General features: G+C 44.5%; 1 protein-coding gene and 1 pseudogene across 1 annotated transcript; one reads left to right on the top strand and one right to left on the bottom strand.

Annotated features, from left to right (window-relative positions):
• Positions 1–61,878: 61,878 nt before the first annotated feature.
• LOC124596859 lies at positions 61,879–61,996 on the bottom strand (annotated as a pseudogene).
• A 17,743-nt stretch (positions 61,997–79,739) lies between these two features.
• Positions 79,740–287,453, top strand: LOC124594348 (sodium/hydrogen exchanger 9B2-like). The gene is made up of 11 exons (XM_047132716.1): positions 79,740–80,172; positions 192,630–192,753; positions 204,153–204,352; positions 210,672–210,846; positions 212,632–212,814; positions 226,357–226,532; positions 229,692–229,798; positions 233,663–233,827; positions 256,576–256,719; positions 258,520–258,621; positions 284,310–287,453. Exons 1-11 carry the CDS (start codon positions 79,740–79,742, stop codon positions 284,628–284,630), a joined length of 2,130 nt encoding a protein of 709 aa, XP_046988672.1. The 3' UTR covers positions 284,631–287,453.
• Positions 287,454–288,358: the final 905 nt, after the last annotated feature.

Genomic DNA, 288,358 nt, shown 5'->3' with positions numbered 1-288,358 from the left:
CAGATAATTGTTGGCCATTGGAAGCAACACGCCCACAGAAAATTCACTACACTTTATCTCGTATCGGGTAAAAAGCCATCACCGGATATGTTCTGAAATTAATAACGTCTGTCGAACGTAAAATACAAGGCGCACGTGTCACTACTTCGCATTATATCTTTTAGAGGTGCCCCATGACAGTCGCAATCAGAGATATTATCAGAGGAAAGATACGCTAATAACGCTAATTAGTTAAACAAATTTATACATTCAAACTGTGTGACTGTCAGTTGTCCCCTGATTGATATAGATCGGAGATAGACTTCAGATATGGTTCAGGGGCAGTCTGAGCGTGTGGGAACAATTATGAGCAAATTAAGCGAAAGCGTTACCACCTACCCGCTTTTCAGCAGCTCAGAATATCCACTCAACATCCTTTTTTTGGGATGTAACAAACAATAAAGTTCGCTAAATTCAAATTGTCGAATTATGTAGAATGATTTCTGAGTTAGTCATTAGTACTCAGTTTCTTTTTTTCTTTTTTTAATACAAAAGTACGGTATCACTTGGGTGCAGCGTAGTGCACTGTGGTGAAGAAAAGCGAAAGAATCACGTTCTGGGCAGTTACTTACAAGTATATCAAGGAGGAATTTTACGAGACCTTTGGGAAAATTATGTTTCTTGTAGGCCTTGCAGAATTACACTACCGGAAAAAAATGTACACCCTTTTAGAGGTTTCCAATTCACTCAAGATGTATCGTTGCAACAGTGCATGTAGAATGCACGAAATGATTATATTTACAGTTGACTAGCACAAGCGATTCTGATGTACCAGTTATCGACCCACGCTGAAACCCCATTTTAGTAGGTGGTGTAGCCTCCACGGGCGGCAACGGAGGCGCTGTCTCTGGCATCCAGTGGATCGTAGGGCTGGTAAGTACTGTCCTGTGTACGTATACCACACCTGCAAGAGTTGTTGGCTGACGAGTCGCACGAGTCACTTCTCGTCCCATCATATACCAATCTTGCTAGACAGGAGGTAAGTCCGGAGATCGTACTAGGCAGGGAAGTTGCTGCACATTTCGCAGAGCACGTTGAGGCTTACGGGCAGAGTGTGGGCGAGCGTTATCCTGTTGCCATAACACATCTTCTTCCTGTTGCAATAACGGCAAAAAGCTAACAACATCCTGCACGCTCCGAGCCAGACGGAGTGGCCGCGTGGTTCTAGGCGCTACAGTCTGGAACCGCGAGATCGCTACGGTCGCAGGTTCGAATCCTGCCTCGAGCATGGATGTGTGTGATGTCCTTAGGTTAGTTAGGTTTAAGTAGTTCTAAGCTCTAGGGGACTGATGACTTCAGAAGTTGAGTCCCATAGTGCTTAGAGCCATTTGAACCTTTTTTTTTCCTTTTTTTTTCACGCTCCGAGCGCTGGTTAGAGTGTACTCCAGAAACACCAAAGGTGATGGGAGTTGTAACTTATCGAATTCCAAACCATAAGGCCTCGGGTGGGGCCAGTGCGTCTTGGATGAATTCACTGTGCTAGATAGCGCTCACCAGGTCTACGTCGTACGCGCAAATGACCATTACTTGCATGCAGGCAGAATCTGCTTTCGTCGCTGAATACCACGGCGCAACATTCCATCTGCCAAGTGATGGCACCAATAGAGTCATACACATCGATATTGTGGCGTGAGAGGAAGACGGCTAGATGTGTGTGTGCCTGTAGTCCCACTCCTAATACCCGGTCCGTAACAGTTCGTGTTAACGCGTATGGACTCACAAGCCCTCTTATTTATGTTGTGGTAGCTGTACGATCTGCCATTGCCGCCCTTACAATAGGAAGATCCTGGCTAGCGTCCGTGGTGCATGGACGTCCAGAACCTCGTCTTCAGGTGCGAAAATCTTCACGTGACCAGTGATACCAGCATCGTTGCACAACTGACGCAGTACGTCTGACTTGCGTGGCAGTTCTCCGAAAGGAACATCCTGTCACTCCCACCCTTTTCGCACTCTCTCAGTTGATTGTAGGAAGCAGGGGTGTGTCTCCGTGGCATGGTTGCCTGCTTGCTTCAGACGTTTGCACCACACTGACCCTTCTGGCTGTGAGCATTCCCTATTAAAGGATGGACACAGATGGCGCTCTGGTAGCTATGCTAATACGCTGTCTGCCGGCGGACGATGTTAAAATCATTATTAGTACATCTACTATCCCCCATGTGGCACATTCCGTCATCGGATCAGAACCGAAGTCGTCTTCCAGGGTGTAATAAGTCTTTTTTCCGGCAATGTATTTTGCGCCAGTGGGTCATTCATTCTCTGAAATGAGTGAAATGTGTAGCCTTGCCACAGACCTGATCCCTACCAAAGCGCCGACTGAAAGTCCGAACGACTGTTAAGTTCGAGGCTTTAGTTCGTTTTATGTGGGCGGGAATTTTTACACCTGAGGCATTCGCCGAAGAGTTCTTGAAGTGTAAGAGAAAGACATTACGATTAGGGATAGTAGCAAAGAGTAGTGATTAACATTGAAGAGTAGTCGGAGAGATATTCTTGATTCTAAGAGATATGCACATATGGGCTAAAGTAAAGAATTACGAATAGCCACTATTTATTGAGGCTGAAAAAAGGTATAAACACGTGGAGGAAGAAATATAAAGCACACCCACGGAAAGTTGTATATCATGAAGCACTGGTCCGAAATTATCAAACTTTGAGGAGATGTTTAACATCGTTTACCGAGGATTAAGTGATTAAACTTTAATTCTGTTTGGGACTTATGTCCAATGTCAATATCAGTGTGAGGTGCGGGCCACGTGCACGAATCCACAATTGTATTCGTTCAGGGAACCAAACAACCTCTGAATGTTATCTTGAGTTATTTCTGGCGATGGCCCAAAGAGATGCTCTGTCATCTCATGAAGGTTACTGACCGGAAGTAGAAATGAAAGTATACGTCCTCTAATTGCATTCCAGGCGTGCTTCGTGGGTGAAAAATCGGTATCGGGGAAGGTCACTCAAGGATCTGTGCATTCCACAAGGCGTTTGTCATGTGAAATGCAGTGTAGGGGTTTTCAAATATCCCGCTGGAATATACCGTTTGATACCCTACTGATGAAGATTATGACAATACCGTTTAAGATACTTTGCACATACTCTACGTTTACAGCTACATCTATACTCCGCAAGCCACCTTATGGCGTGTGGCGGAGGGTTGTTGTGTATCTGTGTTTCCCCTTTTCCTGTTCGTCTCGTATGGTTCGCAGGAAGAACGACTGCCGGTAAGCCACCGTATAGGCTCGAATCTCTCTGGTTTCATCTTAATGGTCTTTTCGCGAGGTATACGCAGGAGGAAGCAATGTATTGGTTGACTGTTCTAAACATTTAAGCTCTTCGTGATGCAGAATGTCTCTCTTGCAGTGTCTTCCACTGGAGTTGACTGAAGATCTCAGTGACGCTTTCGCACTATCTAAATGAACCTGTAACGAAAGGTGCTCCTCTTTTTGGAATCGTCTCCATTTACTCTATCAGTACAAACTGTTACCTATTCCAGAGCGATATTCAAGTATTTGTCGAAAAGGTGTTTTTGGAAGCTATTTCTTTTGTTGGTGGATTACATTTCCTGAGAATTATCCCAATGAAGCTCAGTCCGGTGTCTGCCTTACTCACGATAAATTTTATGTCATCGTTTCACTTCAGATTGTTCCGTACGCTTACTTCCAGGTATTTCATTGAAGTAACTGCTTGCAGTGATTGTTCAGCAATTATGTAATCATACAATATGGAGCCTCTCTCTGTCAGTAGTTACATTAGTTTATGTCGAGGATCAATTACCACTCCCTGCACCAAGCGTCGATCCTCTACAGTTCTTCATGCATTTCGCTACAATTTGCTAACGTCGCAACTTCTCTGTTTATAAGAGCATCATCCGCGAAATGCCTGGTGGAACTCCCTGCTTTATCTACTAGGTCATTTACACACATTGGAAAAGTGATGGTCCTATAACACTCCCTGAGGCACGCCCAAAGTTGCTTCCATGTCTGAAGACATCTCTCCGTTCAGAACGACGTGCTGTGTTCTGTTTGCTAGAAACTGTCGACTCTTTCGTCTCCCTTCAATAACTAGATCAGTTCTCTTGTCATATCCAATTCCGGAGCATCATTTCAGGAGTTGGAGGGATAACGTTCTTGAGAATAGCTGCTTTCTGTAACCTATCCCCAAGTCGTCAGCTATTTGAGCGGTACAAACAGAAGCGAGACTCAGCTCAAAACACCACAGAGTAGCACTCAGTGTACCAGTTTACTCTTGCTGTACGTCTTGCAAGTCTGTTGTGCCTGTCGTATGGGGCCACGGGTAAACAACGCATCATAACTTAAGACGTGAAGTGAGCCTTCAGTAATCTGTTCCCGACGGTTCGTGGTGAGATTCCAGCTGTAACCGCTGTCCGGATTTGTCATCTGTCTATTCTAATAGTTTTACTGCAGTCTATTGTCTTGTAACTGTTACCGCGTCCGTTCAAAATTTGGACATCTTCAGATCTGTTTAAACAAATAAATAAGCTCGACCTTACGTAATTAATATAAAACACACATATACACATAAAAGTGTATACAATAACGGAAAAGTGACACGATGGTCTTGAAGTTAATTAGAAAAAGTTTTCAATAGTTATCTACGAAAACAAAGGAGAATTATTTTTGTTCATTATAACTTATTTAAAGTTGATGACGGGGAAGTGTGTTCCCACAACCGTCCACAGTTTGAAGTGTGAGTGTATTACAGTGTACACAAATATTCATAAACTGATTTTATTTTATGCTATTGTGAAATGTTCGTGTAATGTTAAAGTTTTTTAAATAATAGTTTGGAAAAAATGGGTAGCATTTTTGATTAAGAATCAAAACCTCCTGGGTCCCGGGTTCGAGTCCAGCCTCTGCTTGAATTTAGTAATGGCGACCGAAGTCACCCTCGTTCCGCTAACGGCTTTGTCAAAGATGGCGGAGGAGAGAACAGGGAGTTGGGGCACATTCTTCCCACTGGAATGGGACACTGTCCTTACAACGCGGAAGGATCAACAATACGAGGATGCAGAAGGAAATAGAAACCACTGAGTTAAAGACACACAATGTATATCCACAGGACATGCGGCCTGTAAATGGAAAAGTGTCCTGATGATTTTTTCCATTGTCAAAAAATTTCGGATTGATCCTCCATTTGGATCTCTGGGGGCGGTGATCACGAGAAGTAGATTGAATAACCAACGAAAATGTAACATTTTACGCGTCGGAGCGTAGAATGTCAGAATTGTGAATGTCGCTGGGAAACTAGAAAATCTGAATGAGGAAATGCAAAGGCTCAGTCTAGACATAGCGAGGTTGGTGAAGTCAAGTGGAAAGAGGATTAGTATTTCCGAGCAGACGAATATTCGGTAATAACAGCAGCAAAAGAAAATGGTATAAGGGGCCTAGCGTTCGTCAGGAATAGGAAAGCAGGGAAGAGAGTAGATTGCTACGAACAGTTCAGTGATAAGATTATTCCCATCCCAGTCAACAGCAAACTAAGGCCAACAACAATAGTACAGGTACATATGGCTACTTCATAAGCAGAAGGTAAAGAGACAACGAAAGTGTATTAGAATACTGAACGAGTAGTTCAGTATGCAAAGGGAGATGATAATCTAATAATTTAGTAATGTGGAAGAGTAGGCTAAAGCTTAAGAAAATTGTCCAAAAGAATGAATGTGGAAAGAGATGGGGCACTGAAGTACTGTCGGATGATGAGGCTGTAGAACATCACAGTAGGCACTTAAAATGGAGGGAACTTCACTTCCCTAAAGCCACAGTACTGGACATACATAGGTACAAGGAATGTCATCGCAAAGTAACTTTGGTAAGAGAAGAAATAATTAAATTGATTGAAGGAAGAAGGAAGTACAAAAATGTTCAGTAAAAGACAGGAGTACTTAGGAATAAAAGAAATAGGATATGCAAGGAAGCCAAGGAGAAATGGCTGCGTGAAAAATGCGAAGAAATCAAAAATAAATTATCATCGGAAAGGTCAAAACAACCTTCTGTGAAATTCAAAGCAAGGGCGGCAACATTTAGAGCGCAACAGGAATTCTGGTGTTCAACACGGGAAAGAAAGAGGAGAGGTAGAAAGAGAACACTGAAGGCCTCTGCGAGGCATAAGAACTATTTGATGATGTGACTGGGGAGAAAATGGGAGTCGATACGGAAGACATAGAGAACTAGTTTTAGAGTAAGAGTTAAACATAGCACTGAAAGACTTGCCCACATTCCTTTGCAATACCTGAAATCACTGGGAAAAGTGGCAACCAAGCAACTATACAACTTGGTTTGCTGATTAGCCTCGACGTATGCCATCATATTTTAGAAAACATATCATCCCTAAGACAGCAAGTAGGGTTAAATGCGAGAGTTGTTGCACACTTAGCTTAAGAGCTCATACGTCCAAACTACTGACAAGAATAATGTACAGAGGAATGGAGAAGAACACTGAGGACTTGTTAGATGAGGATCAGTTTGGCCTTAGGAAAGGTAAAGGCACCAGAAAGGCAGTTCTGACGTTGCGGTTAATAATGGAAGCAAGACTTAGGGTAAATAAAGATACTCGTACATTCATACGATTTGTCCTCGTAGAAAAAGTGTTCGACAGTGTGAGATGGTGCAAGATGTTGAAAATTCTCAGAAAAATATGCGTAAGCTAAAGGGAAAGACGCATAATACGCAATATGTACAAGAATCAAGATGGAACAATAAACTGGAAGACCAAGAACGAAGTGCTCACATTACAAGAGGTGAAGACAAGGATGCAGTCTTTATCTCAAACTGTTCAATCTGTACATCGAAGAAGCAATGATGGAAATAAAAGAAAGGTTCAGAAGTGGCATCAAAATTCAAGGTGAAAGGATATCAATGGTAAGGATGACTGATGAAATTGCTCTCCTCTGTCAAAGTGAGGAAAAATTACAGAATCTGTTGAATGGAATGCGAAGTCTACTGAGTACAGAATATGGATTGCCAATAAACCAAAGAAAGACGAAAGAAAGGAGGAGTAGCAGAGATGAGATTAGTGAGAAACTTAGCATCTAAATAGGGGCGAAGAAGTATAAGTTAAGGAATTCTGCTACCTTGGCAGCAAAATGACGGCTGACTCAAGTAGGACATAAAAGGCAGACTTGCACAGGCAAAAGAGGCTACCCTGGTCAAAAGAAGCCTACTAGTGAGACTCATGGACCTTGATTTGAGGAATACATTTCTGAGGATGTACTTTTGGAGCACAGCACTGTGTGGAAGTGAATCGCAGACTGTAAGAAAACAACAAAAAAAGAAGAGAAACTAAGCATTTGAGATCTGGTGCTATAGAAGGACGTTGAAAATTAGATAAACTGGTAAGATAGAAAATGAGGAGTTTCTCCGCACAATTGTCGAGAAAAGGAACTATGAAGAACACCGACAAGAAGGCGAACAGGATTACAGGACATGTGTTAAGACATCAGGAAATAACTTCCAGGGTACAAGAGAAGAGGGAGCTGCAGAGGGTAAAAGCTGTAGGGGAAGACTGCAATATGGACCAACAAATAACTGAAGACGTTGGATGAGAGTACTACTCTGAGATGAAGAGCAATTCGTGGCAGGCTGCATCAAATAGAAGAGTGTCGACTTTGTGGTACATCAGTATGATAAAGTCACTGTGTACTTATCATATGTGTGTTTCTTTTTAGTTAGCATCTGTATTAAAAGATTTGAAGATGTTCCAAATTTGAACGAAACTAGTAATCATTATTAATACCAATACGGCAATAGACTACAATAAAACTATTAGAACAATAAGCAGCTGTAGCGGATTTGTATCACTATTTGACATCACATCATGCTTTCCGTATTCTGGCTGCTGGTCAGAGCCAGTGGTACAGTCCTACGATCATCCCGTGTTACAGTGCTTCCAGAACGATCCGTGCATATTTCTCTTGGCACATTGTTGTCCCGAGGCCGTCTTGTCACTGCTCGTATTTTCATTACAGCCAGAGGCCTGTGCTGTTCTGTGCGATGCTCCCATTTCATGCCAATGTTTCGATATTTCTCAGAGTACGATAGATGGCGATAAGCTAAAAGTCCTATGGGCACATCGCGTTGCGATCTACATCTATAAAGTTCCAGTAACTTTAGACGCACCAAAGACCCATCATGTACTCACACTACACTGGGGTGACAAAAATCATTGGATACTTCCTAATATCGTGTCGGACCTCCTTTTGCTCGGCGTAGTACAGCACCTCGACGTGGCGTGGACTCGCTGCAGAAATACTGAGCCATGATGCTTCTATAGCCGCCCATAACAGCGAAAGTGTGCACGAACTGACTTCTCGATTATGCCCCATAAATGTTCGATGGGATTCATGTTGGGCGATCTGGGTGGCCAAACCATCCGCTCGAATTGTCCAAAATGTTCTTCAAACTAATCGCGAACAACTGTCGCCCAGTGATATGGCGCATTGTCATCAATAAAAAACATCCATCATTGTTTGGAAACATGTATCCATGAATGGCTGAAGATGGTCTCCAAGTACCCGAATATCGAGACCCAGTTCATTTCACATACACACCATTTGGGAGTTATCAACTTGCACAGTGCCTTTTTGACAACTTGGGTCCGTGGCTTCATGGGGTCTGCGCCACACTTAACCAACTGAAGTTGGGTCTCATCTGACTAGACCACGGTTTTCCAGTCGTCTAGTGTCAAAAGCAGGCGCTGCGGGCGATGTCACGCTGTCAGCAGAGGCACTCGTGTCTGTCGAATGTTGCCACAGCCCATACACACAGATTTCGCCGCACTGTCCTAGCGGATATGTTAGTCATACATCCCACATTGATTTCTGCAGTTATGCCACGCAAATGGAGCTGCTCTCAGTCGTTAAGGGAAGGTCGTCGGCCACTGCATTGCCCGTAGTGAGATGTAATGCCTGAAATTTGGTAGTCTCGGCAATGTGGACCACGAAACACTGAATTCCCTAACGATTCCCGAAATGGAATTCCCATGCGTCTCGCTCCAACCACCATTCTGCGTTCAGCTTCTCTTAATTCCAGTCGTGTGCAGCATTCATGTCGGAAATCTTTTCACATGAATCACCTGAATACAAATGACTGCTCCGCCAGCGAACTGACCTTTTCTACCTTGTATACGCGATACTGCCACCACCTGTATATGTGTGTATCGCTATCCCATGACTTGTGTCAATTCAGTACTCTTCATCTCCAGTAATAGTTTCTTTTTTTTACTGAAATTTTAATCATCTTATACCACTGGCACGGAAATATAGTAATTTCAGTCTGTTAGCGTGCTGTAGAAGTTTTCATTGTATAACATTCTCCATTCCCGACCGTTGCTTCTGCCACCTTTACATAATATTAAAAGACAGGTCATCTCACTATCCGAGTGTCCACAGCCTTTATCTATTTGAGAGGAAACGAGTTGTTGTTTGTAGTAACATACTTCCACTACCACTACGACACGTTTTCGCAATCATAAATCATCACAGTTGTCAGTACGCACATAAGAAGTGATCTATGCTCGTTCCATCCAGTATGATTGAGAGTAATTACGATTTTCCTTTGGACGTGCGACGTATATCTTTTGGGAATTTCTTGTCACGCGCATCTGAATTGTGCTGTGGGAACCTGTATCTACAGATAAGGGCTCACTGTCTTTCAGGCGCGTCCAGAAGCTTATCTCGAGAATAATCAGATGTCAACAACTGAACGGGGTGACCAGTGTTTTGTAATGCGCCTGTCTGCTGAGCATGTGTGCCATCAGTTGTCTGGCGACGGCAAGTGTCTCTGACGTATCAAGCTGTGAGGTTCTGTCCACAGGCTGGTTCCGTGATTATGTTAAGAACTGTCAGGGATGATGGGGAAGGGTAAATTTACCAATATGGGGTAAGGGACCCTGGTCCGGAAATGGCCGCGTCGAAATTTATAATCGACATTCGTTCTGATACCTCTGACAAAGGAATATTGTTGATGCTAACGCTGTAGGGCAGACAACTTTCAGAAGTGGTAGTATGAACCAAAACAAGAAAAGAAAGTCTACCACCGGGGTGGCTAAATCATTCGTTCGAACTGTCCATAATGTTCTACAAACCAATTGTGAATAACTGCGGCCCGGTGCCATGGCACACTGTCGTGAAAAAGTCCAATGATGTTTGGGAACATGAAGACTATGAATGGCATACCTTCAGAGCTATGGGCACTTGTTCAGTGGAAGAGATGTATTTCGCAGTAGTGAAGATGAACAAGTGATTACACCTCTTAAGTTATGCACTTTAGAGCCCTTGTTTACTAGACTCTTTTCTTTTGTTTTGGTCCATACTATCACCTCTGAAAATTTTCTACACTAATATCTTATTAACAATACCGATACACGTATTCCACTGTCTGAGGTATCAGAACAATTTTCGATCATAATTTTCTACTCGGTCGTCCCTTTCCTACATACGGCTCCTCATAACACACTGAAATGACAAAAGTCATGGAGACTTCCTAATACTGTGTCGCATCTCCTTTTTTCCGGCGTAGTGCAGCAACTCGACGCAATATGGATTCAACGAGTCTGTAAGTCCCCTGGAGAAATATTGAGGCATGCTGTCACAATAACTATTCATAATTGTAAAAGTATTGCCGGTACAGAATTTTGTTCGCAAACGCAAGTCCTGATTATATCCCATATGTTCGATGGGATTGATATTGGGCCACCGGGGTGGCTAAATCATTCGTTCGAACTGTCCATAATGTTCTACAAACCAATTGTGAATAACTGCGGCCCGGTGCTATGGCACACTGTCATGAAAAAGTCCAATGTTGTTTGGGAACATGAAGACCATGAATGGCTGCAAGTGGTCTCCAAGTATCCAAAATAACCTTTTCCAGTCAATGATTGGTTCAGTTTGACCAGAGAACGCAGTCCATTCCATGCAAATACAGCCCACGCCAGTATGGAACCACAACCAGCTTGCACAGTTAAAAACTTGGGTCCACGGCTTCGTGCGGTCTGCACCACACTCGAAACCTATTATCAGATCTTACCAACTGAAACCGGGTCTCATCTGCCTCGCTTTTCCATTCGTTTAAGGTCCAACAAATATGGTCACGAGCCCAGGGGATGCGCCGCAGGTGGTGTCGTGGGTTAGCAAAGCCACTCGCGTCTGTCGTCTGTTGCCATAGCCCATAACGCCAAATTTCGTCATATTCCCCACATTCATTTCTGTTTTTTTTTTTTTTGCGCAGTATTGCTCGTCTTTTAGCACTGAAAACTCTGCTCTCGGTCGTTAAGTGAAGGCCGTCGGCCACTGAGCTGACCATGGCAAGAGTTAATGCCCGGAATTTGATATTCTCGGCTCACTCTTCACGCTGTAGATCTCAGTATACTGAATTTCCTAACGATTTCCGAAATGGGATGTCCCATGCGTCTAGCTCCAACTACCTTTTCGCGTCCAAAGTCTGTTAATTCCCGTGGCCATAACCACGTCGGAAATCTTTTCACACGAATCACCTGAGCACAAATGACAGCTCCACCAATGCACTACCCTTTTATACCTTATATCTCTTCCATCTCTGTATGTGCATATCCTTATCCCATGACTTTTGTCACATCAGTGTATAGCTCAAAATGGTTCAAATTGCTCTGAGCACTATGGAACTTAACATCCGTCCCCTAGAACTTAGTGCTTAAACCTAACTAACCTAAGGACATCGCACACATCCATGCCCGAGGTAGGATTCGAACCTGCGACCGTAGCAGCAGCGCGGTTCCGGACTGAAGCGCCTAGAACCGCTCGAGCCCCCCAGCCGGCGACATCACATACATCCATGTTCGAGGCAGGATTTGAACCTGCGACCGTAGCGGTCGCACGGGTTTAGACTGAAGCGCCTAGAATCGCTCGGTCACGGCGGTCACCTCAGTGTATAGCCACAAGTAGACGATCATGATCATCCGCCGTTGCAAGGTAACTTATTTATCGCAAACCATAGTCAAGTCTTGGTCTTCCTCTATAATTTTTCTACCAAGCTCTCCCAAAATTTACCATAATTGACTAGTTTTTAATGCCTCAGGTCCATCATATCAACCGTCCCTTCTTTTAGTCTCGTTGTACCACAAATTCCTTTTCGCTCCAATCTGATTCAGTAGCTCTTCATTTGTCATCCAATCTACCCACATGATCTTCATCATTCTTCTGTAGCACCGCATTTCAAAAGCCTCTATTCATGTCAGAACTGTTTATCATCTACGTTCCACTTACGTACATGGCTACACTCCAGACTAGAAACTTCATAAAGAGAATTTCTAACATTTAAGTTACTATTCGATGTTTACAAATTTCTCTTTTACAGTAATACTTTTCTTGCTACTGTCGTTCTCGATTATATTCCGTTCAATATTTACAAATTTATGTACATTCACTGACATTAAAAATTACACCTTCTTGTCTGTTGCGCGCCTATGCAATTTCACCAACAACCGCAGTGTCCCCGCCCTCTCATATACATATACATATTAAATATCTTTTCTCCACAGTTGACAGCCACTTTGAAATGTGCTTTATAGGGAAATGTGACATACTTCGTTAATAAGACATATTGCTCGAATGGACAAATGAATGTGCTTTGTACTCATAATCAGCACAAGATCTTGATGTGGCTAACCGGAGAAGTCATGTACATACATCCTGAGCGTTAGCCAGAGCTGAAGAGTAAACAGATCCTCAAAAAGTATATGACTGGTTGCGGTCTTCTTAATGTGAACTTTAAATCTATAGCCGCACCAACATCATCCATAACGGATAGACTGAAAACAAAACGTTTCTACAGTTCCCTGTGTCTTACATACTGTGCTTTCATGGCTGACTTCTTTTGCGCAAGTGATATGCTCCACACACGTATGAAGCAAGAACTGCTATTCTCTTACAATATTTGATACATTTTCGCAAAATTTGTGCTAGTTCTCGTCACCTACTGACATAATAAGAAGTGGAGTATTCATTCTTTACTCTCACCTCGCTCTACACAGTTTCTCCGCCGGCCGTTGTCTTAATAAAAGAGTCTAGAAGTCCGTATGTTCATAATTAATTACATAGCCGTTGTTTGTATTCTTCCATGTCAACCATCTCAGAAATACTGTCTAAGAAAATTGCCCTAATTAGAATTTGTTTCGACAACGGTTTGACTTTTAAATTTGCTAGTCCTAATGGGAATATTTAGAGAAACAGTAGGATTTAAACAAATTTCTTCAAACTGACTTTCTAATAAAGTCATTTGCCAAGCTTTTACTCTCTTTGAGGAATATCTGGATGCTTCATGATGCTCGTTTTCAATTTTACGTAATAACTAGCAAGGACGTTACACAACTGATACTTGACAATAGTGCTTTTTCTTTTGGAACAGGCCTGTGCAAATGTTCAACACTTAAATCGAAGTAGAAATAAAACATCGTACAGCACCGAATGTATCTGCAGAAACTGGATAGAAACCGGATTCGGAAACTTCGTTTTGAGTAATCAGTGCGCCTAGCAGACAAGGCTCTAAATACTGACGACAAAGTACTGAAATTTCATCTCCACCACAAATTGGTTTTATTTTATTTGTGATGTGGCACTTTCTAAGTATTACGTCTTGGAAAGGGGATACGGCATGCTGAGCAGCACGTTGGTCGTATCAGGTCTTGAGTCCAGGCTTCCTCGTGCTTTAAGTTTGTTGGTTAATCAAAAAAAAATGGTTCAAATGGCTCTGAGCACTATGGGACTCAACATCTTAGGTCATAAGTCCCCTAGAACTTAGAACTACTTAAACCTAACTAACCTAAGGACATCACACACACCCATGCCCGAGGCAGGATTCGAACCTGCGACCGTAGCAGTCCCGCGGTTCCGGACTGCAGCGCCAGAACCGCTAGACCACCGCGGCCGGCTGTTGGTTAATCCTCCGAAACTGGTCGCATTATTAATAAAGGATATTGTGGCAAAGGGAGGATTTTACTTAGTCCACTTAGTAACCGTCACGGACAAGCTACAGCATGGAGGAGCAAAGTACTTAAACAGCACCGTAGGCTGCTGAATATTCCAGTTCATTCAATGCAGTGCGAGAATTAGAGGCGTTGTGAGGCTTAGCGATAGTACGCCATTTAAACGGGAGGCTTTCGGAAGCGTTAAGTGCCTCTTAATGTAAGTATCTAATACGTGATAACGACGACTGTGTAAGATCAACACTGACAAGAGGAAAGTGGGACATGGGATTAGGGTCCTACGCACCACTGGTAGGAGATTGCTAAACGCGAATAAAACGAGAATTCACTGGACGTTATCTAGACAGAAAAGTGCGTTTACTGGACGTATTGCAAGAATTTATAGCATTATGATCCAGCTTGAGCTCTCGTTTACTGAGTAGAGCTGTGAAGATCCACTTGTTATCCACTATACCAAGGAGTTAATTTATGAAGCCTCGAGTAACTCGACGTTGTCTTCCTAAAGCACACGAAATTTTCTTGTCGTCCAATGGTTCTGTAAGTACTGTCTTCCTTTGAATTCGATCATCACCTATACTTGTCATCGTTATCTCTCGTTCCATGCCGCTTACAAACTCTCTTTCACAATGAAGGTCCATCGATCAAAGTGGTGTAATGCTTGAGGCTCTGGACCCGTTCTGTGGAGAACGAGTTCAAACCCCCCTCCGACCGTCCCGATGCAGGTTTTCCGTTGTTTCCCTAAATCGTTCACTGGGAAAGAACACGACCAATACCTTTTCTGCCTTGTCTTAACGGAGCTTAATTCGGAATTGTCTTATGAGGATTAGCTGCGGTTCCATTGTAAAATCATGATTTTAATTATACAGCCAACGGCTCTCAATCACCAAACATGGCAGCAGATTTTCTTGCGGCCTCTTTCTCATCTTATTTTTGTGTCACTTTTCCAGTGATAGCTGTAATTTCTTTTGCGAATTTTTGATAGAGAATAACACCGCTTGCAATTAATGGCGTTTATCAAACGTGTACTTCTCTATCGTTATCATCTCGAATAGTCTACTTGCGACAGATTATCTGTGGGCCACTGTATGTGGTTTTGTTAATTCACATACAACACTTCGGCAGTGAATTCGTTAGACAATGCATGTTGTAAGCTTACAGAATGGGTCAAAGTGTTCCATATACGTATGAAAATAGGAGAAAATTAGAATTAGAAAGTGTGTTCGAGAAATCCGAGTATCCTCCTATTCCTGCTTTTAATCTCGTCTATATTGTTCCAGTATTGAAGTTGCGACGCCTTGCTGATAAGAGTGGACGCAGTTACACTGTTGAAGAGCGGATATGGGCGTGTGTATGGGTATAGGAACATCCACATACAGGGAAAACAGTGACAGGGACAATGAGTGCACTTTAGAAATTGCTTTGTCAGTAATGCAGACTGTGGTTTCCTGGTGAAAGGAAAATCACCATGAAGTGCCAAGATTTTCTCTTGATATGGGCTGGGATGTCATTACGAAACCTGATCAGACCAATTTTTTTTAAGGGTACATGAACGGAAATTCATATTTGGACATATTGAAAAATTGGTTAAGAGTTGGGGTCGAGGACCTGAGACTAATGGGTCAAATATAGTCACGGCAGGGAGGAACTCATGCACATTTTCGTATTAAGGTTTGTGAGTTCCTTGAAGAATTGTAGGCCGCGTGATTGGGCGTGTTTCAGAAACATCTTCAGCCTCACTGAAATAAGTATCACGAATCCCGGACCTTACCAGGCTAGACAACTCATTACAGGGAATAATCACTCCCCGTGCTGCTCAATGTCGGTATAAGACTAAAAAATTGTGCGAAACCGTAACTCGTCAGATCCTCTAAAAGATGTTAAGGAGGACTTGGAGAAACATAGATCACTTTTTAAGGCATTACGGTGCCTACACAGATCAGTTGGATACGTCTATTTTATACCGAATGGTTGTAATTGAAGTACAGCTACTCACAGAGGTACTGTGTGTGTTGTAAATATATAAAAAATGGTTCGAATGGCTGTGAGCACTATGGGACGTAACATCTGAGGTCATCAGTCCCCTAGAACTTAGAACTACTTAAACCTAACTAACCTAAGGGCACCACACACATTCATGCCCGAGGCAGGTTTCGAACCGGCGACCGTAGCGGTCACGCGGTTCCAGACTGAAGCGCCAAGAACCGCTCGGCCACAGCGGCCGGCTTGTAATTATCGTATGGTAGCGAAACTTGGTAGGTATGCTATGCGTTAATGCTGAACTGATTTACGCTGGAAAAAAGTTAGTTCCAATTGTGATTACCAGGTGCATATCTGGCGCAATATGTTGTTTGTATAAAGGTACCGCATCCACGCTCCCGTTTGACAGACCATAACGTGAGTGAACAGTACGGCTATCGAGAAGTGAAGCACTGCGCTATTAGTGAAACTGTTTTATGTGAACGGCAGCAGTTACAGTGCTGCATTGAGAGAGTATCGTCGACTGAAAAGTCTGAGGAGACACCCGATGTCATTAAATGGTCTAAAGAAGATAACGAAATTCGGAAACACGAGTGAGCTTGGTGTGGCACTTAAAAGAGGAAAGCGTCCTATCCCGGTGCAAATTATTGACGAGGTTTCTGTTGCTGTAACTGACCATGAAGCTCATGTTCGGGGTGAGCTAGTTATCGTTCAGTCTCATCCAATGGTCAACAGTACAGAAAGTCTCCCGGTCTACTTTACACTGATACCTGTACAAGGTCCTGGTGGTGTGGCAACTGAAACCACACGATCCGCAGAAACGTTCTGAATTTTCGTTTCGGTTTCTGGCACGTACCGGAGTTGATGACATGTGGCCGGGCAATATTATACGCAGCGGCGAGACACATTTCTACTCTACAGGATGTAGTGAATACACATAATTGACGAATTTGCGGCATTGTTGAACAGCACCTTCTGCGCTAAGAGTCATCGCACTCACTGTACGTGATTGTGTGCTCTGGATTGGCAAGTACCTTTATTTTCGGTCCGTTCTTCTTTGAAGAGAGTAACCCAAGTCAGGTGCACCGTGACATCTGCAGGTTATCGAGACTCCTTGTACAGGACATGATTCCTGCAATGGAAGAGTACTACTGTATGGAAACTACATTTTTCATGCAAGATGGGATAACACCTCAGGTCGCTCGCCCAATGAAAGATCTGTTTAATGCAACCTTCCTCGAACGTGTTGTCTCCAAAGGTTTTCTAGATGCATGGCCTACAAGATCACCTGATCTGAATCCATGTGACTTTTGACACTGGGGATATCTAAAAGAAAGCCTTTGCCAGAGTCACATACGGTCTCTACCTGATACGAAGTCCGTATAAAGGAACGCGTGGTCATTATATTCCATCGGAAATGTTGCCAGCAACTTCTGATCACATCTGTCTCATATTCAACAAATTGTGTAAGCGTCGGTTAACATTACGTCTTTCTCACCTGTATGACTTTTTCTGCCCACGTCTCGATCCTAAACCCTTACTTTGGAAACATTTCTATGCGTTTTTCTTGCATTCACAGCGCCAGATTTGCACCTAGGGACCAAAACTGGAACTTTTGTTTTCAGCGTAAATCGGCTCCGCATTAGAAAACGAACCAAGTTTCGCTGTCATACGATAGCTATAGCCCTCAGTGGACAGCGTAAGTAGAGGAACTTTAATTACAACCAAGCGGCGTTAAGTGCGCAAAAATACAATATAATTTTTGATATAGGAATACAGGGACTTCTTGGACACTGTGCTGCTGCACTGCATAGATCTGCTTCTCTTCAAGCAACTGAACGAAGTGTCGCAGCGGTCTAGTCATCGGACTCGTATTTGGGAGGTCTGAGCTCTTCCGTTTGTCCTAGGTCATACGCTTTAGCAGATTGCTGAGGTGGTTCCCTTGAAAAGAACGCTACCAGTATCGTGCGCCATCCTTGTACACTCAGAACTAGTGTTACGTCTGAACCCGTCAGTTGTACTCTTTGCCACAAAATTTCTGACATTTCTTTGAGACTATCTAGTAACTGAAGGAAAGAAAACGAAATGCAGATGCGGCTGCCATTTGTTCATGGATAGTAGCCATCAGTCACAATCTCTTCAGCGTAGATAATCTTTATTTCTGGAAATGGGCTACCAAATGGCACTCAAGATAACATGCCCATTATTTGATTAGCTTTTTCCATCGTTGTCAACAGTATCGCACAGTACAAATTTTCCGATTACGAGATCTATACAAATGGCAATCATCTCTGAAACATGAGAAGTGCTCTGTATGAACCGAAGTGGGAACAAGATTAACAAGAAGATGGCGCACTACTGCTGTAACAATTGGGGAAGTCACAAAAAGACCTCCTTGTAGTTTTCAACCTTTCTACTAGTTTGATGCCGCTCGCAATTTCTCCCTATCGTCCTCTCTTCTGTTAATGTATCAAGACACAAAGAAATTAAAGACATTAGCTATCAGTGGGCATTGATTTGTATCTACATCTACATTTATACTCCGCGAGCCACCCAGCGGTGTGTGGTGGAGGGCACTTTACGTGCCACTGTCATTACCTCCCTTTTCTGTTCCAGTCGCGTATGGTTCGCGGGAAGAACGACTGCCGGAAAGCCTCCGTGCGCGCTCGAATCTCTCTAATTTTACATTCGTGATCTCCTCGGGAGTTATAAGTAGGGGGAAGCAATATAATCGATACCTCATCCAGAAACGCACCCTCTCGAAACCTGGACAGCAAGCTACACCGCGACGCAGAGCGCCTCTCTTGTAGAGTCTGCCTCTTGAGTTTGCTAAATATCTCCGTCACGCTATCACGCTTACCAAATAACCCTGTGACGAAACGCGCCGCCCTTCTTTGGATCTTCTCTATCTCCTCTGTCAACCCGACCTGGTACGGATCCCACACTGATGAGCAATACTCAAGTATAGGTCGAACGAGTGTTTTGTAAGCCACCTCCTTTGTTGATGGACTACATTTTCTAAGGACTCTTCCAATGAATCTCAACCTGGTACCCGCCTTACCAACAATTAGTTTTATATGATCATTCCACTTCAAATCGTTCCGCACGCATACTCCCAGATATTTTACAGAAGTAACTGCTACCAGTGTTTGTTCCGTTATCATATAATCATACAATAAAGGATCCTTTTTCTATGTATTCGCAATACATTACATTTGTCTATGTTAAGGGTCAGTTGCCATTCCCTGCACCAATTGCCTATCCGCTGCAGATCTTCCTGCATTTCGCTACAATTTTGTAATGCTGCAACTTCTCTGTATACTACTATCAATGGGGCAAGTTGAAAATGTGTGCTCGATCCGGGTCTGCTGCTTACTAGGCAGACGCGCTGACCACTACGCCATCCGGACACAGCGGTTACCGCAACCGCATGGACTAACCTAGGATACCTCCCGTCAGACCCAAATTCTCGACATGTACCACACACTACTGATGTAGTGCCCTGTTCATTAGGCTCGCTACTCGCGGAATCTCTTCATTGCCGTAAGTGTTCGAGCTTGGTGTGCGTCTGCACTGACGGGATCACAGGCTGTCATCGCCGTAATTATATATTCGTTGTGTCTGTTCTATCGGATCTGTCTGTTCTTTCGGACATGCCCGAAAGAACAGGCACCACATAGACACTGAGGTTATTTCTCGCAATTTTGCTTGTCTGTCAGCACTGAAAACTCTACATACACGCCATTGACCTCGGTCGTGAAGGGAAAGCCGTCGCCCATTGCTTTGTCTGTGGTGAGAGGTAATGCCTGAAATTTGGTATTCTCGGCACACTCTTGACACTGTGGATGTCGTAGTATTGAATTATCTAACGATTTCCGAAATGGAACGTCGCATGCGTCTAACTCCGACTACCATTCAGAGTGCAGAGTCTGTTAATTCCCGTCGTGCGGTCATAATCAGGTCGGAAACCTATCCACGTGAATCACCTGAGTACAAATGACATCTCCGCCAATGAACCGCCCTTTAATGTCTTGTGTACGCGATGCTACCGCCATCTGTATATGTGTGTATTGCTAACCCATGACGTTTGTCACGTCAGCGTATTTTCACCGGTGTCGGGTGTCACTACTAATTGTGATACACCAAATACAAGTTGATAAAATTTACTTACAAATACAAAAATCGCGCAAGGGTACTGTATTACGTAATGGAGAGAATTGTCAGAGACTCCAACCGAGCTGTCGCTATATTGTGATGCGCTTTTAACAATGCAAAACTTTAAGTACGCTGCAGCACACTCTTACAGTAATGAATGCTCTGATAGTTAGCTTGAACTGGTGGCTATATGTCTCTGATAAGATGCGAATTGCCTTCTAACGTTGGAGTAAGTGATGGCAGGAATTGTATGCCTCTCCGGTTGGGAGTCACTTCACTTATTGTATATTCCCAACGTTATTGCAGATAAGTGTCACACATTAAGCTTCATGCAGATAAAGGAAATGAGTTTAATTAAAGATGCATCAAATGCTCATTGCTGTCACATTTCTTCACGTATTTAATTGTTTGTAATTTCTTATTGACATTTTGCTTTTAGTTCTGAAGCATGTTAGCAGCACATAAACCGATATGTTTTATAGTCAAGATATTTTACTTTGTGAATACTGGTTGTTCTTGTGGGTTCTTCTACGATTATCTCAACTGCAGTTGAGCTACACCGTTAGGCTTTGTTTAAAATTGTTAACACTAGTATAATTCCGTACATTCGGCGTAGGGGGGGGGGGGGGGGTGGCGTGAGCTCTCACGTCACATTCATTCACATCCCTGATGTGTTCGATTGGGTTCAGATCTGGCGAATTGGGGGGTGGGGGGGAGGGGGGGCAGCATATCAGTTGGAAGTCGACACTGTGTTCCTCGATCCCCTCGATCACACTTGTGGGCTTGTGAAATGGCGCATTATCTTGTTGAAAAATGCCATTGCCGTCAGGAAACATGATCGTCATGAAGGGGTGTACCTGGTCTGGAAACAGTGTAAGATACCCCTTGATCTTCGTGGCGCCTTGTAAGAGCTCCACTGGATCCATGGATGCCCATGTGAGTGTTCCCCTGAGCATATTGGAGCCGTCACTAGCTTGTCCCTGTCGCGCAGTACAGTTATCATAGAGTTGTTCCCCGGGAAGACGACGGACTCGCGCCCTCCCATCGGCATGATGAAGAAGCTGTCGGGGTTTATCAGGCCATGCAACACCCTGCCACTGCCACAACGTCCTGTGCCGATCGGCACGTGCCCATTTCAGTCGTAGTCGCCGATGCCGTAGTGTTAACATTTACACATGCATGGGTCGTCAGCTGCGGAGGCCCATCGTTAGGAGTGTTCGGTGCACTGTGTGTTCAGGCACATTTATACTCTGCCCAGCATTAAAGTCTGATGTCAGTTCCGCCACATTTAGTCGCCTGTCCTGTTTTACCAGTATGCCCAGCCGACGACTTCCGACATCTGTAATGAGGAGTGGCCGCCCAACCCCACGACGTCTCGACGCTGTTTCACCTTGGTTTCGCCACGTGTTGAAGACACTCGTCACAGCATTCCTCGAACACTTGACAAGTCGTGGAGTTTTCGGAATGCTCGTGCCGAGCCTCTGGACCATCACAACTACCGTCGGTCACACTCAGATAGACCGAGTTCCTTCCCCATTCCACAAATGGACAGCATACTAACTGGTACTAGGAGTAAATGCTCCGTGCTGTGTCTGACTAACAGTAATCCCTCTCCAGGTGAGGCTGCTATCGCCCGGACGTGTTTATGTCGATAGTAGGTCGGCGTTGTTCTGGTTGATCAGTGTATCTCGCATTTGTGGCCAAGATTCCAAACGCACGCCTGTGCGGAAATACTCGGCACGGAACGCAGCCGGTTCGATTTCTGGCAGTGGAAGAAATTGTCACAGGGGGAGGGGGAGAGAGGTGTTGTCTTAAAGTGCCTTGCTTCTAGATTTTCCGCCAATCTCCTGGATTAAAGTCCAGACCTCCCCGCAGTGAGGGCATGCGACACTGTCGATGGCGATCCGACCGTCAGGGGAGGAGGGCGTTGAGCTTGGTAGCCCCGTTGGTGCTACTCGAGAGGAGTAGGATATGTGCCGGCACCGCGTTTCACTCTCTCCCTCGTCTCACACAACACAAACGTGACACCACAGTTTAGAAACTTATATTACACTCAGCTACAATCAAGAAATACACTTAAGATGCAACTCTCACAATTTGCGAAAAAAGGGACAATTGTGCGTGGACGAAGACACCTTTTCCGATTAGACGCGTGAAACACTACTTTCACTCTGAGTTCGCAATAACAACGCCCTACATTTCTTTTGTTATTAATACGTAAATTATCCCCTCACCGACTACTATGATCCATTCCGCGGTGGTGTGGCTTGTGTGCCTCAATGATTAATTGCCATACCATAGGTGCAACAAGATCGGGTAGTCGAGTATGGAAACACCGTCTTCGTAATTACAAGGCGGTCATAATTAAACTCTAGGTACTTAAGAGAGCCACTTTGGAAACAAGTGGTCGTAGGACAATGAAACGATGTGGAAGCTTTTGTAAATGCATCCGGAAGATAAATAACGAAAGAAACACATTTTAATTTCCACATGATAGGGTATCATAAGTTAATTGTGTACCATGTTTACCTTCCAGATTAGAAGTGTTGCTCAATGTGACGACCATCTGCATGCATGACAGCCTGTGACCGCATTAAAGATGCTATTTCACAGTTGTTCGCAGCACATTTCAAACGGTGGACCGGGGAATATTCAGCTGTAGTGACACAGGTCGTACATTCTTGAAGATCGCACATAGCGTCGAGCATTCTGAGCCATGGCAACAGTAACTTCGTCAACAATTTTTGGCGCAATTAACCGTCGAACTCTCCCAGGAGCAATTCTCAAATTGCCAGTTAATTCGAACTGTTCTCCAACGCCGGTGCGAAAACAGGACCTCTCCGTATTCTTTTAATGAGTCGATACTCGCGCAGAATAGTAGCACTATTGCTTTACGAGTAAAGCCCTGCTCATCTAGCCCAGTTCCATGTTGACTGTCTGCAACTGTAATGCACACTGAAACTTGTGTTTCACCCCTCCGTCGCCATACAAGTATCGGTGCTTAACGGCAAGTCACGACACCAACACTGCAACAACTGAAACCCCGGAGCTCATTGTCTGAACATCACTCCAATAAAGTGCGATACCCATACGATAAACAGTTTTGCGCCTACACTGTAGCGTAAGTTTAACTGTAACTACCCCGTATTTCGACACTAACCGCTCTGTTTTTTCTGTTTTCGAACTAGGCGGCGCAGTGATAACACACTGGACATTCATTCGCGAGGATGATGGTTCACATCCCCATCAGCCACTCAGATTTTTCGTGATTTCCTGAAATCAGTTGAGGTAAATTTCAGGATCTTTCATCTGAAAGGGCCCTGCCGATTTTCTTACCATCTTTCCCCAATCCCAGCCCACGTTCCGTCTCTAAGGACTTCTCGTCGTACTTGACGCTAAACCCTAATCTTCCTTGTTTTGCATCTCCTATGATAAATTTCGAGATGTCACACTTCTATGATTCACCCGGAAATCTCATTTGGCATACTTCAGACGAACCTGTTGGATAATTTTTACCAGGAAGTACACATTGTAAGATTCAGTAACGCTGAACAACTGCGAGAGAAAGCACCAATAGGTGAAATACGAGTAATGTGACTGGGTTGACACAGCTCCACAGCGTAGTCATTGTGTGTACTAATTATCCTGGCGTCAATGTTTCACACGAAACTGAAAGACATTGATATAATTTGAAAAGGGTTGCCACAGACAGAAGTTACTATGTGCTTATATAAATTATCAAAGGAATAGGTAATAGAAACACAACAAGAAAACAGTTCTATGAAGAACGCACATGTCTGCTTTGCATTTAGAAATGATTAACGTGCATAAAGGAAAAATATAATAGGGGTAGACAAAGGCTGAGAGTCGGGATGTTGGTTGTAGAAGGCATGTAGACGCATTAGCAGACTATACAATGAGGTGACAGTAGTCCTGGGATAGCGATGCGCACATACACAGATAGTGTAAGTGTCGCGTACACGAGGTAGAAAACGGCAGTGTGTTGATGGGTTTGTCATGAGTACTCAAGTGATTGACGTGAAAAGGTTTCTACCTGATTATGGCTGCAAGAAGGGAATCAACAGACCTTGGACGCGGAATGGCTGTTGGAGCTAGACGCATAGGAAACTCCATTTCAGAAATCGTTAGGGAATTCAATATTCCGAGATCCATAGTGCAAGAGGGTGCCGAGAATACCAAATCTCAGCCGTTACGTCTCAACACGAACAGTGCAGTGGCCAACGGCCTTCACCTAACGACCGAGAGCAGTGGCGTTTTCGTGGAGTTGTCAGTGCTAACAAACAAGCAACACTTCGGGAAATAAACTCAGAAATCAATGTGGGACGTACGACGAACATATCTGTTAGGACAATGCGGCTACATTTGGCGTTAATGAGCTGTGGCAGCAGGCGACCAACGCGTGTGCGTTTGCTAACAGCACGACGTCGCCTGCAGCACGTCTCCTGGGCTCATGGCCATATCGTTTGGACTCTAGGCGACTAGAAAATCGTGACCTGGTCAGATGAGTCCCGATTTCAGTTGGTATGAGCTGATGGTAGGATTGGAGTGTGGTGCAGACCCCATGAAGCCGTGGCTCCAACTTGTCTAAAAGGCACTGTACAAGCTGGTGGTGATTCCATAATGATGTAGGCTGTGTTTACATGGAGTGGACTGGGTCCTCTGGTCCAACTGAACCTATCGTTGACTGTAAATGGTTACTTTCTGCTTCTTGGAGACTATTTGCAACCATTCATGGACTTCAAGCTCCCAAACAACAATGTGATGTCACCAGCCCACAAGTGTTCGCGATTGGTTTGAAAAACATTATGGAGAATTCGAGCGAATGATTTGCCCACCCTGGTCGCCCGACGTGAATCCCATAGAACATTTATGGGGCATAAATGAGAGTTCAGTTCGTCCACAACATTCTGCACCGGCAAAACTTACGCAGTTATGGACGGCTGTAATGGTAGCATGGCTCACTATTTCTGCAGGGGACTTCCAACGACTTGTTGAGTCCAGGCCATGTTGAGCTGCTGCGCTACGCCGGGCAAAAGGAGGTCCGACACGGTATTAGGAGGTATCCCACGGCTTTTGTCACCTCAGCGTATACCACAATAGAACCAAAAGTGTTCTCGTACACGTCGGTACACAAACGAGCCGTTTACGAGATAAGGGCGAATGTGTGGTAGCGTGTCGCTTCCATGTAACACAGCGCCTTCGTTGATGTTGGAAATTGCGGATTCATGAGGTTTAGACTACATGTAAACTCCAATATTAATGAAAGCGATGATTTTTAAGGCACGAACTATTTTTTGAGCTCATCCAGATCCCTGCCTTATTTAACAACAGTCGACGGATTGAACTTTCCACGTCTCTCGTACATGCTACCTTTAATAAGAGAGATAGTTACCTCAGCCTTGCTTGTTTGTTGGCAAAAGACATTCTCTTCAGGCATCACAGGAAAATAGTACACAGTAGACGCAGTCAGTCGCTGCGCTGCCGAAGGTAATGAGACCTTCAAGCCTGTACTCTCCTGCCTTAGAAACATTGATGGAGGTATGCTTAAAACATAAACAAGGGTCAAGCAGATCTCGATATAATAATTATTCTTTGTTGAAGCTTTGTTAACCTCCTAGTGCAAATCTGAACCCCATTAAATACATGCAAACTAAAGCTACATAGAACGCGCTAGTTACTAATATACACTGATGAGTCAAAAGACAATCTCATTAATAGTGTGTTCCTCCACCTTTGGAATGCAGTACAATAGTGATTCTGCGCGGCATGTCGTTGGTACATTTCCCAGGGCACGTCATACTAGATGTCTACGCGCGGGTCACGCAAATCCCATAAATTAGCGGGTGGGGATTTGTGGGCACGGACTTGGAGCCCGATGGCATCCCTGATGTTTTCCATGGGGTTTAGATCAGGGAAATACGTTGGCCAAGTCACTATCATGCACCTCAGAGTACCGTAGCATTATTATGATTTTGTAACGCGGATTGTTATTCTGCTAGAAGATGTCATCACTGTCAGAGAAGACATCAGACGTGAAGGGATGGAGGTCACCCGCTATAACGTTCGCGTAGTCAAATGGTTCAAATGGCTCTTGGCACTATGGGACTTAACATCTGAGGTCATCAGTCCCCTAGAACTTGGAACTACTTAAACCTAACTAACCTAAGGACATTACACACATCCATGCCCGAGGCAGGGTTCGAACCTGCGACCGTAGCGGTCGCGCGGTTCCAGACTGAAGCGCCTACAACCGCTCGGTCACAGCGGCCGGCGTTCGCGTAGTCCATAGCAGTTATGATGCCTTCAATTACTATCACAGGTCCTATGGTAAATGTCCGTCACAGCATAATATTGCCCCCAGCGGCCTGAGACCGCGGTACGGTCCATGTTTCGAGCAACCGTTTGCCTGGATGGCAGCGTGAGCATGGGAACTCGCAGGCGTCATCTGCCGCGAAGCCCCAGATCTGCCACACATCGCCACCTATCGTGCTTTATTGAGCGGGCAGGTCTCCGATCTCCGAGCTCTGTGACGAGGCATCGACGTCTGACACCTTTTCACCTACTCCTTGTTTCATAGTCCCTCAGCCAGTCTCCATAGATGATCACGATAGCAGCACGCGAACTACATACTCGCTCCTAGACGCCGTACCATAACAATCTACCCATTGTCGAAGTCGCTTACGTCAGTGTATTTTCTCATTTTGGGCCAGTATCGTCACTAGAATGATTCGCCATTCATCTCTACACCGCTTATACACTTTCCTTAGCGCGCTACGTGCCCACAACGACACCAGGCGGCATTCATTTACGCGGTAGGGAATAGTATTATATTTTTGCTCCTCAGTGTGTTGTTTCTTGTCACCATGTACAATGCTGTAAGATGGTCGTATAGTACAAATCATTTGCGTCGAAGGAGCCTACTCGACCAGTTGTAAGTAAAAAACATAGAGAAACATTAATCCCGCAAATGATAATCGACAACAGGGAAAGAGCAGACACTCTAAAACACTTCTGAGCTCTTGCATTAAATGCTTCTTTTATGTGGTTATGCGCCAAACCTGTGAAATGAGTCCTGTGTGTCACCTATGTTGCTCGTATCAGCACAAGCGATTTATAAAGAAGACTGCAATTCGGATAAGAACTAAACAAATATCTCAGCACGTATGTCATCAGATGGTAAGACACCACGTACTATTTCACTCGAATGGAGGAATTATTTTTTAATAAGACTTCCGTCGATTATTTGTGAAGCTTTTCTCAAAACTGTTGTTATTGGGACCGGGCCGCGGGTGTCTACACTAACCATCGCCCCGTAATAAGGCGAATTTCAGCTGTGATTGGCAAATTGAGAGCTTTGTACTACGAATATAATGCCTATTGGGATATCTGTGTATGACTTGACTGTATGTCACATATGGTATGACAAATTGACATTATCTGTGGTTGCTTCTTTTGTAAATGGCATATCGTGATCTTTGCGCGTTTTATATCATTGTAGCAACAGGTTAAAGTCATTGCGCTTGACGAAGGCAGCCGTTATCTGTTTTCGGAACTTCACGTATGAAAAGAAAACGGAGGAACGTATTCAAGGGGATTTTTATTTTTTGTTAGGATATCATTCTGAACTTACCGACCAATCTCTGCAGGATCATCCATTACAGCGCAAGACGTCCGTCAGTGTTCTAATTGCTAGAGACATTTATCCGTGCCGTTTCCTCGAACAAAAGTTACCACTTCCAGCCAAATCAAGTTAGGACATAAGATAGCGCAAAGGGGTAAATGAACACGTTTGAAGATGACAGTCGGAAACGGATTCATTAGGGACATATCAACATTTCTGAAGCTCAATAATTTGGTGATGTGATCGTGAAGTGGAAACAAAAAAATGGTTCAAATGGCTCTGAGCACTATGGGACTCAACATCTGAGGTCATCAGTCCTCTATATCTTAGAACTACTTAAATCTAACTAACCTAGGAACATCACACACATCCAGGATTCGAACCTGCGACCGTAGCGGTCGCGCGGTTCCAAACTGAAGCGCCTAGAACCGCTCGGCCACACCGGCCGGCGAAGTGGAAACGCGAAGCTCATGAAATCAGGGGAAGGAATATCACGAGTTCCAGAGTATAACCAACAGTTCAACTAATCAATACGTAAGGAATTAAAAAAGAGTGGGGAACAATGGTCGAGGAGCTCCCCATAAGACATGTAGTTCTGTAGTCAATGGTAAGCGTCGCTTGAGGTGGTGTAAAGAGCCACGCTACCATACAGTGGATGACTGGAAACGAGTGATTCGGGCTGGTAAGTTACTCTGTACCTTGTGTTAATCCGATGGATGAGGTTGGTTTGTCGAATCCCTGGAGACGTACCATCATATGTAGTGCCAACAGTGAAGTACAGATGACGTGGTGTTACTGTATGAGGTTTCTCTCGTGGTTAGGATGTGCGTCCCTTAATTTTCTGAAGAAAATGTTGACTGCAGAATGATATAAACACATTTTATAACATTGTGTTGTGCGTACAATAGAGGAACAGTTCGGATACATAATTACATCAGCATAAGGATGCACCCTGTTGTGAAGCAGCATTTTTGAGACAATGGTTTGTGGACAATAACATTCCTGAAATGGGCTGGCCTCCGCAGAGTCTCGAACCCAGAGGAACACGTTTGGGATAATTTAGAACGACGACTTCTTTCCAGATACGCTGCGTCCGACATCACTAGCTTCTCTGGCTTCGGCTCTTGACGAAGAATGGGCTACCATTCGTCCACAGACACTCTGACACCTAGTGGAAAGTGTCACCAGAAGAGTTCAAGTCGTCATGAAGCAAAGGACGGCCACATCCCATATTAATATTCCCGTTTTGATCAGATAACGTCTATCAAGAGGCACTTGGAAGACGGTCGAGGCTAGTGGGTGTTAAGTGAAGAACACAGATTCTGTCTTGGCGTCAGTACACCAAAAAACGCATCTGGCGTGTTATTTGCCCGAAGTAATGTGTGTTATCGATAGAGATTGTCAAGTTGATTCAGTATTTCTAGATTTCCAGAAGACTTTTGTCACCGTTCCTTACAAGCTGCTTTTAATCAAATTGTGTTCCCATTGAGTATCGTCTCAACTGTGTCAGTGGATTCGTGATTTTCTGCCAGAAAGCTCGCAGTGCGTAATAACTGACGGAAAAGTCATCTGGTGAAACTAAAGATATATCTGGCGTTCTTCAAAGAAGTGTTATAGACCTTCTGCTATTAATGATCTTTATAAACGATTTAAGAATCAATCTGAACAACCCTCTTAGATTGTTTGCTGAGGATGCCGCCGTAAACCGTTTAGTAATCAGAGGATAAAAACAAATTACAGAATGGTTTAGACAAGATATCTGCAGTGTGATCCTGAACAATAAGAAGTGTGAGGTCCTCCACAAGAGCCCTCGAATTGCTCCGTCAAATTTCGGCTACAAGATCAAACACAAATTTAGAGGTTGTAGATTCAACTAAATATCTAGGGATTACCATTACGAACTACTTAAGTTGCAACATACTGGAAATGTGGAGACGGTGACCTAAAGACATTTATTTAAATCTACTATAAAGACACCCTCCACTACGCTTATCCGACAGCTTCTGGAATATTGCTTCCCGATGTGAGATCTTTACCAGAAAGATGATAAATCGAAAAAATTCAAAGAATAGCTGCTCATTTCTATTATCGTGAAATGGGGCCCAAGATATCACTGATATGATAGGCAAGTTGGAGTAGCAGTACTTCAAACAAAGGTATTAATCGTTGCGGCGAGATCTTTTCACAAAATCTCAAGCACCAATTTCCTCCTTCGAAAGATAAAATATTTTGTTGACTCCCAGCTATATAGGGAGAAATTAGATCTTACATGAAAACATTTAGGTGGTTTTTTTTTTTTTTTTGTCGTTTGCTATTCGGGAGTGGAACGGTCAAGAAATAGTCTGAAAGTGGTGCACCCTCTGCCAGACACTTGAGAGTGAATTGTAATCAAGTAGATGATGTAGATCTAGTGAGAGGCATCTATCGCAGAACGCAGTGCTTGTAAATCGGCGAGATGTACTCTTATAATGCGACAACGTAAACGCACCTACTTCCGCAGTGGTTAGACACTGGACTCGCATTCGGGAGGACGACGGTTCAATCCCGCGTCCGGCCACCCTGATTTAGGTTTTCCGTGATTTCCCTAAATCGCTCCAGGCAAATGCCGGGATGGTTCCTTTCAAAGGGCACGGCCGACTTCCTTCCCCGTCCTTCCCTAATCCGATGAGACCGATGACCTCGCTGTCTGGTCTCCTTCCCCAAAACAACCAACCAACCAACCAACCAACCACCTACTTCTCGCGTTGCTGAACAGTCTCTCGGGATCTACGTGTACATCATCTTCATACTCCGCATTCTACCTAGCGGCGTGTGGAGACGGGTATTCCTGGGAATGATTGTCGGTAAGCCTCTGTGTTAGCTCTAATTTCTGGAATTTTCTCGTCCGTGATCATGCACAACTTTCTTAGCCAGAACGATGACGAGACACGTTCTACATAAAATAGCTTGAGGACATGATTGGATGATATCTGATCCGACTTGGATTGTCTACAATGAATCTTGAGCAACTGCGACAGCGGAAGAAGGAAGGTTGGCACGTTATACCCCAAGATGACATCCATTCACACCATCGTCTCCGCACACGATAGTACGTGTTGTATCCTAGAGAAGTCTAAATAATAGCTGAAATTTTTTTCATACACGATCTGGCTGCACGTGTATGATCTCTGATTGTGAACACATGCAATGTACAGCCGGCCGGAGTGGCCGTGCGGTTCTAGGTGCTACAGTCCTCGGGCATGGATGTGTGTGATGTCCTTAGGTTAGTTAGGTTTAATTAGTTCTAAGTTCTAGCCGACTGATGACCTCAGAAGTTAAGTCGCATAGTGCTCAGAGCCATTTGAACCAACATGCAATGTACAACTCTCGTAATTTGTAAATTTTCATTGAAGTGTGACTATCTGTTCAGCACACATATTTATTCGTTTTTCAGTGTTCGTAGTGTGTTGTTAGCACTAGATTATGAAATACAGAAGAAATCACGATTTATTGCTGTTTAACTTCTTTCGTAATCACGACTGTCCAAATAATATCTTGTTGATTGAAACGTTAGACGGCAGAATAAAATTTAATCTGAAGAGGATGTAGGAATCACAATATTGTATAGATAATGTTACACGATAGCCTTGTATCTCAACATCGCTGGGCGCTGGTGCACGATGACGGAAACTGCGTCCACTTCTCGACAACTTGTTGCTGTCTCCTGCAGCAGTAAGTGAGTTTTCTTGTATCGATAACAACTAGTACCCCGGGCGGAATGGCCACCTCATGCGGAACACAATCGTGTCGGGTTCGGAGATCGAACTGTGACGCAAAACGACCTGCATGTGGGAAAATTCTCATCAAGAGTCTTTGGAATAAGTCCGAAACTTCAGTTTCAGATTCTTATGCATCAGCACTGCCCCCTTGAAGTGTAAGGCTTATTCAAAAAAATGGTTCAAATGGCTCTGAGCACTATGGGCCTTAACATCTGTGGTCATCAGTCCCCTAGAACTTAGAACTACTTAAACCTAACTAACCTAAGGACATCACACACATCCATGCCCGAGGCAGGATTCGAACCTACGACCGTAGCATTCGCGCGGTTCCAGACTGAAGCGCCTAGAACCGCTCGGCCACCAGAGGCCGGCGTAAGACTTGTTCTTGCAACGGATGATTATAAGATGCTTTACGCCGCCACCTCTTCTGCCCTGGCCGGCCAGGTACTGTCTGTGAAAGTTATCTTCCCCCACTGAAATTAAATTCGGCTTCCTTCAGGCGATCTCAGCTGCGGAATCACTGCGAATTATAAGATGAAACACGACAATATGTGAATTCCGACTGATTGTGTGCCAGGAAAAAGCACTAGTGAAATTGCACAACTCTACGATAATTCGTCCTACCGCATGCAGTGCCATAGTACAAGGGTTGCACAGAAACATGGAAACACCGGAAGAAATTCAAGCCTAACATAAATTCAGATACTATCCGAGCCTGCAGGGTGCACTGTTGTTTTTGACCACAGCAGCCGGCCGGTGTGGCCGAGCGGTTCTAGGCGCTTCAGTTTGGAACCGCGCGACCGCTATGGTCGTAGGTTCGAATCCTGCCTCGGGCATGGATGTGTGTGATGTCCTTCGGTTAGTTAGGTTTAAGTAGTTCTAAGTTCTAGGGGACTGATGACCTCAGATGTTAAGTCCCATAGTGCTCAGAGCCATTTGAACCATTTTTGACCACAGCACCTGTGCCGTGTCCTCAATGCGTTGCAAGCTTCGGTCGTGGTCACAACAGTGTTCCGTGTAGCTGTGAGTGCATTCGAACGTGGGCAGTTTGTTGATGCTCGTAAGGTGGGTGTTTCCAAGGTAGTCGCAGTGTTTGGTGTTTCGAGATGCCTATATCGAATGCAGGGAAAGCGGAAACACATCGTCCGATAACCCACAACACAGGCAAAAGTGTGTGTCGAGAGATCCTGAAAGGCGGTCATTGAAGAGGGATGTGACGACAAATATATAGCTGCAAAAGTCACAGCAGAACTGAATGTCGCACTCGTGAATCCTGATAGCAGGAAACCAGCACGATGTGATCTCCATAAGCAGGGAATTGCAGGGCGAGCAGGAATTCCGAAACCATTCATCAGTGGTGCAAATGCCCGTAGCAGCGAAACGTAGTGCCCTGAGGATGGAGCAATGGAAGATTTTGACTTAGTCGAATGAGTTTTGTTTCACACTGTTTCCAATTTAGGCGGGATTTACGTCCCAAAAGTGAACCATGGCGGGGATTCGGTGATGATTTGGAAGGTACATCGTAGTATTCTGTGGGACATATGATTACTCTGCAATATCTCATTATTGTCAAGGTTTATGTGACCAAAGTGGCTCTGTGTATCTGACATCAATAAATTTTCGCCACTCCAAAATAGTGAATAAAGAAATTTTTAGCTACGAAATTAAACAAAAACCTCAATTAATTCAGTTTATTAATCGAAGTGTGTATTAAATCATCAGTCAAACGTTTACAGTACCAAACTATTAATTTGATATATCTGGATGAAGGGTAGAGCTTCTAGTTCTAATAAACGCGCCTCGGTCTAAATCAACAATATTTGCAAAGTCGTACCGTGATTGCTGAAATGTTAGCATCAAAAGTTAGATAGCGCTATAGGAGGATACGCGTGAGCATCTGTGGCTGGAATCGAAACCATACTGATCGTAAAATTCTGCAACAAAGTCTTCAGAGTGAAAACATCTCACTCTCTGTCTCCCTCACTCTTTCGCGGGCACACACACACATACAGAGATAAACACCCCCCTTAAAAAAATCTCTCTCTCTATCTCTCTCTCTCTCTCTCTCTAGGCAGAAGATATAAACACTAACAGGTCGATAGCAGACACCTCCACCACTATCAAAACAAACAAAATACCAATGTGTGTGTTTGTGTGTGTGTGTGTGTGTGTGTGTGTGTGTGTGTAAGTACAATCTAACTTCTGCACCATTTCAGTGCAGTAATGTGTTCAGTGTAAATAAGTATTATAGTAGTTGTTTTACATGTTTATTACCTTATAAATAAATAAAAAACTTTTTTATTTTAAATTCAGTGCATTGGTATTTGTAAAATGACTTTCATATAGTGTTCATTAAAAAATGACGATCATTCCACGTGGGACCTGTGGAATGGTACATTAGCTTATTTGTTTTAGTTGTAAATATTTGTCATGTATTGTTGTTTTTCTGACATGTTCCACATCCTGGAGGACCTCCTCACTACGGATCAATTGAAATATACATAAACCTGACCTGACCTGACCAACACCTCCCGCAATAAAGCGAAAAGCGTTTGGTCTGAATAAGACTTTTATTAGAGTTGCTAAAGACGGAGCTTGAAAATCACTCAAACTCAGCAGTAGCGATTTGACTGTGCCCCACGGTTCGTCGCCGGCCGCCGTGGCCGAGCGGTTCTAGGCGCTTCAGTCCGGAACCGCGAGACTGCTACGGTCGCAGGTTCGAATCCTGCCTCGGGCATGGATATGTGTGATGTCCTTAGCTTAGTTAGGTTTAAGTAGTTCTAAGTCCAGGGACTGATGACCTCAGATGTTGAGTCTCATAGTGCTCAGAGCCATTTGAACCGTTTGAACCACGGTTCGTCTCGCTGTCGCGGCTAGATCTCACGGTGTTTATCTGTAGGTGGAGGATGATGTGGTCCTGAAAATCAGTCAATGGTTTCGCTCCCATTACCTGCCCCTGCGGCTAAGTGCGACTCAACCCACGTATGCCAACTCCGCCAGCTCATCTGCTCGGAGAGGTGTCTGGCTGCTCGGCTGGCGATATGCGGCGAAGATGTCTTACGATGAAGTGTGGCGATGAGGTGATATTGTTCCGTCTGGTTCCGAGAAGGAAGACTCGGGTTTCCGCTTTTTCATTCTTCGCGTCGTTTTTGATTAGCCAATGGTATTCCAAGCACTGACCAGTAAAGCGATGCCATAAAAGAAACGGGTCCCCTCTCTGTCTCTGATTTCAGAAAGCTAAGCAATAAAACGTTTTCTAACATCTGGCGCTGAATATCTACGTTCTGCCCTCTCTCTGTCTTTTTCTACGGACAATAAGGTGAGTACTCGACGGCACAGTCATGTCTCTGTTTCTGTCTCCTAGTTTATTTACGTTATCCAGTCCAGGCGTCTCTTACATCAAGTTAAACATTCTGTCTTTGCAGTGACAGTGTTCGGTGGTGTCTCACGCTCACAAAGGTGACTTGATGGTTCTCACTTCACGTTTCGATCTTTATCTCCAGGGGCGGTGCGTATTTCGAAAAACGCCCTGTTTTCTACGTTTTTCTCGCAAAAGCATGTTTCTGGACCTTACTAAGAACGGCATTTCTCCTCCTTCCACATTGCATTGTAAAACAGTTTCTGCTGGTGTTCTTACGGGAGAAGCTGTTGTTGCTTCAGTGACCGGCGCCGTGTGACGTCGCCTCAAAGGAAAGTTGGTCAGTCTCGTGGCGTTGACCTGTGCGGCTCACGGCTGATCCCTTCCGGGAACTCGTAGGGAGTTGGCCTTTCCTGTCATCCTGCTTGACTTAAACACACCTGCTCGCTTGCAGCTCAACTTCATATGTTTTCAGACTGGTCCTTTATTTATACTGAACCATGCAGTATAGCATAAGAAAGTAAACTACGCATCTACAGATTTATGTATTATTGGTTTGTCGGGATTAATTGTTCTGATATGATTAGTCTTTTCAACTCTGATTTTGCACAGGGTGAGTCAAGAGGAAAGCTACATGCTTTGAGTAATTGATGGTTCTGAACAAACAACTTCAAATGAACATACCGTGTCCGACATATAGGTGTTTGAAAATCACATGTGTCAGTCGCCACGTCCTTCATCACCAGCGCTCACATGCGAATATAACCAACGCTACGTTAAGCTACTTAGTGTTGTCTTTACTGACCATTTCAACGTGCACTTCACTGCAGAAGTGTACATGTTGCTTAGCTCACGTTTTAGTACAACGGTGGTTACCCAAGTGTACTACAATTTTGTTATGTGCACAGTAAAAAGAGTAGGGGGTCAGTGTAGAGAAACTGCCACAGGTCTTCACACATGCAGATTATCGTGATATGACCTCTGTGTAAGTGTTTTACAGTTATAATTCTAGAGCTGCTGTTCACGAAAACAAATGACGATTTCCTAATCACAAAGTTCCAGATTGGCAGATTGAGTGAGCTTAGTACGCTTTCCATTGTTCGTGTTGTAAAAAAAATGGCTCTGAGCACTATGGGACTTAACATCTATGGTCATCAGTCCCCTAGAACTTAGAACTACTTAAACCTAACTAACCTAAGGACATCACACAACACCCAGTCATCACGAGGCAGAGAAAGTCCCTGACCCCGCCGGGAATCGAACCCGGGAACCCGGGCGCGGGAAGCGAGAACGCTACCGCACGACCACGAGCTGCGGACTATTCCGCCAATGAAAGCTGTGTTCTACGTAAGAGTATTTTGTTCACTGATAAATCAACATTTATCTGCAGTGGCATCAATTACACCTGAACCTCTCAAGTGTGGGCAGATAAAAATCTGCATCTTACTGTGGGAACAAATTTTCAACGATATTTCTCTGTGATCATGTGGTGCGGTATTACTGATGACGAACTCACCAGTCCAGTTGTTTTACAGAACTGTCTTAATGGAGTACAGTATCTTCATTTCCTTCTAAATGTGTTACCAGAATAGTTGGAGGATAATCCTTAGGCAACAGGACGTCGTACGTATCTTCAGCATGACGTAGATCCTGTGCATTCTGTACAGGCAGTGACACAGTACCTCACTGAAACGCATCCTGGGCGTTGAATCAGTTGTCGTCGAGTTGTTTTTTAGCCACGGAGGTCGCCGATTTTGCTCCATTAGATTACTGTTTGTGCGGTTAGCTTAAGAGCGAAGGCTCCAAGCGCAAAGCGAACACAAAGGAGAAACTTCTGGCTTGTGCTTTACATGCGTGTGTTCAAGTAAATGACCGTTAAGCTCAGATCAGCAGTACAGCAGCTGTCTACAAAAGCTGCAAAATTCCATGGCAATTGACAGTGGACTTTTTGAACATCTTTGTGAGGAAATGCGGAAACTTAAATAAAACGTTAGGTTACAATATTTTGTGTACTATCGCCTACATTTGTCCTGTTCCCCACTGTTTTGACTAGTTTCCTCGAAAACCCTTAGCAACAGGACATATGTTCATCTGAGGTTTTTTGTTCAGAATCACTAACATCATCACCCCTCAAAGCACATACTTTTCCTCGTGATTCTCCCTGTATTGGGGTGGGACAGTTTTTTGAAAAATGGTCGAGTGACATCGTAACTTTTGGTCACTTAGTTTATCGTCTCGCTGATGGATGTTAACAAAATGGTTCAAATGGCTCTGAGCACTATGGGACTTAACTGCTGTAGTCATCAGTCCCCTAGAACTTAGAACTACTTAAACCTAACTAACCTAAGGACATCACACACATCCATGCCCGAGGCAGGATTCGAACCTGCGACCGTAGCGGTCGCGCGGTTCCTGACTGGAGCGCCTAGAACCGCTCTGCCACTCCGGCCGGCCGATGGAGGTTAGTTTGGTGATGCTGGGTAACCAATGTACATGGTTTCAGATATGATGGTAGAAGACATTATTATCAGCAATGTTAAACCAGTTGAACTAGTGTAGTCAAAATGAAAGGATGGAGACTGTTGTTCTGTACCTAATTACTAGACTATCCAGGTTCATTATTCACCGTCTCTTAAACCTCTCATACAGCGAAAGCTTATGATATGACACCGTCGATCTCTTTATTCATCCCCATACCCATCCGTAACAACATAAGCACAACTGCATTGCACTATAAATTATCAACGCAATAATGTTTCAAAAGGCTCTGAGCACTATGCGACTTAACTTCTGAGGTCATCAGTCGCCTAGAACTTAGAACTAATTAAACCTAACTAACCTAAGGACATCACACACATCCATGCCCGAGGCAGGATTCGAACCTACGACCGTAGCGGTCGCTCGGTTCCAGACTGTAGCGCCTAGAACCGCACGGCCACTCCGGCCGGCAACGCAATAATGGTACATGCTTTCCAGACTACAACGGAGACAAGGCACAAGACAACCCTTATCCCAGTATTTCATTATGTACCATGAATCCATTAAAATGGCTCACAATGTTTCTGTTTGTTACATATTGTACAGATTACATTCTTTTCTCTCAACTGAATCATGGTTTTGATTTCTTAACACGCAGTAGTACATTATTCCTTCGTAATACCTCCTTCGTATCTTTGGCGAGGAGAATCCTTGGTCCAGTTTGGTTTGGAATAAACGGTGTGCAAATCAGATGAGAAATTGCTACGTTGTCGCAGCAAATAACAGTTGGGCGCTTTAATTGACGCCTTTAGGCTGGGCACACAGTGGAAACTCACAGCAAGCACGGCCTACCTCGCAGTACTAATCGCCGCCGTCGGCCCATGTTTGACTTCCGTATTTCATGGCCGGCATGAGAAAACACCGTGCGAACGGTGAGTCAGCTCCTGCAAACGAATTGTCCCTCGATATGCTTTGGCACTCCAGTGACTTCGAAAGTTCCCAAAATCAGACAACTTATAACACCACGACATATGTTGCATAACAACGTACCCAGTTACCACGGTTTTCTAGAGGAAGTCAGCACTTTTTTAAGAATCTGGCACTGCTAAACTTAACAAACTGGGGCCTTTTTCCGAAAATGACGCGTCTAAAAGTATAATTAACACATACAGGTCTAAAATTCAAATATATATCCCAAAATTCCTGGTTTATTGCCTTCAGTCAAAGTATTACAACGAGAAGAGTAGTAAAGTTTTAACGTACCATTTGTCGGTTGCGTCGGGAAAACGTACTAATATACGTTCAACTGCTGGACTGTTGGCTCTTTTGAATGTGGACATATCACTATCAAAATTGTTTTCGACCTCTTTGTGGTCCAAATGAATAGTTTACAGTGACTTTTGTATCAGGAAACTATTGCGAAAATAAATTGCTAAAGCAGAAACGCAATTTTGATTATGTTTAACTACATGAAACACTAACGATGCTTCCGTAGCTATCCCTTTTTCTTGGTATGTACTTCCATGAGACGTGAAATAAGACCTTACCTCCAGCTGCGTTTCCGAGGCCAACTCATGTGCTGCACTGCTTGTTGTTTTTTAACGTCATGTTTGCCTTCTTGAGACATACTAACACATGATAGGCGCACAGTACAGTAAGAATTATTATCATCTTTGCTAAGCCCTGAGTCAGCCTTACATCATTCATTATTAAACTTAATTTTTAATCTCAACTTTTACTACTTTTTCGGAAATGGTACTATATTAGTTCAACTGACTGGTGACGAATCCATTTACAAAAATAGCTTCATCATCATCACAAGTCGTTGTGTGCATTGTTAAGTGTCGTGACCCCAGAACCAAGCGTCTCGATCTCGGACGGTTACCAGCTTCTCTTGGAGCCTGCTGAAGAGGTAGACTGAAGATATGATTTGATCTATCCACCTGCTCGCTGCTCTTCCTCTCGATGTTCCCTTACACGATTGTTTTGTTTAGATTTTATTTATCCCTTCTCACAATATGGCCAAAGAACTAGAGAATTTTTTGATTGACACAAGAAGAAAGGAGCCTGGAAATACTAAGTTACTCAATAATGAACACATTTGTTCTTCTTGCGATCCATTTTATGTGCAGCAACCTGCGCCAGCACCAAAGCTGAAATGCATCAATACGATCTCTCTGGCCTCAAGCGTCCACGTTTCGCAACCATAAAGAACCGGAAAACACGAATATTTAAACAAGCCGGATCTTTGTGGTATTCGTTATCGCTGTATTCTGCCAATGATGGTGAGCTTCTTTATAGCCACTCGCCCTAGCGTGATCCGTCTTCTTGTCCCTTCTTCACAGCTTTACGTGTCGCAGATGATTGACCCTAGACAAATGAAAGAATTCAAGACTTCCATTTCCTTTGAACCTGTGCTCCTAGTTGAGCTATCACGAGTTTGAACTTACTGAGATTGATGTCTAAACCATATGATAGACTAATGTCCTTTACTTTTGTCAGTTGCTCAACATGTTCACCTTTGCTGCTGGCTAAAAGCAGGTGTCATCAGTAAATCGGAGTTGTTAGCAGTTCTATCGTCATCTGAGATGCCTTTAGTCCAACTATCAAGAGCGTTCCTTATGACATGTTGTGCATGGATGCTGTTCAGTTGCGAGGATAGAGCACAATCTTGTCTGACACATTTTGATACACTGAAGAAATGAGACGTTCCAGCACTTGCCTTCACAGCTGCAAGGTGATTACGGTACAGACTGTGGCTGTCAACTGTGGTGGGACACCTAACTTTCCAAGTACTTGTCACAACTTTTCCTAGACATCACAGTCAAATACAAGGAAGCAGATGATAACTGAAATACAGAACTTTGCGATTTTTCGCTTATTTGTTGTACGTTAGGAGTCTGTTTACAAATTCCTTTTCCTTCAACAAAAGCTGCTTGTACTGTGGATATGTGTGGCTGAATATACTGTTTCAGACGTCGGTTTCAAGACGTAGAGCAAATTTTTGCTTGCGTGGGTTATGAGATCAATAGATCGGTAGTTGGAGCAGTTCCCAATTGAGCCCTTCTTGTGTAAGGAGATGAAGAGGGACTTGGACCAGTCCTCTGGCCACTCCCCAGTTTCTTATATACCTGTCACAATGCAGCACATAAACACCTCTCTGCCCCATTTCTTTGATTCTCTCCCCAGATATAGTGTCTAGACCGGAGGATTTAGAGTTCTTCGGATGTTGAATTGCTTTTTCTATTTCGCTGCGTAAAATTGTAGGTTCCAATGTAAGTTTCTCAACTGTCCGCACCGTTGTTAATTCCAGAATATAACATTTCACAATACAATTTCCTTCTCGTAACACCATCTTCCTTGTCTCCGACGGTGTTGCCATCCTCATCGTCTACCACTCACATAAGAGCATTAATGTTACCTCTGAATTCTGTTTGATTTTTTGAAATGAACAAGATCTTTCTTTCCACAATTTAGTTGTATTTCTTTGCGCAGGTGCTTATATCTTTATTGATCCTGGGTAGTGTGGATGCCAGGTTTTCTTCATATTGCTTCTCTCTTCAATTAACTGTAGTATGGACTGTGATATTCAAGGTTATTTTGCACTTTGTGATCGTTCTGATGTCGTTTGTGACGAGAAAACGACTCCCCTTCATTCGGTCCCATGTTTGTGATGCTGGTGCTTCCTTATCAAGACTGATGTAGTTAAGTTTTGGCCTTATAAGGTCTCTAAATTCCCGAAAAGTGTTCTTTTTTTGGGCCTTAGTTGTGTTTCATCGCTCTTCTTAGTGTATTTGAGCTGAATCCCATTTTCATGAACAGCAGATTGTGATCACTTCCAAAGTCAGCTCCAGGAAAGTTCATACTGTCCAAGACCGAAGTCTTGCAACGTCTTCGCACTATAACGAAGTCAGTCTGGTTTCTATCATCAGGTTATATTCATGTGTATAGTCATCTTGGGTGATGTTGGAAGATAGTGTACAGTTAGTCATTTCGTTACTCACACAGAAACCTAGTAAGTACCTGCCTCGAAAAATGGTTCGAAAGGGCTCTGAGCACTATGGGACTTAACATCTGAGGTCATCAGTCACCTAGAACTTAGAACTACTTAAACCTAACTAACCTAATGACATCACACACATCCATTCCCGAGGCAGGATTCGAACCTGCGACCGTAGCGGTCGCGCGGTTCCAGTCTAAAGCGCCTAGAACCGCTCGTCTACACCGGCCGACAGTACCTGCCTCGTTCATTTCCCTCACATAGACCATAAGGTATAACCACACACTGTTAAGTGCGTTTCTTGGGTATTATGTCCAGTTTTAGCATTGAGGTCTCCTTGAATTATTGAATGTTCTTTGTTAGGGAACTTAAAGCACGTATCCCAGTTATTCACAGAACTCCTGTGTCTCCTCGTCCTTCGCTGTACCAGTAGTGGCATGGAGCTGAATGATGTTGCGTTTACATGGAGGAGCATTAGTTTGACAGAGACTGATTCTGTCAGTAACGAGTTCATAACCGATAACACAGTTGTTCGAATTTCTAGAAACTGTTGCAGCACCATTTCTGGCTTGGTCACCACTCCGTGAAAAGTACACAGTTTTCCTTCCTTGGGTCATGAAGTGTCCACTTCCTCTCCAGTGAGGCTCACTAAAGCCAAGAATGTCCAGGTCATTCGCCTTAGTTCTCATTTTATTACGGTAAATTTTCCCATTTGAAGTTGTACATGCACAATCCATGTTGCAATTATTCTTGCAGTACGCAGGGATAATTTTCACTGTGGTGTTGGACTAACGACTACTTTCAATCCTGCTGCCCCTCCCCCTGTCACCCTATCCCCCTCCCAGAAGATCTGACTGGGGAATTTGAAGCACAGGATAATTTAGAACTGAGGTAAGTCATGGATTCTTATGGGGAAATTATCAGTGGTGGTTTCCCGTTGCCTTCCACTGAGCTTCAAATCCTGTCTGCTCATTGAATCAGTACCCCGCTTGTGTTGGTTACCCAATCTTCCGCTATGTTGCTTGTCTTAACGGAGGCACCACGCGAGGGTAGGAAGTTTGAGAGTTGAAGTGACAGAGGCTAACAGAATCGTCCTGCTGAGTTATTGAAATTGCGTATCACCCCCATATTTTCTTGCCAGGTTCTCAAGGTGTTCATAGATAGCCCACATTATTTCCAGGGTTCAAATACTTTACAAGCTGGGAGAGGCACAGTGATAACCACTAATCGCCCTTTTTATTGGTCTTACTGAATGCGAACTGAGTGTAGGTTTGCCAACTTGTCTCTGCAAGGACCAAAAAAACCTGAATTTTTAAATTCAGTTATATTTATGAGAGTGGCTATTAATTTAAACACTCGCATAATGTTATTTGAAATGTTATCCGCTTTGGTGTGATTGGAATTTTTGCGTACCCTAACAAGATTTGACCTGGAGTTTGATTTTCATCAGGAAAATCAAGACAGTACCGCCTAAATCTGGGTGTCTAATAACCCTGATCGTAACACAAGTGCTAATGTGATATGCGAGGAAGTTTTATTTGCACATCTATTTAAAGGAGTCGTGTTTACTTCTAGTATATGAACGGACATAGCATGCCGCCATAAAAATGCATTTCTTAGACGAAGTATTGACAATGCAAACTCATACAACGCATCTATACCTTCATGTTCAGCGGTTAAAAAGCTGGTAGTTGCACCATCTAGCGTCTTAGCCGCACACAGAGTTTAAGGAAAGCTTTTGTCTGCTGAACAGCAGAGTGGAAGAAATCCTAACTTACAGACAGAATCGAACGATGACAAGTTATTTGGCTCAGTTACCATAATTTCTAAAATATAACAACTGTGGGGGCCTGTAACAGCAATCATCTCTTAATCACAGTGTCTATTATCATACTCTACCGAACTTGGACTAATGAGGAAAGCCAAATTCCACTAGTGTGATGCTTCCACTTTGTTTCCATTTACCAACAGATACGTCAATCGCAATTACTTGGTTGCCGGACAGCCAACATTTTCAGTAATAAATTTCATTTGGATTTCAACAGAACATTCGTACAAGAGGCATTTTCTGCTATGAACTCATTTTTCACACAGCAGAGATTACGGTAGGCTATTACGTCTTACTTCTCTTTAATGATAGATCACTAGTAGTATAAAATTTCTGTCTATTTTCCTCGCAAAGCATTTTTATTAACATATGACCGGTTTCAGTACATCATGCAACGTTATGAATAGCGCGTCAATGTAAACTTCTGTATCACAACCAGCAGACTGAAACAACAACAAAATAAAATTACTAATAGTATTTCCGTGCCTACATCACAGTGGCTGTCTCACCATTCTAGATACTTCATTCACTAACGTGTGAAAGGTGGGGAATATATTTAGTTATTGCAGTTTGGTACCATTTTACACGTCACGTTACTAGTCCAAAGTTTTGGCATAGTACTTACATTAAATGCTTCACTCGCCAATTTATCCGTCTCATGGTGGAGATTTTGTTGACTCTGCAGAACTTCGGAATCTATTATTTGTTTGTTGCTCATGTCTCTGAACTTTGATGTCGTTCCTCACCTGCCAACCAACCTTACGTCACTGATCCTCCTGGTACAGTTTCCATTGCGACCGTATTCCCGCTAAGCCTCTACCCGCTAATTTCCCCGACAGGAGACGATTGACACCTGGTGGACTGGACGGAAAGAATTAAGCCGTTGGGTGCGCCGGCCTTACAGTCCGTCGGTATCATCAGTTGCATCCCCCTCAACCGTCGCGCGATGTGGCAGGGATTTTCCACACATTGAGACGTGATGATACAAGCTATTATTTTCCAATCTCACGGTTTAAATGCACAGTCATCGCAGAAAAAGCGCTATGTGTAAAATATTATTCTTCAAAGGGAAACCATTTCACTATTTGCTTTTGTGTAGTGTATAATCATTTAAAATTACCACAGTTCTAATTGCAATATTAACTTCCTTTATCAGACCCAAATCCCGAAAAAACCGTGGTATACATAGCTCCATTTTGGGAATGAATGGTGAGTAAGTAGCTCCTTGACTGTATGAAGCCCATCTACGGGTAGCTTTCCCATGAAGCGACAACAGAACAACAAACAACACAGAAATCCTAAATCAGGCTGTCGAAACAAAATACTGCATCCAATCTCCACCGAGTACGAGGCTGGTGAGCTACAACTGTACTATGAAACTCAATTATTCAGAACAAACTTAAGCATGTTTTTAATGATATAGTTTATGATATTCCCATAACGCTTCAGTAAAGTATTTTACCTATTACAGAAACGAGAAAAAGCGTCCGACGTGGCGTCAAAAAAGAAAAAAAGCACCGTAGACGTACACGAAATGTGCTAAATTCAAATAATGTTCTGTTCAAGCAGAGAATAAGGCAAACGACGGGATAGTTTCGGTAAGGACACCATGATTCACTCTTTCTCTCATTCCTCTTCAGTTGAGTTAATGTTCGGCCTTCAGTTCTCTCTCTTTGACAATGCCTAAACGTCATCAGACAAAAAATGCAGAGAATAATGAAAGTAGGAAGCTGTGTGTCACAGGCTTAAACGCACTCTTAAGCAAGTCGTTTTGCACAGAATGAAATTTACTTTTAATTTTCTTTTACGCATTTATTATGGGCAACTCTACACCAATATCTTGCGGGTAACTCCACGAGACAAGCAGGCTGCCCGCGTATAAGTAACATTTGCTCCATACACGTTTTGCGTGCAGTAGTGCTGTATATCAGGAGAGATTTTACCTCATTCCAGAATTTATTTATTTTTTATGTATTCGTGACAGTAATGCGAAACCGTGCCACAGTATTTAAAACATGTATTTTAAGAAAAAGCATCACGAGACACAGTGCTATGAGTAATAGACGGTGCATCTAGTCGACATTCAGTTTCATTCCATCTATTAGGCGACACATAGAAGGGGTCGTTGCAATGACGGTGTATGTCTTCTTTTCAGAGTTTCTGTTTCTGATACGGGAGGCCCGTGCACACTGTCTACAACAGTGGTTCCCAACTTTTCCTACCAGGTGCCCTCTACCCCCCCACCCCCCACCCCCATCTATGCAGCCACAGAATATCTCATGCCCCCATCCTTATTAATTTATTTATTTATTTGCTTCTTTCGAAGAACTTTACTTGACAGTAATCTGCAGTCCAAACTTTAGTAAAAGATGGTTTCAAATGTATAGTAACAGAAAATTATACTATTTCAACTAGCTGTTCTTTCACATTCAAGACCATTTCTTCGATAGTACGTTGCACAGTGTTGTTTAAAAGATGTATCTTGTCTGTTTTTCCTAAATGTGATCTACCAAAAAGAATTCTAGTTGTTTTAAGAGTATGAGTTTTTTGTTTTTTGCCATTAAGACAGTAATTTCATATGATGTTCCAATAACATTCTCACTTTCCTGCCGCACTCCAGTTTCATGCGATTTAAAGTATTTCTTTTTCCAGGAAAAAAACTCTTTTTTTATTTTTCAACCCCGGGTGAACTGTTGTCAGATGAGGTCCCAGACGGATAGGCCGCAATAGGTCGTCACTGAGGACATTTCTAACATTGAGTTAAGAATGCAGAGTGCAGACCGAAGAACGTGGTGTATCAACAATAACTAGGTGACGCACAAGACAAAACTGATGTTGCTAAAACTACAAAAAATGCATTCGCTAGCACTACAAAAAATCCAAAATGTTTCACTTGTCTGCCGTAGTAGGTATCTGCTTTCAAATGAAGTCTCTGCGCCACCCGGCCCCGCTTAGTCTATGGCGATTGATGTTCGGAGTCGCGTTATTCCCTCACGGCCGTTTCTCGCAGCAGGTGCAGGTGGAGCAGCTCTTGGAACGAGGCGATACATTTTGGCGCCTGGACTAACATGCCCTTTCCCCGAAATTAAATCCCATCGTCATCAAATCCCATCGAGCACGAGTGGACTGCGTTGGGAAGACGTACTGTAACACGTCCATATGCACCAACAACCATCCAGAAATTGTAAACAGCGCTGAATGGAGGAATGCAAATTTCTACCACGAGAACTCCTTAACAACCTTGTGGCTAGCGTGAGAGCACGTTGTAGAACGTCCACTGAAGTCCGTGGTGCACATCCTATTCAGAACCATGTCCCGGATTTTATACTGTCCGGATGACCACAATAAATAGCTGTGACTTCAGTGTAATTTATGTTTTTGCACAAAAGTATCATTCCGTTCGTCTGATTGCGTACTTCTCTCAGTAAGATTTTATACTATAGTGCAACAGTTCTTTCTACGTGTGGTACAGGTTTCATCTAGTTATGTTTCTTGGTAGTAATACACCGTACGAAATTTACATTGGTCCTTAAGTTTTGCACACCAGTGCATCTCGTCATGGGTTGACAAGACACTGGTATGCCACCACTTGCCTGTACTGCTACTGGCGAGCTCTGGTGTAGAGTTGAAGCACCGTGGAATGACGTACCTGCTATCTCCCACCCAAGACAGTTTGGCTAGATGCCCAGCGCAGTTCATAACTGTTATAACTGCCACATATTGTAGGGGAACGAGATTTTCTAGATATTTCCTAGCAAAACTTTGGAAACAAATAATTTCGTTGAGTGGAAGTGAAATCTCGTGCTAATTTTGAGTATGAAGAAACAGGCTTTATTAGTAGAACTATATGCATTTTTGCTATCGAGGATAATCGTTCAGAATATAAAGTTTTAATTATTATGTAAGAAGATTTATTAGGGGACAAGTCATGTTTTGTGTATTTTATTATCGAGGTAACTTAAAATATAAACGAATCCTAGCAATATGGCAGATCTGTGTACTAAATTTCGCACCATGGATACTCTTAAATCACTCCTCAGAGCTGAGAGGTCATCTACATCTACATGGATACACATTTAAGTGCTTGATAGAGGGTTCATCGAACCACCTTCACACTAATTCTCTGTTATTCCACTATCGAACAGCGCGCGGAGAAAACGAACACCTATGTGTTTCCATGCAAGCTCTGATTTCCCTCATTTTACTATGATGATCGTTTGTTCCTATGTAGGTCGTCGTCAACAAAACGTTGACGCGTTCGAGGAAGAAACTTGCTAATTGAAATTTCGTGGGAAGATCCCGCCGCAACGAAAAACGCCTTTGTTTCAACGATGCCCATCCCAAATCTTGTATTATGTCATTGACACTCTCTCCCCTACTTCGCGATAATACAAAACGTGCTGCTCTTCTTTGAACTCTCTCGATGAACTCCGTTAATCCTGTCTGGTAAGGATCTCAGACCGCGGAACAGTACTCCAAAAGAGGGCGGAGAAGCGTAGTGTAGGCAGTCTCTCTAGAAGATATGTTACATTTTCAAAGTGTTCCGCCAGTAAAACGCGGTCTTCTGTCTGCCTTCCCCACAACATTTCCTATGTGTTCTTTCCAATCTAAATTATTCGTAATTCTAATTCCTAGGTATTTAGTTGAATTTGCGGGCCCTGGATTTGACTGATTTATCGTGTAACCGAAGTTTAACGGATTTCTTCCACTCCATATGTGTCACACAGCAAACCAGTGCTTAACTGTATTGGTTAAAAACAGTGTTGGTTGCAATTTTAGTTTTTTATTTTTCAACTACGCGTTTCCGAGGGAGTCCCTCGCGTCAATTTAGAAAAGTTTTTACTGAGTTTAACGAAGGCGATGTTGGCCTGATTTATTCGACGATGCCCATTGGCTACACTGTCTAAAGGATTCTTCTAAGAAATACCAAATTAAGTTAACCTGAAGATGCCTAAATAAAGCGAAACGCGTAGTTGAAAAATAAAAAACTAAAATTGCAACCAAGACTGTTTTTAACCAATACTGTTTAACGGATTCCTTTTGGCACTCATGTGGATATCTTCACACCTCTCATTATTTAGTGTTGATGGCTGTCATGCGGAGGAACCTAGTTCGGTTCTCCGCACTGCCGAGAACTTTTCCTTGGTGGGAGGACTCGTGCGGGGTGCACTCAGCTTCTTGATGCCAACTGAGGAGCTGTTTGACCGAATGGCGGTGGTTCAACGGTCTGGAAAGTCTACGAAAACGTTCGGGAGAGCGGTGTGCTGACCACACGCTCCCTCCTCAATCCCCCCCGCCTTCACACCGCATCAGCATGTCGCCTCAAGGCAGAGAATATCACGGCAGCCAGAACGAGGAGCTTGTTCTTTTACACGTCCCATTCACCTACAAATTTAATGGTGTATTCTCGCTAATGTTCCATATATGCACAGTAAGCGAGATTTATTTATTTATTTGCTATTTTTAACGGCTAACAATGAATTTACTCGAATGTGGAAGGAAGGAGAGAGTTTAGGGTCCAGTCGATGACGATGCCATCACAATCGCAGCATAAGCTTGGCAGCAGATCAACTCGTATGCCGCTTTCGGCACCAGGCTCTGTGTCGGAATTTTTTTTGTAGAGAGACAACTGCCCCTCTCGGAAGGTCCACAACAACAGTGTTATTGATGTTGTGACGTAAGGAAAGTTACGTACGAGAGCGCAGCCTCGGCGAGGACGCGGCAACAGATTCGCGACGGACAGTGGGCTGTGCCGCGCATGCGCGCATCTGCCTTGCCCGCGCGCGCGTCTTCCGCGGGGTCGCAGTCCTTTGCAGGCTCGGTCGACGTCCGCATGCATTTCCTCACCGTCTACACAGGTAGGAGCGGACGCGGGGGCGGACGGCCGCGTTCGTCGCACTCTTATACTCTCGGTCCAGCGGCTATAAGGCAGGAATGCAGTGACCACGTGATTAAACAACGAATACTTCTGTTGCTATTCACCGAGGAAGTTAAAAAACGATTTACTCCAATATGCATCGCTATCTATCTTAATCTAACATTCTTTATGCGACATGGACGTGAAATTTTCTTCAGTACACGGAATAACTTGCAGCCTCTAAAATATGGAGCTTTTTCGTAAAAGTGATTCCAGTTTCTTTCTTATTTCCAGCACTTTTAATTGTTGATTGTTTATGCAGGGTGGAGAAAAATACAATCAGAACGTCGAAACCAACAAAACTTTCCATATAGCAGTGGGTCGGAAATTCCTCGTCGTGGCCAGCCGATGTGACTGAGCGGTTCTAGGCCCTTCAGTCGGGAACCGCGCTGCTGCTACGGTCGCAGGTTCGAATCCTGCCTCGGGCATGGAAGTGTGTGATGTCCTTAGGTTAGTTAGGTTTCAGTAGCTCTAAGTCTAGGGGGCTGATGACCTCAGATGTTAAGTCCCATAGTGCTCAGAGCCATTTGAACCATCCTCGTCGTGGAGTTACGACCACAGGACGACAGTCAACCTGCGAAGAGCGCTTGGGCACTGGTCCAGTAAGCGAACGTGTTTTGTGACCACGATAATCATGACATGTATCCGTGAGGGTGCGCAACTTTGTAGCGGTGTTGGAGGCAAAAGTTCGGGCATTTGCTGTTAAAAATGCCTCTTGAAAAAAAGGAGTGTTTAAAATTTAGTTTCTTTTCCACCATTTCTAGTTCACTCTTACCTATCTACTACTGTTGTTAGAATAAAAGTTCACTCATGCTCTCTGTAAGTCGCCAAAAATTAAGATAAATGACCTTTAATTGCCATTATTCTTAATGCAGCACCTTAACAGTACCACATGTCGAATATCGCACTGCAGTGCTATTCCTGTAGTCCAGCTTACAAGTTAATGTCATTACAATAGTTTTAGCGCAGCTGGTTTAACAGTCAACATGCACCCAGTAAACCTCACAGAAAATTCGCACGGAACATAGTCTTGGATGGAAATTTATGCTTTGCCTAATACCAGCCTAATACCAGCTGAAACCATTATCTTCGCCTAATTTAATCAGTAATTGTGCTCTTTATTATAACAGGCACTGGCTATCGTAAGATAGTTTAAATGCACAGTCTGCGCGCACGTCGTTGTTTGGCTGTCGTTTAATGGCCGCAGCTCCACAACAATTAATTTTCGACCCAATGCTGCTTGGAAAATTTTGCTCGATTGGATGTTCCCTAGCCTGCTCTGACCTTATTATAATGTTATTTTTCTCCAACCTGTGTAGTGCTCTAATGTCACTTGCGCACGCTGCTCATCATACATATTCTCGATGCCCACAGAATATTAAGGCCAAATGTTAATTCAGTTACGGGCATCTCACACACTCGATAAGAATAAGCGAAAAAAAAGTCTTCTGCATATGTCGACACAGAGTCGAGAGTAAAATTTATTCGCATAGTTGGACCATTCTTTCTCTGTGCTCTCAACTGCGTTAAGAAGCCATAGTTTCATTTCCTCCAAGTTTCTCATGGAACGAACTGAGATTTGTAAAATTTCGTTACATTACGTGTCTTTAGCCCTTTTATTACCAAATAAAACCAGCCTCGAATCATTTCGACAGCTCACTGCTATCTTCAGATGCCTAAGTAAATATTGGAGACTGTGCCGAATGTTACCAGGAGAGAAATTCACTTTTTACTCTCAGTCTCTTATTACATGATGTAATGTGACGATCCCTGGCCAAAAATAAATATAATATGTAAGTTAACAGGTCGAACGTGTAACTGTTCTGAAAAATGCACAAGAATGAGATTTGGTTATAACATAAGTATGTTTAGCAGCACAGTTAACGCAGTGAACAAATTGAGATTCAAAATGGCAAAAAATTCTGATGGTTTTTAATGCAGCGTAAAATACCCGTATAGGCGCATGAATGAGCAGTGTGCTATCTCAAAACGTTGTACCAATTTTACTCTGCACCTAATTTAGTGAAATTCTTAGAATCCTGTTCGTCTCACAAAAGTCATCTGAAAATATTCGGGTATTGTGGCTATAAAATCACTTATCTGGATCTACGTTTTAAAATAGCCACCTGAATAATACAGAGCGAGGTGATACAGTGGCAAGAAGCACTGGACACCCATCGCGAAGATAGTATTTCAAATCCGAGTCTGGATGGCCGGAGAGTTTGCCAATATTGCTGAAGACACATGCCAGGGTGATTCCTTCGAAAATTGCACGGCTGATATTTTTCTCCATTCCTCTCCAATCCAAGTTTTTGCTCCAATTCTAATGACTTCGTCGTCGACGAGGAGTCAGGCACAAATATTCTCACAACCTACGTGTAATTGTTGTTATATTTATTTCACACACGGTCTCAGTTACTCAATCAGGCTTTTCCCTATAATACTGACAGAAATAACATCTTTATCGAGGCCTCTGTCTCACCTCTTTTTAACCTGAGACAGCGATCTTAAGAGGTCGTGTGGCAGCACATTTAGACTGGAAACTTTCTTAGTCTTCGTCAGGCCAGCTTGCTGGTATATAACTAAAAAGAAGACCAGGGCTACGTGAGGTATATTTTTCACTGTTAGTATCTTTTTCCGTTAAATCGTACTTTATACGAAGAGAACAACATCAAGGAAATCGATTCCACACTCCATTCGTGTTGCCCATTTGAATGTAATTTTCTGGATATTTGAACTGTCTAAAATGATTAGTACGGTAACATACTGACATTAAATTAAGTGAGGAGGAGTTCAGTGAAGTTGTTACGGTAGCCGTACTTGGACATTTTACAGACTCTCGAGAATGGAATCTTATCACAAGCAGAACGTTGTAACAAGCATGTACACCTAATGTTAGTATACTCTGCGACAAAAATGGTTATTTTTGCCTTAAAATCACAGTAATTACCGATACGGCTAACAAGACTTCTTGTTGGTTTAAGGGTGTAGGAAGAAATGGGAATGATTAGTTTTCGAACATTTTAAACAAATGCTAGTGAGATCTCATGCGAAAAATCTGGAGTTAATTAACATTCGTTTGATACTGTAACTAATAATTAACACACACTGTGTCAATAATCGAAGTTGTAGCTGTGCAGTTGTTTCGTGATGTTAAGCGTATCGTGTACTATAAATAGCCATTGACTACTCCCGTGTTCGTCCGCCTCCATAGCGTAGTAACAGCCGGCGCGGTAGCTCAGAGTGTCCGGTCAGCGGGTTAATTGCCCTCTGTAATAAAAAATAAAAAAAATAAAAATAAAAACTGAGTGAATGGATCAACGATGAACTTGAACAAGCGTCATGGGACGTCCGCCCCGAACAAATACAATGATTAATAACGAAGAAAATGAGTTAAAAAAAAAACAGAAAGTGGTCAGCGCGTCTGGCGCCCGGGGTCCGTTCCCTATGCTATACTGCCCGCGATTTTTTCTTTGTTTTGTTACTGGACTGGAGCGGGGTACACTTAGCCTCGTGATGTCAAGTGAGGAGCTACTTGACCGAACAGTAGCGGCTCTGAGATCTGGAACGCTGACGGCGGCCGTGAGAGCGGTATGCTGACCTCACGCCCCTCCGTACTGCATCCAATGATGCCACCATCAGAGGACGACACGGCGGTCGGTCGATCCCGATTGGCCCATCAGCGCCACAACATGGAGCTTTGCTTTGTTACTAAAAAATGGCTCTGAGCACTATGGGATTTAACATCTGTGGTCATCAGTCCCCTAGAACTTAGAACTACTTAAACCTAACTAACCTAATGACATCACACACATCCATGCCCGAGGCAGGATTCGAACCTGCGACCGTAGCAGTGGCGCGGTTCCGGACTGCGCGCCTAGAACCGCTAGACCACCGCGGCCGGCTGCTTTGTTACTGCTTTGTCCAAGAAAGTGGTCGCGAATCGCCAGGAAGTCTCCGTTCACGCAACAATCATCGTCTGCTTTTGCGACTGAAGCACTTATCTAGTAAACGAACAGCGCTGTAGAATCACCGCCACTTGGAGAGATAAGAACAGATGAAACCTCTAGTCGCTCTGTCCTTCAACATGCGGGTTTTTGGGAATGTGTTTTTCATATAGCAACTTTGTACACAGCGTGTAAGATTTATTATACGAGCTAAAAACTGTAACTCTATGACGTGCGCACTAGTCAAAACAATTAGATGATCAGTTTGGACAAGCTGATTCACTTAACGGGAAATATTATGTCTGGCACAATTTGGAGTACATCTGCGTGAGTGAATAATGAAACATTGTTCAGCTATTAGAAATTCGGGAGTTGGGGTTGGTGGGTGCTAGTGATCACTTCCATACAAGTGAAATGGCTCTTAGTGTGAGGAACGTGATTTCCAGAACCTCTGAGTCGACGAATCATTTCTAGAGCAGAATATTCTCAGTGAGAATGTTCAATATCAGATCCCACTAGAGGGGCCCAAAATACAGTTTCACAGATAAGGGTTCACTTCCAAATAGTGGTAGGTAATGGGGGAAAATTAGGGTACATTGTCGAGCAGTAGGCCTACAGCAACAGACACGCGTTACTTCGTGTTCGCTTTCCTTCGGGTTACGCGTCAACATGCAACACAACCGTAAACAACGACATAACACAGAATACCAACCCATCTTGTCCACTATGTCGTCCCGTAAAAATGCCCTTTTTCGTGTATACTCAGATGTTGTATGCCCCATTAAAAATTGCGTGGAGTAACATCAGAGCTGAAGACATCGAATGTAGCCGAGTTTTTCTCTCTTACCAGTCGCTACTTTTTGTCCAGCTGATAAATAACTCATTTAATTTCGAGAGAAAGCGAAACAAATCCACATTTTTCTGCGAAATATCCCAACGTAGTGGTACCGGACTGATGATGTGGTAAGGACTGAAGACTCGCAGACAGATGAAACTCCACGTCGTCCTGCAACCGTTCTTCGAGTGTTCTAGAATGAGAGGATGAAAATCCGAACATTTTGTCCTGCCATGTACTACAACCATTAGTAATAGTTTATTTTTGTGAATGACAACCTAATCAGTTAGGTGGAGTAGGCGCTGCACTGCAAGGTAAGGGCACCAATCAAAGGGCGTTATGGCCTTACAAACAGAACATGTGTGGGATTCGCGTGGAAGGTGTGTTACAACTAGGACAGCTTCCATTCCACCCCCACCCCCCCTTTCCAAATTACTCCAGAGCTGTAGAACATGCAGCTTCACAGGAATAAAATGCAGAAAATAAATGCGTGGTATAATGACTTACGTTATCTCTCAATATTAGTAAGTGTAACCTACTGCGTATAACAAGGCAAAACTCCCCATTAATGTACGAGTACAAAATAAATGCCCAGTCTTGGAAAGCGGTAACATCTGTCAAGTATCTGGGTGTAACTATTCAAAATGATCTCAAATGGAATGATGAGATTACGCAAGCAACGAGCAAGGCGAACTCTAGATTGCGGTTATTGGTAGAATCCTGAAGCGATGCAGTCTTTCAACGTTAGTTCGCCCAGTCTTAGAGTATTGGTCGTCTGTATGGGACCCTTACCAGTTGGATCTGATTGAAGAGATTGACAAGGTCCAAAGAAGAGCGGCAAGATTCGTGGCTGGTACATTTAGCCATCGCGAGATCGTCACAAATCTCATAGAAAGTTTGAAGTGGGACACACTTGCAGATAGACGACGCTCTAAACGGAAGGGGCTGCTCACTAAATTTCGAAATCCGATCTTCGCCGAGGATGTGGAGCATATATTATTACAACCAACCTTCAAGTCACACAATGATCGCCATTCAAAAATAAGGGAAATTAGAGCTCGTTCTGAGGCGTTCGGACAGTCATTTTTCCCTCGCGCGATCCGTGAGTGGAACAGAGAGGGGGGGGGGGGGCGGGGGAATATGACTTTGGCGCGAATTGCGCCCTCCACCACACACCGCTTGGTGGCTAGCGCACTATATATGTAGATGTAGAAATACCTTTGAGGAACTTAACAATGATTTTGTGAAATTCATTCCACTCTGTTACAATCCAGTACTTTGTTAAGAGACGGTAGTTACGACTGATTATCCTGCTTGTGAGATTCCTCAAATGCGAAAATTACTCTAACATCACAAAATTTTAGACAAGAATTAGAGAGACACTATATTACACTTTTTTAAGCGCATCTGGAAGTAAATATTTCTGTGTAGGATATCAAAGTGAGTAAAGAGCGTATATTTTCATTATGTCTTATCACATCAGATAACTGTTTCGATTGTTGTATTAAAATTGTCTAGTACAAGAGTTATTTGAGGTAGAGAAGCAGAACTTAATATTCGGCTCCATCTTGCACATGTTTTTTATGTCATCAATCCTCTGACAGGCTTGATGAGGCCAGTCACGACCCTTCGCCTGTGCCAACATCTTCATCCCAGAGCAGTTCTTGGACCCAACGTCTTCAATTATTTGTTGAATGTATTCCAACCTCTGTATTCCACTACAGTTTTCACCGTAAGGGATTTCAAACAATTTGATCGTTTCTTCAGTTCGAGATACGAATGGTCCAGTGAGTAGCGTAGTGGCGGTGGAATGCCAATGAAGAATAAAACTTGTTTGACAGATCATAGAAAAGATTATCTGTTGTAAGCTACTCCATGAAAAAGAAGTCTGCAACAGCTGAATTAATTTTAGATTCAGTAAGTACTAGTAAGTTCAGCTTCGCTTACAAGCTCACAGAACTTTGTGACATTAACACTAGCTGAAAAAGTATTCTTCGTCCGTGGTACTTCTTCGGAAGACATTCCTGCGTTTATCATGCACCATTCAACGCTGAAACTAAAATTTTAGATAATGCTGCAGACAGAAGAGGAGAGAGAAGAACTATTTTTTTGGTTTATCAGCAAAGTATTCAGATGGCACGTTAAAATTCCAGTACAAGCATAATGACCTGGCTACCTCGACACTTGATATGAACGTCTGAAGGATATTTCCCGGAATCAGGCGTCAGCAGTGCGTCACAATGAAGAGCAAATTACGCCAATATCTTTTACAACGCCATTTCGAAATAAAAACGGAATGTGTTAGTAATTAGTGAAGGAACGTTTAAGGAAGTGGAGGCAAAAGATGTTCTTAATCATGTCAAAAAACTTGTTATCACAATGATATCACAACACGAATCAAGCGATCTTCTCCTCATAGATTCCGTCTGATGAGGCACGGAACGTTTATTATGTTGACAGACCACTTAGTTGCTTGTCTGTAGCTGTGATAGCAACGTTATTCTGAGAAAGGTAAGGCGTGCTGCTGAATTTCCGCCACTGCCAGGGGGTCTGTAATCGCTACTGTACAATGTTATGTTCCGCTACACGGTGCGTGTTGAATTGATGTTTACATTTGGTCTGAATAATTAGGTCATTTGACTAGATAAAAATCTCAAACTTCTTCTGGTGCCCACCTTCGAAAAAATGTAAAGAATGGCATTGTGTCCAACAGCCTGTTAGTTTCCACGAGAACTGTATGGGGAAGTACAACGAGGGGACTTCAAAAAGTAAGTTACACAGTATTATGACAGGCCAATTAACTTTTACTGAATGCACACAGATGCACGACACTATTTTTCATTATAGTCACCAAGTGTCTGTAAACAACGGCCGGAACGCTTTACCAATCGCTCACTTTCTCGACGACAGGAATCCGCTCCTGCGTCACGGAGCCATTTGTTAACCGCTGCTACTGCTGCTAATCAATTCCTGGACATTACCATCAGTGGTCGATGTCGATGACCTCCCTACCCGATTAACATATGTCACGTCTGCGCCCCTTGGTCAGTTTGTTGGATCATTTCACTACAGCTGGACACGGAACTGAATTTGGTCCATACATCGCCAGAATTTCACGGGGAATCTGTTTGCATTTTAGACGTTTTGTCCACAAGAATCGTATTGTCACGCGTGCTTCAACTTTGTAGTACGCTTCCAGTTGCCGCGCCATTTCATTCGCACACTGTTATGCACCTGTAGCAATGCCGCAGCAGAACTGTGCCTGCGGAAAACCCGGCGCATGTACTCACACTTAACGATGCGGCACTCTTGTTGCGCAGCGGTCCTGGCGAGACCCACGAGCAAGACAGGCTGTGGCGTGTACGTCACAGCACGACACACTGCAGGTCTTACGACTGCCAGCAGATGTCTCCAGCAGGGAGCGAGTAACTATTTCAGACGAATTTAAATATTCTCGACTGCTTGTTTAAATGTATGCAAGTTCTCGATAGCAGATGACAAAATTAAGACCTTTAGTGGGTACATTTTCAATTAAATATTGATTTCCCGTGGGCGCAGCACGGAGCCGAGCGTTCGCGAAGTGTGGCGAACAAGCCGATTAGTGTGACGTCACAAGTTCGTTGCAGGGCCTGTGTATCTCGTTCGCCCCGGGTCTTGGCGTGGGACGTCATGCCTAACTTACTGTATGAAGTCCACTCGCAGACACTTTCGTACCTGTACTCGTTCTCAAATGCACAATGGATGTGGAAACACCAACCTCGTAAGTCGTTTACAGCAGAAATCACAAGGCATGCACGGCGTGGTCGATGAGGTGGCTACATCCATTGTACATTTGAGAATGAGCACACGATCGAAACTCTCTAGTACTACTTAAAAAAGTAATCATTTAAACAGTCTGATGGAAACTCAACATTGTCCTGCTCATGCGTGTGTGTGCGAGAGAAAGAGAAATGGCGGGGAGGGGGCGGGGGGTGAGGGAGGGAACGAGGCAAGCAAGACGATGGAGGGGAAGAGAAGGAGGGATGATTAGTGTTCAGTGTCACACTGGCCACAGAGCACAAGCTGTGATAAGAGAATGACGAGGAAGTAAAATAGCCACCTACTTTTTAATCATATTGAGGTTGAAGCTCGTCTGTCCCTGCTTGCTTACAAATACATACATCAAAAAAGTTTTGCATCACCCCGGTTCCCAGAACTCCTGAAGATAGACGTTGACTGTGGATATTGTATCAAAGACATAGTCCCTTTGAATGTTCACAGATGTCACTAAACCCGCCCAAAGATGTAAACGATCATGCACGAGCAGCACCTATTAGACGGAGGGGGTCCGACACCCGATCAGTTCCAGTCATTCCACCAGGAAGGAGGTACACGGCTCGTGTTGTCTGTAGTTCAACCACGGCTAGACAGACTGTCAATACCGCGATTCTATCGCGTCCGCATTGTTACTTTGTGCCAAGAAGGGCTCTCAGCAAGGGAAGCGTCCAGGCGTCTCGGAGTGAACCAGAGCGATGTTGTTCGGACATGGAGGAGATACAGAGAGATAGGAACTGTCGAGGACATGCCTCGCTCAGGCCGCCCAAGGACTACTATTGCTGTGGTTGACTGCTACTAACGGATTATGGCTCGGAGGAACGCTGACAGCAACACCACCATGTTGAATATTGCTTTTCGTGCAGCCACAGGACGTCGTGTTACGACTCAAACTGTGCGCAGTAGGCTCCATGAAGCGCAACTTCACTCCCGACGTCCATGGCGAGGTCCATCTTCGCTACCACGACACTATGCAGCCCGGTACAGATGGGCCCAATAACAGACCGAATCGACCGCTCACGATTGGCGTCATGTTCTCTTCATCGATGAGTGTCGCATATGCCTTCAACCAGACAATCGTCGGAGACTCGTTTGGAGGCAACTCAGTCAGGCTGAACGCCTTAGACACACTGTCCAGCGAGAGCAGCAAGGTGCTGGTTCCCTGATGATTTAGGGTGGCATTATGGGGGCCTAGGTACCCCACTGGTGGTCATGGAAGGCGCCGTAACGGCTGTACGATACGTGAATGCCATCCTCAGATCGATAGTGCAACCATATCGGCAGCATAATGGCGAAGCATTTGTCTTCATTGGCGGCAATTCGCGCCCCCATCGTCCACATATTGTGAATGACTTCCTTCAGGATAAAGACGTCGCTCGACTAGAGTGGCCAGCATGTTCTCCAGACATGAACCCCATCGAACAATCCTGTCATGGATTGAAAAGGATTGTTTGTGGGCGACGTGACCCACCAAGCACTCTGAGAAGGAGTGGGACAATCTGGACCAACAGTGCCTTGATGAACTTGTGGGTAGTATGTCATGACGAATACAGGCACGCATCAATGCAAGAGGACGTGCTACTGGGTATTAGAAGTATCGATGTTTAGATCAATCTGGACCACCATCTATGAAGCTCTCGCCTTATGGTGGTACAACATTCAATGTGTCGGTTTCATGAGCAATAAACAGGGCGAAAATGATCTTTATGTTGATTTCTATTCCAATTTTCTGTACAGGCTCCGAACTCTCGGAACCGAGGTGATGCAAAACTTTTTTTATTTGTGTAGATTTGTTTTTGGAGAGGGTCTGCCTTGAGAAAACACAATTTCCTTATTTTTCTTTTTATTCCCAAGACATATTTCGCAGAAGTTACAGCGTCATCAGAAGGTTTTATGCTATTTTTTACGAAACAGGGAAAATGCTTTTTACTACAAGCACACATATTAATTTGAGTTTCCAAAGTCAGTATTTACATATTTGAAAAAACGGATAAGATTTTATAAATATAATCTTGTTACCACATTCTGTGGATTTCCTGGATTTTACGTAATTCAATGTTCTTCTTCTGTTTCACAGTTTGTCATCTGCAACCATATAGAACTTAACGTGGAGCAGTTCTATATGGGCCGGCCGTGGTGGCCGAGCGGTTCTAGGCGCTTCAGTCCGGAACCGCGCTGCTGCTACGATCGCAGGTTCGAATCCTGCCTCGGGCATGGATGTGTGTGATGTCCTTAGGTTATTTAGGTTTAAGTAGTTCTAAGTTCTAGGGGACTGATGACCTCAGAAGTTAAGTCCCATAGTGCTCAGAGCCATTTGAACCATTTTTTCTATGTGGCTGCAGATGACGAACTGTCAAACAGGACAACCACACTGAATTACATAAAATCCATGAAATCCACAGCATGTGGTAACAAGATATATATATGTATATATATATATATATATATATATATATATATATAATTTTATCGTTTTTTACATATGTAAATACTGACTTTACGAACTTAAATGTATGTATGTAATAGTAGTAAAAAGTATTTTTTCTGTTTTATAGAAGATGACACAAAACCCACTGCTGATGCTGTAACTTCAGCAAAACATGTTTGGGGAATAAAAAGAAAAATAAGAAAATTGTGTTTTGTTCAAGGCAGACCCTCTCCAAAAACAAATCTAACTTAGTTTTTAAAGGAACTTTCCAAACAATTTAATCAAGAGATTTAGAGAACCCACGGAAAACGTCAATTTTAATGGCCGGTTGGGGATTCCACAGAGAGGGAAGTTGAAATGGGGCCTCCCGGCCAACAATGCCATACGATCATTTCATTTTTTTTTTTTTTCATTGCACAAAACGTTTCCATCGACGCGCACTGATCGTTGTTAAATTATCAAACACTGTTTACTTTCCCAAACGAACGCCATGCGACCACTGCCAGAGAAATCTCTGATCAACGCTTACTGGTCTTCGTTTAACATACACTCGGCCAATTTCATTGTGAAGCGATTATCACCCAGGCGAAAAATGGGAAGTTATTGCAGAGAATGCGGGCTGATAGAGTGACAAAAATACACAGCAATGATTGGAAGTGATCTACGAATACCACCATGGACTTCCTCTTCTAGTAACTTTATGTGTGAGGACACAATTTGTCATTCAAATCCGACAATCCCAAGTCGTATACTCTCTTCTCTGTAAGCGCAATACCTCCGGATACCTGAAGTAACATATCAGCAAGTTATGCGTGACTTCGAACCATTTTAAAAACTGTAATCACTCTAGACATTACAGCTTTTTTTAATATCTTGTGTTCCTGATTTTATCTGGCATATTACACTGTTTGCACTCGATCAATCTTACCGGATCATGGAGAGTTGTGACTTATCTTTGAAGCAGAATAGTGCAGTCATAATCCAACGGAAGAAATGTCGTGTACCCCATCTGCATATAGCGTTCACTTTACTGCACGAGATTCCGTATTTTAATCGCTTCCGTAGGTTTTGACAAGACATAGTCAGAGAAACAGTCTGACACTGGACTAAACAGCAACAGGAGACGACCTAGCGATAAAACCCAAGCTGGTCAGCGCATCAAGCCAATGGATGTTCATCCAATACAAAGACTTGATCCTGGCCTGGTTTTCCCCCAGATTCACAAACTAGCAATTTTATACTATAATGACAGTTCACCCGGAATGTTAACTGTTTCCATGTAGCAGCCCCATTTGAACTGCTTACATTTATTTAGAGAGTATAAGAACTCTGCGAATCATTCACATGACACTATTACGTTTTAGTGTGCATGTAGCATCAATAAATGGCAGCCCCTACTGGATGGCCCGAACGCTCACTAGTCGCAGCAAGCAGAAGGAAGTAGCTTATGCTGTAGATGTTTGAGCTGATCTACGTTCCAATAATATAATAATTTGATGGTTAGTTGCAGTTATTCTTACTTTCATACGATAGCACTCCGTCATCAGGCCACAAGTGGCCCATCGGGACCTTCCGTCCGCCGTGTCATCGTCAGCTGAGGATGCGGTTAGGAGGAGGCTGTGGTCAGAACGCCGCTCTCCCTATCGTTACGATGGTTTTCTTTGACCGGAGTCGCTACTATTCGGTCGAGTAGCTCCTCAATTGGCATCACGAGGCTGAGTGCACCCCCAAAAAATGGCAACAGCACATGGCCGCCCGAATGGTCACCCATCCAAGCGCCGGCCACACCCGACAGCGCTTAACTGCGGTGATCTGACGGGAACCGCTGTATCCACTGCGGCAAGGCCATTGCCCCTCATATGATAGAGGTTTATGTACATTGAGAGACAAACACTTATATGAGGCATCTTAGTAACGATATCAGATTCTGTAACGGGCGAGTACTTATGGTCAGTTCCAAATGGACCCACTGGGAGTAAGTGAATGCAAAGTAAGGTTACGATGGGAAATTTTTAATTTGTGAATTAAGTGGATATATTACTTTCAGATGTCCGGGTTATGCGATAAAATGATTCTGGAGCTTCTAAAAAAATGTTCAAATGTGTGTGAAATCTTACGGGACTTAACTGCTAAGGTCATCAGTCCTTAAGCTTACACACTACTTAACCAAAATCATTCTAAGGACAAACACACACACCCATGCCCGCGGGAGGACTCGAACCTCCGCCGGGACCAGCTGCACAGTCCATGACTGCAGCGCCTCAGACCGCTTGGCTAATCCCTCGCGGCTCTGGAGTGTCTGACGAATGGTGATGTACGTGGTGAGGAGCTGTTTTTGGCGGTTTTGATGAATACTGTGAAACTAACATTACCACGGAAAACATGCAAGATATACCTGAGGATTCCTTAGTGATGGAAAAAACACTAATCTGAATATGTCTCTGATCTGTCTGTCATTCATTATCCGACTGCTTCAGGTACTTCTAACAAGTAACCTACTGATCTTCGTAACGTTTCATTAGTGCATAAGTTTAGTGTAGCACAGAAAAAGAGAAATACAGTGGTAGTAAAATTCAGAAGCTGTGATTTTGGTGTGTCTAAACTTGATACTCTCAGAAGGTCCTCACAGATCTGTCTCATCCAATTTTTGAAAAAATAATTAATTTAATATTTTGTGTAAATGAGACTATCTGAAAAAGACATAAATCAAAATGATGTTTTTGAAGAACCCCATAATTCTGTCTAAAGGGTTAAGTGGCGCGTACAGTAATGCAAATGTATGGGTTTAGTGGTTATTGCGGGGAAAGAAGAAAGATTTACGTGACAATATGGGCTTGGTAGTAGCCAAAAGACAGAATAAAGGCTAACTGAATTCTGGAGTTAATTTCAGCGAGTAACAGAGAGTATGTCCGCTGTTGTTTTCTGTCCGCTGTTGTTTTCTATCTACATAAATGATCTTTTGGATAGGGTGGATAGCAATGTGCGGCAGTTTGCTGATGATGCTGTGGTGTACGGGAAGCTGTCGTCGTTGAGTGACTGTAGGAGGTTACAAGATGACTTGGACAGGACTTGTGATTGGTGTAAAGAATGGCAGCTAACTCTAAATATAGATAAATGTAAATTAATGCAGATGAATAGGAAAAAGAATCCCGTAATGTTTGAATACTCCATTAGTAGTGTAGCGCTTGACTCAGTCACGTCGATTAAATATTTGGGCGTAAATTTGCAGAGCGATATGAAGTGGGACAAGCGTGTAATGGCAGTTGTGGGGAAGGAGGACAGTCGTCTTCGGTTCATTGGTAGAATTTTGGGAAGATGTGGTTCATCTATGAAGGAGACCACTTATAAAACACTAATACGACCTATTCTTGAGTACTGCTCGAGCCTTTGGGATCCCTATCAGGTCGGATTGAGGGAGGACATAGAAACAATTCAGAGGCGGGCTGCTAGATTTGCTACTGGTAGGTTTGATCATCACGCGAGTGTTACGGAAATGCTTCAGGAACTCGGGTGGGAGTCTCTAGAGGAAAGGAGGCGTTCTTTTCGTGAATCGCTATTGAGGAAATTTAGAGAACCAGCATTTGAGGCTGGCTGCAGTACAATTTTATTGCCGCCAACTTACATTTCGCGGAAAGACCACAAAGATAAGATAAGAGAAATTAGGGCTCGTACAGAGGCATATAGGCAGTCATTTTTCCCTTGTTCTGTTTGCGAGTGGAACAGGGAGAGAGGATGCTAGTTGTGGTACGAGGTACCCTCCGCCACGCACCGTATGGTGGATTGCGGAGTATGTATGTAGATGTAGATGTAGATGTATGTGGAATGAAGAGATTCTCCACATAATGGGATAAGAAAGGGACATGTGGATGGCACTGACAAGAAAGGACAGACTGACAGGACATCTGTTAAGATGTACTAGAGGGAGCTGCAGAGGGTCAAAACTGTAGGGGAAGACAGAGACTGCAATATATATAAAAAAAATAGCGAGGAAGTACTACTCGGAGGTGAGGACGTTGGCACAGGAAAGGAATTTGTGGCGAACCGGGCCGCGCTAAACCAGTCAGAAGGCTGATTACGTAAAAAAAAATAGCGGGGAAAGGGGTAGAGAAGCGAGCCGGTCGCGGCTGGCTGCACAGCGAGCGGTGGTGGTGCCGGCCGGCGTCCTCCGGCAGCGCTGGCTGGCCTTCCTCCGCTCTTATCGTCGCCATCGACCTCTGGCGGCGTCGCGGCGCCTGCCTTTGTGGGTTCTGCGGCGCACGACGCGGCCGCCCGCGCACGACCTACTTGTGCGATAGCGCCAGCTCTGACACCCACCGCCGCCGTTCGTCCCAGCCCTGTGCCGCATTCGCTGTTCTCACACAACTGATCGCACTTCCACACAGACGAACCGCGGGGTCGAATAGAAGCTAGACAGGGCGGTTCCGTGAACACGTTACAAACTTTCATGAGCGATGGAGAAGGGTAAATGTTTCAATTTAAGGTAACGGTAGTGCGTTTTCTTGTTGTTAAACAATAACAACACGCAGATCTCAAAGATATGGCGCAGCCACCAGCCTTAATATTTCAGAAATGTAAAGACTGCTATCCAGATTATCGACTATGCGAACGAGAGGTGATCGTATTGTTTACCCAATGGCACTGCACACCAACACGCCAGCCGGCCGTTGTGGCTGAGCGGTTCTAGTCGCTTCAGTCTGGAACCGCGCTGCTGCTACGGTCGCAGGTTCGAATCCTGCCTCGGGCATGGATGTGCGTGATGTCCTTAGGTAAGTTACGTTTAAGTAGTTCTAAGTCTAGGGGACTGATCACCTCAGATGTTAAGTCCCATAGTGCTCAGAGCCATTTGGACCAACACGCCAGTATTGTATGACGACGTCGAATGCAGTCTGGCAATGTTCATTCCCCTCGGAGCCTCCACACACGGATACAACCATCGTGATGTTATACAGGACGGCGTGTATCAAGTGTCCTGCGTCCAATGTTGATGGGCCCCCCAGTGCCACCGCATCAAGGGGAGCCGCAACAATAGATGGTGCACTGACAGTTGATGGAGCTCCAAACGCCGTCGCACTGGCCATATGGATACTTACCTTGCTGCAAACGACTGAAGTTGAAGTTGTGCGACGTGGCTGCACGATCCTACACAGCTGAGCGAACAATATAATCACGTATTTCAAGTAATATGTCATCCTCTTGGGCGCTAGTCTCGATTGGCCGCGACCCTGCCGCTGTCAAATTCTGATACATGCTGGGAGACGTTTCTCCTTCTTAATGTAAACATTGGGCGACCTTCACACAAATAAGACATTCTAATGCGATTTCTGGATGATGTTTCTCTATTTACAGAATGTACATCGTTGGCTCTGAGCACTATGTGGGACTTAACATCTGAGGTCATCAGTCCCTTAGAACGACTTAAACCGTGCCCGGGGCAGAATTCGAACCTGCGACCGTAGCGGTCGCGCGGTTCCAGATTGAAGCGCCTAGAACCGCTCGGCACACCGGTCGGCAATGTAGGTAGATGGTGTTGCTTCTACCTACTTAGTGCGGTTGCAGTGAAATGCTAATAATATCCGACGACGCAGTACTCTTGTAGTAATGCAGATTGCACTTCATGCCAATTTCACGACTGTTGGATAACACCTTCGTGGTGTTGCAATTTTAATGTCTAGCAGTGCATTTGTATAAGTCATAGGTGAGTTACATATTATTGCAACATTGGCGTAGAGTTATGCTACAACAGTGGTTCCAGTGACGAAGACCGTTTTCGATGTACTAAATAAACACTCGAGTCACTTAGAACAATAGAATAGTCTGCAAGTGTGGCAGAATTAGTTTTTTCGTAAATTATTGAATGAGAATGGCACCGCACTTTAGTTCATCGTAAGGCTATCGTTAATCTCTAAGGTACAGTCACATTTTTGTCACCATCGCCAATGCTCGACATCAGTATGCAATAACTAGTCATAGACTGCAAGTGGCAGCACTAGCAGTGGAGGGTGTACAAAGCACGTTGGGGGAGATGCGGAAAAAGAATGCAGTCACTGTCGTATGCGAACGCTTAATGAGCATGATCATTTGGCTTTCGGAACAAGGGTGGAAGCACCCCCGAAACGAGTAAGTTTGTAAACTGTTCACGTGCCCCCGTGATTAAAGTAAACAGCGCAAGGCAAAATGGTGTTATCCAAAACCGTCATCGAGTCAACCAGAGTGCGCCATTGGCCATAAGTGACAAGGGTGAACGAACGCGATGGATATGTGTACGGGCCGATAGACGTGCAACTGTTGAGTAACTGACCGCCCAGGTGAACCAAGGGGCTACCAGCAGTGTCTCCTCATTGACCGTACGGCAAACGTTGCTTCGTATGGGACTTCGCAACAGGTGTCCGGCTCATGTACAGGGTGTTACAAAATGGTACGGCCAAACTTTCAGGAAACATACCTCACAAACAAAGAAAGAAAATATGTTATGTGGACATGTGTCCGGAAACGCTTACTTTCCATGTTAGAGCTCATTTTATTACTTCTCTTCAAATCACATTAATCATGGAATGGAAACACACAGCAACAGAACGTACAGCGTGACTTCAAATACTTTGTTACAGGAAATGTTCAAAATGTCCTCTGTTAGCGAGGATACATGAATCGCATGGAATCCCTGATGCGCTGATGCAGCCCTGGAGAATGGCGTATTGTATCACAGCCGTCAACAATACGAGCACGAAGAGTCTCTTCATTTGGTAGCGGGGTTACGTAGACAAGAGCTTTCAAATGCCCCCATAAATGAAAGTCAAGAGGGTTGAGGTCAGGAGACCGTGGAGGCCATGGAATTTGTCCGCCTCTACCAATCCATCGGTCACAGAATCTGTTGTTGAGAAGCGTAGGAACACCTCGACTGAAATGTCCAGGAGCTCCATCGTGCATGAACCACATGTTGTGTCGTACTTGTAAAGGCACATGTTCTAGCAGCACAGGTAGAGTATCCCGTATGAGATCATGATAACGTGCTCCATTGAGCGTAGGTGGAAGAACATGGGGCCCAATCAAGACATCACCAACAATGCCTGCCCAAACGTGCACAGAAAATCTGTGTTGATGACGTGATTGCACAATTGCGTGCGGATTCTCGTCAGCCCACACACGTTGATTGTGAAAATTTACAATTTGATCACGTTGGAATGAAGCCTCTTCCGTAAAGAGAACATTTGCACTGAAATGAGGGTTGACACATTGTCGGATGAACCATTCGTAGAAATGTACCCGTGGAGGCCAATCAGCTGCTGATAGTGTCTGCACACGCTGTACATGGTACGGAAACTGGTTCTCCCGTAGCACTCTCCATACAGTGACGTGGTCAACGTTACCTTGTACAGCAGCAACTTCTCTGACGCTGCCATTAGGGTTATCGTCAACTGCACGAAGAATTGCCTCGTCCATTGCAGGTGTCCTCGTCGTTCTAGGTCTTCCCCAGTCGCGAGTCATAGGCTGGAATGTTCCGTGCTCCCTAAGACGCCGATCAATTGCTTCGAACGTCTTCCTGTCGAGACACCTTCGTTCTGGAAATCTGTCTCGATACAAACGTACCGCGCCACGGCTATTGCCCCGTGCTAATCCATACATCAAATGGGCATCTGCCAATTCCGCATTTGTAAACATTGCACTGACTGCAAAACCACGTTCGTGATGAACACTAACCTGTTGATGCTACGTACTGATGTGCTCGATGCTAGTACTGTAGAGCAATGAGTCGCATGTCAACACAAGCACCGAAGTCAATATCACCTTCCTTCAATTGGGCCAACTGGCGGTGAATCGAGGAAGTACAGTACATACTGTCGAAACTAAAATGAGTTCTAACATGGAAATTAAGCGTTTCCGGACACATGTCCACATAACATCTTTTCTTTATTTGTGTGAGAGGAATGTTTCCTGAAAGTTTGGCCGTATCTTTTTGTAACACCCTGTATACACGCTGACTGCCGCTCATCGACGGCAAAGGCTGGAATTTGCACGCCCATTCCGCAACTGGACGTCCACTGAGTGGCGATTGGTGGCCTTTCCAGATGAATCACCTGTTGTGCTCATCTGACAGATAGCCGTCGGCGTGTACGGCGTGAAACGCCTGAAAGCAAACGTCCTGCAACAGTCGTCGGAAGGGTCCAAACCGGAGGAGGGAGCATTATGGTCTGGGGAATTTTTCGTAGCATTCCCTGTGTGGTTTCTTCATGTCCACCCCTACATGCAGTTAGGTTTTCTTCGGCACAATGGCATCTACCAGCAGGACAGTGCAACGTGTCACACAGCTCACAGTGTATGTGTATGGTTCTAAGAGCATCAGGATGCGATTTCCGTACTCCCCGGGCCACCAAACTACCCGGATTTAGACCCGATCGAGAATCTGCGGAACCTCCTCGATAGGGCTGCTTGTGCCGTGAATCGTTAACCGAGAAACCTAGCACGGCAGGGCTCCACATTCCTGTCGCTACCTTTCAGAACCTCACTGACTCTCTTCGTGCACGTCTCGCAGCCTTCTGCGCTACAAAAGGTGATTATTTAGGCTTTTGATAGGGGGTCACATTAATCTGACTAGACAATGTACTTATACAGGATGTCCCAGGAGGAGTGGTCAGTATTCGAAAACATGACAGGAACGATCGTTCGAAGCCAAAAAAAAAAAAAAGAAAAAAAAAATCCAGTAAACATTGGCTCTAAAATGCATACTTTAATGGCTATGTGCACTTTTTCATATTCGATATTGTGAAACAAATCTCTTCTACTGCAAGCTCTTTGCTATCTGTATTCTGAGAGGATTTAGTATGGACCAAAACAAGAAAACTCGTCTAGTAAACATGGTCTCTAAAATGCATAACGTAAGAGCTGTGAGCTCTTGTTCAGTAGAAGTGATGTGTTTCACGGTAGCGAAGATGAATAAGGGCTCGTACCCGTAAATGTAGTGTTTTGGAGTCCATGTTTACTAGACTTATTACTCAGAATGGTCGTTCCTGTCGTACCTCTGATCATTCCTCCTGGGACACCCTGTATATATTGAGCTCCGGCAATAGAGCCATCGCTTGCATTAATTCGTTACAAACTTGATAGTACTTCATAAGAAAGTAGATATTGTCAAATAGGTACATTTCTGCTAGCGATATAAATTAAATGAGGGTATTACCTTTTCCATAATGTCTTTTTAATACGTCCCCCGTTCGAAAAAATTTAGATAGAGCACTGGTAATAACATCATTTCAAATATCACAGAGCCATTCCCCAAATAGCTACTTAATAATAAAGTGTTTATGATGAAAAAACTTTATAAATAGGCCTTTTTCGCACAGTGTTGTCACCAAATAGCTGTACAAGTAATTTTGTACCACTGGTTTAATATTTCCATGTCAGTACCTCACCATCCATGATAGTAGTTGTAGTACAGGGAATCGACATCGGCACCCAAGTGAGTATGGAAGATTGTAGCTCGTATGACTCGTAAGTTCTGATCAGAAAAAGTCGTATTAAGAATGAAATAGGGATTACTTAACTACTTGTTAGCCATAGACGTCTTATCGCGTTAACGCATGACATACTTAATCGAAAAGGATACTTTCAGAGGAAAAACATTTCTGTAGACTGCGGAAAAACTGGAAGTTGCTTCTACATCTGGTGAATATGGAGAATGAGTCAAAATTTCGAATTCTAATTTCCAGCGTTACCCTTTCCAAAGGAAACTCTGCTGGCAGACGCATTATGCTGATTGAACGTTCCTTTCTCAGTTGCAATCCTTGCATTTTCACAAGCATTTTTTCTTTTGTTTCTGAATTGATACCATGACCATCCTCTGAGCAAACCGAGAAAATTCCGCCACCATAATAAAATTACAAACATCTGTTTGTAACTATTATGAATGTGATGAAATAAATATTCTCTCTCACGAGCTGTTGCCACTTTGGAGGTGTGGGCAACAAGCCATCTAATTAGTGGCCCTCCAGAGTTCTAACTATTGTCTGCAGAGCAGCCTCTTACGCCGTCACAGCACATTATCGAGTGGCCGCTAACAGCTTTATTCCCGTGCGAATAGGTCTGTCATTGGCGAGTTTACCCTTGGTCGTGACTCTGGTACCGAGCGCTCACTGCTTGCTAGTTAGTGAGTCCATTGTGTCGAATGTGTCATTATTGGTCCCTTCAGGCAGCACACGTTCTGCGAATAATGACCTGGTCCCATGGGCTTCTTACATTTCTATTTTACATTACAAATAATTAACGGTACACATCAATTCCATAGCTGTTTTTTGGTCTCCTCTTTCCTTGAATTTATTAAATAGCTGGCTGATCTCTTCTTTCCACCAAGATTACTTGCTCAGATGAATAACTGCATATCGCTCTCTAGAATACCTAAGACCAGGAGGAAGTTCCTAGTAGTAGGCATTCTAAAACCTGGTAGAGAACCAGATGATCCTAAGAGCTACAGGCTAGCTTCATTACCATCCTCTATTTATAAAATTTCCGAAAGAATATGATATCAACAGGCTCGCAGAAACACTGAAGCATCTTCTGATCCCACAACAAGCTGGCTTCATAGAAGGTAAATTTCGCACATCGCAGGTATTTAAACCAACGCGGCACATCGAGGATGGATTCGAGGAAAGAAGAACCTCTGAGGCTGTGTTCATCGATCTATCAGCTGATCACTACGCAGTCAATCAGCGCTGTCTCCTACGCAAAAAAGATGCAAACCAAGTAAAGACTATAGCATGACACAACCGCTTGGAAATCACCTCCACAGTAGAAGACCCTTTGTTGATTTCCAAGAGCAAAGAAGATGGTGGAGAACACAGAAGAATGACTTACCGCAGGGTAGTGTACTGGGTCCATTGCTTTTCAACATCTATACTAATGATCAGCCACCCACTGTCAGAAGGCACTCAAAGCTTTATACACGCAGATGACTGTGGCATTACAGCCCACGCAAATAACTTTGAGACCATCTAAAAGAAATTACCAGAAGCTCTTGAACTGCTGGCTGTCTATTACAAGGAAATCCAACCCAAACCTAACCCGTCGAAGACACAAACATGTGTTTCTCACCCGAGAAATTGACAAGCGTCAAAGACGCTTCAAGTAGCATGGGAGGGGAAACGACTAGAGCATTGCGCAACTTCAAAAAATTAGGTAGAGTACTAACGTATGAGAAACATTGGATGAACACGAATCATAAAGTAGCTGCTACAAACAACATCTTGTGTAAAGAAGGAAACACTACACGGACTACACAACCCGTATCGACATCTACATCTAAATCTACACTGATACTCTACAAATAACATTTAAGTGCCTGGCAGAGGGTTCATCGAACCACCTTCACAATTCTTTATTATTATAATCTCGTATAGCGCTCGGAAAGAACAAACAGCTATATATTTCTGCGCTGCTCTTCTTTGAACTTTTTCAATGTACACCGTCAATCATATCTGGTCAGGATCCCACATCGCGCAGCTGTATTCTAAAAGAGAGCATGCAAGCGTAGTGTAGGCACTCTCTTTAGTAGATCTGTTACGTTTTCTAAGCGTCCTGCCAAAAAACGCAGTCTTTGATTAGCCTTCCCCCACAACATTTCCTATGTGTTCCAATTTAAGCTGTTCGTAATTGTAGTTCCTAGGTATTTAGTTGAATTTAAGGCCTTTAGATTTGACTTATTTTTCGTGTAATCGAAGTTTAACGGATTTCTTTTAGCTCTTACTTTTCGTTATTTAGGGTCAATTGCCAATTTTTGCACCATGTTGTTGTTGTTGTTGTGATCTTCAGTCCTGAGACTTGTTTGATGCAGCTCTCCATGCTACTCTATCCTGTGCAAGCTTCTTCATCTCCCAGTACCTACTGCAACCTACATCCTTCTGAATCTGCTTAGTGTACTCGTCTCTTGGTCTCCCTCTACGATTTTTATCCTCCACGCTGCCCTCCAGTACTAAATTTGTGATCCCTTGATGCCTCAGAACATGTCCTACCAACCGATCCCTTCTTCTAGTCAAGTTGTGACAGAAACTCCTCTTCTCCCCAATTCTATTCAATACCTCCTCATTGGTTATGTGATCTACCCATCTAATCTTCAGCATTCTTCTGTAGCACCACATTTCGAAAGCTTCTATTCTTTTCTTGTCTAAACTACTTATCGTCCATGTTTCACTTCCATACATGGCTACACTCTATACAAATACTCTCAGAAATGACATCCTGACACTTAAATCTATACTCGATGTTAACAAATTTCTCTTCTTCAGAAACGATTTCCTTGCCATTGCCAGTCTACATTTTATATCCTCTCTACTTCGACCATCAGTTATTTTGCTCCCCAAATAGCAAAACTCCTTTACTACTTTAAGTGTCTCATTCCCTAATCTAATTCCCCTCAGCATCACCCGACTTAATTCGACTACATTCCATTATCCTTGTTTTGCTTTTGTGGATGTACATCTTATACCCTCCTTTCAAGACACTGCCATTCCGTTCAACTGCTCTTCCAAGTCCTTTGCTGTCTCTGACAGAATTACAATGTCATCGGCGAACCTCAAAGTTTTTATTTCTTCTCCATGGATTTTAATACCTACTCCAAACCTTTCTTTTGTTTCCTTTACTGCTTGCCCAGTATACAGATTGAATAGCATCGGGGAGCCTACAACCCTGTCTCACTCCCTTCCCAACCACTGCTTCCCTTTCATGACCCTCGATTCTTATAACTGCCATCTGCTTTCTGTACAAATTGTAAATAGCCTTTCGCTCCATGTATTTTACCCCTGCCACCTTCAGAATTTGAAAGAGAGTATTCCAGTCAACATTGTCAAAAGCTTTCTCTAAGTCTACAAATGCTAGAAACGTAGGTTTGCCTTTCCTTAATCTTTCTTCGAAGATAAGTCGTAGGGTCAGTATTGCCTCACGTGTTCCAACATTTCTACGGAATCCAAACTGATCTTCCCCGAGGTCGGCTTCTACCAGTTTTTCCATTCGTCTGTAAAGAATTCGCGTTAGTATTTTGCAGCTGTGATTTATTAAACAGATAGTTCGGTAATTTTCACATCTGTCAACACCTGCTTTCTTTGGGATTGGAATTATTATATTCTTCTTGAAGTCTGAGGGAATTTCGCCTGTCTCATACATCTTTCTCACCAGATGGTAGAGCTTTGTCAGGACTGGCTCTCCCAAGGCTGTCAGTAGTTCTAATGGAATGTTGTCTACTCCCGGGGCCTTGTTTCGACTTAGGTCTTTCAGTGTTCTGTCAAACTCTTCACGCAGTATCATATCTCCCATTTCATCTTCATCTACATCCTCTTCCATTTCCATAATATTGTCCTCAAGAACATCGCCCCTGTATAGATCCTCTATATACTCCTTCCACCTTTCTGCTTTCCCTTCTTTGCTTAGAACTGGGTTTCCATCTGAGCTCTTGATATTCATGCAAGTGGTTCTCTTTTCTCCAAAGGTCTCTTTAATTTTCCTGTAGGCAGGAGAGAGAGATAAGCCTCTACATCCTTACATTTGTCCTCTAGCCATCCCTGCTTATCCATTTTGCACTCCCTGTCGGTCTCATTTTTGAGACGTTTGTATTCCTTTTTGCCTGCTTCACTTACTGTATTTTTGTATTTTCTCCTTTCATCAATTAAATTTAGTATCTCTTCTGTTACCCAAGGATTTCTACTAGCCCTCGTCTTTTTACCTACTTGAACCACTGCTGCCTTCACTATTTCGTTCCTCAAAGCTACCCATTCTTCTTCTACTGTATTTCTTTCCCCCAATCCTGTCAGTTGTTCCCTTATGCTCTCCCTGAAACTCTGTACAACCTCTGGTTCTTTCAGTTTATCCAGGTCCCATCTTCTTAAATTCCCACCTTTTTGCACCTTACAGATATCTTTTCTAAATCGTTTTGCAATTTTTTTAAATCTTCTGATGACCTTACTAGTCGACAAACGACAACTTCATCTGCAAACAACCCAAGACGGCTACTCAGATTGTCTCTCAAATTGTTTATTGGGAGCAAATGCGTTAGTTCTCCGAGGAGAAACTCTTTCGTTGGTATGTTTTGCAGCTCAATATTGCGCACTAGTTTGGCTCCGTAGCGCTTATGTGAAGAATGTTGACACTCATTGGAGTGCAGCTGTGAGAACCATTAATGGTACAGTCAGATCTACACCTACATGCTAGCTGCCAATACTATCGAACATCTATCCAGCTCATTTTCGTCGAATAGGGTCTCTCTACAATCTTTGCCATCAAGTTTCTAAAAGTGAATCTGTGGTGTCACCGCCAGACACCACATTTGCTAGGTAGTAGCCTTTAAATCGGCCGCGGTCCGCTAGTATACGTCGGACCCGCGTGTCGCCACTGTCAGTGATAGCAGACCGAGCGCCACCACACGGCAGGTCTAGAGAGACTTACTAGCACTCGCCCCAGTTGTACAGCCGACTTTGCCAGAGATGGATCACTGACAACTACGCTCTCATTTGCCAAGACGATAGTTAGCATAGCCTTCAGCTACGTCATTTGCTACGACCTAGCAAGGCGCCATAGCATTTGATATTATTTTATATTGTGGTACCGTCAAGAGAGATGTTCTACAATTGTGGATTAAAGTTAAGTATTACATCAACTACGAACTTTATTTGCTACTATTAATTCCTTTAACTGTTCCAGACCTCACGCCAATCTGCGTGAGCTTAACGTGTGCCTTTCGGCTTCCTCTCATTGTGACTTGGCTGTCTTGCCAAGTCACAACAGAATCAATCCCTCTTCACGAAGATTTACTCTCGTTCTCTCGGAAACGCCTCAAATGCAGGAGAGCAGCAAATGAAGGCGTTCAAATGCTCTCCACTGGTTTCAGCTGGAACTTTATATGGAAAAGTGAGTGGTAAGCCTCGAAAACACGGAACCACGAACTTACTGTCAACCCAACTGTTGAAGTTTCAGCCCTTCATCATGTTAGTGAGGTATGAGCCTAGCTTAACAGATTCCGGACTGGAGAAGATTTGTGGGAATACAACATGTTTTCGTGCTGAAGAACATACCAACGAAAGAGTTTCTCCACGGAGAACTAACGCATTTGCTCCCAATGTACAGCCTGCGAGATTCCTCACCGTTTACTCGAGTTTGTACCTTGTATCGCTGTGTTACAAAGGAGTTTGTGATGTGACGGCGTTGTGTCTAATGTGACACCATAGTATTTTGGCTTAACGTTGTATTTGACTAGGCCAAGAGAGCCAAACCGCAGGCTGATCTTGGGTTGGGCGATGCTAGACGATTAGAGAGGTGAGAAAGACATATTTACGTTTTACAAATGTTAGGTCTAAGATACCAAGATCCGTAGAGCTTAGTGAGGCTTCTTCAGAAATATCTTCACTCTGATATGACACTGGAAGGTCATCTGCACGTTGGGATTTCCGGCAGGTCAAGTTCAGCAGGTCTGCTGTGTAGAAACTGGATAACAACGGAGCAAGAAGAGAGCGATAAGGCAACCTATCACTGAGTACAAGCCATGTGCTTTTCTTTTAACTTGGTGCACTTTAAACTGCCGATTGCTCAACATTTTGCGTAAGAGGGCATTGTTTTCAGAAAATTCAATATAAGACCCTTGCCGACATCATGTCACTAACAGTACGTATTACTGTGTTGATATTCAGACAATGAGCGACATTGTAAATGAGTGCCCTAACAGGCGCTGGACTGTTTCAACACTTTTGTGTAGTCTGAGTCGTTGAATGTTTATATAGTGTAAATAGTGGCATATGCCTATTTTTTGGATAAATGTGCGTAGCATTTGTTGTTGTAATTGATGCACACGATAATAACAACAATAATAATAATTATAATAATAATTATTATTATAATAACGGGCACACAGACAATTAGATGCCACTGACTCCGTAGAAGGATTAGGAATTTTACTTTTAATGCTGTTGGCTTCGAACACACTTACAATTTTTTTCATTAACAGCGGGATCTTGTTTGATTCTGCTACATTTCATTGTTCGCATTTTGATAGAGCAGATCACTTTGATATAATGGATTTATGATAGAGAATGTAGTGTGCTTACCACGTGCTCTGTGTTATTGAACGAGCATACAGGTGTAGAACCACACTTTTGGCGGAAATATTTCACTGGGGCTGGATTGACAGCCACTTGTGCACTAGTGAAATTACGTGTATTAAGTCACTAAAATTTTCTACAGCTCTATAATATCCGTGCGCGTTACATTCATGTAACAGCAGTCGTCGACAATCTGATATTCTTCCTCACAAACTGTGACTGTAAAAATGATAAGAAGGCGGTGCACAGCGTCGGTTGATAAATTTCAACTAGAATGTGAGTAAACAGGCTGAAGGGGAGGAATAACGCCAAATTATTTGGTTTGTAGAATACTGAACTACAACCCGCTTCCTTAATCGAGGCACATTACTCACATCTTTGCGGTGGCGCTCTATTCTGAAGTTTTCTGTTCAAATGCTGGAAATGAAAGAAATATCACCATCAGTATCTGGTCGACAATGGAGGAGATGAAGCGTGAAGGCATTGATCAGTTTCGCGGATTCCAAATCCTTACGCAGTTCACGTAGAGTGAGAACGTATGACAACATTGAAACTTCCTGGCAGATCAAAACTGTGTGCCCGACAAACACTCTAACTCGGGACCTTTGCTTTCGCAGCGAGTTGTTTTGCGTGGCACTATCTCAGCACAGTCCTACACTAAAGTTTTAAGCACCTTCTTGCTTCCCACTGTTAAAGAGCAATTCGGGGATGGCGACTGCATCTTTAAACACGGTCGAGCACCTATTGATAATGCACGACAATAACATCCCTGTAATGGACTGGCCTGCACAGAATCCTGACCTGAATACTACAAAACACCTTTGGGATGTTTTGGAACGCCGACTTCGTGCCAGGCCTCACCGACCGGCATCGATACCTCTCCTCAATTCAGCACTCCGTGAAGAATGGGCTGCCATTCCCCAAGAAACCTTCCAGCACCTGATTGAACGTATGCCTGCGAGAGTGGAAGCTGTCATCAAGGCTAAGGGTGGGTCAACACCATATTGAATTCCAGCAACACCGATGGAGGGCGCCACGAACTTGTAAGTCCTTTTCAGCCAGGTGCCCGGATACTTTTGTTCACATAGTGTATCAGCATATTTACAAGCTGTATTACATAATAAAATAGAGGTTGATAGAATGCGCGTTATTAATATAGCCCATAAGGCGGCGTCTGGTATGTTTGTCACATCTGAACAAAACGCATACACCAACACTGAAGTAATAGGAATATTAGTTTGTCTGGCGAGACTGGAGGTACTTAATTAACATCTGTGGTCTGTCGACGTTAAGAGACGTTATAAACACGCTATTTGTAGTTTAAAAGACGGATGGTGCCTATGTTCATGACGTTGCTGTAGGTATGTCTTCGTCGCGGTTTGCTACCTCGTGCGATCGCTGTTTTGATGTTGCTCCACGAGCCGATCAGTGATCTGCAGACGGCCGCAGATGGCCGCGCGGGAGCCGTACGTCTTGTAATTCACAAGTATTTTATAACATTTTTCTACTGTCTTTTAACATTGAGAAGCCGAAGATTATAATTAAGTACCTCCATTCTCACCAGATAAATTATTATTATTACTAATTCAGTGTCGGATTATGTGTTTCATTCAAACGTGACAAATGTACCAGCCGCCACATGTTGGCAGTAGCTTTGTGGGCTGCATTAATAACGTGCATTCTGCCAAACCACTATTGCATTGTATGAGGTAAAACGTAAATTTTCTGACACTTGGACGGGTTACTCTTGTAACCGATACATTCGGGTACGTTCTAGTGCATTTGATGTTTGATTTTTTAATAATATCGTAATATTTTTATTTCGTAGAGTACTTGCTAATTAATTATTTTGCTGTTGTCTACAGATCTGAGGATGTTTCATGTCGAATCGAAAATGGTTAATTAAAGAAAAACGGGTATAATCAAGACGGATAATAAATTATTGGAGGGCAGTGTGGAGGGTAAAAATCGTAGAGGGAGACCAAGAGATGACTACACTAAGCAGATTCAGAAGGATGTAGGTTGCAGTAGGTACTGGGAGATGAAGAAGCTTGCACAGGATAGAGTAGCATGGAGAGCTGCATCAAACCAGTCTCAGGATTGAAGACCACAACAACAACAATAAATTAGTTTGAAAATTATTGACTGCGCATTTGTTCTCTGCGGACATACGTCAGTTTTCCAGAAGAGCTTTATGGAATCTGACTTCTGCCGAAAATGTCTATGGACTTGCAACTTACTGCACTTCCGTCATGTTGAATGATTCTCCTGAGTCGTCGTTGGTCCCGTTATTGCAGGATCTTTTTCCGGACGCATCGATGTCGGAGATTTGATGTTTTACCGGATTCCTGATGTGTAAAACTGGTACACCTGCCTAATATCGTGTAGGGCCCCCGCAAGCACGCAGAAGTGCCGCAGAACGACGTGGTATGGACTCGCCTAATGTCTGAAGTAGTGCTGGAGGGAACTGAAAACATGAATCCTGCAGGGCTGTCCATAAATCCGTAAGAGTACGAGGGGGTGGAGATCTATTATGAACAGTACGTTGCAAGGTATCCCAGAAATGCTCAATAATGCTCATGTCTGGGGAGTCTGGTGGTCAGCGGAAGTGTTTAAACTCAGAAGAGTGACCCTGGAGCCACTCTGTAGCAATTACGGACATGTGGGTTGTCCCATTGTCCTGCTGGAGTTGCCCAAGTCCGTCGGAATTCACAATGGACATGAATAGATACAGGTGATCATCAGAATGCTTGTGTACATGTCACAGTGGTGTCTAGAAATATCAGGGGTCCCATATCACTCCAACTGCACACGCCCCACACCATTACAGAGCCTCCACCAGCTTGAACGGTCCCCTGCTGACATGCAATGTCCATGGATTCATGAGGTTGACTCCATACCTTACACATCCATCCGCTCGATACAATTTGAAGCGAGACTCGTCCGACCAGACAACATGCTTCCATTCATCAACAGTCCAATGTCGGTGTCGACGGGCCCAGGCGAGGCGTAAAGCTCTGTCTCGTGCACTACTGGGCCTTCGGCTTCGACAGCCCACATCGACGACTTGTCGTTGAATGATTCGCGCACTGACATTTGTTGATGGCCCAGCACTGAAATATGCAGCAGTTTGCGGAAGGATTGAACGATTCTCTCCAGTCGTCGTTGGTCCCGTACTTGCAAGATCTTTTTGCGGACGCATCGATATCGGAGATTTAATGTTTTACTGGATTCCTGATATTAACGGTACCCTCGTGAAATGGTCGTACGGGAAAATTTCCACTTCATAACTTCCTCGGAGATGCTGTGCCCACTGCACGTGCGCCGACTATAATACCACGTCCAAAACTCATCTAAGTCTTGATAACCTGCCATTGCAGCAGCACTAACCGATCTAACAACTGCGTCAGACACTTGTCTTACACAGGCGTTGCCGACCTCAGCGCCGTATTGCGCCTGTTTACATACCTCTGTATTTGAATATGCATGCCTGTACCAGTTTCTTTGGCGCTTCTGTATTTGTATGACGCGAATGCAGCAGCCATCGAAGACGCGACTGATTTGGCCGCTGGTTGTTGCAGATGGCGGCGACGCGGGCAGCGATTCCAACCAGCAGCCGCCGGCCTCGCCGCCCGCGGGGTCCACGCTGCCGGTGCCGCCGGCGGCGAGAGACAGGTCGCCGTCCCCGGGAGGGACGGAGGCCCGCCACCGGCGCGTCAGCATCGCCTCCGACCCCGTCGTGGCCAACGAGCACGACCCGCCGCGCCTGCGCCGCATCAGCTCCGTCTCAGAGCCACACGAGCGCCGCAAGTCCATCCTGCACAACCCGCTGACACCCCCGCCGCCCCCACCAGGTTCGCCGCCGCCGCCGCCCCCGCTCGACGGCTTCCCGCACCTCGGCCACTACACGCACGGGCTACCCTCGCGTTCGCCGCTGCCCTCGCCGCCGCCCATACACCGCGACGGTGAGTACGCAGTACTCTTGGGTTCCCTATAACTGTTGCACAGGATGTATCAAAAAGAATTATCCAATTTGGCACGTCTGCATCCAGCTTGGCACGTCTGTATTTCTGTAACTTTTAAACACAAAGGATGAATTTTGTTTTTTGATGAACGGGAAACTCAAAAAGTTTTTTTCATACCTTTCCGTAGGTGTTCAATATGCCCCCCTTGAGATGCACGGCATATGTCAATGTGGTATTCAAATTCTTCCCATGTCCTGAGTTACAGCTTCCACAGCTGCTGTTATGCGATGCCTCAGTTCATTCATTGTTGTTCTTAACGGAGGCACATAAACAGAGTCTTTTATAAACCCCACAAGAAATAATCACATACAGTCAGATCCGGTGATCTTGGAGGCCAGTAATGTTAAGTTGAATCATTTGGTCCAGTGCGACCGATCCATCGCTCAGTAATCCTTCAGTTTAAAAATTCCACCACTTCCAGATGACAGTCTCGCGGTGCCCCATCCTGTTGGTAAATGAAGTCGTTTGAGTCACTCTCCAACTGTGGGAAAAGAAAGTCCTGTAACAGTGTTCTCGACAAGGAAAAATGAACCATACACCTCCTCCCGTGAAACTGCACAAAACACATTCCATTTTGGAGAGTCAATCTCATGTTGTACAACTTCACGTGGTTGTTTCGTACCCCATATTCTCAGCCGGCCCGGGTAGCCGAGCGGTTCTAGGCGCTACAGTCTGGAACCGCGCGACCGCTACGGTCGCAGGTTCGAATCCTGCCTCGGGCGTGGATGTGCGTGATGTCCTTAGATTAGTTAGGTTTAAGTAGTTCTAAGTTCTAGGGGACTGATGACCTCAGAAGTTAAGTCCCATAGTGCTCAGAGCCATTTGAACCAACCCATATTCTCCCATTATGACGTTTCATCTTTCACATTAAATGGAATGTTGCCTCGTCGCTAACCAGTAAGCGTGGAAGAAAACAGTCATCCTCCATCTTGCCAAGAACGAAATTGCACATGTTGTGATAACGTAGATTTTCCCGGCGTATCAAATACTGATGACTTTCACGGGTTTGCAGCCGGGTTCCATCGTCCTGACGACAACACGATATTTCGGCGGACCATCTGGCCGCCGTCTTCAGGTGAGATTGACTGCGCAATCACGCCGGAACTGAAGAGACCTCAGATTCGGCGGCTCCTTTATACCGCGGGTGCTGGCAGTTGCGCGTGCTAGAGCAACGGAAGAGCTGCCCTCTGTGAGGCGAAGAACTGCAGCGGCACCAGCGGTGAAAACTGTCAAAAGCGAGGAATCGCAAAATTAAAAAGCAGCCGGACGGAAACCAGACCGTTGTTGTTTTATCTGTGATAAAATAGGATTCCACGTCTTACTTAAAGGAAAACCTTTATCTCTGTTAATAATATCATCAGACAGACGTATTTCAATTGATTCTTTCAATACACAATCCCAGTAACGGGAAGTCGAGGCAATAATTTGCGTATCTTTAAACGCCATATTGTGCCCTTCATTAAGACAGTGTTCAGCAACGGCTGATTTTTCCGGCTGGAGCAGACGTGTATGCCGTTGATGTTCCACATATCGATCTTGGACTGTACGAATAGTCTGTCCAATGTAGGCCTTTCCGCAGTGACAGGGAATCTTGTATACCCCAGGCTTCCTCAGTCCCAAATCATCTTTAACCGATCCAAGAAGGGATCTAGTTTTGGCCAAAGGCATAAGGACGCTTTTACTATCATATTTCCTGAGGATTCTTGAAATTTTCGAAGAAATACTTCCCACGAAGGGTAAAAAAGCAACTAATTTGGAAGTGTCCACCGTTGGTTCTCGTGGCGGTCCAAATTGAAAAGCAGGAGTAATTTGGTGATCAGAATACCCATTCTGCTTTAAAACAACCTTAAGGTGATCCAACTCCTGTTTCAAGTTATCGGAATCCGAAACAGCATCTTGACCAGTGTGCGTAAAACTCCCAAACGTTGATGTTGTGGATGACAACTTGTGTCATGGAGGCAGCGGTCCGTGTGCGTAGGTTTTCGGTATACACTGTGTCCCAAAGTCCTATTTTCTTTCTTATGTACTAAGACATCCAAAAAAGGTAATTTTCCATCTTTTTCAATTTCCATCGTAAATTTGATTCGTGGATGAAGGCAGTTAAAATGATCTAAAAATCGATGAAGAGATTCCATTCCATGTGGCCAAACGATGAAAATATCATCCACGTATCTCAAAAAACATGTTGGTTTAAGAGAAGATGTCCTAAGTGCCATATGCTCAAAATCTTCCATGAAGAGATTGGCGACAATAGGGGAAAGAGGACTCACCATAGCCACACCGTCAGTTTATTCAAAAATTGCTTCATTAAATAAAAAAAACGTCGATGTCAATACATGGCGACACAGCTCACTAGTTTTGTCATCCAAGAGCTGACCAATTAGCAATAAAGACTCCTTCAAAGGAACCTGAGTAAAAAGTGAAACAACATCAAAGCTCACTAGAAGGTCAGATGCTCCAGGGCGTAGAGACGTCAGGCGTTGAATAAAATCGGACGAGTTGGATATGTGGTGTTCACACTTCCCAATGTGTGGGCTCAGAACAGAAGCAAGATATTTGGCCAAATTATAAGTAGGGGTGCTCAGATTACTAACTATCGGACGAAGAGGTGCCCCAGGTTTATGTACCTTGGGTAGACCATACAACCTGGATGGTACTGCCGCCCCTGGATGAAGTTTTTTTAATGATATCCTCAGGCAATGAGCTCTTCTTAATAAGAGAGGTGTTCTTCCGCTTTATCCGATTGGTAGGATCGCTCCGTAGCTTACGGTATGAAGAATCCTCCAACAAACGAGCCATTTTTGCCAGATAATCTTCACGAGTAAGAAGAACAGTGGCACTGCCTCTATCAGCAGGAAGAACTAAAATATCCTTATCTTCCCTCAGTGACCGGATGGCCTTCCTTTTACTATAAGAAATGTTTTTCCGTTGTGTTGGTGCACGACGAAGATGATGAGACACTTCCTGTCTAATTTCTTCTGCCCGATCTTCGGCAAAACGGGCGATGGCCTGCTCCACAGCACTAATAATATCGATAGTAAACAAATGTCTCGGTGTGGGAACGAAATTCAAGCCTTTCTCCAAAATCGACGAAGTGGCTTCGTCCAATGTCTTGGTAAAATTAATAACAGTCCGGCGGCGACTGATGTCATCGGATGTGGATGGTTGTTGGCGAAGTCGATGAAATTTAGAAGATTGTTTCTTCACAGTATTCTTCTGCGTAGACCTCGAATAGGCCCATGATTTGTATTTTTTACATTTGGAACTTTCTTCACGTCTGTCTTCTGCATCCTGGAATTGGGTTGACGAAGCCTCATGTCGACGCAACACACGCCAGACGGACATCGGGGGCATGTTGAGCTGTCGAGCTACACGACGAACGGATTTCTGCGAACTCCTTGTGAAACTATGGTAGATGCGTTCGATTTCTGTGTCAGGCAGTAGGGGACGGCCGGGCATTTGCCTTTACACGACAATCTATTTCTCGGAATTGTTCATGCCAGAGTCTAATGCTCTGTAGGATTCTCACCATGCCTAGTACAAAGGTCACGCTGAACAGTTATTATTGACCCGCACTGCGCAAAACGTAGAACACAAAACGCTTTCTGTTGACCCGACGTCATTTTTACTAGAACTGAAATGGGCGCACACTGCTGGTACCTAGCGAGAACGATGTAAAACTCGAGAGTTTGCTCTTTCCAACAGTACATTGTTCACTCACATATCTCAAGTAGCAAACAGTTATGATTTTTTTTTAAATCGAATGATTCTTTTTGATACACCCTGCATATATCGTTCACCGTAAGAATAACTCTGATGTAAACACAAACAAGCGCGAAGATTCGCCAGCAGCCGCAGCACACGTACACGACTCTTGTTACGCTCTTGGAAGTAGGCCCTACTTACGTATTATTTTTTTTTTAAATGCATAACGTTGTGCTGTCCGTAGTAATGTTGTTTTACTTCGCTACCTGTTTCGGTTCTGAATCATCACCAACGGCAGCTGTTCAACATATAAAAGTCGACAATGTGACAAATCCAAACGAAATAAGAGAAACAGAAAAAACGTTAAATCGATCAAAGCTTGAAAATTATCACAGATGTATCACATATCAGACATGCTTTAAAGTACGATGCCACTGGAAACCATAATTGCCAAGATAACATAAAATCCAAAGTTGTAACAAGATAAAAATATAGAGGCACAATGGCACAAGGACAACATGTGATGTACGGCAATAAGAGTCAGAGAACTTCAAAGTCAAAGATAACAGTCTTGACCGAGTCCACGTAAGTTGAAGCAACCAATTAGGTGATAATCATGTTACAGTACTAAAGCATAAATAGTTCTACACTTGATTCAGATTACATAAAAGCACCAATAAAATAAAATATAAAATGCAAGTAAACAAGTTTGATGAATGTAAGAATCACAATATTTTATAATCCATTCAACAAATGTAAGTGTGTAAAATACACATCAATCCATGAAATTAAAATCAGTCAAGCCATCAGACAAAAATACCATTAAATTAAATTATTATGAAGGAAATACAAGTTTTAAGAGTGAAGAAAAATTTAAAAGGGCCGTAGAATATGTAGATGCAAACATATAAAATTTTATATATATGACACATTCTAACGAATAATTTTTATAAAAAAACTTATCTAAACTTTTACACATTGGTTGGAAAAATATGTCATCCAAATGAGTAGACAATCACAAAATGAAATTAAAATTTCATTTATCATGTAGATAAAAATAAATAAAAAGACATGGTGTGAATCTACACATTAACACAGTGGTTAATAAATATTTCATCAATATTGCTACAAAGTCATAAGACACAATCAAAAAAGATCATTTAGCATAAAGATAAAAATTAACAAATGAAGACAATACTGAATTGTAAAATCAAAACAGAGAGAAATGATCATATCATATGATTTTATATATTTATTGACAAAACTACGGATACAATGGGGAAAATAAGATGTGGGTTTTAACACTGTCCTTAAACACATTATAAAAGCAATACACCTGTGAAAATAATAAAAAATTGTGGGAGTGTTTGTAGGAAGGGGGGAAAGAAAAGGAATTAAATATATGATAAAACTTACAAAGTCATGATGTCAAAAATTAACACAGTCATAAAAAGTTACAAAGATATGGAACTTACAGAAACGTTCAAAGTAGAGACCATAATAATTATAACCAGTCTAACATACATGATATTTCATATCAAAAATAAAAACGGAACACAGATGCCATTATATAGAATTTGATGAGAGTTACCGACCAGAAAGCCAAAACCATTGATGACAATATTTACATTTAATCATGATGCTAAACATAAGCTGCGTACATGGTTAAGAAAGATAAATTATAAGGAGAAGTGTTATTAATATTACATCGAATGTTCGATATCTTTGTTATTATGTTTCAGTAAATGAATCTTTAAGACATTCTAATGTATTAACAGCCATCAAATTTTTTTTATTTATATTTTAGCTATATATATTTTATTTCAACAATCATGGAAAGTCACAGTCTCTCCCTGTTGTGTCCTGGTTGTCACGCTGTTAATACAGGGTTGACGTGAAAATGACTGACGTTGCTTCCTAATCAGTAGTGAGACACGCTCATAGAAACAGGTTGTTCGTAATGCTTTTCACAAGTTTACAGAAAAAAATCAGCTTTGAACTTTTCGGAGGAACTGTATTTAATAAATTAAGTATAGGGTCCACTTTGGAGTCGTTAGCATTGTAGAAAGATATGGGTTCAAACTTCATTTTCGTCGTTCTTTTTTTGTTTTGTTTAGATGTCTGTCTGCTTAGCTGAGTGGTAACATGTTTGCCTCCCATGCAGTGGGCCTGGGTTCAGTTCCCGGCCAGGTTGGAGATTTTCTCCGCTCATGAACTGGGTGTTGTGTTGTCCTCATCATCATTCCATCCTCATAATGGGCACACAAGTCGCTCAATGTGGCGTCGACTGTGATAAGACTTGCACTTTGCGGCCGAACCCGAATGGGTCCTTCCGGCCAACAATGCCATATGATCATTTCATTTCATTTGGTTCAGATTATAATACCTACATCTTTTATGTGTCAAATTCATCAAATATATGCTAATTAAAACATATCTAGTAATGTTAATGAAAAATGAAACTCTCCTTGTTTTAAATAAATAAAGCACGCAAAATTCCTGTTTTCATTACGACTATAAATTCTTAACTATTGATATTTTATAAAAGATTGTTACCAAATTTGGTTAAATTAAGAAAACATAACAAATCAAATTTTTAGAACAAAAATAGAAAATCAAATACTTTCATTGGATTATGCCCATTGATGTGGTCTCTCACGAACCAGAGTGATAAGTGTAGTGGAAACATAGACAACAATATTTTTTGCACCATTGAGCACACTATAAAATGGTGCATTTATACATTTGCCACTGTACAATTACAATATGAACCCAACACAACTGATCTGGGGAAAAGTTAAGGAATTTGCGGGGAGAAATAAAAATACATTTAAATTGTCAGATGCAGTACCGCACGAAGCATTGTCTCGCGTCACTGTCGAACGCTGGAGGGATACAGAATGGCATGTGCCGTAGATGAAAAGCAGAAAATGTGTTGCTTGGATGGCTTCAAGGATTCTGTTGTCGATTGAGTCATTATCAATGTAGCAGATGACAGTTCCAGTACTTAAATGTATTTCACGGATTTGGAGATGAAAGGAACTGAGAGATTACCAGACGACTGTCTGTAACTAATACCTTCAATGTCTTCAGTATTGAACTATACCGTGAAATCCCTACAATAAGCTTTTGCGTCACACATTTCTAGTGCAGAACAATTACCCCAAATTTTATTACAAAATTTTATATTCTTGTTAGTAATTACAACGCTATGTTAGCTACGAACAAGAGCATGTTATGCTTTCCGTCTCCTCTGCTAAAAATGGTGCGGTATTGCTGGTGTTTTGCTGAATATTATGTCATTCTGTTTAAAAATTAAATTACATTCGAAGCTATATTGTTTCTTTCTCGTTACTTTTTACGTCATAGGTGCAACTGCTCATGTCACTGCAGGTTAGTTGGACCAGCCCACTAGCCAGTGCGGTCCAAATTAAATGCGCCGGTAAAGCTTTTGTCCTGTATTATCGCTCAGTCGACATGCGGTATCATTAGCCGGCCGCTGTGGCTGAGCGGTTCTAGGCGCTTCAGTCCGGAACTGCACTGTTGCTACGGTCGCAGGTTCGAATCCTGCCTCGGGCATGGATCTGTGATGTCCTTAGGATAGTTAGGTTTAAGTAGTTCTAAGTTCTAGGGGACTGATGACCTCATATGTTAAGTCCCATAGTGCTCAGAGCCATTTGAACCAATTGAACGTATCTTTATTACCGTAATTGGTTCCACTCGAGACAGCTTCCGCTCCTCGTGAAACGAAATCCGGTGAGATCCCAGCAAACGCGGAATAATACATTGTGTAATGTTGATATCAAGTTTTTTCTTATGATGAACACAGGACAGGCCTGCCAACACTTGAATTGCCGAAACCGGGCAAAGACGTCGGAAATACTGAAAATTTGGGCTAAATCGGATTATTTTCCCGGACACATATAGTTTGTGTACGATAACTTGGTCGACAACGCGGCACATCTGGGCGGCTCGGCGCACGAGATAGATTGTTGGCGGATTCTCATTGTTCTCAACAAATAAGTATGGAAAGTATGGGTATTAGGGGTATAAGAGCAGATATGTCTATTGATCACTGATGAAATTGTACTGAACAACGTTACATTAGGGTTTACCTCATTTGAGACTAACAGTTATATCTAATACGAGCAGTATGTGTTTAGGTTGGTTAGTACCTCCAAGTGTGTGTGTGTGTGTGTGGGGGGGGGGGGGGGGGTCAGAGCAAGCCATTAAAGTTTATTTTCCTCTGGGCAGCAGGGCCGGTATCGAAATGCAGACGCAGGAACGCAAAATGGATAGACTATACTGACAGGCGTAGTACACTTCATGGCGCAGTTACGACCGTGTAGAAAAAGTCAGGTAGTAAATTATGTGAGGTCTGTAAGACTCAGAGAAAGAACAACTCAACACACTGAGGTGAGTACTTATTGAGCCATCAATTATCACAGTATCTGTACCTATACCCCTATACCCTGTACATATAGGAGATTGTCTAAGAGTAATCGCCACTGGTTTTTTAATGAAATATGAATAAACCTAATCACGCGCCAGTCCCCATTCAGTGAATTTTAATTAAGATCTGTTAAAATCTATATTTCCAATAAATCTAATTTCTCCAGAAACAGTGAAAGGTCCCGATTGACCCTGGACGGTTGTACAAACAAAATTTAAAAAATAAAAAAAGGCCGCTTTTGTACACCTGCAAAATTAGGACAAATCTGGGTAAACCTGGATGTATGATACTACTATCTACAACCTAGAGTCACGTGGTCTACACCACGAGTTTATCCTTGTATAGACTGTATCATGAAAGAAGAGCCCTGACATTGAAAATGGGTATTGAGGTATCTTGGACGAAGTGACCTTCTCGATGCCAACCAGCATTGAAAGCCATGGATCAAACCATTCAGGTAAATGTAGTATTTATTGATTTCTAAAAAGCTTCGAGTTAATACCACACTTGCGCTTATTATCATATGAGATTGGCAATGAATCCACCTTCTTCAGTGCAGATGAGCTATTACGTCCGACCTCCGCAGGAAACTCAGGTCCGCGAACATGGAGGAAATGGACACCAACTGCGGACAGATGGCGCTCAGTGAGAGTGTGGGTCGGCCGTGAGACGTGCCGAGGTATCACGCGTAGTTGCGATGAACACTGCATCCCGGATGGCACAATGGATAACACACCTGCCTGGTAAGGAGGAGATCCTGGTTTCGAGTTCCGGTCTGGCACACATTTACACTCGTCGCTGCTGATTCCGCGTACCATTCCAATGCAGCTGACATAGGTAATGCTCTCTCTTTCATTTCCTTTCTCGCCCTCAACCATCAATTTACATATAACGGAAAGTAGTTTTACGTATCGGTTGAACTATCCATTCCTTGTTTCGAGTGAAACGAGTCTGTGAGAGGAACTGAATCGAAACAGTCGACGCATTCCGGCGTATTCAGTTTGAACAGAAACATTTGATCGTTTTGCCATTGTTAAACATTACTGCTGACTGCATTCTGTTATCGCCTGGCATCATTGTTATTGCCGTTCAAATATTTGCTTTTTACTTACGTCAGTGCTAATAAGTACCTTCGGTATCAGTTTTTCGCCAATGTTTATAAGCAGGCGTTTTCTTAATAGCGAATTTTATGTCTGGATCAGAATGTCGAAACTCTCAGTGGCTCGGGAATGGAAGAAGACTTCTGGCTGGATAGAAAGTGATCCTCGCGATAAATATGTCGCGATGTACAGTATCTACAAGAATTGTTCATGTTATGAAACGTCATTCATCAAAGAAATTCGAGGAAATGATGACCGATATTCCTCGCAATAGCATACTTCCAACAAGTGACAGTATAAGTTTAAACGCCGGCCGCGGTGGCCGTGCGGTTCTAGGCGCTCCAGTCCGGAGCCGCGCTGCTGCTACGGTCGCAGGTTCGAATCAAATGGTTCAAATGGCTCTGAGCACTATGGGACTCAACTGCTGAGGTCATTAGTCCCCTAGAACTTAGAACTAGTTAAACCTAACTAACCTAAGGACATCACAAACATCCATGCCCGAGGCAGGATTCGAACCTGCGACCGTAGCGGTCTTGCGGTTCCAGACTGCAGCGCCTTTAACCGCACGGCCACTTCGGCCGGCGCAGGTTCGAATCCTGCCTCGGGCATGGATGTGTGTGATGTCCTTAGGATAGTTAGGTTTAAGTAGTTCTAAGTTCTAGGGGACTGATGACCACAGCAGTTGAGTCCCATAGTGCTCAGAGCCATTTTTTTTTAAGTTTAAACAGCAAGTATTTAAGTCATTAAACATTTAAAAACATCGTATCTGGTACGATTTCTGTTGATCTGACCTCAGTATTTACGGATTAGAATTATCGCTGATGAGTACGAAATAAAGGGAAGAGACAGACAGAGCTTCAACAAACATAAATAAAAAAGCAATTTTTCACTTTTTTAAAAATAATTTGTCATATATCACCAGTTATTAGCCTTTTACAACCAAACAAAATTTCATATTTAGTGCCAGAAGAACGAAAAATTCGTCTATAAGTAAATAAATACAAATATTTCAAAAATATTTCATTCTTTAGAAATACACTTTTTATTCACCTCTCCTAAAAATAAGATGCGTTATTCGTCTCTAAAAATGGTTCATGTATAACCGAAAAGGCTAAAAAAGTATGTAGGTCTAAATGAAATCACTCGAACCTGCACGAGTGAAAATACTCATATAACTGTCAGAGACTTCTGTCTTTTCGGTTGTCTCAGAGTAAGTGAAACCACTCGAACCTGAAGAGTGAGTAAAAACGTTCATATTACTGACATGACCGCAATGTCTAGTTTCATTCGGTTTTTTCATTCGACTGAAGAAATTGATTGAAAGAAAAAACAATTTACTGACCAATCAGCTGTTAAAACCCGTCGGTTGTTACATCACTAGCGTTTGGAGAAAACTGAACAAATATTTTCATATCTTGATAAGATTTAAAACTGGTGCACAGATTGGCAACTAGCTTCAAATGTTCAAAAACGTAAATTTTCGCATTTCGCAAAACGAAAAATTGGTGTATCTATGACCTCAGAATCAATAAGTCACAACTGCAGTCGGTCAACTCATACAAATATCTGCGTATATCTATATGTAGGGAGATGAAATGGAACCACCACATAGTCTCAATTGTGAGAAATCAAATGACAGATTTCGATTTATTGGTAGAATACTAGCGAAATGCTGTCAGTCTACAAAGAGGACTTCTTACAAACCACTCGAGCGATCCCCCCTAGTGTATTGCCCGTGTGTATGAGGCATGTACGAAATAGGAGTAACAAGGGATACTGAATGTATACAAAGAAGATCAGCACAATGGTCACAGATTTGTTTGACCCATGGAAGAGCGTCATGGAGGTGTTGAAAAAGCTGCACTGGCGGACACTTAAAGATAGAAGTAAACTATCCTTCGAAGTTAATGAGAAATAAATTCGGTGAGCGTGAATATCCTGACATCACCTGTGTTAGGTATAGATGTACTACGTACCGGTGACATACAAGAATTTGTGCCAGACCACGGCTCGAATAGAATTTCCCGCTTATCGCAAGCGGTCGCTTTAACCAATCGCGCGTGCCTCTCGGTCCGACCCAATCTGCGTGTCGAGGTGCGCACAAGGCAATAATAACATGGGTGTCGATTCCTCACAGTTTCGTTCTCACTGGAGCGATAATACAGAGTAAAGCTACGAGCATAATGTGATGAGTGTACGGGACTGTGGTATATGAATGTAGGCAGTGTGAAATATTGTAGCTCGGATCGGTCCAGAAGTCATTCACGGATAGGCCAAATGGTCAAGGCCACCGTTCGCAATTAGCGGGAACTCCAGTGCGAGTCCAGATCTGGCAAAATTTTTATTTGTCACTAATAGGGAGCACATCTATACCTAAAACTGCTGATACCAAGATACTCGCATTTAGCGGATTTCCTTATAATAAATTTCGGACGGTTGTCAGTCGTCAGTAATGTCTGTTCATTCAGACATGCAGGTAAGTACCCCGAGAAAGCCTACTTACGAAGTGAGGAAGGAGGAATCTAGGAATATTCTACAGCCTCCTCGTATATCTCCCGTGGTCACCGCGAAGACGAGATTAGAATAATTACAGCGCTTGGTATATGAAAGGAATGGGAATGGGAAGTGCTCTTTACCATGCACTTCACAGTGGTTTCCATCGTAGGGATGTATTTGGAGATATAGATGTGGGCTTGGTGCGGCTACTTCACGAAGACGAGATTAGAATAATTACAGCGCTTGGTATATGAAAGGAATGAGAATGGGAAGTGCTCTTTACCATGCACTTAACAGTGGTTTCCATCGTACGGATGTATTTGGAGGTATATATGTGGGCTTGGTGCGGCTACTTCGCGCGTTAACCGCGGCCAGTCACGTAACACGTTTTTTTATATTTTTCAATGGAAACGTTGGAGTATTGTTGCCGCAGCTCTATAGACATATGTAATCCTATAGCATGCTTTCACCCTACCACATGCTTCAGAGAAGAAAAGTTAGAAGTGATTAGGAACACTAAGAGATACACTAGAAGCAACGGATCACAGTGTACTGCGTAGGATCGAGATGAGCTGGCTACTTCCTAAACCCAAGGTACACTCTTGACACTTTCCAGAACACAGCATCAAAGATAGGTGTAAAAAAATGTTTTGTACGTGAACCATTGTCATTTATGTATGAGAGGTGATGGACATATAGAGGCCTCATTAACTGACAGCAGAGTGTTTGAAATTTTTCAGCTCCTGAAAAATATTTTCCAATTATTCTTCAGTAATTCACACAGCTTATACACGTGTATGGTAAATCAGATAGCAGTTCCTCCCATTATTCAGACTTAATGCAACATTACATTTGATACCTGTCACCCTTGAATAATGTTGTATGCATTACTTGCATCTTTGATTTTGTGAGATAGAGGTGGGGAAATGGTCCATTCGATCAACTATCATATCTGCCAAAGGTTCTGGGGCTCTTCAAGAATGTTTTATGATAACCTCATTTTCTCTCGATGGTTGAGTTATCTTTCGTGGCTTATTAGTCGCAACAAAGTCTGGGAAATGTCACTTTTTTATAATCAAGCTTGTTTTTACCCATTTGTTAACAGTGGTGCCCATACAGCAGCCATGCATTTACAACACATGGATCATGGATCATGAAGGTGAAACACAACTCGAAGTATCCTTTTCCCTTATATCAGTCCTGTAAATCTCAGTCAGCATATTGTGCAAATCTGCCCCTCTCATTCATTTATTTGTTACTTTGCAAGATCAGGATAAGGATTTCTCTCTGCTACAAAACAACGTGTTATTTAACGAATAGGTTGAACTGCCTTATGTGAAGAAGGCAAATGAGCAGGCTCATTATCAAACATAGTTTGGTGATGTAATGTTTTGATTTGTGTCTGTTTTATGGGCATAGCTCAACATCACTTTTTAGTCTGCAATCTTGTGAGCTCTTACAGACCCTGTATCTAACATAGCATTTCACTTTAGGGATACAAGTGCTCTAAAAGATGGAAAACGGCTGTCACAGAATATTATGAAACTTTGGTGTTTTTACCAACATGAATTATAAAATCATATAAAACTCCAGAAAATCTAGATACTGCAAACATCTTTATGCCCCAGAATGAGATTTTCACTCTGCAGCGAAGTGTGCGCTGATATGAAACTTCTTCACAGATTAATACTGTGTGCTGGACCGAGACTCGAACTCGGGGCCTTTGCCTTTCGCGGGCAGGTGCTGTGCCATCTGAGCTACCCAAGCACGACTCCTGAGCGGGAGAGCTTCTGTAAAGTTTGGAAGGCAGGAGACGAGGTACTGGCAGAAGTAAATCTGTGAGGGCGCGTGCTTGGGTAGCTCAGATGGTAGAGCACTTGCCCGCGAAAGGCAAAGGTCCCGAGTTCGAGTCTCGGTCCGGCACACAGTTTTAATCTGCCGGGAAGTTTCATCTTTATGCCCCATTTATGAGGTTTATTATTCATGTATTGTCTATAACCAAATCCTCGTTTGAAAGGAGGGTTTAAAGTTAAACTTTTTAATCATATGCAGAGGCATCTCTGCATAACACATTGACGTTGTCATTGACATAAAAACGTGTTCTCAACTTATGATATGGTTCCTTGGCACATTACCAGTAACAATAGAAAAGCAAGTTCTCATTACCCAAAACGTTCTATAGCTTAGCATCTTCACTATGGCATAGTAAATGTGTATACTAATCAACTGTTCAATTCAAAGAGCTTAGTATTAATACCGGTACAGTTTTTTTACTGAGTACAGATTTGTATGTTGCAAAAAATTTTCACAAAATACTAGGTTTTCACAATTTATTTCCTATATAATCTTCATTTACTATGTGTTGAATGTAAGCAATCCCTGTTTTACAGACAACCATCATCACAAAACTGGTTGAAGTACATTATAGGTGTTAAATTATTACATGGTGGAGGAGAAAACTGCTGGATATTACAGACAGAGTCCACAAGTTCGGTATCACGATATCTCCATCTTGGTGTGAAGTATAATTCATCATTCCTTGTATCTACGTTATCTCACTACTAACCGGCCAACTGGCATCTGTAGCTGAGTTCTCTATCCAATCAATCAGACGCATGTCGTCTACATCAACTTTGGCTTGATTTCTAATCTCAGCAGTCAGGTTTTGGGGAATTTCTGTTGTATGACAGCTAACTTCTTCCAATTCAGTTGCTACTGCGTTTCCTTCATCTGCAGCTGAAAGAATGCCCTCGTCAGAAACATCTCTTTCAAGAGTTAACATGAGTCCTGAAGAGTTTCAGTATCCTTTAATCCTTAATTAATTTGAAATGAGTAACACATAAAACAGACTTTTTTTACAACTACAGTGTACGTACTGCATCCTGTTTTATATTCTGAAATGCTTTTCAGCAGTTTACACATAAAATAATTAAATTCCTAACCGTAATAAAAATTAAGACTAAATAATAAATTATTTCCAAACAAAATGCCCAATGTAACCAAATGGCATCGCCTTTATTTCACAAAAAATTTAATGGCACAGAAGCCTTAACCCTGGTCAGACTAATAAAAATATTATAAATCAACGCTTCAGTAACTGGAAAAAGCTGCATTGTTGAAATAAAATCTTACTTACCTTCCGTGTCTAAATTGACAAAAGGCTTCCTTAACCTCAACAGCACAAACAAAAGCAATTTGTTTTACCAACAACTGAACACTAATTATTGAAATGAAAGACATCTCTGAGAGCCTCATTAACGCTTATCTCCTGCAACCAATAGGAACGCCTCTTAACTAACACAACATAAGCACCCCATATTCGTATCTGGGAACGGTACTGAAAAACAGACGTTATTGTGTGAGGTAGAGGGGCAGGCAGCCTGATGCATTCGTAAAATTATGGCAAAAGTTCTTAAATCTCTGTACAGGCCTGAAGGAGCCTTTTGTTGCCCTTTTGGTGATTATGGCAGTTATTCTGTATTTTGAAATACAGTTATCAGTTCTGACAAAAAAACTGACTAAATAACGTAAGAATTCTTTATTGAAGGAAATGTAACTCAATGCTAACGCAGAAATGTCAATCCAATTGGGAAAATATCGTTGTTTTATAGAAATAATATTGATTCTCAGATATCGATGTTATACTGACGATATGTCGACAATATCATGACTCCATCAGATAATGGGTTTCCACAATTCTATTTCCTATATGCCGTCCATTTATTAGATGTTGAATGTAAGTACTCCCAATATTTCACACAGCCATCCAAATAAACTCACTCAAACGAAGATTCATGAATTATCACATTCATACATTGCATCTCAGCTTATTTATAAGGTAAGAGTCTAATTATTTTTTAATAAACTCATTTTTCGTCTTGGTATTCTAGATATTTCACATATATCACACAAATTCGTGTTTCTCACTCGTTGTAAACGTTTAAGCCTCGGTTAATGTATTTAAAACTGCCCAGTCGGTGAATTGCCAGAGGCTTTGCCACCGGTTACCGTCAGATCACCGACGTTAAGCGCTGTCGGCTTTGGCTAACACTTGGGTGGATGACAGTTTGGGCTGCCGAGCGCTGTTGACAAGTATGGTGCACTCAGACCTTGTCAGGCAATTTGAGATGCTACTTAACTGAGAAGCAGCGACTCTGGCCACGAAAACTGACAATGACCAGGAGAGCGGTTTGCTGACCACTTTGTCCTCCGTATCCACATCGAATGATGCCTGTCATCTGAGGATGACACGGCGGTCGGACGGCACCGTTGTGACTTCCGAGGCCTTTCCGGACAGAAAGGAATCGGTGAATTCCCCTCCTGTCTGAATCTATCGAATCTATATCTCCCCTGCTTATCTTAAATCTACAACTCTTTACAACCTGTCCTAATAAGTCAGAGCAATGTTGTCTGCGGGAAACTACCCATTGATGAAGAGGTATATTGCATTCTTCTCTGTGTGAGATGTAAGCAACTAAGCTAGCGAAGTGGGAAATGGACTGCAAAAGCAATGTGCGGAGTCACTTCACAAAAGAAATGCGACAAAATTTAATATTTTAGGGAAGGGATTTCGCAAATGTATGGTCACATCTCGTTGCAAGTACTGCACACAGTCAAGCAAATGAGATGCGCACTTGTCTTGCACTGCGATCCTCGACTCAGCAGAAATATCCCTCTGTTTGTCAAAACCTATAGCTGACAGTTATAGAACGCTCTAGAGACATGAAAAATCTCAAGCATGTGTCCTCGACGCTTAGTGTTTTAATAACACTGTACTTGAATGTTACTGCGACTTCTCTCCCAATAGAGAGGTTGCTTACAAAAGCTAGCAAAACCATTATTGTAAAAAGGAGTAACCCAAGCAGTAATCTCTTAAATGTCTCTTTTGATTCGACTCTTCAAAAATATTGTAAAGAAAGTATGTATCTCTTGTTTCAGTCACAATATATGCTCAAAAATGGTGTAACTTCCTTTTTTAAAAGAAAGAGATAGGGCAAGAGATAGAAAAAACAGAAAATGATTATACGGCGTTGTATAAGTGAATATACACGATATTTTACACATCATCAAATGTTTAAAGAGTGAGCCTATTCTTGAATTAAATTTTCTTTGTTAGTATGTAAACTGACACAGCTTTCGAATGTGATACCACTGAATCAACGCTGAACTGACGTTAACTACGGCAACTTAACGAAATGTTACTTACTGTTGATGATTTCCATATAAACTTTAAAAAATTATTTTCTCTTTGTATCTTTATTAATACAAATTTATTGTAATTAGCGAGCTCTATTAATTTTCTTTAATTTCAAAGCAATGTAAACGCTGCACAGTACTTTATAAAAATGTAACTTATTTCTTGATAACACTTGTTTAAATCGACTGTGCCAGACCGCTCATTTAACAAATTTAAATAGTACCAGGTTTCTAATTCAGACGTTACAGATATGGAAAAGCACCAGTTTGTGAGGTATGACAAATACTTACAACTTTATATTTACAGAATTTCAGTCGCATAAACTACGAAGAATTTAATTCCAGGTCGTTAGCTCCCTGAAATTTAGCAAAGCATCTAGTATTATAAAGAGTTTAATATAGTAGGAAATACAGCTGACAAGAGAAATTGTTTATTTATTATTTGATTATATATAGTAATATTAACAACATCGAAGTCCAAGAACATCACAATCGCATTCGTCGATTCCACATTTGTAAATTCCAGAAGTTTTTGACATCGCTCGTTACAAATATCTTGTACACTATCTGCGTGTCTCAGTTGTGCGACTGGATTCCTGACTTCCTGTCAGGAAAGTCACAGTTCATAGTAACTGATGGGAAGTCATCTAGTGAAACAGAAGTGACAGATGTGAAATAAATGGTTTAGGTGACAACTGCGCAGCCCTCTTAGATTATTTGCAGATGATGGTGTCTTTTACCGTGTGGCAAAGTCATCAAAAGATCAAAACGAATTTCAAAATAAAAGTGGCAATTAGCTCTAAACAGCAAAAAGTATTAGGCCATACACATGTGCACTAAAAACATCTGTTACACGATAAGTTACGCGATAAATCACATATATTTAAAGGTTGTCGATTCAGATAAATGCCATACTATCACAATTACGGACGACTTAAGTTGGAACCATGACATAAGAAAAAAGGAAGAAATTATCGTAGTAATAAAAGGAAAAGAATCAGTACTCGTACGGGAATGTTTAGGCTTTTACTTTTTCCCGTGTGCTGTTGGAGAGTGGAAGGGTGAAGAAATACTCGAAAAGTAGTTCCATGAAGTCTGTGTCAAACACTTACCAGTGAATAGTCCAGCTGAATTCGTTGACATGTATGGCATCTCATTTTTAGACGTTGACCAAGTCATCCTCGGTTTTATTTGAAATGCGAGTTACCTTGATTAGGAGTATCATTAGATGGAGCTTCCTTCAAACTAATGTGTGGAAGATAAGATATGTGACTACGGTTTTTCCATTAAGAGAGAAAAGCACAGTATTTTGACGTCATTTGGCTGTTTAGAAAGATACAAGACGTAAAGAATTAAGTAAAACGGCGATATACACCGCTACCCAGATATTGTTCTGTTTTTAGTCAGTTGTTTGAGTAGAGTGAAAACTAGACTTCCCCTATAAATTACACGCTGGGTTTTTGTCCAGATTTTCATAGCTGTAGGAAGAGTGGGAAGTGGAGAAATGGGGTATGAAATCGGTCAGCGAGAGTTATAGCTTCGCAAAAGTAATGTTTAATTGTTTGAAAGTAAGCAGAGTAATTAAGAAAAACTTAATTAGTGATTTGAAAATAAATTGCAATATTTCTCGAATAGCTACTGCTACCCATGGAAACCAGATGTCAGAAAGTTCTATTTAAAATGTAGGTATTTTGCATAAAACAGTTGCGTTATTGTGATATTTCATTTCCAAAATGGTTTTCTTCCAATCAAGTACTAAATTTAGGATATTTAGAGAACAGGAGACACTGGGAAGACAAATGAGGTGTCAAAAAAATTAACCTTTTGAAGGTCTAGCAATCATGCACGTAAAAAATAACAGCGATGTGACAGTTAACTATCGAAATATATTACTTCGAATCAAGTGTAAAGTCCAGGACATTTCGAGAACATACGGCGCTAGAAAGGCAAGTGAGGTGTCCATAAGATGAAGCTTTCTGAAGGAAACTAGAAAATAAAAAATCGAAATAAACCCGGTCAAATGTTTTGTGAAACGATTTGTATAAAAGTTAGAAATGAAACTGATTAGAGAAACATTTGAGGCGCCTCTCAATGAAACTCGAAGTCGTGTACAGCAAATGAGGTGCGTCAATTTTTTCTCTAACCTATTTTATTCCTTAATTTTAGACAAATAATTTCAGGGAAAGCAGAAAGGTGGAAGGAGTATATAAAGGGTCTACACAAGGGCGATGAACTTGGGGACAATGTTATGGAAATGGAAGAGGATGTAGATGAAGATGAAATGGGAGATATGATGCTGCGTGAAGAGTTTGACAGAGCACTGAAAGATCTAAGTCGAAACAAGGCCCCGGGAGTAGACAACATTCAATTAGAACTACTGACAGCCTTGGGAGAGCCAGTCCTGACAAAACTCTACCATCTGGTGAGCAGGATGTATGAGACAGGTGAAATACCCTCAAACTTCAAGAAGAATATAATAATTCGAATCCCAAAGAAAGCGGGTTTGACAGATGTGAAAAATACCGAACTATCAGTTTAATAAGTCACGGCTGCAAAATACTAACGCGAATTCTTTACAGACGAATGGAAAAACTGGTAGAAGCCGACCTCGGGGAAGATCAGTTTGGATTCCGTAAAAATATTGGAAGACGTGAAGCAATACTGACCCTACGACTTATATTAGAAGATAGATTAAGGAAAGGCAAACCTACGTTTCTAGCATTTGTAGACTTAGAGAAAGCTTCTGACAATGTTGACTGGAATACTCTCTTTCAAATTCTAAAGGTGGCAGGGGTAAAATACAGGGAGCGAAAGGCTATTTACAATTTGTACAGAAACCAGATGGCAGTTATAAGAGTCGAGGGGCATGAAAGAGAAGCAGTGGTTGGGAAGGGAGTGAGACAGGGTTGTAGCCTAGCCCCGATGTTATTCAATCTGTATATTGAGCAAGCAGTAAAGGAAACAAAAGAAAAATTCGGAGTAGGTATTAAAATCCATGGAGGAAAAATAAAAACTTTGAGGTTCGCCGATGACATTGTAATTCTGTCAAAGACAGCAAAAGACTTGGAAGAGCAGTTGAACGGAATGGGCAGTGTCTTGAAAGGAGGATATAAGATGAACATCAACAAAAGCAAAACAAGGATAATGGAATGTAGTCGAATTAAGTTGGGTGATGCTGAGGGAATTAGATTAGGAAATGAGACACTTAAAGTAGTAAAGGAGTTTTGCTATTTGGGGAGCAAAATAACTGATGTTGGTCGAAGTAGAGAGGATATAAAATGTAGACTTGCAATGGCAAGGAAAGCGTTTATGAAGAGGAGAAATTTGTTAACATCGAGTATAGATTTAAGTGTCAGGAAGTCGTTTCTGAAAGTAATTTTTATGGAGTGTAGCCATGTATGGAAGTGAAACGTGGACGATAAATAGTTTACACAAGAAGAGAATAGAAGCTTTCGAAATGTGGTGCTACAGAAGAATGCTGAAGATTAGATGGGTAGATCACATAACTAATGAGGAGGTATTGATTAGAATTGGGGAGAAGAGAAATTTGTGTCACAACTTGACTAGAAGAAGGGATCGGTTGGTAGGACATGTTCTGCGGCATCAAGGGATCACCAATTTAGTACTAGAGAGCAGCGTGGAGCGTAAAAACCGTAGAGGGAGACCAAGAGATGAATACACTAAGCAGATTCAGAAGGATGCAGGTTGCAGTTGGTACTGGGAGATGAAGAAGCTTGCACAGGATAGAGTGGCATGGAGAGCTGCATCAAACCAGTATCTGGTGTGAAGACCACAGCAACAACAACAATTTCACAAAACGTTTGACTACTGACTTTTCAATTTTTTTTATTTTACATATTTTTCCCTGAAGACGCTGATTGTTTGAAATGTTTGCACCTTTTCGTTCCCAGCAGTGAATATGCTTTACCATGCAGCTTCCGTGAAGAACATCCATCAATAATTTGCTTCGGCTGTTAATAAATTCTACCGCTATTGCCAGTTCCGTCATTTTTGCTCGATGGACGGTCCCTCATAGCTTTCATCGACCAGTACTGGGAAGTTAGACGTGAAGTCGTTTTCGTAAAACCACACCCCGGCAAATGGGAGCACAGCAGTTGTGGCTTGACGATCGCTTGACGTCCAGTGTGAATTGGGCTTACATCAGCACTAGCATAGCCGGGAGGTGTCTGAGTGCCGCAGTGGAAACGTGCAACGAGTCAGTACGAGTACCGGGAAGGTGGCCTCTGCGGAGTGGTGGCGGACTGGTCCGCGTGCCGAGGCCCCTCTGAGGCGCCACAGGTGGCGCTGGTGGCGGCGACGCCGGCGTCCCCAGAGCGCGCCGCCTGGAGGAAGCGCCCAATTGTTGGCACGCGTTGGCGCTCCCACACGCACGCGTCCCATGTAGTGCACGCACTGCCAGCCTGCGATCGGCCTGCAGAATGTGGCGCACATCCAGTGCTGTCCACTGCCCGCGGCTCCTCACATTTTCTGCCAATCAGGGTGGGTCCCATAGTTCGTTTAAAATTACTTCATAGTTGACGTCTGTCACTTTGCGCTGCAGTGCTGCCACATCGGTTACCGCTCGGTTAAAGGAGACACGCAACCACGGTGGGTCCCTTCATAAGCGCTGAAATGCTGTTCATGTAATGCGGAGCAATGCTGGAAGCTGGTGCCATTAGATGCGGTGGGAGCGCGAGATGCTCTGTCCACAGCTGATTTTTAATGACCAATGACTGAACTGCGGGACAATGCGTGCCATGAATTTTCATTCGTATCCTAAACTAATCAAAACCTCATCAGGTTACCTTCCATTCAGAAGGCTGTTGCACGCAGCAACTGTTATATTGACTTGTAAGTAATAGATTTCAGCTATCAGTCGTCCTTTTGAAATTTTATTGACAGATCTAGATTTCAGCTAGGAACTAGCCATTCTCAATGAACTGTGGATGTAGCCCGACCAACAGGCATTACATGCATTGATCAAAAATGATAGTGCATTGAGAATGCAAAAGGACGACTGATAGCTGAAATCTATTATTTACTAATCACAATCACTTAATACTCGTATGCAATGTGTCCGAGAAAACGGCGGTCAGCCAGCTGCGGCAGAACTATTAAACATGCTCGCTTTGCTTGCGGCGATTAAAGCTGTCCTGTACGAGCAAATTCAAGACAAACTTCAGCTTTAGCTTCAGCGCTAAAAGCGAACTGTAACTTTTCTTTTTTTCTACGCGAGCTGACGTGACACCGAGCGATGAGCAATCCTGGTTGAAACTCATATACAGGCTATAGGCAACACTGGCAGATTCCAAACGAAAGAAGAATGTTAAGTGGAAAAATAAGAGCAAGTAAAAAGTCAAGATGCAACAAAAGAATAAAAATAGAAAAATTAGACTGAAACCAATTAATTGAAAATAATAATACTCAGTCTTTTTGGGAAAGATTTAAAGAAGAAAAAATATATTTTCATGTGTCACTATTCGAACCAAAATCCTGTTGCACCGTAGACTGTGACGTTACCACTGGATGACCTTAAAATCGTATCGCCATATTTATTTGTCTGTAGAACGGATTTTCCCCATGAAGTATGGAGTTTATATACTGTAGGCCGATCTCTCTGATGATAATTGAATATTTAAAGCCGAATCGCGTCTTGTGCGACAGAATCAAGTAGTGTTTGGCTAGTGGTGTGTACCCAATGCGCGTATTTCGTTACCATTAATTGACCATTTGTTGTGGAAGTTTGGCAACGGCGAACACTTCAGGCGTGACGATGAGCGCTCTGATTCGGGGAAGACGCCTCCAATACGTGAAGTGTCAACTGTCAAGTAATTTTAACCAGTTTATAGCTAGGACAGAGGAGGGTGTGGGTATCCGAATGGAGGTTTTGTTAAACAAGAGTTAAATTGATACAAGGTCAATATATTCTCCAACACAGAATAAATTTGGGCGCGCCTGTTTCGACCTGCGAGACCGTCTGCCAGTCAAAGTGGTTATACAAAGATGTTCGTGTTGGCGTCGTCATAAAATCCGAAGGATAAGAAGCGAGAGGAGACGGTTCGCGTCATAGCTAGCTGACCAGTCGGTACCAAATAGAGCGTCTAGCCCCTTTCCGACAGGCGGTGCGTAGTGAATTGTTGCTTAGCACGTTTCACGGGAACGTACAAACCCTGGAGAGGTAAGGGTCCTATGCGGCACGTGGGCCGCAATGAATTGTACTCGAACACTGCAGACAAAAATTTAAGCGGCAAAATTTTGGAAATAAAAATAAAAATTCATTCTACCCCCAGACAGGCTGGGTGACCTGCACACACCTTGGTTCTTGTTCTCTGACCGTCATACGGTAACTTTTCCCTGTTGTCCTTTGTAGCATACACTCGGCCAATGTACTTCCCATGAACAACAAAATCCATTTTTTGTTGACGATGCCGCCGAGAGGACCTTTAAACGTTTGACGTGGGGCAGTTATGGCACTGAATGTAAATTACATTTTTTAAGTTGAGTCATGTGATTTACTTCACTTAATACTATTGTTGTATACTCTAATTTCCACTCACAGGTGTGAAGATGCTCTCGTCTGTAGAATAAAACTAGTAATAAGGATAAATAATCCGTGACGGGTGGCGATTTATCTCTACGTTAATAATTCCTAATGGTGGCTGTGTCCCATGTAGACGATATTTCGTTTGTTAAGACTTATATTTACTGCGATAATTCTGGGAAAAACACTATAAGTACACTGCAAATTTCGAAGGAGTTATTGAATTTCATGGTTATGTATACACTGCCTGACATTAAAAGTGAAGAACCGAGAAGACATAGTCGGGTATGTAAATGATTAGAGTAGGAATACTCTGTGACAGGTAGAACGGCCAGCAAAGTGCTTTAGTGTTGTTCTTGTTTAGTATTGTTACCAGACGTGATAGGATATACAAAAGTACGTGAATAGCGCCAGATGTTGAGAGAGAAATGAAATTATCGTATGGCATTATCGGCCAGGTTATTCCGTGTGGGATTGTTCGCCAGCCTAGGGCAAGTCGTTTTATTTGACGCCACTTCGACGACATACGTGTCGATGATGATGAACTGATGATAAGGATGACACAACACTCAGTCCCCGACCTAATAAGATCTCCTACCGGGAATCGAATCTAGAACCCTTCATGGCAGTCAGCCGCGCAAACCACTCCGCTACGGAGGCAGACGGTTGAATGATCACTCTAAAGGACACGGAGATGCCGCTTACTCGTGTGAGACAAAATTTGAAAGAGGGTTCATTGTGTGTTTCCATTTGGCCAGCTGGTCGAATCATACAATATTCAGATTTGTGGAGCAATCGGTAATGGTACTAGCCTGATGTTGGACTGCGTGGGAACTCGTCAAAGTCCTCTAGGTTCGAAAAGCTGCCGGACTAGCGAATTCGGCCCCATGTGCGGACTGCCGTTAACCACGCAACACAGACGGCTGCGTTTGGAGTGGGCCGTGATCGGGAAGCATCGACTACTGATAAGAGGTGTCGTATTGTGTTCAGCGGTAAATAGTGTTCCTGCACTATCTCGAATGACCATTGTCGGCGAGTATGACGGCGAGCTGTGGAGAGGTCCTATTCTACCAATATTTTGCAGAGGCACAGCGGTGTCACCCCTGGCGTCGCCGTGTGGGAGTGGCAGGACTTCGAGTCACGGCTGGTAGTGATTGAGAGAACTCTTGACAGCTGAACGGTTGCGTCACGAGGATCCTGCATACCCGTATGTTACCTGTCACACGCCAGTATCGTAGTACCATTTTTCAATAGGACAATGTTCGTCCGCAAATGACACGTGTGTCTAAGAACTGTCTTCCTGATGCTGAGGTACTCCTGTGGCCAGCAAGATCCTCAAATGTGTCCCCGATACAATAGGTTGGCAGTATCTCGCACGTCAATTCCGTCTCAGCGCCAGTACAGAATATCAAGGGCGAGTTACAACAGGTGTGGGCCAGCTTGGCCCAGGAGAGGATGCCACGCCTTTATGACACCCTTCCCAATCGAAGCAGGGCGTGCATCAAGGCCAGAGGGAGTACAACGCCATACTGATACATGGGCTTATACTAGTAATTTCTTTGTATATGACTCGATTTTGTAATCATTCCAATACCAAAAAAATGTTCAAATGTGTGTGCAATCTTATGGGACTTAACTGCTAAGGTCATCTGTCCCTAAGCGTACACACTACTTAACCTAAATTATACTAAGGACAAATACAAACACCCATGCCCGAGGGAGGACTCGAACCTCCGACGGGACCAGCTGCACAGTCCGTGACTGCAGCGCCCAGACCGCTCGGCTAATCCCGCGCGGCTATTCCAATAACAGCACATACCATTTCAACCTCGTGAAGTTTCCGCTTCCTCTTCTGCGTGCTTCACTATTTTTGAAAGGCAGTGTCAATAAACAATTAGACTTATTCGTACAACAGACTGTCATGTTTTTTGTCCGAGACTTACTGCCAATATTTAATTTGCAAAGTAGTTCGCGTCTCCGGCTCTCACTTAGTTGTAAGGCAAACGTCCCAAATATTCGCATTTGGGTCTCCATCTTCCACACTACCGACTCGTCTGTTAGGCCGTTCTGCCTTTAGGGGTAGAGAACGAAAAAGAAAATGTGGGAAAGTGCATGACACCTGGGAAGTGGTTCAGGTCTTCAGTCCTGCTAGAATTTTGAGGCTGTTATCCAGATCGGACTAAAAGAGAAGTTCGAAGAAATTCAGAGATACGTTATTGGTTTTGCAATCGCCTACCTCAGTCAGTAACCTCAGGGATCTCACAATGAGTACTTCAAATATGGACGACTATCTTCTTGTGAGAATTAATATTTGAGACAAACAATTAAACATGGGAAACCTGTTTACACCGTACGTCTTGTGGTATGTCTATAAGAACTAGATACGACAAACCTGAGCGCGTGCGGAGTCATGTAGTCAATCATTTTTCTCGCAATCTCGTCACGAGCGAAACAGGATATTCATCGACTAACGATATCAAGTACTCTTTGCGACACACTCTACATTCGGAGAATCTTACACGACTGTGGGATCCTGAGCACGGCCGGTGGTGCACATCTACAGAACGTCCGATTAGTCTCATTTTGATGTCTCAGAATAAAGCGAAACACAAGGGTTCAGCTTGCGCCGCGAGGACAGGCATGTGTTTTTAAATTATCTTTACTGTGGGGCTCCCATGCAAGCATCTGTCTACTTTGGCTTCTAAATTCATGTGAAATGTAGAATACGGATGAAAAATAAGTAAATCAATTGTAAACTTTAATGTGGGATGAGGATATCTCAAAATGGCAGATATTTCGACGTTGATGTTCTGACTGCATGGCAAAAGTAGCCAAAAGTGACTGTCTTTGAACAAAAACCCGGAGATTCAAGAAACTCCGTAGTATGTCCCAGCAGAAACCGAGTCATGTCAACGTTCTGCGCCCTATTTCTCAGGCAGGATGTCGTAACCTAAGAGATCGCATCTATAGCTCGGAAGCAATTTCAAACTGTTTCAGTTACATAACTGATAAAGAAAAACAGTGGGCCAGTGGATATCTGATAGATAACAGGTAAACGTCCTACTTTACATTTAGAAGTGATGTCGGAAATGATACTGAGGGGGGAAGACATAAGAAGGTCGCACAAGTGACTCAACGGCCGAACGAATCACTGGAGTGATTAAGACTTATTTTGACTAGGGACCTGGGGAAGATTTCGTCCCTCCTCCTTAAACTGTCACCCTGCGTTACTGAAGGGAAAAATTTAAATCGTTCCGTGTTCAAAGACTCGGGAGTGAACTTTGGAATGGTCCCCAATGCTCTGTGGTAACATCGAAGGCTACGGGACGTGTTTAGGCATTCTAGTAATCTTTCTCTATATACATGAAAAATTTAATTCGCTAAATCTTTCATTTTTCTCAAATTTTCGTTAATGACAAACATAATTGCTAGGGAAATGGAAGAAGCCAGCAATTAAAGGAACACATTAGAAGAAAATATCACTCCAAAAGGAGACTTGACGTATAACGTGCCATCACCATCAAGGTCATTAGAGCACCCAAGTTAGTTCTAGGCTCCACAAGAATAACGAAAAATGATGCCATTTCTACTCACAAGACTACAGCGTAGCATAGTACAGCAATAAAATGAATTTCTGCCTCATATTCCACCTTCTCGATACGGTCGCAAAGGGGTCCATCAAAAGGACGAGGCACTGGTGGGTGGTAGTGTGGGTACTTTCTGCGCTCTCAGCAATTCCGTGTACGTACGGTTTGGAAGAAAACATTCTAACATTTTCGTATGAACGGTAGATTCGCTTTCTTCGTATTTCCAAGAGCGCAGTACAGAAAGGCAAGGATGCAACCATCTAGCTAGCGAATGGCCTGAATTATGTGGTTACAGTATCCTACTTACAAACTGCTGCGTGACGCAGTTTATGAATTGGCGCAGGGAGAGAGATTCGTCATGCTATACCATCATCATAACCTGAATTCCATCACGACTAGTCCTTTTCATTTGCTTTTCATTTTATTTACTTTAGCAATAAAACCTAGTAGTCTAATTAAGTATTTACTATATATGATGAATGATCTTCTAGCTCCCCATATGTCGCAAAGCAATTTTGACCTTGATAAGCATTTTCCCAGTATACGCTTTTGTTTCTCCGACTACGGAAACGACGATTCCCACGAGGAAGAACATACCTTTTTTTCTGCTTAGGCTAAATGCACTTCAGTCCTGAACTTGGCTGTTGCTTCATTATCACGTTGCATTTCGCGTTTCTGACACACGTGCTATCGTGACAATCTAGTTACAACCGGCTGACGATGAGAAGCCTCTTGTCAGAAAGTTCATGTGTTCCAATTATATATCACACAGATCTTACTTCTCTGGTCACAGGCTATGTTATTGAATCTACTATTATGTAAGGTGATACTATAAATTAATGTCAGATGTTCCTGACAGCTAGATAAACTGAAACGACTAATCAGTGGAGCTCCTCGTCTGTTCGAAGCAGACTATGCGTCAGTATTAGCGAAGGTGTGAAAATGGTAACTCTCGTCAACCAATTGTTACCTAATACATTGGTATGCAAAACAAAATCGAAAGAAGCTTTCTTATAACGTATCACCGTCAAGTAACATGGATCGATGAAATTCGGACCACACACAGAAAGAACTGTGGCTGTATAGTACAAAATGTAACGGAAAGCTATAAGCAATGAGAAAGACAGAAATCGCAGTTTTACTCAAATAATTCAATTGAAGCCGCAGCGGTTCATGATGGTCCGATGGACATTACAAGAGGCGGTGATTCCTAATAGAGTGTGTAATTACTACGCTCGGCAGTGGATCGTCTGCAACGTATTTCAATACTGGCCACAATGTTGATAAGGAGTTCTTGCGGTAGGGTATTCTATTCTCCCACCAGCGCATTTACAGCTGCCCAACGCATCCCACACGTACTCGGCGGAATTTCAGTCGGGGGGAACGGGCAAACAAGTCCATTCGCCGAATACCCTGTTGTTCCACAAGCTTCTCCGCCTGCATTGTCATCTATAAAAATAAAGTCGGGGCCGTATGCATCCCTGAAAAGACGCACCCGGGGAAATAATACACTGTCATAATTACGTTTACCGGTGAATGTACCGATTCAAAGATCTGGAGGTCAGTACGCTCATGCAGCTTTATGCTTCAGCACAACTGGACCACCAAAACGATCATTTTCGTTTATATGGGCGTACGCTCATTGGTGAGATGTAGGGACACGTAATGCGTAATGCAAGCAGCAAAATTGTCGAACACGATCGTTTTGGTGGTTCAAGCATTATGGAGTGGGGAGGGATAATGTTGCGCAGGCCTACCGATCTCCAGATCTTTGAACACGATATACTCACCTGTAAACGTTATTTGCGACACCCTACCCTTCCCCATGTGCGTCTTTTCAGCCGTGACTTGATATTTACGGATGGAAATGCGTGGCCGCATCGAACTGCGCTGATAGAGAGCCTCTTGGAACGGAAGGACATTAGGCGAATGCACTGGCCTGCCCCTTCCTCTGACTTAAATTCCAACGAGCACGTGTGGGATGCGTTGGGGAGACATATTGCAATACGTCCATATGCACCAAAGACCATCCAGCAACTGTCAACAGCGCTTATGAAGAAGTGGAACGCCCTACCAGAAGAACTGCTTATCAACCTCGTGGCCAACATGGAAGGAAGTTTCAGGACATGCACTACAAACCATAGTGATCACACACCCTATTAAGAACCAAGGCTTTCGACACCGTTCCTCACAACCGTCTTCTAACCAAACTGCGTGCCTACGGAGTATCGCCTCAGTTGTGCGACTGGATTCGTGATTTCCTGTCAGAAAGGCCACAGTTCATAGTAATAGACGGAAAGTCATCGAGTAAAACAGAAGTAATATCCGGCGTTCCCCAAGGAAGTGCTATAGGCCCTCTATTGTTCTTGATCTGTATTAATGACATAGGGGACAATCTGAGTAGCCGTCTTAGATTGTTTGCATATGATGCTGTGATTTACCGTCTTATAAAGTAATCAGATGATCAAAACGACTTGAAAAATGATTTGTATAAGATATCTGTATGGTGCGAAAAGTGGCAATTGACCCTGAATAATGAAAAGTGTGAAGTTATTCACATGAGTACTAAAAAAAATCCGCTAAATTTCGGTTACGCGATAAGTCACACAAATCTGAAGGCTGTAAATTCAACTAAATACTTAGGGATTACAATTACAAATAACCTAAATTGGAACGATCACATTGATAATATTGTGGGTAGAGCAAACCAAAGACTGCGATTCATTGGCAGAACGCTTAGAAGGTGCAACAGGTCTACTAAAGAGACTGCTTACACCACGCTTGTTCGCCCTATTCTGGAGTATGCGATGTGGGATCCGCATCAGGTGGGACTAACAGATGACATCGAAAAAGTACAAAGAAGGGCAGCTCATTATGTATTATCGTGAAATAGGGCAGATAGTGTCACAGACATGATACGTGAATTGGAGTGGCAATCATTAAAACAAAGGAGATTTTCGTTGAGACGGGATCTTCTCATGATTTTTCAATCACCAGTTTTCTCCTCCGATTGCGAAAACATTCTGTTAGCACCCACCTACATAGGGAGAAATGATCATCACCATAAAATAAGAGAAATCAGGTCTCGCACAGAAAAATTTAAGTGCTCGTTTTTCCCACGTGCCGTTCGAGAGTGGAACGGTAGGGAGACAGCTTGAAGGTGGTTCATTGAACCCTCTTCCAGGCACTTTATTGTGAATAGCAGAGTAATCACGTAGATGTAGATGTTCCTGCGACTTTTCGTCTGAAAGCACATTCCATTCACTTACCTTCTGCACTATACTGTTGCAGTTCTTTCTATGTATGGCCCAAGTTTAGGGCGAGCCATGTTACTTGGCAGTAACGCCTCATGCGAAAGTTACCTTTGTCCTTAACATTTGCGTGCCAGTGTAAATTACGCGTTTTACGACAATGATCAAACTGAACCTTAATTTGAAAATCTGAAATAAACTGCTCGAAACCTTTTTCTTGAGCAGCCTGCATCACTGTGAGCGTGGGTAGGCTTAGACTGAAGGGGAACAAGGAATGAAAAAATAAGCTTGTAAAACTAAAAAGAAAAACTTTACTGTAAAAGAAAAACAAGCAGAAGATTAGATGGGTAGATCACGTAACTAATGAGGAGGTATTGAATAGAATTGGGGAGAAGAGAAGTTTGTGGCACAACGTGACAAAAAGAAGGGACCGGTTAGTAGGACATGTTCAGAGGCATCAAGGGATCACAAATTTGGCATTGGAGGGCAGCGTGGAGGGTAAAAATCGTAGAGGGAGACCAAGAGATGAATACACTAAGCAGATTCAGAAGGATGTAGGTTGCAGTAAGTACTGGGAGACGAAGAAGCTTGCACAGGATAGGGTAGCATGGAGAGCTGCATCAAACCAGTCTCAGGACTGAAGACCACAACAACAACAACAACAACAACAACAACAACCAAAACAAAGGGCGCCTATTGGAAAGTGAAAATCTTTGCGCTGTGTCATATCAAATTCTGCTGCTGGTTAACATTCAGTATCATGCGCTCCACGCCGTGAATTATAACAAGCTTGAATCCTTCTTGGCATGCTGTCCACAAGAGGGTCGAAAGTTGCTACTCCCTACGGTTACCCAGTGTGTGAAGAGGGTTCCTGCGATGTCACATTGCATGATTCATCTAGTCCAAAGCACATTCAATCGATTTCCTGTGATCATGTGTCGCAAGCTATTCTGTTCGGTTGATTACTGCCTCTTGGACAAAGGTCTTCTCGAGATGGACGCTGTGTAGGGCCTACTTGTACTCAAGTTTTACTGAATTGATCGCGTTTTACACAGCTAATGTTAATCATGCTTAACAAACAGAAGGCAAAAAGTTCTGCTGCATAATTCAAACTATGCTGGAAGAGCATAAAATCTGCCAATTTGGGGTCCACTCCTATTCTGTATATGTGTGAATGACTTTTCATTTAACATTCAACGAGCATAGTTGCCATTTTTGGGGACAATGCTAATGTTATAATAAATATCATTAGAGAGAAAGCTACAGAATAGACTAATAATGCTGTTTTTCAAAGAATTATTAAATGGTTCTCTGAAAATGGACTCGCTCTTAATTTTGAAAAAAAAAAAGAAAAACACTATATTCAGTTGTGAAGGACAAAAGCGCCGTAACAGCAACTGACGTAACACGTTAACAAGAGGCAATAAACAGTGTGGAGTGCTGGAAATTTTGGGGTGTACATATTGAAGGAAACGAACTAGAAGAAGCATATTGCCGAGCTTTTCAAACAAATTAGTTCAGCTACTTGCTAGTCTAGGAAACAAACCAATTAACCTCGCTGACACATTTCACGTATTACCATTTAAAAATGTCTTGTGGGATAATTTTCTGAGATAACTCACCGCTTAGATAGAAAGTACTGATTACACAAAAGTGAGCAGTAAGAACAATATGTGGTGTTCATAAACGGACGTCATGTAGATACCTCATTAAGGAACTAGGAATTTTAACTGTTAACTGCACCATTGCTACAGATATATTCGCCAATGAAATTCGTCATAACTAATCCACCACAATTTGAGAGGACCTTCAACACTAGAGGAATATATTACCTGTATTATGCTTTATTAGAGCCGTTACTGGCTCAGGAAGGGGTTCAATAAACAGCAACAAAACTTTTTGATCATTCGTCCAATAAAATAAAATGTCTGACAGACAGCACAGCAAATTTTAAATCTAACCTGAAATCGTTTCTTCTGGACATCTGCTTGTATTCCATAGACGGATTTCTGTTTGAAAACTAACAGCTTGTAACAAAGAAAGAAAAGCTTTCTTTTTAGGTGTAGTTGCATTACTAGGACTACAAAATAATGTGTTCATCAATGTTATCGCTACTCATGTATAAGTGTCTTGTAAACTGACTCATTCCCCATTATTTCGATTACACAATCGTTCAAATGATTTATGGAAGGTGTTAGTAACTAACGTGATCGTCATGAAAGACAAACGCGCATCGCCGAAACCGTGACTGTAAAGTTGAACAATAGACTGGAGGATCTTTTTCCGATACTGCACAACCTGCAAATTACCTTCGATGGATGTTCAAATGCGTGTGAATTTCTAAGGGACCAAACTGCTTAGGTCATCGATCCCTAGACCGACACACTACTTACGGTAAGAAGAACACACACACCCAAGCCTGAGGGAGGACTCGAGCCTCCGGCGGGAGGGGCCGCGCAGTCAGTGACGTAGCGCCTCTAACCGCGCGGCCACTCGCCGCGGCCCCTTGATAGAGATAAGAGCCGTTTTGACACCCAACCTGAAACCGACCGAAGACAAGACTGATACACCTCCCGGGTGGACGCGTGAGATGCATGCCTGGGACGTGCGTTACTATTTAGCCTCTTCCATTCATTTCTGGGCGGTCACACAGGTGTCAGAGAAATACTGGATTCGTCGGCGAAGTGAACCTGGCGCCGTTAACCCAGCAATTCGGCGGACAAGTTCCCGCACTGACAATCCTTCTTTCCGCAAAGGGACCATTCGCGCACTGTCGAAGCTCGAAATGATCTTTAGGGGCAAGTTGACAGACTGAAAGGTCCAACTGGACGGTCCACATAAGCCACGCTGTTTCCTCTACGATTGGAGATTCTGCTGAAACGGACTGGGAATGCAGATTTACTTTCAACTCTAATACGTAGGTATGCAAACGTTTCCTACGGTCAAAATGGTAATGAGAAAGAGGCTTTCGGTAAAAAAAAGAACCAGGGAACTGTGAGCGTGATTCAAAACTTTTTTCTCCACTTAGAAGCGTAGAGTTGACAGTTTCCCACTGCAGATTGTTAACGAAGATCCGAGAATACGAAGATACTTTAAGTAATAGAATCCAGTACGGTGTCCTGGACGCCGAGTGTTCAGTCACCCGGGTATCGTCATGAATGCCACAGGAAAATATGACAGCAACGCTCTTGTTTTCTTTATATGCGTATAAATGATCTAACGATCTAACAGGTAGGTGAGCAGCAACCTGCAGCTGTATACTGATGACGCTGTAGTGTATAAGAAAATATCGTCGTTGATTGCCTACAAGAGAACAGAGGATGATTTACAAAAAAATGATGTGATGAATGGCAGCGTACTGTAAACGTAGAAAAATGTAATTCAATGCAGATGAGTAGGAAAATAAACCTGTAAGTTCAATTACAGGCGTGCTATTAGCTTGTTACAGGTAGGTTCTATCAATACGCTAATATCAACGAGATGCTTCGTGAACTCAGATGGAAATCCTTGGACGGAAGACGACGTCCTTTTCGCCAAACATTGTTGAGAAAATTTAGAGAACCGGCATTTGAGGCTGACTGCAGAACTATTCTACTGCCGTGAATGTACATTACGTGTAAGGATTATGAAGACGAGATAAGAGAAATTAGGCTTCCTACGGAGGCGTATAGGCAGTCCGTTTTCCCTCGCTCCATTTGCTAGTGGAATAGGACAGGGAATGACTGGTACCCTCCGCCATGCACAATATGGTGACAAGCAGAGTATGTATGTTGATGTAGATGCGGTAAAGTACTGCTGTAGATATTATGAAGAAAAGAAGATTTGCATTTGTCTCCAACAGAAGTGAAGGAGACAGAGACAGATTCTCTGGAAAGATACATTATTTTCTTAACTATTATGTATACGTTTCCTAAGACTTCTGTAGAAGTTCCTGGCTGGGTTTCCTTCGCTGGGCCACTGTTTCATCTCGTGTTATTATCGTCGATGGACTGAACTGGAGTTTTCTCTCTTGCCGTTGCACGAGATGGAGCAAAATTCTCCGTCAAATAACCATTGCCTGCCGGTGTGGCCGAGCCGTTCTAGGCGCTTCAGTCTAGAGCCGCGCGACCGCTACGGTCGCAGGTTCGAATCCTGCCTTGGGCATGGATGTGCGTGATGTCCTTACGTTAGCTAGGTTTAAGAAGTTCTAAGTTCGAGGGGACTGATGACCTCAGATGTTAAGTCCCATAGTGCTCAGAGCCATTTGAACCATTTTGAATAACTATTAGGATTTTATGATCAAATTCCCGTTACTTCAAATACTTTTGCTATCGTAACTATTGTTGCTGTCCAGCAGTAGGTGTTTCTGAATAAATCGCCACAGAGTTAAGAACACTCATGCACGAATGTTAAAAAAACTAAAACTAAACTACTTCCGAACAAGTCTTGGAAGACCCATCGGTACTGACCGGCCGCCGTGTCATCCTCAGTCTATAGGCGTCACTGGATGCGAATATCGAGGGGCATGTGGTCAGCACGCCGCTCTCCCAGCCATTGTCTTTTTTTGTGACCGGAGCCAAACGAGGGCTGAGTGCATCCTGCTTGCCAACAGCACTCGGTAGACCGGACGGCCACCCATCCAAATAGCTGGCCAAGTCCGACAGCGCCTATCGTCGGTGATCTGACGGGAACAGTTATTACCACTGCGGCAAGGCCGTTGTGCACGAAAATTTAGTAAATGATAAATGTATCGTTCGTTTCCATCACTTGACAGACAGCTGCTACTGTTTGGACAAGGGGACAGTACTATTTAGAATTAACCACTCGTACAATGAATTGAATTGCAGTTCCTGTTTGGGTGAAACAGCCTATACTACGAGGTGCAGACGTTACTTGCGATCCTAAAAGACATCATCGACAGTGAGTCGGTTCTAAAACAGCTCTCGTTCCACATCAGAGCAAGGAATGAAAGGTATTTAAAAAAAATAGCTTGAGCATGTGAGAGACAATTTTTATGTCCCTTGCTTGTATAGCACGTCTCTGTTTCACTTAAAACATTCCAGTTTAATTTATTTTCGTTGTAGAGCCACTTTCGTAACTCACGTACAAACAACACGATTACTGAGTATGAGAATTATTTCTTCCGTCAACAGCAAACAACTCTCACAGTTGACATAGCAGTACTTTCCAGGTAAATAGCTTGCTAGTTCTATTTTTTTTTAAGACTGAGATTTTCTAAAAGTTTACCTTGGTTCTACGGTAACGGCGGCAACTGGAAATCACCTGCAAAATATTCCCAATTGGGATATCCTCTAACCCGTATTAATTGTCCTGGTACCTGACTGAAAAAATTTTGACTGTGCAATGGCTAGTGATCGACCAGCTCGTCATATCCCTCAGAGAAGAAAGCGAAAAGTGTAAAAAAGGTATCTTTATTAATAATCTATACTATGACTCTGATTCTCAGACACCTAAGGTAGAGTAATCTACTGTCGAAAGAAGTCGACAAAAAACCCCATTGTGCCAATGTTTCAGAGCTATTCCTCGGTCTCACACCCTTACCAAAGTGAGATTAAGAAAAGAGGCAGAGGAAACTACTCTGTGATTCGTTATTCGTTTCTAGATAGCTATTGAGCGTCACGGGAACGTTCGACAAAGTTCATTGGCAGACGCTGCAAGAAAAGTGGAGGGCCTCACAGATTTTCGAGGATCCAGATTCCAGTAAGTGCAAAAATACATACCGGAGTGGAAAAAGAGAGAGTTTAAAGGCTTATACAACAATCCTTCTTCCACTTACGGGAAATTTGGTCAAGGGCATTCGTCTTCGAAGATAACACACTAAGTTTTCCTGTGTCGTCTACTCTTGGCAGGAAACAGGCATTGGACAGCCATTGTAACGATGCGTAGTGACGTAAAAGAACAGACAACTGCTTTATTCATCATGGAATTCGGGTAAGAAAGCGTTTTTGTTAGCATAATGTGTAACACGCGCACCTCGCAGTTTAAGTGGCTTAAACCAGTCACTGCAGTTTAATTTATTGTACTCGTAGTTAATTCTGCTTAGTACTTCCTGTTCGAGGTGGTAGCAGCTGCTGTTATGCGGTGGGGTCTAACGATGCATTTGTCAGTGTACAGCGGTGGTTTATTCAGAAATGCGTGCTGTTGGACAGCAATGGTGAAGATAGGACAAGTATTTCAAGTAACGGGAATATGACCATACTCTCCTCATGTTTATTCGGCGGAGAATTTTGTTCCTTCTCCTTTAACGGCAATAGAGGAAACTGAAATTCAGACCATCGAGGATAATAATATGAGAAGAAACAGTGGTCCAGCGAAGGAAATGCAGCCAGGCACTTGTAAGAGGGAGCTGGGATTGCAATGCCAAAGGCACTCACCCTTTTCTGAGATCCGTGCTTTGCCAAATTTATCGTCAGTTGACAGAAGGAAGTGGAAGGCGGAAGAAACGGAAATCCTCTTCGTATCACCGGTGATGAACACTCGGACAGAAACAGAAGAATGAGGTGCGGATGGAAAACCGAAGAGAAGAGAGAAAAACAAAATAGGATGTTCTGGGACAGACAAACCTCATTCTGCAAAAATGAAATTGCTTATAAATCCTCAGAAAATTAATTCCAGACGAAAATGTATTTGTCCGAGGAGCGGATGTGATTTTGATGGTAATTGGATGCAGCGTGCAGAATGGCGGCAGGTAAACTGTTCGGGTTATGAAGCTGTAGGATGTTGTTCTCTGTGACCACTGCTGAAGAATTTAAAGAGCAAACTATTTCCCGACTAAATGCGTACTGTTATCCACCTGTGCGATTTTATATTCTCCCTCTTACTGTGTTTGTCTTAAGAGTAAAAACGCATTCATTTCTACAATGATTAATGAATGCAAGCTTAACTGACGGAATAATGTATAAACAGTTAGGGTTTTACAACAAAAAATAAGTAGTTACCTGACGAATCCTAAAATGTGAGCACTTACCTGACCTTCCCTTGTTGTTGTTGTTGTGGTCTTGAGTCCTGAGACTGGTTTTATGCAGTTCTCCATGCTACTCTATCCTGTGCAAGCTTCTTCATCTCCCAGTACCTAATGCAACCTACATCCTTCTGAATCTGCTTTTTTGTGATCCCTTGATGCCTCAAAACATGTCCTACCAACCGATCCCTTCTTCTAGTCAAGTTGTGCCACAAACTTCTCTTCTCCCCAATCCTATTCAATACCTCCTCATTAGTTACGTGATCTACCCACCTTATCTTCAGAATTCTTCTGTAGCACCACATTTCGAAAGCTTCTATTCTCTTCTTGTCCAAACTAGTTATCGTCCGTGTTTCACTTCCATACATGGCTACACTCCATGCAAATACTTTCAGAAACGACTTCCTGACACTTAAATCTATACTCGATGTTAACAAATTTCTCTTCTTGAGAAGCGCTTTCCTTGCCATTGCCAGTCTACATTTTATATCCTCTCTACTTCGACCATCATCAGTTATTTTACTCCCTAAATAGCAAAACTCCTTTACTACTTTAAGTGTCTCATTTCCTAATCTAATTCCCTCAGCATCACCCGACTTAATTTGACTACATTCCATTATCCTCGTTTTGCTTTTGTTGATGTTCATCTTATATCCTCGTTTCAAGACACTGTCCATTCCGTTCAACTGCTCTTCCAAGTCCTTTGCTGTCTCTGACAGAATTACAATGTCATCGGTGAACCTCAAAGCTTTTACTTCTTGTCCATGAATTTTAATGCCTACTCCGAATTTTTCTTTTGTTTCCTTTACTGCTTGCTCAGTATACAGATTGAATAACATCGGGGAGAGGCTACAACCCTGTCTCACTCCTTTCCCAACCACTGCTTCCCCTTCACGCCCCTCGACTCTTATAACTGCCATCTGGTTTCTGTACAAATTGTAAATAGCCTTTCGCTCCCTGTATTTTACCCCTGCCACCTTCAGAATTTGAAAGAGAGTATTCCAGTTAACATTGTCAAAAGCTTTCTCTAAGTCTACAAATGCTAGAAACATAGGTTTGCCTTTTCTTAATCTTTCTTCTAAGATAAGTCGTAAGGTCAGTATTGCCGCACGTGTTCCAACATTTCTACGGAATCCAAACTGATCTTCCCCGAGGTCGGCTTCTACCAGTTTTTCCATTCGTCTGTAAAGAATTTGCGTTAGTATTTTGCAGCTGTGACTTGTTAAACTGATAGTTCGGTAATTTTCACATCAGTCAACACCTGCTTTCTTTGGGATTGGAATTATTATATTCTTCTTGAAGTCGGAGGGTATTTCGCCTGTCTCATACATCGTGCTCACCAGATGGTAGAGTTTTGTCATGACTGGATCTCCCGAGGCCATCAGTAGTTCTAATGGAATGTTGTCTACTCCCGGGGCCTTGTTTCAACTCAGGTCTTTCAGTGCTCTGTCAAACTCTTCACGCAGTATCTTATCTCCCATTTCGTCTTCATCTACATCCTCTTCCATTTCCATAATATTGTCCTCAAGTACATCGCCCTTGTATAAACCCTCTATATACTCCTTCCACCTTTCTGCCCTCCCTTCTTTGCTTAGAACTGGGTTGCCATCTGAGCTCTTGATATTCATACAAGTGGTTCTCTTCTCTCCAATGGTCTCTTTAATTTTCCTGTAGGCAGTATCTATCTTACCCCTAGTGAGACAAGCCTCTACATCCTTACATTTGTCCTCTAGCCATCCCTGCTTAGCCATTTTGCACTTCCTGCCGATGTCATTTTTGAGACGTTTGTATTCCTTTTTGCCTGCTTCATTTACTGCATTTTTATATTTTCTCCTTTCATCAATTAAATTCAATATTTCTTCTGTTACCCAAGGATTTCTATTAGCCCTCGTCTTTTTACCTACTTGATCGTCTGCTGCCTTCACTACTTCATCCCTCAGAGCTACCCATTCTTCTTCTACTGTATTTCTTTCCCCCATTCCTGTCAATTGTTCCCTCATGCTCTCCCTGAAACTCTCTACAACCTCTGGTTCTTTCAGTTTATCCAGGTCCCATCTCCTTAAATTCCCACCTTTTTGCAGTTTCTTCAGTTTCAATCTGCAGTTCATAACAAATAGATTGTGGTCAGAATCCACATCTGCCCCAGGAGATGTCTTACAATTTAAAACCTGGTTCCTAAATCTCTGTCTTACCATTATATAATCTATCTGATACCTTTTAGTTGGTTGGTTGGTTGGTTGGTTTGGGGAAGGAGACCAGACAGCGTGGTCATCGGTCACATCGGATTGGGGAAGGATGGGGAAGGAAGTCGGCCGTGCCCTTTCAGAGGAACCATCCCGGCATTTGCCTGGAGTGATTTAGGGAAATCACGGAAAATCTAAATCAGGACGGCCGGACGCGGGATTGATCCGTCGTCCTCCCGAATGCGAGTCCAGCGTCTAACCACTGCGCCACCCCGCTCGGTACCTTTTAATATCTCCAGGATTCTTCCAGGTATACAACCTTCTTTTATGATTCTTGAACCAAGTGTTAGCTATGATTAAGTTATGCTCTGTGCAAAATTCAACAAGGCGGCTTCCTCTTTCATTCCTTCCCCCCAATCCATATTCACCTACTATGTTTCCTTCTCTCCCTTTTCCTACTGACGAATTCAGTCACCCATGACTATTAAATTTTCATCTCCCTTCACTACCTGAATAATTTCTTTTATCTCGTCATACATTTCATCTATTTCTTCATCATCTGCAGAGCTAGTTGGCATATAAACTTGTACTACTGTAGTAGGCATGGGCTTTGTGTCTATCTTGGCCACAATAATGCGTTCACTATGCTGTTTGTAGTAGCTAACCCGCACTCCTATTTTTTTATTCATTATTAAACCTACTCCTGCATTACCCCTATTTGATTTTGTATTTATAACCCTGTAATCACCTGACCAAAAGTCTTGTTCCTCCTGCCACCGAACTTCACTAATTCCCACTATATCTAACTTTAACCTATCCATTTCCCTTTTTAAATTTTCTAACCTACCTACCCCATTTAAGGGATCTGACATTCCACGCTCCGATCCGTAGAACGCCTGTTTTCTTTCTCCTGATAACGACGTCCTCCTGAGTAGTCCCCGCCCGGAGATCCGAATGGGGGACTATTTTACCTCCGGAATATTTTACCCAAGAGGACGCCATCATCATTTAATCATACAGTAAAGCTGCATGTCCTCGGGAAAAATTACGGCTGTATTTTCCACTTGCTTTCAGCCGTTCGCAGTACCAGCACAGCAAGGCCGTTTTGGTTAATGTTACAAGGCCGGATCAGTCAATCATCCAGACTGTTGCCCCTGCAACTACTGAAAAGGCTGCTGCCCCTCTTCAGGAACCACATGTTTGTCTGGCCTCTCAACAGATACCCCTCCGTTGTGGTTGCACCTACGGTACGACCATCTGTATCGCTGAAGCACGCAAGCCTCCCCACCAACGGCAAGGTCCATGATTCATGGGGGGGAGACCTTTCCTTACCATCCCCGAATTCAACAGGTTGGGTGGGCTGGAGGAGGGAAGGGTGTACGACATGTACCCTCCACCACATATCTCCGATTGCAGAGCTCAGATGTAGACGCAGGTTTCTGACACGGATGGCTGATAGTGACATAAAGATATGACAGGCTGTAAACCTTGTAAGTAGGCTGTTTAGGCTTTTATGTTGGTAACGTCACGTAGCGCTCTGTATGAAAATCACTGGCTGTGCTGTGTGCAGTCTGTGGCTGGTTGGTATTGTTGGAATATTCGCTATTGTAGTGTTGGGCAGTTGGAAGTGAACAGCGCGTAGTGTTGCTAAGTTGAAGGTGAGCCGCCAGCAGTGGTGGATGTGGGGAGAGAGATGGCAGAATTTTGAGAGCGGACGATCTGGACGTGTGTCCATCAAAAAGAGTAAATTTGTAATACTGTATATCATGAACTGATACATGTATTCTTTTGTGGGGATCATTGAAAGTCAGACTGCGTTGCGCTAAAAATATTGTGCGTCAGATTAATGTTGATCAGAATAAGTAAAGAGAGAAATGTCTGAGTACGTTCAGTAATACTCAGATGTTTGAAAATCAAATAACGTAAGGGGTTTACCAGCAAATTCATTTATAATTTTCCAAAGGGAATGTTACAACCATATTCTTGGAGCGGAACAGCTGAGGGACTTATTCTTATGGCATTGTTCGTCAGACTGGTGTTTGATTTGTGTCCCTGAATTGGAGACCTTTGATCAACATTTTGCTATCACTGGTAGATAATTTATGTTTGAACACTTCCTTAATAGATATCCAAAAGTTTCTAAGAAAAGCCCTACAAAACAAGTTTCATAAAATGCAACTTCATACTGCGTCTCCAATGGAAGTTTTCTCGACAGTAAAATCGTCAGGTGCTTATGATGAAACCAGCACTGAAATAATGAAATGTTGTTCAGTTTGAACTTAGCAGTATATTGAATTGCTTATTTAATGAATCTTTTCACATTAATACTTTCCCAGAGAGACTTAAACAATCTATTATCAAGCCACGTCACAAAAGGATGATAAAACATTAACAAAGAATTACCAACCATCTCATTACAACAAACATTTTCTAAAAAAAAAAGAAAATCGAGATTATCGTGCGTATTAATAATGAAGCGCCTGAGTTCAGCTACGTTTGCAGCCCGCATGAAAGCATGATTGCTGCTGTAGCTGAGATCAAATGGAGAATATAGTTAGTTCCGTAGTTTCCATTCACTAATGAGTCACAGAATGAATTCGTGTGACAACTCAGCCTGCAGACACACTGTTTTCAGAATATACTATAAAAGTGGGTTATAAGAATTATATCCGACGATTAATTCTAAAATATCCTGCAGAGTTCTCTTCAAGAAACGGTATTTTTACAACTACTTTACAATGTATGTACTCACCATTGTCCTTTGACAGTATCGACTTTTCTCTTTTCTCAAAAAATAGTGAAAAGCATAAATATAACACTACCACAAAAACCATCCAGCACAGAGGCTTCAAGAGTTAACATTAGTACTTCGTTGTTGTCAAATCCTACCTTGGGCAGGAAGGTCGTAGGATCTCTATCCAATTGAGAACATTTCGATCATTATGTCGCAGTGTCCTCCAATCATCTCGAGATTTTTACGATCTAACGCGCCAGTTGGACCGTATTTGACACGATATCCCTCAGAAAGACATCGAAAAACTCTGTTAATCAGTGTCAAGCCGAATAACTGCTTGCATAAGGAACAGATGTGGACCAACGCATTATTGACTTGCTAAGTGAAGCTCTTTGCTCTTGAATAAATCATACATTTTTTTCTGATATTGTAATCATTTGTTTGTCTCCGTGTGTACATCACATCTACCAATTTCCACCCAGTTCGGATAATTATTCCCGGTGAGTCTTTTTTTGTTTTAGAGTGTATGTTTTGTTCCATAAGCCAATGGATAATCCATAGAATCCACGGAATAGGAATAGTGTGATGTAATTCATGTCATTGTTACTGAATTCTGATAATCTTTGATGAGCCTGTTGTTGGAAGAAATCATCTCTCGTGATTTCATTCGGCGACTTAACTGGAACAGATCCACATCAGGAACATAGAGATATTTATTGTAATATGTAGGCGGGTTGGATGTTATGTCTAGCATATGATTAACATGAGAAGTGTTCAAAGGGAGAGGTACAAAACAATACTGTGGGCACAACTGAAGTCAACTATCCTTCTGTTTCACAAGCTGAAGGATTACCTGTTCCCAGAATTCCTGTGGCTGTTACAGGAGTCAGTCCACCATCGTCCGGGTTGAAGTTCTTGCCTCTGAGATGTTTATTTCTAGGATGAAACAAGTCACAGAGGGCATGTTCAGGTCTTAGGACAGATACTCAAGTTGCTCCCACTCCAACTTGGCCATTACACTTTGTGTGATCTTGGAGACGCGTGCACACGTGTTATCATGGAGCAGAATCATTCCCTTCGTCAGCAGCAAAGGACTTTGAACTTGCATAAGCTACAGAATGTCTCACAGTTCACGTCACTGTTAACGTCCATGCTCCAGGATTTTGAGGAGTATCGGTGCTCGGAGTCTAAAAAGACGGTGAGCATTGCCTTGCCTGCTGAGGGCACAGCTTTGAATTTTTTAGGGGAAGGTGATATCACTATATTTGCGTGCCATTACGTTATCCCAAAATGACATATGCGAATTTCAACTGGTCTGGTTGTTACGGCGTTTTGTACCTTTTCACTTGATTATAATTTTCTTGTGAAGGTACAGAGGAAGTTGTTCACTGAATCAAGAATATGGTACGGCCTGTGGAAGGACCCAGAGACAACTACATTCTTCTTGAGACCAACACACTCAGTACTATCAAGGCTAATGACGACAATGGTTATCTTTTCACACCAATACACTTCGTTTTCCTCCTCTGCAGTACTCTCGAAATCAAGTTTACAAAAGTAAAATATAGTAGTACAGTTCCGTGTTCTGGCCTTAGACGGGCCAATCAGGCTCGACCGACCTCCATGTCATCCTCTGACAATGACGACACTGCATGCGATATCGAGGGGCATGTGATCAGCACACCGCTCTCCTCGTCGGTTTCGGGTTTCCCGACCTTATAACCCCTACTGATAGGTCGAGTAGCTCCTCTAGTGGCCTCATGAGGCTGAGTGCATCCCGTACCAGTCAGTACTCCGACTGAAAAAAAAAAAAAAAATCGCTGGCAGTAACGGAAATCGAACCTGCCCCCCCCCCCCCCCCCTCATGGCAACCAGCCACACTAACCACTCAGTTAGAGTGCTGGACATATTTATAACGATTACAGTAAATAAAATTTTTCTTGGGCACAGTGTCCTTTACTAAACTCTACCAGATGCAGAGGCTTCCTGATGTTACAATTCCAAGGACAATCTGAGGCTGGTAACTTATCCTTTGCTATATGGTTATAACTGTTCACCGTAAAATTCTTGAAGATGGAGACTTGATCTTCCAAAATAGCAAATAACATAGGGATGGTATTAATTGAAAATTTAACCATCGTACTAGGAACTTCCAATGCTCAGAAACGTTTCACTTATTCTACTGTGTCAGCCTGTGTTTATCAGATCACGGGTGGTCCTTTCTACTAATCTTCATTAATTTCGCTTTTCCTTTTTGGTGCATAAATCATATTTTATATTTAGTTTGCTCACCATTCAATTTAATAGTTCTTTTAAGTCATGTTTAATCTCCGGTAATTAGAAATTTATATTTGAACCAGAGAGCAAGAGTAAGAATAGAAGGTGTGATGAGTGAAGAAATTGAACTGGGAAGAGGTGTTTGACAAGGTTGTTGTTTATCACTAACACTGTTCAATATCTATCTGGAGGAAATTATTAATGAAAGTTTTGATGGAAGGAGAGGAGTTTGTATAGGGGGTCGGAGAGTGGAGTGTATACAATTTGCAGACGACATGGTTGTGATGGCAGAGAGTACAAGAGAGATGGAACAAATGTTAGCTGATATAAACACAAAATTATAAGACTATGGAATAAAGATTAACAACAAGAAAACGAAAAGCATGGTAACTGGGGGAGAGGGGAGAAAATACCGTATGAAAATAGGGGGAGAGGAATAGAGCAAGTGAATAACTACAATTACTTGGGACGTGCAATAATGGATGATATGTATTGCTGAATAGAAATTAGGAAAAGAGTTGCAATCGCAAAATAGGAATTCAAGAGGAAACAGAAATTACTTTGCGGGCCGTTAAACAAACATCCGAGGAAAAGATCTGCCAAATTTTATATCTCGAGCATTGCACTGTATAGTGCGGAGACCTGGACATTGAGGAAGGAAGATGAAAGAAGATTGGAGGCACTAGAGATGTGTATGTGGAGAAGAATGGAAAAAGTAAAATGGGTAGACCGAGTAAGGCATGAAGAAGTATTAAGAAGAGTTGGAGAAGAAAGAAACATGCTGAAAGTCATCAGAAAGAGAAAACAGAACTGGATTGGAATTGTTTGAGGAGGGACTGTTTATTGAAGGAAGCAATAGAAGGAATGGTAGAGGGAAAAAGGGTAAGAGGAAAAAGAAGGTATCAAATGCTGGACAATATCAAGGAGACAATTATTCAGACAAAAGTGGAAGACGCTTAACCCATGACAAGACCTGCCATAGGGCAGAATATCATACTGCTACTACTCTCGATCGTAAGAACTACGCCATCTGCAACACCGATAGTTTCTATTCCCTTGTGCTATTATTAATATTTCACACAAGGTTGTTATAACTGATTAAAGCGACTTCACAGAGTTGCTGTAGCTGATTATTTGACATATTGTCGTAGGGCTTTGCATACACATAGAAAAAAAACAAAGAAAATTTTTTTGATATATTAGTGTTCCACATGTGGCCCCTTATCCTGCAGATATCAGGTTCTTTCCACATTCGAAGAAGCATGTTCCTAACACTCTGTTCAAAAGCACTGTTGATGCAGGCTCGCAGTTCTGAGAGTTTTGTTGGTACAGGTGGCGTAAACACTGAATCGTTCACATAGCCTCCTACAAAAATATCACTTTGGGTTAGGCTGGAAGAGAATGGAAGCCATAACATTAACTGCTGATCGTCAACCCCAACACGAATGATCCATAGGTTTCTGAGTTTCTTGTTTAAGAATTCATAAACATCATGATGGAAGTGTTGTGGAGTAGCATCCTGTCGGTAGATGAAATCCGCACTGTCATTCTCCAGCTGTTGCATGATCCGATTTTCCAACGTATCGAGATACACGTGTCCTGTAACGGTCTTTTTGCAGAAGAAAAAGGGGCTATAAACTTTAAACCGAGAGACTGCGCAGAACACAATAACTTTTTGTTGAATCTCGAGTATGCTGCACAATATCATGGGGATTCTCTGTCCTCCAAATTCATACATTGTGGCTCTTCACTGTGCCATTCACGAAAAAATGTTGCTTCATCGCTGAAGATGAGTTTCTCACAGAAACTGTTGCAACAGTGCCGAAAATTCACTTTGTCACCAGCAGTAAGGGCTTGTAGCGATTGCAAGAGGTAAGGCTTCGACTTCAGTCGTTTCCTAAGGACCAACGAATCGGTCGGCTGTGGTATGTTCAGCTCTCTGCTTGCTCTTTCCGTCGACTTCTGTGGGCTACGCGCGAACCTCTCCCGCACGTGATCGATAGTTTCTTCACTCACTGCCAGCCCATTGATTTCCCCTTGCAGAGGCATCCTGTAGCTTCAAATTGGGCATACAATCACCAAATGGTGTTGGTAGTTGGTGTGTCTTTGTTGAACTTCGTTCTGAAATGTCGTTGCTCTGTTACGGCAGACTGTTGTGAATGCATTTCAGGCACAATATATACTTCCTCGACGCCTGTCGCCATCTTACCCAACCGCTCACTGTTGTGCCCTTGCAGTTGCACCCTGAAGTTCAGGTGCAACAAAACAAAATTTTTGAGTTTTTCTGTATGAGTGTTGAGTTTTGTGACAATATGTCAATTAATGAAACAAAAATGAATTTATTAAATTGCTTCATTCATTTATGATAAGCTTGTATTTCTTTCCAGTTTCTTTGTTTTCTCATTATATGAATTTAGCGAAAGTAGTAATGTGCTACAATCTTGCCTCCAGTCCTTTGTAACATAAATATATCTTTCATAGTTTCTTCCTTTCTTTTCACCAACTTATTATTGATATTATTATTGTTATAAAACCTCCATTATTCTCAATATTTCGAACATTTCGTTCTGCTCTACCAAACTGTTTAGATTATACGAAATATTGGTTGTGTATGCTAATATGTCTTTATTGTTCTGGGTATGTCACAATAAACAGTACTGACAATAAGTTTTTGAAATATGGTGTACCGATAATTGATGAAGAAATACTGAACAGAATCGGGGAGTAAAGAAATTTATGGTGTAACTCGACTAAAGTAGGATATGAATTGATGGGACACATCCTGAAGCAATTTTGTCAAATTAAGGGATGATTGGAGACTGTGGCTGTTGTATGAAATAAATTGTTGATGGTGTACACTTTTTATTTAAAAAGTACTGTCACCGGTTTCGAATTTCTCACAATTCACCATCAGACGGTTTTGCCATGCTTTCATCAAAAAGATTATACATCATTTTCCTGTGTGTTGCCCTAGGATAAACAATAATTCACAATTATAAACGTGTAACCAAATGAATGCGCTAAATATTTGTGTTGGAATGCAACTTACATGAAATGTCCATCTGGCGCATTTGTTCTTCCAGTTTTATTGAAATTAAATACATTCTCAATTATATTTGTAGTTTCACAGTCACAAACGTTGCGCTGCAGTGCAAATCACTTTCGTTAGGTAACGAATCGGATTTTCAAGCCTTGAGGCATCAAGGTGTTCTTTGTTGCTAACCTCATTAGTCATAAACATCAGTTTCGCATCTATAGGAAACTCACTACCACAGATGTCAGTATTGACAACTGCTCGTTTCCTATTAATATATGCTTCTCTACTAACAGTAAATTACACTGAAAAGTGAGCCATGGTATAAATCTCTTCAAGGTTCCTTACAGTAAATCAGGAATATACAAACTCCGATGCGATTCGTGTCCAAAATTCTACATTGGTCAGACAGGCAGAAGTTTTGAGATTAGATGCAAAGAACACCTCAATGCCTTAAGGCTTGCAAAATTAAACAGATCTACATTTGTAGCTCACATTGCAGAAGAAAAGTGGAAAACACTGAAGGTAGCATGAAAATATTACATTTAGCAGAAAAAGAGCCCACTACGAATATATTAGAGGAAACAGAAATACATACACACAAAAACACTTCCCCTGATAATATCCTTAATGAGCAGACTGAACTGGCTAACACCCCTTTCCTGAAAAACTCCCAGAGCGTACTTTCTATGCTCCAATATAATATATTTCTACACCTATCAAGTAACTAATCTTATAATATTGTATGTAGTCAGTATTATTTATGGCACTAAGTACTAATAAATTATAATGTATTATCGTCATCGAAAATGCATAAGAATTTCACAACACTTCTTGCCCACCTTCGTATCTCTGTCGTTATATAAAATAAGTTTGTAGTGCTATTCGAAGTCTGTTCAAAAAAGTTCTCCAACTTCGTCCATAAAATTTTTCTACGCTTATCTTTTACTTATTGTGCATGGTCTCCGAAATACTCTCCTCAATAACTGATACACCGCTCCCAACGCGGTCCCCACTTCCGGAAACAGAATTGATATGCCTCTCGCTGGATCGTGAGAAGTGCCATCTGCGAATTTTCTTTCATGTCGTCTACCTTTGCAAATCTTCGTCCTTTCAGCAGATATTACAACTTTGTAAATAAAAAAAGTCAGCAGGGGCCAGGTTCTCATTTGTGCGATCTAAAAGCTCTTCACAAATTGTGAGGCGAAGGCCTTTCTGGTCTTGACTCATGAGTCGTGGGACGATCATGGTGACAGCACGATGCATTCAGAGATGCTGTGCCAAGATATCATGGCATGATCCAACATAAATGTTACATCCTCCTCCAATGTCTCGGACAATCAGTCTTCGATTTGCACGCACAACTTCGTTGACGTTCCTGCCATGAGCGTCGTCGGTAGATGTCGAAGGACGTCCTGAACGAAAGTCATCTTTACCTTCCGTCCGTCATTTTTCAACCGTGTGAACACTCGTAACACCGAGTACGGCGTAAGCATTCATCAGCGTAGGCTTCCTGCATCATTTGGTGTGTCTCTGTGAAGGTTTTCTTGAGTTTCACGCAACTCTGCCATCTAGAAATCCGCAAATTGTGAGAGACAACGTTCTACCCAATACAGAACTGAACAATAACTACAGTCATACAACAATGACTTTCGGCATACAACAATGACTTCCGGCAGTTACACATTAAACACAGACGTGTGCAGGGATGCCAACTTCGTTTCGCTCCAACACACCATTGGCGCGAAATTGCGAACGTTCCGGAATTTTTTGAACAGACCTCATAATTCACAAAATCCGACGAATTTATTGTTTCTGTCTGCATTTAATGCCTTAGTTTTCATGCAGAACACTTTGTCAACCTAAAATAAAAGTAACTGACGCTTCCTCAAAAAAAATAAAAAAGACGTATGTATCTTTGTATCACTGCACTGCAGCATCTTCGACACTCACGTACCTTGTAAGATGTGTATTTGTTTTTGCATGTTGTCAAAATGGTTCAAATGGTTCTGAGCACTATGGGACTTAACTTCTGAGGTCATCAGTCCCCTAGAATTTAGAACTACTTAAACCTAACTAACCTAAGGACATCACACATCCATGCCCGACGCAGGATTCGAACCTGCGACCGTAGCGGTCGCGCGATTCTAGACTGTAGCACCTACAACCGCTCGGCCACTCCGGCCGGCGCACGTTGTCAATTAGAACATGTGTTGCACATTGAAAACTCGTTTCATGACCTAAAGAGAGTGATTTACAATGCAGTGCAACGTTTGTGTCTGTGAAAATACAAACGTCGTTGAGAATGTATTTCATTGCAAGAAAACTGCAAGAACAAATGCACCAGATGGACATTTCACGCAAGTTGCATTCCAACACAAATATATAGCGCGTTCGTTTGGTTACACGTTTATAACTGTGAATTATTGTTCATCCTAGGGCATCTCACAGGAAACTAATGTATAATTTGTTTTGATGAAAGCATTATATTGGTTCAAATGGCTCTGAGCACTATGGGACTCAACTGCTGAGGTCATTAGTCCCCTAGAACTTAGAACTAGTTAAACCTAACTAACCTAAGGACATCACACACATCCATGCCGGAGGCAGGATTCGAACCTGCGACCGTAGCGGTCTTGCGGTTCCAGACTGCAGCGCCTTTAACCGCACGGCCACTTCGGCCGGCGAAAGCATTATAAACCGGTCTGATGTTGAACTGTGAAAAATTCAAAACCGGTAACGGTATTTTTTAAATGAAGCAACCTAAAACCAATTTGTGGCTGGTTGCAGTACACCATCAACAATTCGTTTACGTCCTGGAGCATCAGCGAATAGTAAATATGGTAAGACAGGAACTGTGACGTAAAAGTTGTAGAGCGAGACCAGCTCTTGACTATAGTAAAGACGGTGGATGTAAGCTGCAATTGTTATATAAAGAGAAGAGTTCTGTACAAGAAAGGCTAACTTGGAGAGCTGCATAAAGTTCAGTAACAGCTACTTATCATATTCGCCGTACATTCTGTGGGGAACTCAGCACACTGTTCCAGTCTGAGGGCGCTTTGTGGTTCATCTTATTGTGTCTGACGTCTGAGCTCCGACACCATTATCTACGGAGAGCCGTTAGCACCTGTGCCAGTAAAGATGTTACGGCCATTACTCATCCTCAGGAAACTTCGATTCAACAGTTAAAGCGCAATTTCGGCTGCTGACTGAATGGAATATTATTCACGATTTTACGATCACTTTCTGGTCTGTGTATAGGCCAGAGTAAAGAGGTGCGACGACATTCACGTGGGAAGTTGATGATAACGCAATGTACCATTGTCTCCGTCGGGTCGTTGAGTCCACACAAGGTTCATATTCGCTGCGAATTGTCATGACTCCTAGTCCATACACTTTCTACTCAAGATCTCTCCTTTCTCACAGAATGTAGCCATCTTGAGCTGTATTCAGGAAAACGCTATAGAATTCCAAAGTTACCGTCATAGGAAACGCGTAAGCATCTCTCTTGGCGATAAAAATTCCTATTACCAAGACTGAAACTGTATTCTTCGACAGCTGCGAATTTCTCAGCAATAGCCATTATTGAAATTACAAATGGTTCAAATGGCTCTGAGCTCTATGGGACTTAAGATCTGAGGTCATCAGTCCCCTAGAACTTAGAACTACTTAAACCTAACTAACCTCAGGACATCACACACATCCATGCCCGAGGCAGGATTCGAACCTGCGACCGTAGCAGTGTGCGCTTCCAGACTGAAGCGTCTAGAACCGCCCGGCCACCGAGACCGGCTTGAAATTACAATTAGATTTTAACACTGTAGGTTTTGAACGGACTGCAGAGACAAAGCACTCATCTTTCTACGGGCAAACGTACGAATATCAAGGTTGTAAACAGTCTTCTTGAAAGCACTGAACTGGCTCCTACGAGTGGTCTCCGTGTGTCGAAGGCGGGTTGCAGTCTATACCCCGCGCCTAATTTCTTCCTTGGTTTATTTTTAATAACCTCGAGGATGGTAAAAAATCTAAAACAGAAAATAAGCACGGAGGCAATAATATGGAGACAGACGTTGTTGTTAGGCAAAAACTCTTTATTATTCGAAAATTTGATTGTACGAGTATAACATTTTTACACTTTTACACCCTAATTTTTACGATTTTCTAATAAGCCATTGTTCTATATCCGTTCAAATAAACGTACATAGCTCGCATCTTAAGCGTATCCGAGCTCATTTTTCTCGAAATTCTTATTGAGACGCATAGTTAAAGCCTCCCAGTATACATCGCAGCAATCTAATCACGTGATGGATACGTTCGCTTCTGAATCCCAACAGCCTGAAGTTCAATTTTGTTTGTTTCCACTTGTCTTTATTTCCCTTCTTCTTTCAGTCAAAATGTTCATTCTCGCTTAGTACCACATACGACGTAAACTGATATTACCTTAGTCAGCACATTACAATGCATTCTTACGCTCCCCATGTCTTATCTCTACCGTTTTTGACAAAAGTATCGTAACGCCCTACACAGTTGCACTACCACACGCACACACACACACACACACACACACACACACACACATACACGCTCGCGCGTTAACTCACGAACACTAGCGACTCGGTCCGGCTTCGCATGGTAAGCAGTAAATAAGTACACTGACGGAACGAGAATCGCAACACCAAAAGGGAGTTGTGCGACATAAACCAACGTTGTTAGGCGTTTTTTTACATCTGGAAGATGACGCATTCAAATTTTGCGCCAGTTGCATAAGAGTGAGGCTAGTAGCTCCACTATGAGGATGCAAATCAGGTTTTCTTTAAATACTCGCTGTAACGGTAATGAGCATTAGTTGCGTTTGAGAATGGACGTGGTGAGCCGATGTTAGTCAAGAACGACTTTAAGGTGACAAAGACACCATTATCAACACTCACTGACAGTGAGTTTGAACGAGATCGCGTAATAGAGCTACGAGAAGCTGATGTTCCTTTAGCGAAATTGCAGAAAGACTTGGCAAGAATGTAGCCACTGTACAGGATTGCCATGTAGCAGTACCGAGAGGGAAGATCATCATGTTCGGCTTGGAGCTTTGGCCCATCGTACTGCATCTGCAGCAGCAATATCAGCAGCATTTGGCAACACAGCGAACTGTTACAAATCGGTTACTTCATGGACAGCTCAGACCCAGACGCCTTGTAGCGTGCATTTCACTGACCCCAAGCCAGCGCCGTTTGCGACTTCAGTGTTATGAAGCGCTCGTTGCAGGGCAGGGTGGAGGTCTGTTGTTTCTTATGATGCAAGCTGGTTCTGCCTCGGTGCCAGTGAAGGCACGAGGTGAGCAGTTGAGGGCCTGCAACCAACCTGTCTGCAACCTGGACACACTGGACTTACACCTGGAGTTATGGTCCGGGATGCTATTTCGTATGACAGCGGGAGAACCCTCGTGGTTATTCCACGTACCCTGACTGCAAATTTGTACGTCAGTCTTGTGACTCGACCTGTTGTGCTGGCATTCATGAACAGCATTTCAGGATAACGCTCGCCCACATGTCGCTGTTGCAACCAACATCCGTACAGAGTGTTGCCATGTTACCTCGGCCTGCTTGGCCATCAGATCTGTCTCCAGTCGAGCACATGTCGGACATCATCCGACGACAGCTCCAGCGTCATCCACGGACTCCATTAACCGTCCCTGTATTGACCGGCCAAGTCCAACAGGCATCGAACTCAATCCCATAAACTGACATGCCGCACCTGTAAAACACAATGCATGCACACTTGTATACTTGCATTCAACATTCTGGCGGTTACACCGATTATTAATGTACCAGCATTTCACATTTCCAATGGCTTATCTCGTGCCTACATCAACCTGTGTACTTGCAATATTAATCACTTAAATATTTTACCTAGACGGATGTACTCCAGAAATTTCATTAATCTAAATTAGTTATTTTATGGTGCTACGATTTTTTTTCCGTCAGTGTATCTACCGCCAGATGACTTGTCTGGTGTAGCGGTAATAAATTGTATACGGAAACCTTCGTCGTGAGTCAATCTACACTCCTGGAAATTGAAATAAGAACACCGTGAATTCATTGTCCCAGGAAGGGGAAACTTTATTGACACATTCCTGGGGTCAGATACATCACATGATCACACTGACAGAACCACAGGCACATAGACACAGGCAACAGAGCATGCACAATGTCGGCACTAGTACAGTGTATATCCACCTTTCGCAGCAATGCAGGCTGCTATTCTCCCATGGAGACGATCGTAGAGATGCTGGATGTAGTCCTGTGGAACGGCTTGCCATGCCATTTCCACCTGGCGCCTCAGTTGGACCAGCGTTCGTGCTGGACGTGCAGACCGCGTGAGACGACGCTTCGTCCAGTCCCAAACATGCTCAATGGGGGACAGATCCGGATATCTTGCTGGCCAGGGTAGTTGACTTACACCTTCTAGAGCACGTTGGGTGGCAAGGGATACATGCGGACGTGCATTGTCCTGTTGGAACAGCAAGTTCCCTTGCCGGTCTAGGAATGGTAGAACGATGGGTTCGATGACGGTTTGGATGTACCGTGCACTATTCAGTGTCCCCTCGACGATCACCAGTGGTGTACGGCCAGTGTAGGAGATCGCTCCCCACACCATGATGCCGGGTGTTGGCCCTGTGTGCCTCGGTCGTATGCAGTCCTGATTGTGGCGCTCACCTGCACGGCGCCAAACACGCATACGACCATCATTGGCACCAAGGCAGAAGCGACTCTCATCGCTCAAGACGACACGTCTCCATTCGTGCCTCCATTCACGCCTGTCGCGACACCACTGGAGGCGGGCTGCACGATGTTGGGGCGTGAGCGGAAGACGGCCTAACGGTGTGCGGGACCGTAACCCAGCTTCATGGAGACGGTTGCGAATGGTCCTCGCCGATACCCCAGGAGCAACAGTGTCCCTAATTTGCTGGGAAGTGGCGGTGCGGTCCCCTACGGCACTGCGTAGGATTCTACGGTCTTGGCGTGCATCCGTGCGTCGCTGCGGTCCGGTCCCAGGTCGACGGGCACGTGCACCTTCCGCCGACCACTGGCGACAACATCGATGTACTGTGGAGACCTCACGCCCCACGTGTTGAGCAATTCGGCGGTACGTCCACCCGGCCTCCCGCATGCCCACTATACGCCCTCGCTCAAAGTCCGTCAACTGCACATACGGTTCACGTCCACGCTGTCGCGGCGTGCTACCAGTGTTAAAGACTGCGATGGAGCTCCGTATGCCACGGCAAACTGGCTGACACTGACGGCGGCGGTGCACAAATGCTGCGCAGCTAGCGCCATTCGACGGCCAACACCGCGGTTCCTGGTGTGTCCGCTGTGCCGTGCGTGTGATCATTGCTTATATAGCCCTCTCGCAGTGTCTGGAGCAAGTATGGTGGGTCTGACACACCGGTGTCAATGTGTTCTTTTTTCTATTTCCAGGAGTGTATTAGCGAACAAAAGCAAAGCAAATCTGCACTATCAAAATTGTTACAGTAATTCCTCAGATTAGCCTTCATATTCAGACAAAAAGACGTATATGATAATACATATAGATCGTGGCGAAGCTTCGCTGATTTTTGGAGCTGCAGCGGTCATTTACTTTGCTGCTTTTCCCGGCAGATACCGTCTTTTCTGTAGCTGACCAGCGCGTAGCCCTCATCATTTATTAATAATTGGGATGAAAGAGATGGAAAAGAACCGGGATGGGAAAGAGACAGAAAGGGAATAATGACTTCCATCCGCACAGAGTACGGCGGCAAAGCAAAGACGAGAGTTGAAAATTTATGCCGGTTGTAACTCGAACCCGGATGCTCCTCTTCTCTAGAATGCGTACCTTAACCGCCTCGGCCATCCGGACCCGCTTTTCGTCACCCTCAAATTCCCAGGTTCCCGCTCGCCGCACCGCAACGACCTCCATCCATCAATGGCTAATGGCTCTGAGCACTATGGGACTTAACTTCTGAGGTCATCAGTCCTCTAGAATATAGAACTACTTAAACCTAATTAACCTAAGGACATCACACACATCCATGCCCGAGGCAGGATTCGAACCTGCGACAGTAGCGGTCGAGCGGTTCCAGATTGTAGCGCCTAGAACCGCACGGCCACTCCGGCCGGCCATCCATCAATCCTCTACTCGTAGTTTTCTGGTGCCCGTAGGAGTTGAGACGTTGGTTGTACATCCGCACTGAAACTTTCTCATCAAACAGCTGTCGCGCCCATACAATTATAGTTATGAGTGATGTTTGTTATGACAGAGACCACAATGCTCCCATGACTACCACGAAGTGATCCTCCAAGCGACAATTACATATAGAACAATTAACAATAAATATATTACACGCTCATCGTTTCTATAATTATAAAACATACACAAACTTTCCTCCTGAATCAGCCTATATATTAATGAAAAGCGTATAAAATCGCTACAGTAGTTCCTGAGATTAGCCTTCACATACGATCGCAAGAACGCAGCGGGGGCTTTATGTTATTACACCAAACTTGGAGTAGAAATGACTAGCCATCTATAGTAAAATGTGGCGCACAGCCTATGGGATGGGAGTAGCCGTAGAGGTGGTAAGCGATAGTATGTAAAAATAATCGAAATTACCAATATTAGTGTCGAATCAATAATTTTCACGGTCGATAGATTCATGATGACAATCCCAATGAGATGCAAGTCATATTTTGTTCGAATAGTACGAATAAATATCTGTAGTACCGTGTAGAAGGAACCGAACTTGCAGGAAATCATTACTACGCCTTCACGTTGTGAAAAATTTAGATAAATGAGTAGCGAGGCAACATTAGAAAATTAACGTACAGAAGTTACGCTCACGTTTGTGTCGATAGATCATTCTTAAAGGAACAGGTGCTCGTGCTACTGTAAATCACATTACAATAAACATGGAAGGCTAAACTGCATTGTGCCTCAGAATATAAATTGTTCCGAGGTAGGATAAATCACAAAGGCTGCAGCGGGAGTGAAAATAATCATGTTTGGTTTGCAGATAAGCTGGTATTTACACAATCTCCCCGCTGAACCCGATTCTGCGCGTTGTTCAAAAATGTTTCAAATGGCTCTGAGCACTATGGGATTTAACTCTAAGGTCATCAGTCCCCTAGAACTTAGAACTACTTAAACCTAACTAACCTAAGGACATCACACACGTCCATGCCCGAGGCAGGATTCGAACCTGCGACCGTAGCGGTCGCGCGGTTCCAGACTGTAGCGCCTTTAACCGCTTGGCCACCACGGCCGGCTGCGCGTTGTTACCATTATTTTTTCCTGTTGTGGTGAAACCAGGCGCAGAGATCGCCGAGAAAAGCGATAAGCTGGGTGATGGCTGACCGTGTTAAACTGGAGCACAATGCGATGAAATATGTTGCAATGCACAGCAAGAATGGTCGAACTTAGTACACCAACAATTTACACTGCAGATTCTAAGAGAAAGGATGCAAATATGCATATGACAGCACTTTGATGGCTCGTAATCGTCACATCACCAAACGTCCGCTTTCCAGCGGAATGAAACTGCTGAAACATGTAGTAAACTTGTAGACTCAATTAGTAATATCTAAGATCATATTCAATAAATAGTAAGTAAGTTTGACTGAATAGCAAGACTAGCATTCATAATTAATTTAAAGCTACAAACATGGCGATCTTACATCCATCTAAACAGAAGAAAGGGTGTGAAGTATGTAGGACTCTAAGGAACTTCCTTTTTTTCATATAAAAGAATAACGAAATTATTCCGTTGACTCTAGCTCATCGAATTCATGGATATATACATCTTTCTGCACCCTAGTTAATCAAACACAAAGTTCGATTTGTTCTACCACTCAGTCAAATTGGTGGTACGAACGAATGGTGAAAAAACACTAAAATTCGAAAGGAAGCAGCGAAGGTTGGAGTTCATTGCGCTGCCTAGAATGAGGGCGTCACCTCTGCAACGAGAGCTCCCAAAGGGAAAGAGCGGGGCGAGAAACCTGACACGTATTGTTAAGTCAACTGCCCCGGCACTCTCCTCAAGAGATTTGAGGAAACCAACCAGAACAGCTGGAGGTCTATTTAAATTCTTCTCCTCCCGTGAGGCCGTATTAGAAAGTTACTGCCAAAGCAAAGAGAGCTTCATCTCCGAATAAAGCGTAGTAGAAAATTAGAATACAATGAAAAGCTGAATGACGCCAAAATGAGAGCTAGGAAAGCGACGCGAGAAATATTCCACGAATTTCGAAGAGTAATTTTGCCTAGCGATCTGACTAAGAATTCTAAGAACTTTGGGTTTTATTTAATGTCTACAGGGTCGAAATCATCTATTCAGTCGCTTGGTGATGATAGTGGCACTGAAAATAAGATAGCTAAGATAAGGCCGAAATACTGAATTCGGTATTTCGAAGTTGTTGTTCTGCGGAAGCCTGTAATACGGTCTCTCCTTTCAACTATTGCAGAACAGAAACGAATTTACACTGTTCAACAGTGGAAAAGCAACTGGGTGGAATGGGACACCTGTGAGGCTCTGCAGAGATTATGTGAAAGAACTTGCTCCCCCACTATTATCGACAAAATCTCCTTGAGATATTCCGCAACTGAAGAGATATTTAAGATAATTCTCATATATTGTTCCGTTTCAGTTGCACATTTTTAATCAGATTACATGTTTTGTTCACTCTGGATCATCTTCGGATCTGAGTAGTGTCAGCAGCCTGTCTTGTCTACTCAGAACCACCAACTACTTAGATCAGAAGATGTTCCAGAGTTATCGAAACATGCAGTCTAATTAAAAACATGCAACTGAGACGGAACAATAAATGAGAATAATCTTAAAGTTGTTCCCCTTCTAGCAGTAGTTTATCTTAAGTCACTGGAGCAACAAAGGGTACTTGGTGACTGGAAAAGAGCACAGGTAAATCATTTCCAAGAGGAGTGGTCGGACAGACGCTCATAATTGAAGGCCTATATCACTGTCGTCAATCTTCTGTAGAATCGTGATTAGTTAGTTAGTTACATGTTCCGTAGATCATTTTGTACGACATCATAATGATGCTGAGCGAGCCATTTTACATTCACATCACAAATCAATTTGTACATATGGCTACATTCTGAACATTTCTATGTTTTATTATACTAAAAGGAAAAGGATATACAGATGTGAGTTAGTAATTCCTACCCAACACCTTTCACCATTACCACATCACAGCGATATAAATTCTTCGATTGAATAGAAATTGTCAAGGAGAATCTTTCTCGGTTTGTTTTCAAATTTTACTTTGATGTCTGTCAGACATTCTATATCACTGGGTAAGTGATCAAAAATTGTTGTTGCAGCATTGTGCACCCTTTTTTGTGCTAAAGACAACCTTAATGTGGAGGAATGTGGTGCTGTAATTATGCACCTCATTGTTCCTTTGGAACTGTAGTGGATTGTTTACAAGAAACTTCATGAGGGAATAAATAAACTGTGAAGCAGTAGTCACAATGCCCTTCTCCTTAAACAGGCGCTACAGTCTGGAACCGCGCTACCGCTACGGTCCCAGGTTCGAATCCTGCATCGGGCATGGATGTGTGTGACGTGCTTAGGTTAGTGAAGTTTAAGTAGTTCTAAGTTCTAGGGGACTGACGACCGCATATGTTACGTCCCGTAGTGCTCAGAGCCATTTGAACCTTAAACAGGTGATCGTGGTTGAGCACCACATATTATTCTCACTGTACGTCTTTGAGCAATGAAGACATTCCTTCTTAAATATGAATTACCGCAGAACATTATTCCACATGACGTTATTGAATTGAAAATATGCAAAATATGTTTACTGATTTGTCTCTCCCCAATATTTGCAATCATTGTAGCCGCAAATGTCGCTGAACTAAGTTGTGGCACATGTTTAGGACGTTTTTGTAAATTGAAATTCTCCCCTATAAATGATCAACATGGATTCCGCAAACAGAGGGCGAATGAGAGTGCGAAACATAACTCGCGCTGTTCCTCCATGAGGTCCAGAGTAACGTAGACAAAGGTATTCAAGTTGAGGCAGCACTATCCTTTAGTGAGCAAAATGCCAGTTTATTGAGTACTGGAGCAGATTCGCGATTGGATATAGGACTTCCTTGCAAATGGAACTCAGTACGTCGTTGTTAGAGGAAGAAAATTACACATGTAGAGGTAATTTCGGGAGTGCATCAAATGAGTGTTATAAGGCCACTGGTATTTACCATTAATGTCAGTTATCTGGAGGACAACGCTGGGATTCCGTAAGGACGCTGTTGTCTACTGGAAGGTCGCAGCGCCGGAAGACTGTAGCGAGCTGCTGGAAAACCTACAGATGATTGATGACTGGTGCAGGGATTGGCAGTACACTCTGAACGCAAAGCTATGTGACGTATTGGGCATAAATAGGTCAAGAGATCCACTACTTTGCGATTGCGCTATTGACGGTAGTCACTGAAAAAAAGTAACCACCATAAAATACCTAGCACCAACCATATGGAGCGACCTAACATGGAATGAACACACAAAAAAAATGTAGGAAAAACAGATTGCAAGTTGACACTTATTCAGAGATCCGTGAGGAAATGTGGCATACAAAACTCTCCTTTGAACAATTCTTGAGTAATGTTCATCAGTCTGGGATCTTACCAAGTAGGATTAATGAAGAGATATGGAATAACATCTTGGGTTGTCGGGTGTTCTGCCAGATATCAGCGTCGTACTTGCACGATATTTCGGTGACGTAGCTCGTAACCTTCATCAGGTGCAACCTGAGACTGCTCCTCGAGTGGACCTGGTCCAGTATTTATGCCTGTGGCCTTCTCCCTCCACCAACGGCTGCAGGCGCTTCCTCTGTGGTCCGCGCCCATTCCCTGCGACCTGATGGAGCGTTGATGCTCCGTTTTCCGTCCGCTGCGGTTCTAGATGTTCCCTCTGCGGTCCGCGCCCACCAAACCCGCTCCTGGGGGTTTCATCTACGGTCTGGGGTACCAGGCGTTCCCCCTGCGGTCCGCGCTCGCTCACCACGACCTGTTGGAGCGTTGCCGCTCCGTTTTTCGCCAGCTGCGGCTCTGGATGTTCCCTCTGCTGCCCGCGCCCACCAGTCGCACTTCTGGGTGTTCCATCTTCGGTCTGGTGCGCCTGGCAGTCCGTCAGGGGCTCGTTTTCCATCTCCATGTCTCTGGTTCTTCTGTTTGTGTAGTGTTGCAGCTGGCCCCGTTGCTCCTTTAACAATTCCAGAGCCGGATCCCAGGCTCTGCTTAGCTGGTACCAGCTAAGCAGAGCCTGGGCGCGGACCGCAGAGGGAACATCCAGAGCCGCAGCGGACGAAAATCGGAGCGGCAACGCTCCAACAGGTCGTGGTGAGCGGGCGCGGACCGCAGGGGGAACGCCTGGTACCCCAGACCGTAGATGAAACCCCCAGGAGCGGGTTTGGTGGGCGCGGGCCGCAGAGGGAACACCTAGAACCGCAGCGGACGGAAAACGGAGCAGCAACGCTCCAGCAGGTCACAGGGAATGGGCGCGGACCACAGAGGAAGCGCCTGCAGCCGTTGGTGGAGGGGGAAGGCCGCAGGCATAAATACTGGACCAGGTCCACTCGAGGAGCAGTCTCAGGTCGCACCTGATGAAGGTTACGAGCTACGTGGCTGAAATATCGTGCAAGTACGACGCTGATATCCGGCAGAACACCCAACAACCCAAGATGTCATTAGATCGCCGGGAAAGCCTGAAGAGTTACAGGTATGGAATATCTTACTAATGGTGGCACGTTTCGTCACTGGATCGTCTGTTCGGGTTCGAGAGCGTTATGGAGATACTGAAAAAACTCCAGCGACGGTAAAAGAGAGGCGCTGTGCAACATGAAGAGGTTTACCGTTGAAATTTCGCAACCTCACGTTCCAAGATGAGTGGGATAATATATTACTTCCTCCAATATGCGTCTCTCAAAATGAATGCGATGACAAAATCAGAGAAATTAAATGTTATACGGAGGTTTACCGACTTTCATTTTTCTCACGAGCCATTCTATAGTGGAACAGAAAAGCGGGACGAGATAGTGGTACCAAAAGTATCTTCAGTCACATACCGTAAGGTGACTTGCGCAGTATAAATGTGGATCAAGATACAAATGAAGCACGTCGTTACCACTGTGCGAAGTGTGCTCTATCTTCTGTCGTTTTTCCGTAAGACACAGAAATATCTCCTCGTCTTATACAAGACAGTAACCCATTTGTCCTTATGCTCCATTTAACTGCCAATTCAATCAATTAATGAACGGATTCTTCGTGGTAGCTAGTCATATCGATTCACCAATTTCATATATTGCTAAACAACTTGGTGGTTCTCGGTTAAAGAAAGATACCTTCTATTTAGGGCATAATAGCTCAACGCCGGTGGTGTTCTTAAGCGAAACCACGTAAACTGAGCAGGAACATTTTGTTTAGTGTACTGATTCCGCGTTTAAGCGGTATGAAACAAATTAAAGATACATCTATCCATGCTAATGTCTAGTCACATGTGGGTATGATAAACAAATCCTAGAATTTTGTTCATGGTTATATATGCCTCTGAAAACGATCATGTTCGACGATGCTGGTCGTATCCTCGCATGGCAAGAGGCGGGAACACATAATGCACCCAGGAACATTGTTTTACATGATTTTTTTGGTGGTTCAGCTCTTATGGTATATGTGACAAGAAGAGGGGGGGGGGGGGGAGGGAGGGCACAACGTTGCGTGGGCGTACTGGCCTCCAAATTTTCGAAAACGGTACACTCACCGGTCAGCGTCACTGTGACTCTACTCCTTCCATCTGTGCGTCTTTTCAGGGTTCCATTCAGCCCTGACACCATTATTATGGATAACAATGCACGACCGTATCGAACATAGCAGGAGGAAGAGGAGGAGGAGGAGGAGCTCTAGAAATGAGAGGATATTCAGCGAATGGACTGGCTTGCCCGTTCCCCCGACTTAAATCCCAATGAGCAAATGTGGGATGCGTGGCAAAGACGTATTTTAGCACGTCCACAGGTACGTACCGTCGACCATCCCGCAGTTAACCGCCCTGGTGAAGGGATGGAGCGCTCTAACACAAGAACTCCTTGCCAACCACAAGGAGGGTCAGCATGGGAGCAACCTCCGGAGTGTGCACTGCCGTCCGTGGTGATCAAAAATGGTTCAAATGGCTCTGAGCACTATGGGACTTAATTTCTGAGGTCATCAGTCCCCTAGAACTGAGAACTACTTAAACTTCACTAACCTAACGACATCACACACATCCATGCCCGAGGCAGGATTCGAACCGTAGGATGTGTGTGATGTCCTTAGGTTAGTTAGGTTTAAGTAGTTCTAAGTTCTAGGGGACTGGTGACCTCAGAAGTTAAGTCCCATAGTGCTCAGAGCCATTTGAACCATTTTGGACTGCATGCATACTCGTCGCCAAGGTTCCGATCGACCATATCTGTTCACCACAAGTGAGTATCGCCATATTGTGCATTAAGAACATCGTAACCCCTCAACATGTGCGCCTGCTATCCGAGGACTTCTGGACTTCCTGCAACATTCTGTCTCATCCCGCACCTTTGGTCGGGGATCAGCAGCATCCAGACTAGAGAATTACCGTCCCCTCTACCAGGTCTGTTCAAAAAATCCCTGAAAGTTAGTAAATTCGCACCAATGGTGTGTTGGAGCGAAATGTGGTTGACGTCCCTGCACACGCCTGTGTAATGTGTAACTGCCGGAAGTTTTATTGTTGTATGTCTGTTACTTATTGTTCAGTGCTGTATTGAGTAGAACGTTGTGTCGCCCAACATGTGAATTTCTAGATGGCAGAGTTGCGTGAAATACAAGAAAAACTTCAAAGATATTCACCAAATGATGCAGGAAGCCTACATTGATGAGTGCTTAAACCGTACTCTGTGGTGTGAATGATTCACACGGTTTAAAAATGGCCGGACGGAAGTTAAAAATGGCCCTCGTCCTGGACGCCCTTCGATGTCTACCGACGACACGCGTGTCAGCAACGTCAACGAAACTGTGCGTACCAATCTAAGACTGACTGTCCGAGAGATTGCAGAAGAATGTAACATATCAGTTGGATCATGTAATGAAATCCAGACACGGCATCTTGGAATGCATCGCGTTGCCGTCAAGCTCGTTCCACAGCTCATGAGTCAAGACCAAAAAGACTTTCGCCTCGCAATCTGTGAAGAGTTTTTGAATCGCGCACATCAGAACGAGATGTTGCTTAAGAGAATCATAACTGGTGATTAGACGTAAAACCCGCGCCCGGGTTCCCGGGTTCGATTCCCGGCGGGGTCAGGGATTTTCTCTGCCTCGTGATGACTGGGTGTTGTGTGATGTCCTTAGGTTAGTGAGGTTTAAGTAGTTCTAAGTTCTAGAGGACTGATGACCATAGATGTTAAGTCCCATAGTGCTCAGAGCCATTTCAACAGACGAGGTAAAAGAAAATTCGCAGACGGCTCTTCTCGCTATCCAGCAAGAGGCGACCAAAACTGCTTCCAGGAGTGGATACGTCGCTGGCAGCGGTTTATCAATTGTGGATGAGAGTATTTCGAAGTGGACCATGCACAATAGAAGGTAAGAGTAGAAAAATGTTGTGAACAAAGTTGTGGAATTTTTTAAACAGACCTCATATAGTAGTAGTGCTGTGATTGGTAAACATATATTGGTGATGAAAGGCGTCGGTTTGTGTTCAACCATGAATCGAGGCTCTGGACTACCTCAATGGCATTGGTCGGTGAGTACGACGATGACTTACGGAGAGGTCCCTTTCTTCCAATTTTTGGAGAGTCTCACCAGTATTACTCCTTAAGCCATGGTGCGGGGAACCATCGTGTATGACTTCAGGTTATGGCTAGTACTAATTGGAAAAACTCTGACGACGCAAAGGTATGTCATGGAGATCCGGTATCCTCATGGGTTATCTCTCATGCGACAGTACTGTGATACCATTTTGCTCAGTGATTCCATTTTGCAGCAGGAAAATGCCCGTCGACACAAGACCCGTGTCTGTACGAACTGTCTGCGTGGTGCCGAGGTCCTCCCGTGGCCAACAAGGACCCCAGATCTGTGACCCCAAATTCAGTACCCAGGATATCAAGCTCCAGTTATAACAGTTGTCGGCCTGCTTGCTTCAGAAGAGGATTCAACGGCTCTATGACACCCTTCCGAATCGAATAAGGGCATGCATCGAGGAGAGAAGGGGTGTATCGTCATACTGGCAAGTGGACTCATATTGTCAAGTTCTTTCTAAATTTGACTCGCTTTTGTAACCACTGACATAACGGCACACACCCTCTCAACAAGTGAACTTTCATTTCGTTTTCCCTTCACCTCCTGGGTGCTCCACTTTTCTTGTCGTGCAGTATACATACTCGCTGCCGGAACTCCAACCGCACTAAAGTATTGTTGACGTTGTGCTGCTATTTATAGCCGTGTTCGACACCCAGCGCACGCTGCTCCTACCGATACTCATTTGTTACTCGTTCGTTTTCGGAGCCCGCACCGTTTTTCCATAAAACACACATTCTATCTCTGATGGATGAGACGGACGACTAAAATAACCATGCAAATCAGCTGTCACCGAGCGCTGCCTTGAGTATAATAATGAAATGAAATACGGCAAGAAAAGAATCGTAGTGCAAACATCATTTTCTGAAACAGCGTAATTGATGTGCCGACAGCAATAGAGATGTTGGAAAACGTAATAATCCGGGGCAGAGGTTTCAATTTAAGAGAGACTTGACATCCGATATTCAGTTTATTATGATTTCACCTGCTATCTCATCCGCCAGAGATCATAAACGCTGAGAGAATGTTCGTCTCACGGAATAACAGTGCGATCCCTGAAAAACAAAAGAATCCCAAAGGTTAAGCGGACGCCAAGTATCGAACACGTCAGACAGTGATGCGACACCAACATTACTTTTCGCCCTCCAGTTCTCCTATGCTTCCCTCCGACACCACTTGATTCTCCTGAGCGAGTAGTGTAATACATGCAAGCTTTAAGAAACTCCACAGAAAAGCAAAGCCACCTTTTTTGGCACTAGTTTCCGCCTTCCAGATTTCCAACTCTGTCTACAACCAGACCATTCCCCAGACGGACACAGTAAAGTATTTTTATTTATTTATTTATTTATTTATTGCCAAATTATAGACCTGTTACCTGATTTTTAAAACAGGTCGTACATCTTACAATTTTCGTTTTTCAACTTTTACAGTTTTCTTTCCTTTTGTTCTATCTACAACATTTACAAAGAATGATACTTTTCGAAATAACAATAATTTAAGGTTGAAATATAAATAAAATTTTGTTGTTTTTTTTAAGAAGAATATAAAAAGAAGATAGGATAGATGAGAGATTTGTTAGTACCATCACCGAGTGTGACTGACGGTGAATACCTCGGAATGGTTTCTTCGAGCCGTTGACCGCCAGTAGAGAAATAATGTTGCTTATCCTATTTATTACTAATCCTATGTATTAACTACTTTAGGTGCCCATCCATGTACAGCATTTGGTGTTTTCTTGGCTAGATTGCCAGACATTTGCTTATTTACTGTCACATCTCAACTTCCTCCTCCTGTTCTTCTTCATTGTCACTATTTTCGTTGTCACTGTGGGTATCGCTGCCCATCCTCTGGAGATTTCTGTTACGCTGCACATAGGCATGTATGTGATGTCGTGTCCGCATATACTCTTCATGTGTTGTTTTTGAAATACTGTTTGTCACTGCGTTTAATTGTGCCCATTGTTCTTCGTCTCTTATTTCTGTGTATATATCTATGTCTGTATCTGTGTAATCTAAGTGTAGTGTATGTCTATTGTTCGCGTATTGCCCGCAGAAAAAGACAGTGTGTTCTGGGGAACCTTCTTCCCCACATGTGCATGTAGGTGTCTGCCTCAGACTCACGCGGTTTAAGTGCATGGGATAAGGTCCGTGTCCGGTTACGAAATGTACCATACCGCGGCTGGGATCGATATGTCTCATTCTCAACCGCTCCCTTATGTCAGGGAGGAAGTCGTGCAGTCTACGTCCCTTATCACTTACATCCCACTCACCTTGCCGTGTATCCAAACGCCAACTTTTAAGGTGACATATCGTCTCTATCGGCACACCGGTTATTGTGTGTACCTTATCTAGTCTCCCCATCTTTAACCAGTACCTTGCAGCTCTGTATTTGATCGGGATATCTATGGGGCGTATTCCGAGCACCACACACAGTGCATCCGCTGATGTGGTACCGAAGGCTCCAGATAGCCTAAGTAGGACACTTCTCTGCCCTCGTCTGACGGATGCTTTGTTGGTGACCACGTTCAGTCTACGTGCCCACGTGCTAGCTGCAGAGCTAAGTACTGATTCGAAGAGCGCACAGTGGTATGTACGTATGACTGGTAGAGGTAGTCTGTACTGTTTTGAATTTAGCCTCACCAGTTTGTGGAGTATTTTTTCTGCTTTGTCTGTTGTCAGCCTTATGTGTTCGTGGAAATTCAATTTTTCATCTATGTGTACCCCAAGATAGCGCGTAATGTGTGCTCGATTGATGTTTGTGTCCCCAATTGTAACCGAAGGATTCCTTTGGAGTGATCCTTTCAGTAAAGTGTATGTTGTTTTGTTTTCGACTATCCTGAGTTTGTTGTTGTGACACCACTGAGTAATTGTTTGTAGTAATCCACTGGCTTTCTCTTCTAACTGTGCTCTGTTGTTTGCAGTGACTACAACTAACAGGTCATCTGCGTAGGCGACAATTCCGTCTGACCCGTCATCCCCATCCAGAAGTTGTAGGAGGGGTTCGATTGTCATGTCCCAGAAGATGGGGCCGCAGATCGATCCTTGAGGATAGCCTTTGGTAAGACAGTAAAGTACAGGGCGTCTGACGAAAGACGCCCGGGAGGGGTCCGCGGGTGGCGCGACACAGCCATCGGCCGCCGCCACCGCATCCGCGGGCCGCCGCCGCGCCCGACTCTCGGACACCAACCTGCCGGTAGATGGCTGCGTGCGCACTTCCCCTGAGTTAAGCATAGACAACGCTGCCACCTGATTGACTTAAGCGTATCCTTATTTACAGCTGGTGCTCAAAATGATGTCCCTCTGTTGTAAGCCTGACATCTCCTGAACACATTAGCAAACACTCGACGAATTTCGATTGCCGAAATCTGGGAAATGACTAGCCGAACCCTGCCATCCAGCTCTTCGAGCGTGTGGTAACTGGTGCCATACACCTTATCTTTTAACGTTCCCCAAAGATAAAAATCACACGGATTTAGATCTGGACAACGAGGAGGCCAATCAACTATCCTATCGTTAGAAACACTTCGTATTGCTGCCGTAGAAGCATTGGCGATGGGTGGCCTTGCATTTTTTTAGGTGTTAGTTCTCGAAAAAAAGGCTGCATTACATCGTTCACATTCCTATCAGAAAGTATTGCTTCGTGGAAAAAGATTGGTCCAATAATTTGTCTTGCACTAATTGCACAACTCCGTAGAAATGTTGGAACACATGAGGCAATACTGACCCTACGAATTATCTTAGAAGCTAGATTAAGGAAAGGCAAACCTACGTTTATAGCATTTGTAGACTTAGAGAAAGCTTTTCACAATGTTGATTGGAATACTCTCTTTCAAATTCTGGTGGTGGCAGGGGTAAAATACAGGGAGCGAAAGGCTATTTACAATTTGTACAGAAACCAGATGGCAGTTATGTGAGTCGAGGGGTATGAAAGGGAAGCAGTGGTTGGGAAGGGAGTGAGACAGGGTTGTAGCCTATCCCCGATGTTATTCAATCTGTATATTGAGCAAGCAGTAAAGGAAACAAAAGAATAGTTCGAAGTAGGTATTAAAATCCATGGAGAAGAAACAAAAACTTTGAGGTTTGCCGATGACATTGTAATTCTGTCAGAGACAGCAAAGGACTTGGAAGAGCAGTTGAACGGAATGGGCAGTGTCTTGAAAGGAGGGTATAAGATGAATATCAACAAAAGCAAAACGAGAATAATGGAATGTAGTCGAACTAAGTCGGGTGATGCTGAGGGAATTAGATTAGGAAATGAGACACTTAAAGTAGTAAAGGAGTTTTACTATTTGGGGAGCAAAATAACTGATGATGGTCGAAGTAGAGAGGATATAAAATGTAGACTGGCAATGGCAAGGAAAGCGTTTATGAAGAAGAAAAATTTGTTAACATCTAGTATTGATTTAAGTGTCAGGAAGTCGTTTCTGAAAGAATTTGTATGGAGTGTAGCCATGTATGGAAGTGAAACGTGAACGATAAATAGTTTAGACAAGAAGAGAATGGAAGCTTTCGAAATGTGGTGCTACAGAAGAATGCTGAAAATTAGATGGGTAGATCACATAACTAATGAGGAGGTATTGAATAGAATTGGGGAGAAGAGGAGCTTGTGGCACAACTTGACTAGAATAAGGGATCGGCTGGTAGGACATGTTCTGAGACATCGAGGGATCACCAATTTAGTATTAGAGGGCAGCGTGGAGGGTAAAAATAGTAGAGGGAGACCAAGAGATTAATACACTAAGCAGATTCAGAAGGATGTGGGCTGCAGTAGGTACTGGGTGATGAAGAAGCTTGCGCAGGATAGAGCAGCATGGAGATCTGCATCAAACCAGTCTCAGGACTGAAAACCACAACAACAATTGCACAACACACTCCTATTTTCACATCATGCAGAGGTTGTTGATGTTAATTCATGAGGATTTTAGGAGCTCAAACGTCTATTGCTCTGAGAATTTACTTACCGTGACAAATGCAGCCATACTTCATCAGAAGAAAACGCATCTCAGGATCAACTTCCGCATCGTGTGGAGACTGTAACAGCCAGTTGCAATAACGACGTGGAGCACCTGTACCTGAGTTCCTCGGTTGATACACTACCGTTATTTTGTATGATTTCAATTTCAGTGCACAGCTCTGTGAGCAGATGCTCTTCACACACCAGTCAGAAGTGCCAAACAGCGCAGAGATTTTCTCGGGCTTCTTTCGAACTCCTCCCTTATCTCGTCTAATTTATTCTCGGTTAAAACACTAGATTCTCTAGGCCTTCATTTTTGTAACACAGATCCATCCGCTTGAAATTTCTGCACTAATCTGCGTATGGTCGAATAATTGGGAATATGCACACCGGAATATCCACTCCACATAAGCTTCTGTTTTTGCATAGTTCATTACGAGAAACACTCGTTGATCCTTCGTTACAGGGTCCCACTGTCGCACTCATTATTTCACCTCCATCATGAAAACGATCATCTTACCGAATGGGAACTCGACAGGAAACTGGAACAAACCACCCGAACACTCAGTCGCACAGTATAGAAGATACGCGCACATGTTTCTGTCTGAGGACCGGGTCCAGCGATATACGAGTAGGGAGAGCCCCGGACTCGGCGCAGTTGCGATAACGACGTCTAGCAACAATATTTGAAGCCATTAAAAGTGACAAAGAAAACTCAAATGAAAGCACCAGTGCATTCAGTCGCACAGTGTAGGGGGCACGTGCAAGGTATTGGTGTTCGGGAACTGCGCAGAGCGACAACCGGCAGAAGCAGCGGCAACGGCCAGCAAACGCGCCGTTCGACCGGCGGACCCCTCCAGGGCGAATTCCGTGAGACACCCTGTATTTACAACAGACACTTGACCCATCCTAACATACGTCAATATTCACCGATTCTCTGCTTCACTTAAATACTACAAATCCCTTTCAATTCTGGGAAGACATGCACTCCACCTCACCTTTGGCATCCGCCTACCTTCCTCAGCTCGCATCCTATACCATCACCTTTTTGCCATATATTCTCTTCTAGGAACACCTTGGAACCTAATACATTAATCGTAAAAACCCAGTCCTGGCATCCGCTATCATATACACTAACCACCAATCCTGTGCCCTGCTGCACCACTGCATCCATATCCCACCGTCCATACGCTTCCATGTCTTATCCATCCTCTCCCACCGGAACTTCAACCTGCTCTTACTAATTAATGATTAAATTCGTCCTTAGAAATGTCCTACCTTCCAGATTTAGCCAACAAGACTCCACATCAACATCACCTCTCGTTTTCCTCTTTCCTCCACCCCCCCCCCCCCCCTAATGACAGCTTCTTCCTGCAGTTTTACACTTTCGCACTCATTATTCCACCTCCAACACGAAAACGATATCATCTTCATGCAACATAGCAGCATTAACATTGGCGTCATTGATTATAGTTTAGCTTTTGGACAAAATCATTTTAAAAAGTTTTAAAATTATAAACCTTGTTCACTGATGAATATATTTGAAATGTCAGACTTTTTCATATTACTCGACAATGTCCATTTAAGACTACTTTAGGTGACAATGACGCATTACTGTACGCTCTCTTTCCAGTTCAAAATCTTTGCATATCTTACTCTGGCAGCCTATCTTTCCTCTGACCCTCTCCAGTTTCTATTCATCACTCACATCCTCAAGACTGTGGATAACTTACCTGTACTTTGTCTGGTCTGAGACGTCTCGTCGATTTAATCCAGCCCGTTCAAGATCCTTTCTCACCTCCCTGAACATTTAGGTCTGCTGTAAACTGAAGTGAAAGGAAAAGAAATAATAAATGCATACACAGCTCGCTCCAATACAACTCTGTTCTCTGCCCCCAGAGAACCATCAGACGACCCAAACACTAAACACACACACACACATAAAGTGTCAGATTCACCTCTCAAAGTCTAAGACCAAAAACAAGATTCAGAACTCCCACGGTTCAGCTGTTTGTCATCTTGTTTTTTTATCATGTAAACTGTGACACAGTGCATGTATTACAGCTATAACTCGAAATATAGGAAACTACGGAACTCACACTATGTGTTAGCAAGGTATATAAAAAAATTTGTCTGTTTTCAATCTGTAAATACTTTCTTAAGAGCCGAAATTCTATTGTGGATATAGTAAAAAGCAATTTTTTCCTGTTATTTAATAGAAAGAAAATTTAAAAATCGTTAGCCAAACCTGCCTGAAAAGAAAAGAGGGAAAAACTGTGTTTGGTCAAGGCAGAACCTACCCAAAAACGAACTGAAATGCTGTAAATTATGTTAAACATGTTTTTTCAGCCTCTTCTCATACATCCTAAACAGATGTCTGTAAGATTTGAGTCTTCCTTTATAATAAATTGTTTTCCACATCTTAAAACTTCGTCAAAAATGTGAAACTTTTCGCTGATGAAAAGTTTCGTCCGCTATCGGTCCGCCCTCTTTGGAGACTTGAAATAATAACAAAGGAAAAGAAAACAATATTTCAAAGCCTGGTTGGAATCCAGAAGTACTCATCTCGAAGTGTAGATAACGGTTGTTGTTTCAAACAAACGACTACGGTAGAAAGTACCTTCCTCACAAAGCTTTCATTTCGAGTTCGACTGTGCTACGCCGTTTAATATTTGTTTCGTAGCTGTCAATAGTGAATACGCTCAGCGAATTTGTAAAGGTGGATAAAACTGGTCATCGTTATGTGATACAATAGTTTAATTTGAAAGGCCTTATTCCAACTAATATTAAAGCTTAGCTAGATTCTACTCCGGTACAGTCTCCTCCTTCGTTTAGAGTGGTAAAATATTGAATGGCGGAGCTTAAGCGAGACTGTAAAAGCCACCAAGACAAACATTGCAGTGGTCGACCAAATGAGGAGACCACGCTAGAAACTGGGAAGAAAATCCACAGAATGGTATTAGATGACCGTCGATTGAATGTGCGCTAGCTAGCAGACACCGTAGGCACTTCGAAAAGTGCAGTACATCGCATACTGACTGAAAATTAAGAGTTTAGGAAGCTGTGCGCAGAATGTTTGCCTCGTTTACTCACCAGGAAAAGAATATTTCAGTCGATTGTTTGGCGATGTTTCGCTGCAAAGAAGCCGAGTTATTGCGTCGATTCATAGCCATTGATCACTCCATATCTGAGACGAAGGAACGGTCAAAAGAGTAGACTGAAAGAGGAGCATAGACTCCAGAAAAGGCGAAGATAGTTCCATCTACAGGCAAGGTCACGACATCACATTTTCGGGAGATGCGTGGGATAGTTTTCATTAATTATCTTCTCAAAGGAAAAGCAGTCAATGGCGAGTATTAGACCTTATTGCAGCGTTTGGATCATTAAATGCAAAAACGGTCGCAATTAGCGAAAAAGAAAGTTTTGTTTCGTTACGACAATGCACCAGTTCACACGTCGATTATTATCTTCGCCAAAATGAATTAGGTAAAGTTTGGCAGCCTATTCGCCAGATTGAGTCCCCTCTGATTATTTCCAACTTGAAGAAATGGCTTGGAGGTAAAAAGATGAAGAGCTGGATCTGCAGTTGATTGCAATTTTGCGGCGCTAGACGGTTCTCACTATAAATCAGTTACAGAAGCTAGCGTACATGCTGAAGAACGTGAGGATTGCGGGTAGGCGCCGTAGAGTATATGCCGAGCGCTGGAGGAAAAGTGCCTTTGTAAACTTGTTGCCATGTCCAAATTATCTTCTTTTGCCAAAACACAGCGGAGTTTACGCAATGCCACTGCTCTAGCATGCTGTGCAGATGCAACTGCAAGAGGATTCTGAAACAGTGGTTTATCGAGAATATTTTTGAGAAAAAGTAAGGTCAATAGCTTACGAAAAAGCAGATTCTCCGTACAAAAACAAACGTGTTATTTCTTCACTTATGTTTTTTTTTTCAAAATCCATACCATTTCTCGTTTCACCAGTTGTCGATGGACCTTAAAAATTAGATTCTTTCATCGAAAAAAGTCTGTAGTTAGTGGAATAACATGGTAGATTACGAAATTTTGCAAGTAACTATCAGCCAAAATACTCTCCTCTTTGTGTGCTATCATTTGCCAAAACGTCATTTAGATATCTCAAATAGTTTATGAAATGTGAGGAATGTTGTGGGTATTCCACTCTGGCTTTCTCACTGGTGCATCCAACCACAAATATGTGTGCTACATCAGGTCAATTTTCTCGACATTGGTGGCAGACAGCGACTCCCACCCAAGTCTAAAGCAAAATTAAATATGTTAGCTAAGTTTCATATGCAACAACATATTATGTTATATTCACCAAACTCAAAATCATAGCGACCCCTAATTTTCATTGCAAACTTCTTCGAATTTCGGGTAGTGTCTTATTTAAATTCAAATATCGCAATAACTACGACTATTAACGAAATCATGGTCGCGTCATCATGAAGCTGACATGTAAAGCTATAAGTAACGCAAAACAAACGAACAACGCCCATCGCGTTGGACAAGAATTGGTCATGCGCATCGGCTACCATGTCCTGCACGAAGTCTAATGAACATCATTGTGAAAAGTGTATCGAGCTGAAAGTAGGTTATGTAGAGACATAAAAATGTATTTCCCAATTTCCTGCAGTTGTTAGGTTTCGTACTTCCGGGATAGCCATCGTATAAAACCACAACTTGACGGAAACTCATCGAGTAAAACAGAAGTGATTTCTGGCGTTCCTCATGGTAGTGTTATAGGCCCTCTGCTGTTCCTTATCTATATAAACGTATTAAGAGACAATCCGAGCAGCCGTCTTAGGTTGTTTGCAGATGATGATGTCGTTTATCGTCTGGTTAAGTCATCAGAAGATGAAAACAAATTGCAAAACCATTCAGAAAAGATATCTGTACGGTGCGGGAATTGGTATTTGACCCTAAATAATGAAAAGTGTGAAGCCATCCAGATGAGTGCTAAAAGGAATCCTTTTAATTTTGGTTACACGATAAATCACTCAAATTCAAGGGCCGTAATTCAACTAAATACCTAGGAATTTACAATTACGAACAACTTAAATTGGAAATAACACATAGAAAATGTTGTATGGAAGGAAGAACACTGAAATGCTACAGATCTACCAAAGAGACTGACTACATTACCCTTATCCGTCCTCTTTCGGAGTCCTGATGCAGTGTGTGGGATCCTTACCAGATTGGATTAACGGAGTACACCAAGAAAGTTCAAGGAAGGGCAGCTCGGTTTGTATTTTCGGGAAACAGAGCAGACAGTGTCACAGACATGATACAGGATTCGTGGTGGACATCAATTAAACAAAGGGTTTGCCGGCCGCGGTGGTCTCGCGGTTCTAGGCGCTCAGTCGGAACCGCGTGACTGCTACGGTAGCAGGTTCGAATCCTGCCTCGGGCATGGATGTGTGTGATGTCCTTAGGTTAGTTAGGTGTAAGTAGTTCTAAGTTCTAGGGGACTGATGACCACAGATGTTAAGTCCCACAGTGCTCAGAGCCATTTGAACCATTTGAAACAAAGGGTTTCTCGTTATGGTAGGATCTTCTCACGAAATTTCAATAACCAACTTTCTCTTCCGAAAGAGAAAAATATTTTTTTGATGCCGACTTACATAAAGAGAAACGATTATCATAATAAAATGAGGGAATCAGAGCTCGCACTGAAAGATATAAGTGTTCGTTTTTTCCGCACGGTGTTCGAGAGTGGAATAAAGAGAATTGTGTGAAGGTGGTTCGATAAACCCTATGCCAGCCCGCCCGGTTAGCCGTGCAGTCTAACGCCCTGCTTTCCGTGCGGGAAGGCGTGCCGGTCCCCGGCACGAATCAACTCGGCGGATTAGTGTCGAGGTCCGGTGTGCCGGCCAGTCTGTGGATGGTTTTTAAGGCGGTTTTCCGTCTGCCCCGGCGAATGCGGGCTGGCTCTCCTTATTCCGCCTCAGTTTCACTATGTCGGCGATTGCTACGCAAACACTTTCTCCACGAACGCGTACACCGTAATTACTCTACCACGCAAACATTGGGATTGCAATCGTCTAGTGTGAGACGTTCCCGGGGGATCCACTGGGGGCCGAACCGCACACTAACTCTGATACGGCGTGGGGCGGCGGTGGGGTGAGTGGACTGCTGTAGCCTGTTGTGAGGATGTGTACCACTGCGGGCTACGGCGGGGTTGTAGCCTCTCCGTCGTTTCTAGGTCCCCAGTTCCATACAATACAATATAAAGCCTCTGCCAGGCCCTTAAGTGTGATTTGCAGAGTACTCATGTAGATGTAGAAGAACAGCATCTTGAGAATGTTTCAGTCGACTGACTGGCGATAGTTCGTTCCGAAGAAGCCGATATTTTGCGTCGATTCGTAGCCATGGATGAAACAGGGTTCAAATGGTTTAAATGACTCTAAGCACTATGGGACTTAACATCTGAGGTCATCAGCCCCCTATACATAGAACTACTTAAACCTTATCTAAGGACATTACACACATCCATGCCCGAGGCAGGATTCAAACCTGCGACCGTAGCAGCAGTGCGGTTCCGGACTGAAGCTCCTACAACCACTCGGCCACAGCAGCCGGCCTGAATCAGGGTTCATCAGTCCACATCTGAGACAAAGGAGCAGTCAAAAAATTGGACTGAAATGGGAGCATAGGCTACAGAGAAGGCAAAGAGAGAGCCATCTGCAGGCAAAGCGTCAGTTTTTTGGATACGCGTGAGATGATTTTCATTGAGTATCACCCTCAAGGAAAAGCAATAAATTACGAGCATATGCAAACTTATTGCCGCGTCTGAGTCATGAAATCTAGCATAAAAGACCGCATTTAGAGAAAAATAAAGTTTTATTTCATCATGACAATGCACTTGTTCACGCATGAATTATCACAGTGGCCAAAATTAAACCTGTTCGCCAGCTTTATCCCCCTCCGATTATTTTACGTTTCCAGCGTTCAAGAAACGGTTCGGTGGTAAAAAAGATTTGCCAAAAATGATGAGCCGGAGTCTGCAGTTGATGCCTATTCTGCAGTGTTCGACGGTTCTCACAGGACATATCTACATCTACATCTACATCCATACTCCGCAAGCCACCTGATGGTGTGTGGCGGAGGGTACCTTGAGTACCTCTATCGGTTCTCCCTTCTATTCCAGTCTCGTATTGTTCGTGGAAAGAAGGATTGTCGGTATGCTTCTGTGTGGGCTCTAATCTCTCTGATTTTATCCTCATGGTCTCTTGGCGAGATATACGTAGGAGGGAGCAATATACTGCTTGACTCTTCGGTGAAGGCATGTTCTCGAAACTTTAACAAAAGCCCGTACCGAGCTACTGAGCGTCTTCCCTGCAGTGTCTTCCACTGGAGTTTATCTATCATCTCCGTAACGCTTTCGCGATTACTAAATGATCCTGTAACGAAGCGCGCTGCTCTCCTTTGGATCTTCTCTATCTCTTCTATCAACCCTATCTGGTACGGCTCCCACACTGCTGAGCAGTATTCAAGCAGTGGGCGAACAAGCGTACTGTAACCTACTTCCTTTGTTTTCGGATTGCATTTCCTTAGGATTCTTCCAATGAATCTGTCTGGCATCTGCTTCACCGACGATCAACTTTATGTGATCATTCCATTTTAAATCACTCCTAATGCGTACTCCCAGATAATTTATGGAATTAACTGCTTCCACTTGCTGACCTGCTATTTTGTAGCTAAATGATAAGGGATCTATCTTTCAATGTATTCGCAGCACATTACACTTGTCTACGTTGAGATTGAATTGCCATTCCCTGCACCATGCGTCAATTCGCTGCAGATCCTCCTGCATTTCAGTACAATTTTCCATTGTTACAACCTCTCGATACACCACAGCATCATCTGCAAAAAGCCGCAGCGAACTTCCGATGTCATCCCCAAGGTCAGAAGCTACTGAACATTGCTGTAGAAAGTGTACCGAGCTGAAAGGAGAATATGCAGAGAAGTAAAAGTGTTTTTCCTAATTTTTTTTTTCGTTGTGAGGTCGGGTACTTTTGGGACAGCCCTCAGAACTCACAGAATCAGTAGCTGTAGCCGTTGAAAATACGAAAAAATGGAACCGACAACTCGGCTGAAAGCCCGAAAGCGCAGCATTGAAGTGGAAATCGTGTCGTGCCCCGTCGTTTCCCCCCCTGGCGGATGAAAGCGCGTAGCCCCGACAGCTCGCGATTGGTCGGGCAGAGCACTCCGTCGGCCGGCCGCGGTGGCGCTAATGCGGCGAGGCTGCGCGCCGGAGCGGCCAGAGCGGGCTGAGTCGCCATGCCGTGGCGCAGGCCGAGCTTGCGCATCTTCTCCACGGCCCACGGCCAGCTCTCCGTCGTCGTCACAGACAGCTCTGCCGATGCCGCTGCGGCCGCGACAGAGCCTCAGGAAGCCGTCGGTGAGTCCTGCGCGTCTCCGTAAGCCGCCCGGGGCGCCCCGGGCTGAAATACTGCTGCTGTTCGCTGGGCACGCAGTTTCTTCCACAGCCGTTTACGCGATTTTGCCCATCGTCTGCACTAAAGCTGGGGCCTTTCTATATACCTGTGGGTGTCTTCACCGGTAGTGTGTTCTGCTGATCGCAAAACAAAACGCAAGTGCAGCTGCGGACGGCGTTAACGACCTTTTGGTGGTTACATATATGTGAACGCTGGGAGACATAATTACTAATCGAAGATTGTTGAGGAAGCTCGAATTTTACTGCTATGGCCGGTTTTGGGCTATCGCGCCCGTTGTTCGATGGCTACATTTGTTTCATTAGAGTCAGCAGCTCTTATACTTTATTGTAATACTTCAGCAGTTAGCGCCACCTTATACGCTATGTAGGTGACTTGCATAATAGAGAAAAATATGTTCACGCGCTATACAGTCTATAACACAGAGTGAGTGAAATATATGCACTTACAGTTGGACTGAACGGATTTTTGCCTCGTTTTCGTCCTTAAGCCTTTCTGACATCAAAACATCAAGATGTTAGGCAGTCATAGCGGTATCAAAATTTGTATTTCGACAGAGTTTGTCGGGACTCCAATACAGTTTGTACTATGTGCTGTCATCCAGCAGAATGTGCGTAAACGGTAAGTAATAGGTAACGCATGAGCTATGGAGCACAAGAAAAGCGTAACTGTAAGCATCTGTCATGTAGAGCTCCTTCGGGAAACTTGAAGCGTTAGTTTGTAGTACCAAAGGTCCCGCATTCGAGCCCTGCTCTTGCCAGTTTTTGTACTGTAATATGTTTGAGACTGCTGCACGGGACAACATGCTGCTGACTGTTTGGAGTTTTAGGCAGTGTTCCACAGGCAGTCGGCTTTTTCTTCGTTTATTTGAAAGCAGCAAACCAATAGGACACACTTGCAGTCTCACAGAATAAACAGAAACAACAGGAACAGAAGAATAGAGAAACAGTTGCCTCACACACGCGGAAGTATTAATAACAATAATAAATTATCATGAGATTGCTAGATGACAGCACCGCGGTACATCTATAAACTCCGAACAATCCTTTTACGTGTCACGAACAAGTAGTCCCATATGAGTTTTACACATACTACATTCGGATTGCGCGGCCCCTCCCGCCGGAGGTTCGAGTCCTCCCTCGTGTGTGTGTGTGTGTGTGTGTGTGTGTGTGTTGTTCTTAGCATAAGTTAAAGTAGTGTGTAAATCTAGGGACCCATGACCTCAGCAGTTTGGTCCGTTAGGAATTCACCCACATTTGAACATACTACATTACAAAATCTGGTACGACCAAGACTCGAACCCGCGACCGTTTCTACGAGGAATTAACGCACTATGTACTTCCCCACAGGAGCTCCACACAACAAACTCCCACGGTTATGTTTTTCCTGTGCTCTGTACGTCATGTGGTACTTACCGTTTATGCACGTTCTCCTGGACTACAGCGCATAGCACGAACTGTATCGGTGTCTTGCTTGATAATCTATCAATGTACGTTTGGTACCTGACTGACTGACTGACTGACTGACTGACATCTGGAGGCTTGGGTGTGAGTGGGTGCATAGTGGTTAGTGTTTACATCTGTACGACACACATACTGTATTTGAAGTTGCAACTAACATGAACATTGTGAAGCGTTTGTGCGACACAACTGTTCGTGGTATGTGTGTGCTGTTTACACGTAAACACGTTGTCTCCTCCTCAGAAATGCACAAGGGCGAAAACAACACGAAACAGCGTTTACTAGAACCAATTAAGCGCATATAACTCACCCAATGTAGAGGTTATCAATTGCAGCACATTAACAAATTGTTCTGTGTTGTTCAAGCCACCCACGCAGTATATAAGGTGGCACTAACCGCTATGTAATCCAGCAGCGGAAGACATGTTGCTGACGAATCTAATACGGATGCTTTATTAAAATGAGTGCATCCGTCTAATGAGCATCATAGCTCGAAACCGTCGTGGCAGTAAAATAAAGCTTTCAAAAGCATTTGTGACTGATTGTTCTTCGTCGATATTCCTTGATTCAATAGCAGCCACGGATTTCTACAAAATCCAGTATGGATAAAACAAAAATAAATTTCGGGAGGGACTCAGTACAGCTGGATCCAGTGTGATATTATTCCCATTGAAATCTTGTTCGTGACGTCACACATGAAGCCTAGCTCGAGGTCCGCGATTAATTGCGAAGTGACAATCTGGTTGTGGGTTGGCGAGGCCAACAAAAAAATGGCTCTAAGCACTATGGGATTCAACAGCTGAGGTCATCACTACTTAAATCTATCTAACCTAAGGACATCACACACATCCATGCCCGAGGCAGGATTCGAACCTGCGACCGTAGCAGCAGCACGCTTCCGGACAGAAGCGCCTAGAACCGCTCGGCCACAGAGAAATAACTGACAGGCACTTTGGCTCGACGACACTCCTTTGACGTCATTACTCTGACGGTTTATTTGAAAGTAATTTTTTGAGGCAAAGTTTCGCCTGCCCTTTAATTTTGTTAATTATGTCCTAAAAATCTAATGTGTTATGTTGCACGTTGACAAGTTTATTCTACCAAACCTCACAAGCAGAATTTTTTTCCTCTGATTCCCTTGCTACCGCTGAAAACCAACTGTGACAAATTTTGTGTTGTTCATAATATCTCTGACATTGCTACGGAACAACATTTTCACCTATATCGTCAATGAGTTCTCCATTGTGTGAACCTCGCCTCTTGCTCCTTGGGGGTGGATACTTGTGTCTCACTGCACACGACAGTCTCTCTCCTGCTCTAATTTACACGCCACCGACTTAACTTCGGAGTCATTTTCCGTCTTACTGTGCTTGCACTGCAGGATAACAATTCACAGCTGGGACGCAAGTGTACCTAATCACATACCCAAATCAGTTTCCGCGACGGGTCTACAGTTCGCTTTGTCGAGTAATACTTGGGGCTGGAAGGTAACTATGTATTCTGCTATTCGTGCAATATTTCGACGGTTGCGCCAAGTACTCTGTCAGGTGCTGTGATTTAATGTTATGTACTCGCTGCCTAGACTGCGAACGGAAAGTATGGACTCTGCTGGACCTCTAAAAAACATACGGTTTATCAATAATGCCGGGAAAACATCAATCATTTCACTTGTATCTTCTAATCGTCCCTAAAGAAGTCTGTAGTCTCGCCAAGACTTAATCAACCTCACATCTTTTTTGTTCCCTGTACCTGGTAAGATTCTAGACAGGCCCGTTGGCCACCGAACAGCTCGACAGCTAGCACGAGATAGACTCGCGTGGACATATAAAACAGCGAGCCATAAATTAGCTTAATGGTCTGTGGAGCTAATAGAAGAGATGTGACCTTCGTTTCCCGTTGCCATTAACTTCCTCTGCTCCACGCTGATACCACGTTTCTTACTCATTAGTGATAGTTTTGAGAACCGCATTCTTTCAAATTGATATCCTGAAGTGGTCTCCTTTAGTCTCCGGTATCTTTCAGGATGTGATGTTCCTAGTTTTAGTTATCCTCAAAGGTTTACTTAAAACATATTTACTCTAAAAAGTAAAATAGGTTTTAAAAAAAGAAAAATCAGGCTTGCGAGGTAATATACCCCGTATACAAACTCTACAGCGCCTCTCTTAACTCTAGAGTCCCAAAGAGTGTCACATCGTATATAACTCATTTTGTACTAAAGCGTCCAGTTGTATTTCGGTAAAAACGTTACTTATGTGTAGACTGTAAATCTGTAACGTAATAAAATACTAAACCCAGACAAGAGAAACACTATGATTCTGTAAGCTGTCGTGTGCATTCTAAAGTGAAAATATGTAGGACTTAACAACAAACGTACCTGATACCAACAGAAAAAGAACTTCTGATGCCAAGAAAATCCTCTGTTTACGCAGTTGTTAACAATAAAAAGAAGTGAAGTGGTTCTCTACCCAACATCTGGTTCAAATGCAACAACGCGTCACTTGGCATGGTTCTAACTCCGTTCTCGAGACATGGGAACTGAAAAACCTATCCAGTTATAGTGACAACTAGAATTTTAACCTGGAATTCGAACGACGCTTTTTCATTTATAGAAAGCATTGCTAGAAACGGTAACTAATTTAATTGCCAGGAATAAAAACTAGAACGGAATAGGATGGAATTCCACACATTTGAGTATATTGTCCAACACGCAAACTCTGAGACATTCCGTCCTTGCTGTACCAGAACCAATTTAAATTGGGATCGCAAATGTCACTATAGATGAGAAGAGTGACAGTTTTCATGGACAGAGATAAAAATAGTAAACAACCTAAACCACTCTAAATCGCTGACACGTTGCAGTTGTCAGTGTTTGTGTCAATCATGCTTACTAACAAAGAGGAGTGTACTACATCGGTAGCAGGCTATGTCAAGTACCCTGGAGTAATTGTTACTCAGTCACTCAGGAAATTATTTTTCCACAGCATCTTAGCATATTGGAAATAAGTTGGTGACACCTTAACTCTGAATTTTAATACAGGAGCGATTGAGAGGCTACCTGCATATTGCATTCTTCTCGCAGAAATTATGCAAATGGTCATAGAGGTCTTTAATACATACCATCACTAACAATTTTCAGGATATAGACAACGCAGATATAAAGACAATTTTCGTGTTATTCTATTAGATACCAGGAAGCACCTTTTAGCCCGTCTTATACAAGCCGAATACACATTCATTACAGAAAGGAATAGTAAAAAACTATTGGCTTTCAAATAGAGTATTTGTTCACACTGATAAAGTACGACATTCCTTAAAATATTGTAGGAAAAGAAAAATCTAATTGAAGAATCCAGAAAAACATCTTGTCCAACGGCGTTCTCGTAACACCTTAATATTTACGTTCTTTCTTCGTGCATTAAGTGATTGCGTTCAGTCTACGTCATCGTGAATAACAAGCGACTGTAGAGCAAGACAACAAGAAGTTAGGTCTACTGCATCAGAGTTATAGCAACATAAATGTTCATTATTGTCCGTGATTATTGTAATAAATTAGGGGACATTACAAATCCCTGACAATTCACTCTTTTACAAGCTACAACGATATTTTCACGCCCAAGTAACTTATTAACAGTGATTACTGTTTCGGCGATCTCTGAAGAAAATGAAGAAAATAAAATCTATGCGCTAACTGCATATTATTATATCTCGGTACTGTTACGAGTCACGAACGAAGCGCTTCCGCCTTAACAGAAGAATACGACATGAAGACTGCGATAACACATTAATCTGTAGCACATTTAGAGATACATGGTCCGTCCATATTTATTCACCTTTCGTTATAAATAATTAAAACTGCATGGTAGATCGGAATAGCTACGCCCCATAACAGAAACATCTCCGGCTAGTATTTTGGTACATGTAATGTCCGTTTATCACACATAAACTACCGAAAATAACAGGGCCATAAGGGGTGATGAACAACATAAATTTGACGAGGTTACAAATATCATTTAAACTGAAATAGAGTAGGTGCCAGGACTCAGACTGGAAAACTTGAAGGTAACGGCTGAGAACCTTCATTACCTCTAAAATTCTTCTGGCACTTGCCAAAAATTCCACATTTCAGTGCTTCGTTTACGAGAAGAATGACAGATTAGTAGGTTATTGGTATTTCAGATTAAGCCGTAGGTTTATTGATACTTCGATGGATTAGCTTACACCTTGGAGGATAGCAAGAGCAGACTGCTGGAGTAGGACATGTGTGGTATTCAAACCTACTTTCGAGGGAATGAAAGCTTTACGCCTCTTAATGTTCAGGAAAATGAAATTATCGTTTCTCTGCCACAGTACTTCGTGACTACTCACATTAATTCATGACCGACTGGAAGAATGTAACACACTTTATTTTCCAGATAAGCAAAAGAATGGTTTGAGTGATAATACCCCTCTTGGTATTCGGTTGCGTGCTGATACGAGGGTAATCCCAAAAGTAAGATCTATTTTTTTTTTATAAGTACATATACCTGTTTATTTCTACAATGGTTTACATCAGCTTACAGCTTGAACATTTAGCTATTTTTCGACATAATCACCATTTCTGTAGATGCATTTTTGTAGGAGCTGTGGCTGTTTTTGTATGCCCATGTCATACCAGCCGCCATGCTGTTCAGAAAGTTATGAAGCACTTCTTTCACCTCTTTTTTTTTTTTTTTTTAGAAGCGAAGCAATATTTAATTCTGAGCGACTATAGTAATTTTAAGACTTTTTGTACAAGGGTTACGGGCCATGTATCGTAAGTACGTCACAATCAGTCAATCTGTACGCCTTAAGGCCGAATATAGTGGTACTAACGTATTTTCCGTTTCAGTAGAAGTCACAGACAACTTTAGTTTTCATATACAAGACACACACACAAGAAAATACCACAAAGCGAAATTGCTTTAGCTTCGGTACTTTACTATTTTTGAAGAACACTTCCAAGTTTAACTTACTGACTTGTTTGTGTATGAAAATAACATAAGGTGGTGCCAGAGAAATATGGTTGCTATTACCGTGTTGACTGTGGAACAGAATATTCCTGAAATCGTACAAAGTAATTGTTTATTATGTGTATCGCTTGTATATATTTTTGTTTATACCAAATCCAGCAGGAAACCCTTTATGACTCACGGACCAGATTGCTGTGCAGGTAACAGGTCTTCCGCTGGAGTGATCCAAGAAAAAGATTATAAAACTGTGAATGGGATTTGAAATCTGTTACCTGCACACAAGTAGCGACGAGTGTTGCAGTAACATTTCCTTCGTTGTGCAAGTGGGAACAGAGACGAGGACTAGAACCAAATGCCTGCTACAAATCTTTCTCAATGGACAACGCCTAATAATCTAAATACTGTGCAGAGAGACTTAAAGGAAAAAGCAAGCTCCGACTGCGCACTTCTTAGTTCTCTCAACAGCCCACCAACAAACGGTTTAACTTTTTTTTTACTCTATGTAATCCTGTGCGTCGCAAGAGGCTATTCTCAAATACCAGTTATCCCAAGAATTGAACCAAAATATTGTGAATGGAAACATTGTTTCAATTCTATTGAACAATAATGTAATTTCACGAGAGATACAACGAAGCTGCTTTTAATCACGAGTGTTGCATATATTTTCTTCCGCTATGTATTTTTGCCCCCGCGGCTTCATAATTAGCACACACAGCTAAAAGTTTGGTATTTTTGAGAGTACCCTTCTGGTTTTCGAAAAGGCCCAACATATAAACTGCATAAAAAGTGAACTTACCTGAGGAACACTCAGCAGACAAACTGTCGAGATTGATTTTTGTATCTCTGAAGTAATCCAAAATGGAAACAAGTATTTCACGATTAAAAAAAAAACTTCTGTTAAGGCGGAAGCGCTTCGTTCGTGACTCGCAACAGTACCGAGATATAATAATATGCAGTTAGCGCATAGATTTTATTTTCTTCATTTTCTTCAGAGATCGCCGAAACAGTAATCACTGTTGTTAATAAGTTACTTGGGCGTGAAAATATCGTTGTAGCTTGTAAAAGAGTGAATTGTCAGGGATTTGTAATGTCCCCTAATTTATTACAATAATCACGGACAATAATGAACATTTATGTTGCTATAACTCTGATGCAGTAGACCTAACTTCTTGTTGTCTTGCTCTGCAGTCGCTTGTTATTCACGATGACGTAGACTGAACGCAATCACTTAATGCACGAAGAAAGAACGTAAATATTAAGGTGTTACGAGAACGCCGTTGGACAAGATGTTTTTCTGGATTCTTCAATTAGATTTTTCTTTTCCTACAATATTTTAAGGAATGTCGTACTTTATCAGTGTGAACAAATACTCTATTTGAAAGCCAATAGTTTTTTACTATTCCTTTCTGTAATGAATGTGTATTCGGCTTGTATAAGACGGGCTAAAAGGTGCTTCCTGGTATCTAATAGAATAACACGAAAATTGTCTTTATATCTGCGTTGTCTATATCCTGAAAATTGTTAGTGATGGTATGTATTAAAGACCTCTATGACCATTTGCACAATTTCTGCGAGAAGAATGCAATATGCAGGTAGCCTCTCAATCGCTCCTGTATTAAAATTCAGAGTTAAGGTGTCACCAACTTATTTCCAATATGCTAAGATGCTGTGGAAAAATAATTTCCTGAGTGACTGAGTAACAATTACTCCAGGGTACTTGACATAGCCTGCTACCGATGTAGTGTACACTCCTCTTTGTTAGTAAGCATGATTGACACAAACACTGACAACTGCAACGTGTCAGCGATTTAGAGTGGTTTAGGTTGTTTACTATTTTTATCTCTGTCCATGAAAACTGTCACTCTTCTCATCTATAGTGACATTTGCGATCCCAATTTAAATTGGTTCTGGTACAGCAAGGACGGAATGTCTCAGAGTTTGCGTGTTGGACAATATACTCAAATGTGTGGAATTCCATCCTATTCCGTTCTAGTTTTTATTCCTGGCAATTAAATTAGTTACCGTTTCTAGCAATGCTTTCTATAAATGAAAAAGCGTCGTTCGAATTCCAGGTTAAAATTCTAGTTGTCACTATAACTGGATAGGTTTTTCAGTTCCCATGTCTCGAGAACGGAGTTAGAACCATGCCAAGTGACACGTTGTTGCATTTGAACCAGATGTTGGGTAGAGAACCACTTCACTTCTTTTTATTGTTAACAACTGCGTAAACAGAGGATTTTCTTGGCATCAGAAGTTCTTTTTCTGTTGGTATCAGGTACGTTTGTTGTTAAGTCCTACATATTTTCACTTTAGAATGCACACGACAGCTTACAGAATCATAGTGTTTCTCTTGTCTGGGTTTAGTATTTTATTACGTTACAGATTTACAGTCTACACATAAGTAACGTTTTTACCGAAATACAACTGGACGCTTTAGTACAAAATGAGTTATATACGATGTGACACTCTTTGGGACTCTAGAGTTAAGAGAGGCGCTGTAGAGTTTGTATACGGGGTATATTACCTCGCAAGCCTGATTTTTCTTTTTTTAAAACCTATTTTACATTTTAGAGTAAATATGTTTTAAGTAAACCTTTGAGGATAACTAAAACTAGGAACATCACATCCTGAAAGATACCGGAGACTAAAGGAGACCACTTCAGGATATCAATTTGAAAGAATGCGGTTCTCAAAACTATCACTAATGAGTAAGAAACGTGGTATCAGCGTGGAGCAGAGGAAGTTAATGGCAACGGGAAACGAAGGTCACATCTCTTCTATTAGCTCCACAGACCATTAAGCTAATTTATGGCTCGCTGTTTTATATGTCCACGCGAGTCTATCTCGTGCTAGCTGTCGAGCTGTTCGGTGGCCAACGGGCCTGTCTAGAATCTTACCAGGTACAGGGAACAAAAAAGATGTGAGGTTGATTAAGTCTTGGCGAGACTACAGACTTCTTTAGGGACGATTAGAAGATACAAGTGAAATGATTGATGTTTTCCCGGCATTATTGATAAACCGTATGTTTTTTAGAGGTCCAGCAGAGTCCATACCTTCCGTTCGCAGTCTAGGCAGCGAGTACATAACATTAAATCACAGCACCTGACAGAGTACTTGGCGCAACCGTCGAAATATTGCACGAATAGCAGAATACATAGTTACCTTCCGGCCCCAAGTATTACTCGACAAAGCGAACTGTAGACCCGTCGCGGAAACTGATTTGGGTATGTGATTAGGTACACTTGCGTCCCAGCTGTGAATTGTTATCCTGCAGTGCAAGCACAGTAAGACGGAAAATGACTCCGAAGTTAAGTCGGTGGCGTGTAAATTAGAGCAGGAGAGAGACTGTCGTGTGCAGTGAGACACAAGTATCCACCCCCAAGGAGCAAGAGGCGAGGTTCACACAATGGAGAACTCATTGACGATATAGGTGAAAATGTTGTTCCGTAGCAATGTCAGAGATATTATGAACAACACAAAATTTGTCACACAGTTGGTTTTCAGCGGTAGCAAGGGAATCAGAGGAAAAAAATTCTGCTTGTGAGGTTTGGTAGAATAAACTTGTCAACGTGCAACATAACACATTAGATTTTTAGGACATAAATAACAGAATTAAAGCGCAGGCGAAACTTTGACTCAAAAAATTACTTTCAAATAAACAGTCAAAGTAATGACGTCAAAGGAGTGTCGTCGAGCCAAAGTGCCTGTCAGTTATTTCGGTATGTTGGTAATTTTTACTTTTTGGCCGTCTAATTACAACGGAATGAGACACAATTTTCATCCCACACGCGTTTCACCTTTATTCTTTGTAAGGCATCTTCAGCGGCAGGTTCTGTGGATGTAGTTCTACAGGTCATGTTTTTTGTTCCATTTTGGCGCTGTTCTCCTTATAATTGCCATCAGAATTTTTGTTTTCCAGACTCCACTGCACTAGGAACTGTCGGTAACACCAACCAATACGTAGCATCAAAAAAAGTGTTCAGTTCCTAGTGAAGTCTGGAAAACACCAATTCAGATGGCAATTATAAGGAGAACAGTGCCAAAAATGGAACAAAAACACAACGTGTAGAATAACACACATAAAAACTGCCATTGGAGAGGCATCTGTATCGCTAAACGGCTAACCCGGTGAACGATACCCAATTGCAGGTTGCTTATATAATAGCTTGCAGGAGCAGTTCAGATTTTTGCAATATTGTGTACAATTATAATTATTCACCAAATTTAAAAACTGAAAGTGCTGTCATAACCTACTCATAAGATGTATGATCCCATCGTAAAGGTTTGGCACAGTAAGAGCAGTAGGCCTATTTCAGTAAGAAACTGTGTAAATGTCTGGAGGCAGCGTAAATCACAGCGCGTAAATTAGCCCACTGTATATTCATCCAGTATTTGGGAATGAGAGTACTTAGCGACTTACAACAAACGTCACACACAATTTCAAACATTTCCGAAACTTTTTCTCGCTGACACCTTCAACAGAGTAATGAACAGAAAAACGTACATGGCTTACTAAATTTTCGCGGTTCATGCAGTAAAACCTCAGCACTATGCATGACGTTTTAATTTATTACTTTTATACTGCCAACTATATTTGCATCACATTTTGCTGAGAGCATCCACATACGCCAATGAATGTACTCGTAAAATTTTATCGTAAGACTCATAGCTCAAGAGATATGACTTCATAAACATTGAGATGCGCGAGAAGCTAGCTGTTTCATACGTGAGAGTTAGATTCCCTAAAGAATTGTGGATGGAGGGTTACTGGTTGGTGTACATAAGTGCAACTCGTGAGCGCTCCACATGTAACAAGTAAGTAGTCTTTTCTGCCTGTGGGAGGATGGTGTTTGTGGGTGGGTGGGTGGAAGAGTGTGGGTGAGAGGGGGAAGGGAGGGGTGAGTGTGTAGGTGGGTAGGTGATTGCTCCTGCGGCAATGTGGGGGAATCACGCACACGGTTATGACAGGTGGTGTCTTCTTATTTTCGAGATCCATCTCACCCGATTCGGGGCAAGAGTTTCACTTACGTTGTAATAACGTTAGCCTTTCACCATCATAGCACTATCTGCGGCATTCTCGAAGAAGAATCAAAATCCGCTCCAGTGGCTCGTTGTACACGCATCAGCTGTTGAAGTGTTGGGTAAGCATTCTCGTAGCCCCGAATCAGACAGTGAACACTTCGTAGACCAAGCCTGAGTAACTCTGGCCGCAACTTTGTGTTGAAAACGCTGCACCCGGGTATAGTTTGTGGCGTGATTTTCTCGACGGGCAAGATACACTATCACTGGAAGACTGGACTTATTCCGTATGAGAACAATGTACGGATGTCTCGCGACCTGCCCCTAACTGGTACTGCCTCCTGTTGTCAATTTCTGGAATTATTTTGAAAGAAACAATATCGAACGTAAAAGCTGCTTTTGTGAATGGCTGATATGATCGTATTGACGTAATTTCATGGGTGTATTCTGTAGGTTCCGCAGTTTGCTGTAGTTCTGCTATAAATGCGTCACGTTTGTTGAGTGAGCTAGAAATTTTGGAAGCTCAAAAGGAAGAAACTGTTCAATATCTCACTTCGCATTTCATCTTGGGAAGATAATTACTTTCCTTCATCATTATTTTAAAAGTTATGTCAAAGAACGAAAGTAAAACCGAAAAATGCATCTTGACGCTTAGCCCCTTTTCAATATGTATTACTCTTGAAGACATGTCACTTATGTATGTGCCAGTAAAGCTTTAATAAACGGCATAAATGGCCTGTTTCCTAGGACGAGTATTCTTCTAAGTAGACGGTCACCATAGCCGTCCAGTTGGAAATGCGTCTCATCGCTCAAGATGATGATCCTCGGAAAACTGACAGCCACATTTTTTATTTCTAACGCCTGTCGGCCAATTCACACCACTGCAAAGAATAGTTTGGCAGTAGTTCAGCATTGTAAGGCCGTAGATGATCCTTTGTTAGAATTCGCAGCACTTACTGTGATAGACGGCGCTTCGAAGTTCAGAGACTTTCGGTCAATCTGTCTCATACTGACTCAAAATTTTCTGTAGTCCGTCAGTACGATGTCGCTTTGTTGTCTTCTCAGCAATTGAACTACTTTTCCCAAACTTTTCAGTTACTCATCGAATTGTCAATAACTTGGGTACGCAGACCAAATCTGGTAGGCAGTTTCCGAAGTTCCCTAAAGAATATTACCCGTATTTGTAATCAGATTTGACGATGACAACGTGTTGCTATATGGTAAAGAGATTCATTTTCACACATCGAAATTTCTGTAGACGAAAAGTAATAGCAAACGTTCCCAACTGATCGGAATGAAAATGTCGAGCAGTTTAAATTGAGCATTCTTATTGTCGCATCCAATACAAACATGAAAATCAGTACCAATATCTGTATTGCAAACAGTGACAGATCACATATTAGTCCGCAGCTCGTGGTCGTGCGGTAGCGTTCTCGCTTCCCGCGCCCGGGTTCCCGGGTTCGATTCCCGGCGGGGTCAGGGATTTTCTCTGCCTCGTGATTGGATGTTGTGTGCTGTCCTTGGGTTAGTTAGGTTTAAGTAGTTCTAAGTTGTAGGGGACTGATGACCATATATGTTAAGTCCCATAATGCTCAGCCATTTGAACCATCATATATTATTTTTAAATGAGATTTCATTTCAGTGGACACAGGCGATACAACAAAAGTCTTTCACAGCCTTAATAAATGCCAAGGAGCCGCATTTACATCTTAAAGTCAAAAGTGCGTAGTCTCTATGAGCAATCCTATTTCCCCTTGAGTAATCGATTAAAGAATTAGGCATGCTACAACTTTTTAAGGCCGGGAGATGTTTGCAAACACGAGTGTAGCACAGTATTGATCAGTGATGGAACTAATCTTGAATTCATAGTTATATCCTAAATGTAACTTAGAAAAACTGAAACTTTAAAACTGTTCGACTTGACTAGGAGCGCAATTGTAAGTGCCAAATCTTCAGCATGATTTAAGCAATAGGACAACAGTGTCTGGTCCGTACTCAAGAATTTGAGACCTCGTACTGGCTCCGTTACAATGGGGGCGTTACTGAGTTCCAGTGAATTACGATTAAGGAGGAGCGCATTCGTCCGTGACCCTCATTATCCTATAAAGCAGTGAAATGGCTCTGGCGTGGGATGCTCCTCTAACAGTTATCACAGCCGCTGTTTTCTGCGAACAGTGAACCACTGCAAAATGTGTACTCTTCTGGAGGAAGTCGGCGTACTGACCTGCAAGAACGGGAACGAGAGCACCAGCCGGAGGTGAAGCACCGTCTCCCGTCTGGCTCTGCCGCATGTGTGCAGCGAGGTTTTTCATAACAAAAATCGAAAGTGTTTCAAAACTTAGTGTTACAGGAAAAGCACTTAGTCCCTTTCTTAATATTTAATCGTAAGGGACGGTGCACTTGCTTCTTCTGTTCGTGTACAGAATGAGTCACAGCTTCGCGTCAGAAACGAATACTTCTCATCTAATGTAGGGACAGCAAGGGTAACGTACCCAGAATTTCGGACCGTGATTTCATTGCGTCCCCATTCGACTAAAGCTCCAGTGCTTCGTAGTCGGCATCCCGTTGCTGAGGCATTTGACTGTTCACTTCTTCGTTGCTTCATTCAAGTAGTTCTAATTTTGACTTTTCATTTTGTTCTAGTTTGTTCCCACTTGTAAAATACATTACGTTTGTCTTACTCTGTGCCAACAGTTCTGCTCTGCATATATTTCTTTATACCAACCATTACCCTTATAAAACTAATTACAGGTCATAAATAGTGCTGCCTAAATTCAACGGCAATATATGCCAAAGCGAATTTCATTACATGCACATCGATGTAAACTTTAATCTTCCGTATTCTCCGAGCGCACACGCACGGGCTCGTCATCTTTTTGGGCTATTCAGACTTCTATTCCATGTGGAGAGATTGTTTGCTTTTCATGACACCAAGACGTTTGGAGTGTATTCCTCAACAAACACCAAGAGCCACCTGATTAAGAATAAGAAGCCGCTTCTTGTGCCCCGATTGCTCAAATTTTGGAGATTTTTTTTTCTGCCAGTAGCATCTGCGCAGTGTCTGGAAAATCTACACCGACTTTATAATCTGAACGAAACACTCAATGAAAGCCTTACGTGTAAGCAATTTTCCATGAGAAATTGCTCTGTTCTTCCACTACTTGGCCTGCTTTGGAGAAGTTAGGATATTACTGAATTTCCGTCGGATGAATTTCTAGAAGTGAATAGTATTTTCAAGGTCGTCCGTTGGATATGCTACGACACACAAATAATTAAGTAATAGGATCGAATTAATCGTAAAAATAGACATCTTGTGTAAGCAACACCCTGCTTTTGGAAATCTGGCTAAAAACTGCCAACAGCCACGTCGAGTTTTGCCTGATTGTCAGTGAGGTTCAAATGGCTCTGAGCACTATGGGACTTAACTGCTGAGGTCATCAGTCCCCTAGAACTACTTAAACCTAACTAACCCAAGGACATCACACACATCCATGCCCGAGGTAGGATTCGAACGTGCGACCGTAGCGGTCGCGCGGTTCCAGACTGTAGCGCCTAGAACCGCTCGGTCACTCCGGCCGGCATTGTCAGTGAGCATTACTCATCTGTGTTGAAGCTCGCACACACGTAAACTGTTTGTTTGGAGCGCAATTCGAGCCCAGTGAATGCGGTGACGGGGTTTTCGCTTAACATCTGGTCGACAAGGACCTACTGCTTGACGATCTTTTGCGAAGCATTCGAACGTAGCCACCTTTAGTCAGCGTCTGAAGGTGAGGCGAGGCACGTACAGAACTGTGCAGAGATCGTTAGCACCCCGGCTACGTCGATGGATCACGTGACCGAAATAGCAAGGGAAAATTATTAGCAAAAGTTCTGCACTGTGCTCAGTTATAATTAACGAAAGTCTACTCACATTTTTCAGTATACGCAAACATTTGACAGCAATCATTTCCGGAAATCACTGCAAACCCAGATTGGGGTACTAATAAGAGGGAGAGGACCAAAGCTCTTCTAGACATCATGGCCTTATTGAATTTACGAAAAAGATTTCCCAGATCATCTCAGTGATTGTTTTTTCCTAGGATGATATTTTTATTAAAGTTTTCATTTCGTATAGCAAGCGCTATGTCGCAGTTGTTAGGACACTTGCCATTCTGATATTTCCTGATTTATGTCAACGTGTGAATTCAGGCCATTTCCCACAGTTTAGACTGTTAGAGGAGAAAATTAACAATATATCGTACATACATTATCGTGTGTTGCTCTCCTGTACAGCGAACCATGCCGAAATCTCATTTTAGTATATTCACCTAATCTGTCGCCACTGATAGACTGCTGTCTGGAACGCTCATTCCCTTGCCATTTGTTAATAACCCGATTTAGGATATTCAGACTTCTCAAAATATTTTGTGCTACTAGTCTTTTATGGGCAAACTTTTTTCATAATCAGTATCGTATCAGTTAACTAAACCCTACCATTTGGTATAACAATCGACAGACCGTGTACATCAGTTTCTATTTCGCACGAATTTTATGTCAAGCATTTGTGTTTGTAGTTCATTATCTTCCAGCCGAGGAATACCATTAATTTATACTTCGTAATTTAGTCTAATCCCTGTCAACGTACTGCGCTGAAGTTTTATCATCTGACTGGATACTGACGAAATTATCTTAGGCATAAATCATTGTAGCAACAACAAAAGCTAAAATTACCGCGTTCGTATCCAAATTCCATAAACAGAAGCAGTGTGGTAGCGCAGATATGGAAGGTGGCCCTAATCGTTGTGGAGGAAGACATTCTGATATCCCGGACCGGCGAGACTGAAAGCCCGTCGGAGGGCAAGAAACACTAGACAGCCGCTACAGAGCGCGAGCGGCGTCGCCGCTGCAGTGTTGGCCGCGGAGCCACGCCCATTTTGCCGGCCCATCAAGCTCGCGGCCGCCCTGTAATGCTAGCAGCACGGCGGCTCTGTCTTCAGTCGCGATTCCACTGCCCTCTTGTATCGTTGTTTTGGTTGCAGGATTCACTACATCTTAGGTTCTCGTTCCAGAACTACTCCTTAAACTATTCCGCTGTGCCGTCTCCGTTGTCTGCTTTTTCTCTTGTTGTGGTGGTCCTGTTAACTCTCGGCGACTCGCTATCGACTGCTTCGGCTGGTCGGCCTATTCCGCGGGTTCTCGAGCAGTTCCCGATCTTAACAGGTGCCCCATGCACGCATTTTTCACTTCCCACCCTCTTTTCCTCCATTTAACTGTGACAGAGGACTGGGACACGTATTTGCAGCAGCTGAAACAGAACCAACGCCCCTTTCAGGTCTCTGATGACGCTCTTCAGTGGTCGCTGTTCCTTTCTTGGATTTCCCAAGAGACGTTTTTCTTGTTAAAATTATTATTCTCAATGATTCTATGTGGGTGCATTGCAACTAGAGTTTCATTAGTACCACAAGCAACTTCGTCAGTCACCTCGCTTCTGAGTGAGTGATTTACAAGATTTTTAGTCGCTTTTCCGAATTCACTTGTGTGAACTCGACTTGCTAAATCTTGTATACACACTCCTTGATTCTAGATGTAGTGGTCGAATTGGCTCCCGATCTGGAAGTACTCACTGCAGCCCTGAAGTTGGACAGCCCTTCCTTGGACGATTTCTTGAAAATTGTGCATGCTTTCACACAGCTTAATTTCCTGCTGAGCTCAGCACCCTGCCTTATGCCCTTTTCTGCATCACATTCACTTATTTCAGCAATAGATGCCTCTCCGTATGGCGCAGGAGCAGTGATGGTGCATAGTAACTACACTGAAGAGCCAAAGAAACTGGCACACCTACGTAATAACGTGTAGGGCCCCTCGGGCACGCAGAAGTGCCGCAACATGACTTGGCATGGACTCGACTAATGTCTGGAGTAATGCTGGATAGAATTGACACCATGAATCCTGCAGGGCTGTCCATAAATCCATAAGATCACGAGGGAGTGGAGATCTCTTTGAACAGCACGTTGCAAGGTACCCCAGATATGCTCAATAATGTTCATGTCTGGGGAGTTTGGTGGCCAGAGAAACTGTTTAAACTTAGAAGAGTGTTCCTGGAGCCACTACGTGGAAATTATGGGCGTGTGGAGTGTCGCATTCTCCTGCTGGAATTGCCCAAGTCCGTGGGAATCCACACTGGACACGAATAGATGCAGGTGATCAGACAGGATACTTACGTGTCACCTGTCGTATCTAGAGGTATCAGCAGTCCCATATCACTCCAACTGCACTCGCCCCACACCATTACAGAGCCTCTACCACCTTGAACAGTCCCCTCCTTACATTCAGGGACCATGGATTCATGAAGTTGTCTCCATACCCGTACACGTCCATCGGCTAGATAAAATTTGAAACGAGACTCGTCCGACCAGGCAACATGTTTTCAGTCGTCAACAGCCCAGTTTCTGTGTTGAAAGGCCAAAGCGAGACGTAAAGCTTTGTGTCGTGCAGTCATCAAGGGTACACGAGCGGTCCTTCGGGTTCTAAAGCCCACGTCGATGATGTTTCATTGAACGGTTAGCACGCTGACACTTGCTGATGGCGCAGCATTGAAGTCTGCAGCAGTTTGCGGAAGGGTTGCACTTCTGTCACATTGAAAAATCTCTTCACTCGTCGTTGGTCCCGTTCTTGCACGATCTCTTTCCGGCCACAGCCATGTCGGAGATTTGATGTTTTATCGGATTCCTGATGTTCATGGTACACTCATGAATTGGTCGTACGGGAAAATCCCCATTCATCGCTAACTTGGAGACTGTGTCCCATCGCTCGTGCGCCGACTGTAACACTACGTTTAAACTCACTTAAATCTTGATAACCTGCCATTGTACCAGCAGTAATTGATCTAACAACTGCGTCAGACAGTTGTTGTCTTATATAGGAGTTGAAGATCGCAGCGCTGTATTCTGCATGTTTACAGGTCTCTGTATTTGAGTACGCATGCCTGTACCAGTTTCTTTGGCGCTTCAGTGTATAACGGTACTGAGCAACCGATTACTCATGTGTGAAAAACGTTGACACCTGCTCAAAGCAACTACTCTCTGATCTATAAACAAGCTTTGGTAATTGTCTTTGCAGTTAGGAATACCCACGTTTACCTATTCAAGACTGTTCGTTCTCACTAATACTAGAAACCGCTGGTAGCACTATTTGGGCTGCGCTCCCAGCTTTGAGTGGTTCACACAAAAGCTACAGTGTTGGGCGCTTTTCCTCAGCTCCTTCAGTTATACCGTTGAATACAAGCCCACAAAACAGCAATGGATTTCGAATGATCTATCTTACTTACCTTTGGTACCAGACCTGTCCCTTAACCAACGGGAAAGTTCCTGTTTCCACGTTTACATGGAACAGTGGCAGACCTTGGAAGTGTTTCCACTATGGCTGCTCAAATCTCTGCAGTCATGCACTTCAGACTTATCTTATGCAGTGTGTGTTCCATGGGTGGTCCACTTACATGTCAAAGAGCTCTGGGTCTGAGCTTGCCTCTTCCACTGTGCCAGTAATCATCAGTGTTCCGCTGAACTTGATGTCATGGAGCACAGCTGTTCCACCATGAAGTGCAGCCGTTCCACTTGTGCCTGGTATCAGGGTCCTCCGCTGAAATCCTTCTCCCCCTGGACCAACACCCATGTTTTCCCTGGGACCATATCCATCTGGAATTTGCTGGCCCCTTTCTGAACTCTACGTGGCCCACTGTCGTGTACGCTTACTCTAACTACCCATTTGTAGTCAGCATGGTACCCACCACCAACGGCACCATACTTCTTTCAATCACCCAGGTACTAGCCATTGAAGGGCTTCCCTCAACCATTGTCAGATAATGGACCCCAGTTCATGGCGATGATTATCGAACAATTCTGTGTCGCAAACGGCATCAAAAACTTATGAAGATTCAGAGGGTTTTTGGAATGCCATCATGCCGGCTTCATCCACGCCTACCGACTGCACTGCTGTCAGGTGGCTGAATCGAACTTGGATTGTCCGCCCTTGCCAGTCCAACACTTTCATGGGTATAAATTATGCTACAGGGCACCAGCGGAATTCCCTTGGACACAGGCATGGAGGCAGAAGTCACATGCAGCCTCTGCATCCTTATCCATCGTCGTCAACAATGCGGGTATAAACTTCCTGGCAGATTAAAACTGTGTGCCTGACCGAGACTCGAACTTGGGACCTTTGCCTTTCGCGGGCAAGTGCTCTACCAACTGAGCTACCCAAGCACGCTTCACGCCCCGTCCTCACAGCTTTACGTCTGCCAGTACCTCGTCGTTTTAATCTGCCAGGAAGTTTCATGTCAGCGCACACTCCGCTGCAGAGTGAAAATCTCATTCTGGAAACAATGCGGGTTGCTTCCACCAGCTGGTGGGCTTCAGTACCAAGACTACACTGTGCAGGCAGTTCGCCTTCCAAAGCATCGTCCGGGTGCTTCCAGCCCCATGCACACATTTTAGAGTGGAGGGATCTTGTATGCTGGTCTGGCGAGTTGGAAAGCCCACACGAGGGCACGGAACTCGATGGCAGCTACTAGACTGCATTGCTAAATCTGCGAGCCCTGTCGTCACCGTTGCAGCGCTGGTTGCGCAGCCACGCCCATCTTGCTGGCCTGCAGCCACCCTTTGAAGGTAGCAATGCAGTGGCTCAGTCTTCAGTCATGATTCTTCTGCGCTTTGGTATCGTTTTTACTACGTGTCGTTGTTTTGGTCACAGTATTCGTTACACCTTAGGTTTTAGTTCTTGGATTAATCTTTAGACTTGCTAATCTGCCATGCCGTCTCCATTTTTGTCCTGTTGTTGTTGTCGTCCTCCTGTTCGCTTTCAGCAACTTGCTGTAGATGGCCTTGGCCGGTCGGCCCGTTTCTGCAGACTCTAGGGTCGTTCCCCGTCTTGTCAGGTTCCGGTCACTCCTGACTCGTTCATTGTCACAAATCAGTACGTAAGTAGAGTAGTCACACGTACATACGTCACAGATTGCTAATTTAGCTCCTAGGCCTATAACTACGAATGAGACTCGTGATAAAGAAATTAGCCCATAAGCAATAAGCATGAGTCTGCCTCGTGCTACTTCGTGCAGACCACATGTAAATAAGACGAGCCAGCCCGTGGTATGTCACTCGGGACAAACAACAAACACGAGTTGGACTCGTGTGTAAACAGTTGTCCTAATTCAGTTCAGTTCTTAATTCAGTTCTCTTAATTCAGTTATATGTACTCTTTCGCTGCGTTGACATGTATCTGTTACAATCCCCCAAAAGAATTAAACAACTCATTTACCTAACATGTCAGTAAAAAATATCTAATCGTGTTGATAGCAGTGATTCATGTGGTGTTATTGCGGCCAGTGATTCGATGGGTTCTACCGATAGTTACAGTGATTGTTGCGATATTCTATTACCTATACAAAAACGTCCAAGATGATGAATCATTGAAGATAATACTGATGATGAAGACAGTATCACTCAACAGTCACCAAAGCAATGGATTTGGAAAGAAGAAAACAACAAGGCAAAAATCGGGGGGTATACGCAGAGCACCAATTTCGGAAAGATAAAATGGTTCAAATGGCTCTGAGCACTATGAGACTTAACTTCTGAGGTCATCAGTCCCCTAGAACTTACAACTACTTAAACCTACCCGACCTAAGGACATCACACACATCCATGCCCGAGGCAGGATTCGAACCTGCGACCGTAGCGGTCGCGCGGTTCCAGACTGTAGCGTCTTGAACCGTTCGGCCACACAGGCCGGCTCGGAAAGATATGCACATCAGGCAACGATCAATGAAAATACGAGAAAGATAACTAATGAAGCATGGATTCTCGTCGGCTGCAATGAAATTAAAATATACTTCGCGTTATGCATAATAATGGCTTAAATAAAAAAACTAAAAATTCGGATGTGCTGGTCTAGAAGAGTCATCATAGAAACACCGATTTGAGGAAAGCTATACCACTGCAAAGATTTTTGCAAATCAATAGCTTTTTACATTTTACAGATAACGATATGACTGTGAAGTTGGATCAATATGGCGGTAGATTTTGTTAAATCACAACTTAAAAATGGGAATCTATAATGAGAAGCTGCTGTGGCATATTAGCATTGAAGTGGATGGATAAACGGCACGTTCATATTATTTCTACAAAGCACGAAAGAGTACAAATGACTGAACAAATCACAAGTCTATGAAATCCTTCTATCAAACCAAATGTACTGTTGATTACAAAGCGGAATGATTGGTATTGACTGTCAAGATCAGATATTAGCTGGTTTCCCTGTTATGAGGAATAGACTTCAAACAGTAGGATTATAACTTAACATGCTGTCACAAGTTTATGAAAGAAGTGGACCATCATCGACCGGAAATATACAACTGAGACTACATATGCAACATTGGAGTCACTTCCCGAAACACACAGATCCCACGCCATTGAAAATTCATCCAACAAGAACTTGCAAAGTACGTATAAAAAATAAGAAACGAGGGGGAACGACGTCTGAATGTAAAAGATGGAGTTCCGCTACTTGTACCTCATTGTTTCGAAAAATATCACTCAGTTGGTGATCGATATTTGCTACGAGTGTTATCAAAACATAATTTAACCCAAGTATTAATTGATAAATTGTTACTGATATACTTATCCACTTGCAAGTGATAAATCATTTTTATTCACTGATGAATAAACCGGAATTACTTCCCAGGCATCTTAAAATGTTTGTTTTCAAATGTTGTTTCTTTCACAATTCCTTTCGTTGCGCCAAAATCCACGAGTCATACAACGCATGTATTTTGCACAGGTTTGAACCCACCACTAACAAGCTCAGTGATTCGACGCGCGATCGATCATTCTTGCTCACTGTGGCCCGAGCGATTGGCAGATAGCGAGTAGACCAAGGGATTAAGTCAGCTTAGTTTCAACGTTTGTTCTGTTTCCGTATTTTCCTGTAGTTAAGACACATTTTTAATTACCGCGGGATTAACATTTTAAATTTCATCGTACAAATTGAGAAAGCAATGATAATACTATTATAATTTTTGCTATTATACTGTTTATTTTAATAAGATTGTTACACTTCGTTACTGGAGAACAATTTCTTTCAACGAAGTGTGTGGCTAAAAGGAGAGAAAAGGTTTAGCGCCTCTATCTTATCCTGATCTAAAATAACGTGGTACTACTTACCGATGCTGAGTCGAGGTTATCATAAAGTTCAGTGCACTTTTGCTTAATGACACAAAATACAGATTTTTATCCACTGGTTTGTCTACTTTTGAGATTTTAAAGTTAAATGCAAACGGGAAATTCATAAGAAATGAAAAACGTGAGATCAAATGTACGTTCAACGCAAAATGTTATTATTGTGATGGATTAGATGAAAAGAATAGAGTCATCTTTGAAATTTCGTTTTAACGTCGTATTTGTGAAGCTGAAAGTTTCTAAAGATATACACCTACCAATGTAGACAAGAAGGGATTTGGTCAACACTGCGCTATATTCAATTGCCCGACTAGTTATTACACCGTTCAAGTTACCAAAAAACGGAATAAAACATTTTCGGGTACGGATCGAAAACATGCGTCAAATACAAAGAAAGTAGGAGGGCGGGCTGGAAAGTAAAACCTCCGAAATTACTTGAAAACACTTAGAGCTTTTCAAATAAAACAAACGTTATTAACATTCTGCATCCTTGTTTTTCACGTCTACATATTTGAATCCTCTACCTCTAGATGGCTCCGAACTGTAGTGTAACGTAACTATGGCAGTGTGAGAGAAACAACGTGCTATAAGAGTTTCGAATTCTAAGAGTCCGTTGGCACATGGAGCACCCTCTCTTTCAGCATGAAAATGCGAGACTACACACACGCACAGCGACATCTGCAACAATCCGACGGCTCGGGTTTACCGTCTTTGATCAACCTCCATACAGTCCCAACTTGTTCCCATCCTATTTCTGTTTCCAAAACTTAAAAAACCATCGAAGACTTCACTTTGATAGTGATGAAGCGGTTGAAGCATAGATGCGGTTACGGCTCCGTCAACAAAGTCAAATATTCTACAGTGCTGGCATCAACAAATTGGTCATTGATTGTGAGAAATGTGTTCATCGCCAGGGTGACTATGTTGTGAAATACGTATCTAGAAATGGAGAATAAAGGTTTAGAATGTTAATAACGTTTATTTTATTTAAAAGCTTCGAGTTTTCACATAATTTCGGAGGCATTAGTTGCCAGCACGTCCTCTTAATTTCATCGTCATTCCCTGCCCAGTGCCATCAGTACATAAACCGAGACGTTACCGAGGTATTGTCCAAATGAGCGTGGGATCAACGAGTGAACTTCACACATGCCGAAAGAACGGCCGTTGCCCCGAATAGCGGGCGATTGTTTCTCGACAGGAATTTCTTCAGTTTACTCGGTGGATTAAGATTAAGAGAACAACAGGCTCTAACGTAGTTTCGAAAGCAGAATTCCGAACTGTGATCGCAGTAGTTCCGTTCAGCCTTTAGTAACGCGATAATTCATTTAATCCTCTCTGGATCAACGAAAGTAGGGAGGAGAGAGAAGAGAAAGGAATAACTAGGCTAATATGAGTATCACTATTGGTCTGAAAAAAAGCACAGTTGTCATCGACGTCGTGTAAGGCAAATATATATATATATATATCTCCGCTCTCCGTACGATTTGCTTTCTTGTTTCTGTGATCCTCAGTCCAAAGACTGGTTTATGCACCTCTCCGCGGCTAGTCTAACCTGCACAAGCCTCTTCATCTCTGCATTTGTACTGACACTTAGATCAGTTTGAACCTGCTTACGTATTCAAGCCTTCGCCCGCCTCTACAATTTTCAGCCGGCCGAAGTGGCCGTGCGGTTAAAGGCGCTGCAGTCTGCAACCGCAAGACCGCTACGGTCGCAGGTTCGAATCCTGCCTCGAGCATGGATGTTTGTGATGTCCTTAGGTTAGTTAGGTTTAACTAGTTCTAAGTTCTAGGGGACTAATGACCTCAGCAGTTGAGTCCCATAGTGCTCAGAGCCATTTTTCTACAATTTTCACCCCCTCCCCCTCCCCTCACAGCACTTCATTAGCAAAGCAACGATTTCTTGATGCCTCAGAGTGTGACCCATCAACCAATCCATTCTTTTAGTCAAGCTATGCCATAAATTTCTTTGTTCTCCTATTGGATTTTGTTCCCCCTAATTAGCTACCTAATTTACCCTTGTGATCATCACCATTCTTCTGTAATGCCAAATTTCAAAAGCTTCTATTCTCTGCTTGTCTGGACTCTTTATCGTCCAAATTTCATTATCGTACAAGACTATACGACGAATAAATACCATGAGGAAAGCCTTCCTAGCACTGAAATTTATATTAGATATTAAGTTTTTCAAAAATTCTTCTTTCTATTACTATTACCAGCCTGAATTGTATTTCTTATATGCTATGGGCATCTGCAGTTATTTTCCACCCAAATAGCAAAACTCATACACTATTATTAGTGTCTCATTTCCTAATCAGATTTTCGCAACATAAATTCCAGACCTCTGCCCAGAGAATCAAATGGCCGGCCGCGGTGGCCGAGCGGTTCTAGGCGCTTGAATCCGGAACAGCGCGACTGCTACGGTCGCAGGTTCGAATCCTGCCTCGGGCATAGATGTGGATGATGTCCTTAGGTTAGTTAGGTTTAAGTAATTCTATGTTCTAGGGGACTGATGACCTCAGAAGTTAAGTCCCATAGTGCTCAGAGCCATTTTTGAGAATCAAATGTGGACTCTCACCAATAACTCTGTTGAAAACGAGAATTAAAAATTAAAAAAAAAACACTCTTTCATGAAGCTACATTGGGCTATGGTGCACGTGTACCTGTATGACGTGATATGGAATTAAATCAGATTTTCGTGCCTTCTTGGGAAACTGGATGCCTCGTTGCTTGATTTCATATTTCATTTTTACTTATAAGAAATGTATGCAGTTGTCATTCGTAGCCGCTGAACATGAAGAGATTACTTCTGGTATACATTTCATAATATATATATATAATGCTAATTCTATCATCTCGATTAGCAGAACAAAGGAATATGTTTTCATTAAAGATATTAGCGAATTTTTTCGATGAATTTGCTTTTTAGATAGGTCTGTTCATGTAAACAAATTGAGGCTTTTCCGTTATATATATTGCCGAATTACAGTGTATTCCACAAACTGTCGCTCAGTGCCAATAATACCACTTGGCACTCTAAAGACTAATACCTCAAGCTGGTGAAACTTCGTACTCCAGGAAGCGCACTTTAGCGTGAATCTAGAACATCAGAGTACATCTATCGGTTTATAGGGTGCGCAACAGCACTGATAAGCATTTGCAGCTTGTTAATATCGTCCTATCAATAACATTTCACTTTCGTCACAATAACGGCTGCATCTACAAGCGGCGATCAAAAAATTTCCGTGCGAGGCCGTTGCTGCAGCTTATATGCAACTCAGTGCGACTGCGATGTGAGTGCAAGCACCGGCTCGTAGGCAAGGGATTAGAGTGACATTTGTGTCTTTCAGACGTGCCTCATCCATTATGGACAACAACAAGTGATTAGGGCGACCCGGTGCATAACCATTCGTGCGCTAGCTGAAGGTCTCGACATCAGCTTTCGTTGCATCACACACATTATCCGGATGACTGTTTGTCTGAAGCACTCGATGCGTGTCAGTGTTGAAGACAACACGTTCGCTGAGCGCTTTGTTGCAGGCGGTGAAAGTCGGTGCCAACACTGAAAACCGGAGTCGATAGCGCCGATGATACAGTGGTGTCATCCATCGTCCCAAAAAGTTAGCCGGCCGGAGTGACCGAGCGTTTCTAGGCGCTACAGTCTGGAACCGCGCGACCGCTACGGTCGCAGGTTCGAATTCTGCCTTAGGCATGGATGAGTGTGATGTCCTTAGCTTAGTTAGGTTTAAATAGTTCTAAGTTCTAGGGGACTGATGATCTCAGAAGTTAAGTCCCATAGTGCTCAGAGCCAGCCAAAAAATTAGTGTCAGCCATCTGCTGGAAATGTGATGCTGACTGACATGTTTTTTGATTACCGGGGCACATTCCTTACTGATTTCAAGAAACCTCGTATCCCCATCACTTGGGAACGGTACTGCGCAACGCTAGAGAAATTGCGGCGTGGAATTAAGGCGAAATGTCCGGGAAAACTGCGACAAGGGGGTTCTGCTGCTGCTGCTGCTGCTGCTTCATGATAATGCACGTCTCCATATCGCAAGTATTGTAATGCAAAAGTTACGCTAACTCAAGTGGGAGACACTCGAACGCCTTCGATCCCTTTAGAAAAGGCCTTGAAGGGTCGACGATTTATGTCGGACGAGAACGTGCAGATATGCGACATGCAGTTACGGAATTCTACACGCAGCAGGAGACTGTTTTAGCAAGCGTGTGTCTTCAGCCTGGTGAGTCTGTGGGATGACTGCCTCAACGCTGGTGCCGATTTCACATGACTGGCATACAGATTCTGGACGGCCTTCGCACAAAAACATTTTAATCGACCTTCATATTTTAGTTTGAAAGCCTGCCATTCTTTCCGAAACTGTGCCTGAATGTTAATTATAGATGACGAGCCCAGTTTGTCGTAAAATATGCACCCAGACACCGAATATGAGCCACCAATAACGATACCTGACTTCAGTAGGAGTTCAGAGACAGCAACGAAGAGGGAGTTACTCAGAAGTCGCACAACTGTAAACTACAGTACTTAGAACAGTAACTGCAAACATCATTTGATTCTGCCTCAGATCCTTATAACCTCGCGCCCGCATCTCGTGGTCGTGCGGTAGCGTTCTCGCTTCCCACGCCCGGGTTCCCGGGTTCGATTCCCAGCGGGGTCAGGGATTTTCTCTGCCTCGTGATGGCTGGGTGTTGTGTGCTGTCCTTAGGTTAGTTAGGTTTAAGTAGTTCTAAGTTCTAGGGGACTTATGACCACAGCAGTTGAGTCCCATAGTGCTCAGAGCCATTTGAACCTTATAACCTCGAGTTGTGCAGGACAGAGGTTTGCCATTTGTTCCCTACACTACCTAACAACCTGAAAACAGAGAGCTCATGTGATGAAAGCAATAAATTACGACGACTTTATTTCCGCCACCGTTTAATTTGAAGAACTGTATCAACGTCGCGTTTTCTGGATTGCTGAAATTTCTTGCGGGAAATAAATGCAAACAGTGCAAGCATGAGTTGCGTAGCTACTCAGAAACGCAAAGTTTAAGCGATTGGAGCACGTTTTATATGAAACAAAGATTAACAACTCAAACACGAAAGCAAGCTACGCATGTTAGGATTTGTGAACAAAGGGCAAGTGGAAGAAAATGAGTTATCGGAGCCCAAAATGCACGAGAGATCAAATATAACACAAATTACACGTTTTGGCTACGAACAGACATAGCCAGAACATGTAAACATCCCTTCCGAACAACATAACATAAAACGGAGTGAATATAACTTTACATATTGTTTAGAAATGCACATTCGAGGAGAGAATCTGCTTGCAAGACCCTTGAATTTAAATGAATTTAATTCGGTGACGGATACTGATCACAACGTGTTCTGAAGGAACTGAAAACTAGAACGAAGACCGCAAGCACAGTAAGTCCACGTGCAAAAGGCAACACGAAAAGGGCACGATTTTACCTAATTTCAACACACTCGCGGTTAATAACCCTGTGAATGCGACTCGAATGCTTGCAGCTTACTGGTCTCTCACCATTATAGTGAAAGTTGCTGGCTGAATGCGCCCATATCGAATACACAAGTGTCCGGATACTTGTGCTCCGGCTTGCCGCCCAGCTTAGGAGACGAGAGAAGCTTTGTGTTTCAAACTTCCTGAGGAAGCCAGCCCAACTATGCGCGTCTAGCACTGTTACCGGCATTTGTCAAAGCTCTAGCCTTCGAGCAAGAGACCTCTGCCTACTGCACATTAAGGATCCCAAGAAATTGGGTCGCTGATTGGCTAACGTTCATGACGTCAGTGCAACTCGGTGGAACCACAAAACTAGGTAGTAGACGTCCGCCATATTCGATTCGCCCTTTTTCACTGTGCTCGTATTATAAGTTGTAAGATAGTGCGTCGGTTCAAGCCTAAGGCACAATGAAGACTTAACAGATACACGGTGAAACAGGGGCTCTTAAGTTTTTTTTTATGCATATATTCTGGCAGTGGTACCCACAGTGTAACGAAGCGCTCAATTTTATCCACATCACTTCATTGTTCGTTCACTTCACCTGCAGGGTCACATCGTATTCTGACTGAAATATTTAAACCATAGCTGGCCGGGGTGGCCGAGCGGTTCTAGGCGCTACAGTCTGGAACCGCGCGACCGCTACGGTCGCGGGTTCGAATCCTGCCTCGGGCATGGGTGTGTGTGATGTCCTTAGGTTAGTTACGTTTAAGTAGTTCTAAGTTCTAGGGGGTCTGATGACCTCAGATGTTAAGTCCCATAGTGCTCACAGCCATTTTTTTTTAAACCATACGATTTTAATAGATCTGACCAAATAAAATAACGATATTGTAAACGCCATAAACCGGATTGAAAGTGTGTTGATGAATTAACTTCAGTATGCATTCTTAGCAAGCCAATTCTGAAACGTGTTTTCTTTATGAAGGAATGGGATTCTGAATAATGTTAATGGACAAGTATTTTGCGTTCAGGGATCTAGTTCTTTATTGAAAAGTTTAACACTGAACAAAATATTGTCAGAATTTCTCATTGCTCAATCGTTACAGCTTTAGTCCTATACTACTTCACGAGGTTGGGGAATAGTCAATTTTTGTGACGATCAGCCGTGGAAGTCTCTAAGTACACAAATATTACGATTTACGAGGAACATTGAATAGTTAAACAGACAAACTGATGTACAAAAAACTGCATTTTTATAAAAGAGACTTCTGCTACTTTTCAACATAATCCTCACCAATGTTAATGCACTTGCACAACTAGGAACTATTTTTTTTTTTGTTACACCAAATACAAAGAAGCCTTTGTTTTGTTGCTTGACTCACTTTCCCAAAAATTCTTTTACCACCTCGTTGTTGCTGAGGTTTATTTCACGTAATGCCTCCTTAAGTGGTGCAAACAAATGAAAATCCGAGGGAGCCGAATCGGGACGCAGGGAGGATGAGAAAGTGTACCCTAACCAATGTTTTCCAACTGTTTCTTGATTGAACAGGACGGTGTGAGACAAGCGTGATGGCGCTATTTGTTCTAAATAGGCTATTAATAGTGGCTGGTTTTTTATGTGCATTTCTTCTTTTTCCAAGTTTAGGAAAAGGACATCTTTCTCTGGGCATGCTGAGAAAACCTTACGTTATGTGGAATCTTCTTGCCTGACACTTCCGGTATCTATACATGCATGTCTTATTGTTTCGTAGCTCATTGAGAACTTGTAAATTTCTCAGAATCTAAATTTATGTCGAATATCAGTGACGTATGTTGCCAGTTATTGACCAGCATTGCCGCTTAATCAACAAGAAAAAGAATTTATTATGATACCGTGTTCAAAGTGTAGAGAGATTGTAGAAAATGCAACCATGTCTATTACCTAATGCCTCTAGCTTTACTTTCCATACGTACCAAATGTTAGTGCACATATTTCTAAATGGCCGCCATTCGTGACGCCGAAGAGGCAGATATGTAAATGTCTCCGGTATTGTCATTGACGACAGGAAAACGTCTCACTTCCAGAAATGGAGTCAGGGGTACAACAGATTTGAGCACTCGGATTATGGTGTCTTCTCTAGTATGGAAGGAGTCAACATACTGGATTCATTGTCAGTTAATTATGTTAAGAGATCTGTCGTCTCCTACCACATAACCTAGCATAAAATATTGGTCTTGGCGAAGATTAAAGTAAGAACCAAAATATATTTGACAAAGTGAATGCATTCAGAATAGTCAAGAGTTCTTGTCCGTATGTTATCACCATATTGGAGCTCCATACGTCTCTTACTATAGATTCGCTCGACCCTGAGTTTAAGGCTGAAAATTATCAGAAATATAACGAAGTATACAGGGTGAACCAGAGCCCCGACAATATTTCTGGTGGTTCGTTACACAGTTATTGCGTATCGTTTTATTTCTCCCCCCCCCCCCCCCCCCCCAATTAACTTTGTAATAAATTTTATTGCACTGATGATATGTGCACAACGCAGATGTCGTTGATAGGCGTTCTGTGGCTTGATTGGAAACACTCCATTCACTCAAAAATCGCCCACAAGCTTGCATTTAGCACTGCACGGTTTGTTTCTCTGGCAGTGTTTGTTAACAGTGATTCTCGGCAGTACGGATAGGTTTACTGATCAGTTGCCCTATAAATGTCTCATGTACGGGTTCACTGAGTGCGTTGGAACAGCGTCACACAGACGCTACGCTGATCTGTTCCCGCTGCAACGACAACCACATCTTTTGCATCTGTGTATAGGCGGCTACGTGAAACTAGAACATTCCGTGGCACGTTTGGTGACTGTACATGGTAGGATTTTCCCACTGTTGTGAAAGTATTTTGTCAGAAACAGAGACAGCTGGGGTAATAAATGGAATAAATCATAAATACATTAATACTCTTTAGTGAGCCAAGAAAACACTAAAAACACACATCTGAACGATCTCTGAAACTTTCAGTGAACTTCGCGCTCAATCCGTATAGCTAATTGAATGTAACTTCCTAGCAGTACCGGATTGGTACTCGATTCCGGAACCTCTGCCTTTCGCGGGGAAATTATCTACTGACTAAACTATCTAAACACGGGTCACTGCCCGTTCTCACGGCTCCGCCAGAATCCTTCTCCTACATTCCAAGCTTAAACAGTTTTCTGCATATCTCGCTGGATTAGCAGTCCTGGATGAAAAGATACTGTGGAAAATTGGCTTAGCCAATGTCATGGGAATTCGTCCAGGACTGCTTGTCCTGTAAGTAATGCAGAACTACTTGTGAAAAGTTTGGAAGGTAACAGGTAGATTATCGCAGAAGTAAGGCTGTGATGGTGGTTAGTGAGTTGGGCCTGAATGGTCGAGTAGATAGAGCATTTGCTTGAAAAGGCAAAGGTTCCGAATTCGATTCCCGGTCCGGCACACAGTTTTAATCTGCCAGGAAGTTCCAAATTAGCATACACTCCGCTGCTGATAGAATGTGCATTAAGAGGATTTATTTAGCGTGGTATGGAATCCTACTCCGGCAGGGATAGGAAGTCTGAAAGTTAGCAGGCTCGGTGGATATGTTTGTTACTGACATTTATTCCTCGTGACTACCGTTGTGACTAAACCAAATGCTGTAACGATTGAAAATAATTTTGAGTGTTGTTGCTATGTAACGGCGCCAGTTGTTAGTCACCTGATAGCAGGGGTGCCAAGCAAACTGCATCAATTAGGGAGTGCAGCAGGCTGACAGCCACCTAAAGTTTAAGTGTCGCGAGAACCACCCTTATATTGCACTGCTCTTCCGCTCTCGACGTACACAATACTCAAAGTAATTTTGGAAATAAAAAGGTTCGTAGTAAATAAGAAAGCGGATCTATCATGATGACTGAAATGTAATTGAGAGGCGCACCTGTTAAATTTGCAAGGGATTTCTATTGCAGTAGTACTTGGCACCTATTGTTGAATCAGAGAGCACACGGATGACAGAATATCAGGTTAACGTTTTGCCTTCCTCGCCATATGATGACACCTTCACCATTTATATTCATAGTATTCTTCACTATGAATCAGGCCCTAATACTTAGACAAATTTTATGTACGTTAGCCACTTCTAGATCACTATGTCTATACTGGAAGCATGTAGAATTTGGATACCGGTTCACTCGGAGCAATCGTAAATAGTTAATTTTTCACTGACTCTCACGTCTTTTAATAATGAAACTACAATTACACACTCTCGCCTACACATTCAAACATGAAACAATGGATTGGGATTCTGCTATACACACTCGACCAATCAACTATCTTGCGTGTTGTACTTTTGCAGACATGTGGAAATTCACACCAGCGCCAAGCCATGCATGAAATGTGAAATGTAAGAGACTAAATCGTTTTCTCAAGCACTGTCCTCAATTACCTGCTTTAGATAGTTATTAAATATTCTCTTAACCTGAGAGACTAAGAATAATTTGGACTATTTTTGTCTCTATGACGATAACTCGCAATATCGCACCTCAAAGTCGTATGGGGATTCCCCTTAGAAGTATCATTCCAGCGCGCTTTCTTGCTATCGAAAAGGTATTCCTACGCTGGATTTGTTCTAGAAGCTTTCTCAACTTCCCCACGCACTTGGCACTCCCTAATACTTCCGGTCAGGTAACTCAGTGTGCCTGCCCGCTCTGTGACTCAGAGCCTTCTACACAGATCGTTCTGACGTTCGCGTGCCCAATATCATCGGAGTGCTTTCGTTCACATTTGTTTGGACAATAAAGTAAATAAAACAATTCCTTTCTTTCAGGAGTGCTAGTTCTGCAAGGTTCGCAGGAGAGCTTCTGTAAAGTTTGGAAGGTAGGAGACGAGGTACTGGCAGAAGTAAAGCTGTGAGTACCGGGCGTGAGTCGTGCTTCGGTAGCTCAGTTGGTAGAGCACTTGCCCGCGAAAGGCAAAGGTCCCGAGTTCGAGTCTCGGTCGGGCACACAGTTTTAATCTGCCAGGAAGTTTCAAAACAATTCACGTTGCCTTATGGGTGGCGTGAATTCTTTCAGTTTATTATGTGTGAAGCTCTTGTGCTGTTATTATTGTAAACATTATTCTTGAAAGTTTTTAAATGAAAGTGAAAAATGGAGAGGGTACATTTACTTAGCACTACATAAAGTATTTGGTTGCTAGAAATGAAATGAACTCCTAGGATAAGTCGTAGATAAAGCAGGTTGCTGTCTTCGGTTTATAGATAGAATCTACTTACAAAGTTTCAAGAACCGGCTGTAAATTATTACTCTATGAATATACAGCAACCCCTTACATATCGCTCCTCTAGGAATTGTGAGGACAATACTAGATTAATTACAGCACTCTCAGAAGCACTTCGTGATTCTTACTACGCTCTACACGTGAATGGAAGGAAGTCATTCACAAGATGTGCACGATGGGGGTGCGAATTGTAGTCCACGAAGACGAATGCCTCCCCAATACGCTGCCGATATGGTTGCACTGTCGGTGGAAGGATGGTATTCACGTATCGTACAGCCGTTACGGCGTCTTCCACGACCACCAGTGGCGTACATCGGCTCCACATAATGCCACCCCAAAACAGCAGGAAATCTCGACCTTGCTGCACTCGCTGGACAGCGTGTCTAAGGCGTTCAGACTGACCGGGTTGCCTCCAAACACGTCTCCGACGTTTGCCTGGTTGAAGGCATATGCGACACTCATCGGTGAAGAGAACGTGACGCCAATACTGAGCGGTCCATTCGGCATGTTGCTGGGCCCATCTGTACCGTGCTGCATGTTGTCGTGGTTGCAATGATAGAGCTCGCTATGGGAGTCGGGAGTGAAGTTGAGCATCAGGCAGCCTATTGTGCACAGTTTGAGTCTTAACACGACGTCCTGTGGCTGCACGAAAGGCATTATTCAACATGGTGGCGTTGCTGTCATGTTTCTTCTGAGCCATAATCCGTAATTAGCGGTCATCCACTGCAGTAGTAGCCCTTCGGCGGCCTGAGCGAGGCATGTCCTCGACAGTTCCTGTCTCTCTGTTTCTCCTCCATGTCCGAACAGCATAGCTTTGGTTCACTCCGTGACGCCTGGACACTTGACTTGTTGAGAGCCCTTCCTGGCACAAAGTAACAATGCGGACGCGATCGAGCCGCGGTATTGACCGTCTAGGCACGGTTGAACTACATACAACACGAGCCGTGTACCTCCTTCCTGGTGGAATGACTGGAACTGATCGTCAATCGGAACCCCTCCGTCTAATAGGCGCTGCTCATGGATGGTTGTTTACATCTTTGGGCGGGTTTAGTGACACCTCTGAATAGTTAAAGGGACTGTGTCTGTGATACAATACCCACAGTCAACGTCTATCTTAAGGAGTTTTGTGAATCAGGGTGATGCAAAACTTTTTTTGGTGTGTATACATAAGGCTTCTCAGGCAACTGCTCCACTTGTACTAATGAAACGTTCTCTTCGTTGCGAGCAGAGAACGGGAAACCGCCTTTCCTATACAACGATGGCCTGCCGCTGCCCAGCAAGAAGTTCTCCACGGCGACGGGCAGCAGCGCCTTCTACGAGAAGCAGCAGCACCCGCTCGACGACCTGCAGAGGTGAGTACCCGCCAGCCACCGCTCACCCAGCGCTTCCGGGCTGTTTACGCACTCCAGTATCCGACGTGAAAATGTCGAGTCCTGTGGCCAGTGTTGAACTAGTCGACCTGAGCCGTTCACTACTTCAAGCGGAACCAGAGAAACAAATCCATTACCATTAGTAAATGATAGGTGTTGTAAGTAGGCTGTTTAGGTTTTTATATTGATAACGCCACGTAGCGCTCGGTATGAAAATCACTGGCTGTGCTGTGTGTAGTCTTTGGATGGTTTGCATTGTTGGAATTTGCTATTGTAATGTTCGGCAGTTGGATATGAACAGCACGTATAGTTGAGCAGTTGGAGGTGAGCCGTCAGCAGTGGCGGATGTGGGGAGAGAAACGGGAGAATCCTGAGAGTGGTCGATCTGGACGTGTGTCCATCAGAAAGAGTAAATTTGTAATACTGGCTATCATGAACTGACTTTTGAACATAATTAAGGTAAATGCATTGTTTGTTCTCTATCAAAATCTTTCATTTGCTAACTATGCCTATCAGTAGTTAGTGCCTTCAGTAGTTAGAATCTTTTATTTAGCTAGTAGTATTGGCGCTCGTTCTATTGCAGTAGTTTGAGTAAAGAAGATTTTTGTGAGGCAAGTGATTCGTGAAAGGTATAGGTTATTGTTAGTCAGGGCCATTCTTTTGTAGGGGTTATTGAAAGTCAGATTGCGTTGCGCTAAAAAAAAAATATTGTATGTCAGTTTACTGTCGATCAGAATAAGTAAAGAGAGAAATGTCTGAGTACGTTCAGTTTTGCTGAGCTGTTTGAAAATCAAATAACGTAAGAGGTTTACCAGCACAGTAATTCAAACATTTTTTTAATGGGATGTTTCAGTGTGTGGCTGATATTCTTGAACGTCGCTAACAAGATTCAGACGGACGACGTATTTCCGTGAATCATGTAGAGTTATAATTCCATTACTTCCATCAAAGACTAATACCTCCCCCTAGAGCGGCGAGTGTCGATCGTGGGGTAACCTGTTCGAACCCTGTTAGTGGAAGAAATTTTTCATTAATTGTATTTGGGTGTAAAAGGAATCAGAGGTGCGTAGAGCAAGTATCTGATCACCACACTTGCACTAAAAACTGGCGGGCGATGCCTGTGTTCGCTAAAACCTGTTGCATCGAAGACATAAACTTCTTAAAGAAATGAGGCAATAATTAAAGAAACTCTTCTGGCTTGGCGGATGAACCTATGCCTTCGATTTTTTTCAGCAAACAATCTCATTCGACATTACTTCACGATTTCTTTCATCCGTATCGTCCTTCTAAGACATTCCTCTTTCTCGTATGTGACTGCTTGGCTGCTCGGTCAAACAATTAAACCTGGTACTATGGAGAAGCCTTTCTCCGTGCTAGTTTACCTATTTTCTGCAAAAGTAGAACATGTTGATGTAGGCTGATTTGGAAACCTTTCCTTGTGAATTCAAAGAGCGACCAATGCAGATATCATTAGTAAACCTGTTTATATCACACAGTGAAGGTTTTTCCTGGTACTAGGGAATACCACTAAGAGGTCATATAATCGGCACCGTCAAATATCACTAAATTAGGCGTAATTTTGACTTACTGAAACCTGTCCCATTAGAAGGTGCCTCATCCGCTTCAGTATGTTCTAGAGACGGTTCTAGATGATGTTTGAACATATTCTACAACCTATCCTCGTTATTTCCTTTATATTCATCTTTACTCATAATATAAGCATAAGCTTTGAAAAACATTATGGTGCGCTGGATAGCTTAGGCACCTGCTCAGTTATTCAGTCAGTGGGTAATCATCGTATTGTATTTTAGATATGTGTAGTAAAATCAGATTTACGAAATTTGTATTTAATGTCTTGAAACTAAATTCATTTGTGACCACGCCAACTTACTCCAGACATTCAACTGGAATGAACTGGCGCATTATTTTCTAATAACGTAAATCAATCTCTAAAGTTCCATCTCAACTTCACACAGTAAACAAGTTTTCTTGTGATACAGTACTGTGCTTACCAACAACCTGTTCAGTGTACAGGTATACATAGCTTCCGCAGTGATTAGTTCCTGCACGTAGCTACTGTTTTCACATAGAGGTAACCGCTACTGTTTCACCGGCCCTTAACCTTTTTAAATAACTCTCTAATTTCAAATAATTCCCGCAGTCATTTATTTCCCGACATTACTGTTTCTCTTGTATACTAACTACTTGGAGGGACATATTAAAAAGATACTGAAATATCTAGTAATATTGTTACTGCAGAAACTAGGCACGCTGCTTTCTTAGAGAACTTTTTCTTTGCTTACAGGACCGGCAATCTTGAGAATTGTATCTTGAATATTTTACGCATTAAATTTCAAAGTTCCCCATTATACTGGTTAACAATTTTGGCCTGAACTTACAAGGCCATTAAGCTAATGAAAAATAGGGAAACAAAATAATAGGCTCAAGATTCACCAACACTAAGCTTGAAAAGACTTGAAATTTTGAGTCACTAAGTGAAAAAACGAAATAGTTTGCAAAGGTATTGAAACTGTCTGTTACAAAAGCGTTGAAAGTAAGCTGATGAACACACGGTAGCTACGTTCCACGGCGTCATCTCGATTGCTGTGTGATCAATGGTAGAATACAGTACCTTATGAGAAGTAAAGAAGCATACTTTCAAGTGGTACAGTAATGCACATTCTTCAACGCACGCTCATATCACAGACGAGGAAAAATTAAAACCATTCAAGGTGTTAACGCCATTAACTGACAGTCTGTTAAACCAGACGCAGATATTCTCATCTAAACGACAAACACGTCATTAGTTTCATGCTTTTAATGCTGTATCAAGGACAAACGTCGCTATAGAAACACTTCCAGCTTTCAAGACTTCGCCCCTGGTTCTCCTCCTGAAAAATATTTGGATATGTGTTTGTGTTCTCCAGAGATGTACGTTGTGACCTAATTGAGTAATTAAACTAAAGTGATTAAACAAATTTATAACCAAGTTTATATGCCAACTGAAGACCTGAGTCGAAACAAGGCCCCCGGAGTAGACAACATTCCATTAGAACTACTGACGGCCTTGGGAGAGCCAGTCCTGACAAAACTCTACCATCTAGTGAGCAATATGTATGAGACAGGCAAAATACCCTCAGACTTCAAGAAGAATATAATAATTCCAATCCCAAAGAAAGCAGGTGTCGACAGATGTGAAAATTACCGAACTATCAGTTTAATAAGTCACAGCTGCAAAATACTAACGCGAATTCTTCACAGACGAATGGAAAAAATTATAGAAGCCGACCTCGGGGAAGACCAGTTTGGATTCCGTAGAAATGTTGGAACACGTGAGGCAATACTGACCCTACGTCTTATCTTAGAAGAAAGATTAAGGAAAGGCAAACCTACGTTTCTAGCATTTGTAGACTTAGACAAAGCTTTTGACAATGTTGATTGAAATACTCTCTTTCAAATTCTGAAGGTGGCAGGGGTAAAATACAGGGAGTGAAAGGCTATTTACAATTTGTACAGAAACCAGAAGGCAGTTATAAGAGTCGAGGGGTATGAAAGGGAAGCAGTGGTTGGGAAGGGAGTGAGACGGGGTTGTAGCCTATCCCAGATGTTATTCAATCTGTATATTGAGCAAGCAGTGAAGGAAACAAAAGAAAAGTTCGGAGTAGGTATTAAATTCCATGGAGAAGAAATAAAAACTTTGAGATTCGCCAATGACATGGTAATTCTGTCAGATAGAGCAAAGGAATTGGAAGAGCAGTTGAACAGAATGGACAGTGTCTCGAAAGGAGGGTATAAGATGAACATCAACAAAAGCAAAACGAGGGTAATGGAATGTAGTCGATTTAAGTCGAGTGATTCTGAGGGAATTAGATTAGGAAATGAGATACTTAAAGTAGTAAAGGAGTTTTGCTATTTGGGAAGCAAAATAACTGATGATGGTCGAAGTAGAGAGGATATAAAATGTAGACTGAAAATGGCAAGGAAAGAGTTTCAGAAGAAGAAAAAAATTGTTAACATCGAGTATTGATTTAAATGTCAGGAAGTCGTTTCTGAAAATATTTGTATGGAGTGTATCCACGTATGGAAGTAGAACGTGGACGATAAATAGTTTAGACAAGAAGAGAATAGAAGCTTTCGAAATGTGGTGCGACAGAAGAATGCTGAAGATTAGATGGGCAGATCACATAACTAATGAGGAGGTATTGAATAGAATTGGGGAGAAGAGGAGCTTGTGGCACAACTTGACTAGAAGAGGGGATCGGTTGGTAGGACATGTTCTGAGACATCGAGGGATCACCAATTTAGTATTGGAGGGCAGCGTGGAGGGTAAAAATCGTAGAGGGAGACCAAGAGATGAATACACTAAGCAGATTCAAAAGGATGTAGGCTGGAGTAGGTATTGGGAGATGAAGAAGCTTGCACAGGATAGAGTAGCATGGAGAGCTGCATCAAACCGGTCTCAGGACTGAAGACCACAACAACTACAACAACAACATAACCAAGTAGCAAAAAACGTTGCTCTTATCGGCGAAGCATGGTAGCTAAATGTTACTACGGTATGAGAAGTATACTGTGGCCTAAAAGTTTTTCCGAACGTAAGAGTTTACTTTCATATCACTGCAAATTAACAACGCTTAGCAAAACCGGAATAAATAGCCAATTCATCCAAATTTCACTGTCATGTGCAGTTATAAATCGTTCTATTCTCTCCGTACACTCATTCTGACAGAAAGCGGATCTCTCATTTTATCGCAGTTCGCTTGGTCGTGTATGAACTACTAGAAGCACAGCCTGAAATTACACAGAGAATATTCAGCAGAGTGTCTGGAGCTTAAGACAGCGTTGTTCATACCAGAACGTCATGTTCCGAAACGCATCCGATGCAATTCCAGACTGTCGGGTAGTGAAAAAATTACGAGCTTACGAAATATCGGACCAGGTTTACGATTAGAGTCTAGAACTTCCTAGCAGACAGAAAAGAACGAGCCGTGTTTAACTGGGTAGATCAGTCGGACGTACAATTAGCTTCGTACGTTTCAAAAGAGACCAAAATAACGCAGTTACCATTCATGGCATACAGGGTATTCAAACGCTATGGTGAACACTCTCGGATATCTTGTTGTATATAAGAAAGTAGCAGTGACAGAAAATGGCCCAAAATGCAAACAGACCCGCAGATGATTTGCGGTTGATACGGACTAGCACATAGTCGGAACATTTACCAGCTGTACATGCGAACTCCGCAACTGGCCCTCAACTTCCCCTACCGCCAGTACGAGAACTCTGCAACTGACAGTAGACCACTTGGGCACTTCCCGCAGCACACTAGTAAGCCATATTGTGGGAGCGAATCAATGCTAAGTAGAATGCTACTACATTTTTATTACAAAATTTTGGAAGAAGATGAAGACTGCCTGACAGAATAATGGCGTAAAAGAAAAGAAATACAATATTGAGCTTCAGATGTGAGTATTTAATAAGATATTTTTAAGCTAACGATAACATTTAAGCTTAGTACTAAACACAGTTTAGTAAATTCAATCTGTCTGTTTCAGCATCGCACAATTTTGTTCTGGAGCTGTTTCTTCGATTTTCTTGTCAGCTTCTGATGTGAAACCAGAGCCGATACCACGTAGCCAAACGCAGGAATGTAATATTTAAATGTTACCTTGAGTCGACTGAAACAGAGTTAAAAAGAAGATGAAAACTCCGGCATGCGTTTGTCGTTGAAGTGTAGAGGACTCCTCTGCTCAAATACACGTAAGCGCTCTTCTGTCTGTAGAACAAGCTGCGGGCTTCCTGTTGGGTGTTAGCGCACTGCTGGAACCCTTCGTCGACCTTTTCTGAATTGCTGTGTTAGTGTCCGCCATTTTATGTGGCCACTGGCAGTTGATCCTCAATGTAAACAACGCTAAGTAGCGCATAAATAAACGGAAACGCTATTCTTGGAGTAAATTTTTCGAATACCTAAAAACACGCGTAACGTGGAACGACAACAAAAACAGATTGCAGAAAAAAAAAGCAGATGTTAGACGGAGCAAATGTAATTCAGTGATGAGAGCAGTACCTTACAAAACCCTGGTCGATAGATTCTTGAGTATCGGTCGTCAATCTACGATCCTTAACAAGTAGTAGTAATAGAGGAGATACAGAATATACAAATAACAGCGGCGATTTTCCTAACGGATTGGATTAATAAGTGCGGCAATGTCAGACGCTAGTAAAAAAGACAGTTAATAGTTAAAATTTAGAGCGTGAACGTTTCGAGAAGCTGGGCAACATATTACTTACTTCTGCATACATCTCCCGAAATGATCACGGCTGGAAAAGCAAACTGTTGCTCATTCTGACTGCCGTTCTTTCCGATCAGCATTCGCGAATTGTGTGGAAAAGGGGCAGAACGATAGGACTCTAAGTACCCTCCACCACCAATTTTTTCCAAGGTCCAATCTGTCGCGAAATTAAAACCACAGTGATAATCCAAAGAAATGGCTCGGAGCACTATGCGACTTAACTTCTGAGGTCATCAGTCCCCTAGAATTTAGAACTATTTAAACCTAACTAACCTATGGACAGCACCCACCTCCATGCCCGAAGCAGGATTCGAACCTGCGACCGTAGCGGTCGCGCGGTTCCAGACTGAAGCGCCTAGAACCGCTCGGCCACTTCGGCCGGCTAATCCAATGAAGCTTTGTGCGTCACATCTGTGGCATGTGCACCTTCGTCAATCGCGTCACGTCGTAATTCTCAGTTTTGAGTGGACATCGAGCACGTAAAGGTGCCTAGAACAATAGCCCACTGTCAAGTGCGAAGTGCACGCTGTCATTAGATTTCTTCACGCTGAGTGCTTCCGCCTGGTTTCATGCAGCCGACATGAGTCATGCGTGGCAACAAAGTGCGGCAGTGGCGCAGGAACTTTGAAGCAGGATGTTCAGACGTTCATGATGTAGGCAATCAGGGAAAGATTTGTCAAACGATGATCTTATTTATTAAATGGACCAGGTGATCAGAGAAGTCGTCTATGAAGGTAAATTCAAAGCAAGCATAGAGAAATGTTTTAATCAGGAATTGTCCTTTTCAAAGACAATTCTCGGCCGCACATTGCAGATACAACAGAAACGTTCCTGCAGCATTTTCGAGGGAAAGTATTCGATCAGCAACCATACAGCACGGACTTTGCTCCCTCTGATTGTCATTTCTTTGCTCACACAAACCACTGGCTGTGACAGCATTTTGGCACAGACAAGAAGCTGGAGACCGGCGTAGAGACTTGGTGGAAAGTATTGGTGGTTGCCTTCTATGATGTGGGTACAGGAAAATTGGTTCAACGCTAAAACAGTCTGAGTCCGAGCGGTGATTATGTAGAAAAGTAGCTGGAAGATGTAGCTAAAAGTTAGCGATATTAGCTGTTAATTATTTCAAGACCGATCGGACATCAAAGGGGGGAAAAAGCCCTTGTATTTAAGGGGACCACACACTGCCTATCTAACCCATGTTAATTTAGGCAAGTATTTGACCCATTTCTGAAAAAATATTTTTACTGTGTTACATGATGCTAATAGTCGCGTTTACTAAAATCTGCTTTATCTATTTTATAGTTTTTAAGAAATATTTTTACATTTATTAACAAAAAATGCTAAGTTTTTCTGAAAAAATAGTTTTTGTGAACTTCTTAATGGGGGAATATTAAGGAATGTAGTACCAGAGGTGGCTTTTTATGTTGTGCAGAGTCTCTGAAAATTTCATTTATCTATGATAGTTTCTGATATAATGGGGCATATGTACTGAAAATTTTAGTTTGCGGGAAATTGACTTTAAAGAAAAAACTTTTGAAATTTGTTACTTACAGTTAATTAAAACTGTCCTGCTGCATATGATGGCCCTTCTTTGGCCTCTAGCAGGTCTTCCAGCTTCTTTTTCTCCTTCATGGATGTTTGTCTTGCTTTCTTGGCCATATTAGATGCAGACCTGTCTGCATCGGATATCCTCATTTTATCGCAGTGTTGCAGCCCAGTGATCATATTTTCACCAGGATTAATTCCCAGCTTTTTCAGAACCCAACGCTTTCCAATATTACCACAATTGAATATAATAACAGCATCATGAACTCCTAGTTTCATTGTATGCATGCCTACAAATACAGTTTTAGGAATGCGGTTCCAAATTATGCTGCTGAAACATTCATTTGGCTTCTATGTCTTCCCATGCAGACATTTCCTTAGGTCAGGATGAGCCAAACCTCTGAAATTAGGTTTAATTGCTGTAATAACAGCAGCAGGAAGAGAATGCTGGTGAGAATAAGATTCTCCAGTTGCCTGAGTCCTATTGTATTTGCACCACGCATTTTCTCTGTATGGACACAATCCATGACATGGCTTATCATTAGTAGAGGACTTATTATGGCCCAAACATCTCTTCATTGCCTCCAGATTTTCTTTATTTCTCCTATTTGCCTGCCCATAGTATACCTGCAAGTTTTCTATTTCAGTTTTAGTTAACCGACCCTATCCGGTCAACAATTTTCAATCTTCTAATTTTTTTCTCACATAACAATTAGTTTTCTCAGCCTTGTTCTCAAACGTTTTTTAACATGGGTTACACATTCTATTTAGCTAATAATGGCATTTCCATATGGCTTAGAGTTGACAGTGGGTGACAGAAAAGTGGGCGTGGCACATAAACACACGTGGTCGGAAAATGCTCTTCAAATGCTCGAAAAAATTTTTTTCAGCAAAATCCTTTTCAGAGTAATTTAATAAAACCTTAATCTATCGAAATATGATGAAAACCGAAAATAGATATTTTTTTAGACCTGAACCACAGTGTGGTCCCCTTAAGTAATAACTCCACAATCAGTCATACAACTTTAACGCAGCTGCATTGACGATAATGTATGTAGAACAGCACGTTCTGTTTCGCTCTTACCGCAAAGCAGATCCAACCCACTGCTGCTCACCGGTTGCGCGTCTTCTCAGCAGCGGATAACACTAGTCAGATTCGTGAACGACGCCGCTTCGAGCAGGTCGAGGCACAAACGCGGTTATCGTTGTCGCCGGTTCCGAGCGGAGGTTGCGGTATACGCATATGCGTAATTTAGCTTCGCGCTTGAAGAGAGTTTGCATCCCGCAAACTTTCTTTCGCCTCGTTACGCATAGTTGGTCGCTTACCACCACCATCAGTGATGACAACTCCCAAGAAATGGAATACAAATTTACTGAATAACTCGCTACGAGCACATTTGATGCTGACATTGGCTACGTCATTTACAGCCACCGTGCCATGTAGTCGCAGCAGCTTTTAGGCATGTCAGCTGGCGCCAATGACAGAGCCTGAAGTACCACCCGCCCCCCTACAATGAGATGGCAGATTTTTATCGCCAGGACTTCGCTACTCGTATTGCACGTGCAAAATCGGCTGTTTCCTCTTACCCTGTCTGTCGCTGCTTGCCCCTTCAAACGTTCCCTTAGAAAAATTATGAATGACTGCGCTGGTAAACTACGTTATTTGATACAGAGACAGCTGAGTAAAACTGAACGTACTCAGACAGTTCTCTATGTTGTGTACGTAGTTCCGCATAGTCAGCGCGTACACAACTTTCCCACTAGAGCGCGCCCCTGTAAGCACAACAGCGCAGGCGCAGTGCTCGTCCGTCTCTGCACTACGAGATGGCGCTGCCATAGAGACGTACCAAATTCTGCTTCCGCCAATCCGCGTATTAATATGTAACCCAGCCAGTGAGGATTGCTGCTAACGTAGAACCTTTTCTCCTCGCAGATCACACTCGCGCAACGATACATGAACGTGCGAGGTATTATAACGTGTGTACAGACCTCCTATTAGTCAGTCTGCATTTGTCTGCACCAGTCTGCATTTGTCTGCACCAGTCTGCATTTGTCTGCACCAGTCTGCATTTGTCTGCACCAGTCTGTGCCAGTCTATAGACAAGTTTCAGTCTACTCCAAATAAGATTACCATATTCCTGTACATAGTCATGAAGATAAATGTATAGACACTTTTGTCAAGTATCAGAGGTATATGTGAGAATAAGATTAACGCACCAATACCAAAGGAACTACCGAGCGAGGTGGCGCAGTGGTTAGCACACTGGACTCGCATTCGGGAGGACGACGGTTCAATCCCGTCTCCAACCATCCTGATTTAGGTTTTCCGTGATTTCCCTAAATCGTTTCAGGCAAATGCCGGGATGGTTCCTTTGAAAGGGCACGGCCGATTTCCTTCCCAATCCTTCCCTAACCCGAGCTTGGGCTCCGTCTCTAATGACCTCGTTGTCGACGGGACGTTAAACACTAACCACCTACCTACCTACCAAAGGAACTTCAGATTGTCAATTGTAAATAGCATCCAGAACCAAGTTAAGTAATTTTTATGCTTGTTATTATTTTAATAAATGTGTGCGAAAATTAATCAAGTTCTGTTTTAAAATTGGTCACCGTCAATCTGCTACTCTGTGTGCAAGTGGCATTTCTATTGTTTGACCTAATGGCAGAAGATAAACACGCCGCGATAAGACCACGAAACATATTGCCGACACTCGCCTACTTCGTTAGAGCGACAAGTCAAATAATCTTATGGTGTGTGTACTGAAGGTCTTACAGTACGCACACCACACTTTACGTATTCTGATCATCACTAAACTGACACAATATTTTTTTAGCGCAACGCAATCTGCGCAGTCTGACTTTCAATAATCCCTACAAAAGAATGGCCCTGACTAACAATAAGCTATACCTTTCATGAATCACTTACCTCACAAAAATCTTCGTTACTCGAACTACTGCAATACACCGAGCGCCAAAACTGCCAGCTAAATAAGATTCTAACTACTGAAGGCACTAACTACTGATAGGCATAATTAGCAAATGAAGGATTTTGATAGAGAACTATCAATGTATTTATCTTAATAACGTTCAAAAGTCCAATATATATTTTTGTGACATCCAATTAAACAAATTTTCTTTTTCTGACGAACACACGTCCAGATCGTCCGCTCAAAACTCTGGCATATCTCTCCACACGTCCACCCACTTCTACCACTGCTGGCGGCTCACCTCAAACTGCCCAACGCTACGCGCTGTTCACATCCAACTGCCCAACACTACCCCAGCGAATATTCCAGCAATGAGTCCAACCAGTCACAGACTGCATACAGCGCAGTCAGCGATTTTCATACACAGCACTACGTGGCATTACCAACATAAGAACCTAAACAGCCTACTTACAACCTCTTTAAGCAGACATCTCGTAGAACGATCATACGTCCATAGTCGAAGTTGTCTTTGTCTAATGTCGATTTTTGTAGCAGTAGTCCTAGCGGTCAACTGTGGGTACGGTGAGTGAGCAACAAGAGCCTTGGCCGGCAGGTCGTGGTGGTTCCTGCTGTTCAAGCGGTGCCACCAGAAGGAGACGACGCCGTCGTGGCAGCCCGCCTTCTGGCCGCGGCTGTGCCCGCCGCCCATCTGCCCCTCCTACCGCCGCTTCGCGCGCGTCGTCGCCCTCGTCATCATCCTGCTGCTCTGCTGGGTCGTCACCTTCGCTGTCGTCGGACACGACGCCGGCCCCGGTACGTCCCCTGCAGCGACTACTTCTCATACTCTGCACGCACGGTGGGCCCTCCAACATGGCCTAAACAACGTCCACATTAAATCTTTCCTTTTTGCGATCACAAAATTTTTGGTCTTTAGACTACCGATTTCGGTCACCGACGACCGTCTTCAGATCTGCAGAAAAATGGGAAAACAAAGTACAACTAATGGACAGCGTTCGTATCAAAACAAAATATGCCATAATGAGAAGTATTACTATCCTCATATATGTGGAAAACGTTTAAAATACACTGAAGTGCCAAAGAAACTGGTATAGGCATGCATACTCAAATACAGATGTATGTAAACAAGCAGAACACGGCGCTTCGGTGGGCAACGCCTATACAGGATGTTACAAAAAGGTACGGCCAAACTTTCAGGAAACATTCCTCACACACAAATAAAGAAATTATGTTATGTGGACATGTGTCCGGAAACGCTTAATTTCCATGTTAGAGTTCATTTTAGTTTCGTCAGTATGTACTGTACTTCCTCGATTCACCGCCAGTTGGCCCAATTGAAGGAAGGTAATGTTGACTTCGGTGCTTGTGTTGACATGCGACTCATTGCTCTACAGTACTAGCATCAACGGGTTAGTGTTCATCACGAACGTGGTTTTTGCAGTTAGTGCAATGTTTACAAATGCGGAGTTGGCAGATGACCATTTGATGTATGGATTAGCACGGGGCAATAGCCGTGGCGCGATACGTTTGTATCGAGACAGATTTCCAGAACGAAGGTGTCCCGACAGGAAGACGTTCGAAGCAATTGATCGGCGTCTTAGGGAGCACGGAACATTCCAGCCTATGACTCGCGACTGGGGACGACCTAGAACGACGAGGACACCTGCAATGGACGAGGCAATTCTTCGTGCAGTTGACGATAACCCTAATGTCAGAGTCAGACAAGTTGCTGCTGTACAAGGTAACGTTGACCACGTCACTGTATGGAGAGTGCTACGGGAGAACCAGTTGCTTCCGTACCATGTACAGCGTGTGCAGGCACTATCAGCAGCTGATTGGCCTCCGCGGGTACACTTCTGCGAATGGTTCACCCAACAACGTGTCAATCCTCATTTCAGTGCAAATGTTCTCTTTACGGATGAGGCTTCACTCCAACGCGATCAAATTGTAAATTTTCACAATCAACATGTGTGGGCTGACGAGAATCCGCACGCAATTGTGCAATCACGTCATCAACACAGTTTTTCTGTGCACGTTTGGGCAGGATTGTTGGTGATGTCTTGATTGGGCCCCATGTTCTTCCACCTACGCTCAATGGAGCACGTTATCATGATTTCATACGGGATACTCTACCTGTGCTGCTAGAACATGTGCCTTTACATGTACGACACATGTGGTTCATGCATGATGGAGCTCCTGCACATTTCAGTCGAAGTGTTCGTACGCTTCTCAACAACAGATACGGTGACCAATGGATTGGTAGAGGGGGACCAATTCCATGTCCTCCACGCTCTCCTGACGTCAGCCCTCTTGACTTTCATTTATGGGGGGATTTGAAAGCTCTTGTCTACGAAATGTAGAGACGCTTCGTGCTCGTATTGTGGACGGCTGTGATACAATACGCCATTATCCAGGGCTGCATCAGCGCATCAGGGATTCCATGCGACGGAGGGTGGATGCATGTATCCTCGCTAACGAAGGAAATTTTGAACATTTCCTGTAACAAAGTGTTTGAAGTCACGCTGGTACGGTCTGTTGCTGTGTGTTTCCATTCCATGATTAATGTGATTTGAAGAGAAGTAATAAAATGAGCTCTAACATGGAAAGTAAGCGTTTCCGGACACATGTCCACATAACATATCTTCTTTCTTTGTGTGTGAGGAATGTTTCCTGAAAGTTAGGTCGTACCTTTTTGTAACACCCTATATAAGACAAGTGTCTGGCACAGTTGTTAGAACTATTATTGCTACTACAATGGCAGGTTATCAAGATTTAAGTGAGTTTTAACGTGATGTAATAGTCGCCGCACCAGCGATGAGACACAGCATATCCGAGGTAGCGATGAAGTGGGGAGTATCCCGTACGACCATTTCAAGAGTGTACATATCAGGAATCTGGTAAAACATAAAATCTCACACGTTGCTGCTGCCACTAGAAGATCCTGCAAGAACGGGACCGACGGCGATTGAAGAGAATCATTCAACGTGGCAGGAGCGCAACACTTCTGCAAATTTCTGCAGATTTCAATGCTGGGCCATCAATAAGTGTCAGCGTGCGCACCTTTCAAAGAAGCACCATCGACATGGGCTTTCGGAGCCGCAGGCTGACTCGTGTACTCTTGATGACTGCACGACACATAGCTTACTCCTCGCCCGGGCCCGTCAACACCGACATTGAACTGTTGATGACTAGAAACACGTTGCCTGGTCGGACGTGTCTCGTTTGAGTGTGTCGAACGGATGGACACACACATGTATGGAGACTCCCTTATGAATCCGTGGACTGTCCATGTCAGCAGGGGACTGTTCAAGCTGGTGGAGGCTCTATAATGGTGTGGGGCGTGTGCAGTTGGAATGATATGGGACTGCTGATACGTCTAGATACGACAGGTGACACGTACGCAAGCATCCTGTCTGATCACCTACTTACATTCATGTCCATTGTGCATTCCGACGGACTTGGGCGATTCCAGCAGACAATGCGACTCCCAACATGTCCAGAGTTGTTAACAGTGTGTCTACAGGAAAACTCATCTGAGTTTAAACACTTCCGCTGGTCACCAAACTCCCCACACATGAGCATTAATGGTAATATCTGGGATGGCCTGCAACGTGCTCTTCAGAAGAGATCTCCACCCCTCTTACTCTTACGGATTTGTGGACAGTCCTGCAGGATTCATGGTGTCAATTCCCTCCAGTACTACTTCAGACGTTAGTAAAGTCCATACCACGCCGTGTTCCGCCACTTCTGCATGCTCGCGGTGGCCCTACAAAATTTTAGGCAGCTGTATCAGTTTCCTTGGCTTTTCCGTGTATGATGTATACCCGTTTTTAAACATTTCCTAATATCAAGAAATACACACAAAATCAACTTAGCATCGACCCTCGTGTTTGAAATGTGATGTAAACTAGGCCACAGCGCCGGCAGTCATTTTGTTAACAGCGCTGTTGTTCATAACTAACTGAGGTACAGAGACACAAAAGTGTGTCGTAAGCTCGTTAGATGTCGCTATTACAGACCTACACATATTCATCAATTACACAGAGTGCAATAAAATGAAAAAGTGTAGTAGGTAAAAACTGTTGGGCTTGGAAGGTGTATAATTTACTATCATTATAAATTGAAATATATAAAAAACGCGAATGAAGTTAAATTGTAAAGTTATTAAAAACAAAATAGTAAGCGACGTTACGTGATTCTGACACACATTTGTGATCTTAGAAAAAAAGTAGCCACATGACCAAGGAGCTAGCCAAATAACAATGACAAAATAACTGGAGAAGGAAGCCAGCTAGATGCAACAATGCTACGCTGCATTCCGGTCGCTACTACATCCTTTGGCTTTATCTAGTTATATTATCATACTTATGTTATTTTGTTAGCTCCTTAAGCCTGTTCCTGTGTATGTTATTACTTTTTATCTAAAAATCGGCGAAGTGCGTTCCAGCATCTCACATTGTCACTTAACTGTTTCCTTTTTATTCATTTTAAAATTTAACTTTATTCGTGTTTTAATATTTCATTTATTACTGCAATAACTTTCACATATTTTAAAGCGGACTATAGTTTTTTTTCTTATTGTGCTTTTCGTTTCATAGCTTTTGTACAATTGTTTAACTGTCCAATATGTGTAGGCCCACTGTAGTGACATCTGACGAGCTTAGTACACATATATTTTGTCTGCTGCACCTTAGTTTATGAAGTGTAGCGCTTTGAAGAGGAAACTGCCGGCCCTGTGGCCTAGTTTACAATATATTTTAAACGCGTGCGATGGTGCTGAGATGATTTTGTGTGGTTTTTTACGACGCGACTATGACTTCATCATATTAGATGTTTTAAAACGGATATGTCTCGTCATATTTTAAACACGTGTTTTCCACATGTATGAAGAATGTAATACTTATCATTTTAAGGTGTAGACTAACCATTACCCATTTTTCTGCAGATCTGGAGACGGTTATCGCTAACCGAAACCGGTAGTCTTGTGACCATAGACGGAAATTAAAAAAAATTATTCTAAATTTTCTAGATCACTGTTTTATTCGCAACTATGTCGCAGTTTAAGAATGTGTGCTGTTTTCCGTTGCGGATCTTGTCAAGTTTTTGCTGCAAACTTGATGATGCAACAGTTCACGTTCAACACTATTTAGATCCACAGACGATTTCGACAAAACTATCTGTCGCACACACTAGATGATTAGCAACACAACTAATAAAACACACTACTGGTCATTAAGGTTGCGCCCGTAGGAAGGTTAGCAAATCACGACATGTCGCTTGTTATACGTATATAGCATAGTATGTCAACACATGATTAATTCTTTAGGTGATCTGTAGGTGTACAGTGTGCGAAATTTAGTACAGAGAGCACCAATTGGACACCAACGTCAGCTCTAACCCGACTTGACATAGAACCGAACTGAGCTTCGATAACAGATACGGGGTATCCATTCCATGCAGCTTCAACTCAGTGCCAGAATTGGTCAACTGTACTAGCTTGGTCTGTAAAGGATCGACATATGTTTTCAGTGGATGGGAGATCTGGAGAACATTCTGGAAACAGCAATATTGGAACACCCTTTGTATCAATGTAGATAGGACACTACAGGCAACGTACAGACTTGCAGTGTCTTGTTGAAAAATAACATCACGGAGACCTCTAAGATGAGATGCAACCACTGGCCTTAATACATCAAAAATGCATAGCCTTCTGCCCAAATTATAGGCTGTGTGACTAGAGGTGATTATGTTTGTGTGCCCAACAGCATTCCGTAGGATGACATCAGGTTCTGGGCCTGTATGAAGAGAAGAATGCAGTCTGTCAATATTATTTCTTCTCAGATCCTCGACACGCGGATATGTCCATCGTGAACTGAACTGTACACAGAACCACGACTCGACTCAAAACACGACGTGGTGCCATTTCTGTGTCTACTGTCGTAGGGCCGACCACTCTCGGGGCTCCTCTATTGACGCGTCAAGGGGAGCCGCAACAACGGTCGCAGCACTTACTACAGCCTATGGTGCTCCAGACCTCGTCACATTATCCGTACGGATACTTGGCTTGCTGCAAATAAGCCCGTTTCCTGACTCAAGCCACGTGTCATGGCTCAACAACCCTGCACGGGAGAACAATGTTTGTCCTCTCGGATGCTAGTTAAGTTGACCTGTTGACATCCTGCACGGCGTGAACCCATATTGGCTGGATAGTTGAAAATCGCGGAATGATAGTCAGCAGCCTCGATAGGCCGCGATTTTGGCACTGTCAAATTCTCACATGAGCTGGTATCCATTTTTCCTTCTTACACGAGGCATTAGACGAGCTTCTCAGAAACAACACACATTCAAATGCGATTTCTGAATGAGAAAAACCAATGGTGATCTTTCATGATAGGCGAGGGCTCAATGTAGATTGTGTGAAACCTATTTAGTTTGTGTGGTTGAGCTGAAACGCTGATCATTTGCATATGCTAGCACGAAATACACTTCATGCCATTTCATGTTTCTTGTACGCCGACTTCATGCTGTTAAAACTTTAAGGACTAGCAGTGTAGTTACAAAATTCCTATCCCAGCCAGCGGATCACTGGAATGAATACCTTCCATGACGTAAATAAGAGTGACACCTCGTAAAACTTCAACGTAACGTACATTTACCGTTTGGTCAACCACGGTTCACGAGCAGCTCAGTGGTGCCCACAAGCAATCTCTCGATAAGTGCAGTAAGATGAAGAACGTAATCGTGATGTTTTTCCTTGATCTCTCAAAGTTGGCAAGGCATATGTCAGGATGACTCCTTTCGAACGGTCGTGGTCGACTTCATTTTCCCACCTCATCCTATCCGAATAGCGTCCGTCTATAATACCTTCTTGGTCGACTAGGTTAGACTCTAACCTTTATCCTTTTCTCTTCATTCAACATGAAGATACAAACTTCGTTTCCTGCTTATGTTAAGATTAATCTTGTGTTCCTGTCCCCAATGGCAATGTGATTTCAAATTAACAACACAAGGAGGCAAAAAATCGATACAGAAAGCCAGAAATACTTGAATTGCAACTGACTCCTCCTGCATAGAGATATGTTTTGTCTGTTGACCGCTTGTTGGGCGTCGGCAGGTGGTCAGCTGTTCAAGCTGGCGCTGCTGACGCTGACGGCGCACGTTGGCGGCTGGTTGGCCACGCTGCTGATGCTGCCCTCGCTGCTCGGCATGCTGCTCGTTGGAATCGCCTTCCAGAACCTCGGTGTAATCGACATCACCGGGCCCTACGTAGAAGTCTGCTCCGTGCTCAGGTAACGCAGCTCTCCACTCTGCAACTTACTCTCCTGAGCGAACTTTTGACTCGAGGACCCAACGTTGATGATCATATTTAGAGAAAGTAGTACACTTATCTTGCCTTAATACACTACTGGCCATTGAAATTGCTTCACCAAGCAGAAATGCAGATGATAAACGGGTATTCATTGGACAAATATATTATACTAGAACTGACATGTGATTACATTTTCACGCAATTTGGGTGCATAGATCCTAATAAATCAGTACCCAGAACAACCACCTCTGGCAGTAATAACGGCCTTGATACGCCTGGGCATTGAGTCAAACAGAGCTTGGATGGCGTGTAGGTACAGCTGCCCATGCAGCTTCAATACGATACCACAGTTCATCAAGAGTAGTGACTGGCGTATTGTGACGAGCAAGTTGCTCGGCCACCATTGACTAGACGTTTTCGATTGGTGAGAGATCTGGAGAATGTGCTGGGCAGGGCAGCAGTCGAACATTTTCTGTATCCAGAAAGGCCAATACATGATCTGCAACACGCGGTCGTGCATTATCCTGCTGAAATGTAGGGTTTCGCAGGGATCGAATGAAGGGTAGAGCCACGGGTCGTAACACATCTGAAATGTAACGTGCACTGTTCAAAGTGCCGTCAATGCTAACAAGAGGTGACAGAGACGTGTAACCAATTGCACCCCATACCATCACCCCTGGTGATACGCCAGTATGGTGATGACGAATATACACTTCCAATGTGCGTTCACCGCCATGTCGCCAAACACGGATGCGACCATCATGATGCTGTAACCAGAACCTGCATTCATTCGAAAAAATGACGTTTTGCCATTCGTGCACCCAGGTTCGTCGTTGAGTACACCATCGCAGGTGTTCCTGTCTGTGATGCAGCGTCAAGGGTAACCGCAGCCATGGTCTCCGAGCTGATGTCCATGTCCCTGCAAACGTCGTCGAACTGTTCGTGCAGATGGTTGTTGCCTTGCAAACGTCCCCATCTGTTGACTCAGGGATCGAGACGTGGCTGCACGATCCGTTACAGCGATGCGGATAGGATGCCAGTCATCTCGACTGCTAGTGATACGAGGCCGTTGGGATCCAGCACGGCGTTCCGTATTACCCTCCTGAACCCACCAATTCCATATGCTGCTAACGGTCATTGGATCTCGACCAACGCGAGCAGCAACATCGCGATACGATTAACCGCAATCGCGATAGGCTAAAATCCGACCGTCGGAAACGGAATGGTACGCATTTCTCCTCCTTACACGAGGCATCACAACGACGTTTCACCAGGCAACGCCGGTCAACTGCTGCTTGTGTGTGATAAATCGGTTGGAAACTTTCTTCGTTTCAGCACGATGTAGGTGCCACCACTGGCGCCAACCCTGTGTGAATGCTCTGAAAAGCTAATCATTTGCATATCACAGCATCTTCTTCCTGTCGGTTAAATTTCGCGTCTGTAGCAAGTCATCTTCGTGGTGTAGCAATTTTAATGGCCAGTAGTGTAATTAGAATCAACAATTTGGAAACTCGTCGTTCAATATGTTTAGATCTGTGTCTTACAAACATGTCAGCCTCTACGATTTTGTCCTCTACAACTCTCTCCTGTACCATGCAGGTTATTCCCTCATGTGTCAAAACATGTCCAATAATGCTAGCCCTTCTCCAATTACAGCTTTATACATATTCCCTTCCTCACCGATTCTGCGAAGAGCCTCGTTACTCACCTACTTTGTGACTTCTCACCTAGCAAGCCACTGGTAATGAAAGCGTTGTGCCTGCAGACGCATCGCGCTGGTGATCATCCTGATCCGAGCCGGCCTCGACCTGGACCCGGGTGCCCTGCGGCGGCTGGCGGTGCACGTGCTCAAGCTGGGGCTGGTGCCGTGGCTGGCGGAGTGCGGAGTCATCACCGTCATGGCGCACTTCCTGCTCGGCATGCCCTGGATCTGGGGTTTCCTGATGGGGTGAGCAGCCACTCTCTCACTTCCGTCGACTTTCAAAGGATATACGTCACTGTGTCAAGGTGAAAAGGTGAAGGTCGCGCGTTCTGGCCTCACAGGCCAATCGGGCCTGACCAATCTACATCTACATCCATACTCCGCAAGCCACCTGACGGTGTGTGGCAGAGGGTACCTTGAGTACCTCTATCGGTTCTCCCTTCTATTCCAGTCTCGTATTGTTCGTGGAAAGGATTGTCGGTATGCCTCTCTGTGGGCTCTAATCTCTCTGATTTTATCCTCATGGTCTCTTCGCGAGATATACGTAGGAGGGAGCAATATACTGCTTGACTCTTCGGTGAAGGTATGGTCTCGAAACTGTAACAAAATCCCGTACCGAGCTACTGAGCGTCTCTCCTGCAGAGTCTTCCACTGGAGTTCATCTATCATCTCCGTAACGTTTTCGCGAGTGCTAAATGATCCTGTAACGAAGCGCGCTGCTCTCCGTTGGATCTTCTCTCTCTCTTCTATCAACCTTATCTGGTACGGATCCCACACTGCTGGGCAGTATTCAAGCAGTGGGCGAACAAGCGTACTGTAACCTACTTCCTTTGTTTTCGGATTGCATTTCCTTAGGATTCTTCCAATGAATCTGTCTGGCATCTGCTTCACCGACGATCAACTTTATATGTTCATTCCATTTTAAATCACTCCTAATGCGTACTCCCAGATAATTTATGGAATTAACTGCTTGCAGTTGCTGACCTGCTATTTTGTAGCTAATGATAAGGGATCCATCTTTCAATGTATTCGCAGCACATTACACTTGTCTACATTGATATTGAATTGCCATTCCCTGCACCATGCGTCAATTCGCTGCAGATCCTCCTGCATTTCAGTACAATTTTCCATTGTTACAACCTCTCCATACACCACAGCATCATCTGCAAAAAGCCTCAGTGAACTTCCGATGTCATCCACAGGGTCATTTATGTATATTGTGAATAGCAACGGTCCTATGACACTCCCCTGCGGCACACCTGAAATCACTCTTACTTCGGAAGACTTCTCTCCATTGAGAACGACATGATGCGTTCTGTTATCTAGGAACTCTTCAATCCAATCACACAATTGGTCTGATAGTCCATATGTTCTTAGTTTGTTCATTAAACGACTGTGGGGAACTGTATCGAACGCCTTGCCGAAGTCAAGAAACACGGCATCTACCTGTGAACCCGTGTCTATGGCCCTCTGAGTCTCGTGAACCCAATGGTGTCATTGGGTGCGATATGGAGGACTTATGGTCAGCACATTGCTTTCCCGGTCGTTGTTGGGTTCCTGATCTTGGAACCGCTATAAACCCATTGAGTAGCTCCTCAGAAGGCCTCACGAAGCTGAGTGTATCGCGCACCTGTCCTCCCGCCTGTCAGTACCAGGAATCGAACGTGGGTCTCCTGCAATGTGGTCAGCCCACTGACTTCTCAGCTACAGATTCAGTCACACACCACTGTGTACTAGGCCAGAATTTATCATCAAACTATTCAGGCACAGTTACCGGACCGCCTCACCACGAAAAACTGCCGTGTTGAATAGGTGTGATCAAACATAAGAGGGCAACCTGCAGTTTCTTACAAGGGAACCTCCCCATCGCACCCCCCCCCCCCCCCAGACTTAGATATAAGTTAGCACAGTGGATAGGCCTTGAAAAACTGAACACAGAACAATCGAGATAACAGGAAGAAGTTGTGTGGAACTATGAAAAAAATAAGCAAAATATACAAACTGAGTAGTCCATGCGCAAGATAAGCAACATCACAGCAGATTGTGAGCTCAGAAGCGCCCGTGGATAGCGTGAGCAACTGCGGTACGGGAGGTCTTTGGTTCAAGTCTTCCCTTGAGTGAAACATTTTTCTTTCTTTATTTTCGCAAAGTTATGATCTGTCCGTTCGTTCATTGACGTCTCTGTTCACTGTAATAAGTTTAGTGTCTGTGTTTTGCGACCGCACCGCAAAACCGTGCGATTAGTAGACGAAAGGACGTGCCTCTCCAATGGGAACCGAAAACATTTGATCGCAAGGTCATAGGTCAACCGATTCCTCCACGGGAAAACACGTCTGATATATTCTATACGACACTGGTGACGTCATGTGCGTTAAATGACAGGAACATGTTGTCGACCCACCTAACTTGTACACTTGGGGAATGGGTAAAAAGATTCTTCTACCTTGCCCAATTTAGGTTTTCTTGTGCATGTGATAATCACTCCCAAAAAAGTGATGAAAACATAAGAGATTGTCACATAAACTGCAACAAATGAATGCAACAGTTTCACAGTCGCACAGTTTTCCCTGTGTTCTGTCACAACATATATATGTTTCTAACGTTTTCAAATTTTTCCTTGCGTAGACCGTCAAATCCTGCATATGTCCAAGCAAATCTGAACATGTCCTCGAATTTTGGAGAGCCAAGTTGATTATGTGTGAGTGCCTGAACTTTGATAATTGTCTGAAAATACAAAATTTAACTTTTCACTCGAGGGAAGGCTTGAACCAGGGACCTCTCGTACCGCAGTTGCTCACGCTAACCACGGGACCACGGCGCTCCTGAGCTCACAATTTCCTGTTATGTTGCATATCTTGCGCATTGACTACTCAGTTTGTATATTTTGCTTATTTGTTTCATAGTTCCACACAACTTCTTCCTGGTTTCTGGATTGATGTGTGCTCAGTTTTTTAAGGCCTGTCCACTGTGCCAACTTATAACTAAATCTGAGGGTGGTGCGATGGGGAGGTTCCCTTGTTAGTACCTGCATTTATGTTCAAGCATGCATTTTTCGCATTGTTACCGCATTACCCGTGTATCCTTTCAAACCACTTTAACACTAAAACTCTTCGGTTTACTGCCGAGTGAGTTTGCCGAAATAGCGCTTTGCTTCGATGAGTGTCACTCCCAGTGTTATCCGCCCAAGAAAGACGAGATCATTTAACAAAGCCTTCACACATGGTCTCTATGCGATAGTTGTCTAGGAACGTCTTGCAGACGTTTCTTTCGGTTTTGTATTACTGAGACACACAGTCGCTTCAAGTGGAATGGAGTGTAATGAAATGCGCGCATCCCTCGCGCGTGTTTGGCGGGCATCTAGCCACTGCCCACGTATGTCCAGCAGCAAGTGGGAAGTTGCGACACTTCATGCTCCGGCTGTCTCTGGCTACACAGATCGCTGTCACGTTATGAAACACAGGGATCTGCGTATTTCTGCAACGCGCTTTTCGTTAGACAATAGTATTACTTCTTGGATTCTGTATGCCCGTTGCAGCAGTGTCATTACGATAGGTTTCAGATAAATCACTTTAACGTAGGTATACGCAGCGGCAATATATTTAGGGTGCGTGTCGTACTGTTAACAACGAGAACTGATGTTTCGGCCGTCTTTTGTAGAGGTCCTCTTCAGAGCTATGAATCTGCTGTTATGATTGTCACTATGTGGTAAAAGTATCTGGAAATCTGTTGGCTAATGAGGTATGTCCCCACCTTTTGCCATCGTAATGGCTTGAACTCGGCTACGGGCGCTCAGACACGATATTGATTGTCTGTGGAGAAATGGCAGCCAATTCTTCCTCAAGAGCCGAAACTAGAGAAGGTAATGGTGTTGGACTCTCGGGTCTGGAGCGAAGTCGCCGTTATACGAGGTACGTTCAATAAGTAATGTAACAAATGCCTTTTTTCTTTTTCTTTTTTTTAAAGTACGTCTGTATTATTCAGGATTCCAATACGCCATATTATCCCTCCGGCCTGTGTGGCCGAGCGGTTCTAGGCGCTCCAGTCTGGAACAGCGCGACCGTTACGGTCGCAAGTTCGAATCCTGCCTTGGGCATGGATGTGTGTGATGTCCTTAGGTTAGTTAGGTTTAAGTAGTCGTAAGTTCTAGGGGACTGATGACCTCAGATGTTACGTCCCATAGTGGTCAGAGCCATTTGAACCCCATATTATTCGCCACTTTCTGGGCTGCAAAACCCTATTTTTGAACACAATCCTCGTTTGATGTGACGGCCTCACATCACCTTACTGGGAGGGCCTGTACGTCCGAATGGTACTACTTTACTCGCCGACGTCGGAGCCAACGACTTCGTGAATGAATAACCTCCCCATCATCCACGTACTGCTTCCCGCAGAGCGCATCCTTCATTGGACCAGACAGACGGAAGTAGGGAGGTGCAAGATCCGGCTGTAGGGGTGAGGAAGAATAGTTCAATGAAGTTCTGTGAGTTCCAGTCGGTTGCGCAGATTTGTGTGAGGCCCTGCAATGTATCGGAAGTAAAGTTCGTTTGCAGGTTTGTCTCGACGAACACGATAAGTCGTTCCTTTGATTTCTTGAGGATAGTTCAGCTGTGTGCCGCCGGCCGGCACGTGGGAGATCGGACAGGTTTGCGCCACCTTGTTGCCAAGATGACAGACGCCTCGCCTAATGGCGCATCGTGCCATTGGGTCTCCGTAGACATTCTGTAAGCACCTGTGAACACCTGTGAAATTCGGTGACAGCTCGCCATTTCGAAGGCTACGTATAGCACCGCCACCTCTCGGAACTTCATGACACCTTAGATGCTGAAGCGGGAATATTCCGCGATGGTCCACAACAAATTCCGCATTTTTTCAACCGAAATTGCCCAAGAAAAATGTTGCATTCCTTATTGAACGCCTTTCGTAACCCATCCCAAAGGTGTTCCGCTGGGTTCAGATTGTGACTTCCGACAGGGCAGATCGCTTGAGGAATGTTGCTCAAAAATGGTTCAAATGGCTCTGAGCACTATGGGACTTGACATCTGTGGTCATCAGTCCCCTAGAACTTAGAACTACTTAAACCTAACTAACCTAAGGACATCACGCACATCCATGCCCGAGGCAGGATTCGAACCTGCGACCGTAGCAGTCGCGCGGTTCCGGACTGCGCGCCTAGAACCGCGAGACCACCGCGGCCGGCACAGGCAACGTTCACCAAACCCAAATTCTTCCTTCGGATGTTACAGGCTATAACGTGATCCATCATTCACCTCACTTTGGAGTCTTCCACTGTCCGGTGGAGTCTCTCTTCACACCACTTAAAGTTCGCTCAGCATCGACTACAGATTCGTGTCGCTGATGAGGAGTTGCTCGACCATTGTACCCCATTGTTTCAAACTTTCTGCACACTGACATTCGGTCAGCTGGAATGCAGGTAGCATTTTGGAATTCACGAGTGATCCTTCTGCTGGTTACATACGATTTAATACAACCACCCTCCGCAATGCACGACTATCGTACGTGACGGACCACCTGATCTTTATTTAGCTGTGGTTGTTCCTTCGCGTTTCCAGTTCAAAATCGCATCACCAGAAGTCGATTTTGGTGGCAGTAGAGGGGTTGAAATGTGCTGATGGATTTGGTAGTTAAATGACAGCCAATGACTAATCAGTGCTGGGAGTCACTGAGACCTTCTGACCACCCCATTCTCCTGTTACTGCTTATCTACTGACATCACAGTACTCTCCGTCACCTTTTATACTAGCGGGTCGTGTCATCTAGTGGCCAATACAACATTGCATAGGGGTGTGCGGATACTTTTGAGCTGATAGTGTATACTGACCTACTTCGTTTGTCACGTGACAGATGAAGACACTATTCTGAAACAGCAATGGACAGTGAAGCCAAGAAACCTGAGGAGAAATGGTTGTACAGAAGGCTATTTTGGTGAAACCGGGTGACCGATTAGCATTCGCATGTACGGTGAGAGAGACAGGGGCCATATAGAAAATCAGCAACAGCTGAACGACACCTGGATTGTAGGTGGCCGACCAGTCAGTTGTCCTCTAGAAGACCGTACGCTTGCTCGGCAAGCACGGATACAGGAGCGGAAAATAAGGCAGGCTGTTCAGATAACCAAACACCCCAACAGCACGAATAGGTAGGACAGTTACAAACTGCCGATGGCTTGGTTGCTGGCTACCCCAGTCTAGCAAGCCAAGTGTGTTCGCCAGCCAGCAGTTCAATATACGGATTCAGCAGCATCAACAATTGACCACTTCCGACGGGTTTCGATGTCTCGCTGATGGAATACGCTGACCCTGGGTGCAAGGTGCCAACTAGCTGTTGCCTGCCGATCACCAGCTGGGGTAAGCAGGTAACTACCGTTCCACGGGCACCATTACTCTGGAATAAGCAATGACAGGTCAGAATAGTGCTGTCAGTTGGTCAATTGTCACGTGACATCAGAAATTTGGCAGTGGGGAACTGTATCGAATGCACTTTGAAAGTCAAGGACGACAGTATCTGCCTGGGCACCTGTATCTACTGATTTCTCATTACATATAACTTTTGTTGTCACGTGGTATATACTACTTTGTTAGATACCACATGACAACCGAAGTTATATATAATGATAAATCAGTAGAGACAGGCGCCTAGGTAGGTACCGTGTTCCTTGACTTCCCAAGGGCATTCGATACAGTTCCTTATTGCTGTCTAATGAACAAAATACGAGCATATGGAATATTGGACCGACTGTGTGACTGAAGTCTTTGTAGCAAGCAGAAGACAGCATGTTGTTCTGAACGGAGGGAAGTCTTCAGATGTGAAAGTAACTTCGGGCTTGCCCCCGGGGAGTTTCATAGGACCATTACTTTTCACGCTATATATAAATAATCTAGCAGGTAACGTCGGAAGTTCCAGGAGGCTTTTTGCTGTTTCTCTTGTGTACAGAGAAGTCGAGATGGTAGAAAATTGTAGCGATATGCAGAAACACCTGCGGAAGGAAGTCAGATAGGGTTCAAATTCCCGTCGACATGACGGTGATTAGAGACAAAGCACAGGCTCGGATTGTATCAAGGATGGGGAAGGAAATCGGCCGTGCTCGTTCAAAGGAACCATCCCGGCATTTGCCTGGAGCGATTTAGGGAAAGCACGGAAAACCTAAACCTGAATGGCCGGACGAATGCGAAACCAGTGTGCTAACCACTGCGCCACCTCGCTTGGTAACACCTGAAAAGGATGGACACTTGATGCAGGGAGTGGTAATTGACCCTCAACATAATGTAACTACTGACGGAGAGAGACCCCATATTGTATGATCACACAATTGCAGTCCAATCACTGCAAGCAGTTACTTCTATAAGACGCCTAGGAATATGCATAAGGAGCTATTTGAAGTGGGACGACCAAATAAAATTAATCGCGAGTTTGGCGGGTGCCAGACTGCGATTAATTCAAAGAATCTTCAGGAAATGTAGTCTATCAAAAAAGGAAGTAGGTTACAAAACACTTGTTAGGCCAGTACTTGAATATTGTTTCAGTGTGGCATTCGAACCAGACTGGTTTGATAGAGGAAATCGATAATATCGAGAGAAGAGCAGCACATTTGGTTACGGGTTCATTTAGTAGCGCGAAAGCGTCACGGAGACGCTCAGTTAGCTGCTGTGACACACACATCCAGAGGCGTCCTCACCACGTTATAGTCTACTGCTCAAGCAGAGTGAACCACTACACTGGTCCTCCTCGCGAAGAAACCATAAATATAAAATTGCAGAGACCCGAACCCACACGGAGGTTTACCAGCAATCTTTCCTTCCGCGAACCATACGCGAATGGAAAGGAAAAGGGACGTGACGCTGGTATGCAAGGTGCTTTGCAGAGTATTAATGTATATGTGTAGATGAACACAATCATCTGTCTATCGCCCTGAAGACTACCGTTGCAAAAGATGGTTGAAATGTAGCTTTATAGTTGCTTTACTGCTAAAAAAAGACGCCGCCTAACACTCAAAATGATTTTATTCAAATTTATTTTAAAATTGTTATGTACGCGATGTAGTACCACTTTCCTAATTTCAAAAGTGAATGAAAGATTAAGATGCTGGTTTCTTATTCGAACTGAGTGGATACCAGTTAGTCATTTTCCTAGATGAAAGTGGGAAACTGACTAAAATGCTCGCTTGGTTGGCCGATGAACCAGTCATTCATTAGAAGAGCAGATAGATATCAGTATACCACTCGCCTCTCTGTCTCATAAGAAAAATGACGAGTCTTAATGTAGGTGTGCTTCAGTGCTGCACAGTAGTCATTCCATTTGTTTGGATGAATACCACGTAACTTTGAACATCTTATGCGGTGCTAGCTGCTTCCTGTCGATGATTGCTCCTGCTAGCGATCGCGCTCAGCAACCCCGTGGCAGTTTTCTGCTGCTCGTTGCTGCCTATGTTCTTCGTCGTCTGTTTATTGTTGGTAATTCCAAAGTGGTTAGCTGCTCCTCTCCATTTCTTTATGCAGTGTAGATTTAGGTTTGAAACTTTATGGCTGATGAAATCTGTGTGCCGGATCGAGACTTGAAACTGGGAACTTTGCCTTTCGCGGGCAAGTCTTCTACCGACTGAGCTCTCACAGCTTTACTTCCAGCAGTACGTCTTCTCCTACCTTCCAAACTTTGCAGAGGTTCTCCTGCATACCATCCGGGACTAGATCTTACGGAAGAAAGATGATGATCTTGCGGCAGGAAAGCTGTGAGGGCAGATTCTGAGTCTAGCTAGGATAGCTCATTCAAAGGGAACTTTCCTGCGAAAGGCAAAGATCATAAGTTCGAGTACCGGTTCGGCACAGTTTCGATACGACAGGAAATATCAAATCATCACAAGCTCTGCTGCAGAGTAAAGATTCATTCCAGATGTAGATTCTCCGCGATTCTCGTAACTTGCTCAAGGCGAATGATGGGCTGGTTCCTTCCAAAGGGGAGAGCAAATTTCCATCACCAATCCGGGCCAGCACTTCATCTCTAATGCCCCTTTTACACGAGTGATTTTCGTGTTTCTATCGATTACTCGTGGCGTACCGCTAGCATTTTATTCCTGTACTGAGTTTCGCCTGTTTACATGTAAGTCAAAATCGTCCGTGTTGTGAGAGCTGTCTGTTTTGCAGTTTTGTACCTGAACGGTGACTGAGATTATAATGGGTCATCTCGTGGTCGTGCGGTAGCGTTCTCGCTTCCCACGCCCGGGTTCCCGGGTTCGATTCCCGGCGGGGTCAGGGATTTTCTCTGCCTCGTGATGGCTGGGTGTTGTGTGCTGTCCTTAGGTTAGTTAGGTTTAATTAGTTCTAAGTTCTAGGCGACTGATGACCTCAGCAGTTGAGTCGCATAGTGCTCAGAGCCATATAATGGGTCACTCGTCTTAAAAGAAGCCAAATATAGTAACAGAATTATGACACTAGCAAAGACAATAGTGTTTAACGATCAACACAAAATTAATAGATGATGTTCTTGATAAAAGTCTTTGATAAACCTTCCATTCTGCTGAGAAATGAAAGAATAGAAAAGATGTCGTCCAAAAATTTAAAAAGACATCTATTTGTTTCAGAATGTATATTCATACAAACACATTAACATTACTCAGAAGGCAGCAGATAGCAAACTCTTACTTTCTCTCATTTTCTGAGTGCCAAATAACACCTAAAATTACTTCCTCGTTCAATAGATGCGACTTTTTCTCTATTGAAAAAATTTTCGTTTAAAAACATTCATACACTTATGGGCAGTGTAGACCTTTCTTTGTCACACTGTTGTGAAACTTCTAAGTCTTTTTGGTTCCTTCGGTGGAAGAAAACAGTCCAGACGCTTGCTATTTAGTGGTCGACCACAATATTACTGCACCTGGGAATGGGGACGGTTCTATTGGCGTACTGTAAATCGGCAAAAAATTGGGATTGATAGTAGAAGAAGAACTGACTTGAAATCATTGACAGTACGACAAGCTTTACTTAACCACCCCTGTAATTATTTACTGTAGCATCACCGCGTGTTTCCAATAAAGGGCAAGTAAATGATGTCATGGTTTAGTAGTATAGTGTCACGAAACAAAATCAAAGGAAATGGTAAAGATCAAGAAGCACAAAATCCATTACTATGGCCTGAGTAACCGTGGCGAGAATGTAAGAGTGTAAATGAAAAATGTGCTGTTTTTTCACAAAATGCGTTTCCAGTGCTATTGTGTTGACGGTACTCTGTTCCATGTTCATATACACGAGCCAGCTGCTAAAAGTCTCAAACACGTGCTAGTAGATGCGGCATGGTCTTTGGGCAAACTGTTCGTCCCTCTGGAATTCCAAAATTTAAGAGGTTCATTATACGATCAAAAGTATTCGGACCCCCTCGAAACATAGACGTTTCATATTAGGTGCATTGCGCTACCATGTACTCCATATCAGCGACCTCAGTAGTCATTAGACATCGTGAGAGCAGAATGGGCCGCTCCGCGGAGCTCACGGACTTCGAACGTGGTCAGGTGATTGTCACTTGTGTCATACGTCTGTACGCGAGATTCCACACTCCTAAACATCCCTAGGTACACTGTTTCCGATGTGATAGTGAAGTGGAAAGATGAAGGGGCACATACAGCACAAAAGCGTACAGGCCGACCTCGTCTGTTGACTCACAGAACCCGCCGACAGTTGAAGAGGATCGTAATGTGTAATAGGCAGACATCTATCCAGACCATCACACATGAATTCCAAACAGCATCAGGATCCACAGCAAGTACTATGACAGTTAGGCGGGAAGTGAGAAAAATTAGATTTCATGATTGAGCGGCTGCTCATGAGCCACACATCACGCCGGTAAATGCAAAACGACGCCTCTCTTAGTGTAAGGAGTGTAAACATTGGACGATTGAACAGTGGAAAAATGTTGTGTGGAGTGACGAATTACGGTACACAATGTGGTGATCCGATGGCAGGGTGTGGGTATGGCGAATGCCCGGTGAACGTCATCTGCCAGCGTGTGTAGTGCCAACAGTAAAATTCAGAGGCGGTTGTGTTATGGTGTGGTCGTGTTTTTACGTGGAGGGGGCTTGCACCCCTTATTGTTTTGCATTGCACTATCACAGCACAGGCCTATATTGATGTTTTAAGCACCTTCTTGCTTCCCACTGTTGAAGAGCAATTCGAGGATGGCGATTGCACCTTTCAACACGATCGAGCACCTGTTCATAATTCACGGCCTGTGACGGAGTGGTTACAAGACAATAACATTCCTCTAATGGACTGGCCTGCACAGAGTCGTGACCTGAATCCTATAGAGCACACTTGGGATGTTTTGGAACGCAGACTTCGTACCAGGTCTCACCGACCGACATTGATACGTCTCCTCAGTGCAGCACTCCGTGAAGAATGGGCTGCCATTTTCCAAGAAACCTTCCAGCACCTGATTGAACGTATGCCTGGGAGAGTGGAAGCTGTCATCAGGGCTAAGGGTGGGTCAGCACGATACTGAATTCCAGCATTACCGATGGAGGGCGCCACGAACTTGTACATCATTTTCAGCCAGGTGTCTGGATACTTTTGATCACACTATGAGAAGTGGTTTGACTACAGTTCTACTGACTTAAAACCTAATGTTGTACTTCCATAACTGTATTTTCACAAATAACACATAGCGCCCCAGTATTGATGACACTTCGACTAAAGACTTTCTTCCTGCTATTTAATCGAAAACTGAAATTTTTAAGACCTTGGCTGTGTACAAAATACAAGCTGGTTCCCGCAGAAAAGAAAACAGCGACCAACCACTGTTAATAATGTTATTTGCATAAACAAATAGCGCCGTTGTTGTTTTCGAGCAGACGGGTTCATTTTCAGACGGCTACTCACGTTTATGTTAAATTTTTTGTTGCTTATGTAAAGTACTGGGGAAAAAGCTAACAAGTTATTATAAGTGGCAGGTGGCTGTTTTCTTCTTTGCGGGAATCACCTTGTAAAAACTTTCTTATTCACACTTGGACAAACTTTCCCGGTAGGTCACTTACAACGTTGTTAATAAAGCATTTATTTTCTCATTTGTTGACATCGGACCTAATCAACTGAAGAGTGGAAATAGGAAATATTCCACATGGCAAATATGACTTGTCAGGAGAATGAATAAAACAAAAAAATTGCTCTGAGCAAAATGGGACTTAACAGCTGAGGTCATCAGTCACTTAGAACTACTTAAACCTAACTAACGTAAGGAAATCACACACATCCATGCCCGAGGAAGGATTCGAACCTGCGACCGTAGCAGTCGCGCGGTTCCGGACTGAAGCGCCTAGAACCGCTAGGCCACAGCGGCCGGCCAGCTACAGCTCTGTCTCAGTGCACTTACAGTTTAGATAAGTTCTTTGACTAGGCCAAGGGTCTCCAAACGTTTTAGTCCGCGGGCCACATGGACTCCTCCACGAAGTCATAAGGGCCAAGATCCACCTAGTGGGATTAAAGCACCCTAGCACTCCATGAACATCGTAGTGTAGTCCGGCCCCGGTAGCTGAGTGGTCAGCGTGACGGAATGTCAATCCTAAGGTCCCGGGTTCGATTCCCGGCTGGGTCGGAGATTTTTTCCACTCAGGGACTGGGTGTTGTGTTGTACTAATCATCATCATTTCATCCCCATCGACGCGCAGGTCGCCGAAGTGGCGTCAACTTGAAAGACCTGCACCAGGCGAACGGTCTACCCGACGGGAGGCCCTAGCCACACGACATTTCATTTCACCGTAGTGTAAGGCTAAAGGAAAGATGAAATCGCAAAAATCTAAGGTTGTGGGAATAGCTAGCACTCACTGAAACGGACTAAGATTTTTATTTAATTACATAATTTTTATTGGTGGACGTACCTGACCGAAATTCTGGAGTATTTTATTCTGGCGAATTTCATCGACAAAAAAGTATGTCATTGCACATTCTGTATGTATTTTACTACGTAATCAAAAGAAAGTGAAACATCGCTTAAGAAGCATGTTCCATAATGATTCATTACTAAGGCTAGTCGCCGAAGTGGCGTCCATTTGAATGACTTGCACCAGATTCGTGAGTAGAATAAAATGCTGGAATAAGCTTTTGGCGTGAACTACTTCTCATTTTTATTTTAAACTACATACAGAACATGAGTTTTTGTACCTCTCTTTGGTTTTTCCGTTTCTTTTCACAGCTTATTGTTGACCTCAATGGTTGAGCTACTTCTTCAGTTTTACCGTCATGAGTAATGTAAACCTGCAGGTTGAAGGTAAGTAAGGGCAGGATTTGGGCAACTATATGTCTTATATGGCTGCATATCATACTTATTGTGATAAAAATTACACAAACTATTGTGCTAGTCTGTTAACCGTTCTTTTCTTTTTTTTCACTATCGCACGGGGCATGGTCTGTCTGTTTATTGTGGATAGCCACAAGTTTAAACATGACCTTCCGCTTTGTAAAGATAGAGCTCCGACAATGTCGCGGTGTATTGGCCGCGATAGGCCTCGAAACTCAATTGTTGGCAGTATAGGTACCACCTCAAATATTTGGCGGGCCGGATACCGGGGATGTCCGGCCAGCTAACGCGGGCCGGTTTGCCGGCCCTCGAGAGCCGGTTTCGGCCCGCGGGCCGTAGTTTGGAGACCCCTGGCACTAGGCGATTCGTCTTTGTTGCCCATTCAGAGCCCTAGCGACGTTCTAACACAAGTAGCGGATAGCGAGAGCAGAGCAGAGCAGAGCAGAGCAGCACAGCGCAGCGTGGTGACGTCGGTGCTGTCTTGTGCTGCGGCAGGTCGGTGGTGGCGGCGGTGTCGCCGGCGGTGATCGTGCCCGGGCTGCTGCGGCTGCGCGCCAAGGGCTACGGTGTCAGCAAGGGCATCCCCACCGTCATCATCGCCATCTCCGGCATCGACGACGCCACCTCCGTCGCCGTCTTCGGCGTCGTCCAGAGCATCATGTTCTCCCAGAGTGAGTGCCCCTAAAACTTGCACGCTTGTCACTCCCAGTACCGTAAACCGGGCATACATTTACCGCCGTGGTTACTTTGACCACTCAGACACTAAACGTTTTACAGCTCTCTGCTGTCTCTGTTAAGTGTTTAGTATACATAGTTTGGTAGTAAAGTTCCATCAGTATACACTCCACGATTCAGTGTAGTGTCGATTTTCCTCCGCAAAAGTTTATGAACCTGTTGCGACTTATAATTGTAGACGAAAATCTGTTAAAATCAGGTTGCGCAAAATTCATCCATATCATTTTACTGCAAAGCCATTGGTGTCTTCAACTGTATCACGCATGTTACTCGATTAATTCTCGAAACAAATCACTGATTAGTTTCTTCTTCACTTGCATATATCTACCAGTATGTTACGATTTCTGAGGTCGTGTGCACGATTTCACTGTTTTGAGACTACTTTGACCACTGGTCATTGTCATCCCAGAAGTACAAATACACGTAGTTTGGAACTAAGGAAAGAAAAAAACATTTATCATCAGTATATGACGAAAACTCATGTAATTGTTAATGTGGCTACAGCTAACAAAAACAAATGTCATATATTGCTCTAAACGCAAGTTATTGTTGCTCAGGCAATGATTCAGGTATAGCACATAATGTCAAATATCTCCGGAAACAAGTAACGAAGTTTGTTTGGTTACAAGAGCCAGATAATGCCTCGATAAAAGAACATATAATCTTGGTTCCAACTGCACCGGATGTTTTGAAACTAGGATTTAGGTTTAAAATGGCTGAAACTGAAGGTATTATGCTAAACATCCTGGTACCTTTCATTGTACTTATACTTTTAATGATGGATCACAGAATTTATGTATCATACTAGGTTTTTTCTTTTATGAGGCTTAATGAAGCACTTAGGAAAACTTTAGATCAATTTATTTATTTCTGGGTGGTGAAAGTTTCATTGTATTTTTGAAATATTGACGACAAATAGAATGCTCAATTGACAGTTGTGGTGGAAGCAAGGCCAGTTAATGTGTCCCAAAATTCATGCAAAATTTCTTTTTTTTCGATTACTTCCTCTGCATTTAAGGAAATGTACTGTACTAACGGGTGTGTAAATCTTTCATACAAGTCCCTATGTTTACTACGATAACTATCACAGACGTTAAAAATTCATGACAGTCACATTCGAATCTGAAAATCGGTCAAAAGATACCCGGTTGACGGTACTTTGCGCAGCAAACCACGTTTCGTGTTACACATGTTTAAAAGTGCTGCTGTATTGGAAACGCTTGCTACAATCAAGTAGAGAAGCGCTCCATATCCACCAGCCACCAGTGCTGCTATTGTGTCTCATCCTGTGCATATTAGTAGAAATATTTTGCTAAGCTCGTCACATACAAAAAAATTTGTTATTCATGTAGCCAAAAAGGTTTCACTGGCGCTGTTAGATCCTCGTGGATTTTATTTGTATACTGGCTTTTTGCCCGCGTGTATACAGTATATCTGTCACGTATTTATCACATTTCACACATATTTGTACACATTTCATCTGCCTCTGTAGAAAATTTCGTCCCATCGTTTCATTTCAGTCCTGAGGAAACTGCCTGGGTAAGAAGTACGCAGTGCGTATTCTTGCGCCCTAGTTGACGCATTGAACAACACAAATAAGACACAGAGTGTACTTAATACTTTTAAAGTATTCCCCGTCAACTAAACTAGGAAGAAATACCAAAAGACTTTTGAAGTTCTTAACATTTTTACATGTCACCCTTCTTTCCGATCATAACCTGTAGGACTTGGACCTGCACAGGTAGGAGTGGGGATTAAAACAACGCGACACAGAAGTAATGAGTCACTTGTATATTGAAAATTGTTGAAATTGCCCCCAAGTGTTGGTTGTGCTTCTGTTTCACAGTTCTTCGACCTCACTCTCAGCCATAGGTTACTAGAGCTGTCTTCCTGTCTCAGTAGGTTTTTTTTTTTTTTTTTTTTTTTTCAGATAACAAGCGATATCTGTGCCAAGTTTGGTATACATTGATTAAGGCGTTACACAGATATTCTGCTGTGCACATGTCTTTGCACCCCTGTCACTACCTCACCCCTAGGACTTAAACGTCATTGCGCCAGTCACCAGTGAGCCAAGAGACGACTAAAACTATGGATTCGATACTGATATCGTTCATTAACTAATATTTTTACACGTCACGATTTTCTACTCCCACTCACACCCCCGGCGGTATGTCACACTCACATTATCTGTACACAAATAATAAAAATTATATGTGTGCAGAGAATTTGGCTGAAATTGCTCCAGATATCCCAGAGTTAATCTTCTGTTTCATCCCCTTTTTCAACTGCACCCCCACCTGTATGCTTCTCTCCAGAACGTAAGTTGTGTATGTATCAAGACTGGTTGAAATAAATCTAGTTATTCAGTAGGAGATGTGGAACATAATACATAATGTACATGTATACATACATAATTCTTTATAATATACTAGCATCTTTTTCCCACAGTTTCACTTATCTATGCACCCAGCACACAATTCACACATACCTCCTCCTCCTCCTCTCCTCTGTCTGTCCACAACATCCTCCCCTCCCCTCCCCTCCCCTCCCCGTCTCTCACTTAATCTCCAGCCCCCCCTCCCCACCCCCTTTGCCCATCTGCACATGTAGCCCCTGCAAGGCATACAGATGCTATCTGTACTATAACCTCTCGAGCAGGCCAGCATATATGTCAGGAGTTGGAAAAAAAAACAAAAAACCTTGGTTGAATTCAATTAAGTAATTACACACACACACACACACACACACACACACACACACACACACACACAGTATATATAAAGGGATACAGACTCGCAACACAGTTGTGTATTATAGAAGTGTGGTCAATATTTGTTATTTAACCATGTAAAGATACAGCACATTGCTTAGCTGCCTGTGTTCCCTTGTTTGTCAAGTCTGTCACAATAATTAGTTAGATTGAAACGGTGTTCTGAATCTGGATTCGAAACCAGAACCTTACTTTGCAATGCAAATCAGGCATGACTCAGTTCCTGTCCTCAGAAAGCAGAGACCTGAAGCTTTGAGTATGGGTCGTGAGTCACTGCAGAGTGAAAGAGCCAGTCTGGAAACAGTTTGTTAACGTTTGTTCACAGATAGTCTGGCGTATCAGATTGCGCAGGGCCCGGTGTCTGTTTTTGGCGGCATCGGCTTCGGTATCGTCTGGGGAATTCTCGCCAAGTACATCCCCGAGAAAGACGATGTGAGTATGCTATTTGGGTACGGCACTAGAGATAATCCTTGAGAAACCAGTCCTTTTGTGGTCAAATTGTGCTCACTTTCGAGTTAGTAATGCAATTGAAAAACTGGTCTTTATAGAAATTCTTTCCTGATTGTTAATCTCCAATATTATACATTTTATTACAAGCAAGATATGCTAGATACATTAATGTAATGTTTTAAATATTATTATTATATACCAGTGTATGCGCCATTACGCAGTAATAGTGGTGGAAGAAAGGTAAAAAATTTTAGTTTTACTGCCTGCTGATTAAATAAATTATTGCTTAAGTATTTACTAAATATTTATATAGCAGTGAGCATATATTTAAGGTAGAAATTACAGAATATAGGTGATTGTCTAAAAACTAAAAGGAACCATTTCAGAAAAATTACTTGTTCACCTTGTAGGCAGCACATACATCCAATTTCTTGTGCTAAGTCGTCAGGTGTCTTTTCCTGTGGTGTTTCCAAATATTCACTCCGGTCAACGGAAATAGAATGTTTATGACGTGGATAATTCTGACTTGGTTTTTTTATGAAATAGCATTTTTATTACATTTAAAAAATCGTAATTGCGTTTCGCTTCCATGCATATTAAGATTTAAGTATGTCTAGACAGTGATTTAGTTAATCTTGACTTCAGTTTTCAAGCATTTACTGAAAATTCTCATATACACATTCCCGCATTTCTCTACCAACTTTAGCCACTTCTTGGTTGATTACCTCTTAAGGGTTTTTGGAGCCAAGAGATGTTGCCAAAGCTTGAAATGACCCAGCCTCGTAACAAGCCATTAACGGCGTCCATAAATAAACGTGCAATGTGCTGGTTTGCATCATTTTGTAGGAAATAGACATTTAAAATGTTGTATATACGCAGTTTTCTCAGTTATGCACGCAACAAAGTGTTCCCCAGGTGAACGTAATGCACCATTTTCATCTTTAAAAAATATAATTCAGTAAACCCAAAAACTCAAAGTAATAACACTCTGAATGGTTATTTTTGCAACACTACTGGATATTCTGCTAACTGATCTCCGTACTCAAATAAAAATGATCTGCATCGCTCATGATTAAGGCATATTCCTTTCCTTTAATGAGCACTTCCAGTCGAATGGCAAAGTAAAATTGCGTTTAATCTCGCGCCTTAAGCTGTTCAATAGTACGCATATTTTACCGATGAAAATTTAAATGCTTCCGTACCATTGTGCCCACGAATTCACGACTTGACTTTAATTCACCTTGGGCTCCGAACCAGTGCCGACCTTTCGCTCTCAATGATTTCCGAAGTCGTTATAGTGGCTTCTCATTTACAATACCTCCTGTTTTCAGACTGTAAACGCACCTGGCAACCTTATTGTGGCTGGGAACGGTATCTAGGTGCTTCAGTCGAAACGAACGTGAAAAGTGACACAGTTGCCTTGACACAATTGCGCACATACGCAAACAAGTGGTTGTTTATCTTTTACTGCTTCACCTCTACACCGTTATGATTTAGTGAAGCCAATGATTGCTTATTTTCCAAACCCACTTTGCCTACAACCGCACCACATACTTATCTCAGTTTCGTTTCTTTAGTGTGGAGAATGAGTCGGGCAAAAAATTAAAATTCATGGGTTGCTAAACGTGAAGCTCCGTAACCACAGAAAGTCACTGCTTCTATGTACCCTGCCGCTACAGCGAGTGCATTACACATCCAAAGCAATTTTTATTGACACGTAGTCACTAGTATTTACAACCTCGACAAATCAAGATTCTATCTTCATAGTGCCTTCACACAGGAACCGTACACTTACTTACTCCTGGGCATATATACATGATGTTTGAAAATCTTTGCATGAAACGTCTAGAGGTGGGGAACAACTTTTGTTACAGACAAAAAGTTCGCTGACGCCTCCCTCTCCATGCTGGGTGTCGTTTTATTGAATTCGCCAGCCAGGGATAACGAGATTTCACTGAACTAGCAGTGTCTACTAACAACGGATGTTGCGTCTGCAGAATGCCTGCCCTAAACAACTGGCAATAATTTTCAACAAGAAAACCTTAAGAATGAGTGTGACAAAGTGGAAATAGACATTTTAGAAGCTCGGTCTACCCCCTTCCACGCAGAGCACGTGACTGGACTAAAGGAAACACGCTGCGCATAAACGCTACAGAGTGCCTACGCCCTGTCGCCTTTCAGGGGCATAATCAGTTATAAAAGACGTCTGTGTCAACAGGAAATGTTAGCGAACATTCTGCCTCGAACAAAAGTTGTTCCCCATGATGCGATCTGTCACCCATAAATGTTTGATGCAAAATCTTTGAAACACCCTGTACGTCGATTGATATAAGGAGTTTTCCAATCTTGGAGCCTTATTTTATGCTCATGTGCAACATTTTTTCCTGTAAGAAATTTTTTTCATACAAATCTTTTTTAACACACAAAAGTACATACCTAGCTATGCAGCACTAAATGGCGGCCAAAATACCTCTGCGCCGATACCGGAACTAAACAGTTCGCATGATTAAGGATGAAGTACAGGTCTGTAAACAAAATTAAACATATGTAAATTATCTGAATTAAATTCTCTGTGGCGTGAACCTCGAAAGTCAAATTTCCTGAAGTGCATTTCAAACTGGCGGTCACTTGAAAACGTAGGCACAGTAAATCAACTTATTATGTTGCCTTAGACTATAAATAAATAAACAAATGTTATGAATGACATCCTTAAATCCGTCGTCAAAATGACATGCCCGATTATGATCAATCTGGATGACTTTCAGTCGCAAATATGTGTTTAGGATCATAAGTCCAAATTAATGAATTCATTGCTTCATTGTTGTTACGCGGATTGGCTCAAAGGCCTCGCTCCATCAGATCATCGTGTCAGATGTTTGTACGTATCAGCAATAACTTTGATAACCTCTCTTTAGCGATGGCTTATGATCAAAAGTATCCAGTTCCCCGTTCACCTCAGCTTGCTTCCATTTACCTAAACTTCCAGAACAGTAATGGTGCCGTAGATTGTCACTCGTTGAACTCCTCTGATAGTGTAACCATAACCGGATTTTTAACCCAGTTTTGACGAAAACACACAATCGAGACATCTGAAGGGGACTTACGTCGCCATTTTCTTCGACCTAGAATGTTACAATAGCTTCACAGAGAAAGAGATATCAGTAGGAGTCGCAAAGGGCCCAAGTGCCGAGAGCGGCTAGAGTGGGCGTCTGCGCACTTCCATTGAAACGTGGTTTTCAAGTATAAAGAATAATTTCCCAACAAAATCGATTTGATCATATGTTTTAAGAATAAAAGAATTCAAAATACGAAGAAAAGAGATCTTTCGCAACCTTGAGATAAAGTTGTCATCAGTTGGTAGAGCACTTGCCCGCGAAAGGCAAAGGTCCCGAGTTCGAGTCTCGGTCGGGCACACAGTTTTAATCTGCCAGGAAGTTTCATATCAGCGCACACTCCGCTGCAGAGTGAAAATCTCATCCTGGAAAGTTCTCATCAATCTGAAGATTGATTTGAACGTCCCAGTGCTTTGCTAGACATAGAGGTGATAATGCCATTGCCTTCCTATGACCTGTAAACTGACTTATCCAGCGTATAGTTTAACGTTGACTCCGAACAACAGAATTTTTCGCAGCAGCAAACGTTGTGAGATGGAGTGATACGTGGCAGATAACATTCTAGGACTGATCTGGGACCGAACCCAAAACCTTCGGGTACATATCTAGCAGTTAGGTCAGAGACGCAGTGAAATATGTTAATAGCCCGTTGTAAGTGCTTTTGTAGTCATTAAGACGCAGCATGAGCGCAGTAGACGTACAAACTGAGCGAGCCGCTGGCGGTTGCCCACAGCCGTACGTGATCCCGCTGCGGGTGCTGATGCTGCTGGGCGGAGGCATGCTCGCCGTTTTCGGCAGCGAGACCATCGGCTTCGACGGCGCGGGGCCACTGGGCTGCGTCTCTGCAGCCTTCGTGTCCTGCATCTCCTGGAGCAGCCAGGGGCTCGACGTAGAGGACGTAAGCACCTCAAACCTTCCTCCTCGTCTTCTCCTCCTCCTCGTCTTCTCCTCCTCCTCGTCTTCTCCTCCTCCTCCTCGTCTTCTCCTCCTCCTCCTCGTCTTCTCCTCCTCCTCCTCGTCTTCTCCTCCTCCTCGTCTTCTCCTCCTCCTCGTCTTCTCCTCCTCCTCGTCTTCTCCTCCTCCTCGTCTTCTCCTCCTCCTCGTCTTCTCCTCCTCCTCGTCTTCTCCTCCTCCTCGTCTTCTCCTCCTCCTCCTCCTCGTCTTCTTCTCCTCCTCCTCTTCTTCTTCTCCTCCTCCTCTTCTTCTTCTCCTCCTCCACGTCTTCTTCTCCTCCTCCTCGTCTTCTTCTCCTCCTCCTCCTCGTCTTCTTCTCCTCCTCCTCCTCGTCTTCTTCTCCTCCTCCTCCTCGTCTTCTTCTCCTCCTCCTCCTCGTCTTCTTCTCCTCCTCCTCCTCGTCTTCTTCTCCTCCTCCTCGTCTTCTTCTCCTCCTCCTCGTCTTCTTCTCCTCCTCCTCGTCTTCTTCTCCTCCTCCTCGTCTTCTTCTCCTCCTCCTCCTCGTCTTCTTCTCCTCCTCCTCCTCGTCTTCTCCTCCTCCTCCTCCTCCTCGTCTTCTCCTCCTCCTCCTCCTCCTTGTCTTCTCCTCCTCCTCCTCCTCCTCGTCTTCTCCTCCTCCTCCTCCTCCTCCTCGTCTTCTCCTCCTCCTCCTCCTCCTCCTCGTCTTCTCCTCCTCCTCCTCCTCCTCCTCCTCGTCTTCTCCTCCTCCTCCTCCTCCTCCTCGTCTTCTCCTCCTCCTCCTCCTCCTCCTCGTCTTCTCCTCTTCCTCGTCTTCTCCTCCTCCTCCTCCTCCTCCTCGTCTTCTCCTCCTCCTCCTCCTCCTCCTCCTCGTCTTCCTCCTCCTCCTCCTCGTCTTCTCCTCCTCCTCCTCCTCCTCCTCCTCGTCTTCTCCTCCTCCTCCTCCTCCTCCTCCTCCTCGTCTTCTCCTCCTCCTCCTCCTCCTCCTCCTCGTCTTCTCCTCCTCCTCCTCCTCCTCCTCGTCTTCTCCTCCTCCTCCTCCTCCTCCTCGTCTTCTCCTCCTCCTCCTCCTCCTCCTCCTCGTCTTCTCCTCCTCCTCCTCCTCCTCCTCCTCCTCGTCTTCTCCTCCTCCTCCTCCTCCTCCTCCTCCTCCTCCTCCTCCTCCTCGTCTTCTCCTCCTCCTCCTCCTCCTCCTCCTCCTCGTCTTCTCCTCCTACTCCTCCTCCTCCTCCTCGTCTTCTCCTCCTCCTCCTCCTCCTCCTCCTCCTCGTCTTCTCCTCCTCCTCCTCCTCCTCGTCTTCTCCTCCTCCTCCTCCTCCTCCTCCTCCTCGTCTTCTCCTCCTCCTCCTCCTCCTCCTCCTCCTCGTCTTCTCCTCCTCCTCCTCCTCCTCCTCCTCCTCGTCTTCTCCTCCTCCTCCTCCTCCTCCTCCTCCTCGTCTTCTCCTCCTCCTCCTCCTCCTCCTCCTCCTCCTCGTCTTCTCCTCCTCCTCCTCCTCCTCCTCCTCCTCGTCTCCTCCTCCTCCTCCTCCTCCTCCTCCTCCTCGTCTTCTCCTCCTCCTCGTCTTCTCCTCCTCCTCCTCCTCCTCCTCCTCCTCGTCTTCTCCTCCTCCTCCTCCTCCTCCTCCTCCTCGTCTTCTCCTCCTCCTCCTCCTCCTCCTCCTCCTCCTCCTCGTCTTCTCCTCCTCCTCCTCCTCCTCCTCCTCGTCTTCTCCTCCTCCTCCTCCTCCTCGTCTTCTCCTCCTCCTCCTCCTCCTCCTCGTCTCCTCCTCCTCCTCCTCCTCCTCCTCCTCCTCGTCTTCTCCTCCTCCTCCTCCTCGTCTTCTCCTCCTCCTCCTCCTCCTCCTCGTCTTCTCCTCCTCCTCCTCCTCCTCCTCGTCTTCTCCTCCTCCTCCTCGTCTTCTCCTCCTCCTCCTCCTCCTCCTCGTCTTCTCCTCCTCCTCCTCCTCCTCCTCCTCCTCCTCCTCCTCCTCGTCTTCTCCTCCTCCTCCTCCTCCTCCTCCTCGTCTTCTCCTCCTCCTCCTCCTCCTCCTCGTCTTCTCCTCCTCCTCCTCCTCCTCCTCGTCTTCTCCTCCTCCTCCTCCTCCTCCTCGTCTTCTCCTCCTCCTCATCGTCTTCTCCTCCTCCTCCTCCTCGTCCCCCTGCGGGTCCGGGGTAAGAATAGGCCCGATGTATTCCTGCCTGTCGTAAGAGGCGACTAAAAGGAGTTTCAACCGTTTCGGCCTTCCATGTAATGGTCCCCCTTGAGGTTTAACCTCCATTTTTCAAAATTCTACAGAAGTATGAGCCTTTTGGGGAAGGACACCTTACGTGGTGTATCACTGGTCCTCAGTGCACTAAGACCTTGGCACTCAGCATTGTAATGGCGTTGTAACCATACCCACTATTCATCAAATTGGGGCTAAACGCCTGATGGGTTGTAAAAGTTACGCCCATAGTGCGCCCCCATCTGCACCTACGATCATGATGGACTTTCCATGGCACCCGAAATCCAGCACGGTAGCCAGCCCGTTGTGGTGGGGTCGTCATGTACCCTATAGGTTGTAGCCCCCTGACAACACAGGGATCGTACTGCCGATACCTGAGCTGCACCCTCCCCACGTCGGCCAAGGAGTAGATGCCCATCTCCTTGGGGCATCATGACTCCCGGCAACGATCATCCTGCCAGGTGGCGCTTGCTGAGGCTGGGTGGCGCCCGTGGGGAGACCCCCTGGTCGGAGTGGGTGGTATCGGGGTGGACATTTCGCAGATGAAACGTCAACATGTATCATGTCGCTCCGCGGCCGAGTCATTCAAAAAGAAAAGTACTGCCTCTGGTTCTGGTTCTCCTGCCCTTTCCCCCTTGGCCACTCCCTGGGAGGAAGGACAGGCCCGCCGGCTTGGGACGGACCACTTCCCCCGCTATTTGGTCTGTTCTCGGACCAATGGGGGGACGTTCGCCACCTCCAAGCCCATGTTCTTTGTTCAGCACATCGAGGACATCTTCGGGGAGATCGAGGCTCTCAGCAAAATGCGTTCGGGATCCGTTCTTATAAAGACCACCTCCGCCACAAAGTGACCGACTAGGGGACATCACAGTGTCCATTGTCCCACATCTGGCACTGAATAGGACGCAGGGGGCTATTTTTCATCGGGACCTCCTGCTGCAATCTGATGAGGAGCTTAGGGGCAACCTGGAGCGCCGAGGCGTGCATTTCGTCTGGCGAGTCCAGCGCGGCCCCAAAGACCGTTGCATCTACACCGGGGCCTTCATCCTCGCCTTCGAGGGGGACGTTCTCCTGGAGAAGGTAAAGGTGATGTACTACCGGTGCGACGTGCGACCTTACGTCCCGCCTCCTATGCGCTGTTTTCGGTGTTTGCGCTTTGGGCACATGTCGTTACGGTGTGAGGCTGAGCCCCTTTGTGGCGATTGTGGACGTCCTCTTCGTGAGGAACATACATGCACCCTACCACCTCGGTGCGTTAATTGTCCTGGCATCCACTCGCCTAGATCCTTAGACTGCCCCGCATATCAGAAGGAGAAGAAGATTCAAGAACTCAAAAGTTTGGATCGTCTCTCTTATTCTGAGGCCAGGAAGAAGTATGACCGCCTCCATCCCGTGACGTTGACCACTTCGTTTGCCTCAGTCGTGTCCACTCCTTCCACGATATCCTCACCCCTATCCTGTCCCCCCTCCACCTCCTCCCCCCCCCCATATGGGGTCTATGCCTCCGCCTCCCAAATCCCTCCCTTCCAAATCCTCCTCCCCCGTGGCCCCCGCCCCCTCTGCCCCAGGGGCCACCCTTCCTCCTCCTCCTCCTCCCCCCCCCCCCGCCGCCTGAGAAGCGATCCTCTTCTCAGGCGTCCATCGGGGATACATTCTGGACCCCAGCTTCCGAGGTCCGGCGTTCCAAAATGGACCCCGCGCGTGAGGACCTTCTTCGGGTCCAGCCCACCATCCCTGTGCCTCCTTGGACTTTCAAGAAGGCCTCTAAGATGAAGCCTCTATCCCCCTCTCCACCCCCGCGCGTTTCGTCTGACGCCCCATCCGTGAGTCGCTGCTCCCAGCCGTCCTCAGTTTCGCCGGGACGCTCTGCTGCCAGGCGCTCAGCTGGCCTCTCGTCGGCAAATGATGGTGCCCCTCCTACACAACCTAGGACAGCGGCCGCAGCTGGCGACGACTCGATGGAACAGGATCCGCCTCCCGCCGGTTGTAGCGTTGTTCCCTCGAAACCTGGCCTCCGCGGCTGTCGAGGTGACCAGCTCTTCCCCCGTCTAGTTCCCCCTCTTTTTTGACTAGCGATGGCCTTGTTACATTGGAACATAAGAGGTATTCGGTTTAATCGGGAGGAATTACAACTGCTCCTCCGCCTGCACTGTCCGCTCGTCCTTGGTCTCCAGGAAACCAAGTTGCGCCCGACTGACCGTATTGCCTTTACCCACTATACCTCGGAGCGGTATGACCTCACCCCTGTGGACAGTATCGCAGCTTATGGTGGGGTCATGTTGCTCGTTCGGGACGATGTCTATTACTGTCCCATCCCACTGACCACCCCACTCCAAGCTATAGCTGTCCGTATTACTCTTTCTGCTTTTACTTTTTCAGTTTGTACCATCTACACTCCATCGTCATCTGCAGTTAGTCGGGCTGACATGATGCACCTGATTGTTCAGCTTCCCCTGCCGTTTTTATTGTTTGGCGACTTCAATGCCCATCATCCCCTTTGGGGCTCTCCTGCATCCTGTCAAAGAGGCTCACTCTTGGCGGATGTCTTCAACCATCTCAATCTTGTCTGCCTCAATACTGGCGCCCCGACTTTCCCCTCTGACTCTACTCGTACCTACTCCCACTTGGACCTCTCGATCTGTTCTACCACTCTTGCCCGTCGGTTCAAGTGGTATGTCCTTTCTGACACCTATTCAAGCTACCACTTCCCCTGTGTCATTCGTCTCCTGCACCACACCGCATCCCCACGTCCTTCGAGCTGGAACATACCGAAAGCTGACTGGGGACTTTACTCCTCCCTGGCGACCTTTCCGGACCACGATTTTCTCAGTTGTGACAGTCAGGTCGAATACCTCACGGCTGTTATCGTCAATGCTGCCGAACGTTCCATTCCTCATACTACCTCTTCACGTCGCGTTTCCGTCCCCTGGTGGAATGAGGCTTGTAGAGACGCTATCTGTGCTCGACGACGTGCTTTACGCACCTTTCGCCGCCATCCTACGTTGGCGAATTGTATTGGATACAAACGACTCCGAGCGCAATGCCGTAGAGTCATCAAAGACAGAAAAAAAGCTTGTTGGGCCTCTTTCACGAGCTCCTTTAACAGTTCTACTCCCTCTTCTGTCGTTTGGGGTGGCCTGCGCCGGCTGTCGGGCATTAAGGCCCACTCCTCGGTACCTGGCCTGACCTCAGGTAATGAGGTCCTTGTTGATCCTGTGGCTGTCTCCAACGCCTTCGGGCGGTTTTTCGCGGAGGTTTCAAGCTCCGCCCATTACCACCCTGCCTTCCTTCCCAAGAAAGAGGCAAAAGAGGCTCGGCGACCTTCCTTCCACTCGCTGAATCTGGAAACTTATAATGCCCCCTTTACTATATGGGAACTCGAACGTGCGCTTGCACTGTCCCGGTCCTCTGCTCCGGGGCCAGATGCTATTCACGTTCAGATGCTGGCACACCTTTCTCCGGCGGGCAAAAGCTTCCTTCTTCGTACCTACAATCGCGTCTGGACCGAAGGTCAGCTCCCCATGCGTTGGCGTGACGCCGTCGTTGTTCCTATACCCAAACCCGGGAAGGATAGACACCTTCCTTCTAGTTACCGCCCCATTTCTCTTAAAGCTGTGTCTGTAAGGTGATGGAGTGCATGGTTAATGCTCGGTTAGTCTGGATTCTTGAATCTCGACGGCTACTTACCAATGTCCAATGCGGCTTTCGTCGCCGCCGCTCCGCTGTTGACCGCCTTGTGACCTTGTCGACATACATCATGAACAACTTTTTGCGAAGGCGCCAAATGGTAGCCGTGTTCTTCGATTTGGAGAAGGCTTATGATACCTGTTGGAGAGGAGGTATCCTCCGCACTATGCACAGGTGGGGCCTACACGGTCGCCTGCCCCTTTTTATTGATTCCTTTTTAACGGATTGAAAGTTTAGGGTACATGTGGGTTCCGTATTGTCCGACGTCTTCCTCCAGGAGAACGGAGTGCCCCAGGGCTCCGTCTTGAGCGTAGCCCTTTTTGCTATCACGATCAATCCAATTATGGATTGCATTCCACCTAATGTCTCAGGCTCTCTCTGTCGATGTGTTCGCGATCTACTGCAGTGCCCAGAGAACATGTCTCCTGGAGCGCTGCCTTCAGCGTTGTCTAGACAGCCTATACTCATGGAGCATGGCAAATGGCTTCCGGTTCTCTGAAGAGCAGACGGTTTGTATCAACTTTTGGCGATATAAAGCGTTCCTTCCGCCATCCGTACATCTCGGTCCCGTTGTTCTCCCATTCGTGGAAACAACTAAGTTTCGAGGGCTCACATTGGACAGGAAACTTTGTTGGTCTCCGCATGTCTTTTATTTGGCGGCCCGTTGTACATGTTCCCTTAATATCCTCAGAGTTCTTAGTGGTTCATCTTGGGGGGCGGATCGCACTGTCCTGCTTCGCTTGTATCGGTCCATAGTCCGATCGAAGCTGGATTATGGGAGCTTCGTCTACTCGTCTGCTCGCCAATCCCTCTTACGCCGTCTCAACTCCATCCACTATTGGGGGTTACGTCTTGCGACCAGAGCCTTCTACACTAGTCCTGTCGAGAGTCTTTATGCTGAAGCTGCCGAATTCAAAATTGACCTACCGGCGCGACGTACTGCTGTGTCGGTATGCCTTCCGGCTGTTGTCAATGCCCGACCACCCCTCTTATCAGTCCTTCCTCGCAGATTCTCTCGACCGTCAGTACGGGTTGTGTGTGTCTGCCCTGCTGCCCCCTGGAGTCCGCTTCCGTCGCCTGCTTCGACAATTGGATTTTGCCCTCACTACCACCTTCAGAGAGGGTGAGAGCCGGACACCACCTTGGCTCCAGGCTCCGGTTCATATTTATCTCGGCCTCAGCTCACTCCCGAAGGAGGGTACTCCGGCTGCAGTGTATTGCTCACGGTTTGTCGAACTTCGTGCTCGACTTCCCGGTCACACCTTTATTTACACCGATGGCTCCAAAACTGACGATGGTGTCGGATGTGCCTTTGTCGTCGGGGCCGCCACCTTTAAATACCGGCTCCTCGACCAATGTTCCAGCTTTACGGCCATGCTTTTTGCTCTCCATCAGGCCGTTCAGTATGCCTGCCGCCACCGCCATTCTTCGTATGTACTCTGCTCTGATTCCCTCAGTGCTCTTCAGAGCCTTGGAGCTCCCTATCCGGTCCATCCCTTGGTGCAACAGATCCAGCAGTCCCTCCATTCTTTCGCTGATAATGGTTCTCCTGTCAGCTTTCTGTGGGTTCCCAGACATGTAGGAGTGCCTGGGAATGAGGCTGCAGATGCTGCAGCCAAGGCTGCAGTCCTCCTGCCTTGGCCAGCCTCCCGTTGTGTCCTGTCATCTGACGTTCGTGGGGTTGTTTGTAAGAGGCTTGTGTCGTTGTGATGGGATGCTTGGTCACCCCTCCAAGGAAACAAGCTCCGGGTAGTAAAACCGCCCCCAACTGCTTGGACAACCTCCTCCCGACCATCTCGGCGAGAAGAGGTCCTTCTGACCAGGTTGCGGATTGGGCATTGCCGGTTTAGCCACCGCTACCTGCTCTCCGGTGACCCAGCCCCACAGTGCCCTTGTGGTCATGCATTAACAGTGCGCCATGTTTTCTTGTCGTGTCCGCATTTTAGTCAATCTCGTGTTGTCCTGTCTCTGCCATCTACTTTACAGGATATTTTAGCTGATGACGCTAGAGCTGCTGGTCGTGTTCTTCGTTTTATTGCTTTGACTGGCTTGTCCAAAGACATCTAACCCTTTCACTTATTTTATCTGCATCTTTGTAAGAGCTTTCTGGGGTCCCCCCCCCCTTGAGTTTTACTAGATTCTATGTGCACTCACAATTGTGACTGGGCGCTAATGACCTCAGTAGTTGAGCGCCCTTAAACCTCCTCCTCGCCTTGTCCTCCTCCTCCTCGCCTTGTCCTCCTCCTCCTCGCCTTGTCCTCCTCCTCCTCGCCTTGTCCTCCTCCTCCTCGCCTTGTCCTCCTCCTCCTCGCCTTGTCCTCCTCCTCCTCCTCCTCGCCTTGTCCTCCTCCTCCTCCTCGCCTTGTCCTCCTCCTCCTCCTCGCCTTGTCCTCCTCCTCCTCCTCGCCTTGTCCTCCTCCTCCTCCTCGCCTTGTCCTCCTCCTCCTCCTCGCCTTGTCCTCCTCCTCCTCCTCGCCTTGTCCTCCTCCTCCTCCTCGCCTTGTCCTCCTCCTCCTCCTCGCCTTGTCCTCCTCCTCCTCCTCGCCTTGTCCTCCTCCTCCTCCTCGCCTTGTCCTCCTCCTCCTCCTCGCCTTGTCCTCCTCCTCCTCCTCGCCTTGTCCTCCTCCTCCTCCTCGCCTTGTCCTCCTCCTCCTCCTCGCCTTGTCCTCCTCCTCCTCCTCGCCTTGTCCTCCTCCTCCTCCTCGCCTTGTCCTCCTCCTCCTCCTCGCCTTGTCCTCCTCCTCCTCCTCGCCTTGTCCTCCTCCTCCTCCTCGCCTTGTCCTCCTCCTCCTCCTCGCCTTGTCCTCCTCCTCCTCCTCGCCTTGTCCTCCTCCTCCTCCTCGCCTTGTCCTCCTCCTCCTCCTCGCCTTGTCCTCCTCCTCCTCCTCGCCTTGTCCTCCTCCTCCTCCTCGCCTTGTCCTCCTCCTCCTCCTCGCCTTGTCCTCCTCCTCCTCCTCCTCCTCGCCTTGTCCTCCTCCTCCTCCTCCTCCTCGCCTTGTCCTCCTCCTCCTCCTCCTCCTCGCCTTGTCCTCCTCCTCCTCCTCCTCCTCGCCTTGTCCTCCTCCTCCTCCTCCTCCTCGCCTTGTCCTCCTCCTCCTCCTCCTCCTCGCCTTGTCCTCCTCCTCCTCCTCCTCCTCGCCTTGTCCTCCTCCTCCTCCTCCTCCTCGCCTTGTCCTCCTCCTCCTCCTCCTCCTCGCCTTGTCCTCCTCCTCCTCCTCCTCCTCGCCTTGTCCTCCTCCTCCTCCTCCTCCTCCTCCTCCTCCTCCTCCTCGCCTTGTCCTCCTCCTCGCCTTGTCCTCCTCCTCCTCCTCCTCCTCCTCGCCTTGTCCTCCTCCTCCTCCTCCTCCTCCTCCTCCTCGCCTTGTCCTCCTCCTCCTCCTCCTCCTCCTCCTCGCCTTGTCCTCCTCCTCCTCCTCCTCCTCCTCCTCCTCGCCTTGTCCTCCTCGCCTTGTCCTCCTCGCCTTGTCCTCCTCCTCCTCCTCCTCCTCGCCTTGTCCTCCTCCTCCTCCTCCTCCTCGCCTTGTCCTCCTCCTCCTCCTCCTCCTCGCCTTGTCCTCCTCCTCCTCCTCCTCCTCGCCTTGTCCTCCTCCTCCTCCTCCTCCTCGCCTTGTCCTCCTCCTCCTCCTCCTCCTCGCCTTGTCCTCCTCCTCCTCGCCTTGTCCTCCTCCTCCTCCTCCTCCTCCTCCTCCTCCTCGCCTTGTCCTCCTCCTCCTCCTCCTCCTCCTCCTCGCCTTGTCCTCCTCCTCCTCCTCCTCCTCCTCCTCGCCTTGTCCTCCTCCTCCTCCTCCTCCTCGCCTTGTCCTCCTCCTCCTCCTCCTCCTCCTCCTCCTCGCCTTGTCCTCCTCCTCCTCCTCCTCCTCCTCCTCGCCTTGTCCTCCTCCTCCTCCTCCTCCTCCTCCTCGCCTTGTCCTCCTCCTCCTCCTCCTCCTCCTCCTCCTCCTCCTCCTCCTCGCCTTGTCCTCCTCCTCCTCCTCCTCCTCCTCCTCCTCGCCTTGTCCTCCTCCTCCTCCTCCTCCTCCTCCTCGCCTTGTCCTCCTACTCCTCCACCTCCTCCTCCTCGCCTTGTCCTCCTACTCCTCCACCTCCTCCTCCTCGCCTTGTTCTCCTCCTCCTCCACCTCCTCCTCGCCTTGTTCTCCTCCTCCTCCTCGTCTTGTCCTCCTCCTCCTCGTCTTGTCCTCCTCCTCCTCCTCGTCTTGTCCTCCTCCTCCTCCTCGCCTTGTCCTCCTCCTCCTCCTCCTCCTCCTCGCCTTGTCCTCCTCCTCCTCCTCGCCTTGTCCTCCTCCTCCTCCTCCTCCTCCTCCTCCTCCTCCTCCTCGTCTTGTCCTCCTCCTCCTCCTCGCCTTGTCCTCCTCCTCCTCCTCCTCCTCCTCCTCCTCCTCGCCTTGTCCTCCTCCTCCTCCTCCTCCTCCTCCTCGCCTTGTCCTCCTCCTCCTCCTCCTCTTGTCCTCCTCCTCCTCCTCCTCCTCCTCCTCCTCCGCCTCCTCGTCTTGTCCTCCTCCTCCTCCTCGTCTTGTCCTCCTCCTCCTCCTCGTCTTGTCCTCCTCCTCCTCCTCGTCTTGTCCTCCTCCTCCTCCTCGTCTTGTCCTCCTCCTCCTCCTCGTCTTGTCCTCCTCCTCCTCCTCGTCTTGTCCTCCTCCTCCTCCTCGTCTTGTCCTCCTCCTCCTCCTCGTCTTGTCCTCCTCCTCCTCCTCGTCTTGTCCTCCTCCTCCTCCTCGTCTTGTCCCCCTCCTCCCCCCCCTCCTCCTCCTCCTCCTCCTCCTCCTCCTCCTCCTCCTCCTCCTCCTCCTCCTCGTCTTGTCCTCCTCCTCCTCCTCCTCCTCGTCTTGTCCTCCTCCTCCTCCTCCACCTCCTCGCCTTGTCCTCCTCCTCCTCCTCCACCTCCTCGCCTTGTCCTCCTCCTCCTCCTCCTCCTCCACCTCCTCCTCCTCCTCCTCCTCCTCCTCGTCTTGTCCTCCTCGTCTTGTCCTCCTCCTCCTCCTCCTCCTCGTCTTGTCCTCCTCCTCCTCCTCCTCCTCCTCCTCGTCTTGTCCTCCTCCTCCTCCTCCACCTCCTCCTCCACCTCCTCCGCCTTGTCCTCCTCCTCCTCGTCCTCCTCCTCCTCGTCCTCCTCCTCCTCGTCTTGTCCCCCTCCTCCTCCTCCTCCTCGTCTTGTCCTCCTCCTCCTCCTCCTCCTCCTCCTCCTCCTCCTCCTCCTCCTCCTCGTCTTCTCGCCGCCTTTTCGCAACGCAATCTAGTTTCAGACTTCACAACAACTTTGTTAGTGACACACATTTCGTCGACCTGCTCGTATAGTTTAGCGCGCTTGCTAGAAGGTAGGAATCGAATTCGTGCGGCTGACTCTTTACGCTGCAGGTAGGCTGTCTACAGTTTTAAGTGGTTTTCCACCTTCGTTTAGCGTGTTTGGATGAATAATTCCGATAAAATTATCTGTGTAGTATTTGTGTTTCAAAACGATCTGTTGATTTAGAATTTCTTGAGGGTAATTTTGTGTGTGACAATATATTTCGATTTCTTAAAGAATATTCATTAGTGACCTTTCTTGTACAGTGTGTAAAACCTTGACAGGCCATTCTATATCTTCCGCTATATGTCGTTGTGTTTTAAATTGGTGGAATGAAGTTGATGCAGTCGCTCTCTGATGTGGTCTCTGTATCGAATATTGAAATTCCGACCAGTTTGACCTATATGGAAATTAACACATACATTACACTGAATTTTATATATGCCTGGATTTGAATATACAGTTGGCTTGCTTCGTCAGGAGCGTAGTAGTGGTCGAAAATTGTGTTGTCGTCTGATATGCAAATTTTATGTAAGTGTGTTTTAGTAATGCGTTAATTGTGAGATATCGTGCTTTGTTATGTAGCGAGTATATATACAAATTTCTGTTTCGTTTCTAATTCTATTGTCAATGTTATATCCTTACTTATGATGGATTTTGATTCTATAAATGTCATATACCTGTACAATAAACTAAATCTATAGCATCCACCATAGGTTCCACGCCCCCCCCCCCCCCCCCCCGGGGTCCACAACTCTTTTGTGGATACGTGCGTAGCGAGCACGGGACACCGAGCTAATGTGGCCCTCCTTCCTTTCTGAGTTGCATACCCTCCCTTTCCGCATCATTCCCCGTCCCCCTCTTCGCCCCCCCCTCCCACCCACACCTCTGGCTCTTTCCTTCCCTTTCTCCCCCTCTGGGAGTATGGTTTGTGCCTACGTCTGAAGACAGACGCTCGAAACTGTTACAAATTCCTTGCTTTCTACACTTGCAAGTCTTCGTCCTTCCTCTGTCCTTCTCTTTTCCTTCTCTCTTCTCTTTGCCCTTTTCTCCACTGCGGCGTTTGAGACCCCTCTCCTTTCCTTTCCCTTTCTCCTTTTTCCTCCCTGTGCGTGTCTGAAGGCCTACCCACGCACTTCCATGCGTAGCCAGTGACGGGGTAACGCGTAATTCCCCGCCCCCGGGTAGACAAGTAGGACCCGTACGTACCCCCTGGTAACAGCCAGGCCCAGGGAGGGGTGATTACCCGAGCTGATACCTTCCAAAAGTGCCGATTGGTCCCTCCATCCGTTTGTCGGGAGGTGTGACCTGAGGTGTGAACAATCACCTAAGGCGGGAGTGCCCTCAGAGAGGCCCCCACAAGGGAGGAGCGCGCCATCGGAGACCCCGGTAATCATGGGGGATTCTTCCGCAATGGTTTCCTCACCTTCCACTATGTCTGCTCACAAGCGTAAGTTCACTGAGTCTCAGCCACAGACAGTTCTTCCATCGTTCCACAGTTCCTTGTTGTTTCTCGGTCTGACGAAGGTCACGACTTCTCCACGGTCAACCCTTTCATTATTCAGAAAGGTGTCAACGCAATTGCAGGTCCTGTAATGTCATGTTCCAGATTACGGAATGGCACCCTGTTGTTAGAAACAGTCAGTGCCCTCCAGGCACAAAAATTGCTGCGTACCTCACTACTACATTCTTCCCTGTCCGGGTGGAACCGCACCGTACTTTAAATTCCTCGCATGGAGTCGTTTATACACGCTTCCTCGATGGATTGTCTGACGAAGAAATTCAGCACTACCTGTCTGACCAGGGCGTAACAGCTGTTCATAGGGTTATGAAAGGGGTTGACACGAACATCATTCCAACCCGCACTGTCTTCTTGACATTTGACAAAGTTCAACTCCCATCGAAAATCAAAGCAGGCTATGAGATAATTTCTGTTCGCCCTTATGTCCCAAACCCTACGCGTTGCTATCGGTGTCAGCGGTTCAATCACACCAGCCAGTCCTGTTCCAATCCGGCCAAATGTGTAACGTGTGGCAAGGATGCCCATGAGGGTGCTTGTCCACCTCCATCCCCTCGCTGCATCAACTGTATGGGTGACCACGCTGCTTCCTCTCGAGATTGTCCCGTTTTTAAGGACGAAAAGCTCATCCAGGAAATTAGAGTAAAGGAAAAGGTGTCGACCTTTGCTGCTCGAAAATTATTCGCCAGTCGACAGCCCACCGTGCCTCAGAAAGGAAAATACAGCACTGTCCTTGCTTCTCCTCGGCCAACAAAGGAGGCGGCCACGCAGACTTGGGACCTCACCTTTAGTGCCACGGTCGTCAGATCGGCCAGCGCAAAGATCCTCCGTTCAACATTGCCACTTTCGACTGCCCACTCTCTGGCTCACCCTTCATCGAGTTCTGCTAAATCTCGAGCCCAAAAGTCAGACACCAAGACTTCGAAAAAAGAGCATACTCGTGAAGATTTTTTACGTACCCCAACTTCACACGCATCGGTTCCTCCTTCATCTAAACATCATACTTCCTAGAAGGCTATACAGAAACCCAGTTCATCTCCTACTCCGCCTAGGCGTGTCCCATCTACAGCACCACCTGGCGGAAATCGCCCTCGGCCGTCTTCTATGTCGCCGAGGCGCACTGCTGGCGGCCAATGAACTGGCCGATCGCTGGTGGCAGGAGCTGCTCCAGAACAGCCTATGGATCAGGATCTTCTGCCTTCGGCTGAATGCCATTCCATGCTGTCGGTCGAGAGCTCTGAGCAGTCGTTGACAATGACCTTGATCACATTGCTCCATTTTCTGTTCACCCTATGCCCATTATCCACTGGAATATCCGCGGCATTCGAGCCAATCGGGATGAATTGTCGGTCCTCATATGATCCCACTCGCCGGTCATCTTCTGTCTTCAGGAAACAAAGCTGCGTCCCCTCATTTTCAGTCCGTCCGATATGATCTCCCCTCTGTTGAAGGCACTCCAGCCCATGGAGTACTCATGATTCTTCTCCATGATACTCTCCACTTTCACCCAATCCATTTAAACACTTCCTTCCAAGCTGTCGCCGTCCGTCTTTCCCTTTCCGGATACACGTTCTCTCTTTGTACTGTATACATTCCATCGTCCACACCAATGGCACGAGCTGATCTCCTTCATCTTCTTGGTCAGCTTCCACCCCCATATTTGCTGGTTGGGGACTTCAATGCCCTCCACCCGCTTTGGGGATCTCCACATCCTTGTCCACGTGGCTCACTATTGCTAGACGTCTTCCACCAAGCAGATCTAGTTTGCCTCAACACTGGGGTCCCTACATTTTTGTCTGCCTCCACGACAAATTTATCTCATTTGGACCTTGCGGTCGGTAGTGTTCCGCTACCTCGGCGCTTCGAATGGTTCGCCCTTGATGATACACACTCGAGTGACCACTTTCCATGTGTCCTTAGACTGCAACCTCAACTGCCATATATGCGCCCGCGACGCTGGAAGTTTGCCCAAGCCGATTGGACACTTTTTTCGTCTCTAGCGACATTCGATGACCGTCACTTTCCCAGCGTCGACGATGAGGTCACACATGTTACCGACGTTATTCTTACACCTGCGGAACGTTCAATACCACGCACCTCCGAATTGCCCCGGCGCTCACCAGTTCCTTGGTGGAACGAGGCATGCCGTGATGCAATACGTGAGCGGCGAAGTGCTCTCCGCGTTTTCCGCCACCATCCTACTTTGGCCAACTGTATCCGCTATAAGCAGTTCCGAGCGCGTTGCCGTCGTGTCATCCGCGATAGCAAGAAGGCAAGCTGGAAATTCTTTATTAGCTCATTTAACACCTACACTCCTCGGAAGTTTGGAGTCGGCTTCGACGGTTCTCAGGCGCGCAGTACTTTTCCCAGACGATGGCGGGAAGCTATCGTCGTTCCTGTTCCGAAACCTGGAAAGGACAAACATCTCCCCTCTAGCTATCGCCCCATTTCTCTCAAGAGTAGTGTCTGTAAGGTTTTGGAGTGTATGGTGAATTACCGTTTAGCGTGGTGGCTGGAATCCCGCAGTCTTTTAACACCTGCCCAATGCGGATTCCGAAAGCATCGTTCTGCAGTTGACCATCTTGTTGCTCTCTCCACTTATATCATGAACAATTTTCTCCGGAAACGCCAAACAGTAGCAATATTTTTTGATCTGGAGAGAGCATACGATTCCTGTTGGAGGACAGGCATCCTCCGCACACTGTTCTCTTGGGGCTTTCGAGGTCGGCTGCCCCTTTTTCTTCGCGAATTTATGGCAGAGCGCACATTTAGGGTGCGGGTCACACTGCTCTCTCCCGTACTTTCTCCCAAGAAAACGGGGTACCCCAGGGCTCCATGCTGAGTGTTGTACCGTTTGCCATTGCCATCAATCCAATTATGGATTGTCTCCTTCCTGATGTCTCGGGACTCCCTCTTTGTGGACGGTTTTGCGATCTACTACAGCTCTCAACGGACCAGCCTTCTTGAACGACGTCTTCAAGGATGTCTCGATCGCCTCCACTCTTGGATCATCGCAACCGGCTTCCGTTTTTCTCCCAGTAAGACCGTTTGTGTTAATTTTTGGCGGCGTAAGGAGTTTCTTCCGCCCTCCTTACATCTAGGTCCTGTCAACCTTCCGTTTTCAAACGTCGCTGAATTCTTGGGTCTTATGTTTGACAGAAAACTGTGCTGGTCCTCCCACGTTTCCTATCTTTCGGCTCGCTGTCTGCGATCCCTTAACACCCTCCGTGTCCTGAATGGTACCTCCTGGGGAGCGGACCGAGTGGTCCTTCTCCGCCTCTATCGCGCCTTAGTGGGCTCGAAATTGGACTATGGAAGCATAGTCTACTCCTCTGCTCGGCCGTCTATTCTTCGGCGTCTCGACTCTATCCACCACCGAGAATTACGTTTAGTGTCTGGAGCTTTTTACACCAGCCCTGTGGAAAGCCTTTATGCTGAGACTGCTGAACCTCCGCTGTCCAATCGGCGAGCAGTCCTTCTGAGTCGTTATGCTAGCCATCTGTCTTCCATGCCTGCTAATCCAGCCCGTGACATTTTTTCGACGCCTCCTTTGATGTAGGGTATGCAGGCCGCCCCTCCTCCCTACTACCACCGGGAGTCCGCTTCCGTCAACTGCTCCATTCTCTTTCCTTCCGCTTTCCTAAAACCTTCTTGACAACTTCGGGTACAGCACCGCCTTGGCTCCGTCCCCGGATCTGCCTGCTCCGTGACCTTTGTCGATTTCCCAAGGATGGTACCCCTTCACTTGTTTATTGTCGGGCATTTGCTGCTCTATGTGCACAAATGACGGACGCCACATTTATTTACACCGACGGCTCGAAAACATCGTTAGGTGTAGGGAGTGCCTATATTGTTGGTGACACCCCAAATCACTTTCGGCTTCCCGACCAGTGTTCGGTTTATACTGCGGAGCTTTACGCTGTTCTCCAGGCTGTCCACTACATCCGCCGCCATCAGCGGATGCAGTACGTTATCTGCTCAGATTCTCTCAGCTCTCTCCTCAGTCTCCAAGCTCTTTATCCTGTACACCCTCTGGTCCACCGGATTCAGGACTGTCTGCGCTTGCTCCACCTGGGGGGCGTCTCGGTGGCGTTCCTCTGGCTCCCGGGACACGTTGGTATCTGTGGAAATGAGGCGGCCGATATTGCAGCCAAGGCTGCAGTCTCTCTTCCTCGGCCAGCTATTCAATCGATTCCCTTCGCCGATCTACGGAGCGTCCTATGTCGACTTGTTGTTCACTTATGGCACACGCATTGGTCGACACTTACCCATAATAAATTGCGGGACATGAAAGCTCTTCCTTGTGCTTGGACCTCTTCCTCCCGAACGCGTCGTCAGGAGGAGGTAATTTTAACTAGACTCCTGATAGGGCACTGTCTTTTTAGCCATCGACATCTTTTAAGCGGCGATCCTCCCCCACTCTGTCCCCACTGCTCTCAGCTGTGGACGGTAAGACACCTTTTAATTGAGTGCCCTTATTTTAATCCGTTACGCTCCTGTCTACAGCTATCGCCTGATATATCGTCGATTTTAGCAGATGACACGCGCTCAGCCGACCGCGTTCTCAAGTTTATTAGTGCCAGCGAAATGACGTCAGTCATTTGAAGCTCTTTTTGTGGACAACCAACCCCTTTCTGTAGTGGATTTTTAAGCCTTCCTTCTGCTTTTAGTTTCTCCAATTTTATGACTTTCGTTCCCATTGCTGCTGGTTTTCAATTTCGGCTTTTTACTGTTTCCTAAGTCACGGACCACGCGCTGATGACCATAGAAGTTTTGCGCCCTAAAACCAAAACAAAAAAACTGTTGTCCCACTGTCCACAGGTCCCCCTCGTCGTCGACTGGTACCATGGCGGACCAAGAATGTAGTAGTCGCTGACCAGGACAGCCGACGGGCGCTGCAGTGATTTAAACGACACCCTTCACAGACCAGCCTCCTTGCTTTTAAGCGTCTCCATGCTAATGCTCGTTACCTTATTAAGCAGAGTGAAAAGGAATGCTGGGAGCGCTGTTTTTCCTCCCTGGGGAAGTATGCCTCTTCATCGCAGGTTTGGTCCAAAATCCATAGCCTTCTGGGCCTCCAGCGACAGTCAGCTGTCTGGGGGCCTTAACCTCAAATGTGCTCTGTGTATTGATCCACTGGTTCTTGCAGAACACTTTGCGACGCACTTTGCGACAGCATTAGCGTCCTCTTCCTATCCTGCTACCTTTCTCTGACAGAAACGCAGAGTAGAACAGACGCCCCTCTGTTTCAACCTGCACCACGCTGAGCCCTATAATGAACCCTTTACAGAATGGGATTTATTGCAGGCTCGTACCTCTTCATGAGACACGGCCCCAGGCGTAGATTCCATCCACAACCAGATGATCAAACGCTTGGACGTTCCCCAGAGGCAACATCTCCTAAGAGTCTTCGACCGAATTTGGATCATGGGTGCTTTCCCACCACAATGGCGAGACAGTATAGCTATTCCCGTCCTTAAGCCCGGTAAAAACCCAACGTCTCTCGCCGACTGCCCGAGTAGCCTGATGAGCGTACATCGTAAACTGCTCAAGAAATGGTTAGCTTCAGATTATGTTGGGTACTCGAATCTCAGAGCCCTATGTCACTTATCGGTGTGGCTTCTGGGCAGGATGCTCTCTTACTGATCATTAGTAACAGCAATCCGACAGACTTTTATTAACTGCTGACACCTTGTATCAGTCTTTGTTGACCTGCATAAGGCATATAACATAGCTTGGCGCCACCACATTTTAGTTACCCTCGATGACTTGGGCTCCTGTAGCTCTTTTCCGATTTTTATCCACAAGTTTTTGTCTCACCGGCTCTTCTGGGTTCAAATTGGCACTTCACTCGGCGTCCCTATTATTCAGGAGAACAGTATCCCTCAGGGTTCTGTGTTACGTGTCGCAATCTTCCTCATAGCCATCAATTGGTTTGTAACTTATGTTGGGCCTGTGGTTACCATAGCATTGTATATCGACGATTATTGCATCTGGTGCAGCTCCCATTCCGTACCATCTGCTGAGTGCCGGCCCCAAGGGATGTCTCCCTCCTGATAACTGGCCACAGATAGGATTGTCAGTTAGCATGCGTCTTCCCTCCCCCCGTTGGGATCTGCATCTCCACTCACTGGAATGCACCCCATGTATCCCCTCCCATACTCTCCCTTGGATGATGCCTAGACCGTGGATTGGGACTGATCTATTCAAAGGTCCTAAGGTCTCTGTCGCCCCCTATGGTCTGGCGTCTTTTACATGCCATCTTTGCAGAGTTCCATGGGGCCACTGTCTTCTACACTGAAGATTCTAAGACAATCGATAAGGTGGGAAACGCTTTCACTAGTCCTATTGGCTTAGAACACCATTTATTGCCGGAATGGTGTAGGTGTTCACAGCAGAGCTTATAGCCATTCACAGAGCCCTCCATTTTGTTTCTCAGGCCGCCCTCCAAAGTGTGTTAATTCGTTCAGACTCAATGAACAGCCAGCAGGCTATCGACCGATGCTACTCTCGTCACCCTTTGGTCTTTGCTATCCATGATCTCTCTGCCCTTGGCTGTGTCGCCTGCTCAGTTGCCTTTCTCTGGGTTCCCAGTCGTCCAGGCATCCCAGGGAATGAACTGGCTGACCGTCTGGCTATAGAGGCAGGTACATATCCCTGCTACGCTTCATGATTTCAGCTGCAGATAGACGGATCTACGTCAGATCTTTCTTTGCCCAAAAGTGGAATGACATGTGGTGTGCTACAGCTCACAGTAATAAACTCCACGCAGTCAAGATGTATATTGCAGTTTGGCGCTCTTCAAAAATTCAAATGATTCAAATGGCTCTGAGCACTATGGGACTTAACTTCTGAGGTCATCAGTCCCCTAGAACTGAGAACTACTTAAACCTAACTAACCTAAGGACATCACACACATCCATGCCCGAGGCAGGATTCGAACCTGCGACCGTAGCGATCGAGCGGTTCCAGACTGTAGCGCCTAGAACCGCTCGGCCACCCTGGCTTGGCTGGCGCTCTTCTTTCCGCTCTTCCTTCCGCTCCTCTTGGAAGGAGTCCACTGTCTTATGCCGTCTGCACATTTTCGTACCACGCTCACCCATTGTTTCTCCTGCGTAACGAAGCACCCCCAACAATGTAGCTGTGGAGCCAGACTGACAGCATCCCACATGTTGGTGGAATGTCCTCTTCTTTTGTCCCTTCATGCTAAGTATAGTCTTCCAGATTACTCAATTTTAATATTAGCAGACGATTAACGGATGGTTGAACTGGTCCTGAGTTTCCTCCGTGAAAGTGACTTCTATTTTCAGATATCAGATTTACTTTACTCCTGCGGCAAGAGCAGGGTGGTTGTGGTTGGGATCTTTCTTCCAGTCTTCTCGATATGGGGCCCCATTACCCCTCCCCCAAGGAAAGAGACCGCCCTTTTTTCCAACTTTTAGATTTGGTCTCACCTTTTATGCCTTTTACTGTTTGTGTTTTAACTTCATTATTTTATAATTTGACTCCCCTGTCTGGATCCGTCCACTATTAGAGGGACCTTCTTTCTTCTGTGAGTAACTTTGGATTCACGGGACCGATGAGCTTGCCGTATTTTCCCATAAACCCTCTCAATCAATTAATCAATCAATCAATCAATAACGTGGCTAGTAGATACACAACCAACAGAGCATACAAGGGGAGTGTGTTAGTGGTGGGGGCTGTGTGCAGGCACTGGAGGAGGAAAGCCGTTCTAAACTGAAGCCTGCGTTCATATAAGTTTGTAAATATTAAGTGGAGCGCCTCCAGGCCCGTACTTGCATGGCAATCATTCAGAAAGATCTACAGTCGCCTCTCTTTCGGTGAGTATTTAAAAGGAATTCCGCTGAAAATGCAACAAACGCAGCGATTTATTTTCCCCTGGCTTGTTAACCATTTGGTAGTTCCAGAGAAGCGTCATCAGTGGCTAATTTGAGTGAAACCTACATTTATTTTCTTGACATGTTAAAATTTGCTTCTTTCTCCAAAACACTGTGGTGTTTACATAACTGCGAGAGAACTGTGGAACATTGGTTTAGTGAGTTCATTAAGTGAGGAATTGAGGATAAGGATGGTCAATAGCTTATGAAAAAGCATATAAACATGTAATGTATTCACTTATGTTGTCCAAAATCCACAGCATTTCTCGTTTCAGCAGTTGTCGATAGTACTTAAAATTGCAATCATTCATCGAAAAAATTTCTAGTTGAATAACAAGATGGATAAGAAGGTTTTGCATAGTAATATTCTAAAATATTTTCTCTTCGCGTGATATCATTTGCCAAAATCTCATTTCGATATCACAAGTCATTTATGAACCATAAGGAATGTTGTGGATATTTCATCCTGGTTTTTTCGCTGGTACATTCGATCGCACATGTATGTGCTACACCAGGTCAGTTTTCTCGACATTGGTGGCGGATAGAGACCTCCACTCAAGTCGAAAGAAAAATTCAATATGTTAGCTAAATTTCATATGGAGCAATATATGTTATATGCACCAAACTCAAAGTCATAGCGACCCTCGGTTTTCACTGCAAACTTTTTTCGAATTTCAGGTAGTGTCTTACTTAAATGCAAGTATCACAATAACTACAGTCCTTGACGAAATGATGGGCACATCATCATGAAGCTGACATATAAAACTATAAGGAAGGCACAAATGAATTTTTTAATTAAATTGTTTCTGTAATATCGTTTGAGAAAGATTACAGGAAGTGCACCTGGATTCTGCCATTGAAGCGCGTTGCCAACCGGCCGAAAGCTGGTAAACAATGCTGGCCTCCCCTTCCGCACAAACGAATGTCATCGCCCAGCGCTTTGGACGAAAACTTCAGTGCGCACTGGCCACCGTATCCTGCGCGGACCCTTCATTGCTCAGCAACAACTTTACACACAGACTGCCTCACACTAGGGCGATATGTCTTCCTAACTATGGCCCAACATCCTTACAACCGCAAAAACTACGGATGCGACACTTCTATCGGTCGTTTTGGATTGTCGACTCCTTTCCACAAATCTGACTTCAGCACCTGGAATTCTAGAGTTGTCTTATACCCAAGATTATTCCCTTTCTCAGATAATAAGCCATATCTGTTCCAAATTTATATCGCTATAGTTAGTACGCATTTTAAAATGTCAGCCCCTTGCCACCAGAGATTTTTTTTTTTCTGACGCGTGTAGAGTGTGGTTGATGATTGAGTATGACATTATTGACTGACAGTCAATGATATGGAACAGAAGCTATAAAAGCTAGTCATAATTTTGGAAGTTGTATTTTCTGATGCGAGGATAGTGGTGATAGTTGGGGGAATTTCTTGTTTCAGCTTGTTTAGTCTCTTGCATAGAGTTGCTTGCTGTACGCGATAATACTCACATGAAAGGAATGGGATTTAAATCACCTAATGTTGAGTCGCGCAAAGAATTTGGAGACATTCTAAACACTTCTTAACATTTTCTTCATAGTCTACCGCATGTCCACTCTGCAAACCACAGTGTTCTTCGACGGGGAGGATAGGGAAGCGAGCAGACTGACTTCATAGTGCTGATAGCTTCCACGCTGCTGTTCTTTCTACGTTACGTCCGTGAGTTACACACGCTCACTGTAAGTTGAGGTATGTTGCCGGGTAGTTTAACATTGGTGATATATAACTGCCTTTGGACGTTGCGTCTTTTGCGAGGAGATCCGTGTACCCGGTTTGTTGGTGATCTTTGTTTGGTGGTATCCAGAGAAAGCTCATCAAAGATCCTCACCGCTGTAGCTCAAGCATCTTCTGCATTACGTTCGTAAGCTGGAATCTGTTGTCCCTCCGTATTGCTCGGGTGTTGTGGGCAAAAGGAGTTGGTGATCTTGTTCATTGCAAGCGGACAGATGAACTGGAGACGGCAACTGTCTCTGCCGTACACGTCAGCTATTGTGCAGTTACGGCCTGTCAAAATTAATGGTTACATTTTTTAATCTCCCTGTATACATTTTCGACACTTAAAACATTATTGTTAAGATGTTATATTTTTCACTTTCAGAATCCAGTAGCCACAGCGTTCGAAATATTTTGGATGATCTGTGAGCCAATTCTGTTTGGAATAACAGGCACTCAGATAAATTTCAGCGATCTGGACGGAGACGTTGTATCCTTTTCCCTAGCCTGTCTCATCACGGCAATAGTGGTAAGTAAAAGTCGTCAAATTTATATGTTTTCAATAGTTACTCGAAGTTTTAACTAAGAAACATTTCTGTAGTTAAGAGCATTTCAACACGCAAATAATTAGCCCTCAGTCGAGTGGGCACCGTTCGCAGGTTCTACGCAAGGTGTTCGTAAGTCGACTACGATTTCGTAATTTTTAACAAGTATCTGAAGCCGTGCTGTTACTAGTGCTTCCCACAGCTGCAAAAAGATGTGACTTGAGTTCATTACAGGAACTTGACAATCAAAAGGTCTTTATAGAACTTCAGTTGTGTTAATATCGGGGCAAATAGGATCAGGAAGGAAGTATTTCGAAGTTGTCCTATCATCCAGTTGAAGACACTTCAGACAGCGTAACAATCTGCATTATTTTCTTGAAAACTCCATTCTCGCCATTGGAGAACAAATACATACGACTGATATTCAAAACATCAGATCGAAAGTAGAATGTAGTATCTGCAGAAGACAGTCATCAGATCACTCTCAGTGAAGTGGTTTTGGAAAGAAAGATACTATTGACTGCTAAAATCTAAACTTATTCATTGTAGATTCTGTTGTATGTTGTCTGAATTTTGTGTACCAATGTGGGCGTAAACTATGTAAATAAATAATGTGACAAAATTTAATGTCACTGGCATCATAGGATCTCCAAGTCTTAAGTTTTATAACATCTGCCTCTGTAGCTGGTTGGCTATTGTTTCAGACTGAGATGAATTGAGGGAGTAGTTGAAGAAGAAATGAGGCGAAATGTGACTGAAGAGTGGACCTCAGAGTCTTCACTCTCTCTCTACTCGACTAGGTCACAAGGAGCAAATAAATGCTGTTTCGCAAAGTTACACGGAGCATCCCACAGCGTGCAATGGCAATGTAGAGTACAGACACGTCCACTAAGTGTTTATTTTGCACAGAATGCGTCAACGCTACAAGGGATACGTAAATTAGTAACTAATACAGAAACGCAAAGGAACAGTTTTTATGTAACTCACTGCAAGTCGCTTCGTACTAATGATGGGAAATTAATTGTAGTGTTCTTCCGGAACAGGCCACTTCCTTCACCACAATCGCTGCTCTCTCTTCAGTTGACAGACTTAAGCAACTCTGCTTTATGACTGCAGACGTTAAGGGCCCGGGAGAGTGGTGTGCTAAAGGCGCCCAGCGACAGCTGTAGGGGCTCCAGCGACCTGTCTGACTGTGTGTAGACACCGGCAACTGCTTATGGACCCTACCTGCCTGCAGTGATGGAGTGGTTGCTGGCAGGTAGCAGTCGGAGCAGTTACGTAGAGGTCTACTGGTCGAACCATGGACCCGATCATGAACCGCCCACACACAAGCGAACTGGTCGAGGCAGATCTCGGCAGACGGGTTGGCAGACTCGTCCGCCCGTGTATAGGTGCCTTAACTATATTACGCTTTATACTGACGTCCCACGAGACCTTAGAAAGACACTGAGGTCTGTAAGCAGCCCTTGGATCACTAGGCCGGATCAGAGAGTTCATTACTTAAATTTAGGAAGTTTCACCACAGATGTATCATAATACATTACAAAATACTTCATACGCACATAACTTCAGCGAGTGAAGAACCGTAAATTATACGTGAGGATACACGTACAATATATATTTACAGAAGGTTCGACATACAGGAACTTTGGAAGCGTAAACTGTGATAGCGACTGAACCAATACAATACAATACGATATGTTAGCAAACTACACCAGAGTCTCCGTCAACACAGTTTTGCTTTAACATAAAATGTTGTTCTTACCTTATTTATTTTCTTGCAGTTAAGACTGTTGGTCACGGTTGTGGTGGGGATTGGCAGTAGACTGAACCTGAGAGAGAAGATTTTCGTGGCTTTGGCATGTATGGCCAAGGCGACGGTGCAGGTGAGCTTTTAGTTTCGTAATACCATATTAATACAGCGAAGATTCTTACTAATGGTTAGATACTGTTCTCACTGCAAATAACCGTAAACCAGAATGTGTAATGCATAAATTAATGTGCAGTTAAATGTTCATGTGGCAATATACTGTTTTATACACACAAGTCAACAAATGCACTTCCCCTCAGGGGATCCACAACTCTTTTGTGGCTACGTGCGTAGCGAGCACGGGACCCTGAGCTAATGTGGCCTTCCTTCCTTTCCGGGCTGCATACCTTCCCTTTCCGCATTCTTCCCCATCCCCCATCTTGGCCCCCCACCCCTCACCTCTGGCTCTTTCCTTCCCTTTCTCCCCCTCTGGGAGTATGGTTTGTGCCAACGTCCGGAGACGGACGCGTGTAAATGTACCGCATTCTTCGCCTTCCTTGCTTGTATGTCTTCATTCTTCCTTTGTCCTTCTCTTTTCCTTACCTCTTCTCTTTGCCCTTTTCTCCGCTGCGGCGTTTGAGACATCTCTTCTTTCCTTTCCCTTTCTCTTTCTTCCTCCCTGTGCATGTCTGAAGGCCGACCCACGCACTTCCATGCGTAGCCAGTGACGGGGTAACGCGTAATTCCCCGCCCCGGGTAGACAGGTAGGACACGTATGTACCCCCTGGTAACGGCCAGGCCCAGGGAGGGGTGATTACCCGAGCTGATACTTTCCGAAAGTGCCGATTGGTCCCTCCGTCCGTTTGTCGGGAGGTGTGACCTGAGGTGTGAACAATCACCTAAGGCGGGAGTGCCCTCAGAGAGGGCCCCCACAAGGGAGGAGCGCGCCATCGGAGATGCCGGTAATCATGGGGATTCTTCCGCAATGGTTTCCTCACCTTCCACTATGTCTGCTCACAAACGTAAGTTCACTGAGTTTCAGCCACAGTCAGTTCTTCCATCGTTGCCACAGTTCCTTGTTGTTTCTCGGTCTGACGAAGGTCACGACTTCTCCACGGTCAACCCTTTCATTATTCAGAAAGGTGTCGACGCAATTGCAGGTCCTGTAAAGTCTTGTTCCAGATTACGGAATGGCACCCTGTTGTTAGAAACAGTCAGTGCCCTCCAGGCACAAAATTTGCTGCGTACCTCACTACTACATTCTTCCCTGTCCGGGTGGAACCGCACCGTACTTTAAATTCCTCACATGGAGTCGTTTATACACGCTCCCTCGATGGATTGTCTGACGAAGAAATTCAGCACTACCTGTCTGACCAGGGCGTAACGGCTGTTCATAGGGTTATGAAAAGGGTTGACACGAACATCATTCCAACCCGCACTGTCTTCTTGACATTTGACAAAGTTCAACTCCCATCGAAAATCAAAGCAGGCTATGAGATAATTTCCGTTCGCCCTTATGTCTCAAACCCTACGCGTTGCTATCGGTGTCAGCGGTTCAATCACACCAGCCACTCCTGTTCCAATCCGGCCAAATGTGTAACGTGTGGCAAGGATGCCCATGAGGGTGCTTGTCCACCTCCATCCCCTCGCTGCATCAACTGTATGGGTGACCACGCTGCTTCCTCTCGAGATTGTCCCGTTTTTAAGGACGAAAATCTCATCCAGGAAATTAGAGTAAAGGAAAACGCGTCGACCTTTGCTGCTCGAAAATTATTCGCCAGTCGACAGCCCACCGTGCCTCAGAAAGGAAAATACAGCACTGTCCTTGCTTCTCGGCGGCCAACAAAGGAGGCGGCCACACAGACTTGCGACCTCACCTTTAGTGCCACGGTAGTCAGATCGGCAAGCGCAAAGATCGCCCGTTCAACCTCACCACTTTCGACTGCCCACTCTCTGGCTCACCCTTCGTCGAGTTCTGCTAAATCTCGAGCCCAAAAGTCAGACACCAAGACTTCGAAAAAAGAGCATACTCATGAAGATTTTTTATGTACCCCAACTTCACACTCATCGGTTCCTCCTTCCTCTAAACATCATACTTCCAAGAAGGCTACAAAGAAACCCAGTTCCTCTCCTTCTCCGCCAAGGCGTGTCCCATCTACAGCACCACCTGGCGGAAATCGCCCTCGGCCGTCTTCTGTGTCGCCGAGGCGCACTGCTGGCGGCCAATCAACCGGCCAACGCTGGTGGAAGGAGCTGCTCCTGACCAACCTATGGATCAGGATCTTCTGCCTTTGGCTGAATGCCATTCCATGCTGTCGGTCGCAAGCTCAGAGCAGTCGTTGAGTTGACAGCGTCCTTGGTCACATTCCTCCATTTTCTGTTCACCCTATGTCCATTATCCACTGGAATATCCGTGGTATTCGAGCCAATCGGGATGAATTGTCGATCCTCTTACGATCCTACTCGCCAGTCATCTTCTGTCTTCAGGAAACAAAGCTGCGTCCCCATGACCGCTTTGTTCTCCCTCATTTTCAGTCCGTCCGATATGATCTCCCCTCTGTTGAAGGCACTGCAGCCCATGGAGGACTCATGATTCTTCTCCATGATACTCTCCACTTTCATCCAATCCATTTAAACACTTCCTTCCAAGCTGTCGCCGTCCGTCTTTCCCTTTCCGGATACAGGTTCTCTCTTTGTACTGTATACATTCCATCGTCCACACCAATGGCACGAGCTGATCTCCTTCATCTTCTTGGTCAGCTTCCACCCCCATATTTGCTGGTTGGGGACTTCAATGCCCACCACCTGCTTTGGGGATCTCCACATCCTTGTCCACGTGGCTCACTATTGCTAGACGTCTTCCACCAAGCAGATCTAGTTTGCCTCAACACTGGGGTCCCTACATTTTTGTCTGCCTCCACGACAAATTTATCTCATTTGGACCTTGCGGTCGGTAGTGTTCCGCTACCTCGGCGCTTCGAATGGTTCGCCCTTGATGATACACACTCGAGTGACCACTTTCCAAGTGTCCTTAGACTGCAACCACAACTGCCATATATGCGCCCGCGACGCTGGAAGTTTGCCCAAGCCGATTGGACACTTTTTTCGTCTCTAGCGACATTCGATGACCGTCACTTTCCCAGCGTCGACGATGAGGTCACACATGTTACCGACGTTATTCTTACACCTGCGGAACGTTCAATACCACGCACCTCCGAATTGCCCCGGCGCCCCCTAGTTCCTTGGTGGAACGAGGCATGCCGTGATGCAATACGTGAGCGGCGACGTGCTCTCCGCGTTTTCCGCCACCATCCTACTTTGGCCAACTGTATCCGCTATAAGCAGTTCCGAGCGCGTTGCCGTCGTGTCATCCGCGATAGCAAGAAGGCAAGCTGAAAATTCATTATTAGCTCATTTAACACCTACACTCCTCGGAAGTTTGGAGTCGGCTTCGACGGTTCTCAGGCGCGCCTAGTTTCTCCCCGGTCTCTGGGCTCACTGTCGCGCATGATACATTAGTGGACCCCGTCGCAATTTCTAACTCGTTGGGTCAGCACTTTGCTGAGATTTCGAGCTCTTCAAATTACCCGCCAGCGTTTCTCCTGAAGAAACGTGGAGCGGAAGTGCGACCTCTTGCTTTCTCCTCTCAAAATCGCGAAAGCTACAATACTGTTTTCTCCTTGCGGGAACTCCAACATGCACTCTCTTCTTCTCGCTCCTCCGCCCCAGGACCGGATGGTATCCACGTCCAAATGTTGCTGTATTTATCAACCCATAGTCTGCGTTACCTCCTTCGCCTTTATAATCGAATTTGGACCGACAGTACTTTTTCCAGACGATGGCGGGAAGCTATCGTCGTTCCTGTTCCGAAACCTGGAAAGGACAAACATCTCCCCTCTAGCTATCGCCCCATTTCTCTCAAGAGTAGTGTCTGTAAGGTTTTGGAGTGTATGGTGAATTACCGTTTAGCGTGGTGGCTGGAATCCCACAGTCTTTTAACACCTGCACAATGCGGATTCCGAAAGCATCGTTCTGCAGTTGACCATCTTGTTGCTATCTCCACTTATATCATGAACAATTTTCTCCGGAAGCGCCAAACAGTAGCAATAGTTTTTGATCTGGAGAGAGCATACCATACCTGTTGGAGGACAGGCATCCTCCGCACACTGTTCTCTTGGGGCTTTCGAGGTCGGCTGCCCCTTTTTCTTCGCGAATTTATGGCAGAGCGCACATTTAGGGTGCGGGTCACACTGCTCTCTCCCGTACTTTCTCCCAAGAAAACGGGGTACCCCAGGGCTCCGTGCTGAATGTTGTACTGCTTGCCATTGCCATCAATCCAATTATGGATTGTCTTCTTCCTGATGTCTTGGGGCTCCCTCTTTGTGGACGATTTTGCGATCTACTACAGCTCTCAACGGACCAGCCTTCTTGAACGACGTCTTCAAGGATGTCTCGATCGCCTCCACTCTTGGATCATCGCAACCGGCTTCCGTTTTTCTCCCAGTAAGACCGTTTGTGTTAATTTTTGGCGACGTAAGGAGTTTCTTCCGCCCTCCTTACATCTAGGTCCTGTCAACCTTCCGTTTTCAAACGTCGATAAATTCTTGGGTCTTATGTTTGACAGAAAACTGTGCTGGTCCTCCCACGTTTCCTATCTTTCGGCTCGCTGTCTGCGATCCCTCAACACCCTCCGTGTCCTGAATGGTACCTCCTGGGGAGCGGACCGAGTGGTCCTTCTCCGCCTCTATCGCGCCTTAGTGCGCTCGAAATTGGACTATGGAAGCATAGTCTACTCATCTGCTCGGCCGTCTATTCTTCGGCGTCTCGACTCTATCCACCACCGAGAATTACGTTTAGTGTCTGGAACTTTTTACACCAGCCTTGTGGAAAGCCTTTATGCTGAGACTGCTGAACTTCCGCTGTCCAATCGGCGAGCAGTCCTTCTCAGTCGTTATGCTAGCCATCTGTCTTCCATGCCTGCTAATCCAGCCCGTGACATTTTTTTCGACGCCTCCTTTGATGTAGGGTATGCAGGCCGCCCCTCCTCCCTACTACCACCGGGAGTCCGCCTCTGTCAACTGCTCCATTCTCTTTCCTTCCGCTTTCCTAAAACCTTCTTGACAACTTGGGGTACAGCACCGCCTTTGCTCCGTCCCCGGATCTGCCTGCTCCGTGACCTTTGTCGATTTCCCAAGGATGGTACCCCTTCACTTGTTTGTTGTCGGGCATTTGCTGCTCTATGTGCACAAGTGACGGACGCCACATTTATTTACACCGACGGCTCGAAAACATCGTTAGGTGTAGGGAGTGCCTATATTGTTGGCGACACCCCAAATCACTTTCGGCTTCCCGACCAGTGTTCGGTTTATACTGCGGAGCTTTACGCTGTTCTCCAGGCTGTCCACTACATCCGCCGCCATCAGCGGATGCAGTACGTTATCTGCTCAGATTCTCTCAGCTCTCTCCTCAGTCTCCAAGCTCTTTATCCTGTACACCCTCTGGTCCACCGGATTCAGGACTGTCTGCGCTTGCTCCACCTGGTGGGCGTCTCGGTGGTGTTCCTCTGGCTCCCGGGACACGTTGGTATCTGTGGAAATGAGGCGGCCGGTATTGCAGCCAAGGCTGCAGTCTCTCTTCCTCGACCAGCTATTCAATCGATTCCCTTCGCCGATCTATGGAGCGTCCTATGTCGACGTGTTGTTCATTAATGGCACACGCATTGGTCGACACTTACCCATAATAAATTGTGGGACATGAAAGCTCTTCCTTGTGCTTGGACCTCTTCCTCCCGAACGCGTCGTCGGGAGGAGGTAATTTTAACTAGACTCCTTATAGGGCACTGTCTTTTTAGCCATCGACATCTTTTAAGCGGCGATCCTCCCCCACTCTGTCCCCACTGCTCTCAGCTGTGGACGGTAAGACACCTTTTAATTGAGTGCCCCTATTTTAATCCGTTACGCTCCCGTCTACAGCTTTCGCCTGATATATCATCGATTTTAGCAGATGACATGCGCTCAGCCGACCGCGTTCTCAAGTTTATTAGTGCCAGTGAAATGACGTCAGTCATTTGAAGCTTTTTTTGGGGACAACCAACCCCTTTCTGTAGTGGATTTTTAAGCCTTCCTTCTGCTTTTAGTTTCTCCAATTTTATGACTTTCGTTCCCATTGCTGCTGGTTTTCAATTTCGGCTTTTTACTGTTTCCTAAGTCACGGATTGGGCGCTAATGACCATAGTTTCCGCCCTAAAGCCAAAACAAAAAAAAAATAAACAAATGCACTTGAGGGTAGTAATTCTCCTGCGTTTGCTGTTACATTTTTGAAATAACAACTTTATTTCATTTCGTCTGCTTGGTTATTATTGAGCTACATCTGCTACATACCTTTCAGTAAAAAAAACTGAAAGCACGTAGCATCATACACACTGATCTTCCAGAACATTATGACCATCTATCTACTAGCCAATACGTCCATCTTTGTACCGGGTAACAGGGGCGATGCGTCATGGAGTGGAAGCAATGCGGCCTTGGTAGATTGCTGGGAGTGAATTGGCACCACATGTGGGCACACAAGTCACCTAATTCCCGTCAACTTCGGGGAGGGGCCGATGAGCTCTGGCGCCACGTCCAGCCACATCCAAGACGCGTTCAATCTGCTTCAGATCTCGTGAGTTTGGGGGCCAGCACATCAACTGGAACTCGCCGCTGTGTTCCACTCCTGGAGTTGTGACATGGCGCATTATCTTGCTAAAAAATACCAGTGCCGTTAGGAAACGTGATCGTAATTATGGGTGTACGTGGTCTGCAACCAGTGTAAGGTGCTCCTTGGCCGTCATGGTGCTTTGCACGAGCTCCATTGGACCCTTGTATGCTCACGTGAATGTTTCCTAGAGCATAATCGAGCCGCCACCGGGTTGTATACATCCTGCAATACAGGTGTCAAGGAGCTGTTCCTCTGGAAGGCAACAGACCCGTTCCCTCCTATTGGCATGATGCAGAAGAGATCTGGATTCATCAAACCATGCAACACTCTACCACTGAACTAACGTCCAGTGCCGATTGTCGTCACGTGCACGTTTCCCCCCCCCCCCCCCCATGGGGTCCACAACTCCTTTGTGGACAGATGCATGGCGAGCAAGGGATCCTGGACTCGTGCAGCTCTTTCCTTTCCACGCTGCATACCTTGCCTTTCCATATCCCTGCGTGTCCGCGATTTTCTCCCCCACCCCCACCCCACACCACTTCCCTTCCCCTTCTCCCTCTCTTTGGGAGTATGTTTTACGCCTACATCTGGAGATGTACGCTTGGGAATGAATGGTGTGCCTTCTTTTATCTCTACAATATCAAGTATTTGAGAACTCTTCTCTATCCTTTTCTTTGGTCCTCCCTTTTTTGTTTGTTCCTCCCTTTTTTGTTTGTTCCTCCCTTTTTTGTTTGTTCCTCCCTTTTTTGTTTGTTCCTCCCTTTTTTGTTTGTTCCTCCCTTTTTTGTTTGTTCCTCCCTTTTTTGTTTGTTCCTCCCTTTTTTGTTTGTTCCTCCCTTTTTTGTTTGTTCCTCCCTTTTTTGTTTGTTCCTCCCTTTTTTGTTTGTTCCTCCCTTTTTTGTTTGTTCCTCCCTTTTTTGTTTGTTCCTCCCTTTTTTGTTTGTTCCTCCCTTTTTTGTTTGTTCCTCCCTTTTTTGTTTGTTCCTCCCTTTTTTGTTTGTTCCTCCCTTTTTTGTTTGTTCCTCCCTTTTTTGTTTGTTCCTCCCTTTTTTGTTTGTTCCTCCCTTTTTTGTTTGTTCCTCCCTTTTTTGCTTGTTCCTCCCTTTTTTGCTTGTTCCTCCCTTTTTTGCTTGTTCCTCCCTTTTTTGCTTGTTCCTCCCTTTTTTGCTTGTTCCTCCCTTTTTTGCTTGTTCCTCCCTTTTTTGCTTGTTCCTCCCTTTTTTGCTTGTTCCTCCCTTTTTTTTTTGCTTGTTCCTCCCTTTTTTTTTTGCTTGTTCCTCCCTTTTTTTTTTGCTTGTTCCTCCCTTTTTTTTTTTGCTTGTTCCTCTCTTTTTTTTTGCTTGTTCCTCTCTTTTTTTTTTGCTTGTTCCTCTCTTTTTTTTTTTGCTTGTTCCTCTCTTTTTTTTTTGCTTGTTCCTCTCTTTTTTTTTTTGCTTGTTCCTCCCTTTTTTTTTTTGCTTGTTCCTCCCTGTGTGTCTGACGGCCGATCCACGTGTAGCCGGTGACTGGATAACGCGTAATTCCCCACCCCGGGTAGACAAGTAAGACACGTACGTACCCCGTAGCAAAGGCCAAGCCCAGTGAGGGGTAGTAAACCAAGCTGGTACCATCCGAACATGGCGATTGGTCCCTCCGTCCGTTTCTCGGGAGCTGTGACCTGAGATGTGGACAATCACCTCAGATTGGGGGGGGGGGGGGGGGCACTAGGAAGGAGCACGCCGTCGGAGACGCCGGTAACCATGGGGGATACTTTCACAATGATTTCTTCTACTTCTACAGCTTTTGCCCACAAGAGAAAGCTAGATGAGTCTCAGCCACAGAAAATTCTTCCATCAGTGCCAAAGTTCCTCGTTGTTTCTTCATCTGACAAAGGCCAAGACTTCTCAACAGTAAACCCTTTCATTATTCAGAAAGGTATCGATGCAATTGCAGGTCGTATGAAGTCTTGTTCCCGGTTACGAAATGGCACCTTGTTAGAAACACAGTGCCCTCCAACCACAAAAATTGCTTTGAAATACACTGCTATACAGCTTCTTTGTCTGGGTGGAAGCGCCCATCATGCAGGGTGGTTTATACAAGATCACTCTAAGATTATCAAATGGCGATATTCAAAACTATCTGTCTGATCAGGGAGTAATGGCCAAACATCCAATAATGAAAAGGGCTGAAAAGGAATTGGTAAAGACCCGCACTCCCTTCTTGATGTTTGACAGAGTTCAATTTCCATCGAACATTAAAGTGGGATATGAGAATTTCAGTTCGCCCTTACATTCCCAACCTTATTCGTTGGTATCAGTGTCAGACGTTTAATCGTACCAGCCAGTCGTGTCCCAAACGGCCAAATGCGTTACCTGTGGTAGGGAGGCCCGTGAGCGTGATTGTCTACCCCCATCCCCTCCTTGCAGACCATATAGATTGCCGTTTTTAAAGATGAACGAACTGTTCAGGAAATCCGAGTGAAGGAAAAGGTGTCTACCTTTGCTTCTCGTTAGTCATTCGGCAGTAGAAAACCCACTGTGCTCTCTGCAGGTAAATACAGCACTGTCCTCGCTTCTCCTGGACCTTCTAAGGAGGTAGCCATGCAGACTTGCGATCTCACCTTTAGCGCGACGGTTGTCAGATCGGCCAGCCCAAAGATCGCTCTTTCAACCTCCCCACTATCGTCCACTCACTCTAAGGCTCAAACTTCATCAGCTCTTGCTAAATCGCAGGCCCCAAAATCGGACGCCCAGACTTCCAAAAAACGGCCTACTCGTGAAGATTTTTTTCCATACCCAGATCTCACAACCATCAACTCCTCCTTCATCTCAGCGTCCTGCTTCCAAGAAGGCTCATAAGAAAAACAGTTTCTCTCGTTCTCCGCCACGGCGTATCTCTTCTACAGTGCCACCCAGCAGTAGCCACCCTCGGCCGTTTCTGTATCGCCGAGACACACTGCTGGCGGCCGATCAACCAGCCGCTCACTAGCGGCAGGAGCTGCCCCCGAACAACCTATGGATTAGGATCTTCTGCGTGAGGCTGAATGCAATCCCACGCCGCCTGCCACCGGCTCTCAGCAGTTGCTGAGTTGATGGCAACTGTGGTGAGATTTTTCGGCCGGCCGGTGTGGCCGTGCGGTTCTAGGCGCGTCAGTCTGGAACCGCGTGACCGCTACGGTCGCAGGTTCGAATCGTGCCTCGGGCATGGATGTGTGTGATGTCCTTAGGTTAGTTAGGTTTAAGTAGTTCTAAGTTCTAGGGGACTGATGACCACAGATGTTTAGTCCCATAGTGCTCAGAGCCACTTGAACCATTTTTTTGAGATTTTCCTTTTTTCGTCCACCCTACGTCAATTATCCATTGGAATATCCGCGGAATTCGCTCCAATCGGGATGACTTGCCGATCCTCTTAAGATCCTACTCCCTGGTCATGTTCTGTGTTCAGAAAACGAAGCTAAGTCCCCATGATCGCTTTGTCTTCCCTCACTTCCAGTCAGTCCAGTTTGATTTCCCCCCTGTTGCTGGCATTCCAGCACATGTAGGACTTACGATTCCTCTTCATGATACTATCCATTATCACCCAAATCACTTACACAGTTCCTTCCAAGCTGTCGCTGTACGTCTTTCCCTTTCCGGATTTACATCTCTTTGCACCATATACATTCCATTGCCCACTCTAATGGCAAGAGCCGGTCTCCTTCATCTCCTTGACGCCCACCACCCACTTTGGGGATATCCGCTTCCTTGTCCAAGAGGCTCCCTATTGATCGACCTCTTCCACCAAGCGGATTTTGTTTGTCTCAACGCTGGGGAACCTACATTTTTTGCCTGCCTCCACGTCAACCTACTCTCATCTGGACCTTTCGGTCGGTACTGCTCGGCTACCTCGGCACTTTGAATGGTTCGCTCTTGCTGATACACACCCGAGTGACCATTTTTTCATGTGCCCTTCGATTACAGCAACAACTGCCATCTATGTGCCCAAGACGCTGGAAGTTTCGCCAAGCCGGTTGGACTCTTTTTCTCATCTCTATCAACATTTGATGACCGTCAATTTCCTAACATCGGCGAACAGGTCACTCATGTTACGGAAGTTATTCTTACAGCCACGGAACGTTAAATACCTTGTACTTCCCCTTTGGCTCGGCACCCACCAGTTCCTTGGTGGAACGAGGCGTGCCGTGACGCAATATGCGAGCAGAGACAGACTCTTCGCGTTTTCCGCCATTATCTTACGTTGGCCAACTGCATCCGCTATAAGCAGTTACGTGCGTAATGCCGTAGCAGCATACGCGATAGAAAAAAGGCAAGCTGGGATTTCTGTACCAGTTCCTTTAATACTTTCACTCCCACATCAGTTGTTGGAGTCGAATCCGACGGATATCCAGCACGTCCAGTTTTTCTCAGACTTCTGGGCTAACTGTCGCACAGGATACCTTAGTGGACCCAGTCGCAATCTCTAACTCATTGGGTCGACACTTTGCTGAGATTTCGAGCTCTTCAGATTACCCACCAGCCTTTCTCCCGAAGAAATGGGTAGCGGAAGAGCGACCTCTTGCTTTTCCCTCCCAAAATCGCGAAATTTATAATGCCGTTTTTTTTTTCTATGCGGGAACTCAGACATGCACTCTCCTCGTCTCGCTCTTCTGCTCCGGGGCTGCATGGTTTTTTCAGTCTTCTGACTGGTTTGATGCGGCCCGCCACGAATTCCTCTCCTGTGTTAACCTCTTCATCTCGGAGTAGCACTTGCAACCTACGTCCTCAATTATTTGCTTGCCCTCTACAGCTCCCTCTAGTAGCATGGAAGTAATTACCTCATATCTTAACAGAAGTCCTATCATCTTGTCCCTTCTCCTTATCAGTGTTTTCCACATGTTCCTTTCCTCTCCGATTCTGCGCAGAACCTCTTCATTCCTTACCTTATCAGTTCACCTAATTTTCAACATTCGTCTGTAGCACCACATCTCAAATGTTTAGATTCTCTTCTGCTCCGGTTTTCCCACAGTCCATGTATCACTACCATACAATTCTGTACTCCAGGCGTACATTCTCAGAAATGTCTTCCTCAAATTAAGGCCGATATTTGATATTAGTAGACTTCTCTTGCCCAGGAATGCCCTTTCTCCCACTGCTAGTCTGCTTTTGATGTCCTCCTTGCTCCGTCCGTCATTGGTTATTTTACTTCCTGGGTTGCAGAATTCCTTAACTTCGTGACCATCGATCCTGATAAGTTTCTCGCTGTTCTCATTTCTACAACTTCTCATTACCTTCGTTTTTCTTCGATTTACTCTCAGTTCCTACTCTGTACTCGTTAGACTGTTCATTCCATTCAGCAGATCATGTAATTCTTCTTCACTTTCGCTCAGGATACCAATGTCATCAGCGAATCGTATCACTGATATCCTTTCACCTTGAATTTTTATTCCGCTCCTGAACCTTTCTTTTATTTCCATCATTGCTTCCTCGATGTACAGATTCAACAGTAGGGGCGAAAGGCCTTTTTAATACGAGCACTTCGTTCTTGGTCGTCCACTCTTATTATTCCCTCTTGACTGTTGTACATATTGTATATGATCCGTCTCTCCCTATGGCTTACCCCTACTTTTTTCGGAATTTCGAACATCTTGCACCATTTTACATTGTCTAACGCTTTTTTTTTTTTTGGGTCTGCAGATCCTACGAACGTGTCTTGATTTTTCTTTAGTCTTGCTTCCATTATTAACCGCAACCTCAGAATTGCCTCTCTCGTGCCTTTACGTTTCCTATAGCCAAACTGATCGTCATATAGCGCATCCTCAATTTTCTTTTCCATTCTTCTATGCATTATTCTTGTAAGCAACTTAACGCATGAGCTGTTAAGCTAATTGTGCGATCATTCTCGAACTTGTCATCTCTTGCCGTCTTCGGAACTGTGTGGGTGATGCTTTTCCGAAAGTCAGATGGTATGTCGCCAGACTCATACATTCAGCACACCAACTTGACTAGTCTTTTTGTTGCCACTTCCACAAATGATTTTAGAAATTCTTATGGAATGTCATTTATCCCTTCTGCCTTATTAGATCTTAAGTCCTCGAAAACTCTTTCAGATTCTGATTCTAATTCTAATACTGGATTATCTCTCTCTTCTAAATTGACTCTTGTTTCTTGTTCCATTACATCAGACAAATCTTCCCTCTCATAGAGGCTTTCAGTATATTCTTTCATATATCCGCTCTCTCCTCTGTATTTAACAGTAGAATTCCCGTTGCACTCTTAATGTTACCACCCTTGCTTTTAATGTCACGGAGGGTTGTTTTGACTTTCCTGTATGTTGAGTCTGTCCTTCCGACAATCATTTCTTTTTCAGTGTCTTCACATTTTTCCTACAGCCATTTCGTCTTAGCTTCACAGCACTCCCTATTTTTTTCATTCCTCACCCACTTGTGTTTCTGTATTCCTGAGTTTCCCGGAACATTTTTGTACTTAGTCCTTTCATCGATCAATTGAAGTATTTCTTCTGTTACCTGTGGTTTCTTCGCAGTTACCTTCTTTGAACGTATGTTTTCTTTCCCAGCTTCTGTGATGGCCCTTTTTAGAAATGTCCATTTTTCTTCAACTGTACTGCCTACTGAGCTATTCCTTATTGCTTTATCTATAGCCTTAGAAAACCTAAACCGTATCTCGTCATTCCTTAATACTTCCGTATCTCACTTCTTCGCGTATTCCCCCCAGGGGGTCCACAACTCTTTTGTGGATACGTGCGTGGCGAGCACGGGGCACCGAGCCATTGCAGCCTTCTTTCTCTCCCGGGCTGCATTTCCTTTCCCTTCCCCTCCTTTCCCCTCCATACCCCTTTACCCTCGCCCTCTCCTCTCCCTCTATTGGTGTCCTTGCTTATGTTGGCCCCCGCTATCCTCCTGGTTCTGTTGGTTTTACACTCCGGCTTTGTTGCGTAATCATCTCCTCCTTTCGGCATTCCTTGGTCCCCTCTGGGGTTTGACCTCCATTCCAAAATTTCTCTTCCGTAGTGTGAGCCATTTGGGGAAGAGCACCTTACCTAGTGTCTCCGACGTGTGCCCTCCTAGTATATTCCACCTTTTCTTCTACGTCGTTGTCTGATGCTAGGGTGCATAGCCAGCACGGTAGCCAGCCCGTGTGGTGGGGTCGCTATGTACCCTTTTGGTTGAGCCCCCTGAACACACAGGGATCACACTTCTGATACCTGAGCTGTGACCTCCTCATGCATGCCTTGGAGTGGTTGCTCGTCATCCTGGAGCATCGGAACTCCCGGCAATGGCCGCCGTGCCAGACGGCCCTTGCTGTGGCTGGGTGGCGCCCGTGAGGAGAGCCCCTGATCGGAGTGGGTGGTATCAGGGCGGACGCTATGCAGATGAAACGCATAAGGGTCCAAACCTCTGGCCGCTCTTCTGCGGCCGTCTCTCTGCGTGGTACTGATTCCTCAAGTGCTGCTTCTCTTGCCCCTTCAGCCTTCCCTTCCGTGGCTACCCCCTGGGAGGAGGGTCAGGCCCGTCGTCTAGGGGCAAAGCCTTTCCCCCGTTATCTAGTTTGCACCAGGACTGATGGAGATACTTTCACCAGTGTCAAACCTTTATTCTTTGTGGAACACATTGAAGACAAGTTCGGCGAAGTGGACTCCCTGAGCAAGATGCGGTCGGGTTCGTTACTGATAAAAACTGCTTCGGCTGCCCAATCTGCGGCCCTTCGTGCCTGTACCCATCTTGGCACAATTCCCGTGTCCATTACCCCTCACCAGTCTCTAAATATGGTACAAGGTGTGATTTTTCACAGAGACCTCATCCTTCAAACTGATGAGGAACTTCGGGACAATCTCGGACGGCGGGGTGTTCACTTTGTTCGGCGTGTTCAGAAGGGTCCTAAAGATAATCGTATTGATACTGGTGCCTTTATCCTGGCCTTTGAAGGGGATACCCTTCCTGAGAAAGTTAAGATTATGGTCTATCGCTGTGATGTGAAGCCGTACATCCCACCTCCTATGCGGTGTTTTAAGTGCTTGCGTTTTGGCCACATGTCTTCTCGCTGTACCCAGGACCCTCTCTGTGGTGACTGTGGACGTCCACTCCATGAGGGGAGTCCCTGTGTTCCCCCTCCTGTATGTGTAAATTGTCATGGTAGTCATTCTCCACGTTCAGCAGATTGCCCAGTCTATAAGAAAGAAAAAAAGATACAGGAGTATAAGTCTCTTGATCGTTTAAGCTACACAGAGGCCCGTAAGAAATATGCACGATTGCACCCTGTGTCCATGACATCTAGTTACGCCTTGGTTACATCTTCATCCCTTCCTCCCCCTTCCTTACCCCCGTCCCGGACCCCTCTCCTTCCCCCCTCCCCTGCGGCTCCCACACCTTCTCCTCTGGGCGCCGCTCCCCCTCCCCAGCCGGAGAAGTGTCCCACTCCTTCGGCGTCTGCCGGTCAAGGGCGCCTCTCCCGGGATGCCCCTTCCCGGCACCTTCCAGGTCAAAGGTCTGCTGCAGCGCGGCGACCGCGAGAGCCGCGGTCTATCGGCCCCCAGGTCGCCCGGTCTCTTTCTGTTCCTGATCTTGCTGCAGCTGGCTCCATTATGCCACACAGCCCTCCTCGATCTCAGCCTGAAAAGAAGAAGAAACATAAGTCCCGGGACAAAGAGCCTCTGGTGTCACCGGAGGTCCCTTCCCCGGCTTCACAACCGGATTCTGACCTGTCGTTTATGGATGTCGCCCCCTCCTTGTCGGTGACGGGTGGGGACCCGGCGGTATGACTGGATTTAGCGTGTTCAGCCCTCATTTAAACCATCGTTCTGTGGTTCTCCAATGGAATTGTAATGGCCACTATCGTCACCTTCCGGAATTGAAATCCCTTCTTTCGTCCTACTCAGCAGCTTGTGTGGTTCTCCAGGAATCTCATTTTACTGATGCTCACTCACCGACCCTCCGTGGGTTCCGTGTTTTCTGTCGAAATCGGGTCGGACCCTTGCGGGCTTCTGGTGGCGTTTGTACGTTGGTCCGTACAGACATTGCTAGCACGTGGATTCCTCTCCAAACTACATTGGAAGCAGTTGCTGTTAGGGTCCACTTAGACTCTGCAGTCACAGTATGCAATCTTTATCTCCCTCCTGACAGGACTCTTACACCTGCTGCCTTAACCACCCTTCTTCAGCAACTTCCTCCTCCCTTCCTCCTCCTTGGGGATTTTAATGCTCATCATCCTTTGTGGGGCAGTGCCTTTCCATCTAGACGAGGTCTTCTTATCGACCAATTTATTGCAGACCACGACCTGTGCCTTCTTAATGATGGCTCCCCTACTCATTTCAGTGCTGGTCATGGTACCTTTTCTGCCATTGATCTTTCTCTTTCTTCTCCCTCTCTCCTCCCTTCATTACACTGGTCGCCACACGACGACCTTTGTGATAGTGACCATTTCCCGTTGCTTATCACGCTCCCTTCCCGCTCCCCGATGGAGAGGTTACCTCGTTGGTCTTTCCACCGCGCCGATTGGCCTCTATATACTGCACAGGTCGAGTTTTCTCCCTCTTTGTCGGGTTGTATTGATGACGTCCTACGTGACGTGTCTGACGCGATTGTTCGCGCTGCTAACCTTGCTGTCCCGCGCTCATCTGGACAATTTCGTCGTCGGCAAGTCCCGTGGTGGAGTACGGCCATTGCCATTGCCATCCGTGATGGCCGTCGAGCTTTGCAACACTTTAAGAGGCACCCATCTGTAGCCAGCCTTTCTACCTTTAAGCGCCTTCGCGCTAAAGCCCGTTATTTAATCAAACAGAACAAGCGGATATGTTGGGAACGATTCGTTTCTTCCCTTGGTTCCACTGTCCCTCTGTCACGGGTATGGGCTACACTTCGCTCTCTCCAAGGTTGCCATCGGCAGTCCACCCTCCCAGGCCTTCACCTCCCAGATGGCATTTGTACGGACCCATTAGTTCTCGCAGAACATCTTGCGACCCATTTTGCAGTGGCATCAGCGTCGGCCTCCTATCCAGCTGCTTTCCTTCATCAAAAACAGCAGGCTGAAGCTGTCACCTTATGTTTCACCACTTGTGAGTCAGAATCTTACAACGAACCTTTCACTGAATGGGAATTTCTTTCTGCTCTATCTGCTTCTCATGATACGGCTCCTGGCCCAGATTCCATTCATAACCAGCTGCTTCAACATCTCAGTGCTCCACAACGGCACCATCTTCTTCGGGTGTTTAACCGTATCTGGCTCCAGGGTGACTTCCCTTCTCAGTGGAGGGATAGCATTGTGGTTCCTGTCCTTAAGCCTGGTCAGAACCCCCTATCTGTTGATAGCTATCGGCCAATTAGTTTGACCAATGTTGGTTGTAAGTTCCTTGAACGGCTGGTAGCCCGTCGGCTCACTTGGGTCCTCGAATCTCGGGATCTATTGTCCCCTTACCAGTGTGGCTTTCGAGAGGGACGATCTCCAATCGACCATTTGCTTCGCTTGGAATCCGCAGTTCGGCAGGCTTTTTCCCAGCGCCGCCATTTGGTTGCAGTGTTTTTTGACCTTCGCAAGGCCTATGACACGGCCTGGCGCCATCACATCTTACTAACCCTTCATCAGTGGGGTCTTCGGGGCCCACTCCCGATTTTTATCCGCCAGTTCCTGATCCATCGGTCATTCAGAGTTCGAGTTGGTACTGCTTTTAGTTCTCCACGGACCCAGGAGACGGGCATCCCACAGGGTTCTGTCTTGAGTGTCCTTCTTTTCCTCATTGCTATCGATGGACTTGTGGCCTCTGTCGGTCCCTTGGTCGCCCCTGCCCTGTATGTGGATGATTTCTGCATTTGGGTTAGTTCCTCCTCGATGCCATCTGCAGAACGGCAGCTCCAGGTGCCTCTGCATGGACCCTCTCCCACGGGTTTCAATTCTCTCCTTTAAAATCGCGGGTGGTCCACTTCTGTCGCCGTACTACGGTCCACCCTGATCCAGAGCTCTATCTCGCTGCACAAAGATTGCCTGTGGTTCCACAGTTTCGTTTCCTAGGTCTTCTTTTCGACAACAAGCTCACTTGGCTGCCCCATATCAGACTCCTGAAGGTAGGATGTTTCCGTAAACTCAATGTCCTTCGCTTCCTTGCCCACTCCTCCTGGGGTGCGGACCGTTCCCTCCTCCTCCGTCTTTATCGTGCTCTAGTTCTGTCACGTTTGGACTATGGTTGTCAAGTTTATGGTTCAGCTGCTCCTTCCACGCTGCACGTGCTGGATCCAGTCCACCATCGTGGTATCCGTTTGGCCACCGGTGCCTTCCCTACTAGCCCTGTTGATAGTCTCCTGGTTGAAGCTGGGATCCCCCCCCTTTCTGTTCGGCGGTCACAGCTTCTGGTGTCTTATGCCCTTACTATCCGTTCTTCTCCCGCTCATCCTTCCTATTCTATCCTATTCCCAGACCATGGACGTCGCCCGCCTGACTCCCGCCCTCGGGCGGGTTTACCGGTTGGGCTGCGCCTTGCGTCTCTTACCCGTGATTTTCGGCTTCCTTCTTTGTCCTGTCTTCCTCGCTCCCTCCCCTCCACCCCTCCTTGGTTAGTTCCTCGGCCTCGAATTCGGATGGATCTCCGCCGCGGTCCGAAAGATTCCATCCCCCCGGTGGTGTTCCGTTCCTTTTTCCGCCAAATTTTATGGGAGTTTCGGGATGCTGTTGTTTTTTACACTGATGGCTCTAAATCTGCTGATCATGTTGGGTATGCCTTCACGTCCTTTGTTGGAACGGAAAATCATCTACTGCCACCCTCATGTGGGGTGTTTACTGCGGAATTGATGGCAATTTCCCGGGCCCTTACCTTTATTAAACAATCCCAACACAACCGCGTTTTGTTATGTACGGACTCGATGAGTGGCCTTCTTGCTATTGACCGGTGTTTTTCGCGCCATCCCTTGGTCTCTGCCATCCATGACCATCTCGCTGATCTTCACCGTGCTGCTTGTTCCATTGACTTCCTATGGGTCCCGGGCCATGTGGGTATCCCGGGTAATGAGCTCGCTGATCGTTTGGCTGGGGGAGCAGTTACTTACCCCCCGTTTTCTGTAACCCCTCCTGCAGCGGATTTACGGCTTCACATCAAATCCCACTTTGCACAGTCATGGGCCAATTCTTGGGAGGCTACTCCACTGTCTAATAAACTTCGTGCCATTAAGGTGAATACAGGCCCATGGCGTTCTTCCTTTAGCCTCTCCCGCAAGGACTCGACCGCACTGTGTCGTCTCCGCATTGGCCGTACCAGGCTGACCCATGGTTTCCTTTTGCGTGATGAGCCACCCCCGCTATGTGGTTGTGGAGCCTTCCAGTCAGTGGCCCACATTTTGGTTGAATGCCCCCTTCTTTTGGCTCTGCGTGCTAAGTACAGACTCCCCCACACTTTACCTTTGATGTTGGCTGACGATTCCCGGATGGTCTCTCTGGTTCTAGATTTCCTCCGGGAGAGTGGTTTTTATTCTCAGTTTTAAAGTTTTTAATCTCCCTCTGGTGTTGGGGCAGGGCGGTGAGTGTTTGGGTGTCTCCCACTGTAGGCAGTGTTCAGAGATTCCCGATTCACCTCCCTGACCGGAATTCTCTTTTCTTTCCCTTTTACTCTGTTTTTACCCCTTCTTTTTAAGGCTTGGTTAGTTTTTCTATTCCCATACGTACTTTCTGCATTATAGCAGTCGTACCTTTTAAGTCACAGGTGGTCTTGCCTATGCTGTTTCAGCATAGTGTTGGGTTCGTTCTCTTGCCAACTTCCCTCATTTGTTTTTACTAATGACAACGTGACTGCCCTTTTACGTTTCCCCTTTATCCGTTTTATTTTTCTGACTATACTGAGATGTCCCGTTAGCAGAATGGAGTCTATTTGAAACAAGGGACTGATGACCTTGCTGTTTGGTCCCTTTAATCTCAAACAACCAACCAACCAACCATCTTCGCGTATTGATTGTTCCTGACTAATCTCTTAAACTTCCGCCTATTCTTCATCACTACTATATTGCGATCTGAGTCTATATCTGCTCCTGGGTACATCTTACAATCCAGTACCTGATTTCGGAATATCTATCTGACCATGGTGTCATCTGAAATCATCCCGTATCACCCGGCCTTTTCCAAGTATACATCCTCCTCTTGTGATTCTTTAACAGAGTATTCGCTAACCCGTACTATATCTAGATTGAGCCTTTGCATTTCCCTTTTCAGATTTTCTAGTTTCCCTACCACGTTAAAGCTTCTGACATTCCACGCCCTGATTCGTAGAACGTTATCCTTTCGTTGATTATTCAATCTTTTTCTCATGGTAACCTCCCTCTTGGCAGTCCCCTCCCGGAGATCCGAATGGGAGACTATTCTGGAATCTTTTGCCAATGGAGAGATCATCATGACACTTCTTGAATTACAGGCCACAAGTCCTGTGGATACAAGTTACGTGTCTTTAATGCAGTGGTTTCCATTGCCTTCTGCATCCTCATGCAGTTGATCATTGCTGATTCTTCGACCTCTGGGGGCAGTTTCCCACCCCTAGGACAAGAGTGTGCCGTGAACCTCTATCCGCTCCTCCGCCCTCTTTGACAAGGCCGTTGGCAGAATGAGGGTGACTTCTTATGCCGGAAATGTTCGGCTGCCAGTGCTCCTTATTAATCAAAATTTAAGCAGCGGCGGGATTCGAACCCAAAACCGAAGACGCTTTGATTATGATTCAAAGACGCTACCCACGTCCAAATGTTGCTGCATCTATCATATCCTAATCTGTGCTACCTCCTTCGCCTTTATAATCGACTTTGGGTCGACAGTACCTTTCCCAGAAGATGGCGGGAAGCTATAGTCATTCCTGTTCTGAAGCCTGGGAAGGACAAACATGTCCCCTACAGCTATCACCCAATCTCTCTCACGAATAGTGTTTGTAATGCTTTGGAGCGTATGGTAAATTGCCGCTTCTGCTGGTGGCTGGAGTCCCGAAACCTTTTAACAACTGCCCAATGCGGTTTCCGAAAGCATCGTTCCGCAGTTGACAAATTGTTGCTCTCACCATTTACATAGTGAACAATTTTCTCAGGAAACACCAAACGGTAGCTATATATTTTAATCTAAAGAGGGTATACACTACCTGTTGAAGGACAGGCATCCTCTGCACACTGTTCTCTTGGGACTTTCGACTTCGGCTACCCCTTTTCATCCTTAAATTTATGACAGAGCACATTTAAGTGCGGGTGAACACTACTCCATCCCATACTTCCTCCCAAGAAAACGGGGTGCCCCAGGGCCCTGTGCGAAGTGTTGTGCAGTTTGTCATCGCCATAAATCCAATTATGGATTGTCTACTTCTCGATGTCTTGGGCTCCGTCTTTGTCGACGATTTTGCAATCTAATACAGCTCTCAACGGACCAGCCTTCTTGAACGTCGTCTTCAAGGCTGTCTCGATCACCTCCACACACGGAGCATCAAAACCAGCCTCCGATTTCCCCCCGTAAGACTGTTTGTGTAAATTTTTGGCGTCGAACGGAGTTTTATTCCCCTTCCCTACATCTAGGCCCTGTTGACCATTCGCGGACGTCGCCAAAGTCTTAGAACTTGTTTGACAGAAAACAGTGCTGGTCTTCCCACGTTTCATATCTTTCAGCACGCTGTCTGCGACCCCTCAACACCCTCCGTGTTCTTAGTAGTACCGCCTGGGAGCAGATGGAATGGTCATCCTCCGCCTATACCGTGCCTTAGTGCACTCGAAATTGGACTATTGAAGCTTCGTTTACTCCTCTGCAAGGCCCTCTATTCTTCGGCGTCTAAATTCTGTCCACCACCGTGGATTGCGTTTTGTGTCTGGAGCTTTTTACATAAACACCGTGGAGAGCCTTTATGCTGAGACTGTCCAGTCAGCGAGCTGTCATGAGTCATTACGCTAGTCATCTGTCTTCCATGCCTGCTCATCCAACCCATGCCCTTTTCTTCGTCGCCTCCTTGGATTTAGACTATGCAGGCAGCCCTACCTCTCGACTACCACCGGGAGTCTGCTTCCGTCAACTGCCATATTAACTTCCCATCCAATTTCCTAAAACTTTCTTGGCAAAAGGGCTACGACGCCAACTTGGCTTCGCCCACGGACCTGCCTTCTCCATGACCTTTATTAGCTTCCCAAGGATAGTACCCTCCACCTTCCACCTATAGTTTATCGTCAAGCGTTTGCTGCTCTAAGCGTACAAATGGAGGATGCCACATTTATTTACACCGACGGCTCCAAGTGTCGGGAGTGCCTATATCATTGACGACACCCCTATTAGATTTCATCTTCCCGACCAGTGTTCGGATTTTACTGCGGAGCTTTACTCTGTTCTCCAGGCTGTCCAATACATCCGTCACCATCAGAGGCTACAGTGTATTATATGCTCGGATTCGCTCAGCTCTATTCTCAACCTCCAAGCTCTTTATCCCGTCCACCCTCTGGTCTACCGGATTCAGGACTGCTTCCACATGCTCCACTTGGGGAACATCTCTGTGACATTCCTGTGGATCCCAGGGCGTGTTAGTATATGCGGAAACGAGGCAGCTGATATAGAGGCAAAGGCTGTCGTCTCTCTTCCTCGCCTCTCTGTTCACATGATTGCCTTTGCCGACCTACAGAGCATTTTATGCCGTAGAGTTGCTCTTATATGGCACGCACATTGGTCTGCAGGATAATAAATTATGGGACATAAAACCTCTCTCCTGTTCTTGGACCTCTTCCTCCCGGCCCTAACTAGACTCCGGATTGGGCACTGTCCTTTTAGCCATCTACATTCTACACCTTTTAAGTGGCGACCCTTCCCCGCTTATCATCACTGTTACCAATCATGGATGGTGAGACAATTTTTACTCCAGTGCCCCTATTTTAATCCGCTACGCGCCCGTTTACAGCTGTCGCCCGATCTATCTTCCCTTTTAGCAGATGACGCGCGCTCAGACGATCGCTTTCTTGAGTTTATTAAATGTTAGTGAGATGACGTCGGTCATTTTAAGCTCTTTTCGAGGAAAACAACCCCCCTTCAATAGCATATTTCTAAGGTTTCCTTCTGTTTTTATCTTCCCTCCTTCTTGAGTTTCTCTTCCATTGCTGCTGCTTTAAATTCCTGTTTTTACCCTTCACTAGGCCACAGAAAGGGCGTTTTTGACTGTAGCTGTTTTGCGCCCTAAAACCATGACCTAAAGTATCCGTTTCAGTCATAATTCCCGATGTTGTAGTGTTAACACTGACTCGTGCATAGGTCGTCAGCTGCGGAGGCCCATCGTTAGAAGTGTTCCGTGCACTCTGTGTTCAGACACGCTTGAAGTCTGCCCAGCATTAGTCTGATGTTAGTTCAGCCACAGTTGTCGCCTTTCCTGTTTTACCAGTCTGCCCAGCCTACGACGTCCGACATTGGGGCATATCGAAAGGAACTTTGCACAGTAATCAGAATAACACAGGCACTGCAATATATTATTATCTCCTGATACTGGGCAAACGACTTTAAAGTACAAAGTCTGATCTGTATGGGAATATACATAATGGATGTGTGAGTACAGATCGTAGATGCATGGTCGACGACATACGGAAGTTTGGGTCTGATAGTGAGTTGTGCACGAATAGCCAAATGGTAAGGAAACCTCTCGCGAGTCCCAGTCCAGCACAAATTTTCATTGTCTTCATTCCATTCTATGGCTCATAGTAGTCCTTATTCGCAATTTAGGATTCATTTGATGTGTATTGTAAAGAGTGGTGGCAAACCAACCCTCACGACGTCTATACATGTTTTCACCTTGGTTTCGCCACGTGTTGAAGACACCACATTACTCCTCTGACACTGGACAAGCCGTGCAACTGTTTTCGCATTCGGGAGGACGACGGTTCAATCCCGCGTCCGGCCATCTTGATTTAGGTTTTCCGTGATTTCCCTAAATCGCTCCAGGTAAATGCCGGGATGGTTCTTTGAAAGGGCACGGACGAATTCCTTCCCTGTCTTTCACTAATCCGACGAGACCGATGACTTCGCTGTTTGGTCTCTTCCCCCAAATAACCCAACCAAAGTCGTGCAGTTCCCAAAATTCTCGTGTTGAGCCTCTGGGCCATCACATTCTACCCTTGATCATACGCAGATTGCGCACCATCCCCGTTCTACACACAGACAGCACTCTCACTGATACTACATGCACAATGCGTGTGTCTGACTAGCAGTCATTCCTCGCCATGTAACGCTGTTATCGCCTGGGCGGGTTGACATCGATAGTAGGCGTGTGGTCATAATGTTCTTGTTGACCAGCGTTAAGTATCAGTTTAAGCTATTATTTGATGTGTATTTTATTTTCAATATGGAAGGAAGGAAGGAAGGAAGGAAGGAAGGAAGGAAAGGAAAAAAGAAAGAGTTCGCTTCTCAAGCAGATCAGACCTGAAGCTTTTTTCTTTTTTTTTTCGAAACTATCTCTGGCTGGTAAATTTTATACCCCATTTGTCCATTCCCACTGTTCGTTATAAAAATTGGGAAAAAATCTATTGTCATTTTTTCGAGTCTTGTTTTCGGTCCGCTCTGACATTTGACAAGGAGACACAATGTGCAATTAAGTTTAATTACGAGTCGACATAATGTGAGTGAACACTGTTCGTAAGCCGGCCGCTGTGGCCGAGCGGTTCTAGGCGCTTCAGTCCGGAACTGTGCTGCTGCTGCTACGGTCGCAGATTCGAATCCTGCCTCGGGCACGGATGTCTGTGATGTCCCTATGTTAGTTAGGTTTAAGTAGTTCTAAGTCTAGGGGACTGATGACCTCAGATGTTAAGTCCCACAGTGCTCAGAGCCATTTGAACACTGTTAGTAAGTCATACAATGAAGGCTTTCACGACCGGATGGTACTGTTGTTGATAATTCTTCCGGGTTGTATGGCCGTGGTCCATGGAATTCTTCTATTCCTAACGTTTCGTCCAATACTACGTTGGACATCCTCAGAGGTATGGCTCGTCCTGCTGAGTCTTTCCGACTGACGAGTCGGGCGTCTGAGAGCGGCCTAAATACCGAGGAAAGTGGGCGTGGTCTAGCTTGCACATAGTAGCAGAGAGAAAAGTAGTCACAGATAAAATGTAACTATCGATAATCATCATCATCAGTTATCTGCTATATTAGCAGGTGCTTTGCCTCTCCATTTTCTGCGATCCATTGCTTCCTTCTTTAAGGCTGTTGTATGTTGTACTGTCCATGTCATCCAGTATTTGGAATCTCTTCCTTCCTCGCATCCTTTTCCCTTCTACATAACCTTTTAAAACTGTTTTTATCAGTCCGGTCATTCTTTCTTAATATATGCCCAATCCAAATTCTTTTTCTTCTCTTTATTACATCTAGTAACTGTCTTTTCTCTCCCACTCTTCTCATTACCTCTTCATTTTTTACTCTGTCCATATAACTTATTCTTTCCATCTTCCGCCATGTCCAGATCTCAAAAGCCTCCAGCCTTTGTCTTTTTTCCTCATAGTCCATGTTTCAGCACCATGTAGAACAACACTCCATACAAGACATTTTATGAGTCTGTTTCTGAGTTCTCTGTCCAGACCGCTGCAGAAAATTCTCCTTTTCTTACAAAACGCCTCTTTTGCCATTGCTATCCTTGTTTTAATTTCTGTGGTGCACTTCCAGTCGGTGTCTATCCTGCTTCCAAGATACTTAAAATTTTGCACCTGTTCTAGTATTTCTCCATTCAGCATAATTTTTATTTCCTTATTTCCTCCTAGTGCCAATGCTTTTGTTTTATTTGTGTTAATTTTCATTCCATATTTTTTTCCGTTAGTTGCAATGGTGTCCACCAAATCCTGTAGTTCTTTTTCCCCCGTAGCTAGAAGGACCATGTCATCAGCAAATCTCAAACACCCTACTCTTCTTCCTCCAATTTCTACTCCTTTGTCATTTAATGAGCATTGGTCAATCATATTTACCAAGTAGAGGGTGAAAAGAGTAGATGATTAACAGCATCCTTGTCTTACTCCTTTTTGTAGTCTGATCCAGTTTGTACTTTCTCCTCTCACTTTAACTGAGATATCGATAATAGTCAGTCATAGATAAAAATCACTTAGGAATAGAATAATTTCATGGACCACGGCCATATAACCCGGAAGAATTATCAACAACTGTTCGTAAGTGTCTGTTGGTTCCGCAATGAGACGCGTGGTGTGGTGTCGGGCAGGCGGCGCTGTGCTCGCAACCTCTGGAGAAGGTGAAGGAGACTGGCGGCACGGAGGAGGAGCTGACGTGGGGGCAGCTGATGCAGACGACGTGCGTGCTGTCCATCCTGCTGACGGCGCCGCTGGGCGCCGTGCTCATCATGCTGTCCGGGCCGCGCCTGCTGCGCCGCCTCGCCACGCCGCCGCCAGAGGGCTGGAGGCGCAGCGCGCGGCCCTCGCTGCGCGACATCTCCATCATCGACGAGGAGGAGGCGGCCGAGAATGACGCAGACGCCGTCAGCGAGCTGGGCTCCACCGCCGGCTCGCCCCGGCACGACACGTAGCGGCTGCTGCCCTCCCCACCCCTTCACACTCCACCCGTCTCTGCGCTCGGGACGACTGCGGCTCACCAAAACATGATCAGGTCTCACCGTCTGGCGATCGCGCTCCGTCGCTTTCCGCCGTCAACGCATTCCTCGCTCCTGCGAACCTCCTCTACTTCCTCTCGTGCTTCGCAAAGTGCTAGCGCGACCAGCACGACATTTCCGCTGCAACTGCCTAAGAGAGAAACTGACAGTCAACGGAACTCTTGGTGGGAGAACACGCTCAAACCCAGCGCGCTCTGTCTTGCAACTGCGATAGTCAGCCAGTCACGAAAGAGAGCCGCACAGGACGCGGCGTGGATATTTATTCCAGCTTTTCTGGTTCCTAAACTACAGTTGTGCCACGCGTATGGAGCTTCAGTAGTGTGTTCTTGATATCTGGAAACGTGTTTTGCTCCGTGCACGAGCGAAGCGTCCGTTCTGTAGTATTCGCGGCTTGAAACTACTACTCGCAACAAACTTCATAACAACACACTAAAAGCACATTTAAAGTCAACACTGACTGCAATCTTCAAAACGAAGCTCTCATAGAGTGAACAGATGTCTGAAACTGAGTCATCTCAGTTACGCTGAACGACCCTAAACTCTTCCGTCCACGATCGTAAAGACGATCTCACAGACGCTTGTATAGTGTTCTTCTTGGAGGACAGATACGCCCCAACAAGCTGACGTAACCGATAGAGAATTTGGACCAACATATCTTCCACCACACTCCAATTGTCTGTTAGCATCTGTCCTAGTATTTGTTACCTTCAGACTCAAATACCGACCATATCCGGAGATAGTCTGCAGGCCACTGACCATTGGCATGCACAAAATTTCTTACACCCTAAACATGTCATACAGTCATTATGATCACATTCTAGCAACATATGGAGTCGTATCTCCTCCACTCCCCCCCCCCCCCCCCCCCCTCAACCTCCCAAAAAAAAAACGCAATAGGTAGATTACATAGCCATAACAAGTTACATGTTTCCCCCACAGATCAATAAAGTATTATTGTGTGAGGACATTCAGCATAAAATCCGTAATCGGGGTGCATTTCAATATTTAGCCTACACAGTACTAAGAGACAGCGTCCAGTCATAACGAAAACATTTGCCCAATCGCCTTACATCACATTTATTCATCACACTCCTACATCCACACGACGTAAACAGTTTCTTACACACAACACCGATTAAATTGTCACTGGGCGGCCAGATTCGTGTCTAGTAATACACGTAAATCACCTATGTCAGGCTTTTACAGGTACAGTGCCGAAATATTTATTTCAACCTACAGAGATCACCGTTTGTATTATTTTGAAGTCTAAGCCGTCATTGGTAACACACATCCTAAGGTCAGCCTGTCTGTACATTAGTTATAATTATGAAATCCTTCTGGTAGTCGGTCAAAAATCGACCTGAACGATGCTCCGGACATTAAAAGAACGCGGCAGAGTATCAGCTGCAGCTATATAGTTAGCTTCATTGCAGATAATGATGATCCTTGCCTAACTATGGTAAGATATTACAGTCGCGGCCATAATTTTAGACACAACGATGCTGTTGACCAAACAGATAGTCCCGAGACGTTTGATATGACACTACCTACAAAGGGCGATGAGCCATGGCAGCTGACCCCAGACCATCTTCTTTCCTTGATGTCAACGTATACATGACACCACTGAAAACGTCCATTACAATGACAACATCACAACAGACAGATGCTAACCGTAAAATATTAATAAATGGAAGAACGACTGCCTGGTTCTCCTCACAACCAGCGTTACACCAATATAAAGACTGGCTTCGCTGGGGTTCTCCTACAGAGCGACCTCAGCGCATGTGCAAATAGACTGCCACGTTGACAGTAACTTTAGAGTGCTGTCCGCTACACTGCATACGGAGAGCTCGTGAGCTCAGCTACGAACGATGTGCCATGAAACCTGAGCATGTTTTGTTATTCCCTTTGCATTAGCCGCACGAAATTTAAGGTATATTGAAAGTTTCTACCGTGATGGTGATTTTGTTCCAAGGAGAGCACACTCTACGGATAAGTTGCCTTTAAAGTAGTTTCTGCTACGTGACTGAACAGTTCTTCCCAGTTAAGTTTAATGTCTTCGCGTCTCACATACTCTCACCTACACAATGCCTTCTATATTTTCATTTAATTTTTCTTTAGTCTTCTAGTTAACTTTCCTCGTCTCCTCCCCTACCGTTCCTTTGTTCTCTCTTTGGACGCAGAGGCAAAAACGTCGGTCATATGCCAAAGAATGACCTCTTTCATTCTGTTACCGCCAACCAACCATTTTGAAACAAGCTAAAAATGTTTGCGGCTATTAACAAAAGGTGTTACATTACACTGTTATGTATAGCGTAATATATGAACTGAACTGTTCTTCCACTATTATTCCTGGATGTACAATGGAAAGTGCTACAGTCTACCAGTGCAGTTATTACTGATAGCAACTACGACAGTATTTACAAAGCTGAATTCAGGTGCTTATTAAACTGATAATTGTGGACGTCACAATTTTTATGTAGACACAGAAATGTCACTATGTATGTGATGTAGTGAATTTGTTCACTAATTACCTTATTTTTATGTAAATAGCTACAAAACTACATTGTATAAAGGGACCTATTTATATGTAACATTGGTCTAGTGATTTTTCTATTCCTGTAAAGTACTGTAACGTGGTGTATATGTTGTGTTGCACGATATGCTTCACACTAGAGTCATTCAAAAACCAGATAACTGGGCATATTTGAATATTAATAAAAAGTTGTAACATTTTTTTGTCTGCTTCTAATTATTCCCGAAGACCATCACACTTCCTTTGCCAGCTAACGTTTACATTGCGTCAGGACACATTTCTGACAGAAGAAATCACCGCATCACCTGTAGCGTCAACAGATGATCATATGATAGCTGTATACAGTAAGTTGCGTATTCCGGTTTGTCAAGGTTGCACCGCTAAGAAGAAACTGTACAACAGGTTGATACAGATGTTTCATGACTGGTGAAAAGAGCAAACTAAAGCCTCATTCCAGCCACTAACACAAAATTAATATTAGCTGTGAAGCTGACGAGAGGGCCTCTACAATACGTATTGGCATCGTATCAAAGGGCATTAGATGGTCGTTTCAGATACCTCGCCAGGATGCTTCTGTACCTGTTCATAATTCATTGGCAGTAGTTGTTGGATGACTGTGTTAGGCCACGAGTTGTGCCCCTCTCTCAAAGTAATCATTATTGCCTCACAGACTGAAATCACGTCCTTCACGACGTACCTGCCTCTAATGATTTCGATGTCGACGGGAATTCGAACCGTAAGCGTCCTTTTTCACACCATAAGCACACACTTCTTGCTATGTGTGGTAAAAAGTCTAAAGCTGAGGTACGCATTAAACGTAGAGGCATTCACCTGCCACTTGTCCATTTCACACACTCCGGGTTTCGTCTTCCACTGACCTTCCACAGCCCGTTCCACTACAAAACAGCAGTTAATGGGGGGGGGCCATTATTCCGCAGTGGCTCTAGATGAGCTGTCGAGTTACGATAACGTCCTAAAACTAAATCTAACTAGAAACCGATGTCTGTGACCTTGCTCAATCGTGAAGCAAATAGCACGCTGAATTAAGGACGTGAAATTCGAGAGCATGTTACGAGAACTTCTTTTCAGTAAGCATGTTTCACAAGTC

This window comes from Schistocerca americana, chromosome 2 (assembly GCF_021461395.2).
Source record: "Schistocerca americana isolate TAMUIC-IGC-003095 chromosome 2, iqSchAmer2.1, whole genome shotgun sequence".
Taxonomy (NCBI): Eukaryota; Metazoa; Arthropoda; class Insecta; order Orthoptera; family Acrididae; genus Schistocerca; species Schistocerca americana.
This window is presented reverse-complemented; position numbering and strand designations above follow the sequence as displayed.

Bases quoted from the DNA above. Each gene is read 5' to 3' on its own strand.
- LOC124594348 (XM_047132716.1), top strand. From the start codon at position 79,740: ATGCAGCAGCCATCGAAGACGCGACTGATTTGGCCGCTGGTTGTTGCA. The intron at 80,173-192,629 runs GTGAGTACGCAG...CGTTGCGAGCAG, and splicing joins GCCGCCCATACACCGCGACG to AGAACGGGAAACCGCCTTTC. The intron at 212,815-226,356 runs GTGAGCAGCCAC...GTGCTGCGGCAG, and splicing joins ATCTGGGGTTTCCTGATGGG to GTCGGTGGTGGCGGCGGTGT.